The sequence below is a fragment of the Phyllostomus hastatus genome, unplaced genomic scaffold (genome assembly GCF_019186645.2).
Source record: "Phyllostomus hastatus isolate PE091 unplaced genomic scaffold, TTU_PhHast_1.1 phas_scaffold_78, whole genome shotgun sequence".
Classification (NCBI taxonomy): Eukaryota; Metazoa; Chordata; class Mammalia; order Chiroptera; family Phyllostomidae; genus Phyllostomus; species Phyllostomus hastatus.
The window spans coordinates 96,322,675-96,611,032 of NW_025334041.1; the positions used below are offsets into that span (position 1 = coordinate 96,322,675).

General features: G+C 35.9%; 2 protein-coding genes, 1 non-coding gene and 1 pseudogene across 9 annotated transcripts; 2 read left to right on the top strand and 2 right to left on the bottom strand.

Annotated features, from left to right (window-relative positions):
* Window positions 1-12,347: 12,347 nt before the first annotated feature.
* Window positions 12,348-67,821, top strand: FANCL (FA complementation group L). The gene is made up of 14 exons (XM_045827467.1): window positions 12,348-12,482; window positions 23,763-23,821; window positions 25,422-25,482; window positions 28,138-28,194; window positions 31,824-31,924; window positions 39,464-39,560; window positions 44,304-44,372; window positions 60,833-60,983; window positions 64,323-64,406; window positions 64,867-64,912; window positions 64,991-65,072; window positions 65,888-66,004; window positions 67,262-67,333; window positions 67,683-67,821. Exons 1-14 carry the CDS (start codon window positions 12,387-12,389, stop codon window positions 67,716-67,718), a joined length of 1,128 nt encoding a protein of 375 aa, XP_045683423.1. The 5' UTR covers window positions 12,348-12,386; the 3' UTR covers window positions 67,719-67,821.
* Window positions 66,011-156,008, bottom strand: VRK2 (VRK serine/threonine kinase 2). 7 transcript variants are annotated; one of them, XM_045827463.1, is made up of 13 exons: window positions 155,762-156,008; window positions 153,990-154,133; window positions 128,716-128,765; window positions 127,934-128,003; window positions 126,183-126,270; window positions 124,454-124,559; window positions 123,163-123,255; window positions 97,073-97,205; window positions 88,361-88,481; window positions 86,039-86,097; window positions 82,189-82,355; window positions 76,940-77,098; window positions 66,011-68,102 (listed from the first exon to the last, which is right to left on the bottom strand). In XM_045827463.1, exons 2-13 carry the CDS (start codon window positions 154,123-154,125, stop codon window positions 67,791-67,793), a joined length of 1,494 nt encoding a protein of 497 aa, XP_045683419.1. In that variant the 5' UTR covers window positions 154,126-154,133; window positions 155,762-156,008; the 3' UTR covers window positions 66,011-67,790. The 7 variants fall into 7 exon arrangements, with proteins under 7 accessions (XP_045683419.1, XP_045683418.1, XP_045683422.1 ...); XM_045827462.1 differs by having other exon boundaries at window positions 153,990-154,130; window positions 155,718-156,008; XM_045827466.1 differs by having other exon boundaries at window positions 124,454-124,553; window positions 155,718-156,008.
* Window positions 156,009-237,643: 81,635 nt separating this feature from the next.
* Window positions 237,644-237,750, top strand: LOC123812218. Its single transcript, XR_006784507.1, has one exon. It is a non-coding gene; the product is annotated as a U6 spliceosomal RNA (small nuclear RNA).
* Window positions 237,751-285,488: 47,738 nt separating this feature from the next.
* Window positions 285,489-288,358, bottom strand: part of LOC123811336 — a 22,568-nt pseudogene continuing 19,698 nt past the window's right edge.

Sequence of the window (288,358 nt, forward strand, 5' to 3'; positions counted from 1 at the left end):
TGATGGCCTGGGTTGAGTTAGTAGACATTAGACGTACCTGGTCTATCAAACTAACTTATGTTTTATAAATTCACATTTGTCTGAATCTGGAGGCAGTTCATCTTGTAAAACGATTCCATCTTCAGCTACAGTTGTGAGCAGGGTGGGAATGACTGCGCTTTCTCCTCGACCACAGAGCCGTAGGTACTGCTCAGAATGGATACTTATGCAAGCCACTCTGTTGCATACATCCCTCAGATATGTTCCAGATCTCAATATAATATAATTTGTAGAAAATTGGTCTGTTCATGTTTATCATTTGTATTTCACCTGCAAATGTATATCATTTGTAACGTGTGATTCTTATTTGTATCAGCTTATTTTCAGATTTCAGATAATGTAGTTTATTTATTCATCTTTTTATTAGTAACTTTATGACTATAACATGACTGAAAACTGATAAAATTAAGGCAAAATTTATATATGTAATAGTTTATTCAACAAATATTTGAGTTTCTATTATGTTCAAGGGACAAGTAAGTCTAAGTGCTATAGACATGGCAGAAAATAAAACAAAAATATCCTGTTCCATGGAGCTATATACACTCTTGGGGATGGGGCAGAGGGAAGATAGACAATAAGCAAAATAAGTTAAATTTACAGGTATTAGAAGATAATGAGTCTATGGGGAAAATATATGTGGCTAAGGGATATAGGATGTGGTTGTGATAGCCTACAATTTTAAATAGAGTTGACTTAGAAGTCTTACTAAAAAACTAACATTTGGACGAAGACTTGAACATGGCAGGAGAGGGAGAAGCTATCTGGGAAACAAACATTCCAGGCAGAGGAATAACCTGTACCAAACCTCGAGATAGGAGCATGCTTGGTGTGTTCAGGAAACAGTAAGACTAATGCAGCTGGGACAGGGAGCAAAAATAGTAGGGAATAAGATCACATAAGAAAAGGAGGTGGCAGGAGGGATCCTGTTGAACCTATTATGAGAGCTTTCGTTTTTTTACTTGATTGAAATTGAGAGCTATTGGAGAGATTTGAGCAGCATTGTGACATGATGTGATTTTTGTTTAAAAAGGATTTCAGTTCTGTGTTGGTAATAGAGGGGCAAGGGTGGAAGCAGGAATCAGTTAGGAGATGAGGTAGAGATATATTTTGCTAGCGTTCTAACTAGGCTATTGCCTGTCTCCAGTAATAACTCTAAATGAGCTGGATTAAGGTTATTTTTTTATATAGTGATAGACCTGGTGGTGATGTATTAAATATAAATTAAATCTATATAAATACTCTTTCCTTTATAAAAGTGGTAGAGTTTTCTTGTGGCACCTGAGAAATGTTAGTAACAGTTCCTCATCAGATAGAGATAGGGCACTGCTGAAAAAAGGCATGTTTTGTAGAGTGCAGAAAGGTTCTCACTTTTCCTTATCATGCTCTTCAGATAAGCTGGAAACGTGTGGTATTTATCCATAAATTTATTAGTTATTTCTTTAATTTCTACTATTGTACAACATAGTCAATGCATAATCAGTTGATGTAGGGGCTAGAAAGAAATATATGTTCCCAGCCATAAGGAACTTATGTATAATATAGTTAGTTTCATGAGACACAATTTAATGGATAAGAATAGTTTTTATAAAGGGAATCAGATTTATTATCTGCTGTATGATAGCATATCGTGTCTTTGTGATCTGACAAAGTCTGGCTCCTTAAAAGTTTATACTTAAAAGTTACTGTAATCAGATCGTTTCAATAAATAATTTTACCAATTTTATGCCAAACTCTTACATGTGGCAACAGAAATTGACCTTCAGTATAGATATAGATTGCTCTTACAAAATGAAAGACATCAGTTAAAGTGTGCTTATGTAGTAGGTAAGATTAGAAATGTTCTTTGGAATATTTTCTTAAAGGTTAAATAAAAAATGAATGGGGTCAATACTAATGACATAAAGTAGCAATCTGAAACAAATAATTCTGCATTGCCAGGCTTAAACTTTAAGTCCTAAAATAGCTAAAATTTGATATAAAATCAGTTGTAATTGAAGTCAAATAATAAAAATGCACACAGCTTTGATCAGTGGCCTATATTTATAGTGCTTTGTTAATCTCATTTTAGAATTTGTTACAAAAGAATTTCATAATAAACACCAAATTGTGTGATAAAAATCAATGTGCCACATATACATTTCATACATTTATATATGCATACATATGTGTGTGTATGTATATATGAAAGGTTGGGGCTTAACCTGAGTCTCCTGGTGCTTTCTTGCACTCATTTATAGACCCAGAGAACAAAGGGATCAAGAAGAATTGTTTCTTTTGCCCAATCTTCTTAATGTAGGGTTTCCTCTATACAATCCAGCACAAATGAATAATCCATCCACAATCTATAAGTGGCTATTTAAATTACATTCCCGAATTTAAAAACAATGTTATTCTAGAGTAGACTTAAATGATCTTATTTGGAATTGGTTAAATGGACCAGTTTCTTGGATACCAGGTCATTTTCAAATCCATATGTGTTGTTGCACAAGTCTTTTAAAATGTAAGGCTCAGAATCTTTGACACATCCCATAAGATATATAAGCCTAAAGCAAATAGCATGTTATTTTGAGGGTTGTTTTAAAAAATAGAGTTTATCAATCCCTGCCAAAATCTTTTATGAATGGAGTAAACAAAGTACTTTTTCCAGGGGAAATATTTTCTGTGACATTACAAAGCAGCATTTGTCAAAATAAAATCTATTTGAAACCCTAGAGTTCAGTGTGTAAGAGGCCCCCATGAAAAACACTGGAACTAAATTAACTAACATTGTTGGTACTTAAAAAAAATAAATAAAACAATTTATGGTACAAGAACTATCCCATCTTCATCATAAATTAATTTACATTCTATTCTTTAGTAACAATTTTAGTATTTTTCCATATAATTTTCAATGATGGAGGAAATATCTTCTAAAAATTATTACTATTACTCCTTCTCTAGTATAATCTTAATTGTATTTTTTATGCTCCTCTACTGAATCCCCAGTTAAAGTAAAATACTCTAGAGGTGTATTTTATCAGTTCCAATATTTCTGGGTTTTAAAGTTCACTATTTTTGCCTCCTGGCAAAATGCCTTTGCAGTATGATTCAGTTTATGTTTTCAAAAAACAAAAATTCAAAAGAAAATTCAAACTTTTACCTTTCATCTTCAATAAAAATATAGAATTTAGGTTTAGCAGAAAAATCTTGGATTTGATTGTTTAGAATCTATCCACATGATCGGATGAAATTAAAACACTTTAAATATATATTTTGTATCAACAACCCACTGACTAGTAAATCCACCAGGTCAGAGTAGAAAAGAAAAGATAGAGTATTTGTTGGCAATTTTTTTTTAATTTTTTAGTTTGGGTAGGGAAACAGAACAAATGCATATGAAATAAGTAAAAACACTTTCAGAGAAACATCAACTAGTACAAATCACTATAATGCAGAGCCCTCACACAACACAAAATCAAGGTGTTGATTAAAGGTGGATTAAAATTAAGGTGTAATTAGGGTGATTTAAAAACTCTTGGAACAAGGCTTTGAAAAAAGTGAAAATATATGAATTGGCAGGTGAGGGCAGGGCTTACTAGTAAGAAGAGTAGGGCAAAGACAGGGAAAGGAACAAATAATTGGTGGATCAAGAAAATACTAGTGGCCAGAGACAAGGCTGGATGCAAGATACACCACTTTGAACCACACAGTCCTTTAATCTTGTAATCTCATTTCTTTCAGTCCCTCACCTATCACTTTTTTGCCCATTCTGCATAGTCCTTGTGGTATATAACCTCAATCCATGACCAGAACACTCAGTGCCTTATATCTTGTCTTGTTCCACTACTCTCCAGGCATGCTGGATTTCAGAAATCAGAGGAACCAGCTTTGTAGGTAGACCTGCGCAGTTTGCTAACAATTTAAACAAATGTAGCCAAATTTAAATTATCTTTCTATTATGACTCATAATCCTGCTCTCAATATTCCAATATTCCCCTTATATTCCTCAATATTCCTCTTATATCTTTTCATAATAATCTTAACTTTCATATTAAACTATTATCTCTGTAGTTTTTTAAATTACCAATGTTGCAAAACAGAATTTTCTCAGGTATAGCAATAGTTCTGCTTCCCATCCAACTCCCCCTGCAAGCTGTACTTCTAGATATAGCCATTGTAAACCCCCAAATTTGCATCATTTTAATTTTTCTGTTGTTAAATACAGGATGTTGAAGAAAAATTCATACTAGCTCATACTGTAGTTATAAATTCATCATCTTGGATTTCACCTGGCCTCTCAGAGCCATTTGACATAAATTCTATGTCTCTTGTCTTTTGCAATGTCCTCTCCCATTTTCCATTCTCTCCCTTCCAATTGCTCTCCTCGTATCTCCTACCCCAGCACCACTCCGTTGGTGAGAGCATTGATCAAATAACGTGTCAGAAGGTCATCCTGTGTACCTCATTATTAAGGATTCTCTTCTCCATCTTAGCCCTTCTGCTGTGTATTTGCTTGAGGTGCAAACATTTCCAGGCTCTGGGACAATTTTAAGAGACCCATTCCATACATGTACCCATTTCATAACCTTGCTTTTTACCCATCCCTTGATCTTGTTCCTTCCAAATCCTAGATAATGCATACTATTAGCTCCTTCCCAGGTATCTGTATATATCTTTACCTCGGACCAGATCATTTTTCAGGAAAACTATTTAACATGTAAAGCACAAGTTTTCCCTGCTAAAGTGATTTCTGTTCTCCATTACCCTAAGAGCCAGTAATCATCTTGCATCTAATAGAGGTATATAGTGTGGAGGCATCCTTAAACCAGGATGCTTCACTTCCTCCACTATTTAAATCAGAATGTAAAGTTGACTTTTACATCTGTAGTCAATTTCTCTTGGGAAACTTTCTCTAGGATATCAATGTGAGTTAAAACAAGTATGGCGGTTTGCAGAAGACATAGGAATGTAGGTCATGTCCAGTTATTAAATCACTGGGCACCACAAACCTTATGGCTGGAATGACTAGATAGAACATAGTTCATTATGAGCAGCTTGAGCTACATGGACTCCCATGGTTAGTCTCTTTCAGAGCTATATCAGTCAGGAATTTTTTCATACAATGTTAACTACTGAAGAGGGCCTTTGTCCAAACTTAAGGATCCTCTGTGTTTCTCTTACCTGGAGTTAGCAAGTTTCTATTCAGTATTTGCTTACCACATCATAGGAGCACCATGGGAGCACCATGGGAGCCTCTAGCTCATAAGGACCTGTTGTTGACAGTTCCCTGCACTGCAACAGTGGACCAGGTGCTAAGCTTTCTTTTATTACAGACCCCAATTATAGACGGATAAAATTTTGATCATCTTGTTAATGGTCAGAGTAACACATACAGATAAGCTGCAAAATTTAAATATTCATTTTGAAATAAGTAGCCTGGAATGCCATAGATCCTCAAACACCCAGGCCTTTCACTGTCATGTCAGAGGTCTTTAGTTTTACAGAATTTCACAGGCATACATATGACTTACAAAAGCATCCAGGATCATTTCTACTTTCTGATCTACATGTCCTATCAGCATGATGTTTTGTGGGTATTGGATCAAAATGATGCACTACTTGGATTGAAGTGGTAACATGGCCAAGTTCCCAGCAAACTATGATAGATGGTATATAGAGTTAGAGAACTGACATATCCCTGAGGCATGGCAATATAAATTTATTGGTGCTTCTGTCAATGAAGGCTAACGTCATGTAAACCTATATACCAAGTGGATAAAAAATGTTTTGGCAGGATCCATAACTGCACCATAAGTAATAAAAGATATATTAATTTATTCTAGTAAGGAGAAAAAATCTACAATAGCAGTCACAACTGGACCTTGAACTAATTTTGTTTGCAATAACCCATAGTCATTCTCTAAGATGTCTGAGATTGCAGAAGCCAAACCACCTTGTTAATCAGCAACTCTGCACCTTTCAGGAAGCAACTCTCACAGTTATAGTGCTCTTGTCCATTCCTTGTTGTGGCAGGAAAGGAGAGTGCCAAATGGCTTCCCTTTGAACCTTCCTAAAATACTAGCCCTTAATTATGGTGTAAGAAACTGTGTGGGATTCTGCCATTTTCCTATGTTAGCCATTCCAACAATTCACTCAGGATCTGAAAAAATTACCCCAAGAAAGTTTTGGGAGTCTTACTTAGGCAACAATGAAATAAACTCAAGTCAGAACTCCATTTAAAACCTGGGCTCTTTAATGATCCCCAGTGGAATTACAGGTCCCCAGGAATCAGCGATCACTTGGATCTATACTCATTATTTCCCTAGTTTAAGTATTTCCCTTTCATCAGTGCACAATGATCTAGGTTACAGACAGTCTCATTAGGAAAGACAAAGCAGAAGATTCACAGTATGCCTGGGTAGTGTTACAGCAGGATCTTTCCTCATAGGTACTAGCCTCCCCTTCACTGGGTCTGTGAATCCAAAATTCTCTAGCACTGTTGGCTCCAGTGATGCCTCTGTTCCTCAAACCTAGAATATCTTTGGTTAAATAAATCAAGGCACACCTTAATTGGCTGTCTGTCTATTTCATTCCTGGGGACCCCATGATTAATTAACCACAGCCAGAGATTTCTGCTACCGAAGCTATTCCCTGATCCCTGAGTGCAGCATCTGGCTATTAAAACAATACCCACTTTGCTTCAGACTGTTAACAGTCATCACCTGGGCCAGGTCTCAGCTGGCTTCTCACTTCCCCAATGAGATCAGGAATACCATTTTTATTGTATATCCTTCCAAAAGCATTCCAAACCCAAGGGCAAAATAAAAACAAACAAAAAAGAGAGCCAGCAAAGCACTTTGAAATATGTGGATATTTCCCTTTTCACTTTATTTTTACTGGCAAAGGAGAAGAGTCTTCAGGGCCCTGCCAAGATATAGAGGTAAGACACATGATCCATTTAATCTACTGTTGTTGTTTTTTTACTTCTAGTCTTTAAATTCTTTCCTCTACATTGTGCCAAGCGCTTTCTGGCCTTTTACTTTACCAAAAGAGATAAATAGTGGGCTCCTCTTTTCTTCAGCAAACCCAGAAAAACTGTTAAAACTATAACCAACTGCTTGAGCTACCACACTAAATGAAGTACATCTTATGAATGAACCCAATATAATGAACACAGTTCATAAAAAAAATCTCAAATTTCTAACACTGGCTGCATATTAAAATAATATGAGGATTTAAAAAATATTATGTTTATTATATCATCCACTCTCACATATTTAAATCAGAAGCTCTGGGTTTAAATCAAGCATCTGCATTTTCTTAAAAACTGCTCAAGTGACTAATCCACAATGAGGGTCATGGACCAGTGCTATAGAAGTTCTTATTCATTCCTAAGGTTTCTATTACCACCTAAATACTAATGATGTATACTTATAAATCCTTCTAAGACCTGTCTTCTAAGTTTCAGCCCTGCAAACAATATTTCTGTCTTTGACTCTCCCCCACTTTTACAAAAATCTAGAAGCTTGCAGAACATAAAAGGAATGATCAAATATATGCTCTTACCATGTACCAGAAACTATGCCAAGGTCAAAGGAAAAAAATCAACATTAGTTTCTATCTTCTTTGTGTAGACGATTGATTGTGAGATCTATTGTGAGATTTCTTAACCTCAGCACTACGAGATTTTGGGTGGAATACTTTTTGTTATGTGGGGCTGTTCTGTGGATTGCTTAGGAGCATCTTAGCATCTACCCACTAAATTCCAGTAGCATCCTACTCACTCCTCTTTGTGATAGATATTGCCAAATGTACCCTGGGTGTCAAAATTGCCCTTGGTTGAGAACCACTGATCTATGGTCATCTCTACATAAAGGTTTCATAAGAACTTACATTTTAACATATTGTATATTAAATATATGAATTTTCTCTTTATTGTTATTGGTCTTGGGTGTTTGTGCCATTATCAAAACTTCACCAATCCAGAAATCTCTATTTCCCAGGATCACTGCATGTGCCTGCACAATTGGTTTGTTCAAATCAATATTCAAAATTTCATATTGCTTGAGTGTTAATGTTTCTTAAGTCTCTTTTGAAGCTTAAACACTCCTTTTACCTTCTGCTTTTTTTTTCCCATGCCATCAACTGGATAAATAAATTAGTTCATTTGCCCTATGTTATACTTGATGTTCTGGATTTGCCAGATTGTCCTTCTGATGTCATTTAGCTTGTTCCTCTATACCTGTTTTACCAGTAAACTAGAAGTTACATCCATAAGATTGATTAGATTTATGTCAAACATTTTTGGTGTTGTACTTATTGCAACACATCAGTTGACACTTAATTATGGGTGTCCAGCTTTTAACTAAAGAGGCACCAGGTGGTGATATAGCCTGATTCTACTGTTATAAAGTTGATAATTTTTGCATTGTGTGAATATTTACTTCACCATAAACTTTCCTATCATGGTTTAAGCATTCATTGATGCTTATTGCCTAAGTCAATTTTTTCTTTAGAAATTATAAAATGGTCATTTTGGCACAAACAATTTGAAATGACAATTAGACATCTAAAGTGGATATATCATGTAGTACATAGTTATGCAAGTCTGAAGGGTGAGATAAGATAAATTTAGAAGTCATCAGTACATGGTTGACATTTACCATATTTTGCCATGTATAATGTGCAATGTGTTACAGAAATTTTTGAGGGAAAAATAAGAATGTGCACTATACACAGGTAGCACTAAACCATGGGTGTGCATTATATACAGCAAAATACAGGTAATATTCATAGACTAGATGGGATTACTGAGAGGAGATGGTATATAGAGAAGATGGACCAGTAAAGAGTAATGAGGCACCCCAATAGTTACACCTGGATGAAGAGCAGGTGGAGGGATGAGAGGCAGGATTTCCACCTCCTTAATATCATTTCTCATAATTATATTTTAGCATCTTCTCTGGATTATGGTAATCATTTCCTAACTGATGACAGTAGTGAGTAGCCATCACTCAATCTTGAACACCTAAAGATAATGGCTGTATCACTGAATTAAGTAATGAACAAAATAGAACCAGAGGCATGGAAACAAGGAACACACTGATAGGGATCAGAAGGGAGTAGGGAGATAAAAAGGGAAAGAAAGGGAAGGGTCTTGTTAAAGAACAAATATAAATGACCTATGGACATGGAAAACAGGGTGGGGACTGACTGTGGGAGTGGTCTGGGCAGGAGACAGCAGTGGGGGAAAAATGGGACAACTGTAATAGAACTAATATATACACACATATTCTAAATTTAAAAAAAAATCCTTACATGGTATCTCATCTTGTTTCCTGGGAGTTGTATTTCTTAGATTATAGACCTTATCAAAGAGAATGCTCATTTACAAATTCAACTGTTATGAAAGGTGATTTGGATATGCCTTTTTTTAGGATTAAGACAGTACCTAGCAACAAATTTTGTAAAAATCTTTAAGTCAAATAAGATAGAATCAGATGAAAGGATCCAACTGTCTTTGGCTGTTAGATACACAGTTCAGTATATCCATGGTGTGAGTTGTGTGTGGGGGGAAGGTTGGCCAATGAGTGTGATGAAGATAGGCTCTCTAGACAGGGGTACATATCTGTTCATGGAAGACTAAACTGCTATTTAAGAAGATTCCAGAAGCTTTCAGGTCTATAAAGCCAAGGACATTTAGTTAGTTAACTAAAAGCTCAGTGTAGGATAGGGAATTGTAGGTTTGGAGACTGGCCTAATTAGGCGTCCTCAGTACAGTATTAGTGTGGTCTCTCTGTATATTCGTATTTATATATGTACACACACACAAACAAAGCTAGCACTTTGAGAAAATCACTTTCCTTTTCTGGACTTTATTTCCTTAATTTATATAATGAGGGTGTCAGGGTATGAAATATATAAGGTTGCTTTCATTTAAAATCTTCAGCTCCTTAGAAAGCTATTGACAAAATGTTTTTAGGCTATCTTTATCACAATATGTGGATTTTAGGGTGAAAATGCTATGATTATATTAAGAAGGAATGGATTATGTTGGGAAATCTGTTATTAAACTTTCAAAGTTAAATACTTAGCCTCATTGTTAAAATGAGTCATTAACAACTTTAAATTAACTTCACCTGAGTTTCATGATGGGCAGTCCATCTCTGTCATACTTTAATGAAAAGATTAGTGAAACTAAAATTTAGAAGATTTTATGTTACTCCTCATTTTACAGGTCACTTAAGTTACTCTCTTGAACAATTTGATTATCTCCGAATCTCAGATTTCTTGTGTACAAAATAGACATTATGAAAAATATCTACTTAAAGAGCACTACAATGAAAATGAAATATGTTAGTGTTTTACACATGTCGATTGTATTATAATTAAATATATCCTGTAAAGTCTATAATTGTGCTATATAACCTGATTATTAAGATATCATAAATGGGGACCAACTCAAATATCTTTTGAATTCTTAAAATACTTGCTTTTATTTTGTCTAGAGGACTGATGGATATTTAATTTAGTAAATAGTTAATGGGCATTTACAATGCACCATAAAATATACTTATGATTAGTGAGAGCAATAATTTTCAGCAGATAAAAAAGGTTTCCGGCCCTGGCTGGTGTAGCTAAGTGGATGGAGCGCGGGCTGGGAACCAAAGTGTCCCAGGTTCGATTCCCAGCCAGGGTACATGCCTGGGTTGCAGGCCATAACCCCCAGCAACCACACATTGATGTTTCTCTCTCTCTCTCTATCTCTCTCCCTTCCCTCTCTAAAAATAAATAAATAAAATCTTAAAAAAAAAAAAGGTTTCCAAAGAGATACCCTATGAGGACTTTGAAAACAGGTCAGAGGTTTCATCAAGAAAAACTTCAGTGTGCATCATAATCACCTCGAGGGGCTTGTTAAACACAGATGGTGGGGTCTCACTCCGAGTTTGGGATTCTCTAGGTCTGAGATACAGGGGTGAAAATTTGCATTTCTATAATGTTCCCAGGTGATGGCGATGCTGCTGGTTCTGGAATCGCATTCTGAGAACCAGTGCTTCAGTGTAAGTTATATTTAACTACTGTAGCATTCCTGTTTATCCTTAAGCACACAGAATATTGTGACAATTCTTGCTAAACTTTAAGAATCTTCCAGACGTCTGATTCCATTTTGAAGGTAATAAAGATGCGAGGGGGTGTATTTTATGTATCTTTGCACAGCCTTGGCATATTAAGATGATGTTTTGCAAATACCAGGGCTCAAAAATGTGATGCATAGATTGAAATATTAAATAACCATGCAGTAAATATCAAGAAGTTCCTTATTTAATTAAGTCTCAGTGAAAGGGAATGGATGATTACCACTGCTAAGTTAGAAAAATGTATAGAAAGTATGGTCAAAGAAAAACTAACTTTGGTTCATTAAGTCCATCAGTAATACTTCCTCACGTTTTGCCTTAGATATTTGTGAGTGCAGTGTATCAGAACTCAGTCCGGTGTTAACTTGAAACTGGATCAGTGTATGCATGTTTGTGTGTATCTCAAAAACAAAAACATCTGCTAAGATGCTTTACATTTGTTAAGCCACAGAACTGTAATATACGGTATATGATATAATGAAAGGAATGTAATACATGGCATTCTGTTATAATGGACAGGATAACATATTATTCTGTATGCTGAAGGCGTATGGGAGACCCTGCAGAGCAGTGGTCCCCAACCTTTTTGGCACTAGGGACCAACCGCCTCGGTGGAACAAATTTTTTCCTTAGACCGAAATGTGGGGTATGGTTTCGGGATGATCCAAAGGCACTACATTCATGGTCACTTCCTTCTGTGTGCCCAGCTCCTAACAGGCTTGGACCGTAAAGGTGTAAAGGTCTGCTGTGGGAGGTTGGGGACCCCTGCTGTGGGGCATGGTAACAGGAGACTGATAATAGTGAAAAGGTGAGGTAAGGCAGGTTCAAGTAAAAGAAGCACCATAACACTCTGTTTGTAAAAAACTTCATATACTGGAAGAAAATGCAACTCCAAAGTTGTAGTTGCATTTCAATAAAACGTAACAAAATCAAAATCAAATAATCAGGATTGAAAGACCTTTTTCAGTCAGATCTGCGAAGCTGAACACAATCTTGACTCCCGCCTCCTGCTGGGGGCCAATGCTGCCTCCTCAAGAGTCATATCTATTCTGGTGGGGCTCCAGCCCAGGTGGGTCCCGCCAGAACTAGACCTTCATTTCCGCCCCGGAAGCCTCGAGGCGTTTTCCCGCCAATGCCCGGGTTTCCGCCTCTCAACGCAGCCGGGACTACGCATGTGCAGTGCCTGTCCGGCTGCTCCTAGGCCTCCCGAGGCTCCAAGGACCGCAAGCCATGGAGGAAACGGAAGCGAGCCTGTTGCACCAGTGCCCCTTGCTTCTGCCCCAGAACCGAGCGAAAACCGTGTATGAAGGATTCATTACGGCTCAGGTACTCGCCAGTGCTGTTGTCTCGCTAGGAGAGCCTCCCTCGCGGGGCGCAGCTCCGCCCCTGGGAGCCTGTGACCAGAGGGGTTTAGGAGCCCTGACTAATGGGGATTGAGAGCGGTAACACTTAACGATTCCTCGGAGACTGGATACGGGAGGTTTGAGAACCGCCGCCGTTTTTGGAAACCGTTCCTCGCCCCCCCGCCGCCGCGCCTGAGTCAGGGTCGCTGGGCGGCTTCGGGCGCGCGGCGAGCCTCGCTCGGCGAGCCGCGCTCGGGGCGGGGCGCAGGGGAGAGTCACGCCCCTTTCCCCTCCCCTCTCTCAGTTGCTTCTAAAGAGATGCAGCGTCTGTCCCACGTTTAAACTGTTCTTTTTCCGTTTTGGAATTTTCTGCCTACCGATTTTCACACCGCCCACGCCCACGAAGGTTGGTGGCCGTTCGTGGGAATCCCTGCTAATTATTATATTAGTGTTTCCTGTAGAAAGAACATTTTGAGGAAAAACCATTTTGGCGTGTTATCAAGTCAAACGTAACTGACCACATCTAGTTGTGTGTTTTGTAGGAAATTTTGACAACACAATTAGGTTTGCCGATTCCAAGTAACCTCTCTTGTGGAGTTATTACATATGGTAACACACGTGTAAGGCTTAGAAGTTTACAAAGCGATTTCCAAGTACACTATCTCATGTAATCCTCAGCCTTTTGAGGGAGAAATTTTTTCAAAAAAATCACTATTCTAGTCTCATAGTTGAATAAATCAAAGCATGGGAAAATGGAGAGGTTAAGTTCCATGTCCATGATCACAACAGAACCCCTTAAACTTAGGCTGATTTCACGCCTGAATTTTTCCCCTTTGCATTTGCAGCAAGGCACCTTAGGTTAGAATTTTGAGTACAGGCTTTGTTACCTGACCATTACACTCAACATCGTGCCCCCTTCCCAGCACAGTATTTTTTGAGGATTGGGGCTGTCGCCTAGGAATTACTGTGTGTTTTCAAGACTTCTTAAAACACATCATAACCTCTCAAAAATATTGAGTGCATTATCAAAATCACTTGCTAAATGCAACTTTTACCTGTCCCTAAGAATGCTAGGGGCTGAACAGTTTGAGATTAAGTTGCGGACATAGTGCTCCTTTATATGTAAATACTTCCAATATATTTCATGAGAACAATGACACATACATACATAACCACATCAAAATCAAGATTTTTAAAAAAAGACTATCTATTTTTAGAGGGAACAGGGGAGAGAGAGAGGGAAAGAAACATCAACAGGTTGCCCCTTGTTACATACCCTGACCACGGACCAAACCTGCAACCCAGCCATGTGCCCTGCCTGACCAGGAATGAAACCAGGGACTTTTTGCTTTGCAGGAAGATGCCTAGCCAACTGAGCCACACCCGTCAGGCAAAATCAATATATTTGATCATGATATAATCTGGAGCCCGTTTTCAATTTTTTAAATGTCTCAGTTACATTATTTTAGCCCCCTATCACCTGATGATATAAGATATTGCGTTACATTTAGCTGTCCTATGCCTCTAACATGAAATAGTTTTAGTCTTCCCTTGTTTTTCATAAACTTGACATTTTTTTTAATGTCAGTTTCAGGAGATCTTTTGTTTTTTGTTTTTAGATTTTATTTATTTATTTTCAGAGAGGGAAGCTAGGGAGAGAGAGAGAGAGAGAGAAACATCAATGTGTGGTTGCTGGGGGTCATGGCCTGCAACCCAGGCATGTACCCTGACTGGGAATGGAACCTGGGACACTTTGGTTCGCAGCCCGGGCTCAATCCACTGAGTGACACCAGCCAGGGCACATTTGACATTTTTTAAGATTGTAGGTCGGTTATTAGGTACAATGGCCCCCAATTTGGGTTTGACTGATGGTGGTTCATCATTAAATTCAGATTGTGCAATTTGGCAGAGATACCCCGAAACAGTGTTGTTTTCTTTTCAAGGCATATGACATCAGTGGGTCTAGTTGTTAATATTGTTACTTTTGGTCACCTGCTTATGGTGGCATCTGCCGGATATACCTTAGTAATTAATAAGTACTCTTTAGGGAGTTACAGTGTGGCATCAAACTTGCATACACACACCCTTGGTGTAGCATCCATTGACTCTTGTTTGAGTCAGTTAATACTGCAATGGCCGCCAAATGATTTTCTAACTCCATCATTTCTTCTGTATTAATTGGCATTCTATGATAAGGAGTAGCTTTCCTTCTTTCCAATTTATATCAGAATGGACTCCTTGATTTTAAAAATAATTTATTTAATAGGTTATAATCATTACCTCCCTTACTTTGATGCTTACATTGTCCCTGATTTGGCTAGTGAGAGCACATTTTTATTGATACAAACTTTTAAGGCTTTGCACTTCTTGTCACCATGTTAAAATTATCCTATGGATGCTGACATGTAGTGATTTATCATTTTTCAGAACTTACATAATTTTACATTTTAGTTGCCCTGCACCTAGGAGTTATTTAATAGAAGATTTTAAAAGTTTATCATGGAAAGTGTTTTGTGATTTTTTAATTTTATTACTAATTTTTAGTTTTATTGCATTGTGATTAAACAGTATTGTTTGTAAAAATTTTTCTCTGTGGAACTCGTTGATCCTTTGCGTGAGTGATTCATGTATGATTAAAAGAGAGGTTTTTCTCTGTTATCAGGTTGTTCTTTCCTCTTGAGTGAGCTTTGATAGTTTGTTCCCATCAAGGAATTTGTTCATCTAGGTTTTTAAAATTATTGGCTTCAAAACTACTTACCCTCTTAATCACTTTAATGTTTTTAGGGTCTGTCTGTAATGGTGCTCTTTATATGCTCTTTGGTTATCTTTTGCTGCATAACTAATTATTCCAAACCTTAATGGCTTAAAGCAACAAATTTATTATTTTACATTTTTGTGGATCAGAAATTTGGAAGTGACTTCACCGATGGTTTTGGATCAGTGTTTTTCATGAAGACGATATTGGCCAAGATGTCATTTATCTAAAGAGTTGACTAGATTTGCTTCCATAATTGCTTATTCACATAGCCATTGGCTGGAGGCCTAAGTTCTGTTTTGTTTTTGTTTTTCTTTTTCTTTCAGTTTTTTACTGCTTTGATTAGGAGGCCCCAGTTCCACACCACAGAGACCTCCATAGTGTTGCTGACTGTCAAGGACACATGGCAGCTAGCTTCTACCAACTAACTAGTGAGTGATAGGACAGGGAGATCAGTCAGAAAGCTGCACAGTGCTTTTCTCCCCTAGTGTCTGAAGTTACTGTATTTTTCAGACTAAATACACACCTTTCCCCCAAATTTGGGAGGAAAGGGGGTGCGTCTTATAGTCCAAATGTAGCTTACCAGGCTCGCTGTGGGGGTGGGGAGCGGGGGGTGGCAGCAGCCTGTGTTATTTATGTTATTAAATATTTTACCACATTTTTTGCTTCAAAATTTTTTTTCCTGGTTTCCTCCTCTAAAACCTAGGTGCTTCTTATGGTCTGAAAAATTCAGTACATATACTTACTCTGCTTTATTCTGTTTGCTAGAAGCAAATCTCAAGTGAAGCCCATAGTCAAAAGGAGAGAAACAAGGCACCAACACATGGAGGTGGAAGTATCACAGAAAATGTGGGCATATTTTATAGATCCCCTGTGTCCCCAATACTGTTACTTGTATTTTGTGTCTTTTTTTTTATTTCTGATGCATCTGGACAGAGGCTTTGTACATTTTATTGATCTCTTCAAAGAACCTACTTTTGATATCATTGATTTTTCTCTATTTCTGTTTCTGTTTCATTGATTTCTGATTTTAAGTTCACTAATTTCTTAAGGTGGAAGATTAGGTCATTGATTTTGAGACCTTTCTTCCTTTATAATATAGATATTTAGTGCTATAATTTTCCTTCAAAGACTGCTTTAACTATTTCACACAAATTTTAGTATGTTATAGTTTCTTTTTTTAGTGCAAAAGTACTTTTTTCTTTGACTCATATATTACCAAAGCACTATATAATTCTAAATATTCAAGGATTTTCCAAATATCTTTTGATGTGGATTTATGGTTTAGTCACAGAACATAATTTGTATGATTTGAATGCTTTTAAATTTGTTGTAACTTACTTGATGGCCTACAGTATGATCTCTCTTGGTAAATGTTCTGTGTATACTTGAATGTGTATTTTGCTGCTGTTGGGTGGAGTGTTCTCGATTGTCAGTTAGGCCAAGTTGATTCATAATGCTATTCAAGGTTTCTGTATCCTCTCTCATTTTCTGTCTACTTATTTTATTAACAAAAGGGGGTATTGAAATTTCCAACTATAATTTTTCAATTTCTTCTTTATTTCTATCAGTTTTGGCTTCATATATTTTGAATTTTTTTAATTAGGTACATAAACTCTTAAGACTATTAAGCACTCTTGATGAACTGATTCCTTTATGATTATGAAGTGCCCCTTTTTATCCTTGTTAATAATCATCCTGGAGTCTGTATTTTCTGATATTACGATAGTGACTCCAGCTTTCTTTTGATTAGTGTTTGCATAGTTTATCTTTTTTCATTGTTTATGGTATGCCTATTTATGTCTTTTTTTTTTAAGATTTGTAATTTATTTATTATTTTTAGAGAAGGAAGGGAGGGAGGAAGAGAGAGAGAGAAACATCAATGTGTGGTTGCTGGAGGCTGTGGCCTGCAACCCAGGCATGTACCCTGACTGGGAATCGAACCTGCGACACTTATTTATGTCTTTATATTTAAACTGGATTTCTTTCTGCCTTGCTTTTTTTATCCAATCTGATAAACATTTGTGTTTAATACAATTATTAATATGGCTGGGTTTAAATAGAATACCCTGCTATTTATTTTCTGTTTATTCCATGTGCTATTTAAAAAAATTTTTTTCTACTTCTCTATAATTTACATTACTTGAGTTCCTTTTTATAATGGCATTTATCTCTTCTGTCAGCTTATTAGCTTTCCCCCACACCCCCAGATAGTTGCTTTAGGGTTTACACTAAACATCTTAAACCTGTCATGGTTTACCTTAAAGTAATATTAGGATTCCATTTTATGTGCACTGTTGATTTGTCAGCTGTATTATTTTGTCACTCTTGTTTAGTGCTTGCTCTAGGGTTTACAATATGCATCTTTAACTTGTCTAATCTACTTTCAAGTATAACACTATTCCTAGAGTATAAGAATCTTACATCAACATACTTCTAGTTCTCATTTCCTGGCTTTTGTGCTATTGTTGTCATATATTTTATTTTTATTTATCTTATAACTCTCCAAATACAGTTATTAATTTTTTTAAACAATTACTTTAAAACATGATTTCATTTATCTATTTTTAGGGAGATGGGAAGGGAGAGAGGAAGAGAGGGAATGAAACATCTATTGGCTGCCTGTTACACACCCCAACTGGAGACCTGGTCCTCAACCCAGGCATGTGTCCTGACCAGGCATTGAATCGGAGACCTTTTGGTTCACAGGCCAATGTTCAACCACTGAGCCACACCAACCAGGGCTTAACAATTACTTTTTATTTATAGACTTGTTTTAATGCAAAAATGAAACAGATGGCACAGAGAGTTCCAATATACCATCCCATTCCCCATGGAAACACAGTTTGGCTTATTTTATTAATATCTTACATTAGTATGGTACATTTGTTACAATTAATGAGCCAATACTGGTACATTATTATTAACTCAAGTCAATACTATATTCAGATTTTCTTAGTTGTTTTTTTTTAAGATTTTATTTATTTATTTTTAGAGAGGGAAGGGAGGAAGAAAGAGGAAGAGAGAGAAACATCAATGTGCGGTTGCTGGGGGCCGTGGCCTGCAACCCAGGTATGTGACCTGACTGGGAATCGAACCTGAGACATTCTGGTTCGCAGCCCGTGCTCAATCCACTGAGCTATGCCAGTCAGGGCTAGATTTTCTTAGTTTTTACCTAATAATGTTTTTCTGTTCCAGGGTCCCATCTAAGATAACACATTATTATGTCTCTGTAGGCTTCTTTGGCTGTAATGATCTCTTAGATTTCTCTTGATTTTGATGATTTGACTCCTTTATGATTATGAAATGACCTTCTTTATTAAGAAGTACTAGTCAAGTGTATTGTGGGATATTCTGCTGGAGTTTCTCATGATTAGACTGGGGTTATGAGTTTTTGAAAGGAACATCACAGTTTAGGTACCATTTCTTCATTTCATATTGAGGGTATAGATTACCAATATGATTTATTAATATTGATGTTGACCTTGATCATTTGGCTGAAGTGGCATTTGTCACCTGATTGTAAAGTTGCTTTTTGTCCCACTTGCCATACTATACTCTTGGGAAGGAAGTTGCTATGAGCAGCCCCCATTAATGAGTGAGGAGTTATGTTCCCCTTCCTTTAAGGTGGGGTATCTGTATAATTTATCTGGAATTCTTCTGCATGGGAGATTAACTTAACTCTCCCATTTACTAATTCACTTATTTATAACAGTATGGATTCACTAACATTTATTTTATATTTTCAGTTGTAATCCATTCTTTCTTCGTTTGTTCAAATTGGTCCAGCTTTGGCACTGTCGATGATCTTTTAAAGAACATTTTTTAAAATAAGAAAACAAATCTTATATTTACTTGTATACTCTTACTGGTATTCCTTATTTTATACCAGATTTCCATCTCATTTCATTTACTTTCTTCCTGAAGTTCTTTCTTTAGCATTTCATGTGGTATGTGTTGGCTACTGATGAATTCATTCAGCTGTTACAGGTCTGAAAAATGGTTTTATTTGGCTTTTGAAAGATACTTTCACTGGGTATTATATTCTATGTTAACTTTTTTTTCTTTTAGTGCTTTAAAGATGTTTCTTTACTGCCTTGCATTATTTTCTATGAGAACTCTTTTTCTTTGTTTCTCTTTAAGTAGTGTGTTATTTTTTCTTTCGTTGCTTTTACGTTTTTTCTTTCATCATTGGCTTTTGTCAATTTGGTTATGATATACTTCGGTGTCATTTTCTTCATCTTTTCCCTCTGTAGAGTTTGTTGCAGCTTTTTAATTTTTAGATTTGTGCAGCTTTTTTATTTAATTTGGAAAAACTTTAGCCATTATTTCTTCAAATATATATTTTTTTCTCCCTCTCACCTATATTGGTTACTCCAAATACACATGTGTTAGGCCAATTTAAGTTGTTGCATAATTCATTAATGGTCTGTTCATTTTTTAAAACTGTCTCTATGATTTTTTGGGTAGGGATGTTCTATTTCTGTCTTTGGGGTACATTACCATCTTCTTTTGCTTGGTTTACTCTGCTGTTAATACCATCTAACATTTTTTTCATTTTAGACATTATGTTCTTTATCTTTTCAATTAGGTCTTTGTATCTTTTCTGTGTCTGTTTAGCAATCTTGTGCTTTCCTCAACCTTCTTAAATACATGTAATATTGTTATAACTGCTTAAAAAATTTAGAGCAGTTTTATCATCTGCCATTTTTATATTTGTTTCTCTTGATTTTTCTCTTAATTATGAATTTTATTATTCTGTTTATCTGCATACCTGGTACCTGAAACATTCTCTGTAATGTTTCAATTGAATGCCAGACATTGTGCATTCTACTTGTGTGTTAGATATTTTTTATTCTCTTACATATTCTTGATAGTTGTTCTAAGCTGCAGTTAAATTATTTGGAAAACATCTTTTCAATGTCTGCCTTTATGCTTTGTTAAGCAGAAACAGAATAGACTTTAGCCTAGACTAATGTAGGCTCTACCATGGAGGCAACACTCTTCTATTTGTTGGCCCTTATAGTACAAGGTTTTCCACTTTGATAAGAACATGGCAATTCCCAGCCTTGTGTGAGCTCCAAGGTTGTTTTGCATGTTCCATTCTCATGGTACCCCAGCTTTGGGTGTGGTTTTCTTGTATCTATGCAGCAATCACTACTTAGCTGAAGCCTCCTTTTGAGGAATCCTTTGAAGTTCTCTAGGTCTACTTTCTGTAGTTCTTTCTTCTCCATGTATTTCTCTTTGATATTGTACATCATGAATTGTGCATACCTTGGCTTCCCCTAACTCATTCTGGTCTTCTCAAATCAGAGAGAATGTTGGCTCTATTTGGTTTTTCATCCTTGCCCTGCAGCCTGAAAATTCTTTAGCCATAAGGCTGGCTACTTACAGAGATATTCTCATCTGTTTCCCTTTCATGGACCACTGTCTTACAATGCCTATTGTTTGATGTCTGAAAAATTATTGTTTCATACATTTTTTTAATCCTCACTGAATGATATATTTATTGATTTTTTTTTAACAGAGAGAGGAAGGAAGAGAGAGACAGAGAGGACGCGGGATATTGATATGAGAGCGAAACATCAGTTCGTTGCCTTTTCTGTATGGGCCCCTATTTGGGATTGAACCCACAGCCTAGGCATGTGCCCTGACCAGGGATCAAACCCACACCCTTTTTGGTATACTGGATGATATTTCAAACAACTGAGCCACCTGGCCAGGGCTCGTACATAGTTAGTTCAATATTTTACCTAATGTGGGAAGGTAAATCCTCTCTCTCTCTCTCTCTCTCTCTCTCTCTCTCTCTCTCTCTCTCTCTCTCTCTCTCTCTCTCTCAGTCATGGCAAGAAACAGAAGTTCCCTTAAAAATTCTGTTCCCTTGTTGCTTACAAAATCTTGCTTGGAGAAGTCTGATGCCAAACTATTCTGTTTCCCATATAAGAGTTTTTTGATATTTTTGTTAGAAGCTATAGACTTTCTGTCTAAAATAAAAGTGTGTTGTTTAAAATAACTCTCAGAGTGGGTCATTATGATCCAGTTTTCTCATGTGTCCAGTGTTTTTTTTTTTTCAGTATGTATATTTCCACAGAGTATACTTGGATTATAATTTTAAATGTTCTTTTGTACTATTTTGATTTCCTTATAAAGTTCTCCAATTATTTGTAGATTCGATTTTCTTTGCTTATTTTCCATTTCAGTTGTTTTTCTCTGATGGTTTTTAATTTTTTCCTCATTTTGTAATTTTCTTGCTTTCTCTTTGCCTCTTCTGAAATTTTTATTTTACTTCTTTCTTAAACACCAATTCACTTATTCTTCCATTTTAATATTTTGTGTTTCTCTTCATTTATTTTTTACAATTTCTGCTTTTGATTTTTGAATTTCTGAATCTTGGTGTAAACACTCACTATAAAAATACATAACTCAGCATTGTAATTTGTTTATGCCTACAGTTTTTGTTTGCATGGCAAATTGCCATCACTGAGATGTTTGGATTATCTTATTCTGTGTTTGTCTCATAGTAGCATGGCGTTGATGAAAATACTATCTAAGTTTGAGATCAATTTGACTGTTTGCAATAGTTTATAAAATTCTTAGTTCAAAAATACTGGCTTCTGTTAGTTTATTTAATGGATGATGTTTTTGGTAGTGCCAAGGAAGAAGTTGAGTGTTTTTATTTTATTATATGAGAGCCTACATTCACCATTCTTATTTATTTTTCCTCTTAACACCCAGTTTCCAAAGGATCTCCCTTCCCGCCTTTTTTACCATCTATTCCTACATTTCTTTTCTAAGCCAGGCTTCTTGACTTTTGTATTCATATTTAGTCTCTTCCCTGAAGTCAGTGTTCTACCAGATTCCAATCTGTCAGACTCTTTATTAGTATTTTTGCATTTGGTCCAGTCCCCTCTTCTCTCTTCCATGCATTTTTTTCTGAACCCCCTAGTTGTCTAAAAGGACTCGCTGTGGGAGCTGCAGAGTGGAAACCACTGGAAGGTGGCCCATTTATATTTTTTGCTATAAGTAATTTGAAATTGATTACATTCTCTGTCTTCTGATTTTGCTGAAGAAATGAGATTTTTGTGGGGGGCGGTTTGTTGTTGTTCTTGACATCGATCTCTATAATTTTGGGGGAGGGCATGTGGATAGATTCACATTTAGGCAAATGTCAGTGCTTTTGTTTCTTTTAAGACTGGAAAATCTGCTTCTTGAAAGCAATTAACTAAAAAAGCTAATTTGGATATTTTCTTTAATCAGAGAAGTATGATGACTTGTGACATGGCATTTGACCTTTTAAAGTGGCTGGATTTTGCAAATAAGGGACTTAGAAATATTATTCTTTCAGATAACAGATCAGTAGGGAAGTTTTACTATTTTTCATGTAGATTTTGAATTCCAGATTGTTCTTACACCTATGAGTGGGATGTCTATAAAGTTAGGTTAAAGTTGCTACATAATACCTTTTAGTGCTTTAATAAAATAGTGAATTATTGTTACTTGACCTTTTGAAAAGGTCAGTAGTACATTTTGTTTCATTTTTTTAAAGGACATTTAAATGTAATGAAAGTCAGAACTGTAATATTACCATGAAAGTAAAGGTTATGGGGTACATTTAATTGTGTTCCTCTATTTTTGAAACTGCTTTGAGGGAGTCAGTGCTAAAATTCTCGTGGTAATTGTTTTTTGAGAGTTTTATTACTCTTTTTCATTTTATACTGTTGGAGTAAAAGATTATAATTGTTTGTCTTTTTCCACTTACTTTTGCTCAGATTTCATGTGTATTAACCTATTTAAGGTACAAAGTTGAAGCTGCTTACTTATTCACTTTCTGAAGAAAGTAAAACTGAACATATTTCTCAGAGAACAGTCCTTAAAGACTCTTGAGTAAAATTTGGTATATTCAAATGTATAGCTAGTAAATGTTTAAATAAAAGGAAGTAATGTAATATGTTAGCAATGTTATTTGTTAAAGGTCTGCAAGTATGGGAGAATTAAATACATTCTGATTTATGAAAGTATTTCTCTGATGTTTGTATATTTAGATTATTTAACTAAATATATTTTCATTTTATAAAGTATAAAAAATTAAAAATATGAAACCCAAAATGTATTGCATATTCCTATTTTACATTGTGATTTTTTCTTCTGTATTCAAAGTGATTTAAAGGAATTTTGTTCTTAATAAATTTATTTTCTAAAAAATAACATTAAAAATTTTTATGCCTACATTAGCAATTTCTTATGTTTCTTACATTTATGAGTGACTTTCTCTGTGAAAAGTCCTTAGTGTTTTGATTTCCCAATAATTACAAAGTTTCAGACAGCTATTTTACTTCAGATGCAATATTCTGTTGCTTATAGCTTTAACAGGTATAAACATTTGAATAAAGTTGATACCTTTTAGAAAATAAAAGAAACATTGCCTTTTTTATGTGATTCTAAAATTAAGTGAAACTCATGACATTAAGTTAAAGATAAAAATGTGAATGTTTTCAATATTTTCCACAGGGAAGAGATTTCCACATTAAAATATTGTTGCCTGAAGATTTGCAACTGAAGAATGCAAGGTGATGAGGTGTTTTGTTCCATGCATGCATCTTTGTGGGATGGGCAGTTAGTTAATCTGCTATGAACTGATTTTAGTCATTCAAGTTTTTCCTAAAATGCTTATCAGTTATTTTTTATTTTCCCAAGTCAGTGTGGATTTGTAAATGATTTCTCCTGGTCCTGAAGGGTTTTTCAGTGGTGACACATTAATTCTCTATTTTTTTCCATTAAAGCAGTAACAGCAATTGTGTAAGTTTCACGAACAAGTACTGAACAGAAGTATAAAGGGAGACTACATAAGAATTAGAGAACTGTTTCCAACTGCTGACTGATGTTATATTCTGTGTATATTCCGTCTGTTGCCAGACCTATATTATCAGATCAGTCCTGGTATAAGTTAGGTATCAACGTGGGTTGTTGGACAGCCTGTCAATGAATGTGAAGAGATGACACTGGGAATGTAGGTAGTGCCCCAAATCTCATTTCTGCTCCGAAATATGTGTAGGGATGCATGGGAGGAAGAATCCAGAAATACTTACAAGTAGAATTAACAGGATTTTGTGATGTTAGAAGAGGGAAAGAGAAATGTAGATGCTTTTCAAGTTCCTGGCTTAGATCACTAAGGTAGAAAAAAGGTCACTAGTGGAAAAATAGAAGAGAAATTGTTTTAAGACATATCAGGCATGAAATATCAAGAGGAACTATTTAATAGGTAGTACTATATTGGTGTGGAACTCCAGTGTGAGACCTGGAATGGAGATGTTTCTGGAAGTCACAGTAGACATGGGCATTGGGACTATGAGTATGGATAGACTTCCCAATGCCTGCAGGTGTGGGGTGAAACAAGAAAGCCAGTGATAGGCTCTTGAGGGCATACTAAAGGACTGGTAAATAAAGAGGACCTTGCAAGGAGGCTAAGGATTGACCAGGAAAGAGGAAATCTGAAGCCAAACAGAGACTTAAAGAAGGAATGGTTAACAGTGTTGAGTTGCAAAAGGATCATGTTAGATATGATTAGGTTTTATGTAGATAAAAGCCAGGTGTGTTGAGTTTTAACCTGTATAAACTACTTTGAAAAGTAGTGTTGGGAAAACTCAGAGAGGCATCCTACTTCTAGGTTAGTTAAGTCACTTCCCTAGGAGGGTTTCTTACCTAGCAATGTTGAGAGCACTGCTGGAGTGAGCCAGCAATAGATGAACATGAACGTACAACTAACACAATTAAAAGTCTGTATTCTTTTAGTTACATTACTCTGGAATTTGAAAATTATATTGCTACATACACTTTTTCAAATACAAGTTCTATATATTATGATCTAAACTGTTAGTTTTATTTAACCTACTTTGGATCAGAATCTAGTTCAATAGAAAACTTTGCCATGTTAAAACTTAAAAAAAAGATGTACTTTTTGCATATCTTTTATTGATTGCAGTTATTTATATTTTGAAATAAAATTAGTACTGACAGTTTGAAGACTTTCAACTCTATAAGTGGTAAAACTTTATTAACTTGCCAGAACTATGTTTATGTTATTCTTTTCTATGCTCATGCCTGTTTGTGTTATACTTTGTTTCCTATTTTGAACAATGAACACATTATTTTATTCCATTAAAATTTTAGATTACTATGTAGTTGGCAGCTGAGGACAATACTTAATGGATACCATCAAATAGTACAACAGGTAAGTCCTTCAAAAGTTTTAAGCAAGGATAAGAAATCACTAAGTTTAGTCTTTTTTAAAGACCTACTTTGCAGAATGTTGTTAACAAACTGTTTAATAGTTGCTAAATTTTATAGGTTTCACCTCTATGAAATATTGTAAGGATCCATAAGTTACATAAAATGTTTTGTCTCAGAATCCTTAGCACATCTCCAGGCAGCATTTGTGTTGAAACTAATTTCCATCCTTGAGATTTTAGGCCTTCAAAAGCATTCACCCTTATCCATATCTATCACTTTTTGAGTGGTTTTTCTGCTAAGATTGAATAGCGGTGGTATGAAAAAAATGCCTGGACCCATTTTGGAGATGTGGGATATCTGTGGCAAAGATGAGATTGTAGTTCTAGATTAGGAACAGAAAAGGTGTAGTGGAAATCATTTAGGATTACATGTGTACATAATAGGAGTAGTAAAGGCAGTATCGAGGTGCAGGCAGTGTTAATTTCATTATTCTTTTTTTTTAATTTTATTTATTTATTTTTAGAGAGGGAAGGGAGGGAGGGGGAGAGAGAGAGAGAGAGAGAGAAACATCAATGTGCGGTTGCTGGGGGTTATGGCCTGCAACCCAGGCATGTGCCCTGGCTGGGAATCGAACCTGGGACACTTTGGTTCCCAGCCCATGCTCAATCCACTGAGCTATGCCAGCCAGGGCTTAATTTCATTATTCTTTTAAAAATTATTTTATAACTAGAAGTTTGTACCTCTTGCCCACCTTCACCCATTTTGCCTACCTCCTAAACCTCAGTTTAGTTATTCTTAATGTTTAGGTTTCTGTACCCCAAAATTCATTTAAAGATTAGAGAAACGTAAAAACAAAATCACTATTACTGTAGCAACCAAATGTAATGAAATGGCTCTTGTGGAAAAATAAATTAAGTAGAACTGCATTTCATTTGTGTGTTCTTCCCTCCTATATTTTCTCAATCTAAAAAGGCAGGTTATTATCTATGATAACTGACAATGACAGAAACTCTCACATAAAGCATAACTAAACCACAAAGAAGTAATAGGAGATAAACTATTTGATTTGTAGATTATGGGCTGTCATTTCTGGCAGTATAATTACAGCAGTTTTTTACGGGGATGTTTAAATTACTTCTTTCTGTTTTCTATCCACTGCCCCCTCCTCATCCCCCATGACTATTTATATTGTACATTAAAGTTTAAGAAATGAATCTATTGAGATATTTAAATAACCTGAAAAAATTTAATGAAGACTGAGTATAATAATATCTGTTTTTTCTTCACCAATTCACCAAGGGGTTTCTAGAAAAAGTTCCAATTACTACATAATCTCTTCCCTATCCAGTTGGTCGTGTAGAACCCAGTATTAGTTGAGTCTTTGTTTTATTTCAAAATCTAGGTGAATATTACTATTCTTTTTTTGTATCATTTTTAACTAGTAAACATGGATCAGGGAGATCAGTAGCATTTTTCAGCGAAGGGCCAGATAGTAAACTTTTCATTTTAGTTGAGGACCTAAACAGGTACTCAACTCTTCCCTGTAGTGTCAAAGCAGCCATGACAAGAGTTAAAGGAATGGCTTAGTTTCATTGTAGTACAAATTTATTTGCACAAGCATGCATTGGCTGGATTTAGCCTCTGGACTGTAGTTTGCAGACCCTGTGTATAATTTATTACTCATCTCTACAAAACAAAGGGGGAAAGATATTGTATAGGAGAAGGAAAAGTCAAAGATTTGTTCTACAAGCATGGTCCCATTCAAAGCTATGTTCATATGTGAATCATATATCCCATGCATTGCTGAAATATCTTAGATTATTATTTTTGTATCTAAAAAGAGTGAACAAATCCACATATTGATTTTGTCCAGAACTATGTGGCTGTAGTGCAGTGTTTCACAAAATATAACAAAAATACAATATTTCGATTTCAGGCAGAGAAATAATAGAGTTTTATCTTAAGAAAACAATTTTAAATTAGAATTTTCTTTGCTTTCTTTTATTGTATAATTATTTTAAGAATGATTTCTAAGAAATGGAACCATGAGTCTTAATTATTCATTCTACTTTGGAGAAGTTTTTTTTTTTTTTGGCCATTTTGTTATATTTCCTTTACTTTATTAAAAGACAGACTCTTTTTTGAATTAATATAGATTAATTGTGAAAGAACAAAGGCTATAATCAGGTGGCCTTTAAGGTCAATGAAAAAAATAGATGGTATTATTAATAATTATTAATTAGTTGCTCTAGTTTTTTAATTACATAGATTTTCCTGATTTTTACATACTCTGCTATTATTTGTACTTTCTTTACTCCCATATCACTTTTTTATAAGAAAACAAGCAATATTAATGTGGTTTGCTAGATTTGCTAAACTCGATAGTAATCAGTGATGAAGAAGAGAGGAGTGTGTGACATTTTTACTAGTTGAGTTTATCTCACCAGAGTAGATTTTAGGGCTGTAATTACTCTTTCAAAATGAAACTGGTAGGAATAGTAAGGATGATGACTAATAGTCCAATTCTGATACTTCGATGATATAGATAAAGCTATTTTTTTTTCACATTCACATGGACGTATATTTTATTTCAGTTGCAGTGCATGGAATATTCATTGTACAAGTGAAATTAATTGAAAATGTTATTTTGATCTAGAGAATGAAGCACTCTCCTGATCTAATGAGCTTTATGATGGAGTTGAAGATGGTTTTGGTATGTGTTTTCTAACATAGTTACCATATTCTCTAGGTCTTGATTGCTTTTGTAATTCCTGTAAAAACTAATATAAGAATTTAAAACTCAACTTCCAAACAGTTAATGTTTAATTTTATTGTGTGCATAAATGTGGATGGTACTCTTCTTGAACTGTGTGAGGAACAGAACTGTTTGTAAGAACCAATTTAATTTTATCATAAACTGGGTATACTAGAAACTAGTCATGGGTAGATGATGAAGAAGTAAAATGTAGTCCTTTCTGTTGGAGAATTTAACATCTTCAGGGAGATTAGGTAGTACACCTAAAGACATAATACAATGTGTAAATAGTTTTGTATAAAGCTGTAGATTATTGAAAAACTTACTAGGCTTTATTATATATATACTGTACAGTTACTTATAATAATTGATTATTCAGTTAGTCAATTATGTATAAAATATTCTATAAACACTGTATTTTTTTTAAAACTTCTTGTTATGTAAGTTTTCAACAAAAACAAAAGGGAGATTATAGTGAATAGCCATGGGGCCATGATTTACCTTCAGCATTTAGGAGAAAGGAACTGGAGTATTTTTTTTATCTTTACCCCAGGATATTTTTTATTATTGATTTTAGAGTAGAGGAAGGGAGGAGAGAGAAGGGAGACACATTGATATGAGAAATATCGATCAGTTGTCTCCTGCATGCACCCTAACTGGGGATGGAGCCTACAGCCTATGTATGTGCCCTGATCGGAATCGAACCTGCAACCTTCTGATGTATGAGACAATGCTACAACCAATTAAGCCACCTAGCCAGGGTGGGACTGGAGTATTTTTAGAGAAAAACATGGACATTGAGTCCAGTCCTCCATAAATGTCATTGTATATCTTTAATAGCTAAGTGTTTTTTGTTTCTCTTTAAATATGCTATTCTGACCCCAACAAAGTTAGTGATAATTCCTTATAGCTGCTGTGTTTATCTTAGTATGCAGATAAGGTCCACACTTTATATTTGGTTGCTATATATCTCTTAAGTCTCTTAAGTTATAAGAGAAGCTCCTCTTTCACCCACCCTTTTTAAAATGCCATCTACTTGTTGAATAAACCAGATTATGTGTCATGTAAAATTTCCCACTTTTTGGATTTGGTTTATTAAAGATAGTCATGGTGTCTTTTAACATATTCTACTGTTTTTAATAATCTGAGAGTTAGATCTACAGGTCTCAACAAAGTTGGGTTTTTTTGTTCTGCTAATAGTACTTTGTGCTCTGTACTTCATATATTGCATCGGGAAGTACATGGTGTCTGATAGTTCCTCTTTTAGTAAAGTTAGGGTTGATCAATAGGTTTAGATACATCCAATATAAAGCTTTCCATCAGCCTGTCTTACCTAACAATATTAGCATCCAGTGATGGTCATTGCCTACATCCTCTGTTTCATCAGAAGTTACAAATGGTGATTTTAAAAATGGCATCATTCACATTTATTAGCTGAAAATCTTCTATAAAGAACTTGCCCTTATCTGTTATTTGTTGAGGTGTAGCTCATACTGGAGAGATAGGATAAGTGTCTATTTCTCTTTCTTTTCTTTCTTTTTTTAGTCAATTTATAGAATAATAAGTTGGTGCCTACAAACTGTCAAAGGTAACTAATGATTTTTTTAGTATCATTATGAACTCTAGCATACTTATATATTTGATTAACTTTAATTCATTGCAATTATTATTTTTGATTGTACACTTTTTGGTCAGTGTAAGCCCCTTCATGTTGGCTCCTGAGTTTTCTTTTCTTTTCTTTTCTTTTTTTTTTTTGACACAATCAAGTTTTGCTTTCTGCCACCAGTTAGCTCCAGGTTCATGTACTCATCCTATCCAGAACTGTAATCAGTTATTTCTCCAAAGAACCATGGTTTCTTGGTAGAAAATGGTTATTTGTATGCCACAGTCTAGAAACTCATGTGCTCATTCAGTAACTTCTAGGCTTTTTTAGTGGACAAAGCTAGGAAAAAATACTTTTTAGAAAGAGCAAATGTGAGTTCACATTAATATTTCCCATTCAGATTTGGCATTTTAGTGTTTTTATTTCTTTGATTTTTTTATTGCTTATATCTTTTTTATCTTGCTTTGAAAAATCTTTATTTTAGTATTAACATAGTTATTATTTTTGGTCTATTGGTCATTTGATTTTGAAGAAACGTTAATTGAACCCTAAAAATATTGAGTTAATCTCTAGGTCACAATATTCTATTTAGTACATTTGTTATTGCATTTATGAATAAAATAAGATACCATTTATTAGCTTTCTAAAGAAACTATGGACAGAGTTGGCAATATTATTACATATATATGACAGTATACCTAAAAATAGAAGAATTATTAGTTTATTTGTTGGTGTGTGTTATCAGTAATAAGGTTCCTATAATATAATCACCAATAAAAGTATTGATAACTAAATGAAATTAGTAGTTTCTGAATTTGTTCAGGAAATTTTACAAATCTCCCATGGAGTTTCCTAATAACAACTGGTCATATAGTAGCAGCTCAGTATAGATTTAATAAATGAATTAGTTACCCATATTTTTAAAAACTATCTGGGGTGTAGGTCCTTTTATTCCTGTTTTAGAGCTGAGTCACTGAGCACCTAAAGCCTCAAAACTAGGAAATGTTCAAGTTAGGATTTAAAATCTTCATTTGTAAAGCTTGTGTTCTCTCTACTATGCACTTTTGCTGCCTCCTTCATGAAGAATGTTTTTCTTCTCAACCTTTGCCTTTTTTCCTGTTACGGTTTTAGAATAGGAGTAAGTTGTCTGACCTAAGGAAGAAGTCAGGGTTTACAAATGTCATAAATTTAGGATTGAACTACTTTTTTTTCCTCTTCTTTTTCTTTTTTAAAGAGAGAGAGAGAAACATTGATCTCTTGCCTCTCACGTGTCCCCAGCTGGGGACCCAGCCCACAACCCAGGCATATGCCCTGACTGGGAATCGAACAACAACTTTTTGGTTCACAGGCCCACACTCAATCCTCTAAGTCACACCAGCCAAGGCTAAACTACTTTTTAAGTTATTTTCTAAGTTTCTTTTTACTTTCAATATCTGTGGATAGCAGTAACTAATATTTCTGAATAAAAATAGAAATTTCAGAGGAAATACTGTAATAGCTGTTATATGTATAAGTATGTGGTAATGAAGGGCTTTTGTTTATAAGATTGTGATTCATAATGAAATACAAATATATTAGTCTAAGCAATGTACTTAGAGTGTAGGCTTTTCTTTAAAGGTACATGTTTCTTTCAGTCAAACATTATGTCCACAGGAGTAGTAAGATAGTAAAGCCTTGGGGATGAGTATTTTTTAAAAACTTTTTTTATCTTTGATAGGTATTATAGTCTAGGAAAATATTAAGATCTTAAGGTTGAAGGTATAATATTTGACATTTTTATATGATCTTCAGTGCAATCCTTTAACTTTTTTGTGTCTCTGTTTTTTATAAGAAGTGGAATGATTCAGTTGCATTTTCTGTAAAAATAATGGCCACTTTAGTTAGGCACAAAGAAGATTATGAAATTGTGTTGTGTAATCAGGTACTAAAAATTCATTGTCTATCATTCCACAGCTGATTCAGGTTTTTTTTTTCTTTTAAACAGGAAGTTGCCTTAAAGAATAAACAAGAGATACACGCATTACCTCCTCCTCCTCAATTCTACTCAAGCCTTATTGAAGAGATAGGAATTCTTGGTTGGGATAAGTATGTCTATTTGAAAATATGTTTTTGTTTTTGTTTTTTTTTAAGATTTATTTATTTATTTTTAGAGAGGGGAGGGAGAGAGAGAGGGAGGGAGGAAGGGAGAGGGAGGGGGGGGGAGAGAGAGAGAGAGAGAGAGAGAGAGAGAGGGAGAGAGAGAGAGAGAGAGAGGGAGGGGGAGGGGGAGCGGGAGGGGGAGGGGGAGAGGGAGAGAGAGAGAGAAACATCAATGTGTGGTTGCTGGGGGTTCTGGCCTGCAACCCAGGAATGTACCCTGGCTGGGAATCGAACCTGGGACACTTTGGTTCCCAGCCCGTGCTCAATCCACTGAGCTACACCAGCCAGGTAAAATATGTTTTAGAAATGTCTTTTTCTTACACAGTCAATTTAATATATTTGCAGTTTTAGTTACTCTTTTTATACCTGTTTTTAGTCTGTTTTATTGTAATTAGAGTATCTCATATTTATTGTGGTTGTGAATTAAAAGGATATTATAAAAAATTGACCTACCAGAGAAAATACTAAATTTGGAAAAAGTAGCATCTTAATGTACACAGTAAAATATTACCATATTTTCACTGAACATAGCATATTTTTAAAACTTTATTTTTATTTTGTTTTATTTTACTGTTGTTTTACTACAATTGTCTCAATTTTTCACCCATTGTTCTTCACTGCCCCACCCTGCCCTCACTCCCACAGTCAATCCCTACCCTATTGTCCATGGGTCATTTATACATATTCCCTGTCTAGACCCTTCCCCTTCTTTCTACTCTTCTCCCCTTCCCCCACTCTGGTCTCTGTCAGTCTGTTCCTTGTTTCAGTGTCTCTCATTCTGTTTTGCTCATTTGTTTGTTTTGTTTATTAGATTCCTCTTATAGGTGAGATCATATGGTATTTGTCTTTCGCCACCTGGCTTATTTCACTTAGCATAATACTTTTCAGTTCCATCCATACTGTTGCAAAAGGTAGGAGTTCCTTCTTTCTTTCTGTTGTGTAGTATTCCATTGTCTATATATACACACACACAATTATTTTTGGGGGGTTTTTCATTCCTTCCTTTCTATCCTTCTGTCTAGAATCCTCCTGTCTAGAGAATCATCATTAATATTTTTAATTAAGATATAATTGATAGCATTATATTAGTTTCAAGTGTACAACATAATGATTCAATATATGTATATATTACAAAGTGACCCCCACAGTAAGTCTAGTTAACATCCATCACCATACATGGTTACACATTTTTTTCTTGTGATGAGAACTTTTAAGATTTACTGTCCTAGCAAATTTCAGATATACAATATAGTGTTATTAACTGTTGTTACATTAACAACATGCTGTACATTACATGCTGTATATTCCCATTATTTGTTTTTTAACTAGAAGTACCTGTTGACTGGTTTCACAATGCTCTGTCTATTTCTTGTTTGCTTTGCTTTTGTGGGTGGTCCTCCAAGGGTTCCCACTGAGAGTTTGGGGATATTCACTGGGACTTTTTCTCACTAGTAGGTTCTAAATTCTAATTCTGAGATTTTTAATAGTTTCCCTTTTCTTCATTGGCTTTTTATCCTCTTATCTATCACAGTGTATGGATTTATCAAAAGTTTTGATGGAAAATTGTCAAATTATTAGGCCAAAATCTCTGGTCCTACCTTTCCACCGGATTTCTCTATCTCAAGACTGCCAAAAATGCTGCTAGGTTTTTTTGTTGTTGCTACTTAAGAGTAGTTCTCAGTGCCCTTTGCCCAGATTCTTATTTACTTGCTTGTGTTCAGAGTTGGTAAATAGTCAAAAGGAAAAAATGGCTGGAAAGTTTTGGCTTATTTCTCCTCTATTCCCCCTTCTTCAGGACCTGGGCCCTTCAGGTCCTGGTTGCCTTAGTAATTATTTGATACCTTCAAACTTATTTTTTCTTTTCCCTTTCATCAGGTTACTTTAGTTGTTCTCAGTGGAAGTGCTGGTCTATAGCAAGCTACTCCATCGTAGGTAGACATGGATGTTACCTATAATTTTAAATGTACTGTTATGGTGATATTGAGGTTGATTATATTAATTTATGAGATTAGGCTTTATATGATAAGGTACCATTTCCAAATATGAGTTGAAATGGATGGAACCTTTAAATAAAATGTGGCATACCAATGGAGGGAAGAAAACAGAGAAGAGAGGTAATGAATTAAGATGCACTGATAGCAGTTCTGCTGAAGTTATTATGGTGATATTGAGGACTGGCTTAAAAGTGAAGCCCTTAGTTTTTAAAACATTTGGGGATGTAGGAAGGGATTGGAAAGGGAAGAGGAAATGTTTTAATTTCATTTTTGTTACATTGATAATAGTGAGTTTGAGGCAGTTTTCTAAGCGGTTGTATCATATTTGGAGTTTTATAGCACTTAATTAATGTTATGATTTAATTACAACCAGTAATAACTTTTGTTACATAACACAAAAGACCATAGATGTTAATAAGTATGATCTTCATTCTAAATTACTTTTATAAGTACTGTTTTTTTCCTCACGTGTATATCAAAATCAATAAATAACTGCAAATTATCTAATAGTGAAAAAATTGTGTTTCTATAAAGTAGTAATGTGTTGATGGTATCAAATTTAAACAGATTTTGCATTCAATTGTTTAAAACATACATGTGAAGCAATGAATTAGAACCACTCTGACAATAGCTTCTCCATGTTCATTTAATACATAGGACATTGGCACAAACATGGAAGTATAAAACTTTTATATTCCTTATAAAAACATAAAAACTTACATGAAAAGGAGCAGTGTGAGGGTTTCAAGAAAGGTGAGGTCCTTTTTGTTTACAGATAATGTGGGAAGGTTCTTAGAGGAGGTGGGTTCTGGGATAAGCTTGAAAGGAATACAGAAAGCCTTAAAAGTGAGGGATTGGTGGAGGTGAGACTGTAATGATGGAAATACACAATTTATTTCTGGACTTGGGAGTAAATCAGTTGCTCATGTAAGAGGATTAGTATCAAGGCCAGATGAAGAGTTGACTGATAAACTAAGGATTCTTTATATGCAGGTGTGATGGGGACTCCTTGAGTATTTTTGAGCAAGGACTTGATATGATTAAAAAGATGCGTAGGAAGATTAATCTAGTCACGGAAGCCAGGAGAGGTTGGTGTAGAGAAGAGACAGGAAGTAAAGGCACCAATTAGAGAGTTTTATTTTTAAATCTAGGTTTGAAGTAATGCTTAAACTGGAGAGTAGTGGTAAAAATGGAAACTTTGGTGCTTCATTAAATCATGAAAGTCTTTAGTCTGCCTTTTGATGTTATTACTATACAAATATATAGATATTTAAAGAAAAGAAAAACTATATAACAGGCTGTTGGTCAAAATAGGCACAGTATTTCAAGAGATAAAGCACACATTTCTTCTATTTCTTCTGCTGCTCTGTATTGATAACAGCATTCAGCTATTAACAAGAACAACAAAAAACTCCCTGAAGCTAAAGTATTAATATACTTTGTAAGTGTTTATAAAACTTAACTGTCATGTTTAGTGCCATTTTAGTTTTGCAAGCAGATTTACAAAGGCATGCAGCAAATAATAAATAGAAAGTGCTGAAAGTATATTTTAATTTCTTTAGATTTTATATGCATTTTTATATTTTTAGCCAATTTAAATATGCCTAGCTAAGTCATAATACCCAAACTCCTTCTAGATATAAATTTTAAAGTGATTTCATAACTTTAAAAGAATTTGAGCTTTCTAATGATGAGTGTTCTAAATATATTATTTAAATAAATTATTTATTTAACTGAGTAAAAATTTATTCTATATTGTTTAAATTAAGATACCCACCTTAACAATAAAGCAGAACATTTGAAATAGACTTTTTAAAGACTGATTTTTGTATTATTGTTGTAAGAGCCTCTCACTGTTTTTTCCCCTTTAATCTCTTTTATAGACCAAACACTAAATTATTCTTTTCTATTGTGAATAGATAGAAATATGTTTTTTTAAATTAGAATATAGGCTAAACTGCTATTAAAAAAGAGAGCCTCAAGTCCTGAATTTTTCAAACAAGATAGAATTTTATTCCTCTCTCATTAACAGTGTAGAGGTAGGCAGATGGTCAAGAGTGAGTACAGGTGGCTCTGTTCCACAAGGTCATCCAAGAACTCAGGTTTCTTTGATTTGTTTCTTAACTATCTACTGCATTGGTTGGTATAGTAACTACTAGCCACATGTGGCTATTGGTATTTATATTTAAAATAAATTAAAATTGCAGTGTCTATACTAGCTATATTTTACATCCTCCATAGCTGCATATAGCTAGTGGCTGCTGTTTTGGAGAGTGCAGATGCAGAATACCTCCATTATTGTGGAAAGTGCTAGTGATCAGAGCTGCACTAAGAGAGTTATTCTTGTCTACATGGTGTTTGCTGGCTCATATTGGCCTGTCTCAGACCTATTCAAAAGGAAGGGAGAGAGAATGAGAGGGGCAGTAGAAAAGAGAAGGCACAGTTTTGTTAGTAAATGACCCAAAAGATGCACATATCAATCACTTTTGTCTGCAGTCCATTGGCCAAAATTTAGTAATACACTGATACCCAAGGGCAGCTAGGGTTTGCTATCTGTATGGAAGTGATCCCTGCTAAAACTTAGCGTAGTTGAGGGCCCTAGGGAGACAGGGATTCTATTACCAAAAAGAAGTAAGTAAGAATAAATACTAGATCATATGGAGCAGTCCAGGTCACATATTCTCAAGGTATTAATAATCATAATAAGAATTCTTCCTGTCCCCGAAACAGAGTAGACAAATCAAGATGGGCAGAATGTGTAATTTTAAATGACCAGGCTGAGATTAACCTGAAATTATAAATGTCTTTTATGGTTTTATTTGACTTCTTAAAAGTTTAACAAAATTTTGTTAAACATTTTGACTTCAGGGATATGTTTTGGGCATGGCATTGTCTCTGGTGTGTTGTCCCCATGCCTTAAACTTTGTGGAAAGATGATAATCTTGTGTGATTGGAAAAAAAAACTAGAACTTTTGTTTATTTCTATCTCGATTTATAGATGTTCAATAATGGTTTGAACATTTGGATGAGGAGTAGCAATGTGAAGTATGAAAAGTACTAGTTGGTGATTTTGCTGTTTCTTTTTTTTCCCCACCCCTCTTGCGCTCTCTTTGTATATATTCATCATGATTATAACCTATTTAAGGCTTATAAAACAAAGCAGCAGACTTTTCCCACATTTCGTATCTCCAGTATTATTCTTTGAGACAAACACTCTGAAATATTCATGTTACAGCTTTCATATTTTTAAATAATATGCCTATATTTAATATTGCTTGATATATCAGCTTTAGGAATTACATACTGATTACTATAATTAGAAAGAATTAGGTTCCTATACTGCTCTCTCTCTCCCTTCTTCATTGTTCTTTTATTCTTCTATTATGGTTAATATTTCTTAAACTTTTTTCATGTCTATTCAATTAATGACCTGTATCTTTTACTCTCAATTTAGCAATTATGCATTTTAGTGTTCCTAATCTTTCCTCCTCATCTCTTTCCCCTTTCTACCTCTCAATTTTTGGCATCTCTTCCTTTTAAAGTAAACTGGTCAAATATATTTACATTAGTTCCTGTAGCTATAATTCTTTTAGCTTTGACTATTGCTGGATTTTTAAAATTATGGTTAGTAAGCAGTTTGATTTTTTTATGACTATATAATTATTTTTTATTGGAAGGTTTATGGTAGAACAATTACAACTTTTAACACAGCTTCATTGTTTGTAATTTGGTTTAAAACTTCATCTTCTCTTTTCGCTTTCTTATATATTTTTTAAACATTCCCTTAATTTCTTCCCACATATGTCATACCCTTTATTCTATAGACTTTCTTCTTTTTTCTTGCCAGCTATCTCACTTTTGGAACCCTTTTTTCCTGTCTTCTAATGTGTTTTGTCAGTCAGTGTTCTTTAACCACTTTTTATTTTTACAGAATTTGTTGAAAATTTGTTTTAGTTGATGCTATTTCCTTCTTGTTCTTTTTGTAACTGTGGGTTTATTTACACTTTTAAAATTTTTTAGTGAGTAGATAGAAGCATATGCATATGCTAATACAGCATCTTGAACCTGAAGTGTTGATATTTTCAAGAGTTAGATGCCCCTATATCTGACCTTTAGAATTGTATTGCTAAAACACATGATAAAGTCTTATGTTCTAAATTTTTGAGGTGAGGGGAATTTGAGGGGAAGAAATTAATAAACATTTGTACATAACACCTTTGATATTTTTGATGTAAATAAGCAATTTTTCTAGAATAAATTTATTTTTGTTTTCTAAGACCCTAGAGTTTTTATAGATTATGATTCTACAGATTACACATTATAATTTTATAGATTATAACATTCCTTCTGTTAATAAAAATTTTCTTATCTTTTAGTCTGTTGTTAAGATAGGTGCTTTTTTTAGATTTAGAGCTATTTTTCATTACAAACTGTTCCATTACTTTATTGTCCAGCATATTTTTTTTAAATTGACCCACTTTTACCATTGTATCTGGCCAGTGACTAAATAGCATGTAGTGATGTTAAAAAAATGTTTCTTGGGTTAGAAGACTAATGTTGGTTCTGAACTCTAATGTGTCTTACCATCAGTGTGGGTGATAAGGTGTGCAATACTTTTAGGCTACTTTTTATCTTTACAAGAGAATAGTATTGTAAAAATGTCAAAAAATATCCACATGCCCAGTTCACTAGTAAATGTACTACTAAATTTGAACATTTTTGGCAGTAGCTTATGCTACTCAAGGGACCATAGTTTTACAGAATGATATATTTCAAAGGGTATTGGTTTCCATTATAGAAAAATTCATGCATTTAGAGCAACTTAAAGCCAAAACAACCGTGCTTGTGCTATATGTTTAAAATATTAGTCATCCGGAATACATGCCCAGGTTAAGTGTCAGAAGCTATACATCGCACAAAAAGAAAATTTATTGTTAGGAGACCAGGCTGTACCTGTGCTTATACAGCATTTTCCTTGGAGGATCAATTTGAGTATATGAAGTAATATCAGCCAGATTTTTATAAGTAACATTATTGATAATAAAGGAAAAGTTCATCGAGGAGAAAACAAATAAAGAAAGCATAAAAGTCTCATACTGTATTAAACTACAGAAATGGATCAGAGAGTTTGACAGGAAGTTTAATGTGTACATAAGTAGAGGCTGACAGGAACATGCTGTGTGTGCCAAAGGTTCCAGTGATGGAAAACCGAAACATAGTGCTCACTGACCACAGCATGAGCCTTGACACACATTGTAAATAATCCAGAGATCTATGACTGCATTAAGCACTAGGCTGCTGTATTAACGGCAGTAAATCTATATAGCAGCATAAAGGGCTGGCATGCAGAAATCCCTCTGATTAATATTTGTAATGGATTAATAGGAATATAGCAAATATTTTTATTTTGAATCCCACCATCCTTCACCACCCCCCTGCCCAGTCCTGCCCTCCCCAGTGTGATCATTTTTTATTCTCTTCTACTCACCAGACTTGTATCTGCGGATTCTTGCTTCAGTACCATCAAGTTAAAAGCTGAAGATGCTTCTGGTAGAGAGCATCTAATCACTCTCAAGTTGAAGGCAAAGGTATGTGCTTCGTTAAACTGTTATTGTGGTCAGGGAATACTTTGTGAAATGACCTCTATGAATGTTTTCAATGTAAAGAAATGCTAGCTGCTTTTAAAAATACACATAACAGTAGTTTAAACATTTTATTTTGAAAAGCCTCAAAGAAAATTCGCCAGGTTTCTAAAAGCCTAAATATAATTTCATGTCACTATTTTAGTTCAAATTTGATCAAAATATAGACTTCATAAAAAAGAAATATTTCAATAAGATCCAGCAGCCTCAAAGTACCAAAATGTTATTTTTGTAATATCCAGTATAGAAAGAGTTGGGAGTTTCCACTATCTCAAGTAAAGTTTTACTGAAGATCTTTTGTCTTTAACTCTTACTATGAATTAATTACCTTTGTAGTTCTTATTTCTGACCCATTCTCAACCCTCAAACACAGACACACACACACACATATCTTTTTATAATTTATTTGTTTTGACTAAACTTTTTTTACTTCTATAATTTTAAGAATTTGCCAAGGTTATGCCTCTAGGTATAGGGCCCTATATTGTAGGCTGGTGATCTATAACTACTATTTAATTTACTGGCAAAAAACATAGGTGCCTTCATCTTTATTTTTTAGTTCTAGATTGTAAATTTTGAGAAATGAGTAGACTAAGCAAGTTTAGCATATTAATCATTTATTTAGTAATCACTAGGGAAACATTAGAATTTGAGAAAACCAGGACATCTTTTTTTTTTTTATTCCCAGGAGTCATCAATCAACTCTATTTCAGAAGATTGTAGTGATGAAAAGATCAATTGTGTTTGTCCTTTTAAAAAATGTGCCTGGCATTTAAGCTTTCCAGGAGAGAGAATTAATACGTAAAGCTGTACTGGATGACACAGAAAAGTTGATGTCGTACAGTGCCTCTGTATCAGACAAGTTGAGGAATTACTCTCTTTTTCTCACACACAGAATGTTTAGGTATAATTTTAAGACTCATGTGATAACTGCTAAAAAAAATTAGTGGACTAGAAATCTTATTTGTAGAAGAAGTTACATGGATATTTTGGTTAAAATAAATAAAATATTTTCCCTTTTGATTTTTCAAGGTGTGCTTTTTTTAAGACCAGGGAGAAAGCTGCCTTTATCCTTCCAAAGGTCACATATTGCCAGTGGCAAGGGTTCTGTCATTTCCTTCAAAGCTTTATTTGTTTATAATTGTACATTGATAAAAGTTGCTTTGCTACTATGAAAATCAAAATGAGAGATTTTAAATACATCCTGTCTTGATTCTGTTTTTTTCTTAATAGCCTAATTTTTGCAAGCATTTCCACTCACTGAACAGATAATGCTTTAAGTCTACACTGCCTATATCTATTCCTACAAAATTGTATTTTTAATTCCAGTTAATGATGTTATTGAGAGCCAAATGTAGCAACTAGTCTCTTTGGTTTTTCTAATATATTCACAAGGTAGATAAAGAGACACGTTTCTCTGGAGAACATTTTTAAGTATTTTTGCAATATTGGTATCTGTGAAGCACTACCATAGGTGCCCTGGCAGGAGAGAAGAGAAAGCTTTGAGTTGAGAAAGAATTAAGAAGAAAAAAATGTTTTTTTTTCTTTTTTAAAAGACAGAGTAGAACTAAATGAATCTCATGATGGTATGATTTACTGGACTCTTTAATTGTCTATTTTGTTCAGTTTTGATAGAGACAGACTCAAGTTCTCTTTCAAATGTGATAATTTCTTTTCTAGCAATATCTGGGTCTGGGATTGTCAGTTAAAAGTAGTGACTAAAGCTGAAACTATGTTGAGAGTACATAATGCAAAATCTTAATCCAACTAAATTTTAAAGGTCAAGCTGGTTTTTTTTAACAAGCCTTAAAGCAGGCTTATTATATAAATACAAACTTTTTTTTGGATGCATTACAAAGAAACCTATGTGTTTTAGTATTTTTATCTGGAGTATATATTTCCAATTCTGCCCATTCCCCCACTGTCTCCAAAAACCCTCTAAGAAAAAAAAATTAATTTTGACTAAATTCCCCCTATTAAAATAATGACCTAAATCAAAAATAAATATGATGAGGGAAATAGTTATATTCTGTTGTTTTTATAGGTGTATTTTTATGCAATACTTACAGTATATCCTGAACTATGGGATGGAATTATCTTTCCTTGAAAAAGAAGTAGCTTAGGGCTTTCTCAGCTTTGGCAATGATCAGAACTACTTGGAAAACAAATGCCAGATGTGTATCAGAGGCTGGGCACTCCTGTCTCTGATGGCTGTTTTTGTAATCTGTGGTTTGTGTGTATTCACTTGCCTTACCTTTTGGGTGGTCGAATCACAGAACAGTTTGGGTTAAAATTTTTCTTAGAACTATATACTAGAGTCTAAATATATTACATGTGACAGGAAATATACTTTTATCATTTTATAATTGTATTATTTTGTAGTTACTGATTTGACTGAATTGGTTAAAGTAAAAATTTTAAAAGTATATATTAATTAAAAATAATTACTAATTTTTCAATTCATATTCTTTTATGTGGCATTTTTATTGTCAGAAGTGAAACTTTTGACAAGTAGTTTGTGGTAATTTTATATATACCCCTACTAACTGAAAACTATCTGCATTTTGGTAGTTATTTTTAGTTAGCTATGTTATAGTTACAAATGATTCCGAAAATGAATATCTAGGAAAGTACTTAATAATTTATGTGAAATTATCCATATGTATATAAATTTGTGCTTTTTTAGGTTCTATGAAGTTATGCCGAAAATTTGTATATAAATAAAATTGATCTTAAATGTGAATATAATTAACACATACTATATCTAAGCATTTAACTAATAATAGATATACAGCAAAGACACCTACATATAGATCAGTCTAATTTATGATTGTATGTTTACATAATTGCACATGAAATATATTTGAAAGATACTTATCTCAGAAACTGTCTCACATTTTTGTATGTGAGATCAGATTTATTATAATCTGCTTTTTTGCTCAACTATTTATTAGATCTCTTTCTATGTCAGTACATACATACCATATACTGTACTGAGTCCTACTGAAATATAAGACCATATACTTTTCAACATAATGAGTTGTATGTACTTAATGACTTCCAAAATCATAGGTACTTTACTTGGTTTAGTTACTATAAATACAGTAAACATTTCATTAACTTCATACTCTTACTCAGGTTGGTGATTTCAGTTAGAGAGTTGACATTGTTCATTGTCAGCATCAGTGGGAGATAAATAGCAGTAAGTCAAAGCAAAATAGATATTCCAATTTTGACCCATGGAGGTTTTAAGTGTGCATTATTAACTTTACGAAATTTAGCATTTTAGAGGGAAAAGAGATTTTATAACACTTTTAGTTGAATTTCATCATTTTTACTTATAAAACAAGTTTTCTACCTTGTCCAAGATCACACAAATTAGCAGAGCTGAAAACCAAAGAAAGCTAAAGTCTCTGCCTGCGTTCACTTTGAGATAATCTCGTGACTTATAAAAATGTCATAGAAATTTTTTCCAGTGATTATAGCAGTTACACTCTTAAATACATCATCTACTTTAACTGTCTGAAATAGACCTCCCTCCTTAATTTCTGCCTAGCCTTTCTTCATTTTCTTTTTTCCAAATTAGAACATTGTTAAATTTTATATGGTTTTCTATGTACTTGCCTTTGTGTTACCAGTTCTATACAGCCAGATACCATTAGTCAGAGTCTGTAAGTTTGTTTTCAGCCAAGAGATTGTAACTGAATGTTAATTCATTTTAGGGCATTGACTTCAGTCCACTGGTGTTATTTTTCAAATACTTTAGCGATAATTTTTGTTCCTTTTTGCTTCATTCAGCAAAGTAGGGAAAAATATGAAAAATTGAGTCTAAAAATTATCTTAAACATTCTGTCAAATGAGAGAAAGTTTTCCTAAAACTAAGTTTCTTTTAGCATTGGGATACATTTAGTTTTTTAATGGAAAGAAATGAGGTTTTTAAAAAAATTACAGACAACTTTGAAAAATCCAGAATTGCATTTTAGAGAAATCATGTAGTACAATTCTCTAGTTACAAAATTGATTTTAAGGAAAACTGTGTTTTGTCTTTACTTAAAAAACTGATTTATCCTAGTGACTATTACTTTTTGTATAAAACTTTTGGAAAGTTAATTTTCTATTTATCAACTATGCAAATCTTTTTCTGGCTTAAAACTATCACTTTCATTTTTCCTTAATAAGCCAGAAGGCATTTTATTGTTTCTTTTTATTTATCTTCTTACTAAAAGTAATTATTTAACTGTGGAAAATACGTCGTATAATTGATAATTATATTTTTGTACATTTCTTGATTCTGATACTGACTCCTTAAATAGTAACTGAGGCTGTTTGAGATTAAATTTTAAACTAAAAGGAAACTAATACAAATTAGTTTGACCTCTTATTTTGAAGATAAGAAACTGAGGTCCAGTGTGGTTTACCCCTCAAATCACATTAGCAGCTGACCTAACACTGACCTAATTCATTAAACTGATTCCATTGTACCGCCAAATCACCAGACTTTGTACCTCCTGAGTATAACTTGACTATTAATCAGTTCTTGACATCTCTTAAACAGTAGAATCAAAATGTTTATATATAATAAATTACATTTATAATACTTTTACTAAAAATACTCAGTCTTTATGAAATACCTCATGTGAAATTGTCACATAGAAGCAAAAAATAACCAAATTTTATGCTTTTTTGTAGTACCCTGCAGAATCACCAGATTGTTTTGTGGATTTTCCTGTTTCATTTTCTGTTTCCAGAACACCACAGGTACATTCATAAATTCATTTTAAGTAGCTAAAAGAGCATATTCTGTTTATTCGTAAGTGGCCATTATAGGTAATAAAGTGATTTTTTTAGTTTTCTTTAAACATTTGTTTATAAACAGGACTTTTAGAGTGCTTCTTTCATATTACCCAGCAGTTGATGTTCATTTTTCTCTCTGCACACACATAAACACATGTACACACCTTCCAGCCTGTAGCTCTTTATGCTTCAGTTAAGATAAATATGAAGAAGCTTTCTTGACAGAAAGTTTCCTTTAGATTTAAATTCTAAAGGATTCTTTATAAAGCAGTGATCAGTAAGGGGAAAACTGGGTGAAATTTTTCAGATTGCTAAAACTTTTAATATTGATGACATAATATCAGAGAATCTTTTTCAAAGGAGAGTGGATTATGACAAAAATATAATAAACCTTGCCATTTCAAGTCAGTTTTTATTGTTTTAAAGTGTTTCTCCTTCATTCATCTTTGAACTTAGACTATATTCTTTTTGTATATGCTTTGAAACATTCATACTTTGAATAAAGAATATGGGAGATTCTTTCTCCTGCTTCTGTCAATTGGATTTCTCAGTACATTGATGATACCTAATAAGAAGCACATTGTAAATTATAACACTATATAGGTTTGAGGCAGTATGCTTATTAGTAGTGCCATCATCAGTATTACATGTGTGATTTCTAAAGATCTGGCAGAATATGCAGTTACATTCAAAGGACAACCTAGTGATGATGGGCATGGTCCTTCTTTCACTACTAAATCATATTAGTTGAAAACAAATGAAGAGAACATTTCTGTTCTTGTGCAAAAAATAAAACTGCTAGTGACATTTTACAAGTATTTTCTAAATAGAGGATACCTATTGTTTTGTTATGAAATTTTGATCAGTTCAAGTGAAACTTTATGCTTACAATTTATATTACAAATATATAAAGTAATTATCCTGTATATGAAGTTAGTTAAAAAAAATAGCCTAACAGGATTTAAATAGTCTTGTAAAGGTTCACATGTCATTTTAATTATACATATATATTCAAAAATTATTTTTCTCATTTTTTTCTTAAAAAAACAAAGTCTTCATCCTTTCAATGGGAATTGAGAAAAAAGCAAACTAAAGGAAAGGAAAAACCCTGTATTTCCTTTTGGTATTCTGTTATATATTACCAATATATAAGAAATACTATGTTGAGTTCTTAAAAAAAGAATTAGAGTTGTATATAAATTGTATACCTTTTTTTGTTTTTAATATACATTGTCTATTTGGCTCTATAAGCTTTATTTTTGTCTTATGTGGGATTATGAGATGACATTGTACTTAGATTGTATTACTCTTTACAGATATGTTATCTCTAAATTATACTTTAATACTTATCTAAACCCAAGATTGAAGAATGTTTTTCGATGTTCCTTAGTTTTTTAACTTGTATGTAGATAACTATACAAGTTTCCCCCAAACTTGAGCCTGAAAAAAAGTTTACATCTCATCCTGGCTGGTGTGACTCAGTGGATTGAGTGCTGGCCTGCGAGCCAAAGGGTCACCAGTTTCAATTCCCAGTCAGGGCACATGCCTGGGTTGCAGGCCAGGCCTGGTGCCCAGTAGGGGGCGCGGGAGAAGCAACCACACATTCATGTTTCTCTCCCTCTATTTCTCCCTCCCTTCTTCTCTGTCTAAAATAAATAAAATATTTTAAAAAAATAAAATTTGCATCTCCACAGAAAAATGCGATTTAGCAAACTTAGTTTGTGACTCTACTAGGCTGAAAAGTCTTTAAAGAAATTTTAAAAAGATTTGTATCCCTACTTAACACTAGTTCAAGTGTCTTGCACGTGTAAGTATGGAGTTAAGGGTTTATCATACTAATTCAAATTAAAGTTTTAGATTTAATTGGGTCATATAAGTTTTCTGTTTTGTACTAGCTCCAAGAAAATAGAATTAATTAGTAGTAACTGGAATGTTACAAATTATTTTTTAAGTTATAAACTATACTAAAATTTTAGCAAATCACAGATAAAAATTTGGACACTTTTTTATCCACAACTCAAATTTGACAGATGTTAATATCTTGTCACATTTGCTTCAGTTATATCTCTTCCTGTTTCTGCCTCTCAGGACTAAAATGTGTTTGGAACAACTGAGACTTGACCCTCTTTTCCCTCTCTCCTTTCTTCTTCATTTACTTCTTTTTATTTTTAGATGTAACCACTTCCCTGAAATCAATGTGTATCGATGTGTATTCATATTTTTGCTACATTTGTTAATGCCATATTCTGCATGGCACTACAGCCTGACTTTTTCTGAGGTTTACCAATGATCCATGCATGTTTAATCATTCCATTATATGAATCTACTAGTTAATTTATCTGTTGCCCTACTGATGTGGTTGTTCACAATTTTACTAAATGTCTTGCTGCAGTGAACACCCTAACGTGATTGTTTGTACACATTAGACTCTTAGTGTGTGTTATGCCTAGAAGTAAAGATGCAGGATTGTTGGTAAATGCACCTCTTTGAGATTACTAAACATTGCCAGTTGCCTTCCCAAATTGGTTGTATGTTTCCACTCTTACCCAGCAATGCATAGTATGATTCCAGCTTTTCCAGCCCCTTCCAAGTCTTGGTCTGGTTTTATTCTGACCTTAATTCTTATCAAGAATGATAAGTCATTATTACAGTGCTTATAATCTTAGCCTCTTTAATTTTTTTCTCTATTATAAGCCTTTCTTCTGTATTTTAGATAATTCTTTGTTATTTTGGGTTGTACGTATATTCTCCCTGTGGCATGTCTTTTAACTTTGGATATGAAATAGTTTTTCAATCAGAAGTTTAACTTTCAGTATGGTCACATTTATCAGTTTCTTGCTTGTGATTTTGACCTTTTTTTTTTTTTGTCTTGAATGGAAAAATTTTGGATATCTTGTTCTGAGAATATATTCTATAGTTCTAAAAGTTATACTTTTAAAATATTTAAATAAGTATTTAAGTATAAGATAAGAATTTGCCTATTTTATATATGCTTATAGAATTTGGATGTGCCATCTTCGTTTATGGAGATCAGGGTTGGTTTCAGTTTTTCTTTTATACATGCCATTTAATATTAGAAAATTTTCAAAATATAATATTTACCTATTCTTCTAAAGTATGGATGTACATGGTAAGTATTTTGGTGATGTTAACAGGGCTATGAACTCTTCAGTCTTTAGACATGATAAGAGTATTGATAATGTGTTTTGAAAGCAAGAGGTAATATCAGAATTTTTTGCTGTTTTTTGGCCTTTTTTTCATTGACTTGTTGGAAAGAATTCTGCTTATGGGAGGGTTTTTTTTTTGTTTTTGTTTTTTTTGCCAATTGTTAAACAGTTGTTCTTAAGCAAAATAAATGTTACTATTATAGTGTAATAACAAATTTATATTTAAGAGACAGTAGGTTATAGATAACTTGATCTTCAAAAAATTCCTTGTCTGCTTTCATACCCTTTTTCTTTGGATTCAGTATTTCTGGACTTTAAACTTGGAAGATCTTTATTTTCCTTTCTTTTTGTAAAATAATAGACGTGGCTTTGTGGCATCCATATTAAAAATGGGTAATTTTCCTTATGGTCCCTGTCTTCCTGCTGGGTTGATAATGTTTTGATGTATTTTTCTTTTGCTCTGATGAGAGGTCTGCTGCTGCTGCTCTGACATATTCATTTGGATGAATAATTATAACTTGCACAATGTCAAGCTGAAGATGGTAGGGTTTTGTGCGTCATGACAAGCCTAGTAGCCAGTGCAGGTGTCTCACAGCATGATCAGCAACAGCCAGTGTATTCTGGCTCAGAGGAGACATTTAGAGTAGTAAGAAATCAGCACCAAGGGCAAGGCTGCTGCTACTACTGCTGCTGTGATATGTGCCAAAGAAACACAAAGTGCTTCTCAAAGACAAGTGACTGCACACCTCTTTTCAGCTATTTACTTTGTTTACTCCATTGAATTTTCTTTTATAGATTTTAGTAAATAATGTGAGAGTATACTGTGATTTTTATCTTATTCTACTTTCCAACATGGCAAATGCTCCAAAATGGATCTTTAACAATCTGCTGTCTTTTGGACTTTTACATGCAAGTCATATATGTGAGTATTGTTGACTAATGCGACTGTAGAAGTCCCTAATGTAAAATTTTAAGTGCACTGATGTTGATTCTATAAAAAACAAAATTCATTTTCTCCAGGTCGCTGACCAACCCGAAATGGTTGTTAAAATTGCAGTTACCTATAAATGTGCCATTAAATACAGGCTTGGTGAAGTATTCTTGCCAGAGTGGTTGGAATTTTCAGATTTGGTATGATACCGTAAGCAGAGGTCTTTATATTTTTAACATGGAAATCTCATATTCTTGGAATAATGCCATGAATGCAAGAAGAACAAAACTAATGATAAAGCCTCTGGCTGATAATCTGGTGGTGAACGAAGAATTTGTAATTAAAGGAAACAGTTCTATTACATAGCAGGGAGCATGATCCATTAGTTAGAGCAGCAGACTGGCAGTTGGGTATCCTAGGCTCTGTTTACAGTTCAGCCATTGACTTAATTGTGTAACTTCAAACAAGTCACATGACTGCCATTTACCTCAGTTCATATTTGTATGGAATAATGAACTTTTTCATAGAGATGTTAAGAAAAATAAATTTGGTTTAAAACGACAAGGGGGGAAAATCCCTCAATATCCACTGTGAGAATCTTGTGGAAATTCTTTTCTGACCTACTAGATTATCTTTCTTACCATTTTTCTCTTTGCTATCTTTGTTGGAGAACCCATAGTACTAGATTTTTGTTCACTCTTAAGTTGGTTAATTAAAAATGCTTTTATCTTCTGGTAATCTTGTTATTGCCACAATAGTAAGGATAAAAAGACATCACAGCAATCAAAACAAAGAAATTTCATTCGTTATGGAAATACATGATATTGTTTAAAAAAAAAGCAATGTGGACTTACTGGACTTAGTAACCTGTTAATTGCCGTTTTATTCAGTAACATTTTTAAAGTATATTTTATTGATTATGCTGTTACAGTTCTAATTTTTTTTCCTCTGCTCCCCTCTGCCCAGTACTCCCCTCCCTTCAGGAATTCCCCGCCCCTCCACTTTAGTTTGTGTCCATGAGTCCTGCGTGTAAGTTCTTTGGCTTCTCCCTTGCCTATACTATTTATCCTTTAAAGATTTTAAAGAGGGACAGAGGGAAGAGAAACATCATGTGGTTGCCTCTTGAGCAACCCCTACTGAGGACCTGGCCTGAAACTCAGGCATGTGCCCCGACTGGGAATTGAACCAGTGACCCTTTGGTTTGCAGGCTGGCACTCAATCCACTGAGCCACGCCAGTCAGGGAAAGGGCCCTTTCCTATACTGTTCTTAACATTCCCCTGTCTATTTTGTTCCTACCAATTATGCTTCTTGATCCCTGAACCATTTTTCCCTTTCTCCTCTTTCCCTCTCTCAGCTGATAACCCTCCAAATGATGCCCATACCTATGATTCTGTTCCTGTTCTAGTTGTTTGCTTAGTTTCTTTTTATTTTTCAGATTCAGTTGTTGATAGTTGCAAATTTGTTGTCATTTTTTAAATATTTTTTTAGCCTTACTTTGTGTAGCTCAGTGGATTAAGCACTGGCCTGCAAACCAAAGGGTTGCCGGTTCAATTCCCAGTCCAGGGCACATAGAAAGAAACATCAGTGTGTGGTCGCCTCTCATGCTATCCCTACTGGGGACCTGGCCCACAACCCAGGCATGTGCTCTGGACTGGGAATTGAATCATTGACCCTTTGGTTTGCCAGGCCGGGGCTCAATCCACTGAACCACACCAGCCAGGGCAGTTTGTTGCCATTTTAATGTTCATAGTTTGGTCTTCTTTTTCTTAAATAAGCCCCTTTAACATTTCATGTAATGATGGCTTGATGATGATGAATTCCTTTAGCTTTACCTTGTCTGGAAAGCACTTTATTTCCCTTTCCATTCTAAATTATAGCTTTGCTGGATAGAGTAATCTTGATTGTAGGTCCATGCTTTTCATCACTGTGAATACTTCTTGTCAGCCCCTTCTTACCTGCAAAGTTTCTTTTGAGAAATCAGCTGACAGTCTTATGGGAACTCCTTTGTAAGTAACTCTCTTTTCTCTTGCTGCTTTTATGATTCTCTTTATCTTTAACTTGTGGCATTTTAATTATGATGTGTCTTGGTATGGTCCTCTTTGGGTCCAACTTGATTGAGACTCTGTGCTTTCTGGATTTGCATTTTTTATTTCCTTCACCAAATTAGGGAAGTTTTCTTTCATTGTTTTTTTTCAAATAGATTTCCAGTTCTGCTCTTTCTCTTCTCCTTCTGGCACCCCTATGATGCAAATGTTGGGCTTCATAAAGTTGCCCCAGAGGCTCCTTATACTCCCCTCATTTTTTAAAATTCTGCTTTCTTCTGGTTGCTTGGTTGGTTTCTGCTTCCTTATGTTCCAAATCATTGATTTGATTCTCAGCTTCATCCACTCTACCATTGTTTCCCTGTAAATTGTTCTTTATTTCAATTAATGAATTCTTCATTTCTGACTAGATCTTTTTTATGCTGCTGAAGCCCTCACTAATTTCCTTGAGTATCCTTATATAACCAGTGTTTTGAACTCTGCATCTGATAGATTGCTTATCTTCATTTTGTTTCACTTTTTTTTCTGGAGTTTTGATCTCTTCTTTCATTTGAGCCATGTTTTGTCTCCTTGTTTTGGCAGCCTCCCTGTGTTTGTTTGTATGTATTAGGAAGAGTTGCTTTGACTCCGTGCCTTAGTAGTGTGGCCCAATGTAGGAAGTGTCCTATTGGGTCCAGTGGCATAGCCTCCCCTATCACCCAAGCTGCGTATTCAGGTGCACCCTTCGTGTCATCTGAGTACACTCTACTCTTATAATTGAGCCTTGGTTGCTGTTGGCAGATCAATGGGAGGGATTTACCCTCCTAGTCAGCTGCAAGGATTGACTGTGACCACTGACCACTAAACTCTGCCCTCCGTAGAGGACCAGCTATTCAGAGGCAGGGTGGTGATGCTCTGATGTGGTCTGTAGCTGTCCATTGGCCCTGGGATTTCCTGGGTGGCACAGGCCAAGGTCAGCCCCTACCTTTCATTTGCCCAGAGGTACCCTTCCTGAGCTATAAAACAATAGGAGAAGGCTGCTACTTGTGCTGGGCTTGGAGATTCCCAGGAAAGCCAATCTGTGAAACTAATCTGGATGCTGCTAGTGCCCAGCCTGGAGCTCACTGAGGCCAGCTGTTGCTTCTTTGATAGGATTTAGGAAGTTGTGAAGCTTGAGCCAAGATGAGCCATTCATACAGAAAATAGATTGGGTGGGGCAGAGTCTCTGAGGATCTCCAAGGCAGGTAAAACACTTTTAGCCAAGTTGATGGAGCTTCAGATATAGTAGGAGTCTGCCAGCTCTGTGGCTCTGAAGGGGGGAGGCTCTCAGCAAACGGATAGTGGCCTCTGCTTGCCCTGATGCCAGACACTTCCATTTCTGCCTGTATACCACTGGTACTGGAACTCAGAAGGAGTGAGTCTGAGTACATGAGTCTATTGTGAGTTCTTGATCTGGTAATGTGGTAAATTATTTGTTTGATTTTCTAATGTTAAACCAATCTTGCATTCTTGAAATAAACCCAATTAGGTCATGATGTATTTTATATCGATCAGTTGATCCATCAATTGGAAAAAGAAATAAAGCAACAACAACATAGTTCTAGTGATAGTGAGTGTTGGGGAGAGACTGAAATTAGATGTTTGTATTTAATTCACGTATGTTACTTACCTAGTAGCTTTAACTGTCTTTTCATATAATCTTAAATGTGTAGTTTTTACTTTGTCTATTTGAATTCTGACGAACAAGTTAATTTTTTCATAGTTTTCACCAGTGACCTCTAGTTAAATAGAAGTATTGAAATTTTATATAAGTATGCCAGATATGAGTAGAGTTTCTAGTTTGCAGCTAGAGGCAAATGACAAAAGAAATAAATCCTCTGATTTTCCCACCCACTTGTGTGGTTTGGTGGGTGTTAGTGTGGGAAGTTCAGGGTTCTTTGGACACTCATAGAACTTAAGGAAGATAAGTAAGGAAGCTGAGTCACAAAGGTCTACTAGGGAAGTTATATCCTATTTTTAGTGCTTTATTAGAGTAAACTGTGTAGCTGTCATGGTCAAGTCTCCTCTTCATAGTTAACTCATGAAAGTACATAAACAAATGCAAGAAGCGATAGTTTTTAGTAGGCAACAATTTAAATGCAGCAAACACCTTTTATCTACTATGTATAGAATACTGAGCTGGAATCTGAGGATGTTACAGTAAATTAGACAGGTTTTAATACCCTAAGTGAGGTTTTCAAGAGTAACTCCTGGTGATAAGGAGAGAGGTATTTAAAAAGATAATTTCAGTAAAATGTGTTGAGTGATATGATGAGCTGTTTTGATAAGGTGGAAAAGAGGCATATAATCTAACCTGATGTGATCAAGCAAGTTTTCTGGATGAAATACCTGTATTATTTAAACTCAGTAAATTTTAAGGAATGAAAAGTTAGGATTGGGCGGAGAGTTGAAACTTCAGGAGAGAACTGCATTAGCCGAAGAACAAAGGCATGAAATTGTAGGAGATAATGCATGAATTACACATCATTTGGTACTCTATGGACAGAAGCTTTTGCTGGAGTTTGGCCAGGTCTGCTATATTAATTCTGTTGAGCTTGGGCTTTATCCTCAAAGTGTTGGGGTTATGTGGAAGAAGTGTGACATGGTCAGAATTTTGTTTTGTAATAGCATATCTCAAAGTGTTTTTTATTTGGTTGGTTGGTTGGTTGGTTGGTTTGGCTATTAATAGGGGTAAGGTGAACAAAGGACTCTGATCTAATAAATTTGTGAAATTGTAGGTTTAAGTTCTATTTCTTCACTTACCACTTCCTAAATTCCTTAAGATGCCAGATGTATTACAATTTTTCCACATAGTTTTTCCCCCCTCAAAACACCTCTCTGGGTTAGATTTCAACAAAACATGTTTTCTTAATAGTTTATACTGTCAGTATAGAGGGTTCTAAGGATGGCAAGACTATATATAGTGAAGCAAGCTGATTGAGAGGCTGCTGTGTACTAGGGTTTGTTCTAGATTAATGGTTGCTGGATAAGAAAAAAGGAGTTGAAAATTTCACATATTGATAGAACTTAATTATTTTCAACTATACTTGACAGATGTTTCCTTCTTTCTTTGATCTTGTAATCAGTTGCTACAATCATTCTGTAATGGCTACAGACAAAGTAAACCCTTATGGGCAGATAACTTGTTCACATGACTTAAAAATAATGGCAAAACTTTTCAGTCATTAGTGGTTTGTTATAGTCAGAATAAACATAAGTATACGAAGACATGAACTGTTCTGTATGGATTGCTTGACAGAAAGGAGCATTTGATTAAATAGATTTAGTACAGTGGTACCTACAGAAAGAGTTGAGAAAATCAGTGAAGCTTGCAAATAAGATCAAATGAACCAAATGTTTAAGGGAGTTATCTCTGTAAAGATATCTGATTGGAAATATTGCAATTAATATTAAAATTAAATTTCTCAAAAAGTTTAATCTCTTGATACTTCCTTATTCTATTGAAGCCTTTTGAATCCCTCTGAGATAAAGACAAAAATTATTATTAGAGGATTTATCTTCAAGTATTATAGGAAAGTATAAAAAAAATTGGAATGGAAAGCATCTGTTGCAAGTACCAGAAAATTATGCTATTAATTTAAGTGTCATCAGAGCACAAAAGATCACATTTCAGGACTGTGAGAAAATTATTAAAATACTGGAAATAATAGTACTTAAGATGAAGATATTATACTCTACGATCTGGTTAAGTGACTGACATTATTATATCACTTCAGGTATTATAAAAGTAACAAAATGCTTTTAAAGATAATAAGCGTTACATTTTGAGATTGGCAGTGTTCACACTTTTCTGCTTAAGTGCTTTTCTAGTTTAACATAATTTAATAACAGTTATAGGGGAATAGCTAACATCTTAGTTCCCATATATATCTTTTCTCATTCCTTCTTTGCTATATATACACATTTTATATATCTATATATACATATAAGTGATAAAATTTCATTCTCTGAGTGGTAGATTTAGGAATGGTTACTCTTCTGCCTTTGTGCTTGCTGTTGGAAATGTTTTCATTTGCTCAGGTTTTTTTTTTTTTTAAATTAGTGCATTATTCATTCTCTACTTCTCAGTTCATATGATTCAACTTTTTTTAACAGTGATGTGTTTTTTTAAGATTTTATTTATTTATTTTTAGAGAGGGAAGGGAGGGAGAAAGAGAGAGAGAGAGAGAAACATCAATGTGCGGTTGCTGGGGGTCATGGCCTGCAACCCAGGCATGTACCCTGACTGGGAATGGAACCTATGACACTTTGGTTTGCAGCCCGCGCTCAATCCACTGAGCTACGCCAGCCAGGGTATTTGCTAAGTTTTTAGAAGCTTCTAATTGTTGAGAAGTCTATACTGAAAAGAAAGCACTGTTATGTGGATTCATTACTGTCCAGAAATCAAAACGAGTGTTTTTTTAAACAGATTTGCTGATGTATAATTGATATATACAATAAACCAAACATATTTAAAGTGTATAATTTGGTAAGTTTGACAGATGTTTACACCTGTGAAATCATTCCTACAATCAAGATAATAAACATTTCTATTACACCCAAGTTTCCTCCTTTTCCTTTTTAACCCCTCACTTCTCCCGCTTGTCTGGTCCCCAGGCAACTGGACAGCATTGATCTGCTTTCTAAAATTTTATATAATTCTGTGTACTTTTCTATGTCAGATTTCTTTCCTCAGCATAACTAGAGATTCATTGATGTTGTAGCATATAATAATAGTTCATTCTTTTTATGCTGAGTAGTAGTACTCCACTGTATGAGTATATTACCACTTACTGTCCATTTACTTGTTGATGGACATCATGGGTTGTTTTCAAGAGTTGGCTGTTACAAGTAAACTGCTGTGAACATTATGTGATGTCATTATATGAACCATATGCTTTCATTTCTCTTCAATAAATGAAGAGAAAGGAGTAGAATGGCTGGGTCATAGATGTGTATGTTTAATTTTTTAAGGAACTGCTAAACAGTTTCCCAAAGTGGTTTTGCCATTTTACATTTCCAGCAATAGTTTTTGAGAGTTCTTATTTCTCTGCATCCTTGCAGATGTTTGTTATAGTGAGTTTTTGCTTTTGCGTTAGCATTTCTAATAGGTGTATAGTGGTAGCTTATTGTGATTTTAATTTGCATTTCCTTAATGACCAGTGATGTTGAGCATATTTTCAAGTGCATATTTGTCATCTATACATCTTTTTTTGATGACGTGTTGGCAATTTTTTTTTTTTGCCTAAAGGCCTAATTGGAGATATGTACCATATTCATGACTTAAAAGATTTAACATTTTTAAGATGTCAATTTTGTCCAAATTGATCTATAGATTTAATGCAATCCCAGTCAGAACCCCAACAGATTCTTTTTAGAAACTGACAAAATGATTCAAAAATTTATATTTACAAAGGACCTAGAATAATCTAAGAAAAAAGTCTGAAAAAGAACGTTGGAGGACTAATCCTACTTAGCTTGTACTTGTACCTGTTTTGGTTGTTTTTTTTTTTTACCTAGCTTCTTTGTAGAATGTAAAAAAATTCTCACCTTTTCATTAAGTGATACTAATATGTTTTGAAAAGAATTTAGATTTAAGCATACAAAAATTCATCAGTGGATATTGACAATGTGGAAACCAGACGACTGATTGCTTTCACTCAAGATACAGTTTGTAGCCATGGAGCTAATAAGAACTTCATCTGTCTCCCTATTTACTGGCTAAGCTTTGTAAGAAAATGTAATACATTTTAAGGCTTTTCAGTAATGATACAACCTGGTCTTCTGATGGTTTATTTTATTTATTAAATATGAATAAGAACCACCAACCTGACCTTTCCCTATTTTACTATTGGGGTACTTGATTTATGCATGTCTTCCAACATAAAAATTGGCAAGTATTACCAAAATAGTCTGACTGTGCTTTAGCATTTTAAAACCTATCTGGAAAAAAACAATAAATCTGTTGGGGTTTTTTTGTAAGGTCATGATTTGGTTATCTTTGAGAAGACTTTCTAATGGTTCATAATCTCAAGGTTTAAATGTCAAATCTATCATACAGGACAAACTGTTCAGAAATCTTTTTAGTTATGTTTGTTCAGGAATTTTCAGTGAATCAATGTAGGGATCCCACATACACATCTTTTCACTGAAAAGCCCATATACAGAACAGTCCAGATATTCTGATTTCAGTGCAGAGAATTTTATTACGTGCCTTAGGTGAACCTAATATTAGATTGATCTCTCAATATTTTTATGCTTGCTATTTTCAGATCACGTGAAGATGTCTATTTTTTTCCTCAAGACTAATACATTCTTTTATTCTTCTGACCTTTGCTTTTAACACAGGAAATTGGACTCCATATCAGGGAATAGCTCCCCTGTTAAACTTAGCTCTTCTGCTCCCTGTGCATGTAATGTAGAGATAATTTTCTAACTCTGGCATCTAGTATGTGCCTTTTTTTCTTGTTACAGCCCACCCCATATAAATGGACCAAAAGACAGACAGACAGACACAGATAAAATAACTTGTTGTGGTTCAAATGCCTTTATCATGGGGTCTTGCTGCAAATCTTTGGAGTAGGTAGAATAAAATGTACTCTTCTCACCTTGTTTGTCTTTTCTAACTTTTTCAGGATTTCTCCTTTTTTTCCTTTCTCTGTTTCTCTCTCACTCACTCACATTTTAAGAATAAGAGGTTGCTGCAGTTGTTTGCCATTCTGTCTTCCTCTTCCGTCTCCTACCATAGCAAGCCTTAGGTGAGAGGCTTCTATTCTACATCATTGTCTTTGTTTCTGGGATACAGGTACTTTTCTTCTCTGTGAGATAGTATATTGTTCTGTGAGAATTTATCGAGATGCAAAGCCTTTTGTGTGTTTCATTATAGTTTTTTAAACTACTAATTTCTATTCTTTTTTTCCCAGTTTTTGTCTTGTATCTTTGTTCTTCTATTTTGTTTCCTTTAACATAGTGCTATGTATATGTGCAAAGAAGGATGTCATTTTCCTTTGATTAGTAATTAATGAGTTGCATCACGCTGGGTGTTATTTTTGGATCTTGACCATATTTAAAGTATATAATTGCTTTGTTATTCCTGCTAGGAATTTGTGGTTCCAAACCAATTTCAAGAACTCAAAAGTTTTGAAAAGTTGAAAGATCTCCCTGTATTTTAGAAAGTAATAGCATTATGCTAAGTGAAATAAGCCAGTGAGAGCAAGACAGGTACCTTATGATTTCACTCATATGTGGAATCTAATGAATAAAATGAATAAGCAAAGTAGTGACAGACTCAAAGATAGAGAGCAGGCTGACAGCTGTCGGATATGGGAGGGATGGAGAGACTGAGCAAAAAAGAAGTTAAAAAAAGGAAGAAAAACTCAAGGACATGAACAACAATGTGGTGATTGCTGGGGGAGGTGGAAGAGGGTAAAGGGGGGTAAATGGTGATGGGCAGAGACTTGACTTGCAGTGGTGAACACACAATACAGTGTACAGATGATGTGGTGTACAGTTGTGCACCTGAATCCTGTAATATTTTGTTAACTAATGTTATCCCAATAAATTCAATAAAAAAGAAAATGTGTATAATGCATCTTTCACTTCTTCCTTAAATACATGGGGATGTAAAATGTAACCCAGATATTTTGATTTGCAGTATTTTGATTAAAGAAATGATTGCTGTACATTAAATCATATAAGTTTTTTATACTTAATGGTATATAGTTATATAATTTGAATTATAAAATATTTATAAACAAAAAGTGGAAATGGAGTACACTATAGTCATTGAGATCTTGAAATATAGGTACTTTTAAGTGGACAGAATGGCCTACTTTATGGATTTTCCAAGTTATATTTAGAATTCTTGTAGAGCTCGAAGTTACCGTAGAAGCTATCTAGTGCACACCTACATTTATAGATGCAATTTTAAGGCTTCCAGAGGCTGAATTTGTTTTGGTTAAGCTCAGATACTTTTATACTATGAAGATTAGACCTGTGTTCTCCTTATGAACTAGATTCTTTTATCTTTGTATCAGATTTCAACATAGTCCAGACATATGGTTGAAATATTAGTTTCATTGAATTAAGTTTATTTTTCCCTATACTGTAGATATAATGAGATGAAATGACTGTAAGACCATATCTACTTTTACATAAGCTTTTTATGATTTTAAAATTAATACATGTTGGAAATATGGAAAAGCACAAAGAATATGAAATTGTGATAAAAAAGCTTTTAAAATTTGTTTTTAGTTAAAGTCTACATACACTATTATATTAGGTTTAGGTGTACAATGTAGTGATTAGTCGTTTATATATCTTACAGTGATCGCCCTAAGTCTAGTACCCCCGACACCAAATGTAGTTATTATAATATTGACTATCTTCCTTATGCTCTTCCTTATGTTCTTTATCTTCTTTATAATATAGTCATGAAAATTGGTATATAACTACCAATTTGTACTTCTTAATCCCTCCACCTTTTTCACCCAGTACCCCAACCCTCCTCCCATCTGGCAATCATCAATTTTTCTTTGAGTTTGTTTTTTTTTTCCATTTATTTTGTTTTTTAGATTCTATAAGGTATTTGTCTTTGACTTACATCACTTAGGAAAATAGTCTCTGGGTCCATCTATGTTATTGCAAATAGCAAAGTTTCATTCTTTTTTATGGCCCAGTCATATTTCATTATATACACATACATCTTCTTTACCTATTCATCTATCAGTGGACACTTAAATTGCTTCCATATTTTGGCTGTTGTAAATAATGCAGCAGTGAACATAGGGGTGCATATTATCTTTTTGAATGAGTGCTTTTGGATTTCTTTGGATAAATGTCTAGATGTGGAGCTGCTGGGTAGTATGCTGGTACTAACTTTTTGAGGAATCTTCATATCACTTTCCACAGTAGCTACACCAATTTGGAATCCCATAAATAGCGCACCAGGGTTCCCTTTTCTCCATATCCTCTCCAACACCTTTTGTTATTTTATTGATAGTAGCCATTCTGACATGTGTGAGATGGTGTCTTGTGGATCTAATTTGCATTTCTCTGATGATTAGTGACATTGAGTATTTTCTCATTTGTCTATGGGCCATCCGTATGTCCTCTTGGATAAGTGTCTATTCAGATCCTTTGCTCATTTCTTAACTGGATTGTCTTCCTGGTGTTGAGTTCTCTTAGTTCTTTATTTTGGAGATTAAGCCCTTATCAGATGTATCATTGGTGAAAATGTTCTCATATACAGTGGGTTTCCTTGTCATTTTCCTGATGGTTTATTTAATTATGCAGAAGCTTTTTAATTTGATGTAGTCCCATTTGTTTAGTTTCTCCTTTGTGTCCAATGCCCTAGGAGATATATCGGCAAAAATGTTGCTACATGAGATATCTAAGATTTTACTGCCTATTTTCTTCTAGGATTTTTATCTAGGTTTTGTGACTTACATTTAAGTATTTTATCCATTTTGAGTTTATTCATGTATATGGTATAAGTTGTTCACTGACTTTTTATGTTTTGCTTATTTGAAACAAAATCCTTTAAAAAACTATTTAGCTTTGATTGCTTTTTACAAAAAAAATTTAGTGAACAATAGTATCTTTTAAACATATCACATTATTTTGATAAATTTTTGACTTTGAATTATAAATTGATTTTTAGAATCAGTGATTGTGTTATCATTTAGTGAAAATGTATTTAACTCCCATAAAATGTATTTAACTAGTTAATGTTTGAAATACTGAATTCAGAAATTAGCTAAAAGTTTAACATCAAAAGAAATCTTGTAATTTGTTTAAGTGAAAAACTTTCATACTTTTGCCTAATTAAGTCTTAAATTATTTATTCATGTTTAAAAGTAATTTAATCAAGTCAAATAGTACAGCATTAAACTTTATATATACAGCAAAAATAAAAATACTATTTTCATACTGAAATTGTATACACTATGCCCAATATTGTTATATACATTAATAAAGTTATACATACATATCTTGTATTAATAATTACTGTCATATATATAATACAAAATTCATCATAAAAAATAGGGTTTTTGAAATGCCATACTTTCTTGAGAATTGCATAGTCCTGTTAATATGGATGGAGGTGAAAAAGTTTGAAGTAGGGAGAGTTGACTCTTAAGACCAGTTTTAGCTGATATGAAACAGCTTAAAATTTCTATATTGAGTTGTATTTTAAGTGAAAGATTACCTGATATTGATAGTGCCTTACAACTTACTCAGCTTTCATTTGTTGTTTTTTATAGAGCTCGATAATAAGCATTTATAGTCAGTTTTTGGCAGCATTGGAATCATTCAAGGCATTCTGGGATGTTATGGATGAAATTGATGAGAAGACTTGGGTACTTGAGCCAGAAAAACCTACACGGAGTGCAACAGCACGCAGAATTGCAGTAGGTGGGGGAAAAGAGGATTAATGAGGTGTTTTGTTTTTTTTTAAAAGATTTTATTTATTTATTTTTAGGGAGGGAAGGGGGGTGGGGAGGGAGGGAGAGAGAGAGAGAGAGAGAGAGAGAGAGAGAGAGAGAGAAAGAGAGAAAAACATCAGTGTGGGGTTGCTGGGGGATATGGCCTGCAACCCAGGAATGTACCCTGGCTGGGAATTGAACCTGGGACACTTTGGTTCCCAGCCCGTGCTCAATTCACTGAGCAATGCCAGCCAGGGCAGGTGTTTTCTTTTTAAGGTGGTTGATTGTATTCTTTATTAGGAAAATGAACCTAAGGGTGACACTGGACTCTTAGGTGAGACTCTTCTGCATGAAGTCAACTATTAAAACTTTCGGGATAAACTTTTTTATTACTAAGTGTTTAAATGTAATATTTCAGGGGTAAAGGTCAAGTAGTGAGATGTCTCATTATATAAGCTAACGATGCCCTGGCTGGTGTGGTTTGGTTGGGTGTTGTCCTGTGAAGTAAAAGGTCACTGGTTTTGATTCCTGGTCAGGGCACATGCCTAGGATGCAGTTCTTCCCCATTTGGGGCGTGTACAAGAGGTAGCTGATCGATGTTTCTTCTCAAATCAGTATTTCCCTCCCTCTCTTTCTCCCTGCCTTCCCCTCTCTCTAAAAACAAAAAAGAAAGAAAAGGTCATGATCCAATGAAAGTAGCATTCAGAGATAGTGTTAATTAGTTATTAATTAGCTCAGAAATAGTAGAGCAGGTTTTTCAAAACTTACATTACTTAGGAAAAAGAACTATGTTAGAAAAAATGAAGTTTTCATCCATGAATCTAGATAAGATTAGTATGAACAAGTCTGGGAATATTTTCTGACAAAAGTATAGGGAAGGATAAAAGAACCCGAAATGGGCCATGCATACCCACTTTTTGTACACAAAAACCATAAAATAATAATTGAGTATATTTGAAATATTTATTATAAATATCAGTATATGAAATAAATATGTTACATAACCATAAATATCATCCTTTAAATATCACTATAGTCTCTTTACTATAAAATGATTGTTTTATGTATTTCATTATGAACAAGCAAAACAGCTTTCAAATTCTGCCTCTCAAGATTTTAAGTGTTTCCAGGCCACAGCCCCCAGGCCACAGCCCCCAGGCCACATGCAGCCCAGGATGGCTCTCAGTACCTCCCAACACAAAATTGTAAATTTACTTAAAATACTAGGAGACTTTTTTTATGATTACATGTTGCAATGTATTTAACGTGTGACCCAAGATAACTCTTCTTCCAGTGTGGCCCAGGGACACCTGTTTGACTTCACACTAAATACTGTTGGATGGGTAGAAGATACTTATTTATATCTTTCCTCCCTGTTTTTCTAGCCCAAATAGATAATGCTGTACAAATCATATATTCCAAAGGATATTTTGAAATGCTGATGTGAATAATATCCCAATTAGTAAGCAATCTTTATAGTTTTTATCCAGGCATACTAGCCTATCTGGGGGAAGAGAAGTAACCTGTTATTAGGAGAAGAGGAAAGGATAATTGCACAGCAAATCTACAAATAGTATTGTTACTAGTTTGTTAAAGTCGAACAGTATTTAATTTGGAATAATTAACCAAATTTTGGTACATCTGTGAACAAGTAGATTGTAAGAATGAAAATATTTTCTTCAAAGTGTAGTTATTGTCTTCATGTCCGCATTAAAATAATTATTCTTACCAGGTTATGATTAAATATACTTTTTATTTCTCATTGTTCAGCAGAAACAATCTGGGTTTTCCTTATTTACTCTTGTCTATGTTTACCTTTTAGCTCTTCCCCCCGCCTCAGGCATTGAATTGCTCTTTTAAGGCCAAGTTTTCAGCACATTAATTAAAAGATTAGTTAATATAGCCATAGTTAACTGAAAGTACTTTCTGGAGTCATTAGATGACTTCGCCAGAGGCTAATATGGAATTTGTGTTCATGGAACAGAAAATATTAACAAATGAGATTATAAATTAACTTTTTGTATTTTGGGTTTTTTTTCCCTTGAATGACATAGTCATTTATTTTACTTGGTTTCTTTTTTTTGTCAGATCTGTAGTAATTGTATTTATATTGTTGCCAACCTTATCCAAAAGCTTATACACTATAGCATATAGAATTTATCAAGACATTTTTACCATAAAAATGAAATTTAAATTGACCTTAAACAGTTATACTGTGCACTTTTAAAAAAGCAGCAAAATTTCTGAAATTTATACAGTACTCTAGTACAATTAAAATTTATAAAAGAACTGAGTGACAAATAGATACAGCTTTTTCATAGATTCTGCAACCAAGGTTAGTTGTTTTTACTAAATGAGTAGTTCAAATTGAATAGGAATTGAACCCTTTAACTTACAGGGGAAAATTTCACATGGAGGAAACGAGTTCAGAAAGTATTTTTATAAAACTTCATAAAACTCAAATCTCAAACATGTTTATTTTTACTGTTTTTATTGTATTTCTAGTCTTTATACATTATTTGAACATAGTTCTATGACTTTTCCAAGAAAGTTATGAAAAGTAGTTTAGATAATATTTGAGCTGTAATTCTTATTTTTAAATAATTTTTACATTATATTTTTAAAAGCTTTTATTTATTTATGTTCAGAGAGAGGGGAAGAAAGAGAGAGAAACACTGATTGGTTGCTTCTCACTAGCCCCAACTTGGGGACCTGGCCCTCAACCCAGACATGTGCCCTGACCAGGAATCAACTGGGGACCTTTCACTTTGCAGGGTGATGCCCAACCAACAAGCCACGCTGGCCAGTGTCAGTTGTGATTTTTTATATTAAAGATCTTTATCATTCCAATGAACCTTGAATCCTGACCAGGATTCTAATCTAATCTACTAATTTATGGATTAACTCTGTTGTTCAAAACTTATGGTTCCCAAATCTTTAGCCATAATTATAATTTCAAAATTTACTTTTTTAATGAAATTATAATAGTGACATATTTACCTTTATAAAAAATTTATAAAACATGTGGGTCTTTGCCAGTGTGTCTCAGTGGTCAGAGTATCTTCCCCTATACCAAGAGGTTGGGGGTTCATTTCCCTGTCAGGGCACAGCTAGATTGCAGGTTGATGGGGCCTTTACAGGAAGCAACTGATTGGTGTTTCTTTCTCCTTTTTCCGCTCTCTCAAACTCAGTAAACATATTTTAAAAAATAAAACATTTGGCTACTCTTTGTGTATAAAATGAAATTAGTACGCAGCCAGATACTCCTTTACTTTTTTGTTTAATGAACTCTTCTACTTCTAAAAACTTTAATATTCTTTTATTCTAGGGCATAATGCTTCAATAAATATAGAGGTAGACCCCAGGCATCCTACTATGCTTCCTGAGTGCTGTTTTCTTGGAGCTGACCATGGTGTGAGATCTCAGATTTAAAAGTTTTAACAATCATAAAATCCTTGTCTACAACTGTTAAAATATTATTCTGTATATTATTCTAAAATGTTAATGGTAGTTATTTTAAATGTCTCATCATTTTGAACTGTGTACTTCTGTTTTTAATATATTATTTTATAATCAAGCAGTTAAATTCTATAGTTGACAATACTGGATTGTATACTTGACAGTTATTGCAAGATCTTAAAAGTTTTCATTACAAGAAAAATATGAATACATGTGTGGTGATGGATTTCAATTTGTGGTACCCATTTCACAAATTATACATATTCCTAAATCATTATGTTGTTCCCCTAAAACTAACAGTGTTTTATGTCAGTTTAAATTAGAAACAAATTCTATGCCAAATATGGTTTTACAATATGAGAGCAGCAACCCCTGAATTATTGAACTTTTATTTTTAATTTTTATACCTGAAGTGGTGAAACCCCTGGGAATTAAGCTGAGCAGAAACATACATTTGTGGTAGGTATCTTTACAATAGAATTGTTACTTTTCTGTGACTTTACAAATTTAATAACAAATTTGTTTTCACGCTTTCAGGGATCCAGAAAACACTCTGTTACAGAATTTGAAAGATGTTTTAGAAATTGATTTTCCAGCTCGTGCTATCCTGGAAAAATCTGTAAGTTTTTTCAGTGCTTTGATACTCCAGACAGCATTGCATAGTAAAAGTTAAATGTTCTTCTTTTAGGCACCAGAGAAAAATGAGGCTGAAAGTGAGGGAACTGTAAGAATAGCTTTCTGAACTATAAGTAACACGTGCATCAAAAAACTTGTTAGCCTTTGATTGGTGCTTATAAGTATACTTTTTTCCATGGTGTTTATAACAGTAAATTACTGACACATATCTTTATTACTAATAATAGAGGGACAGATCCAAGGTAGCTAATAAAATGTTTGGACTTTCTATACTATCTGTTTCTAGATGACTGAAATGAAGTTCTAATTCACTTAATATAAGTGTTTGTGATGGATGGTAGTACAGTTTTTCAAAATTCATCAGACACCACTACATTGCAAATAAAAGAACTGATTTTTGACCAAGCTGATAAATTGTAGACCACTAAACTGGTATACATGTTTTTGTCTTTTTCCTTTAGGTATACAATTTTGAAGCTAGTAGCCACTAGCTAATATTAGTTCCTATTTTTACATACTACATATCGGTGTACAATATGGGAAACTTAAGCTCATTTTGTGAGGCAAAAATAGAATGTTTTTTATATATCTATGTGTATAATTTATTGGATGAAAAAGAGCATTCTCATACAAATAAAATGTTAAATAGTAATATGACCATATTAATATTTTCATAAGTGATAGTTACCTTCATAAAAATTGTATAAAAGTTTTATACTGTCTATACCGTATTACTCAATTCTTTCATTTTTCATTTTGTATGTTTTAAACACATGCACTTACATTTTTCTTTTGAAGGATTTTTCTATGGACTGCGGAATCTGTTATGCCTTTCAGCTGGATGGTGCCATTCCTGACCAAGTGTGTGATAATCCCCAGTGTGGACAGCCTTTCCATCAAATATGCTTATATGAGGTAAAGTAAAAACATTAGCAAGACTTTTTTCATCTAACACAACCGAGGAAGAAAGCATATTTGAAATGTATAGGCTGCAAAATCTATTTCAATATGATCTCTTTTGCCATTAGTTCCTGTATTACTAGTTCATTTCAGATGTCCATGTGCTTCCTGTCTTCATGCTTTCTCATGATGGAAAAATGTCCTAAAGTAACCAAGAAGGGGGAAATTTATCCAGAATACACTTATGGACTACTACTGACACATAAATTAAACTGATGGTACAGTGGAATCTTTTAGTAAACACCTTGTATAACCACATACAAACTGTAGACTCATCCACTTAGGAGGAGTGGTGGCAATAGGTGCAAGGGAACTCGCACTATGGAGCATCTGTTACTTTTCAGGCTACATTTGAGTATCTCACAGCACTCTCAGTCAGTGACATTTTATTTACTATATGTGAAATCTGCTTTCATTCCTGTTTCTAGTCATTTACTCTCAATAGTATTCATCTTAGGACACAGTTGACATGATAAACTATATGTGCATCAATATACAAAACACCTTAGTTATATGGTGCTTTCAATTTTCTGAGTCTTTCTTAGTATCACTACCTGATTTTTATGACTAGATATAGTAGTTGGTGCTATCTGTATTTTAATAAGGGAGAACTGAGGTAGAGATGTCAGTTTAACTTATATAAAATCATAAAATACCAGTTCTAATTCTAGAGATACTCTTAAGGGAACATGTGGTTTTTTATAATAATGAATACTCACTCGTCTAATTTTTAAAACCGCCTCATGCTTGTAATTAATGGTTGAGAATTACCCCACTATTGGTGATTAACACCAGAAGTAAGACCTAGATTTTCAAGAGCCTATGGTATCTTTTACAGTACTAGTTCTTAATTTGTGGTTAATGGATTTAGGTAGGTCTGTGAACCCCATTGACCTGTACGCATCATTTTTGTGTGTTTCAAGTGCAAAAAAGGGTGAATAATTTTCATCAAAGTTTTACAGGGGCCCATAGTTTGGTTATACACCAGTGTGGATAGACCTTGAAATCCATGCCTGTTTCCCCTTGTTATTCAGCATATTAGTGGTCTGGTATTTGCTCAGATGTTCCCCTTACTCTTGAAAAGAAAGTTAAGAAGGTAAATATTCTGGAATAAAAAATATAATGCACTAAAAAAAAGGAAAATATTTCTGGAGTATTTGTAATCATGCTAATACTGGTTCCTTTATCTTTTCTTCTTTTTAAAATCTTCAGTGGTTGAGAGGACTACAGACTAGCAGACAGAGTTTTAACATCCTATTTGGTGAATGTCCATATTGTAGTAAGGTAAGCCATTAATCACATTTCATAAAATGTCATTAGCCTTTAGTTTTGTATTTTAGAAGTATCTATATATCAGCTTATCTAAAACTTTTTGAGACATAACTTATGTATTAAAAAAAGTTTCTGTAATGTAAGTTGTCCCTATAAATAGCATTTTAATTTTCAGATTGACCCTTTGATCAAAAATGGTTAATTCCTTTTTTAAAATAACTCCTGTTTTAGATTTTCTGGGTGATCTGAAACTTCAGAAAAGTATTTCCAAACTGTATCATGACACCATTTTTAGTATAAAGCAGTTTTTTGAGAATGTTCTCAAACTTAGTTAAAATGTATTCTCTCTCTTTTTTTTAAGCCAATTACCTTAAAAATGTCTGGGAGGAAGGCCTGAAATGTAAGAATGTAACATTTCTGTGAAGAACTGAAACTTTAAAAATTATCCAAAGAATTCTGTTTGGTATCTTCAAAGAAAATACAAAGAAAGAATACCAATCAAAAGAAAAAGAATGATGATGCCATAAAAATATACGTCTGCCTTTGTTTCTTCACTGAGGGTGGACGGCTTTAAGCCTGTGGCTTCTGTACCAGTTGTAGAAGTGTGCATGCACCAAGGCGGGCGTCTTGACTTGTTGAACATATCTGGACTGGTAAAATCTTGCTGGGGTTCATAAAATGAGTTTGGGATCTGCATACAGCCATCTTTTTGTGGAGGACTTTTTACTTCATTCAAATGTTCTTGAGACTCATAATATTTTTGTCTTCTCCTTGTACTTTCCTGTGGAAAAATAAATAAATATATACATTTATTTACATACATAAATGCATACATAAATAAAATACATAAGTATATATAGCTATCAAGTATATATTTTGTGTACTCTAAGAATGCTAAATCAGTTTTTGTGTGTTTATTTTACCTGAGAAGTTATTTTTAGATCCCGGACTTTAGGAGTGTATAAGGTACTTACCAGTACCAAACAGTCAAATCTGGTTAACATTGGTTCCTTTAAACCATTTAGTAAGCCAGTAAGTGATCTTATGGGTGTCAATAATAACTAGAAATCTTTCTGGTTACTAATAACTAATACAGTGATTCTTGGGGAGCAACACGGCTATGTACCCACTGAGTGGACTGGGCTAGCAGCCTACCCGCTGCAGCCTCCTGCCTGGGCTCTGGAGGTTGGCATCTTCTGATAACAGACCTCAAGAAGACAGCTGATTAAAATCCTAATTTGTCCAGAAAGTTGATCTAGGAAAAGACGTTTAGTCTTTTCTCCTAGCATAAAAGGAAACAAACAGACTACGCAAATAAAAGTTTCATAGTGTTAAACTTGAATGCCTAGGAGCATTTAATGAAATGTCAAGAGATGTAGCCAAAGTACCTTTGTCCTTTGGTGGGGACTTGGAACATGTGGTATGGCAAGGAGGATGACTGACTTCAAATTACTCTAGCAAATTCACGCCAATGCAGTTTTCCTAAAGTTTTATCAGCTTAATTTGCTAAAGGCAAAATAAGTGAATAGTCATTTCACTGGGCCAGTAATATCAATATGTTGTTCTTCCACAAAGAAAAAGAAATGTGCCCTAAAGTCAGATATTCCTGAAGGCTCAGAACCACTGGTAAGCTAACTCAAGCAGCATCTATATATAATTTAGATGTGGAAATGGATGACAGCCCCACCTAGATAAGAAGTCAAGCTACTAAAATACCAAGGCAAATGTGTGTAACCTATTCATCTCTCTAAGCAACAACAAATAATATCAAATGGACATGTGCTCATGAAAGAGTTTAATCACCAGTTGTCTTCAGTTTACCGAGAGATCCGATTGGGATAGTCTGTGGAATACTTTAGAAAAGTGTGGCTCATAAAGTTTTATTGGAATACAGCCACACCCATTTTTCCTGTATTGTCTGTGGCTGCTTTTATGCTACAACAGCAGAGCTGAATTGTTCTGACGATGACTGGACTGTAAGCCTAAACGTATGTATTATCTGGCCCTTTAAGAAAAAGTTTACTGGTTCCTGGTCTATGACATTCAAACATTAAAAAGCTTACAAATCATTTTGATTACCTTGTTAAGAAGCAGATCTCATTCAAAAGGTCTGAGATGAGATCTTAGGTTCTGTGTTCCTAAGAAGCACCAGGTGATATTGGTGCAGCTGGTAAGCATAACATGCTCTGAGCATGGGCTTAAGGTATGCAGTGATTTATTCTGTTACAGCAGTGGTTCTCAGTCTGGGAGAATTTTGTCCCACAGGGACTTTTGGCAATTTCTTGACATTTTGGGTTGTCACAACGGGAAGAGGTACTGTTAGCATCTACTGAATAACGGGTAGGGATGGTGGCCTACAATGTGCAGACAGCCCCGTACAACAAATAACCCAACCCAAAATGCCAGTAGTGATGATATCATGAAACCCTGCATTATGATCAGTCATTAGCCTTGAACACACATTAGAATCAGTAAGGAAGCTATGAAAAAATGAGCACCCTTTCTAAGTTCTGGCCAGGAGTAATGGATATCAGACTTCCCCTCCTGCTGTGAAAACCCATGAAATAATTACAACAATGAAGTTGAGCAAAATATGTGTAGCAACTGATCAAGCATAGAAAACAAGACTGATTTTTTGAGGAAAGGAAAACAACCCAGACCCTAGAAAGGCCACAATTTAAGATGATACTTACTTTAGATCAGCCCCTATAATTTTAAACAGAAATCAGGATATGTTCAAGTTGAACTGTTACAGAACAGAACAAGGGGGGGCCTGGGACGATATACTATTATTTAAAAGGCCCCCAGGTCCGTCATGTCTGCCGCCCGAGGAAAGACATCTCTCAATGCCAGAGATTCGTGAAAAGGAAAGGAAATGTTTATTTAATGCTATACAAACTTCAAGTAGTGGCCTAATGTCTTTATCAAAAACCCCCAAAGTCCCCCAAAACACCCACAAACAGACACAGTCCTTCCTTCCTTCCCCCTTTGCCCAGTCCAGAGTACTGTATTTCAGGGAAGGAAAACGAAGTCCATGGCTCAGGCAGTCCTCTGGTTCTTAGTTAGTCCTCCATCTCGACTGGGAGACCTCCCTGGGTTCCCGGCACCCTCGGCTAAGTCGCCGGGGTCTCTGCTAAAACCAGGTGGTGGTTCCCCTTCTAAAGCTTGGGGGTCCCTGCTCTGTCCAGGCCTCGTGGTTCTCTCTCTCAGGGCTGCGGGGAGGGGAGAGCCCCCACTCTGCCAAAGCCGCGTGGTTCTCTTTTTCTGGGATGCGCATGGCTCTCCTCCTCAGGGCTGCGCATGGTTCTCTCTCTCTGGGATGTGCATAGTTCTCCTTCTCAGGGCTGCGCATGGCTCTCTCTCTCTGGGCTGCGGGAAGGGGAGAGCCCCCACTCTGCCAAAGCCGCGTGGTTCTCTTTTCTAATGGCTGCCAAGTCTGGATTTTAAATCCCCGAGTCCAATCTTCCTCTGCAGCCTTATTTCCGACTCCTCCCACACTCGGCTTCACATGCCAGAACTCATATCCTTCCAGCTTTACTGGGCTGCCATCTTGAGTCTGGGCAGGCGTGGCCCCATGTCCTGGAGCCAGTCTTCTCCGAGCTCCCACGCAGGCGCTGTAGCTTGGGGGATCTGCCCCCAGTCACGTGTTGGTGGGGAAGTTACTTCCATTCCCCTGGCTCAGAGATGATCACAGCTATTTAACATATCTAAGCGACCAGCCAAAGGCTATAGATATGTTAAATGACCATGCCAGAGGGTAGCTGCAAGGCTGTTGCTATGCAAAACAGATCTCAATGGCCTTGCTCCATTTGTCCCTTCCCCCCAACCCACACCCTGGGTGGGGGGATGGAGACATCTTAAAATCTCCTGGACACCTTAAGTTCTAGACCCCATTTCAAATGTCCATTTGGGGTCCCCCCTCTTGGCTGCACCCTGTAACAGAACCACCAATAAATTAACTGCCTGTTCGGACAAAATTCAACACTCTTTAATAAAATGTGGAATCTCAAGAACTTAGCACCCAGAATGTTCAACATACAATAAAACTTTACATGTAAGAAGCAGGAAAATTTGACCCATAAGTACAAGGGAAAAAATAGAAATAGACTCATGTATGACCCAGATGGTAGAGTTATCAAACAACAATAAAATATCTACTTAGATATGTTCAAGGACTTAAAAGAAAAGTTAAACACAATTAGTGAAAAGATGAGGAACTCAGCAAAGACATGGAAAATATAATGTACTTCTAGAACTGAAAAATACGACATGAAAAATTCACTGGCTGGGTTTCACAGCTAATTTGACAATTGGTGGGAGGCCCAGCAAAAACATCCAAACTAAAGTATAGCAAGATAAAAGACTGATTTGAAAAATGAACAGAGCTTTAGTTACCTGTTAAATAAGGCAAAGCATTCTAATCTGCATATATTTGGCTCTCAGAAGGAGAAGTTAAGAAGAGTTAAGGCAGGAAACAGATCAAATAAATCATTTTCCAATGTGATGACAAATACCAACCCACTGGTAAAAGAAGCTCAATGAGCCCAAAGCAGAATAAACACAAGACATCCATCCCTAAAAAAATCAAAGATTAAAAAAACAGCGAATCTTAAAAGCAGCCAAAACAGAGATGCATTATATAAAGGGTCAATGGTAGGAATAATGGCTAACTTACTATCAGAAGAAAGTACACCCACAAAGACAGGGAAACAACATCTTTAAAGTTCAGAATGAAAAATTCCATACCCACTGAAGCCTTCAAAATGCAGGTGAGGGGCACTGATTAACAGACAAGACAGTAAGAGCATTCTAAACTATTCCTCCTGCTAATTATAACTAAAGACTTTAGACAAAAAGCAACTAATATAGACCATTTTGAAAGTTGTAGAATAGAAAGAAGCCTTACTGGACGGAGACCCCAGGATGTGAGGAATGACCTAGCTATGAGTCTTTCATTCTAATCCCCCTCTTTCTGGTTCATCTGGACCATAAAGCAGCCTGCAATCAGAAAATAATATGCACAGACTAAAAAAGGTCCAAAAATACTAAGGGGCCAGGGAAATGGCAGGTTTATAGGACAGAAGCCTTTTGACTATGCCTGCTGTACTCTAGGTGAAAACCAAGAAGCTGGACCTCTTCCAGCCCCCACCAGCTGCTGTGGGAACTCTGGGGTGGAGCCCTGCCAAGTATCACTACCCTGTACTAACTGGGGAGCAAACCTATGGTTCCCACTAAGCGCTGAGGAAACTAGAGTGGAGCCTGTCGACCATCCCCTCACTAACAAGGTAGTATCCTATCTCACCAGGTGTTAATGGAAATCATGAAAGCCATGTCAGTCATTCCCAGCCTGCACTACTAAAGGTGACCCCTGCCCTCCCCACGAGGTACTATGGAGAATATAGGGCAGAGCCTTGTAGACTGTCCTTCCCTGTACTGTGCCTCTCCTGCACCTCACCAGACATTATGGAGACTGTGCGGTAGGGTCCTACTGACCATGCCCACTTTGTGTTAAGCAAACAGTCAAGAGACATCAACCCTCAAACGCTGTGGCTAGGAACCCTACTGGCAACCACTGCTATGCATTCAGCAAATGACAGCCAAGAGGCAGCAGCCCACTTCCCCCCAACTCAAAAACCTCACTCTCAGTAATTAGTAGAACTACTAGAGAAAATCAGCAAGGCTATAAAAGAAATTAATGATACCACAAACCAATCGGATCTGATATTTATAGAGGACTGCATCCCAATGTGGGAGAAATACATGTTCTTTACAACTGCAACTGGAACATTCACCAAGACAGATAATTATCCTGGATCATAAAATAAACCTTAACAAATTTAAAACAAAATTACACAAAATATGTCCTCAGACAATATCAATTAGAGATCAATAACAGAAAGATAACAAACATATAATAAGGTATCACAAAATAAGTCTCAAGAGAAAGTACAAAATGTCTTGAACTAATAAAAATACAATATATAAGGATTCATGGGATGCATTTAAAATGGGGCTTTGCAGGATATTTATAACATTAAATGCTTGTATTAGAAAAAATGAAGGATTCAAATCAACAGTTTAACCTTCCACCTAGACTAGAAAAAGAAAAAACAAACAAAAATCAAGCTGAAAGTGAGGGACATGGTTTACATAGTGCTGGAAGGAAAATCTATAATACTAAATACCTATATTGGAAAAAAAGAAAAGTTTTAATTCAATAATTGAGACTTAAGTTTCCATCCTAAGGAACTAGAAAAAGAGAAAATAAATCCAAGAACAGAAATCAATGCAATTGACAAAAGAAAGAGGGAGAAAAATCAAACAAAAGCTGGTTCTGCAAAAAGTCCAATAAAATTGATAAACCTGACCTAAAAAAAAAAAAAAAAGGAAACAGAAGCAATCAATATCTGGAAAGAAATATTACAGATTCCACAGTAAAGGATTTAAATAAGGGAGTACTATGAATAATTCTAAACATAAAAATATGACAACTTAGATGAAATGGAACAATTCTTAAAAAACTATAAATTATCAAAAATAACTCAAGGTGAAATAGATTAGGAGGGTAAACTAGTCAGTAGGCCAAATCTGGCACACCACCTGTTTTCCTAGAACCTACCAACTAAGACTAGTTTTTAGATTTTTAAATGGTAGGAAAAAATAGTTTGTGACACTTGAAAATTATATGAAATTCAAATTTCAGTGCCATAAATAAAATTTTGTTGGAATCAGCTATACTCATTTGTTTATGTATTTTATTAAGATGCTTTTGTTCTATAACGCAAAGTTGAATAGTTGTGACAAGGACCATGTGACCTATAAAACCCATTTTCTATCTAACTCTTCACAGAAAATTTTGCCAACTTTTGAAATAGATCATCTGAACAGTTAGTAAATGAACTTAATTCATAGTTAAAAAGGAAAAGAAAGCTCCAGGCCTATATGCTCTCACTTGAGAATTCTCCAACACATTTTAAAAAGAAACAACACCAATTCTACTAATTTTCTTCTAGAAATTAGAAGGAAAGGAAAACTTCTCAACTCATCAGCATTACCCTGACACCAAAACTAGACAAAGACAATAAAATAAAAACTACAAATCAGTACTCCTAATAAACAGATTCAAAAGTCCTAAAAAATACTAGCACACTGCATCCAACAACATATGAAAATAGTAAGACACCATTACCAAGTGAGATTGATTTGAGTAATATAAGATTAGTTCAATATTCAAACACTAATCAATGTCACCCACCATGTTAATAGTATAAAAATGAAAATGATCATATTAACAGATACAGCAAGAGCATTTAACACAATTCAATACCCATTTATGATAATTCTCAATACCTTAGAAATATTATCAACTTGATAAATATGGTCAGCTGACTTTTGAAAAAGTCTTCCAACATATCTAACTAGGAAAAGGAATGTCTTTTAAACAAGTAGTGCTGGGATAACTGGCTTTCTATTTGGAAAAGAACGAACCTCAACCCCTACCTCATACCACGTACAATCATTGATTTGAGCTGGTTCACGGACCCAAACATGGAAGCTGAAACAATAAGCCTTCTATAAGTAGCAAAGTTACTGTGACCTTGAAGTAGACAAAGGTTTCTTAGTTTTCTTGACAGAAAAAAAATTGTAAAGAAAAAATTGATTAACTGAACTTCATATAAAAATAAAAAATAACTTCTGCTCATCAAAGACATTGTGAAGTAAATGAATAGGCAGGCTGCACACTAAGGAGAAGATATCCACAATACAGCTATTGGACAGGAGACCTGTATATGAAATATATAAAGAATTCTTCCAACTCAATACTAAAAAGACAGTCAACTAAATAAAAATGGACTAAAATACTTGAAAGACACTTCACAAAGGAAGATATATGAATGGCAGCACATGAAAAGGTGCTCAAAATTATTAGTCATCAGGTCAGTGACAATTAGAATCACCACAAGATACTAATATACACACGTTGGAATGACTAAAATGAAAAAGACTGACAACACCAAATGTTGGAAAGGACGTGGAATGGCTGGAACTCTTGTACATTTCTGGTAGAAGTATAAAAGGGGAACCATTTGTTGGCTTTTTATAAAGTTGAGTATGCATCTGCCTTCCAATTCAGCAAATCCACCTCTCAAGAGAAACAAACATGTCCATAGAAGGCCTTGTGTCAAAATGTTTATAGCAATTATTTTTTTGTGGTGGCTAGAGCCAGGGGTAGCCCAGGTGTCCATTAATGAGAGCATGGATATGTGAACTGTGATATCGTTACACAATGGAGTACTACTCTACAAGAAAAAGAACTTACTAATACATGCAACAGTATGGAAACAGTAATAACACACAGAGTGAGAGAAGCCAGTTGCAAAAGAGCGCATACTATATGGCTACACGTATGTGAAATTCTAGAAGAGGCAAAACAAATCTAGGGGTGAGAATCAGAGAATCAAAACACTGGCTATCTCTGCGGGGAAGGGACTGACTAAGGATGGGAACAACTTTCTGGAGTGATAAAATCTACACACATCACACTGCCACCCTAATTAAAATGAATCGGGTTCTTTGCTTGGAACCTGTGCATCAGTATTTTTACAGTCCCTCCCCACTGCCCTACACAGGTGATTCTAGTGCACAGGAAGGGCTGAAAAAGAGCACTCAAGAATCTCTATTTTTGTCACCAAGCAGTATTTGTCTTTTATTTTACAAGTAGGAACTGTAAGATTTGAAGTAGATTCCTTTACAACTTTAAAACTGATGCTACTATAATTGTAACAGAACAAATGCAGAAGATTCTTATTAGTACTGAAAAAGCATTTCTCTCTCTGGATAAACTTGTATGCTTCCTGGTTGGACAAAATATGCCTAACTAGTATGCTTCTAAATTTTTCCCTTGGCTGGCAAGAAGTTCAGAGTCAAATTCCAGTGCTCAGTTTAGTGATTAACATCCCAGCTGCCTGATGTACCAATTTGGGAGTGGGGGTGGGAGGTAGAAGGTGAGGGCATTCAATTATTTTATTGTCCACTGTAAACTACTTCAGATCACTCTGAGAAAATGATGGTGTATACATCATATAAAATAATGGCCTTTCTGCAGATACAAATACGTTGTACTCTTCTTATCAAAAAGGTTAGATTAGGAAAGACTTGCTATTGGCTGAGTGAGTCACCTACTAAAGGCAAGTCACTATCCAATCAAATGATCAAATGATGTAAAAAATACAACTGTACTGACAGAGAAACACTTCACTTACATATTTGATTATAAGGGTTAGATTGGAGGAACCAATGTAAAAGTATGGAATATGTTAAGTCTCTAATGGATCGTAGATGGAATAAAAATTTAAGTGCACTTCATTACATTCTTAGGCTAAAGGAAGAAATCAGATCTGTATGCAAATGTGCTCACTGCCATTCTGTTTCTATCATTACTAGAGTTGGCTCCTCTGTTTTTACCTGCTGGATAGGATATTTTCTGCCCCTTCTCATTGAACAAAACTATATACAACCCTGGCCCTCAGGAGAAAATAAAAGGACTTTATTTCCAAAGGGCATATGCTGTTACAGCACATGCCTTTTGTTAACAATACAAAACAAAAAATTTCTCACCTGAGCTGTGTCCTTGTTAAGCAATCCAACTGGCTTCTCTTTTTGCACTTTTCTCCATGTTGCACAGGACTCAGCACTTCTCTCACTGTGAGCATTTGTTTCTATGAAACTATTTTGCATCTGATTGACTTGCTTTGTTGCACCCTTTTGCAAATCAACCTGTTGATGTAGATAAAGTAGTAATGTATAATGAAAACTTTTGACACATTAAAAAAACGCATTCAAGTCCAGATTCTTGAAAATTTTAAACTTGCCAAGCTTTGAAAAAAAGGAAGAAATTGAGAGGAAACCAACAAGTGGATGTTATAGAAAAAATACAGTAGTTGGCAAAATCCTGTGACCCTTTCTCATCAGTAGGACAAGACCAATTAAAATTCGTGTCTCCGTTGTGTACTCTTTAGGAATTATCTCTACAGATAACTTGCTTATTGAAAACAGCATTTTTACAGAAAACTGTCACTTTTTAAAACTGCAATGAATTTATTATTAACCTTTGCTGGGAGTGGATCCAGGATATCTTTTTAGTTTAAATTCTTATTAATTAGAATCTCAGATTTTTTATCCTTGAAGTGAGCCTAATTAATGTGAATGTGTAAGAGGAACTTATGATGTTGCTTCCTTTTTCTATACAGGTAATTTAACCTTTAAGCAGATGAGTAACAGTTCATGTCATCTAATACTGTGTGCCAGTATCAGAGGTTAAGTTTGACAACAAGCTTGCTTCTGAGGTTTCTTTTTCACATCGTGGTGCAATCTAGGGGATGACTGACTCTTAATAACCTTGAAGTAGACAGGGAAATAGAAGGGCAGAGCTCTCAATGCAGTCAGAAGATGGAAAGCCAGTGAAGACCCTTATGTGAAGTACCTGTTCAGCAGCGTCATGTTTACAGCAGCTGCAAGTGCCATCACCTTTTTTCATGGGTTAACTAGGGGGCAGGAGATGGGAGCAGTACAGGGGAAATAATGGAGTAGCCAGTGCCAAAACAGAATGGATTTCATTGGCTGGGCAAGCAGAGCCCTAATTTGTAGTCTCTCCATTTTTAGCTTCTGTTGCCAAGTGTGTTCACCCCTTCCCTTTAAAATATGCTGCTGTTTGTGGCTAGGTCTGAGTTGTCACAACATCATTCTTTATTCACTCCTCCTCCTAGATCCCAGCTTCTCAAAGGGCAGCAACGCCACAGCCTTTCAGTAACCTGAAAATGGAAATTGTTTCCTAATCACTCAGGGGTTCTTTGTTTCCACCACTGAACCCTCCCAAATGACTGGGGAAATTCATGTGTAACCACCTCCTGAGCCATTCTTCCATCTTGGCAATAAATGCTCATCCTACCACTGGTGTGAAACAAAGAGTTTCCTAAGGCTGCTGCACACAGTGTTATCCTAATAAAACACTGGCTTGCCAATCACCATGCAAATGTGTCCTTATGGTATAAAGGATTAGTTGAGATACTGAGTTTTTTGGTGCTGCCTCTATGCCAGGCACATTAGGTCTCCCAGGTTTTGCCCTGGGCGCCCCTGCTGTACAAAGATGTGGTGTGACAGATCCAGGGCTCCGAGAGGCCGCACCTGCCTGCGGTTGGGTGGCGGAGGGGCAGGCAGTGCTGCCACAGGCACCTCTACCTAATAGAAAAAATGACTTCTAGTTTATGCCGCAGTTCAGTTTCTAGGGAAAGTTTTAAAATGGTAAGAATGAAGTGGCGTGATTAAGTTTAACCTGTAATTGTGAACACAGTAAACATTTTTCCCAAAGTCATAAAAAATACAACACTTGGCATCCCACATAATCAAATAAAAGGATACTACCCAAATGGGTGTCATTTTGAGAAAGTGGCTATTTACACAAGGCACTTTTTACCTAAATTTCCACTAGTACTGCACCCTGTTCTACAGAATCAGGAACACTTTTGGGCCCTTAAAATTTAATATGCCAAAAGTGTGTGTATAATGGAGAATGTATATTCTGCTTTTCTCACATAAAATAAACATGAAGACAAGTTTACTTGGAGAATAAAAGCTCAAGATTTTTGTAAACTTTTAAGTTCAGCACAAAGATTACTACTACCCATAATAATATATTCACCCCTAGATTTGCTATGGGAACCTAAATTCATCCAATTTAGGGTGAATGTAGGGACAAACTTTACTGTCTGAAATGTGGGTGAGCTTGAGCATGTTAACTCTGGCCTCTTCCTCTGCCTGGGGAAAGCATTTAGGAAAGACAGGTGCCTCATCATGCCCAGGTATCTATACTATTAACATAGGGATTCAGGTTATCACCTTAAGGAAGGAGATATTGATAAACTGATAAAAGAATCTGCTACTGGCTCTTGAAGAAACTGCTTATTCCAGGGTTGAATTGGGACTTCAATAATGCTGGTTTTTCAATTCGTCTTTAGCCTTCTCATCTGGGAATTCTAGAGCTGTAGCTCACCTCAGCAGTCTACTGAAATATGGTTTCCTTCAGTGAATTTTGGACATTAAATCCCCGTGGATAGCATAACTAGACTGTGGTAGCCCTGATGACAGATTCTCCTAATTTGTCAGTGCTACCTCTGGAGCCATCAGACCTAGGAGAGAGTGATTTTAGCTACACATACCATCATTTCAGTTGAGGCAAATACCCCCAAAGATTTACTTTTCAGGAAAAAATATCAGTGTCTCTACTATCTTGACAAAAATGCATTCCCAATTTAACTCCAGTAATAGTATTGGGGGACTTTAGGAAGAAGGCCCAGTTTACAGGGAACCGTGCATGCTACCTATTAAAACCTAGTATTAAAAAATACCTCATTTTTCTTTTGCAAAAACATGATTTAAGTTTGTTGAGATTCTTGTGGCAATGTGCTATTTTCTCATTCCTAACCAAAACATATTTTTAAGAATTCTAAATTTAAAATGCACAACCACTTACATACTAAGGGAAATAACATTTTTAAAAATTAAATCATTCCTAACTTTCCTTTGAATACTGAATGAAAGAAACATTTTATTTATCAAACTGTATACATTTTCTGGTCCACTGGCCTCCTTTTAAGCATCTTCGTCTAAAAAAGTACAAGTCCAAAGTTCATTCACTAGTGTGTTAAATAACTAGAGTGATCCATTTTTCAGAGGAATAAGAAATGTTTTGAAGGGGATTCTGTGACTAAAAGGAGAGAAATTTGGGGCCAGGTGATTAATATTCATTTTGGACTTAAAATTGTGTTTGTTATGGAAAAGATCAATCGTAGAAACTGTCTTATTCTCTATCACGCAAAAGGACGGAATATAGGGCAGTTCATATAGTGATACTTAGCTTTTGAACATTTTCAAGTTTGGTTTTCCAGTATCACAAAATCTGTAAACTTTAAAAATAAAGATACTGAAGTTTAGCCACGTATAGTGAACCTATATTTTATACTATAATTATTAAATATATCTGTGTACTTAAAATATTAGAGAAATAAAATCATTACCCAATAAATATTGATAAGCTGTGAAATATATCCCTAACCAGCATACTTTCTATATACTGAGGCTGATCATATTGTTAACAGAAATTAACTAAGGTCTTAAGAATGTATATCATTCTTAGTATTTTCCTTTTACTCATAATTGAAATGTTCTAATCAAAAGAATAAAATATATTTGATTGAGGCTCACTGCAAAAACTGTTTTATGTTCTATTCTCTGCATATATAATGGTTTCACAACATCCTTTGAATTTGATGAAACTGAAAATTCTGATGAATAACTACAATTTTATATCAGAGGACACAGCTATTGGTTTTTAAAATGGCTTCTTTTATATTTCAATTAAGTTTATGAAACTGGAAAACTACAAAAAAGGGAAAAACCTACCTAAATTAGTGTAGATTAAATGATGACCATTATTGCAAGGGAAATACTATGTCAAGGAAATGGCTCTTTGTTTTGTTGCAAAAGTGATAAAAACACAAAAGTCAATAAAACTGTTAAAATAAGTCTCAGTAATTACCAAGATCAAAATCCAGTGGCTTTTTATTAAACATGAACTTTTGTTCTGCCTGCTGCAATAGTAAATAGTGCTGACAATTGGTTTGTGAGGCACTCACTACAATAAAATGTAATTGTATCATGAGAGAAAGGTGACAATCAGGAGATCATGAAAAAATTACATATTCTCACTGGTAGTTAATTAGCCATGCAAAACCTCCTCAAACAGATATTCTCTTCTATTAGGAATGATTACTATGCAGGCCTACAGATGTCAATACCACAGTCATTCAAATACTTCTTTCCCTACTAATTGAAGGTTGTAAAGCTCTGGTGTCAAGGTTTTGCTTCCAAAGAGCTAATTTATGACTAGAAGGATATTTTATGTCTTCAGTTGCAGCAGCTACAAAATTCAGCAAATCAGAACCATCTGTGCACTGATACTTGACTCACCATTCATCTAGCAGCCAATCAGTCACATTAGTTTGCATCCTGCATTCTTGGCTCATGAACACTTGCGATGATCCAAAGTTCACAAGGAATATTAAAAACGAATGGCATCCTGACCCTACCTTATTATACACGCGTGAGGGGAAAAAAGCTGTCCTACCTTTTTTTTTTTTTGCATGTGGATAGTGTCAAGGAGGAAATGGACATTTGGTCCCCTGTCTGGTAATGCTGCTGACAGCTGTCACAGGTTTCCCCCACCATCTTAAAAAATGTTTTGCACTAATTCTTTTGTATTGTTTCAAGTTTAATTCTTTTTTCAACTTCCAACTCTTTTTTTTTTTAATTTGATGTAAGGGTGTCAGTTGGAAGACAGCAGAGTAATGGAGATACAACTTTAAAAATAACTTTTTTTAAAGAATTGTTTATATATTGAAATATCAGCACATAGAAATAATGTTTAATCTAAGATTATTATCATTACCACCAAATCATGGCCAAATGGTATGCAAAAGAAGAAAAAAAATCTAAAGAAAAGCAGCAAATAAAGGCTTTCATGAATAAAGTCAGATTAGCCCTAACCTAGTACTCTCTCTGACCTCTCTCTGATGTCAGTGTTGGCTTCGTACACAACAGAACACGGAACCTACTACTTTTCTGTAAGAAATAATATGTCAAAATCAAGAGAACATTTAATAAGATTTCTTGGAGCTAAGTTAAGGGGAGAGGAATTGAATATAATAAGCAAGAAACCAGGTTGTCAAACTCATTTGAAACCTAAAACAGCCTCGTCTGGAAGAACACTTCACAGAAGGCAAGCATAAGATCCCAGGGACTACGTTACTTACTTTGTGATTGTTTGGAGTATGCATATTTACACTCAGTCCTTCAGCGGAAAATTCCAATGGTCCTAAAGGTATTCCACCTGGGTTCAGAATCTTCTTGAGCATTTGATAGTTTGGCTTTTCATCATAGGCTAAATTATGAGCACATACCAAATACTGGGCTATTTCACCTGTGAAGAATTAAATTTTTTTACATGACGTTAATGATTGGCAAGGGATGTCAGGACCCCAGAATCCCCCAAATCTATTTTTCTCTTATGCACACACCCATCCTGAAGAAACTAAGAGTGAACAATTCAATGAAAAGCACTTTTTAAATGATATCCAAAAATGACTGAAATATACGGTGACCTACAGATTTGACAAGAGAAACTGGTAATATTTTACACATCTTTGTTGGCATTTGTAATTCACTAATCTTCTCAAAGTAAGCAAATTTTTAAAATTATAGTTAGAGATTTTGATTTATGGGGTGGAACTACTAATAACTACCTGAATAATACAATAGATCAAACTTTTTTATGTTGAAGTTTTAAAAATTCAGTTAAAAACAACTATTATTTATTATAAATCTCCTTACTTCAGAGGAAAAAATCATTCCAAATTTTAATCAAGGCTTTGATTCTGAGATTGAAACAGTTCATTTAGAAATGGCCTTGAATTGTATGTGTTCAGCTGTGACAGACTGTGGACTTCTCCAAGCCCCCCTTGCGTCACCCACGCCCAGCCGACCCGGTGTGTCCGTGGTACCGCAGTCCTCCCGACACACCGCAGAGGGATGAGAAGTTGCACCTTTTATTTTGGCTCTACTGTAATCTCCTGCCTAGGACTATAAAGTAACTCCCCCCCGCAAAAAAAAAAATGTATGAACTACAAACTTCTAAATACAAGTAGAATTAGTACCTCAAAGATACAAACAGCAACCTTAAAACAAATGTAGTTTTTGCATTTTTGTTTCTTGAAGGTGCAATCTAAAATCCAGATAAGAGTGATAATACCACATGCTGTTTACAAAAATGGGCATGCTTTTTTTAATATTATGATATCATATCTTTATGGTGACATTTAGATCCTCCACAAACTAGTCTTTACAAGACTCTTCAAAAAAACTTACTACTGACCCAAACACAAGTACTTCTTCCTTTATCCTGGGTAAGAAAATCTGGGAAGCTTGGTGGGCTGGCAGAAGCGACTTCCTAACCTTTCCCTTCCCCTACCTTCATTCAAATGGGGAAATGCAGAGAAACCAGGTTTCACTGCCCATGGGGAAACATTCCAAAAGGAACAGTCGTCATCTGTGTCTCCTCTGGGAAAGTCAGAGAGTGACCGTGATGCGCCATACTGTCCACGGCTATTTTTCTAGGAACATTAAGCTAATGTGACTAAAATGAGAACTCCTGGCTCCAAGGGTTCTTTGTGTGTTTGTTTTGGATACTGTGGCAGTTAGACAACCTAGTTTTTTTCTCTCTAAGGTGTAAGATATATACAACCTGTTATCTAGCATTCGCTCAACCAGGTTTCTGTTAACTAGCAAGTGCTGTGGTTTCATCATATTTATAACTCATGTTTTCAGGAGCCCTATGGGGGCATCCAATTCCTGAAGGGATGATCAAGGAAAAAAAGGTTAGATTACAGTCACTGCTATTTTAATATAAATATTCTATTGTTCTTTGGGCCTTTCAAGATCGGTAAGCCAAGTTTGGTTGATATATTGCAATTCGATTAACCAAAATATCCCAAACGGAGAGCAGAGCTGAACATGTTGGGGACGCTTTCCACAAGTCACTGCTGGAAGACAATGGAAGGCTCGCACTCCCCCAACTGAGGGCAGCGATCCTGCAGCACCTTCACAGGCCTGGGGCTTGAAAAAACAAGGGCCCCATGGGGAAGGAGAGGGAGAAAAAGGAAAGAGCCACCAGTGTTACAAATTTATTATTGTAAACTTGAAGGTTAGGCTGTTGGGATGGAGTATGGGTTTCCATGTTAGCCTTTCAAGATCTTGGCTGCTTATTTTAAATACATTTTTTAATTTGCTAGCACATTTCCAGAGCTATAAAACTAAATACTTTGACTACTATGCAATCATGATATTCTTCAATTATCTGCTTTTTAAGTTAGTGAAATATTAACTATCATTTCAAGAGACAGAAACTTTTGAGACTACTATTATTATACTGAGTTGGGCCTGCACACTGTCAACTTCCTGGCTTTTTTATAAAATGTTTTAGTAATAAACCTTTTTGCAAATCAGTAGAATTTTCCTGCTCACAATACCCATTCTCCTAAGCATAACTGACAAAATTAAGAGACCTTCAGTTACTATTAAAGGTTCAATGTTTTGTGCTTTAAAAAAAGAAGTCTGCATTTTATAAAATAATACTATAGACTCAAATGGTTTGTGCTGAACAAGAGGAACCTGGCACTCCTCCCACGATTTCCCGTATCACTCCTCTCTTCTCTTACCCTAGCTCTAGGGCGAGAAGTGTCACAGAATGCACACTGGCCTGCAGGCATTTGTCTTGTATGACCCAAGACATCTGGGCTTGCTTTTCTAACCCGAAACTGAACAGTTACCTTTTGTGCAAGAGGGACAGGAAAGGGAAAGAAGTTATACAATTAAAAACAAATTCTGACATCTCCCTAGCTCTCTTTTTTTGCTGTCTTGTTGAGTAAAACATAAACTATATAGCTCGGTAAAAATGCCAATAAGAATATTAGTCAAAACAGAATATTGGCCTATGGACCAAGTTACTCAGTGCAGTTACAAAAAAATGCAGTGCTTCCATCTTTCCACCATCCTCCCAAATGGGAACATACTACTGTCCGCCCCGCTCCATCAGAAGAAAAGGGACAGCAGGACATGGGGAGGCAGACTTAGGATCTTAGGGAATGGGAAAGGGAAAGCAGTTCTGGTTTGTTCTTGTTTCCTACGAAAATGAACAGTTTGGTTTCTTGTCAGAGAAGGGCTATAAATATAAGTTTAAGATGCTTTAACTCTTTTAAACTCTCAGATGGGAACTGACACTATTTGACCTTAGCTAGAGGGTCAGTGTTCCTATTCACTTTCATAAGTCAGCTAAAAGCTAGCTTTGAGATTGGCCAATATAAATAGAGAACAAGATTCACTCTGCTTGTCTGTCGGAGGAAAAGCAAGCGTGACAGCCAAAGGGGGGCTCTTCTCCATAAGACAACGTAACGCAGTTGTTACACTGGTGCCCACCGTGCCCAGCATGTACTGAAAACAACAGGCACTTCGGTAGTTCTCAATTGACTTATTATTCTTACTAATAATACTGTCAATTAAGTAATTCCAGAAATGGTCTATACTAACTTGAAAGGGAAAACCATTCAATGAAGCACACCTTCAAAGCCCAACACCATATATGCCTTTGCCAGTTCAAAACTCTGGTGCTGTGACCCAGGGTCTAAATAGCATGCAAGTGTTTTATGATTTTTTTTTTCATTACTGATTGTAAGTGGTCTTTTCTTAGATCAGCATTATCTTCTTTCAACAATATATGGAGAAAGGAAGATAGAAAGTCAACTCTAGAAATACCACATAAAGCTGACTATTTAACCTAGGCATGATTCCCATAAACTGTATCTAAAGAAAAAACCCCAGTAGGCAGAGCCCAGAAAGCTGTCTAAGTATTTTTATGCAGTGTTCTTTCATTCTAATGTCAAGAAGGATCTAACCAGTCCCTGCTCTAGCAACCTATGTGTAACCCTGAGGAGGTTCCTCCCATGCCTGTGGAACGGGAGGGGGTAGATTAAACAGCTACAAAACGAGAGTGACAAATGTGGTGACCGGCAAAGCACATTGGAGAAGGTCGAAGTTATCATCCAGACTTACAGCAACTGCTTCTGGAAGGAGCCCATTTAAACACTGACTCGGGGAGCTCATCCAACAGACTGAAACAAAACAGAGGAACACACAATGACTTTGTTTGCAATCCAGTGATCCACCGTCCTGATTAGAAAGCAAAACTCAAATTCTGTGTTGGTGAATCGCCAATACCTTGACTTTTAGTCCTTTTTTCACCCACTGGCAATGCTAAGATGGAAAGCAGGGATGGGGAAGGTCCCCCAGTTCTCAGTGACCAATTTTATATCAGTCACCTAAAACTAAATAATAAATGCTTTAATTCAAGTTTACATGTGTAAAACGTAGAATGTAAAAGTAGCAATATCTATCATCATTTTTTCTTAAAAACATACACAAATACATAGAAAAACTGTGTCTGGATTTTAAGAGCATTTTTCCTCCAGCACCTACCATTGGGCAGTGTTTCATGCTACCCTATGATGAAACAGGTTAACAAGAAGTATCCAAAAGACAAAACAAAAAAGCCCCATTATTCTATCAATTTTTAGTGTTTTACATGGAACAAGTACAACTCTCTTAAATTGCTTCAGCCACAAATGCATAAACAGTCAACTAAAATCACTAGTATGAATGTCTGAGTCACAAACCCCAGCGCAGGCAGAACGGCAACAAGAAATGCTCTGATCTAGTATCACCCCACGTCAGGAAGATAAAGGGCACGAGGGAGATCAGTGTCGTGGCTGAACATGCAAACACGCCCTGACGGGAAATTCAGTGTTATGCCTTCTCAGCAAGTTGAATGAATTATAATTATGTATTACACACTATAAGAAGTTTGAAAATGTCTACAGTTTACCTTAATTGTACATTTCATAATATATTAGCTTTACTGACCTATAGGTTTTTACTAGTAATCAAATCAAACTGAAGATATTAACATATGTAAGGATCCCCGAAATGTAAAGAGATTATATTTATTAGCAGTATAGAGTATTATTTTATATGATCCCCTATTATTATATTTGAATATACACATAGGCATATTAAAGATATCAACAATGAATGCATCAATATATGCATATTGATAAAAAATCTAAAATCATATTGGTAAATCTTAGGAGAAAAACACACATATAATCATTAGAATTAAAATGCTAATCTTTGAATAAAGTACATTATTCAAGTTCAGTAAACTGAGGTGGAAAATTGAACACTGAGACTACTCACACATGCCCATCACTGTGCTTTGACTTGACCCGTATATTGAAAAATGTCAGTTCCATGGGGGTTAATATGGACACATCGATCACTGCAGTAAATAACTGATTAGATGGTTCTAATATTGACTTATATAAATGTGTTCATTTTGGGTGAGGGACTGGGATGATCTACATTCCAAGTGGAGAAATATTTCATATAATATTCAGTATGTCAGTATTTACAAATGCAATCTGTACCATTCTGCATCTGCAGGCTAGCTTTCCTCTCGATTGAGAACCAATGCCACACTGAATTTGAAGATTAATTTCTCTGAATCAGCTGCCCCTTTTGTAAACTTCTGTTGTAACATGCCCTATTTAAAACATAGCTGCCTTTTCCAGTTGTGATATTGTATCTGTGGATAACTACTGTTGAGCATCTATTGCTATATAATAAAAAAATAGCTATGGTGTGCTACATGCAATTGACTTTTTCTTAGGCCTGATCAGTGAGAAAGCAGTAAAAGAGTAACACGCCCTGTTCTCGGTCTGACCTAATTTTCATGCTAACACATTCTAGCTGAGAAAAATGGAATGTGAAATATTAAAAATGTTTATATGGCTCACAAGATTATCTTTCCTATAAACACCTCATATAAAATTTTAGTTTGTTTCTCCTCTCAGAAACAAAATATACTCCCTTCAAGACACAGGGTTAAAAAAAAGAGCCATGTTATTCTCACTCGAAAAGTATAGGCCGTTTGTCCCATTCCACATTGCTGCTTTGCACATTTAATATCAGTCAAACCGAGCTCAGACTACCTACCTACACTTACACAATGCTAATTTGAAAATACTCCTTGAAAATACCACCACCTAGAATCTAAGCTTTGGAAAACACCATGTAAAGGAACAACTATTTAGCTTTATAGTTTTTATTACAACTCACATACATGTGATTTCATAGTTGTTATCTTAATGAGTTTTATGTCTGTAAGCTGTTCATTTTGGTAAATACTGTTTTTCAAATTTAAGAAATGTGCTTTGGTTATCACGTTGGGTACACGGTGCCTTCCCTGGGATACTAACTCCCTGTAACGGATGCCCTCAGACCTGCTGCCGCACATGGTGGAACACTGAAACTCTTTACTTTGTTTTAGCAGTCTGCACAGCCACAGGGTCCCACAGGCACGCTTCCCAGGGTAGTCTCCCGCACAGCCACCGGAGCAGGCAGTAGCCGAGGACTTCAAGGTCACTCCGTCTGGACAGGGCTGTAGGAGTAAGCATTACGAGAAAAAGATGAGGGATAAGCAAGTTTTGAGAAACACAGAAATCACTGATTTCACGACTATTGATGAAATATGAAAAAGCCAAATGGGCAACGTGTTTTGTTTGTTCAGCTGGAGTAAAACTTAGGAGCAAAGCGTTTGGCTCCAGTCCACAGACAGGCAGTGACTTGTTGCTGTTGAAAGTAAGGGTCAGTTTCCTCACCTCCTCCAACTTCATCCTTCCTTAGTCTAGCCTGTCACATGAACTTGATCTCCATGGCCTCTGACATGATCCAGACAACCCATAACCTGGCACCAACACTTTCTCAAAGAGCCAAGCAGTAAAACAAAGAAATAAATGTCTGCAGCTAAATTGCTAACATATGTTCCAGGAAGCCCACGGGGTCCGCATTGGTCATGCAGAGACCCTGTGAGTGCAGACTAAACACTGATGGCCTTTTCTGCTCCGCTCACACTGGCAGCATCTGAAGGTGGAAGAATATGACAAAACTGCCATCTAGTGTGCGGGACTAAAACACAGGTCTCTCTTAAGATATTTTTTAATTAATGAAAGTATGGGATAAAATATGCCTCCTATTTTGGGTACAGGGTTTTAAACTTTTACAGATACTAATTTTAGATATAGACAGTGCTGCACTAAGGTTCTGATCAAACACCCTGAACAGGAACTGGCAGGATGAGGCAACGGTGTGCCTGGGAGTGTGGGCAGAGGGGGTGGGAAGTCGATTCTGAAGCCAAAGAGAGGCTTTCAGCATTTACAAGATGGTTTTTCATATAAAATGCAGTGAAATAACATTTTCAGGCCACTGCAAATATCCTTTAGATCAAACTACTAAATTCTATAGACTGATTCCATCATAATTTTATTTTTTTAAAGTGCTTTATTCCAAAAGATGGGCAATGAAATCTAAGGAACATGCCAAATATAACAAATATTATTGAAGTAATAATTAAAACATGAACAAAATCCCACAAAATAAACTCACTTTTATAACCATTCCAAATTGTTACAAGACAATAGGCTGATATTCACGTTTCTACCATCATTTGAATGCTCATCCATGCAGGGATATGCAGCCTCCTAAGTGTCATCTGTGGCTGTTACATGTGCTGTGAGCAGGGATCCTGTTTTGTTATCTTTCATTAAACAAAGTCCAATACGCCGCTCAGTCAACTTAGTTTTTATTTTAAAAAGTTACCAGAGAACAAAGCTCCTAGCACGTCACAACTACTTTGGTTACCATACATGAGTTATTATAAAAGCAGAAGACAAAATTAGCCCTTACACACACTCCATCTTAACTGCTATTAGAGTATTGGCTTATTAAAGGCCCTTCAGTCCGGCAGAACGCTCCAGTCCCGTGGGGGCCGTTTAGTCTCTGCACAGGCTTCCACGATGTCCTAATGCAAGTGCTGGCTCTCGTATGGAAATAAAAACACGATCGCTAGCACACTGTTTGGGAGTGATTTCTTCAGTAATAAATCTCCCATTAATAATGGAATGGTTCCGTTTGTACAGATGTGCTCACAAGTCCCTTTTCCACTGTGGCAATTCCTGATTAGCACCACTTAAGAAAATTCACATCCTCTAATTTTCAAAAAATTCTATTCTGGCACCTGTTTGGATGACACAGGCCTCACACTAGAGGCTCTCTGAGGAAAAACAATCAAGAATTAAAATGGAATGAACCCTCCCAGTCACTTCCCCCCACCCTCCAACTGAGGGATTAATTGATAGGAAGCTGCCGTAATGACAAGTCATTTAGATTTCTGAAGCCAATCTTTTGGAAACTGGTCTTCATTTGAAACAGCCCTTTGAGAGTTAACTTTCCTTCACTATTATGGTTTCGTCTTATCTAATTAAAATACATGATCACATTTTCAACTTTTTACTTATTTTCTTTTACTGTATATACACATTAATAACTATGATTAGGCAAGAGTTTTACCACTGTTTCCATTAAGTTCAATAGAAAATACGTGTGATGTTTTAAAACATCCTACAGTTACTCTTTTCCACCATGAAAGGGTAAGACAGGTGTACTAAAAGTGTTTCTAAATACGTATGCTGCCTGAAATTCCCTCCTAGAAAAACAAATTAAAAGTTTGATGTATTTTAGTGAAGTCAAATGCTAAGATTCTACCTACAGTGATGTCTTCTTTCCATCTGCTGTACACAGAAAAGTGATTTTAATGCCTGTTAATTTAATTAAAATTAAATACTCTAGACAATATGTAAATAACACAATGAATTGACCCTATATATCTTTAATTGACTTTAAAGTACATCAAAATATAAAGACATTAAAAATAATAATTATTGAATCTAGGAAATGAATATTTTGATATTTACTACATTATTCTAGGTATTTCCTTTGTATTTCAAAAGAAATAAAATGCCGAAAGTAAAAACAAGAGTTGATTATAGTTGAAGAGGATTATTAATGTCTAACTATAAAAAATATTTTTTTTAAATTTGAAGGCTGAAATATATTATGGATTCTTTTATTTCTGTATAATTTGTATTCCTTTGTTCATTTACTTTTTATTTTATTGTTTTTTCCCATCACCACTGACCCCCCACGCCCTCCCCCACCCTCGCCCACCCCCTCCCCCCACAATCGCCACACTGTAACACAGGGTTCTTCAGTTACATGTGATGGTTAATACAATCACTAATGGTATGTTTTAGTTATTAATATTTTTCTTCTATACTCTCTTGTTAGTTTCTAAATACAATTTAGCATCTAACTTTTATTTAGCTTATTAATACGGAGCAAGGTGAATGACTCTTTTCATGGAAAGCCTATGTTGTTCTCGACTGCTCAATGTTTCTAAATTGTATGGGATCACCAGGAGTAACAACAATTGAAAAAAAAAAGGCATGGGGTGGGAGGGAACTTGAGTGCTATTTCACTAGCAAGCAGATTACAGAAACAATTGACACTGAAATGCATCATTAAAATAAAAATAACTAGCCCTGGCTGGCGTAGCTCAGTGGATTGAGCGCAGGCTGAGAACCAAAGTGCCGCAGGTTCGATTCCCAGCCAGGGTACATTCCCAGCCTGGGTTGAAAATAATAATAATAATAACTGATGTGCTTTATGGAGCTGCTGCTGTGCCAGACACTCTAACTACTTTTACATTATTTCATTTAATTATCCTAATAGCAGAAGGTAAGTATTATTAACCCTGTTGACAAATAAGAAAACAGAGGCTCAGAGAAGTTAAATAACTTGCTCAATATCACAGACAAAAACCGACACAGCTCTGCACTGAAATCCATCTTTCATATCCAAAGCCCACACTTGATCAAATAATTACTTTGCCTCCATCATTACTTTTAACACCATTCAAACAACATTACACATACCACTTCTATAGTTAGGGAATTATTTGCAGCAGTATTTTAATTTAAAATATCAAAAGATATACTGACTCAAAGAGAGTTCTTTTGGTAAGGAATAAACAAGCAGCAGATCCTGAGGTCCAACCTGTACCATTAAGAAATTTTTTTATGCAACTATCCTTTCAAGATACTGTTTCTTTCAAACTACTTCATTCTGATGAAGAAGGGTGTCTAGTTAAAATGTTAATTCACAAAGTGTTAAACCATCCTCTAAAGTTGGTACAAGAACTACAGAGGGGCTACCTTAGAGAACTAGTCCTTATTCTAAAAACAAACCGGTGTGAAATCATCTGGGCCCAATTCATCAAATGAAATGAAAGAGACTGGAAGAAAAAGAAAAGTGCACGTGTTAATCCCAAAATGGGTCTGATTATTTGCCTAAAGTTTTTTCTGTTTAGTTTTATTTGTAATACAGAGTAATGTTATGAAGTGTGAACAAAAACAAGTTTGGTAGAAAATAATAAAGTGAACTTGAAAACTTCTGCCCGAAGCAGACAGAGTTTAAATGTCCTAAATACTAGCTTACACGCTCAGAAATGACAATAAGAAAGCAGAACATGTCTGAGTAAGACACTCACCTGACCAAGCAAAGGGGACTATATGCAAAACAAATTTGACTTCAGTTTTATTTTTCTAACTAGTAACCTATGTTAGTATTTTGTAAATTCAGATGTGTAAAATGCTGGGAAATGCTATAGTGGCAATAAATTTTTGCAAATTCAAAAAGGTTACTAGAAAAAAAGAATGCAGTGCATGACATTGCAAATAAAATATTAAATCGAGGTCTCTTATTTTTTCTGTACCTTTTAAATTCTAAGCCTTAGTTTTGTTTTGGGGGGTGTTTCTGAAACACTATAGTGAAGGCTTAGGAAAAGTTAATTCAATAGAGCAAAGGTAAAGGTATCTTACTTTTGGCCAATGTGTATTCTTAACCCAGCCAAACAGTTCCACCTATGTTATGACTTTAAAAGTCATGTCTAAATGTCAAAATTGGGCCCTGGCTGCTGTGGCTCAGTGGACTGAGCACAGGCTGCAAATCAAAGGGTCACCGAACAGATTCCCAGTCAGGGCACATGTCTGGGTTGCGGGCCAGGTCCTCAGTTGGGGAGTGTGTGAGAGGCAACCACACATTGATGCTTCTCTCCCTTTCTTTCTCCATCCCATCCCTCTCTCTAAAAATAAATAAAATCTTTAATAAAAAAAGTCAAAATTGGGTCATGCCATGGAGAAGAAATAGTATCCCCATTATTGTTTAGAAACACATCAACCAAATACTATTTATAGCAATCAAATTTACCTAAAAATAGAAATCAACAGTATTTTTTTTCTGATTACTAATAGATCCAGCAGAGCATATCAATACTTTGATGGTTTTCCTTGACATCTTATCTTTGAAAATGGGTTCCTTTTTTGAATCATTGTTTAAGAGGATAAATTTTGTGTAAACCATGTCACTTCCCCAAGTTTGGTAACATGAAAATACATTCTCAGTTTATTTCACATATATTTTGTAAGTTGGAGTGCTAAATTAGAGTGAAATGAAACCATGCAAGAAATAACACAAGTCTTGGATTTTATATATGATAGCAATTGGCAAAAATAAAAAAAGTATGTACTATATCTTTCCCTGATACTGAATATATTACATAAATAAACAGACATTTAAAATGCAATTTAGACATCATATTTTATGGTCATCAATGATGTCAAATTGAAACAGGTATTATACACTCAATGTACAGGTCTAAAGTATTTAAAAAAGCTCAATATGTTAAATGCAGTATATCTCTAGAGAAATTAGGTATTGACTGCATGCCTCAGTGAGTAGAAAAATCTACAAAAATCCATACCACACATTGATCCAAATATTGCTTTTTTAACATTACAAAGAATGTAACAAATTTTAAAATAGTATATTTGACACAGATATAATTCTCTTTAATTATTAGGCAATGAGCCCAATATATGTCAATATTTATACATGTTAGTTTTTATGAAGAATAAAAAATTAATAATAAAAGGGATAAGCCCAACATACATTACCCTAATTTTACACTAAATGAAGAACTTCAGCCACTGAGAAAATACCTTTGGGCCACACAAGAAAATTAAGTTTGAAAGAGTAACTGCAATTTTTAAAAAAACATTTAGATAAATGTGTGCGTGATAGTTCCAGGAATATTTATCCATTCTGTCAATCTAGCCATCCATTTCCATATATCTCTTTGGTTTGTAATAATACAAGTAATCCTGCTTTTACTTAAACTAGAAAATGCTTAGGTGAAACTGCCGATTGGCACCTTATACAATCTCCATCATAAAACCAACTAATCCACAGAAAAAATGAGAGTTAGCTATGGTTTATGAATAACCATGACAAAAAGGGCAGAGACCAGAGAGTCTGATCAGGTGAACAGTCTCTGTGAAATGGCTAATTCGTAAACCGTTTTCACACTGTGGCCTGAATACTCACTGCCCCGGGCTTGACGGGACACACACACCCCTGACACACACCAACTGCCTCGACAACCACAGGGTCCATTTCCAAGTGACAACTTGCTTTGTTCTTTATCTTTTCCTTTGCATTATCTTTCTAAGTATTTTTTTGATCTCTTAGTTGTACTGGTATAGAAAGGATTTTTCTAAGATTAAACTACATAGTGACTGGACTGAAAGTAAACATAAATATTTATGAATCTGACCTTCTGCATTAACCTACAGGATTTGAGGCCCTGCTTATTCTGGTTCCTAGATATGGCTAAATAATTATTTCATTTCTAGCAAAAATCTAAAGTGGAATGTTTTATTTTGGAAAAGTAAATGCAAAATATTAGGAACGAGTTCAAACATCTGAGGATATAAAACCCTTTATTTTATATACCATACTAAAACTGCATATTAAAACTTGAGTGTGTGTGTGTGTATATATATATATATGGTTATATATATACATGCAGCTGTGTATGTTTGCATATATTTATGTATATCTATATATAGATACAGATATGCCTATAAGTTTAGTACATATTCTATTGTAAATGCATTAAAGAAATCTTTATAGGAATCCTATGAAACCTATAAAAATGAATATTTACTCCAGCATATAACTTTCCAACAAATACCAAAAATTTGTAAGATATGCTCTTCCCTGAGTAGTCCTCCTGGGATGAAATATTTTCCTACCATCATTTTCAGTTCAATATTCTCCTCTGAAGACGGAGCATGGTGAAATTTGTACTACTCATTACATGTATTATTACTTAGGGGAGAAACAACTTAAATGGACTATAGAATAAAAATTTGTTCAAATCTTTATGAAGATAGCACAAACACTGCCCTAAACTATGGAATAATTGGAGAGGACTTTCAGAATTACCACAGTTCAATCGCTGACCAGACCAACAAGTAAAAGCTCTTCTTCCCACTCAACAATCACACTGGTTTCTTAGCTGTTTTAATGGTCAGTACCACAGTGTATCAGGATTAGATCTACCAGCTGAAACAAGTGGCCCAACTATAAGTTAACATAACCAGACAAATGCTTAAGAATCTGTAATTTCCAGTTATCCCACTAACAAAAAAGTACTCCCAGGTTTATGAAAGTTCTTTTATACTAATAAATCTGGCAGGAGTGAAGAACAAAAGTCACTGACGGTAAAAGAAGTTTAAATCGAACAAGAACCCTGTATCAATGAGCATTTGATTCCTACATTTCTAACTTAATTAAACCCATGTCCCGTTTATATCTTTAAATGCTCATTGATTCATTAACAATGTACATGGTGGAAAAACACACACTCTTAACTTGAGTGATCATTACTTTTCTAACCAAACTATTCTTGAAAAGTAATTTAGCAATTTCTTTTACTCTAATCCAAAGTACTAAAGCTAATTTCCATTTTAGAAGATGTAACCCACAAGTCTTCCTGGAAGGAGGAGACACACCTGCACTTATCTCCCTTTGTCACTGGCCTCCTGTAAACCAGGGTGGGTTTTAATTGCTCTGGAAAATTATCGAGACCCTCTACATTACATGGCCAATGGTCCTTTTAATAGGAAAAGCAATAATATTACCGTTGTTTGCACCAAGTAAAACTCGTTAGAAAGACTCCATTTAGGGTAACAGTTCAACAGTCATTAACAAGTACAAATGTCCAACTGCCTTTTAGTGAGAATGTGATTCTTTCAATGCTGTTTAAAATTATTTGTATAGTTTAGCATGTTTGAAAACACTTTTATAAACAAAGTTTAAAAAATATAATTTTGAAAACCAAAGTTTTTCAATAATCACCCTTTTTTTTTTACTAGCATAACATTAGAATTGACTTTTTGTCTTGCTGACAGAGCAACTAAAAAAGTACAGTTGCATTGACCATATTGATTGGGAACAAAGCAACCATCAGTGGGACTCCGTGCCATATATTTTCAATATTGACCTCCCACTTCCTTTTCCATGGCTTTCTGGGTCGGCTATTGGATTTGGACTGCAGTGTAATAAACAGCTAAGGTTTAATTAATGGTAAATGAATACAAGACATAGGTTATGACTTTAACTAATTAGGGAATTGTTGAATTAAGTCTGCCTTGGAATGCAAGGCAGTACAATCAATATCCAATAAAAGGACTATGTATGTAATTTACCTGCAAATGTGTTTCCAATACCATCAAAGTGAGTTTAAATAAGTAAGATATATGAAAAGAGACTAGGAGAGATTTCCACAAGTTAACACTTCATAGTTTCAGAAAAGATTGTCTTCGTGTTGAGAGGTGGCATCTCCCAAGGCTCTGATAAGGGCACAATGAAAAACAGGAGCAAGTCTTCACGTGCACGCCTTTGCCAAACCTCTGATGTTCACTACAGCAGAAAAATCCAGTTGCTGACCTCCAAGTTGAACCTACACAAACTAGTAATTTCCTGTCCCAAATGAGCATCAAACTTTGCTTTCTTGACACCCTTTTTGCTTTTTTTCACTCGCCACAGTCTGTACCTCCCCCACGTTAACACAAATATTCACTGACACACAGGAATTCACTCCTTTTGATAAAAATCTCACCAGTGCTCTTACTCGTCAAAGGGACTATGCAAAGGTCATTTCATGGAGTCCTGTTACTCTTTTAACTATTCTTGTGAAATAAAAATAAGAAAAAGAAAAGAGAAACTTACCTACTCCCTTGTGGGCATCCAAGCTAGTAAACTCCATCGTCCCATTATGGCCTTTCCTAGGGTTTTCCTGATACTGTTTGTGGTTCCCACTGGGACAATATCTGTAGGCAAGTCCATAATCTGCAAGATAAACCTGGAAGACATGAATGGACAAATGAATAATGCCTTTGTCCTCTCAAAATATAGCCTTTATAATTAAGTCTTAAGAAACTGTTAGGTTAAGAGCAGCCCTAGATCTTCATTTTATTAAACCAAATGGTGCCTTAGGATAAAATATATACAGCTGGGGGCCATAACTACTAACTTCCCAAGCTAAAGCCTTACTTCATCACAGGCATATCGTGTTTCTGAGTTGACTTAGATTTTCAGTCTTTTTATTTTCCTCCCAAATTCCCTTCCCTCCAAGTGGGTATCTAGACATCTATAAACCACGTCTCTTTATCTGTATTCATACAGCCTATGAGGCTCTGCCTTTTCTTGTAACCCCCTCCCAGTAACATGGAATTGTTTCAAGCACAGAGAGGGAGATGAGAACAAACAATGGGAAAATACAAACCAAAAGTTACAGGAGCCCCCATTAACAGGAAGTATAAAAATAGTGAAGAGACTGTAAGAGGTAATGACAGAAGCACGTTGTCTGCATTTAAGAATGGAACATCAGCGCAGTACTTCGACCTCTCAGACAGGTCCATGCCGTCACTGTTATCTTTGTAAGTCAGTCGGAATTGCACAGAGGGTTTCCAAACAGAATATAAGCTGTTAAAAGTCAGAAGGCAATCCAGGTGAGTCTCTCTCTGATTGCTTCGGAGGAGGAGGAGGAAGAAGCAGTGTCACAGAGAAAGCATACACTGATTGGGGGCGCTGCTCTGCCTAGACGCTTATTCTGACGCACAGTCACAGTGCAGCAGTTCCCAATTATATGCTACCATGCTCCCTCCCCAAATGAAAGCAGTTTCAACTTTTAAAATGTGTTGTTTCATACATATTTCTTTAAAATTTAGAGATTGAGACATTTCATGATGTAGCTACAAAACAACAGAGTAGTATTGAAAGACAACTTGCATTTTAAAATATCTATTAAAAGAAAATTTAGTATTTAAATGTTAGTTTAAGTTTTTGCTTTTAGGAAAGCCTAAGTAGGAGGTGTTTTGAACTTCAAAATATAAACAGCACAGAGTTTTTTCTTCATTTGCTGCAGAACACAGCTTGCTAGCGTGTCTGCAAACACAGCATAGCAGCTCTGCCTCTCCTGCACACAGGTGCTGTTTCTCAGCACGGTCTCAGCAGTAACTGATCCCTGCGCCCTACAGCAATCGACTTCAGGGCCAGGTGCGTAACTGGATTCCTGCTTTCACTATTTATGATGCATTTTTTATCTTTATCTATTTAAAAAACTAGATAGATTTCACTTTACAAAGTAGATCCCAGAAATGTACATATGGGTAATTTAGCAAACAGAAACATATAGTAAGTACACTAAAGAAGTGGAAGGTGGAAGGAAGGGAGGGAGGGAGGGAGGGAAAGGGAAGGAGAGAAAGGAAGGAACGAAGGAAGGAAGGAAGGAAGGAAGGAAGGAAGGAAGGAAGGAAGGAAGGAAAAAAGCTATCAGGAAGCTTTCTATGTAGTCATTAGCCAAAAAGGTAAGACTGAAACTTCATGGAGTACCTAGTATACCTCAGAGCATGCCAAGACCTTTACATTCATTAACCCATGCCATCCTCATAGGAATCCTGCACGTAGGTACCATAAACTCCACTTTACTCATGCAAACGGAAGCTTAGTGAGATTATATGACTTGCGCAGTAAAATGGAGCCAGAGTTCAGAATTTTCACTCTCGATCATAGTCAAAGGGAAATTGCACTGCACAAGTTAAAAAGACAAGGAAGTTGAAAGACCAAAACTTGGAGATAAGGAATACTTTCTTGAAGAAAGTAGTCAAGACCAGTGCAACTGGGGAGAGAGATTAAACTGGACTCCACTGAAACAAAGGTGGGAATGCTTTTAAACACTGGGAGTGAGCTAGTCAAAAGTAGTACAGGACATTAGGGGAGGCTGGTCAAAGTGGCTCAGTCATCAATGTTTGCTAATTGGTGCTTAGGCTCCTACCTCCTCGTTCAGAGACTGAAGGGATAGGAACACAATGTTTCTTAAAGATTACATTATAATGGAGTGACCCCCAGGTCCTTCAGGTCCTTGAAAAAGGACTTTTCTTTGTTGGGAGGTTTTTATTATTGGTTAAATCTCCTTACTAGTGACTGTTCCGATTTTTTATTTCTTCATGAGTCAATCTTGGTAAGTTGTATGTTTCTAGGAACTGATCTATTTCTCCTAGGTTATCTAATTTGTTGGTATTCAATTGTTCATAGTAGTTTCCTATGATTCTTATTTCTGTGTTATTAGTTGTTATCTCTTCCCTCATTCCTAATTTCATTTATTTGGGTCTTCATTTTCTAATTTTTTTTTAGTTTATGAATATTTTTTATTGATGCTCAACTACAGTTGTCCCCATTATCTCCCCACCACTTTCCCCACCCCACCCACTCTCACCTCCCACACTCAATCCTACCCCCTCATTGTCATTGTCCAAGGGTCCTTCATACATGTTCCTTGATGACCCTTCCCCTTCTTTCCCCCGTTATGCCCTTCCCCCCTCCCCTCTGGTTATTGTCAGTTTGTTCTTTATTTCCATTTTGCTCATTGTTTTTTTTGTTGATTAGGTTTCACTTATAGGTACGATCATATGGTATTTGTCTTTCACCACCTGGCTTATTTCACTTAGCATAATGTTCTCCATTCCATCCATGCTGTTGCAAAGGCAGGAGTTCCTTCTTTCTTTTGCTGCATAGTATTCCATTGTGTAAATGCACCACAGTTTTTTGATCCACTAATTTACTGATGGTCACTTAGGGTGCTTCCAGTACTTGCTATTATAAATTGCACTGCTCTGGACATTGAGGTGCACAGGTTCTTTTGAATTGCTGTTTCAGGATTCTTAGGGAATAATCCCAGCAGTGGAACTGCCAGGTCAAAAGGCAGAAGCTCCAATCAAAAGACATAGGGTAGCTGAATAGATAAGAAAACATGACCCCCACACACGCTGCCAACAAGTGACCCACCTCAGAACAAAAGACTACACAGACTGGATGTGAAGGGTTGTAAAAAAATATTCCAAGCAAATTGACAGGGAAAAAAAGCTGGCATAGCAATACTCATATCAGACAAAATAGACTTCAAAACAAGGGCCATAAAAGGAGACCCTGAAGGACATTTCATAATACTCAAGGGAAGAATCCACCAAGCAGACATAAGCATTATAAACATATATGCACCCAACATAGGAGCACCCAGATATATAAGTCTTGGAGGACTTCAAGAAAGATATTGACAGCAACACACTTATACTAGGGTATTTTAACACCTCACTGTGAAAAATGAACAGATCTTCCAAACAAAATATCAACAAGGATATTGCAACACTGAACAACACCCTAGATCAAATGGACTTAACTTTCATCCCAAAGAAGCAAAATACACATTCTTTTCAAATGCACATGGAATATTTTCAAAAACAGACCACACGATAGGACAGAAAACAAGCCTCATCGAATTCAAGAAAATTGAAATTATATCAAGCATTTTCTCAGACCACAAGGGCTTGAAACTAGAAGCCAACCTCAAGGAAAAAAATCAAAAACACTCAAACTCATGGAGATTGAACAGCATGCTATTAAACAATGAATGGGTTAATAGTGAGACCAAGGAAGAAATTAAAAAGTTTCTTGAAACAAATGAAAATGAACTCATAACTGTCCAAAACCTATGGGACATAGCGAAGGCAGCCCTGAGAGGGAAGGAAGTTCATAGTGATACAGGCCTACCTAAAAAAAACAAACATTTCAAATAAACATCTATAAGAAATGGAGAAACAACAACAAACAAAGCCCAGAGCAAGTAGAAGGAAGGAAATAATAAAGATCAGAGCAGAATTAAATGACACAGGGACTAAAAGAACAATTCAAAGGATCAACAAATCCAGGAGCAGGTTCTTTGAAAACATAAACAAAACCAACAAGCCTTTAACCAGACTCATCAAGAAAGAGAGAGAGAGGACCCAAATAAATACAATCAGAAATGAAAGAGGAGAGATTACAACTGACACCACAGAAATACAAAGGACTGCAAGAAATTTCTATGAGCAAGTATATGACAAGAAATTTGAAAACCTGGGTAAGATGGATAAATTTCTAGAAAAATATAATCTTCCACAACTAAATCAAAAAGAAGCAGAAAGTCTGAACAGACTGATAACAGATAACAGCTGACAAAATTGAAGTAGCAATCAACAAACTCCCATTGCACAAAAGCCCTGGTTTCATAGGAGAATTTTACAAAATATTTAAGGAAGAGCTAACCCCTATCCTTCTCAGACTACTCCAAAAAATCTACGGAGAGGGAAGATCCCCAAACTCTTCTTATGAGGCCAGCATCATCCTAATTCCAAAACCAGGTAAGGACACAAGAATGAAAGAAAACTACAGGCCAATATCGCTGATGAACATAGATGCTAAAATCATCAACAAAATATCGGCAAACGTCATCCAGCAATACATTAAAAATTTTATTGGATTTTTTCCATTATCATTTAGTCCTCTCATACCCCCTCATCCCCCAAAGCACCACACTGTTGTCCTCGTCCATGAGTCCTTTTTCCTTTTTGCTCAATCCCTCCATTCCCTAACCTCCCCCCGACCCTTAGCTGTCAGCCTGCTCTGTCTACGAGTCTGTCTCTATTTGCTTGTTAGTTTAGTTTGTTCATTAGATTCCACATATGAGTGAGATCATATTGTATTTGTCCTTCTCTGACTGGCTTATTTCACTTAGCTTAATGTTCTCCAGTTTCCACCTACACTGTTGCAGAAGGTAATATTTTCTTTTTTTTTTATAGTCAAGCAGTATTCCATTACATAAATGACTCATAGCTGTTTTTATCCACTCATCTACAGATGAACACTTGGGCTGCTTCCATATCTTGGTAATTATAAATAACACTCCAATGAACACAGGGGTGCTTATGTTCTTCTGAATTAGTGTTTTGGTTTCTTTTGGATATATTGCCAGAAGTGGGATTGCTGGGTCAAAAGGCAAATACATTTTTAAATTTTTGAGGTATCTCCACACTGCTTTCCATAGTGGCTGCACCAGTCTGCATTCCCACCAATAGTGCAATAGGGTTCTCCTTTCTCCACATCCTCACCAGCACCTGTTTTCTGATTAATTTATGATAACCATTCTGACAGGTGTGAGATGATAGCTCATTGTGGTCTTAAGTTGCATTTTTCTGATTGTTAGTGACACTGAGTATCTTTTGATATGTTTTTTGACCATCTGTATGTCTTCCTTGGAGAAGTGCCTATTCAGGTCCTTTGCCCATTTTTTAATTGGGTTGTATTTTTTGGTATTGAGTTTTGTAAGTTCTTTATAAATTTTGGATATTAACCACTTATCGGATGTATTGGCAAATATGTTCTCCCATTCTGTGGGTTGTCCTTCTATTTTGTTGGTGTTTTCCTTTGCTGTGCAAAAATGTTTTAGTTTGATGTAACTACAGGTTTGTCTATTTTGTCTGTTCTCAAAAAAAAGCTCTCAGTTGCACTGATCTTTTCTTTTATCTTCTTAGTCTCTATTTCATTTGTTTTCACTCTGAAATTTATTATTTCCTGTCTTTTACTAATTTTATGCTTAGTTTGTCCTTCTCTCCCTATGTCCTTCATGTGTAAAGTTGGGTTGTTTTATTTTAGATCTTCTTTTTTTCATAATGTAGGTGTTTATTGCTATAAACTTCCCTCTTAGAACTACTTTGGCTGCATCCCATAAATTTTAGAATGTTGTATCTCCATTTCCATTTGTCTAAAGGTATTTTTTTTATTTCCCTTTTGATGTCTTCTTTGACCTACTGGTTGTTCAGGAGCACATTGTTGAATTTCCACATATCTGTGAATATTACAGTTTTCCTGTTGTAATTGATGTCAAGTGTCACACCATTGTGGTTAGAAAAGATGTTTGATATTATTTCAATCCTCTTAAATTGACTAAGTCTTGTTCTGTGGCTTAATTCAATCTATTCTAAAGGTTGTTCCTTGTGCACTTGAGAACAATGTATACTCCTTTGATGTTGGATGGAATATACTGTATCTATCAGGTCCATTTCGTTTAACATTATAGTTTAAGTCCAATGTTTCCCCACTTATTTTCTGCCTGATAATCTCTCCATTGTTGAAAGTGGGATGTTGAAGCCCCTGACAATTATTGTATTCCTGTCTATTTTTCCCTCAGGCCTGTTAATAGATGCTTCACACATTAAGTGCTTTAACACTGGGTGCATAATTGGTAGTCTTCATAGTGGGTAGAAGTCAAATGATCATAGAATGCTATTGCACAAAATGGCAAAATAATTATCTCTACCTCACTATGTAAAACTTTTTTTTTGAGTTTGGATTTTTAGCTACTAGTATAGTCTATGATTCAAAATGTTTATATTGTTACAGATTCAGTGAGAATTCAATTCTCTAAAATTCTCATAAAAGTTTTACTACCAGAATCTATGAATACTTTAAAATATTAGATTGTAAAGCACTAGTAAAGAAATTTAGGAGTGACTATATTTGGGAGGTAGTGTTTTGATGTAAGAGGTAGTAAAGCCAATAATTTGTACGAAGTAATAAATGTTGACAAATTATTGTATTTCAGATTAGGTCAAAGTGAGAGTTTCTACTAAGATAATAGAAATACACAGTTTAAAACTGTCTGAACAATTCAAAATAAGAAATAAAAGGCCAAGAAATGTCAAACAAGATCAAGAAGGAAAGAAAGGAAGTAACATTTGTTGAGGTTCTAATTATGTGATAATCACTGAGCAAAATACCATTCAAAAACTATTTCATTAAACCCAATTAACCACTCAGCCAGGCAGTATTTGTCTCATCCTAGGTATAAGGAAGCTGAGCACCCCAGTAGGTAAATAACTTGCCTAAGTCACAGAACTAGTAAAGAATAGAAGCAGGATTCAAATCCATTCCAATATGACTTCAAAGTCCATTTTCTAATATAATATACAATTTCAGATTCTGCCCATTTTTGAAAGTTTGTTGAAGTAACATATAAGTAAGCAGAATTCAATCTACAGTTGGGTTTGCAGTCTAGGTCTTGTTTTTGTATGCCCTTGAGCTATGAATAAGTTTTATATTTTTAGGATTATAAAAAAGAAAAAGAGTATGCAACAGAGTCCCAAATGTGGCCCACAAAGCCCATGGAAGTCTAAAATATTTACTATCTGGCTCTTTATAGAAAAAGTTTGCCAACCTCTAATGTAAAGAAAAACTTGGTTTCAGGTAGTATTTTTTACATTATGCCTTCTTTCCTGTGAAATCAAAAATAACAACTAGGTAGTATTTTTTACTTTAAGTATAAATATATATGGGTGCATGTATATACATATATAAAATATCCCTAGTTTTAGAAGCTTGTAGTAGGAAACTCAAGATCACCAGACAGAGAACCATTGTTTGTATTATAATAAGACTAGACACAGTCAATTTAAAATCCAGCTCCCTGATGCATTTTAAATTATTTTTATATTCAACTTTTCTGAATTTAGTAACCATTTCCTTTCCCTATGAGTCAAAGGACAGCCCTGCCTGCTTCTCTTTCCAAAGAACTTTCTATTACACTGCACTGCCTCTCATGTTCCTACATGGTACATTTTTCTCACCTTTCCTAGATATGCTTTATATTTTCTCTAACTTTGTGAGGTAGGTAGGGATGATGGTGTCATTATCCACATTTAACATGTGAAAAATAATGTGAGTCACCCAACAATCACCAAGTTCAGCTTCTTCAAAGGGTTTTGTTTTTATTGACCTTCTTAACACCCCCCCACAAATACCTAATCTGAGCTAAAGCTTTCATGAACTTTTGATTTTAATACCTTATTCCTGAAGGCAGTGTGGCAGCTGCTGAGCTGTAATCCCATCCAGGAAGAACTGGCCTTTCACCAGTGAGGAGTGCAATCACCTGAAAACTTCCCATGGCAGGATCACCAGGAACCACCAGAGCATGTAAGTCAAGGCCACACTCCTCCCAGGTGGTTCCTGGCAACCTGGGATCATGGTGGGGATACTGTGTGGCCAATTCTACCCAATCAGAGACTCTTCTCCTGAGCATTCTTTGTTCTGCTGCTCCCTAAAGGGAGCCTTTGTCAAAGCTTCGTCGGATCATAGTCTGAGCTCTCCCTGCTCAACCCTTCTTGTCCCCTTTCACAGGTGTCACATCAACATCCCACTCTACAAGGATTCCTTGTCCAATGCTGCTGCTTCTCCTTTTGTCCTGCATAGGTAACATACTTCCTTCCCCCAATAAAGCCCTTGAATGGCTAATTCTGTCTCAGCATCTGCTTCTCCGGGAACTGGATTTGACACAGATGGTCTGTAAATGATAGCCTTGATTAAAAGCTCTAAACAAATGAAGATGAAAACAAAGTTGCCTTTGATGACCATGAAAAACACAACATTCCTATACTAAACAAGCCTGTCTCCAAAATCAACATCCTATTTTACCTAGCTAAAATCTATGGGTAGATTTTTACCCATGTATGCTACATCCTCGAGTTCTGTACTTAGGACAAGGGAACCTCTACCTCCCATCTCCTTTGCTTCCTAATGTTAATGGGCTCTTATAATGCTTCCTTTTTCCAAAGGGGTGGGTGAAGCTAACAACGAAAGAACACCTGTGATAACTCTTCTTTGCAGTGAACTGCACAGGAAGGGCCTTTGTCTTTAATTTGGCACCTAAGTGCTCTTCTCTACTTCCTGCCAGACGCCCTGGATTCACAATTCACACTTCCTGGGTTCACAGCTTATACCTGAGTCCTATTCTAGCATGTAGCTAGATCCCTTTAACCACAAGGCAACTTACTGGGTTATCTGGTATGTCAACATGGATTTACTATCTTAAAATGCATGGTTACACGTGTGTTACCACCATTCAGCCTAGACAAAATAATGCACCTTTTAAGACTTGCCAGCTTACTTTGCAAACATGATGTTTATTAGAATAAGCATGAAGACATGTTTTTCAAAGATACAGTTTGACCTTATCTTTTAGTGAGCTGTAAAAAGTCTGTAGTTTCTGGTTAATGACAGATGCATCATGTGCTTATGCTTAAAAAATCTGCTTCGTAATACTGTTTTTTTTCTCCTAGATCTCGTAACTACTCAGACTTCGAATCTAGAATTTTATTTTTTTCCTTTATAGTCACTATTCATAGAGAGAGACTAAAAGACACACCCATGGGGCTACAGGAAGAAGCGGCAGAGAAACTGTGTCTCTTATGATTATCTCTTCACACCATCTACCTTAAATTGACTCCCTTAAATTCAAGCAACATAACAAAACATTGAGGTATATTTAGTAGTACTCAAAATGACATTAGCATTTTGACCTCATGACCTGCTTTTTTTATTCTAAACTGGTTCTTTTAGCAACATATGAAGACCTATTTGATCAACTAGGCCTGTGACTTAATATGCTTTCCAGACTTTGGGGGAAAAGTCTTTCAATAGTTTGAGGCTAGATATTGCTTCTTTACTAAGAATACTCTCACCTACAAAATAAAATCTTTCCAATTATAGTCTATTGCCAATTTGTCCCTTTGACATAAGTTCTCAAGGATTATATGAAAAAACCTGTAATACCTTCTCTTTATAGGTAATTTCCAAGGTGATATCAAAGCACAAAATTGTGTCTGTCCTTTAACAAAATACATAGGCAATGGGAGAGAATAATCTGAATCACATCCTATTTATGGTCTTCCTCTGTCTTAAACCATATCTCAACAAATTTAAACCAAATTTCAACATGTCAGAAGCATTCTCAGAGGTTGGTATATCTGTAAACAGCAGATACAAAATGTTAGCTGATACGATTTGACTGTCATTGCTATAAATAAAAAGGTTCACCACATACAAATTGTGTCTACATAAAACACAGTTATACAACATTCAAAACAGCCTCCCTGTTCCACATTAACTATAATTCTATTGTTTTCAAAGACAGAATCTGAGGTGACCAGCAAAAAGGCCATTCTTACATGCACAGCCCCAACACAGGGTGTTCGCAGTTTTTTAACAGCCCCTAAGCAGGGGGTCTTTTAACCCATCCGATTTATACAATTCAATGAGCTGATTCAGAATGCAGAAATGCCATTTTCCCATACTAACTGGTGAAAGAAAAAAAACCCTAGACATGGCCTTTTGTGAACCAAGACGCTCAAATATCTTGGTCATAACAGCTCTTTGGTCATGTACGCATCTGGCCTTCGGAAACAGAAGTCATACGATCGGTGGGAGCCAACAGGAACTCAGTAAACTTGTATTGATTATTGACAGCCAAATACTAAGTTTTCAACAGTATTAACTCTCCTGGTAACTATGTTCTTGGAGATAGGTGATTTGTTAAATGTATTCCTAAAACATAAAATCTTTTTCCCTTATATAAAAAACAGACCCTGAATGTTCTGTTCCCAAAAACTTGAAGGATGTCTATGAATAAATTGCACACCTGGAAAAACTACAATCATTAAATCCAACGCAATTCCATTTTCTTCACATCTAACCAGAACATCATGTCTTTGTTTTTCATAAACCTAAACAATTCTTGGGAAGCAAAATAAAAATTCTGTTGTCATAAGCATAGCAATAATATGAAATACTTTTTATCTCTAACTTATTGACTATTTACTATGTGCTTGATGCCAGTCTAAGAACTTCACGTTTAAATCATTCGATCCTTAAAATATATCTTTGAAGGAGGTACTATTGTCCTTATTATCCTTATCTTTAGATTTGGAAATGGAAGAACAGAGTGGTACAATGGCTAAGAACGAAGAGCTAACGAGAGGTAGAGCCAGAACTCAAAGCCAGGTAGTCTGATCCCGGAACTTCTAGCCTTCACTATTCTACACTGAATCCCCCAAGATAATGGAAAGTTATGCAAATAGCTACCATCTTCTATGAAACCTTTTACCTAGGATTAGGAGAAGGCAAATATCTCTCTTTTTATACCTTCTTTCACATCCTGAACAAGAACACTGAGCTCTAGAATAAACAAGTATACTACTATAAAGCAAAGGCTCCACCATACATATTTAAGAGCTGATTGCTTGGAGATCCCATGTGCAAGAACAAATCATGTGAAAAACACTAACTGAGTTGGCCATGCCTGGGTGGGCCTGGGAAAATTAAAGAGGATCATTCCCTCTGCCCTCTATTCTTACTTCCCCCTTTCCTTTTTCTTTCCCTATCCTGGTGCCCAAAGTTCACATTTAGCCAAAAAAATTAGTATTCATGCTAAGGTGTTAGCAACTTACATGCAGCAGAATACTATTGTGAAATTTTTATTAGCATTATTTGGAATATGTTATTATCTCAACCTCCAAGCAAAGGTTCATGTCTAAGTCCCCGTATTAGTTTTGAAGAACTGCTAAAACAAGGTCCCACAAGCTGGATGACTTAAACAATAGAAATTTATTGTCTCCCAGTTCTGGAGGCTGGCAATCTGAAATCAAGGGGCTGGCGGGGTTGGTCCCTTCTGGTGGCGGTGAGGGATGATCTGCTCCATGCCCTTCTCCTAAGCTTCTGGTAGTCTCAGTGTTCCTTGGCTTGTAGAAGTCATTCTCCCTGTCTCTTTACATTGTCTTTCCTCTACACGTCTCCCCTTTTATAAGAAAAACAGTCGCATTGGATTAGGGCTTTCCCTAACCACTTCATCTTAACTCAAAAAGATGCTATTTTCATATAAGTTTACATTCACAGACACTAGGGGGTTGGAACTTCAATATCTCTTGAAGGGACACCATCCAACCAATAGCAGTCTCCCTGCTAACAGAGCTGTATCTGTAAGAAAACACTCATAATTTTATATGAAGTAGTAAAGATCTCTCAACACAGTAGACAGATTTTTTCCCAATAGGAATTTAAGAAAAGTACAAATGGCACATTTGCTGGACTTGGCTATACCATGTCCAGCTCTATTTGGTTGGCTTTACCTGTTGCTCCTGAACATTGCTTAATGAATTCATTTATGCATGAACCTATTCAATTACTCATTGTTCACTCATCGCTTATTTATTGATTGCTTGTTATATGCCATGTTCTATGCCAGCTGCTGGATGCACATCAGTGAATCAACCGCAATCCCTGTTTTCCTATTTACAAGACTAGAAACTTGCTCTCCTGATCAACATCTAACTGCAAAAAATCACGCTACCTGGTTCTGAACCAACAGTTTCCTGAGTCAGATTTGTAGCTAACAACTGATTCTATCTAGGAAGTCAGCAGCTAAGAGAGTCAAAGAGGTCACATGATACAGGCTTGTCAATTACAGAAAGGGAAGTTGTGGAAAGGAAGTCTACTGCAATATGTAATTTGTTCTTATAAAGGAAAAGAGGCATTAAGTACAATCAGAATAAAAATTGTCTGTATTTCCATTTCTCATGAATTTCAGGGTAAACAAGAAAGTGGAAGAAATAAAACTGTATTTGATAATAAAGAATATTAATTTTGTTAGTGTGTTAATGGCATTTTTATAATACAGTGAATTGTCCTTGTTCTTTGGAAATGCATACATAATTATTTAGAAGCAAAATGTCATGACATCTATATTTATTTTACGATCTTTCAGCCAAAAACATAGATAAAACAAATTTTTAAAACTTTAAATTTTAAGTCAAAATGATGGCTACATGGAATCCCCTATAACTCAGAATGTTTAAAATTTTTCAAAACAAAAGATTAAAAATCTGTATCTTCCTGAGGCTAAATTGTATACTTAACAGATTTTCATTTGTCTCACTTGTGAAGTACTGGCAGATAAGCTTCACAAAATATTAATTTTAAATATGGAGATCATAGCTTCTAAATTATAATTCTTAGGTTGTTTTCTTCAATATTTTCTACTCATCACTATCCTCCAATAAGACTTTGGCAGTCCACATTCAGGTAACTGTCATTTGCATGGCATTAAGAATTTTTTAAATATGGATCTAAATTGATTTAAAATCAGGCATCTTAATATACACATTAAGAATAAATTCTGATAATAAAAACACTATTAAATATCAGATAACAGAACTAAAAATAGTAGTATTAACACATTATTGAATATTTGATGGAAATAAAATTTGGGGCTGACTTTACTTTCATTTGACAAATCACACTGAAATAATCCCAAAATAGTAAGTTGGCAGAGCTGGTATATGAATACCAGATACATACAAGCTATTACATTTCAAAAACAAATTCATATGACAAATAATTATATTGAGACAAAAAGTCCAATGAAAATATACATTTTAAAATAATTTTAAACTCATAAATGTTTAAGGTTCAATTAACTAAATTCTTAGGAACAAATTTCAAAGTCTCTTAACTAAAAATCCACAGCAGATCTGCACTAGGAAGAAACAACATAGCATGCATGCTATAACTGACTGCAAACACAACCATGCTAGTTAATCTAGAGTATAATAACCCTATTCATATAATATCAACATTTTAAAATAGCCGTACCAAATGTGCCATCTAGTAATATTACACTGTCATCAAGTTAAGACATTCAACACTACTCTGGAGATAGTGAGATACAGACATATGTTGCCAGGATTAAATTTTATGTGTGTCCAACAAAGGAAAGGCTATCTCTAAATGGTGACCATATTATGTACACATATCATGCAAAATTCTTACAAACATTCACCCTCCATCTTACAAGTAACTGTGATTGATAAATGGATTGCATCAGAATTCCCTCTAGCAAACAGTGAACAAGCGACTTTAATGAGGCTTATGACCTTACCCTATGGATATCCTAGGGAATCTGAGTGAATATTTGCCACCAGATACAGGTCAGTTGCTACAATTCCTGCTCCCAGAACTCCCAGAAGTGACAAATTTTGCATAAATTTAAACTTTTTAACCTCTTTAGCTATGCAACAATAGGCAAGGCACTTTGGAAACTGTTAGAAACATTACCTTCTGCAATCAGCTTGAAAAGCTTGTTTTCTGAGAATAGCAGAATTTTAGAGCTAGAAGGAACTTTTGAGATCACCTAGTCAAAGTCCCATTTTATGTACTAGAAAGTCAGAGTCCACACAGGTTAAATCACTTGCTGAAGGCTGCAATTATGCTCAGTCTCAGACTGGGGACTAGAACCTGGTCTCCTGACTTTCAGTTCAGCATAAGTCCCAGGAACCAAACAAGTGTTTTTAAAATATCACAGGTTTCCAAAGTCACATTTATCACTCCAGATACTGACATGAAAAAGTGCCCTTCTCTACCTGAGAGGGACCCTCTTCAACTGAGCAGGCAGTTTGGGGCAGAAACACATGGGGTATGGCGGGATCAAGACATTGACCAACCAAGGTGTTGGGCACCAAGTGAGATACAGGGATTGTTGCATGAAGACTGGCCTCACATCTGAGAAGTCAGTAAAGTGTTTCTTGAAGGATTATTCCCAAAGGAACACTAACCTAGGTGTTCTAAGGAACACAAAAGAAGGAAGAGAAGAACACATGCCGAGAAGCTTCAAGGAGTTCATTCCAGTTCAGACTGTAAGACAACACAAGACAAGTGAGACTTGAGTGCTCATGTATTTAAAATACATACTAGAAGCTAAAGGAAATCACAAATGGAGATCAGTACAGACCAGAATCATCCAAGAAGGCTTCATGCAAGAGCAGGATTATAAGCTGATACAAAAGAGAGGAGGCCTCCCATATGTGAGAGAGCATCTGCACCACTGAAATTTAAAAAAATGTGTACAAACCCTGATTTAACTTTAAGTGGTTCAACACTCTGCACTAGCAGCACTGGGAGATACAGCTAAATGGGTGGTACTCAGGGGCAAGACCACCAGTCAATATCATTTCTGGTAATGACATTGTAAGCAATGAAATCAGAAAGGCACAACTGTTTTCCAAACACAGTATATACCAGCTCCCAGAAGCCTAACATTCTAATGCTCAACTGTGCACCACCATCTCACCTTCCAAAGTCAGTGAGGCGAGAAGCAGAAGTTAGGCAGTCTAAGACAATGATGTCTACCTATCTATCAGGAAAGCATAAATTGGGATTTTTTTAAAGAACGTAACATAACACCTAGCACACAGTAAATGTTGAAAACTTTAGAAGAAATTTAGGCAAAAAGGAGAAATAATATACAGTGGTAAGAGAAACTGGCAGAAGACATTTTAAAAGCAACATGCAAAACAAGACAGCAATAGATCGGCATCTTCAAGAAATTCAAGAAAAGAGAGTGTGAACTAAGTATTTTAAATCCATCTAAGCTCGCCCTCAAGCATCAGCACTACTGAAACTTTTTATGTGTGCAAGGGTATACTGTCGAGAGCTTCTTGAACAATCTCCTAGAAGATTAGTTTTATTCAATTAAAAGATGAGTGGGTAACTTTGACAAAAGAACAAGATGAATCTTTAATATATTTAGATCTAAGACTCAAACAAGGTTAAAGACAAATGAAGAATACACAAATGACACACATTCTGACAAAGTTAAGCAGTGTTACTAAAAAATGAGAGAACAGTGTTAAGGGAAAGAGGAAAGTAAACTAAGCTCATTGGTAATGAATAAGTAGTTGGTAGACATAAAAAAATACCACAAAAGACTATCATAGTAATAGTAAAAGGTTAAATATGAAAAAATGTGGACTAAAGCATTTTTAAAAGATAAATACTAAAATATCATAAATACTACAAAATATAAACTTTCACAAACTGTTCCCCCTAAAAAAACCTTAAAGAATATAAGATCAAAGGAAACACAGAGCATTAAGAAACACAGCAAATAGAAGTAATGAGTGTTTACCAAACAGCACAGCAATGACCTTTGTAAAACAGAAAACCACATAAAAATCAAGGAAACACAGAAACACAAATGACAGAAAACTTTTAAATACCATGCTTGGTACAAAACAGATCAAGTGAACAAAACCTAACTAAAGACACAGATGACACAAATAATATAGTCGATAAGGTAGATCTTTTGGACAGATATTAAACTTTACACTATTAAAATAGAAACTACCTTTTTGTCAAGCAAACATGGAAAACTAACAAAAATTAGTCTCCTTTAAGTCACAATACAAGCTTCAGCACATTTCAAACAGTAAAATGATTCCAAGCAATAATACCCTGACCATCTTATCACAAGTCTAGACTTTAATTACATTTTTAAAGGTTACCTCTACATGAAAATTTGAAAACCTATCACACTACATTTTGGTGAAGGAGAAATAAAAGACTTCTAAAAAATAAAGATAATAAAACACGACATATCAAAACCCATGAAATACAACATAAGCAGTAACCAGAAAAAGAAAAATCATGGCCTTGATCACCTATGGAAGTAAATAAATTTAAAGTGGAAAAAAAAGTGAAATAGATTCTGAATTGAAGACCAAGGAAAAGAACAAATGGGTAAAGTTAGAGAAGCACAAGAAAATATATAATAAAGGCAAAATCGAAACTTAATGAGAAAAAAGAGAAAATATATCTCATAATAAATCAAAATCCAAGTTTGTGAAAAATTAACAAACATGTAACAGCTACTTACTAGCCACATTCTTCAAGACAGAAAAAAAAAGAACAAGTAAAATATAAATAGAAGGAAACAACTGAATTAGAAGAAATTTAAAAGTCATAAAGCAGTACAATGAAGACCCCCACACAAATAAATATGAAAAACTAGACAAAATGAATATGGCCCAATCAGAGAAAAAGAGTTTAAACAGCCAATACCCATAGGAAAAAATAGAAGGTTGAAAGGAACTACTTCACAGAAAAGCAGTATAACCCGATGGCTTCACATTCAAAACCCAAATGGTCCTAATATAATAAAAATAGTTTTGGAACACAGAAAATGAAGTGTTCCTCCAAATTCTTTTTATGAAGGAAATAGAATGTTGGTACCTAAATCTTATAAAAAATAGTACAATAAGACAGAAAATTACAGACCAGTAATCACTTAAAAAGTCAATATGAAAATATTAGATAAAATAGTGAACATATATCATCACCATATTAAGTAAATTATATACAGTAACAGTGGGTTTATTCCTAGAAAGTAAAGTTGGTTCAATATTAGAATTACAACAATACATTACACCATATTAACAGATCTGAGGAAAACATGATTATTTCCATATATGCTAAGCAAGCCTTTAACAAAATTCAATATCCATTCCATAAAAACAAAAATATCCATTTAAAAACATACAGGGTCCAACACAAATAATGTCGCTTTATACTACAAAATCTGTTGTTAGAAAATCATAAGCATACAATTCTGTAACATAACAGTATCACACTGAAGCACACCATGTGACATTTTAGGTGAAATATTCAAATTAAAACTATAAATTATTATACCCATATTATTACCCTACCAACCACACTCAAGCAGGCACTACTTCTGGCCAGACCTTGTATCAACTGATGGTTATTTCCTTAAGATTACTATAAAGACAAAGCACACACACATACATACATATGTAGATACACCTCAGTCCTAAAGCCAACATTACATTTAATGGAATAATGCTTCAGGCATTTTCACTAAGATTAGAAAATGGCAAGGATGATCACTACCATGTACTACGTGCTGGATGTATTAGACAATGCAATGCAATTAGACAAATCAAATCAGAAATATAAGAACTGGAAAAGAAAGAAAACCCTATTTGGATATTACATGACAGTTTCCTCAGAAAACCTTAGAGAATTCTTACTAAAACTACCTCAAACAATTCAGTAAAGTAATAGCATATAAAATGAATGTACAGAAATCAATAGCTTTCAGATACACAAACAAATAATCATGTAGAAGATAAAATGGTAGAGTAAAACCGCATTGACAATACCAACAAAAATGATTTCATATTTAGGAATAAGAGTAACAAAAAATGTGCAAAACTAATGAGAGAAAAGCTTTAAAATACCCCAGAATATACCAATGTAACACTGATGAAATATAGAAAGATTCCTTGTGGATGGACAGATATTCTATACAACATAAAGATTACAGGTCTTCCCCAAATCAATTCATAAATTTTAAAAAAAATTCCAATGAAAATGCCAACAAGTATTTTTATAAGTGAAGCTAGACAAAAGGAAATACAAAAGTGTGAATAGCTAGAATAACACTAAAATAGAAAAGCTACAAGGCACCACCAGCTCTTCTAGCTATCAAAATACATTAGAAGTCTCAGAAATGAATGCAATGAAATAAATAGACGGGCCAGAAGTATCTGACAAAACTACAGACATAAACTCAAGTACATATGAAAATTTAGTGTATGACAAAGGTGGCATCTAGTATCACTGAAGTGAAGAGTTTATTTTTTTAATAGTGTTAGAACAACAGAAAATTCATCTAGAAAAAGATAAAAATAGCTCCATACCTCCTGTCACGAAAAAAAAACCTCTAAAAAAATAGAAATGTAAATGTTAAAAATTAAACCATATAATAAAAATCATATAAAAGCTGTCTACAGACTAAGGTTATTTATTAACTATGACTCAATATCCATAGAAAATAAAAGACTGATAAATTTGACCACATTAATAAATACTTAAAAATTCACCTTCTGCATGGCAATAAAACACCACGTGTATAATCAAAGGACAAAAGGCAAGTGGGAGAAAATATCTGTAAAATACGTGCCAGCTAAAGGGCTAATTCATATCCAAATGGCTCTTCAAAATCAAGGAAAACCAAAAAATGAAAAAATGGGCAAAAGACATGAGTAGACAATTCACACATACAAAAAAAATTTTAAATGGGCCCTGTTTGCTCTGGTTAATGAAGAAGCACAATAGTGAATACACATTCCTGCTGCATATAGGGAACTGGACAAAATCAACGCTATGAATGTTTTGGATATTAAATAGGTAGGACAAGACTGAGATACTTGAAAAATGGAAAAAGATTTTCCAGCTTTCTGCCTGGTGCCCCAGCTATCTGCTTGGTGACAGCTCCAACTCAAACACAGGAATGAAAATAGTGACTGCAGTCCAGTGCCCTACTGAGAAGACAGTGATTGAGTTCAGAGAGGCTCCCAAAGAACCTGAGATTGCAGGGAGTTCAGAAGAGGAGTTCAGAAGAGGACGGAGCTACATAGAAAGAAAGAGAACAAAAAAGCTCCAGAAAAATCTGCATAGGGATCTCCTTGATGCTTAGCTGTAGGGTGAAATGTGGATGGAAAGAAAAAGGGAGGTAAAGAGAAGACGAATTCCCAGGGTTCACACAGAGCTGGGAGATGTTTGAGTTCTGACCCCCCAGGTAAGTCCTCACAGGGAATTCAGAAGAAATCAGAGAACGTCACATCATGGAAGCAGGAAAAACCTATCCGGAGTACAGTAGGCTACTACAGGCCTGTCTTAACATTGCTTAAAATCATGTTTCCAAATGGAAATACTGTCTCTGAGAAATTTAACTTAAGTGTACAGATGATGATTGATTCAAGGTGAATGAAAAAGATATATAATATAAACACTAGTCAAAAAGAAAAAAGATGGTGTGGCTATATTAATATCAGACAGAGTAGATTTCCAAACAAGAAACATTACCAGAGATTAAAGTCACATTTTATGATAAAAAAATTTCATAAAGAAACATAAAACTACTAAACATACCAGTAATAGAATGTCAATATACATGAAACAAAATCTGACAGGAAAAAATAATAAATATACTATTATAATTGAAGTTTCCATACTCTTTTCAGCAAAGACATAGAAAACTTCAAGAACTCAATCAATGGGACCTAATATATATTTATTAAATACTGTAACCCCAGACAGCAGAATACATATTCTTTTCAAGGGGTCATAAAATATTCAGCAATTAGCCAATATATCCATGCATTAAGTAATTCTCAATAAAGTTAAAAGTACTGAAATCATACAGAGTTCTCTGACCATAACAGAATTAAATTAGGAATCATAACAGAAATTTGAAAACCTCCAAATATTTGGAAATTAGACAATGTTTTTACAAAAACCCAGGGGTCAGAAAACAAATCACAATGAAAATTAGAAAATATTTTGAAGTTAATAAAAATAAAAACAGCAGAAATAAAAATGAAGATTAAAATGATCATTCTTTTCCAAGTGAATTACCTTGGTATCTAGCCAGAAGACTCAATATTGCTAAGATATCAATGTTCTCAAATTAATCTATAGTTCAACACAACCTCTGTCAAAATTCTGCATGTTTTGGGTAGAAACTGATGAACTGATTCTAAAATACATAGGGAATTGCAGAGCCCCAAGAATAGTCAAAGTAATTTTGGAAAAAAAAAGAACAAAGCTTGAAGAGTCACACTACTTTATTTCAAAATTATGGTGCTACAATAATCAAGAAAGTGTGATACTGACTGTATGGATGACATTGGAACAGAGTCTAGGAATGGACTCATTCACAGATGGTCGATTCATTTAGACAGAGGTTCCAGGTAATTAATTTACCAGGGAAAAGATATTCACTTGAACATACAGTGTTGGAACAACTACACATATGTATGCAAAACTAACTAACTAACTAACTAAATAAATAATACTTGACCCTTACTTTGCACCAAATTCAAACACTAACTTGAAATAAATCAGGAATCTAAATGCGAATTCCACAGTAGTTCTTGGAGAAAACACACAAGAAAACATTTTGCGTTTCTGGCTTAGAAGAGAAGCAGTACAAATCATAAAGAAAAAATCATATGTTGGAATTCATCATAATTAAAAACATCTCTGTTTTGAAAGACAGATAATGAGAATGAAAAGATAAGTTCCATATGCAGAGAATACCCACAAACCAGTACCTGACAAAGGGTTCCTATCCTCAAAACGTAAAGTTGCCTTAATATAAGAGAACCCAAATTTAAAATGGGCACATTTAATTTACTAAAGAAGATAAATGGATGCCAAATCAACACATGAAAGATCCTCAGTGTCTTCAGTCATTAGAGATGACTGACACAAATTAAAACTCACTATGACCACTCATTTACTGTAACAACTAAAATTTTAAAAACTGATGAAACCAAGTGGTGGCAAGATGTGGAGCACCTGGAATTATCACACACTGCCTGTGGGAAGGCGGAATGGTACAGTCACTCTGGAGAACAGTTTGGCGGCTTCTTTTCAAGTTAAATATACCCTTCCATATGACCCAGAAAAATTCCACTCCTGGTTCCTTACCCAGAAGTTAAAACATATGAGGGGGGACTCAAAGAAACTAGAATTTATTTATTAAAAATGGTATATTTATTCTTACACATTTTAGCTTCAGTTACCTTCAAAGTACTCTCCATTTGATGCAATACACCTATGGATTCATTTTTCCCACTTCTCAGAACAGTTTTTGAACTCGTCAATATCGATGCCTCTTTTTTTTACTGCTCCTGTCATTTTTTGTTTCACCTCGTCCACATCAGCAAAATGTTTCCCTTTGAGAACTTTTTCACCCAGGAAAACAAAAAAAAAGGCGCTCGGGGTGAGATCGGATGAATAGGGAGGGTGGGGCATGGGGGTCATGCCATTTTTTTGGTCAAAAAATGCTGAACACTCAGTGTGGTGTGGGCAGGTGTGTTTGTAAATCACCCATCATGAAATGGGCAAACACGTTAAAGACTCAACAAAATTCACTGAGAACAATAAAATAAAATAATACAAAATAACAATTAAGAAAATTAATAAAAATATATTAAGAGCTTTTAATAAAAAAGAGATTCACTGAGGCCAAATGCAGCCTCTCACAACAATCCCGGCCAGTCCACCGATACAGACGGGAAGCCTGGACTCCAGCAGCGAGGGAAGCCTGTACTACAAGGGACCTGCCCTCCAGAAGATAATTCTGGTTTTGGGGGGTTCCCCCTCGTATACTTACACCAAAACCTGTATGTAAATGCTAATGGCAACTTGATTCAAAATTGTCAGAAACTGGAAACAACACAAGTATCCATCAACAGGGAAATAGATGAAGCAAGTGTAGTGATTTCCAACAGAATGCTACATATCGTTAAAGTGGAATGAAGTATTAATGAACAATAGCATGCACAAATCTAAAAAACATTATGCTAAGTGAAGGAAGCCAGACCAAAAGAGTACATCTCCCATAATCCAATTTACATGGCATCCCTAAAACTAATAAATACAGGGGTAGAAATCATGGCCAGGGGCTGTGAGAAAAGGGGACGGACTGCGCAGGGAAACAACAGAACGCATGAGGATGACAGAAATGCTCTATATCTTGATTACAATGATGGTTATATGATTACATGTGTCAAAACACATCAAACTATATACCTGAAAGGGCGAATTTTACTGTTTGTAAATTATACATTGATAAACCTATCCTTAAAAAGTATCAAGACTTGTAAAGGCTTTTAATATATGTTGCTAAATTGCCCTTCCATTAACTTAATTTCTTCTACTCCCATTGAATTTACATCCCACTGGTATTCTACATCTCTACCAGGCTCAGAATAATCAGATTATTATTTTATAAGAATAAGTCTTATAATTATAATTCTGATTATAATAATCAGACTTTTTCCAATTGATAAGTTATTTAAAAATGTTGCCTCACTGTTTTAATTTGTATATCTCTCAGTTTTTAGTGGTAGTGAACTTTTTCTCATTTATTTCCTTGGACAGTGGTATTTCTTCTCTGTTCTGTTATTCACTCCTTTTAATCATTGTTTTAAGAAAGTATTTGGTGTTTTTATTAAATTTTTTAGATTTTACTATCTTCAATATTTCAGTTTCTCATTTGCCTTTCAATATTTCAATTTTGTAAATATACTGACAGCTTAAAATTTGAAATTTCTCAATATTTTCTAAGATATTTTCTTTCAGACATTTTAGAAATTTCTTTCCTCATTTAAAGTTCAGTTAAATATTCAACTATATTTTTTGTAATTTTTTATAGACTCAATATTTTTAACTTTTAAAATCTTACCACTCTAATATAGTGGGTACTAGCCACAAGTGACTATTAAAATTCAAATTCATTAAAATTAAACTTTTCCCCTATGTTTTCTACTAGTTTTATTATTTTATGTCTTATATTTCAATCTTGAATCCATTTTTTATTAATTTCTGTATACAGTGAAAGATAAGAGTCCAACTGCATTCTTTTGCATGTGGATATCCAGCTTTCTCATCACCATTTATTGAGGAGACTTTGGGGACTCTGGTCAAAGATTACTTGATCATGTACACCTGGCTTTATTTCTGAGCTCTCTATTCCATTCCATAGGTCTGTATCTGTTCTTTATGGCAATAGCAAACTGTTTTAATTACTTTAGCACTGTAATATAGTTTGAAATCAGGAATATGATGTCCCCAGTTCTTTTCTTTCTCAAGACTGTTTTCACTATCCAGGGTATTTTGTGGTTCCATACCAATTTAGGACTGTTTATTTCTCTGAAAAATGACATTGAAATTTTTATAGGGATTGCATTAAATCTGTAGATTGCTTTGGGCAGTATGGGTATATTGACAGTATTAATTCTTCCTGCCCATAAACACAGGTCTTAGCAATGATTTTTTTGTAATTTATACCAAAAGTACAAGCAACAAAACCAAAACAAACAAGCCTTTATCAAACTAAAAAGACTCTACACAGCAAAGAAAACCATAAAAAAAAGTGAAAAGGCAACCTATGGAATGGGAGAAAATATGTGCAAACCATACATCTGATAAAGGGTTAATATCCAAAATATATAAGAACGTAGACAACTCATTAACAGCAATGTCAACAAAAACTCAAATAACCCAGTTAAAAACAGGGCAAAAGACCTGAATGGCATTGCCCTAAAGAAGACACACAAATGGCCAACATGAATGTGAAAACGTGCTCAACATTATTCATCATCAAGGAAGTAAGAATCAAAACCACAATGAGACATCCCCTCACACCTGTTAGGGTGGCTACTAGCAAGAGGACATGAGAGAGGTAAGTGTTGGTGAGGGTGTGGAGAGTAGGGAACCCTGTACACTCTTGGTGAGAATGTAAATTGATATAGTTATTATAGAAAACAATGTGGAAGTTCCTCAAAATAATTAAAAAATAGAAATCCCACTTCTGGGCATAATCCAAAGCAAAAGAAATCATTAACTTGAAGAGATACCTGCACTTCCAAGTTACTGCATCATGATTTACAATAGCCAAGATATGTAAACAGACAGTGCCCACTGATGGATAAATGGATTAAAAATGTGATAAACATATGTATATATAAATGCACATATTGTAGTGGAGTGTTATCCAGCCATAAAAAGGAATATATCATTTGCAACAACATGAAAAAACTCAGAGAACATTATGGTAAGTGAAATAAGCCAGACACAGAAAGACAAATACTGTATAATCTCTCTTATACGAGGTGTGTGAAAAAATAGAACTTATGGAACCAGAAGTAGATAGTGGTTGTCAGGGGCAGGGTAGGTGGAAGAAATGGGAAGTGTTGGTCTCATGCTACAAACTTTCAGGTAAAAGATGAGTAAGTTCTGGGGAGCTGATGGGGACTCATGGGGAGCTTATGGGGAGCACAGTTGTTACTATGCTGCATGCAACAAATCTGCTGAAGAAGTACATTTTAAGTGTCTGTACCACAAAACAAAACAGAAAAAAAGTCTACTATGTGAGCTGACGAAATGTGTTAACTTGATTATGGTAATCACTTTTTTAGGTTTTTAGAGTAGTTTTTAGATTCAATTTTTGTAAATGCAGGTAAAACTGAGTAGAAAGTACAGGGAGTTCTCATATGCTCACAGCCCACCCCCAATACAACCTCCCTTACTAACAGTGTCCCGCACCACAGTCTAACATCTGCTACAATGGATCACTCGACATTGACATTATCATCCCACAAGTCTGTAGTTCACATCAGAGTTCACTCTTGGTGGTGCACATTCCATAGGCTTCGACAAATGTACAATGACATGTACATACACACCATTGCAGTATCATACAGAACAATTTTATTTCCCTAAAAATCCTCTGTGCTCCCTATTCACTCCTCCCTCCCCTCTAACCCTTAGCAATCACTGATCTTTTTAATATCCCCATAGTTTTGTCTTTTTTAAAATGTTATACAATTGGAATTATACAAATTTTCATTTAGTAATATGCATTACTTAAGATTCCTACATGTTTTTTCTTGTCTTGCTCATTTCTTTTTAATACTGACTCATACTGCCCTATCTGGATATGCCACAGATTATTTATCTGTTCACCTATTAAAAGACATCTTGGCTACTTCAAGTTTTGGCAATTACAAAGAAAGCTGCAATAAACATCTATGTGTAAGTTTTGTGTGGTTTTAAGTTTTCAGCTCCTTTGGATAAATACTAAGGAGTGTAACTGCTAAATCATATATAAAGAGTATGTTCAGTTTTGTTAAGAAAATGCCAAATTGTCTTCCACAGTGGTCAGGCCATTTTGCATTCCCACCAGTGTGTGGTAGTGTACAACCCACATTTCATATGCTTAATGGCCACATGTGGCTAATGGCTACTATACTGGACAGTATTATACAGAATACCCACCATCACAGAAAGTTCCACTGAAACTGTTGCTCTATTTAAAGCTTATTTACACAACAGAAAAAGAGCTAATGTGACAGCTTTTTATTTTCTTCTCTGTATAAAATCCAACTCTCCTACTGCATTTTTATGGGTCCCTGTATTTGCTCAGAAAGTCAAATTCCTGTTTAGCCACTTCTTAACAATATAACCATTAACAAATCAGTTAACCCCTCTGAGTCTCAATTTCCTCACCCTAATTACTTATTAGTTTAGTGCATTAAATTCCATAAAGCAAGGTAAGATACATCATAACATGCATCATGGTAAGTCCTCATTTGTAAACTAGTCTGGTTAGGAGTTTGTTTTTTGAATGCCCCAGTATGATATTTTGAGAACCCTTTATAAAAAGCAAAGCTTAATGTTATATTTACCTGTTCTGGATTTTTGTAACCCAAAAGTAGATTTGCTGCTTTTATATCACCATGAACATATTCATTTTCATGTATATATTCCAGCACATCCAGCTGTGAAAAGAAATATGTAAGGTTATACTGATGTTAATTTAGAACTCATGATCAACCTGGACATTTTGAATATAGAATTACGTGTATTTTTTTCATATTAACAATGACAAAGTGGCATGTTTCACATTTATTTATCTATTCTAAAGCATTACATGTACAGGTTGCTCATCCTGGGAAGAGCTGAATAAAATGACCCTGAGATATCAAGTGCTTTCATCGAAACTTTGATGAAAGGAAATCAAGATTCAACAATGTCTATGCCCGTGCTCCTGACAGCCTGATGGCCAAACCACACTGCGCAAAGCTAAAACCACAATAAAATCAGAGACACAAAGGGAAATAATCATGAAGCCCACTCAGCAATTCCTTACCCAAGGAACAATTACAAACTGAGTTTTAGGGACTCCAGAACAGAACAGCATGTCCACGAGCAGAGAGGCATTCTCCCTCTGCACGGTAACAGAGTGAACCTCAGCTTCATCTCTGGAGCTGCCACCTACACCCAGTGTTCCGTAAACACTGGATTCTGCCTAACTGGATGAATGCACACGTGGGAAAATGAATGAGTTGTGTGTGTCACATCCCAACCCGGCATGAGCAGTTTCATTCCATTTAAACTGAAAAAAAATAAAAAAATAAAATGGAGCTTAGGCAAACTAAACACAAACAAGATAAGACAAATATGTGGTATAAACAAAATGTGTGCATGGGTGCTATTAAGATTTCATTGCTTCTTATTTGGCAAAGTATGCATTATTCATTGCCACACTAATTACTGCCACCATCCCAAACTCGTAATAAAAACTTTATAGCACCTCGATACCATCATGTGTTTAGTATGGAAAATAATATAATCTGCCATAGTTTGCATTGTTAAAAATGTAATTGACAAAAGAGAAGTTATTCTTATAGCAACATAAGCTTGTTCTGATATGTAAAACAAAGCTGTAAGAAAAAAAAATCATCAGCCTGGAGAACCAATGTCTCATTGCATTTGTAGTGCCCAACATGGCCCATTCTATCACTAAGGGAGACCGCTGTTCCCAATGTCACCAAAATAACCTGACTCTTAATACCTGACATTTCTAGAGCAATAATCCTTCACTCTCTAATAATTCCACAAAGGGCAACAATTTGTATATGATATCAAGTAAATAATCTGAAAATGGAGCATGTAAAATAAGTCATTCCTTCTTACCATTCGAATACCTAGCTGAAGGACAGTTGACTTTTTAAAGGTACCATTCTGGTCAGAGATCTTCTGTAAATCTGTTCCTAGTCTTTCCATTACCATAAATCTGTAACTACAAGAAGACAATTTCACAAAGAGATCTGAAGATAGCAATGCTTGAAACCTTCTGTATATGAATTGAAACAAGAGAAAATGTCCCAATCTAACAATAAAGAATGATGCAGTATGAACCATTAAAGAGAAACACATTAATAATGCTGTCCTTCTAAGATACTACTTAGTATTTTACTTTGCACTTAGTTTTCTAGAAGAGAGTGCTGTGCTGAACCACTCACACCGTCTTAGATCATGAAAAACTACTCTTTCTAAATTAAACAGTTTAAATTTAGTTCATTTTGATTCTATGACCTTCTTGCCACAGAGCCTTGAACAAATTGTCCATACAGAAAATTTTATTTATATTTGTTTTTGACCTTATAAAACCAAATTTACTGTCTCTATACATTTATAAGCAGAACTTTTTTAAAAAAAAATGGACTTTTTCTTGTTCTTTTCTGTTTGGCACCTCTTCTCTTCTCTTCTTCCCTTCACCTATCCACACGGGACCCTATTCTGCATCTATTACATACACAAACACGAACAGACACATAAAAACTTTTGTCTTTGTTGTACAAAAATGTGACCTTATTTTATGCACTTTTCTGAATCATGCTTTTTTCAATTGTATCTCATAGAAATCTTTCTAAGTCAACTGGTATAGCTTTAACCGATTTATTTAATGGGTTGCATAATATTGCACGATATGAAAGTATCATGCTTAGCCATTCAGTCCCCTACTGGAAGAGCTTTATTTTGTTGCAAGATTATTGTTTGTTCATTTTGTTTTTACTTACAGCATTTAAAGATCATTTGAGAAAAGCACTGACCTTTGAGCCTAGTTTTCTCACCAAGGGAAAACAAATCACCTATCGTTAAAGGCTACTGAAAGGACAAAATGGGTACGTAACAAAGGACAACATATTTTTTCTTTTTAAAAATCATTACAAGTGAATTATTTATATGTAATGATGAGCTATATTTGGTGGGTTTAAAAATATTTCTATTTCTAACAATTATTTTTCTTTTTTTTTGCCTCTCTGAAGAGATAGAGCTTAATTCTCCTCTCTTGAGTATAGGGTACATTTAATGACTTGCTTCTAGCAAAGAGAGTGCAGTAGAAATGATAGGATATCACTTCTCAGATTAGATTATAAAAAGACTGTGACTTTCTTCTTGGATGCATGCCCGTGTGTGCGCACGTGCTTTCCTCCTCCCTCCGATACTTGCTCTAGGGGAAGCCAGCTGCCATGTCTTTATACACTTGGGCAGCCTATGGAGAGATATGGTGAGGATGTGAGGCCTGCCAACAACCGCAGTAGTGAATTTAGAAGCAGATCTTTTCAGGCCTGCCAATGACCACATAAGTGACCTTTAAAGCAGAACCTTCCCTTGTCTAACCGTGAGATGACTGGAGCCCAAAAGATGGCTGAGTACACACATCCTCCTAAGAAGTCCTGAGCTAGAACCACCCAGGTAAGCCAGTTATGGATAACTGACCCACAGAAATTAAAGTAGTATCAGTTGGTTGTTATAAGCCACTCCATTTTGGGTCACTTGTTATACAGTCACAGATATTAATAGACCACATAAGAAACAGGTATTGGATAATATTTGATTATAATAATTCTATTTTTACCTTTTACCCTTGAATTCTGTAAGGCCAGATCCATAAAACACAGGAATTCCTAAATAATCAAGTTGTTTTAGTTTTATCCAGTTTTTGACTGCAAAGACAAATTTAATACAGAAAAAGATAAATGTTTTTTATAAAGATATTTCTTACTTTTGCATTGATGCTAAAACTTACTTAGCTAACCTAAATAGAAATTAAACCTTCCTAAAACTTCTTTTAGAAATCAAAAGTATCTACCAAATGGCTTTAATTCTACTTATCACTATATTTAACACAAAAACACAAAAAGATATTTTAAATTAAATAAATTATAACCAACTCTATTAATAAAAGGTTTTAGCACCATTAAAATAATAAATAAATAACAAACAAAAGTAGCAATAGTCATAAAATGCATCATCATATAGATAAATGTTATTTATTATTCATGAAAAAATTCATTCCTTTATATGCTAGTTAAATTTTTAAAAACATTTTAACCACCAAAGAATCAGTAGAGAGATGGCTTTTTCTTCCTTATTACTTAAAAATCTAAAACCACGGTAGTCAAATAATAGAAACTAGGCAGAAAAATGATCTTACTTTGAAATTATGTTATACAGAAAGTTTTGATTAAATTTAGTTTTTAAAAAATCAGATCCACTTAAAACAATCAGATAGCTTAATTTTTCACTTTTCCAACATGTAGAAAATTAATGTTTAAGAGAGCTCTACTGATAAACAATCAAGTTTAATGGATTTTATTTGTCACCCTGAAATATTTCAAGCAATCAGTAAAGACCACAGTCTTAATGTTTAGAAGGTTTTATCAAGGAAAAAAAAGTTAATTATTGAGGCTAAACTCATCATCCCTTTTCCTAAACATAATGTAAAGGACCTTTGACTGTAAAGTCATTACTCAGATCAACTTCCTTAAAGCTTTACTTAGTCCATACATAACTGACAGTGTTTAGAAAACGCTTTTATTCTTCTTCAGCTCTGCTCATACTCACTTCACATTCAAATCCTCTAACTGGTAGTTTTTACATCCGATCCTCAGTTCCAACTAATTTATCAAGATTCATATGTCTAGCATTTTTAACTTATTTTCTAAATCATCATAATGTTTAATAATCATAACACCTTACCCTAACATTCTAAGATCATTCCTTTTGTTTATGTATCTACTGCCCATGCCCATTTTAATTATTTTTCCTCACAATCCTTCCTACCCAAATGTTTTTTCAGAAAGATTTTTAAATTTATTTTTAGAATGAGGGGAAGGGAAGGATAAAGAGAGGAAAAGAAACATCAATGTGAGGGAGAAACACTGATCAGTTGCCTCCCATATGTGCCCTGGCCTGACGAACCCACAACCCAGGCAGGTGCCCTGACTGGGAACTGAACAAGTGACCTTTCGCTTTGCGGGACAAGGCCCAACCAACTGAGTCACACCAGTCAGGGCCAAGTCTTTAAAAATTAATTTCATTCTACTGTCTTTCACATTTACAGAACTCTTTTTTGGTAGCTTGGATCAATAATACATTTTATGTAAAGTAGTAGAAACAATTCTGAAATATATAGCCCATTACATAATATCAAAATTTGTAAACCACCTGTCTTTTTTTATATGTTGTAACAGATAACTGTATCATTTTACAATAACATTTCTAATTGGAAAGAATTTTCCAGAAGGCGAGAAAAAGATAAAATTATTTACACTCACTTTAGCAAGCACATATATGGAAGTAGCTTGCTTTGCTAATTTTACTTACTACATTCTTTTTTTGCAGCTCTTTGGTAAAATTTAAGTTCCGAAAATAATGGGCCGTTTTCTTGATACTCCTATAAAAGAAAAGAACAATTAATTTTACTTTAAGAATCTTAGAGATAAAATTGGTATTACAACTGTAAAAATATGGATATACATATGTAATATACAATAGTACTTGAATCATTATTATAAAACACAGGCACCAGATTTCCACTGAAAATCTCTACAGAAAGCACTAAATAAACTTAAAGAATCTCATTTTTAAATTTACCATATTGTAATGCTATCTCTATACAGATTTACACATGAAAGGAGTCTATTTAACTGAAAGCACTGAGAACTTAACACACACACAGACACTCAGTGTGTACCAACACGCACATCAGGAGATACACTGCAGACTACCTGGTGGCTCCTGCTACCTGATGCCTTTACTGAGCATCTACTGCATTTCATTCATTGTACTGGGCACAGGGGATAGGAACAAAAATAGAACCTCACCCCTGCCTGTAAGGACCATACATCTAGAGTAGAGAGGAAAGAAGACGGGAAGTGGGGGAGGCAGAAGAAGACAGACAGCTAGGTGTGAGATAAAAGGGTTATAGATGCTAACACAGAACAAAGTTCTCCAGTCTTTACATTTTAACAGTGCGAAAATATAACATTAGGTTTAATGATAAGTAAAGTTATGAAAACTATGAGAAACAATTTTACAAAACTAAAATGAATAAAGCAGAAAGAAGTCAAATATATGCAAAATACAAATTTAAGAGCAATACTTACCACTTTTATTACATGTCTTGCATCTTCATCTGGTTTATTTGTGGGGAAAGCTGCAGAACAAAACACAACAACAGGGAAAAAACAGTTGTTCCACATTACTGAATGCCTGCTATATTCCAGATACTGTGCTAAGTACACCACATATATTTTTTATTATATCCTCCAAGGGCCTGTTATAGTAGGTACCATCTCCATTTTACACAAGATCCAGCTAAGGTTTGACAAGTTGAATAATTTGCTAAGAAGTAGATAATAGGGGATTGAAACTCAAATCTGTCTGACACCACAGCCCACACTCTTTACCACAAACCATATTAAATATTCAAACAAGTAAAACCAATAAATGATATTAATCACAAAGATCTAAATGTGGGGGAAAATATTTTCCAGATATATGGCATTAAACCCAATAAATGATTTATAGTAAAATCTAGTCATTCATTTTTATTAAATTAAAACCTATGATAATTCAGAAATGAAAATTGATTCATTTTAAGTAGAAAGTTATAACCAGTTTCTACTTGTTAAAATTCTAAAGGAAGTCAAGTTAGAACAAGAACAGAGTCTTTTACAGATTCATAGAGAACAGGCCGACAGCCCTGGGGGAGGGCACAGGGTGAGGGCTCCAGCAAAAGAGAGAAGGATGCCCTAGACATGGACAGCAGTGTGGTGAGGGAGGGAGTGGGGCGGCAGGTGGAGGTGGAAGATGTTATAAGGGTGATAAATGGTATTGGAAAAATGTCAATAAAAATGAACTATTAAAAATACACAAATGATTTTTTTAAAAGTCTTCTAAAAATTATCCTCTGAATTCAGCAATCTGATTCCAACATTAAAGAATACATCTCATAATATATACTCATTTCAAGCTTACTCCATTTTATTATTTACCATTTGCATTTTATATGTGGTAATACAACTTCTGAAAACCCTATTGTTAAATTGTTAGATGAAATCAACACCTTCCTCTAAATTATTAAAAGATTCCTCTGTTTTCAAATCTTGAACAGGGAAGTTGACATGTATATTTATTTGTACTGTAAAGTCTAGGATTTTGTCATTCATCTATTCTCTCTCCATCCATCTATTCCTTCATTCATTCAACTAACCAATATTTATTTATCAAGAGGCTAGAATATGCAAGGCACCATGCTAAGCATTAGGAAGATATTTACAGGAGAGTGAAAAGAGAAAAGGTGAAATTGTTATTGACTAGGACTGAAAATCAGCACTTAGACTGAGAACAAGATTAAATTCTTCAGGCATATTTTCTGTATGTTTATCAAAATGCTATGTCCTCTTATTACTACTCCCAACATTTTTCCTTTTCTTTCTCCTAACTCTACCAACTGTTCTATTAATTCACAAGGTAGATGTAAAAAGTACATCATGACTTTACTAAAATATATAAATTGTACTTTAAAGTTGTACACATGCACCATTTTCTTACCCATTCTTCAAAATTTTGATGTTAGCAATGCTATTAGTCAGTTGAAGAAGTTATTACTTCAATTTTAGTGGATATTACAAATAAATTGTGAACCTAGATGTCTTTAGAGTAACAAAGAAACTAAACTTATTCATATTCAACTGAATTTCTCTTTTCATCTTTATTCATATAAAGTGGTTTTGTTTTCACTCATGCAGTAGTCCCAAGGCAATTGCACTCAGGAGAAGTGAATTATCCACATCTATGGAGGGGGAAAAAAAAACAACTATTCTCAGAAGAAGGGCTGCAGTCCTGCTAGAGAAGAAGTGAGAATGGCCTTTCCTCCCAAGCAACGGCAAATTATTTTTTTCTAGTACGACGCCCAAGGCTGCAGAGAAACAGTCCTGCCCTAACCCTAGCCCACTGGTCTTTGCCTTCTGGGTTATAAGCTGGTAAGAGGAAAAAAAAACAAAAACAAAAACCTTTCTGCTTCTTGTCTAAAAGCAAGTGACCACAGCAGTAAATAAACCTTTAAGCCAAACAGAATGTAAGAAGCAGAAAAGCACAAAAGGAAAATGGGGATTTCATTCAGGGGTGTACAACCTTTTGGCGTCTCTGGGCCACACTGGAAGAAGAAGAGTTGTCTTAGGTCACACATTAAATACACAAATACTAACAAAAAACTGATAAGCAAAAAAAAGGTTTTAAATAAATGTACAACTCTGTGTTGGCCCACATTCATAGCCATCCTGGGCCACCAGCAGCCTGCAGGCCACAGGTTGGACACAAGTGACATATTATGTTGTCATTGGGGAAACAGATATCAAACCAGTCCAAAACCCTACTCTTTGCTGATTTCAATCAGTACATCCCCACCATGGTATAATCTGAATCTTCCCTTCATATTATTATACATGAACACAATCACGTGTTGGCATGTACTTGAAACATCCCCATACTCCTCATTTGATAGCTACACAATGTTCTCTAAAACTCCCAAGTCAGAATGTATTGCAGAGCCCAAATCCTCAATCAATTGACTAGAAAGCTTTTGAAGATGGATGTTAAACAAATAAATTGCCTTAGTTACCATGGAGTTCTCTTTACAGTAATCAATCAGTTAATTAATGAAACAAATATGTATTTACCACTGTAAGCCTAGCCACATTCTAGCTAGTAAAATTAAATGATCTCAGTAAACAGACATGGTATCTGCTTTTATAAATCAGACATTCATCAAATACTCATACAAAGTGTAAAACTGTAATTATAAGGAATGTTAAAGAAAAACATAGACAGTAGTATGAGAATGTATAATTTAATCTATATAAATGAAAATGCTTGAGCAAAACTAGCTGGAGAGATGATAAAGGGCTAGATGAAAACCTAGTTAATAAATTCCAATGAAAGGCTTTTAAAAGCTTGAGATATACATGGAAGATAGGAAGCACATAACTACATCTACATTGTAGACAGATCACTGCACTGCAATGTGGAGAACAGACTGAAGGGGAACCTCGATAGATATGGACAGAGCAATAAGGATTCAATTGAGTACTATAGCTTGGACTAGAGCATCGATGTTAGAAAAGAATGTCCTTTATAATGTTGTAAAGAAAAATAACAGATTCCATAGATTTCCGAAGCTGATTGAACTTAACAATGGAAGAAAAGGGGTCTAGTTGGTAAGTTACAGCTTGATTGATCCATTGGTGGATGAGAAGAATGATCAATCACCAACAGTGATAGTGTTAAAAGTGTGTAGTCTCATACCTGAATTTAAATTTCTGATGAGAGGTCCGATGACCTGATAAGGAACGTGTTGTGCACATATGTGATATCTCCTTCCTAGCATTTATTTTCTATGCACTGGGAACCTCATCTGGTTTTCCTTTGAGAAATGAAACCTCCCACTTTCCATGTGGACTTACCCCCTTATATCCCAGAGTTGGTATCATGACCGAGCCTGGCTAATGGCAAAATGCAAGCCAGAGTAAATAGCTCAGAAATGGCAAAATGCCCCAACTAGGTAAAAAAAAATTCTTCCCTAAGATTTGATGTTAAAGTGCTAAGTAAGATAAACCGTAAGCTATAAGGATGCCAAAACCCTAGAAATAGTAGTGATCATTTTCCTTAACTAAATGGGAAATAAAGTCTGAAAACCAAATCCAACCCTGAGGAAAGCAGGGTTAAGGCAGAGAGAGAGCCCTAGTCTACCCATGTGTACACCCAGAAAAGCCATGTATGTACCACTTACAAGAATTAAAATCACCCACTTGTGTTTCTAACATTGGCAAAGACCACAGAGAAAGCAACTAGAAAAATTAAAATATAATACTAGCACACTAGGTAAACCAAAAACTTTCTTCTATAAAAATAAACAGGGTGCTGAATAAAATAAATCAAACGTTCTTATAAATGCAGAGGTAGCCCCCACCCCCGCCAAAAAAAAAGGAAGGAAGCCCAAGGCAAAGGGAAATCTAAAAGGCAGTGGGGGATGTGCAGAGCACTGATGTCCAGGCCACACCATGCCCCTGAAGGAGGCTGCCCAGGCAGGGTGACTGAGAATCCGAGTGTGAAAAGTTCTCCTGGAAAAAGGACAAGTCCTTGGGTCTGCAAGGTAAAGACATTTAAAGTTGAGATGCCCACAAAGTCAGAATTTTCAAAGTGCTGCATCTTTAGGAATGTGGGGCATTAAAATGATAGGGAGATGGGTAGAGTGATAAAGGGGTGGGAGAGATGAAAGAGAGAATGAATGAGAGAGAGAATATAAATAAATGAATGAATCTACTACCACAAAAAGAAACAAACAAAAAAAAAACTTGTCTTAGCCTAGACCTTGAATGTTAGGAAAAGCAAAGTGTCTCCTGATAATTATTCCAAAAGTTTCCTTCAGGAATTTAGGCTAAAAATTATACCATAGTGTGGTACAAAAACTCAAAACCAATGACAGCAACTGTCAGGAAAAAACAAATCTCCCTGAAGGGACTCTTTGGACACACAAGACTACCATAGCTAAAGCATGTCGAAAGATAAGTCAGTGATCCATAATTACAAAACAGAAGAAAAGACACAAAAGGTAAACAACCTCAAGAAATATAGATTGCCAAGAGATCTACAGATTGAATATATGCTTAAAATAATAACACACCACAAACAAAGGTATCAGTAAGAAACAAAGCAAATGCTATAGAAACATGTGTGAAAAAATTGATTATGATTAGAAAAGCATCAGAGATCTAAGAAAGAGTGGCCACGAACAGGAAATACATTAGAACTCCAAGGGAAAACCTGGGAGTAAGTCTGAATTTGCAATAGCAAATACTGGAAGCTACCCAAATAACTATCTTTGGTAGAAAGTTTAACAAATTGTATTAAAGTCACATTGCAGCAAAGCAAATAAATGAAATGCAGATACTGTAGCAATAGAGATATATCTTAAAGACATACTGTACAGCAAAAGAAGCTGCATAAAACAGAACAAATACTTGTGATTCAATTTATATAAATTTTAAAACCCACAACCTTAAATTATGTTTGGTTCAGGATGCATATATACATATAACTATGATAAAAAAGAGCAAAATGAAAAGTGTTGTTAGCACTGCAAGAGAGGGAAGAGGTGTTAGAGCATCTGGATTGCTGCATAGTTTATGATCTATTATTCACTTGACTTGAATGGGAATTGAGTGTTTTGAGTTACACTTTTTTGATAATCTATATATTTATGTTGTATGGACTTTTCTGTATATTAATATACATAATAGACATATAGCATTACTACACAAAACCTAATAAACAGACAAAATGATAGACTAGATTGAGGAGGAAAGAGAACTAGTGAACCAGATTAGATCTGAGGAAATAATACAGAATTCAGCAAACACAGATCAAGAGACAAAATGTGAAGAAGAGATTATGAAACACCAGGGAATATGTGACAGAAAAACAATTTTCTAACAAAAATTCCACAGCTAGAAAATAGAGAGAATGGAGGCTAGTCAGTGTTGAATGTCTGATAACTTTTAATATTTTTAACATCATGACTCCTCATATTTAAGAATCACAAGTCTCTGGCAAGATAAATAAGAAATTTGTACTTCAGCCTACCATATTCAAACTGTAGAAAATTAAAGACTAAGTTTCAAAAAGCAAATTGACAGAGAAGAATGTATTACATATAAAAGTAGATGAAGTAACAACAGACTTCTGAATAGCAACAAGAGAATAAGTAAACAATTCAATAACATCATCTTAATATGCTGAGAGAAAATGATCACATATACCAGAATAAGGGGCACTGAACATGGTGACAGAAATATGTACAAGATAGGACCACGGTGACAAAAGTGTTGCAATGCCCACATATTTGTCCAAGAGAAAAAGAGAGATGCTCTTAACTTCATAATCTGTTACACCAAGAAGATACATTGAAAGTTTACAGGTATCCATTAAAATAATAGAAATAAAATTCACTAACCTTAAAATCAGTTAAGAAAAAAAGAATAAAGAAAAACTAAAAAAATCTAATAGGAAAAGAACAATTTAAAAAAGATATAAAAAGCAGATTAAAATAGAAAATATGAAAATGGAAATAAATTAAGAAGCCCGAATACATCTGTTTTCAGCCACACATTTTTTCACATTTTAATATCTCTGAAATTCAAATGCATCTTCTAACTGCAGGCATCTCACAGGTGTGGGCCACATAGCAGTCACACGACAGTCATCACCGCCTATGCGTGTATAAGCTCAGTCCCAGGTATCTGTCTTATGTGAAACTGCCTGTATTTTTACCCAGAGCAGGTCTCATCAAATACCAGAAAGTCAGGATTGTTAAAGCCACATTCTGTGAACATAGTGCCTGGTCCCCAGAAAGAAGAAATCACAATGGAAATTAGAAAATACACAGGATTAAATCACATTGAAAATACCACACTGAAACTAGGATGCAGTTAAAGTCCATATTTACTACTTGCTTTTCTGACAGAACGTAAGCTTCACAAAGATAAAAATATTTTGTTTTATTTAGATGTGTCCCGACACCTAGAATAAAGCCTAGCAGGCATTTATTATATGTTTGATGAATAACTTAATGAAGAAAAGTAGCACAGAGAGTAAGTTTATAGAACTAAAATTTTTATTTTTAACAAGACTCCTGAGCTCCCCTCTACATAAGGATGCACTGAATGTACAGCCACATAGGAAGCAATTCCCTCTGCAAGAGATTCATAAACTCACTGATCAACTCCTACACATCAGGTGAATGAAAAAATGCACATATAATAAGAGATACTAACTGTGATCCTCACCTAGGCATACTGACAGCTCTGGGCACAGCCTCAACTACTGGCTCCATAGAAAACAAAAAAGGCACCTCAAATAATCACAGAGGTTTGACAGACAACAAGGAGTTTGGGCCAGGCTAGCAGATGGGGTTCATTTACTACGTGAGACCTCTGTCAGGACTGGGGGTGGTGGCTATTTTATCTAGTGTGCAGTAACCAACAAAGAGAGTTGGGAGAAAAAATGAAGAAATAATAAAATACATTCCAAACAAAAGAAGAAGATAAATCTCTAGAAATAGATCTTTATGAAAAAGAGATAAGTAACTTACCTGATAGTTCAAAATAATGGTCATAAAATCAGTGAGGTCAGGAGAGCAATGCATAAACAAAGTGAGATTTCAACAAAGACATAAAAAATTAATACAAATGACCAAGTATAAATGAAAAACCAAGGAATACAGTAACTGAACTAAAAAGTTTAATACGGGGTTTCAAGAGCAGCCTGACTCAAGTGGAAAACAAGATGCATGAAGTGAAAGACAAGGCAGTGAATTTCACACAATCAGAGGAACAAAATGAAAAAGAAGAATAAAAAAGAGTAAATATAGCTTAAGGGTTTTCTGAGACACCATCAAGCAGACCAATATCCATATTTCAAAGGTCCCAGAAGGAGAAAAGTGAGAGAAAAGGGCAGCTTATTCAAAGAAATAAGGTCTAAAGTCTTCCTTACTTGGAGAAAGAAACAAACTTCCAGATCCAGGAAGCCTAGTACTCAGCAAGATCAATCCATTGAGATACACACTAAAACATTATCCTTAAATAGTCAAAAAATATAGACAAGGACAGAATCTTAAAAGCAGCAAACGAAAATAAGCAAGAAAGAAAGCAACTTCTTATGATATACAAGAGAACCCCATAAGTCTAACAGTGGCTTTATCAGAAGAAACCTTGCAGAACAGAAAAGAGTGAAATGAAAGAAAACAAAATTGCAAACCAAGAATCCTCTACTGACTAAGTTCTTCAGAATTAATGGTGAGAAAAAGTTTCCCAGCCAAACAAAAGCTGAAGGAATTCATAACCACAAGACTGGCCTTACAGGAAATGTTAAAAAAAGTTCTAAGCTGATATGAAAGTTAAGAATTATTAAAAAAAAAAGTACATGAAACTACTAAAGGTAAATATATGGTTAAATTCAAACTACATTAATATATACAGTGGGTAAATCTCGTATAACCCTAGTATAGAGGTGAAAAGACAAAAGTATTTTTAAAACTATAATTTTTAATAAATATATCAGATGAAAACATGTGAATTTTGAATATATAAAATGTAAGGAGAGTATAAAAATGTAGACCTTTTGTATGTGTTCATAGTTGAATTGTTATCAACTTAGATTGTTATAAGATGTTCTTTGTGAATCATAACTACAAAACAAAAACTTATAGTAGATATACAAAAGACAAAGATATCAAAGCCTACCATGAAAAAAATTATTAAATCACAAATGAGGAAAGAAAAGAACAAAAGTACTATGAAACACCCAAAAAACAATTATAAAAATGACAATAGTAAGTCCATACCTATCAATACTTACTTTAAATGTGAATATACTAAATTTCCAAATAGACATAGAAAGGTTGAATAGATGAGAAAAAAACAAGACCCAACTATGTGATGCCTACATGAGATTCACTTCAGCTTTAAAGACAGGTATTAAAAGTGAAAGAATGAAAAAGATGTTCTTTGTAAATGGAAACCAAAGGAAAGCAGAAAAGCTATGCTTATCACAGAGAAAACAGACTTTAAACAAAAAACTGTAATGAGACAATCAACAGACATATTATATCATTTATATAACAATAAAGGGATCACTTCATCAGGGGATAAAATTGTAAATATTTATGCACTCAACATGGGTGTACCTAAATATATAAAGCCAATATTAACAGATCTAAAAGTAGAAATAAATGGCAACACAAAAATAGGAGGGGACTTTGATACCCTACTTTCAATGATGAATAGATCAGACAGAAAACCAATGAGAAAACACTGGATTTAAACCACTAAAGGTGTCTCCCTTAAGGAATACCCGCTTTCACTACTCTTATTCAACATAGTACTGGAAGTCCTAGCCACAGAAATCAGACAAGAAAAAAAATAAAAGGCATCCAAACTGAAAAGGAAGAAGTAAAACTGTCATTGTTTGCAGATGACATATACTATAAACAGAGAACCCTAAAGATTATACCAAAAAACTACTAGAGCTGATAAATCAATTCAGCAAAGTGGCAGCCTACAAAATTAATAGTCAGAAATCAGTGGCATGCTTATATATATATCAATAATGAACCCTATAAAAGCTCAGCAATCTTAAGAACGAACAAAGTTGGAGGTATCACAATACCTAATATCAAACTATACTGCAAGTCCACTGTAATAAAAACAGTATGGTACAGGCATAAGAACAGGCAAACAGATCAAGGAACAGAATGGAGAGCCCAGAAATAAGCTCACGCCTTTATGGTCAATTAATGTTTGACAAAAGAGACAAGAGCATACAATGGAGTAAAGACAGTCTCTTCAGTAAGTGGTGCTGGGGAATTGGACAGGTACATACAAAAAAAATGAAACTAGACCACCCACTTATACCATATACAAGAATAAATTCAAAATGGACAAAATAATTAAATACAAGTCTAAAAACCATAAAAATCAGAGAAGAAAATATAATCAATATAATCTCAGATGTTTAAAACAAAAGAAAAATCAATGACAGGGATTACATCAAACTAAAAGGCTTCTGCACAGCAAAAGAAACCATCAACAAAATGAAAAGGGAACACAATTCAGTGAAGGATACAGTCACCAATGATACATCTGAGAAGGGGTTAATTTACAAAATATGTAAAGAACTTATACAACTCAACACCAGAAAGACAAACAATCCAATCAAGAAATAGACCTTAATGACACTTCTCCAAAGAGGATACACAAATGGCCAATAGACACAAGAAAAAAGGTTCAACATCACTAATCAACAGAGAGACACAAATTGAAACCACAATGAGATATTATCTCACACCTGTCAGAATGGCCATCATCAATAAAACAACAAACAACAAAGCTGGCAAGGATGTGGAGAAAAGAGAACCCTTGTGCCCTGTTTCTGGGAATGCCAACTGGTGCAGCCACTGTGGAAAACAGTATGGAGATACCTCAAAAAATTAAAAATGGAACTGTCTTCTGACCCAGTGATCCCACTTCTGGGAATACAGCCTAAGAAACCTGACACACTAATTTGAAAGAATATATGCACCACTTTGTTCATTGCAGCATTATTTACAATAGTCAAGATCTGGAAACAGCCCAAATACCTATCAGTAGATGAGAGGATAAAAAAAGCTGTAAAAAAGAGAAGGAAATCTAACCTTTTGTGACACCATGGCTGAACCTGGAGAACATTATGCTAAGTGAAATAAGACAGTCAGAGAAAGACAAATACCATTTGATCTCACTTACATGTGGAATCTAATGAACAACAACAACTGATGAACAAAATAAAAACAGAAGCATGGACACAGAAAACAGTGATAGCTATCAGAGGGCAAGGGCCTGGGGGACTGGATGAAAAAAGGTGAAGGGATTAAGCAAAAACACCACATTGTGTGTGTGTGTGTGTGTGTGTGTGTGTGTGTGTGTGTGTGTGGTTTTTGTAGTTACACCTTTTCTTTACACAAAGATATAAACAAAGAGTGGTGATAGCCAGAGGGAAAGCAGGTAGGAACAGGTGGAGATGGGCAGAGGAGGGGGCAATGAGGATGGAAAGAGACTTAGCTTGATGTGATGGGTACACGATGCAGTGTGTAGATGATGTTGTACTGAACTGTAAATGTGGAACTTGTTTGTTTTTGCAAACCAATGTCACCCTGATATATTCAATTAAAAAAGAAAGAAAGAAAAAGCATTTGACAAAATACAATACCCATTCTTGATAAAGACTTTCAGTATAGTAGGAGAAAGCTTCCTTAACTTGACAAAGAATATCTATCAAAAACCTATAGCTAATACCCTACTAAATAATGAGGGATTGAATGCTTTCTCCCTAAAACTGGGAACAAGTCAAGGATGTGTACTCTCACCATTCCTATTCAATAAATACCGAAGTCCTAGCCACTGCAATGAGTCAAGAAAAATAAATAAAAGACATACACATTAAAAGGAAGAAACATAATGATTCCTATTTGCAGATGACATTACTGTCAGTAGGTTTAGAAAATTCTAAATAACCTGGTATCCTCCCCAAATCCTAGAATAATTAAGTTTACCAAGATCACAGGACATAAGGTCAACATGCAAAAACAATTATATTTCTATACAGTAACAATGTACAGTTAGAAACCAAATTACAAAAGCAGTAACATTTTCAAGACCACCAAAAATTTAAAAAGAAATTTTACATGTATAGCTAACAGTACACATCCAGAGCCAATATACTAAAAACTACCAAATACTGAAGAAAAAAAAACAAGACCTAACGAAATGGAGAGACATACTGTATTCATGGATTAGAAAACTCAACATAGTAAAACTGTCACATCTCTCCAAATTTACCTATAGATTTAACTCAGTAACAATCAAAACCTCAAACTTCTTTCTCTAAATATAAAGTGATTATCAAATATACATGGAAAAGCAGGCATTTGAAAAGAGCTCATATAATTGTTAAAAAGAACAAAGTAGGAGAAATCACACTATCCAAATGCCCTTCAATGGCACAAGAAACAAACTGGTACATGCATACAAAGCACCCCTGCTTGGCAATAAAAAGAAATGAACTACTGATGTGCACGACAACGTGGATGAACCTCAAAGGCATTATGCTACTTTAAAAAACCCAACCTCAAAACGTTACATACTATACAATTCCATTTACAGGAATTCAGTACATTCTTAAAAATACAGAACTGCAGTGATGCAGAACACGTCACAGTTGCCAGTGGTTAGGGGCAAAGAGAAAGTGTACTACAAAGACACAGTATGAAGATTTTAGGGGTGATGAATTTGTTTGTATCCTCATTGTTGTCATGTGTTAAAATTCATCAAAATGTACACACACAAAGTCAATTTTTCTCTATATTAATTTTTAAAAATATTAACAAAAAAGATAGAACCAATACATAATCATAATACAAAGCAGAATACACTTAGTGATAAAAGAGGGGCAAAAATATTGTTGAAAAACACATCTTGTAAAACTTTTGGCAGAAATGCAAAAAGGAAAACAGTAGGCTTCACGGGGAAGGCGGACTTCAACACCAACTGATTACGTAGAAACTGGAGGGAGTACAGGTGATAAAGAGAAATACAGAACAGGCAAGATGATCTTGTTACTTATTTCCAGCAAAGGATTCCAAAACTAAGACATATCAAAATTCTTGGTTTTTACATTTACTAAATCACCACACACCTAATTTTTCAAATGAGTTCTTGTGCAGTTGGGAGGGGGGAGCTTAAAAAGCCCCTCCAAATGTAAATTATTTCTTCTTAAATATTCAACTATGTACTTCATTGATTTTTATAGCACAATCAGTTATCCTCAACCGATTTCAGGAAGGGAATGCTTCCTGGAACAGATCAAAGAAATGCTCTGGTGGAACATGGGTGGAAGGGCCAGAGCCCCTCCCTCTATACACCCGGGTTCCACCGAGGCCAGTGTGAGTGAAGGCAGCTGGTAACTGAGTCATCCTTTTCTGAGTGCATATTATCTCCAGTTATCATCTATTTGTAGTGTTTCTTATTGAATGCTATATTTTCTTTCCTTTCCTCTTTTTAAGTATAAAAATAAGCCACAGCAATCCAGCCATATTAAATTCTATCATCATAGAATTTAACGGCTTTAATGGCTAATTTAATGGCTTTATTAAACTTTTGCCATTACATCCTTGTTTGTAGAACAATTTTTAAAAAAATGCTTATTTTACTCTTACATGTGCATGAAAATCTTGAGCATTTATTGTCTTTATTGTTTTAAATATATCTTTTTTGGTAACTAATTATGGGATTTCTGTCAACACTATTTTTTAACAGGATTTTAGACTGCTTTTATTAATGTAGTAACTAGCAACTGTATTGTAATCCAATGCTCTACATATTTATGTTATCATCACCCTTCTTTGCTCTCTCCTTTATCAATTACATACTGTGGTACATGTTACATACTTTATTTCACTTTATAATAGACTATCTTTCAATCTATTTACCTATTTCTCAGACACTCTTGACAGTGATAAACTGTAATTCAGATGTTTTCATCATTAGTATTATTAGTTAAATACATTTTCAGCTTGCCTGAAGGGTTGATGTGGAACTTAACTTTTTTGTTTAACTTTTATCCCTATAGTTACTAAACACAGTCCATTAATATACTTTAGAAATGTGAATTGCATCATAAAATTCTAGGTTCAAAACTGTAATTTTTACTAACCTGTTTTTACTTTGTATCATCACATCTTTTTTTAACAATTTAATTCATCATCTCTTTTAAGTCTACTTCAATTATACACTTCCAAGTCTACTTTGTCTTTGTGGTAATCTGTTATAAAATCATTTCAGATTTCCTAAGACCTCAAGTGTTTCCTTCTATCTCTTAAGAAACATTCAATCAGGATAGATAGTATAGTGGAATAATATTCAGCTATATTTCTCTTAGTTATCATGAACTGTTTCTATTTTCAGTCTATGACTTAAAGGCTGAAGTAGTTCTTGACTGCCCTTTCTGAAATGATATAATTAAATTCTGTATTTTAAGTTTAAAAGCCCACTACATAAGAACTTTGGCCCCACCCTCACTTTTTGGAAACACTAATATTCATGCTGAAGTTACGTTTCAAATATGAAAAATCTCTCTTAATCTCTCATTATGGTTTCTATTTTACAGGTTTTTACCTTTTCATGTGATATTCTTATTATCCAAAGATATACCACATAAACAGATAAATAGAGCATTATCTTTTCTTCTTGATGGTCTCTTTATGTTGTTTTTCTGTGACATTTTGCTTTCTCATTAATAGCACAGCTAACTCTTTGCACGGGTGAGTCAACTCTCTCCCTAATGCCTGTTCCCACCTTTCTGAATCTCTCACCATCTTTCAGGATCTCACAGGTTTTTAGGGTCAGAGGAACTTAAAAGTTCTTCCCCCAATAAAAACTTGTTTTTATAGTGATGTCATAATGCATTCAATTTGTATTAAACTAGTTAATTTTGGGTCATACATCTCTGTTCTCTAGTTGCTGGAATAGAGATTCTGAAATCATAGAAGTCTATACAATTTTTGTCTTCCCCTGGTATCACACAGCAACATTTGCCCATTAGATACACAATTTTGTTTTGATTTTTTCTCACTTTTCTTGAAATGTACTGTGAGAATGTTTCAGCAATTTTTACTGCTTTTCCTTCTACCATCCTAATAAACTGTAAGATAGAGGGTCTACATAAGTAATACTCTATCATAATTGTAATATTCACATTTGACCCTGGGGATCTATGTTAGGCTTATAACACATAGTCTTTTAATCAAAAAAAAAAAAGATCAAGTATTAATACAGTAAGTTTTCTTCACATTCTCCAGAAATTGAAATTGTAACCCCATATCACCATGTTTAAAAACATATGTTCTAATGTAATAAGATATTTTTCATTCTTTTTCTTCTAATGTATATACACCAAAAAAAATACTAGCATAACAATTTGCATTGCAATAGCTAATAAATATCTCTTCTCCATTAAAAACACCTAAGCCCGCACTGGTGTGGTTCAGTTGCAGAGCGTCATCCCATGGACTGAAAGATCCCAGGTTTGATTCCCAGTCGGGGCACATGCCTAGGCTGCAGGTTCAGTCCCCCTGTCAGGGCACATGCAAGAGGCAGTCAATGGATGTTTTTCTCACATTGATGCTTCTCTTCCCCCTCTCTCTCTCTCCCTCCCCCCTCTCTCCCCACTCTCTCCTCTCAAAAAACAATGAGCATGTCCTTGGGTGAGGATAAAAAAGAACCCTAAAAATTTGCCTCTGCATGAAATATCATGTTTTTCATAAAATCATGTATGGGTATGTAATAGATCATTACCATGGTATAATATCTTGAAAGAGCTGAATAACTTTCAAAAACTATACTTCTACTATAAATAAAATATTTTGGTATCTGAACAAATTCTGTAAGAAAATGTTTTGTTTATCAGGATTCCACTCATTTAAATATTTTTGTTTGTTTTACTTTGTGAAAAACCTAGATTTCTAAAGAATGTATCTTTAAATTATTATCCAATAAAAAAGACATGATCAAGAATAATTCAATATTTGTAAAAATATCTATTTTTACATGATGCTTATGAAAATTGTATCAGAGATTTAAAGAGGCCTCTTTTGTTCTCCCTCTTGCTTATTAGACTCAAAACAAATATAAAAAATCCATATAAAATACACATTCATCTATTTTCAAAAAACCAGGGCAATCCACCAAATTTTTCCCATCAATTTGTATGTACTGTTCGCTTGCCTATTCTCACTTTTCATAAAAATAGTATTTGATCTAGGTACTCTACATTTTTAATATATTTTTCCCAGTTCTTAATATTAGATTTACTATAAATATCAGATGTTCTTTCACAGATTCTTGTGAACATAATAAAATTAAAAACATATCACTGATGTTCTACACCTCGAGTTGTCAATCTGAATGAAAAAGACACCATTAGCATCGTCACTAACAGATTTCTTAAGTCAGTTGCCAATACTATCAATTAGATACTTCACTGTTATTTTAGAAATGAGCATGTCATAAGCATGTTATTTGCCACTACTTCTTCTAGCCATGATTAATTCAAAGTGTTCTTCACAAAGGACACCAATCTGTAGAGCAAAGAAACCTGAGTTCAAATACAGATGAAGACAATTAGTAAAGCTGTGTCATGGAGGCAACTTACTTAACCTCCCGAGGCCTCCATGTCTTCCATGTTAAGATGTTGGGAAGATTAAGTGAAATAATGCACATAAAGCATTTAACACAGAGCTTGGCACACACTAGTAAAAGATTTTAGTAGTAAATGATGAGATTTCCTTAAAAAAAAAAAAATAGCGACAAGAACTGTCCCTAGTAGGTATCAAACACCACAGACACAGAGGACCCTTCGGCTACTCTCCACCAGAGATGCTCTTTCTTCTTTTTTACTTTTCTATGCTCTGTGTTCATGGCCCCCTCAGTGAAGCTTTGGTAACATTACCTAAAGGAATTTCATTAGCTGGCACTCAGAACACCTCCAATGGAGGCTGTGCTCTCCATGAGCCTCTTTCACACAAGTTGTAGCTTCCGATTGCTCTTGCTCGAAACAAATTTGTGGAAGCTGCCTTTACTCCACACTAAGCATAGGAGAGAAAAGAAAAATGGCAGTGTCTCTGGGGAATAATTAACAAAAGACAGTTTGTTTCATCTTCATGATAAAATACAGCATCCCTATTAAAAGGCAAATTCATCATTCCCAAATGTTAAATAGAATGACACTTTAAAAGTAATTCCAGCTGATTAAATTTAGGGTTCTGGAAAAAATTTAATTCATGAATATACTTTGAATCTTTCATTTGATTTTAAAATGTATAAATGTTCATTTAACTTTGAGCCCTCGCCTCTCAGTGTTCTATTCTGAGCTAGTCAAACAAGTGGTAGCAGGCATGCTGGGCTCAATAATACTGCCTCTCATATTTAAATACTCTTTTTCACTTGGATTGCAAATTAAAGGCAGTCTCCTGAACACTGACACATTTTCAATGATTGATTTTGCAAAATGTGTTGATTTTTTTCTACACTGTTTTGCCTCTGTGTGTGTCAACTTTGGCCTTCTTTTCTTGCTCCTTTGCAGCACTGCTGTCTCTTTGAAGCAATTGTCTGCCTGATATGAAAAATGTACATTAAACCTCATGACTAATTACACGGATAAAAAAATTCCCGATCTCCACTGTAAAATACTTACACCCAGCAACCATAACAAAAGCTCCTGACTATGTACAAAACTCTTAATCAAACCTGTCATTCACTTAAAAGAAATTCCAATAATTTATTTTCCATTAAAGTTGTGTTTACATTCTGTGAAAAGTGGATTTCTTATGCATGTTACATGCCTACAAGTCAATTCATTCAACAACAAACACCATCCTTTTCTGCTGCACCAGTTCATATTTGCTATCAGGTCTATTTCTAGTAAGCGCCACTCAGCGGAACTGTTTTAATCCAGACACAAAACTGTTTAGTCTTAATACAATATCCATTTCTTTAACTCTCCCTATACTGTGCATGAGCAAAGTAGGCTTTTCCTAGTAAATCCTATAATCTATGGCATAAGTACATGGCTTCTTGTATCCCAAAAATATGCTAACATATTTTTATGTTATAAAAGAGTAAACATGTATGTCTTGTTCCCCCTCTAAAGTCCCCCCAATTCTTTAAATAGTATCTGTAAATCTGAAAGTGCAGTGTCTTATCCCCAAAATATGTATTACAGCACAAAATTTTATCTCAGATAGTTGTTGGGAAATTTATTTTTCCATAACAAACTCATTCTAAAGTTAATGTAACCAATTGTTTTTAGAAAACTATCACACGAAAGGCCTTGTTTAAGCACCCTGAGAATGCCTACCAGAAGTTTACAATCTAATGTTGGCCGGGGGAGGGGTTGAATAAGACAGTATACAAGTAATAATCATATGAAACAGCAAGATGAGCAACGTGAGAGAGCACACTATTGGAAGAGAAAGAAAAGTTGTGGCTACTCCCCTGCTTGCCTCTTTGGCATGTGAGAATTTTCCTAAGGCCCACCAGCCACTCCTTTTCAGAACTGATCCCAGCAGCAGACTCCCCTCACTCCCAATCCCCTACACCTAGGCACTCTTCTCTGTCCGGCTCTTCCTTGCCTTTCTGTTAGACCAACTCTCCTCTGCCTCCAACTGTTCATCTCATGCAGTTACCAAGCACAGTAAGTGCATCACATGCCATCACACTACCATTCTGGGAAACCCTGCAATGACTACCAGCGCACCAACTGGCTAGTCCAAGCCTGGCTATAAAATTTTAGTTGCTTGAAAATGATGTTTCAGCATGGAAAGACAAGCCGGGGGCGGGGCGGGGGGGAATAGCCACACTACTATCCAGAAATGGCCACAATACCTAAGTAGAGCAAGTTGGATTAAGGTCTGCACATGAGCCAAAGCTTTGAATTTCATTGCCTTTGTTGGCTCATGTCACTTCTTTAATTAATGTCACTTTCTCCGGTTTAATATCAGAGCAAGTGACAAGAGTGCTTCTGGATGAATTGTGTTTTCTGAGGCCTGTATGGCACACTCTCCCGCAGTCTGACAGAGGGACGTGCCAGTTTTACTTGGCAGTTGCAATGCACCAGCTTTAGTTTTAGTAGTTTAATTTGTGGCAGTTGTATGTTTTGAATACGTTGAAGTATTCACAACGGTCTCATGGAATCTGTTCCATAGATAAAGTTTACACAGTGGAAAAGAAAAAGCAATGGCTATAAGGCGATTAGGAAAAGCCTCTCTTGGCCACAGCTGGTCTTACAGGCATTCCTGTAAATTTAAGAGCATTTAGGGGATATGAGTGAAGTGATCACAAGGAATGATGCCCCTTTTTTTTTTTTTTTTGCCTAGTTCTGTACTTGGTGTGAGACGATCATAAGGAATATGGTATTTAGAACTCAATTTTATGCAAAATCCATTATTCAAGAAGTGAAGTTTATATACATGATAGACATGCAATGAAATAAATGTTAGAATAGGAAGCTTTGTTACTTATGCATTAAGTTGGTTCTAACATTTTGGTAAACTTAAGTTTTTATTGATATAAAATTCAGCAGAATTTCTGCACTGGAGAGAAAGGACTAAACGATTCCTCTGGTTTGTTGAAGATCTTTCTGTTTCAGGCTAAAGTATCCTGAAGGGTTTTTATTTGGAGTTCTTCCTTCATCTCCTTTATACACTTTTGTGAAGCCTCATCAGTTCATGGTGAAAGCTGCCACCAAGGAGTTCTTCCAAACTTTGCCTGCCCTTTCTAAATTTAGGGTTCTTTACTGCAGCAGGTTGAAGATCTGGCTTTGATTGCACCTGGCTCTGCTGGAGAACAGAAATATTCATCTCCACTGAATGCATGCTGCTTAAGTGCTGGAGGCACTTGCAGGAGAGTAACTCTCATCGGAAACTTCATTACAATACTTTCTCTTCCCTACATGAAGTAGTAATTCTCACTCACCACAGATAGAATTTTGCCTGACACAGCCACAGGAGATCCTGTTTGACTTTCAAAATTAATCAACCTCTAAGCTAGAGTAGAAATGGCATGTCCTTTAACCTTAAGCACAAAAAGCTCTCAACAGACTGCAGTTTTTATATCCCTGGATGGAAGTTTGGGCCCCTGATACTTAAACTTGATGCACATACTGGGTTTCTGGCAGGCTTTTGCCCATACCCATCTGCTAGCCTGGCTCCGTGCCCATTCAGAAGGTGTGATGCCAGTTTCAATAGGGCATAGGTGCCAATCAAAGATGGGTTTGGAGGGGCAGCATGCAGAACGCAGCAAAAGTCAGCTCTTCTGCCAGAAGACCCTCCTGTTATCATATAATGCCAATGAAGGGCCACATGCTTCATTGCTTGGGATCACATTGCATCTGTAGATGTTTCTGGCCTTCAATGGATGTCTTTCTATGGAATCTTTTTCCTTAAGTATTACTTGGTTGGAGATGCTCGAAAAGAAAAGCCTACCTGACTAATTGAAGGCCATCCTTTTAAAAGAAACAATGGAAATCTTCAACAATTGTCTTGGAATAACTGCCGTGTTTTCTGTCTTTTCTCCTAAAATACTCTTACACTTAGACTACTATAAAGTGCACTCAGTCCATGTAATGGAGTTACAAGGAACAAACATTCTGAAGAAGTGTGAATTACAAAACCAAGTACCTAAGCAATAGAAAATCCATAAACACTTTTGTATCATTGTTAAGTGTAAGTGGTGGATAAACTGTCATCATCCAAATAGCTAATTTCTAGTGAATTCTCCCATTCAGAGCTTCGGCATTTCACATCTCATTTATTTTATAAACACAGATATTCCTATCTTAAAGAAGGACCATGCCTCCTACAATTTACTCCTCTTCTTCTGTATCTAAAGAAAATACCCTGAAACACTTCAGAAGGAAAAGCCTATCCATATTTCATAAGGAAGCCAGAAGCTCTCAAAAGCTGAGAACTCTTTCATCGTGTGGCAAGAGGCGAGTCCATTTCATGAGGAAGACATTTCCCTATAGCAATAGGTTTCACATTTTAAAACCCTGACCACTGTAAACAGTTAAAAAATAGTAACGGGTGCAGTGGAAGAGACGTCTATAATCACTGAAAAGCAGAAGAGTTTGTATATCTTCCCTGAGGCAGAAGAGTTTAACAGCAAAAATGTTGAAAATGAAAACCATAATATAAATATGTTTCAAAGGTTGGACATTTAAAAAAATGAAAATGACAAGCAAAGGCTACACCTTAGAAAAACTCTCCCTTTTTTACAGAAAGCAGCAAAACTTTTGTAAATACTGATGATTCATTAAGTGATAGGTAAATGAACAGTGCTCTCTCTTTAAAAACTCAAACAGCCTATGGACAGCACATACAAAATTAAAATACAACTTCTAGAAACTTTTATTTCTTATCTATCAGCCCAATAAGGGTAGAAAATTTACAAATCCAAGAGATCCCTCCTTTTTTGAGTTTATATTACCTGTTATATCCCTATACCTTCATCTGTGAACTAACTTACATGCTTTCTAATGCAAGTTATCCTAATTTCGTATTTATTTATTTCTTCTTTTCACCCCCACGGTATCATTTGCAAAATGTCCTAGCAACAGTTGAAGTGGCACCATAATGCCGCACTGGGTTAGATAAGACGAACGGCTTATCTCAAAGCATTCTCTGTAGCACACTGCCAAAACATTTCATACAGCAATGCACAATAACGTAATACAGGTTCCAACAACTACACTTTGTGGAGAGTTTATCATTAGGCTCTTGTGAACATTATTCTGCCTACTGTAAAAATCAACCAATTATAGTTGGCTAAAAAGTAAAATAAGTAAAAAAGACACTGGCATAAATAATCTTTTTTCTATTTCTTCATAAGTAGAAGTCAATCAAATAAGTGAGTTCAATTTTGATAACTTCTAAAAACCCTAGTATTCCTATCCACTTTTCTCCCTCTCAAAAGATTTCTTCTATGTTTCTAAGGATCAAAATTAACTTAATAGGGGAACATGATGAAAAAATGTAATGACAGTCACTTAAATGAAGTCTAAACACTTATCTATGCATAAATGACTCAGTCTTGAGGCCTCACCACAGTTAATTTTAGTTACAATAATGTATTCTTCATAAAAGATGCTATTGATTTACTACCAATAAAGCACACATAGGTTCTCTGAGATGACATCATGATTTTAACTTATCCCAGCTTTTCTTGTGACTCTGAGATTACAGGGTAGAATTAAGGGTGGCATCTATATTATGGAAGCTATATTAATAAAGCAAACTGACCTGTATGGGTTAAATATCCCCACCTCAGTCTCAACCCCTCAGGCAAATAACTCTTGAATATCTACTTGGTGCTTGATATCCTACAGCTGCTGAACAGTCATCACTATACCCAACCTCAAAAAACTAAAACTTCCACAGATAAAGCATTTCTATTTTCACTCATATAAGTCTTCAAAGGAATTTAGCTGAAGCTTATTACCAACAATTCTGTTTTTCTGGATTTTTGACTGACTTTGGAAATCCATTATCTTTCACATAGAGAGCAGATAAGACAGCTTAAATGAGAACCTTCCACTGTGCCCTCATGGCCACCACTGTAAATCATAAGGGGGAAAAAGTCAGTGGTTGGTAAGTAAAATGTCATAGTCTCCCACTGATACTTTCCATGCTCCTAGTTATGCCACACCAGTAGCTAAATCCTTGGAGCGATGCATGGAAAATCCCTCCCATAGATGCTCTGACACCATCCTAATTACCTGTGGCACCAGATACTGAACCCAGAGTTCAATTATCACTGAGAATGGGAAACTCTAAATAAATAAATACGTTACATTTAAGGGCTTAACAAATTCTGAATTCTTCAAAAACATTATCTCGATCTTCACATTTATTATTATCCCAGTTGTACAAAATAGAAACAAAGACTTGTCATTCAAAGTCATGCAGTTTTTAAGTGGCTTCGTAAGGTCAGAATTTAACCAGATTTGCCACACACCCAAACCCACGCCCTTATTTATGCAATTCTATGAAAGTAGAATTCAAACTCAGTTCTCTCTCCTTCCCTGGAGTTTTAGAAACTTTCCCACTTATTTTATACTAAAATGACAGCAATTTCTCCCATCCCCTAAACCAGTTTCCTTTCTTCTTTTTTCTTCCTCTCTCTTTTCATACACAAAAAAAGAACCTTGACTTTCTGTTCTTGTATTCAAACTTTTCTTCTCCCTCTTATAACTGTTACTGTTACTGCTGCAGGCACATTATCTCTTCAAGTCAAGAGTAAATAAACTTCTCTGCCCTTGCTGATCACTGAAAGGTCTTAGCTATTGATCTAAAAGCTAGAGGACAACTGTACATGTACAATGAGTTAGACACAGAGGCTTGCTGCTCCCCGGCCTTAGGCAGCAGTGTCTGCCGAAACAGTGCACCTGAAAAGAATACCAGAAATGAATGCAGCTGGACACAAGGTATTAAGGAAAACCTGGACTTACCTGTTTCTTCATTTATATACAGAAGTGATGAGAACCATGGTAAAATGCAAAAGCATGATACAATTTCCTATGGATTTGCTTATATAGCTTTGAAAATAATACAAACCCATTTAATGAGGTTATTGCTGATGGCATCTCACTAAAAAGCAGATTCTACAATTTATGACAGCCACTTATGCCATCATTTGGAACAACGATGACATTTGGAACACACAGCTTTACTACAGATTCTGAAGCATGCATGGAGCCTTTTCCTCAAGTAACTAAAGTTTTCTTGATGGTCTTTCCCCAACGGTGTTCATTTGCCAATATTCCCAGGATCCAGGTTCTAAAATCCAGACCGTAGAAGGAATTGCACACATACAGAACCTTGAAAATATTACAACAAATATTGTTTGGTAATGAGAAAAAATAAGTAAAAAATATGTGGCATGCACTTAGACTGAAAGAAGCAAAGATTTTTCTGTATTTGAAAAGAGACAAATAAGTCATATCCCTGAGCAAATAAATTCCTTTTCACCATAAAGTACTGAGTATGTATACATATAACTGTACAAATACACCTATATATGTGTGTATAGTCATATTCATTTTAAACATGCATTTAAATTTAAATACATATCCTCACATATATTTCCATTTAAAAAGGGAATAAGATCATTATAATCAATACTTTTTTGTAGTTTTTAAATTACTCAAATAATTCAAACAGAAAACTAAAAGTATGTCTGATAAGGCGTGAGGTCCAAAACTAATCTTGTCAAGAAAATCCTAAGGAAGAGAATCTACATTTACAATATTTATTGAAAAAATTTCCCATATAAGTGGACCCACGCAGTTCAAGCCGATGTTGTCCAAAGTTTAATTGTATTGTGAGCCAAAAGGACTTGAAAAATAGCTACTGCAGAGAGGCTTTCTCTGAACTCCATTCATTGCCTACACACAGATCTTCCCCATAAAACCTCAACTCATCATAAATCCCCTCCAGGGGAATTTTATCAGGTAGCTGAGACTGACTCTTACCACTGGAGAACAGAAGTTGACACCACTCCCTAACGTCGTCACAACAGCCATACCCCCCATCTATTCTCCTAAGGGCCCATTCGTCTTTCCTAAAAATTATGTACTCTCCCTTAAGTGGCCTACATCCCTTCTCTTGTTCCCTACTAAGATAGTAAGTAAGTTCTCAAATCTCACCACTTTGGGGGATATTTACTTTTTTCTATAGCATTCCCACACATGTAACATTAAAAATTAATAAATTTGGCCCTGACTGGTGTGGCTCAGTGGGTTGTGTATCATCCTGCAAGCTGAAAAGTCGCCAGTTCAATTCCTGGTCAGGTCACAATCCTGGGCTGCGGGCCAGGTACCTGGCTGGGGGCATCCATGAAGCCACCGATCCTTATTTCAGCTCCTTGGGTTGTTCTATACCCTGTCCCTTCCTCACCCTCACTCACGTGAAAACTGCCTTGCCTGAGAGATTAATGTGATACGGCCAACAACAGATGGATAGACTTCACAGTACAGTCACACAACTTGAACCAATTAGTTATAATTGTACACAGGTTAGTGTACAACCAAATCTTTTTAAAAAATTAATAAATTTGTACACCTTTTCTCCTGTTAATCTACCTATTGTCAGTTCATTTCATAAATCCAGCTATAGAGGATGGAGGGAAAGTCCTTCCTACCCCACAGTTTAAAATGTTTAATGAGGAACCCAAGATGTCTTCAATGGAGGTCTTTTACCAACTTTTTCAAACTCCTACAGAAACAGATGTAATGAGTCAATACATTTAGGAGAATCTATCCTTGAGGGTAAATTTTTAATCACTATTGTTTATCTTATTTTATCCATTAAATCCAGTCTTATAATGGATATCCCCAGATCATTAAACTGCAGATTTTAAGGTAGCCCTAAATGATCCTCTTAAATTTAGTGTAACTTAAACATTTTTAAATGTAGTGTACAAGTATATTCAACTAAGGCTCCATATAGCAAAGAACACAGAAAATACTGAGTGTCTATTTTCTCAATTCTTCTGAAGATGGCATGTATCGAGTACCACTCTAGTGCACAGGAGAAAAGTTAATTCATTCCATGCTAGACTAGACGCCTTGAGCTATCAAGGTTCCGTTCTCTAGTGCAGGGGTCCCCAACCTCCAGACCTTGGAGTACAGGTCTGGGTCTGTTAGGGACTAGAGCACACAGCAGGAGGTGAGTTTAAACATAATGCACTTGAATCACCCAAAACCATCCTCCCACCCTGGTCTGTGGAAAAACTGTCTTCCACAAAACCAGTCCCTGGTGCCAAAAAGGTTGGGGCCGCTGCTCTAGTGGAGACTAAGAAATTACCAGAACCTTACATCACTTAAATATTAATGACTAAAAGTAACAAATAGGAAGTGTTTATGTTTATGCAGGTGTGGTTGCAGGGCTGTAAAAAAGCAATGTTTCCAGGAAAACACTCTCAAAAAAGAACATTAACTTTTTTGTCTGGCAGCCTGTGCAGTTATGCACTGAAAACATTCCTAAGAGTCATTCAGAAAACAATGGACAAGGAATGGGGCCAGTCGTGTCTTGAAACTAGAAATTCTACTAAACATTTACCATCTTCATATTACTTAATAAAGCACATTTATTCTATTTTATTTCAAAGCTATAATTTCAAAATATTACAGTCACATATATGAGAATATAAGGTAATTTATAATTATACTTTACCTAAATATATCAATCCAAATCCTCCAGAACCAATCATCTTGCCTAGAACCCACTTATTTCCTTCCGAATCATCCAGAACCTTGCCTTCTGGAAGTGGAACAGGAAGTTTGTATTTCTTGTTTCTTCTTGGTGGCATTACTTCTGCTGGCAGAAGGGGTGAGTGAGGTCAGTGATTAAAAATAAAAACAGCTGTAACACAAAAATTTGTAGTTAAAATACACTTCTCGAAATGTCTTCTATGGGGAACTTTCCCAGGTTTCTAGAAATTAGGATTCTGGAGTCAACTGGGTTTGGGGAAGTCCTCATGTATTTAAACCAAAGATTCACATACATTATAATAGCACAATCTAAGAGGTATTGGTATTTTTAAAACAAGCCTGTTGAACTTAATTCAACATTCCAAAATTCATTTGGGGGTCTATAATACCTAGTAATAATTTAAAAATGGAGTTAATAATTTCCAATGACAGATAAATTGTGCATGCTCCTTTCACTGAGAATGCAGTGTCAGAAATGAGGTCTTGGGCCACTAGGAAAGAATACAGCTTTGGACCAAAAAAGTACAAAAGACGGCAATGTACATCATCACCAAACAGCAAATGACACACTGTTAAAGAAGCCTGAGACTTTCATGGATTTATAATTTAGCAGCCCACTAGGCCACTGGGCAGCCTCAGGCTAACATACTCCTCTTTCAGCTTCTTCCGATTTTTCTATATCCTGTCCCTTTGCCACCCTCACCAAAGTGGAAACTGCTCTGCCTGCGAGGTTAACGTGGCACAGCCAACAACAAAAGCACAGACCCACAGTACAGTCACATGACTTTAATCAATTCATTATAATTGTGCACAGGTCAGTGAATTTCACAATGAGCGATTTTTACACTGAAAGTGCAAATTTCTTAGGGGAGGAGGACGGCATAATTGCCTGAAACTAATCTGAAAGTGAAGGCAACTGCAATCCTGTATTTCCGAAGCATTTTGTAAAGTGTTGAGTGCTTTTGAACGAAAGTTAGCATAAAATTTTTGTTGTACCATCTCCCCATCTTCAGAATGAGAAAGTTTCTGTTCCTTTTAATAGGTTTTCTCTCCTTCACTTACTTTCATCCAATGCCTTCCTATCGTTTATCTAGCAGCAATGCCCCAGGTGGAGGAAAGGAGCCCGGCTGAAATCTTTAAGGACATCCACCTGCCCTTCTCCCAATGGGAACACAAGGGGGGCCGGGAAGTTAGATGGTGAACTAAGCCTCAAGTAGGAAAAAGTTTTGTCGTGGTGCCTCTTGACCAGTACTTTATATATACTGGTATCCAGTACATATTTGCTGACTTTAAACCTGAAGTCTCCAAAGAACAACTTTAAGAAGAGTAAAAATTTGGGGGCATCAGAACTTGAGACTTGAAATGAGACTGACTGTAAAATTCACATCCTGGCGTGGATCCCGGGTTCACTTTCCCAGAGAGAAGAGGCATCCTCCTCTCCTGGTCAGTCCCCGGGTATCCCTTATGCTTCTGGATTTCTTCCTGGGGCTGTGATGAAAAGGGTTCAACAAGAGCTTCCGGGACGGAAAACCGACACCCAAAGGTCTGAAAACCAACCAGAATTTGGAGTGAGGCCGGCAGATGAGCTCAGCGCGGCCCAGCACTGGCTTCGGCCCCCAGTCCGCAGCCCCGGGACTCCGGGCAGGCCTGCCCGACCCACCGCGAAGCCCTCCCGCGTCTGGAGACTTACTGCCCGGTTCAAGCTCTTGGTGGACCGGAGAAAGGGAACCGTACCCGCTTCCCCACCAGCGCTCTGGGCATATGCGAGTTGAAGGGGGTGTCGGGTCCTCGCTCGGAGTTTTGAAACAGCAAGGAACCAACCGCGGAACCCGGCCTGCACCCAGCTCCGACGGCTGCTCCTCGCGGCACTGGGACGCAGCACGGGTGGGGCCAGCAGAGAAATCTGAGACCCGCGCACTGCTTCCCGCCGACCTCCCGGTGCCCAGGCGGGGCCGCGGGCCTCCAATCCTGCGGGGAGGCGGGCCCTGCTCCGGGCCGGCCCGCGGAAGAGGCCAGACTAACTTCCCCGCACCGGGGCGTGTGGCGCCGGGCTCACCAGCGCCACCTCGCTTGGGTAGACTAGCCCCAGCTCGCCGAGTCGCGGTGAGGCCGGTGCCTTCCGTCCAGCGGCTGTCGTGCTGGGGGGCCGCGGAGGGGAAGAGGGAGCGGCGGTTCTAAATCGAGAATGAGAGCTGTATTATCGTCATTCACCCTCGCCCGCCAGAGTCTCAATATCAGCCATCAGATCAGTTCAGTGTGAATCAACCAGGACAAACATTTCTGTTGGTATAATTTTAGGTCCGGTGTACCACGATCTAAGTACTGAGAGCTTCCAACCGAATCGCCAAGCCCTTACTGGCCACTTCCCAAAAAATTAACAAACAAGCCAGGCCCGCCTGAGCAAGAAGGCTAGTGTGAGTAGGAGTGCCTATAACACAGCGGTTAAGTTTTAAAAGGCATGTTGGCTCAAGACCAATCATTTACTAGTTGAATAATCTGTCTTTACTTTTATTTTTTAAGTACAATTTACATTCAATATTATTTTGTGTTAGTTTCAGGTGTACAGCATAGTGTTTAGACAGTCATATTCCTCACAAAGTGTTCCCCCAGAAGTTTCTAGTACCCACCTGACCCTATAGTTATTACAATATTGGCTATATTCCCTATGCTGTACTTTACATCTTCTGACTGTTCTGTAACTACCAATTCATAGTTTCTAATCTCCTCACCTCTTTTCACCCAGCCACCAACACTCCACCCTCTGGCAACCATCAATCTGTGGGCTGTACCTGAGTCTGTTTCTATTTTGTTTGTTCATTGGTTTTGTTCTTTAGATTCCACATATAAATGAAATCATATGGCATATGTCTTTATCTATCTGATGTATTTCACTTAGCATAATACTCTTTGAATCCATCCATGCTGTCAAAAATGGTAAGATTTCATTCTTTTTGTTGCTGAGTAATATTCCATCATATAAATGAACCACCACTTTTTTTATCTACTCTATTGATAGGCACTTGGGTTGCTTCTATATACTGTCTACTGTAAATAATGCTCGACTTACAAGATGGATAATCTTTCTTAAATGTAATTACTTGACAAAACTGCAATTTTATTGTCTGCAAAATGGAAATAACCCTAGTTATTAGGGTTATTAACAAAAAAGGTTTGTTAACAAAAATATATTCTGACACTTGTTAAAATGGTAAGGAAGGTTTTGTTCAAAATTATTGAAATAGGAAAAAGAGCTATGCTCAGTTCCAAATACAACAACAGGAAGTAGAAATGTATAGCTGAGAAGCAGGGTGAGAGTCAGTGGACCACAGGAGCTGGAGTAAAGGGAGGATTCTGGTGAAACTGAGCTCACAGGATTTCATGGGAAGCCAGGGTAATCAGACTTCACTAGGGGGATTGTGGAGGATGGGGACCTCCATGAGAATTCAGGGGTGATCAGTTATGGAAGATGGGGGGTTCTGGCCAAACTGATTTAGCAAGATGCTTACTAAAATTGGACAAGAATAGAAAGAACATGAAAGCCCAAAAGTCAAGGCCTAGTTGACTTTTGGGCATAGAAGCCTGATTAGAGTTTGGTCAAGGAGAGAATCTGTAACAGGTTACAGTTATAAAGATGATTAGGATAATTTAAGGAATTTCTAAAGCATAGTGAGGACTCAGTGAGCTTATAATATTTTAGGGTAGACAAAAACAAATGCTCAGAAAGCAATTATTAAGCAATACCTCAATTTCCTATGTAGGAAGTCATTAAGTGCTTGGGATACAAATACTAAAGGGAAAATACAAGTCCTTTAATGACTGATGGAACAGGTTTTAGGACTACCCACGTCTCTCAGGTTGTCACCAAATGAATGATTGCATGAGGAAACATTTTTTTAAACAGCACTTGGTGCTGTGGCTATAAAAATACTTTTAAAAGAAACTCAACCATCTATGTGTAGAATAATTGTGCCCTTTAAGGTAGTCATTCACAGTCCAACAATGTCCATTCTTATTTCTATAAGATATATATATATAACAAATACTGTTGGTAGCCTGTCCACACATCCGTGTGGGTATTCTTTCTTCCATCCCCAATTTGTTTAGGTTTCTGTCCATTTATCCAGGTTACTTTCTTTAGGAAGATGCAGCTCCAGCACCAGGCACAACAGATTACTCTTGAGGGAACACACATGGTTCCTCTCTTTCACCTGTATACCCAGTATGTTAGTGTCATAGTCCTTTCGGGTTGCAATAACACAGTACCATAGACTAGGTGGTTTATAAACAACAACAAAAAAATATTTCTCACATTTCTGTAGGCTGGGAAGTTCACTTCCCAAGAACACCAGTTCCAAATGCCATCACACCGGGGATTGGGTTTCAACATAGAATTTTAGGACATAGACATTCAGTTAGTAAGTCCTATTAGGTTAACTTTGAAAATATACTCAGAATCCCTCACTTCTTACCACCCCAACTGCTATTATTCTGGTCCAAACCATTATTTCTTTCCTGGATAATTGTAGTACCTTCCTAAATGCTATCCTATTTCCTACCCATCTATCCATTTAGTTTTGGGGGGTTTTTCCCCACAACAAATAGCCACGTGATAGCTTTAAAAACTTAAATTAATAATTTCTCTTCTCAAAACACTTCAGTGTCATTCTAGTTCACTCAGTATTAGCCACTCCTCACTATGACCTACAATAGCATTTTTCAAACTTGGTACTATTGATATTTGGGCCACTTAATTCTTTGTTGATAAAGGAAAGATGTTCAAAAGTTGAATTCTTCTCAGGATTGTGGGTTTCTTAACAGCATCAAGAGTGTCTCTAGCACCCCCTCTTCCCCTGCAAGTTATGACAACCAAAAATGTCCTCAGATATTACCAAAATTTGTAAATTTTGCCAAAATGTTTACTGGTTGAGAATGGCTTGCCTACAATGATCTACATGTTCTGCACATTCACCCTCCCCCAAGCCGTATCCTATTTCTCTCTCCAGCCACATGCCCTCTTGCTCTTCTTGGGACCTTTACAATTTCCCTTCTGCATGAACCATCCTTCAATCTGGGGACTGAATGCCTGCTCTATCACTTTCTTCAGATCTTTATTCAAAAGTCAACTCAGTGAGACCTTCCTAAACACCTTAGGTCTCCTCCCAGGGATGTGTATTTTCCCTGGATTTGATTTGACTCAGGGTTAAGTGGCCTCTTATAGCAGAACATTCAACAAAAAAGGTTAGAAAACACACACACACACACACACACATATATTCAGCCTTTAACTCATACCCCTCATAATAATTATTTTGAAATTGATATAGAAGTAAATCTAAATATAAGGGCTAATTTTTTTTTTTAATTTTTGGAAGAAAATCTAGAAGAAAGTCCTTATGATCTTGGACTTGGCAAATCTTTCTGATCTTTGAGTTTGTGTAATTAGAGTGTACCAAAAAAGTGGCTGAAAGTCTAAAAGAAGAAACTGATAAATTAACTTCATTAAAATGAAAAAGGTATTGTTCTTCAAAAAGCACTGTTAAAATATCAAGTTTTGATAAGTGTGTGGAGTAACTGGAACTCTCTTACACTGTTGGTGGAGATCAAAAATGGTACAGCCACTTTGGAAAACGGTTTATCAATTTCATACAATGTCAATCATATGAATAACATATGACCCAGCAATCATGTTCCTAAATATTTACCCAAGAGAAATGTAGAACTATGTATACATGAAGACTTGTTGGAGGAGTAGGTAGACATACTGTGCCTTCTCGCACAACCAAAAGAAGGACAACAACAAATTTAAAAACAAAAGCACAACCAGAACTGACAGAAAATGAAACTGTATGGAAGTCTGACAACCAAGGAGTTAAAGAAGAGATATTCATCCAGACTGGTAGAAGGGACAGAGATAGACAGCTGGGCAGAGAGCACTCACAGCAAGGCAGCCACTGATGGACCAGGCAAGGTGGCTGGTGGAGCAGGCGATCCCACATTTGCATGTGGATGAAGTGGGAGGAACAACTGGGGAACCAGACAGACTGCACAACCCAGGTTCCAGAATGGGGAAATAAAGCCTCAAAGCCCCTGACTAAAAACACCAGTGGGGGTTGAGGCAGCAGCAGGAGAAACTCCCAGCCACACAAGAGAGTTCATGGGAGAGACCCACAGGGTCCTAGAATGTATACAAAACCACCCACCCAGGAATCAGCAACAGAAGGGCCCAATTTGCTTGTGGGTAGCAGGGGGAATGACTGACAATTGGCAGAGAGCTGAACAAGCAGCATTGTTCCCTTTTGGACCTGGGTTGCCCCGCCCTGGTGAACACCTCAGGCTCCACCCCTTAATACAGGCACACAGAGACAAAAATAAAAAATGGTCCAAATGAAACAACAGATCAAAGCTCCAGAAAAAAGTACAGCTAAGTGACAAAGAGACAGTCAACCTATCAAATGCACAGTTCAAAACACTGGTAGCAAGATGCTTACAGAATTGGTTGAATATGGTCATAAAATGAAAGTGAAGGCTATGAAAAGTGAAATAAAGGAAAATGTACAGGGAATTGACAGAGATGGGAAGGAAACCAGGACTCAGATCAATAGTTTGGACCAGAAGGAAGAAATAAACATTTAGCCAGAACAGAATGAAGAAACAAGAATTCAAAAAAATGAGGAAAGGCTCAGGAACCCCCAGGACAACTTTAAATGTTCCAACATCCAAATCATAGGGGTGCCAGAAGGAGAAAAGGAAGAGCAAGAAATTGATAACTTATATGAAAACATAATAAAGGAGAACTTCCCCAATCTGGGAAAGGAAATAGACTTCTAGGAAGTCTGAGAAGCCCGGAGAGTCCCAAAGAAATTGGACCCAAGGAGGAACACACCAAGGCTCATCATAATTAAGTTGCCCAAGATTAAAGATGAAGAGTGAATCTTAAAAGCAGCAAGAGGAAAGGTAACTGTCTCCTTTCCTCTTATGGGCACAAAAGAGTGCCCATAACACTGTCAGCTGAGTTCTGAAAAGAAATCTTGCCAGCAAAAAGGGGCTGGAAAGAAGTGTTCCAAGTCATGAAAGGCAAGGACCTGCATCCAAGATTACTCTATCCAGCAAAGCTTTCATTTAGAATGGGAGGGCAGATAAAGTGCTTCCCAGATAATGTCAAGTTAAAGGAGTTCATCACCACCAAGCTCTTATTATAGGAAATGTTAAAGGGACTTATCTAAGAAAAAGATCAAAACTATGAACATTAAAATGACAAACTCACAACTATCAACAACTGAACCTAAAAAACAAAAGCAAACAACTAGAACAGGAACAGAATCACAGAAATGGAGATCACATGGAGGGTTGTCAGTGGGGTAGGGAGAGGGAAGAAGAGGGAAAGGCACAGGGAATAAGAAGCGTAATTGGTAGGTACAAAATAGACATGGAGGGGTTAAGATTAGTATGGAGATGCCAAAGAACTTATATGTAGAACTCATGGACATAAACTATGTGGGAGTGGGGGAGAATGTTGGTGAAAGGGGGGTGCAGGGTGGAGGTGGATAAAGTGGAGAAAAAAATGCTACAACTATAATAGCATAATCAATAAAATATACTTTAAATACACAAAAGCAAAAAAAAAGAAACTTGTATGTGAATGTTTATAGCAGCTTCATATGTAATAGCCAAAAACTGGAAATACCCGGAGTTCCCATCAACTAGTGAATGGATAAACAAATTGTGATATACATCATATCTCCTATACAACGAAATATCACTTAGCAATAAAAAGAAATAAACTACTGATACAGGCAAAAACTTGGATAGATATCAAAAGCATGATGCTATGTGAAGGAAAAAAAGACACAAAGAGTATAAACTATATAATGCCATTGAAATTGCCAGGGACCCAGGTTGGGGGGATGGGACTGACTGCAAAAGTGCTAAGGGAACTTTTTGGAATGATGGAGATGTTTAATTTCTTGATTGTGATAGTGATTACATGATTATACATGTGTCAAAACTCATTTAATTGTACACTTAAATTTTATTAATTTTATTATATATAAATTATACCTCCATCAAATGACTTAAAACAATGGCTAAAGAGAAAGATGAGGAAAGAGCCTGAGTCCTTGGGACCATTATTGAACTATTGATTCGGTTAACCTTAAAGCCACGATACTTGTCATATTCATCCATGAGATGGTATGTCCTATTGTTTAAACCACTTAGCATTGATTTTTATGTTTCTTGTAGCCAAAATGTTCCTAACAGATGACATCATAAAAGTTCAAGTGCCAATGAATTTAAAATGTTAATAAATTTTTACTGAATAAAAATGGGAACAGAAGTGCAGGTAAACCTGTACTGAGAGTATGTGGGGTTTTTAAGTGTTGGGATTTAATGCAGAATTTTATGATTCAGAGCATATTGCTGTGTGTATGTTTCAAGATGAAAACTGACAGAATATAGAAATACAAATTTTGGAACTAGTGAAAGAACGTCTTCTGAATGAACATGATGAGAAACAAGAAAGAAAAGAGAATCTAGACATAAAAGCACTAAAGTATGAGTCATCAGAAGACAAAAAAAAACAGAGGGAAAACAAGGTTTTCAAACAGCGCAATTTTGATAAACCTTACAGATGCTGAATGATTCACCACAAGCACACACAAAAGGACTTCCTTGGCTGTGTGCCAACTTGTATGTAGGTAAGGCATGGGTCCTGCTTTTCAAAGAGCCAGGTGCTGTAAAATGCTTACACTGGTTCAAAGAAAAAAGAAAAACCTAACCATTTAGTGAGCATACTCTACAAAGCCAAGATCATCTCAAATCAATTAAAGTGTTAAAGATGTTGCGTAGACAAAACATCTAGAAAAATCCAATCTTTGTTATTTAATGTGCAAAAGGAGATCACTTCACTGGAAACATTTTGCCTGCCAAAGAAGAGCTAGTTTTTATTTTATAAAAATCAGGAGGCCATTCGCACTCATAAATGCACAATCCCTGGAGAGCAGTTACTGACATAGAAATTTTGAAGATAAAAAGAATTGCAAACCTATTATATATACACCAAACCAAATATCTATGTCCTTTGCATTCTTTAAATATGAGACAATCTCAAAGCATGAACTTATTTGTCCAAAAGACACAATTCTTGATTGTCCATATAAATGAAAGACAAGGCTACGAAAAAATTTAAAGTGTCATCTTTGAGTATGTCAACAGGCTCCATAAACTCTCCTCTAGAGATGTTAATTAGTTGAGCCCTACTGCCAAATAATTGGAAGTAAATATGTATCAAATGGAATATGGTGTAACCTAATACTGGCTAGCCAAAAGTGGTGTTAGTCCCACCACATCCATTCCCCTAATATAAACAACATAAAAGTTTATTAAGACTGTATTCACATTCTATAGCCATTTATCTTCTGTTCCCCACCCCCTCCAACTAACATGCCTGCAATAATCAAAAACACAAGCTAGAAAAGGAGGAAGGGAAAGTAGTTAAATGATTTTTTAGCAGAAGTTGTGCTTTCAATAAAAATAGCATTGATGATGTAATCAAATGAAAAGCAACACCAGTTGTCTCATGCGTCATGTAAGCCATGTTTTCAGGCTTTCCTTTTGTGAGTTCACAGCTCCACTCTCAGTTTTTATTATCAAGCCTTATAGGACCGGAGCTCAGGTTGTCTGAGATAAAATTTTGACGGACCTTAAATGCTTGATAAGCAGATAAGACTTAGTATTATAAAACTGTGCTGTCCAGTACAGTAGCCACAAACCATTTGTGACCATTTACAATAAAAAATTCAGTACCCCATCCTGGGTGAGTGGCTTAGTTGCCTGGAGTGTCACCCTGTACACCAAAATGTTGCGGATCAATTCCCAGTGAGGGCACATACCTAGGTTGTGGGTTCGATTTCCAGTGGGGATGCATAGGAAAGGCAACTGATCGATATTTCTCATATCAATGTATCTATCCCTCTCTTTCTCTCTCTCTAAAAGCAATAAGCATACCCTTGTGCAGGATTAAAAAATAATTCAGTAACTCTATTTTATGAGCCTGGTTTCAAATGCCCAATAGCTACCCATAGCTAGTGCCTACCCTATTGGACAGCACACACTATAGGATATTTCCATCATCATAGAAACTTCTGTTGGATAGCAGTACCATAGACAACGGAGAACACTGGAAACTCAAGCAGGAGGCTAACAATCAATGCTGATGTGTCATGGCCACACATAATATAGACTGGTGTATATGTAAAGGTCTATTCCTCGGTCAATGCCATATTCTTTTGACTATAGTAATTTTACAATATATTTAGTTCATTTTTTTGATACTGCCTGAGGTATTTTCACAAATTCTTCATATGTATATTTATATTAAATTTATTGGCATAAACATAAGAAAGGGTAGGCAGGTATCATACTGACAGTGATTATATTGGGTTATCTCAGATTGTAGAATAAGAAAGATGAGAGTAGATTAATATTTTATTTTAGACCTCTGAAACATTTTACTAACTCTGACAAAGAAAAATCCATGTGTGTTATCTCTCTAAATGGAAATTAATAATATCTCTACCACCTCATCACATTTGTTTTTTTTCTTAAGTTCTAAAGGAAGATATGTAGGTACCCAGTAGAATGTAGATACTTTATAGTTTAAGGGGATATTTGTTTAAGTATAGAGGACTCAAATATTATTATATCAAACATACTTCCTTTTCTTGGTGGAAAATGAAATACAGTGTTGCTTATATTCTACATTCTATTTGAGAACTATACTAAGTGAAAAAATAATCATATAATTGGACAGCTTCAGGAAACATTTGGACAAAATTAAGGACATATCATGTTAGTCTCAGTTCTTAAAAGACGGTGTTTTATTTACTAAGGCATATAAGAAAAAAATTACTCACATACAAAGATGTTTAAAAGGATATAAGCTACTCCTATGAAGTCATCCTAATGGATAATAGTCATAACTAGTTTTGGAAGTTCTTCCTTCCAAGATTATTCTTCAATGATACGGTTCAAAAGAACAACTCTATTTTAAGGTTTTAAGGATACTCTTTTTTTTTTTTACAGATTAATCTCATTTTGTGTCTGAATATTATCCACATCTTAGTATTACATATTTTTACACCTATGTGGTTGGGTTTCATCTGATGCCACTAGAATTCACTTCTAAAGTGGAGAAATTTCAGCACTCATTCATACCTCATGGGTCATTCTCTTCTCCTTCTTCCAAGTTATGGAGGAGAAAGCTACAAAAACCATTCCCTAGAAGTGAAGCTAGTAATGCTGAATTGGCTTTGATAGGGGTGATGAACATTCAAATACCAATATATGGGAGTGAATTAGCAGTGTGAAGTATTCATGACAGAGTTCCTCCATTTCAAAAGGACGGGAACTCAGTCAGCAACAATGCACATGTCACTGTGGTTGGTAGTCAGCCAGACAGGAACAGAAAAAGAACGATGGGCCAGTACTGAAGGTCACTGGGGCAGAAAGCCCCAGGGTAACCTTTCCTCCCCTAGCCTATCATTGGCCATGTGGTTTAGACCCCCGGACCTTCAAGATCTTGGTCATGCAGTTCTGAACCTCCCCTGCTCTTCCCCTGGCATGTTGTTAGACCTCCTCTGGAGTAGGAACAAGGGGCCAAAGAATGGCTTCATGCAATTCTCATGGTGGCCCTTGCATGACCACCCCCTTAAGCATTAACCCCTAGGGATAGCACCTAGGTCTCAGTAGTGTGTCAGCTCCAGGTCCCAGAAAAGCAGCAAACAGACAACATGATGCCTTGGCCAACATCAGGACCAGCATCACTGACTAATGACTTCCTGTCCTGGCATGGTCCATCAGTAGAGACTGTGACCCCGAAAGAACACACCTGGAAAGCATGGAATTGAGATTCTCCCCTGGGGCCTCCCCTAAAATCCCCACCCTTTAAAGCCCTTAGGACAGAGGACCAAAAGGAAAGAGGTAAATAACATAATCTAAATGATAAACCAAGATAAAAGCACTCAATCTTTTACATCTGAAAAAGCAAATTCTGTTATATAGGAAGATTTATACAATTTTTTTAGAATTCAAATGAAAGGACAGATAATAAACTTCAAAGATAAGGGAAAATACCCATAAACTATCAGGGCAAAAGTCTATTGCCTACAAAATTAGATGGGCCTCAAAAATTCTTTTCTATGACACTAAATAAAAGAAAGAAAGAAAGAAAGAAAGAAAGAAAGAAAGGCATCTCAATCACAGAGTTGCATATAAAATAACTGTGACTTAAGAATGCTAAACACAGTTGTTATCCTTATGCATGATGATAAAAATAGAGATATTTTCAAATATGTTAGAGTCAGAAGATAGGCTAAGAAACCTTCCTGGGTAAAGTAACTAAAAACCTGAGGAAAAGCATTAAAAATGAGTCAAAAGTAAGAACAGGGATTCCTTTTTCTAATACATTCACAACCACACTCTCTTCTGTGAAAGGGAATTATATTTGCTGATAACTTGAAGAGAAAATTGCTGTGCAGAATTGAGGAAAAGTGTGCTCTTGGAGTTTTCCAAAAGCAAGAGAGGGGGAAGCAAACCAGAAAGGGGGGGAAGAGACCAATCAGAGAGTTGGTTTGAGGTTGGATGTTAGATCAGGTAAGAGGTCATCACTGTGGAGAGACTGGCTATAGGAAGAGCAAAGGACTTCAGGAATAATAATGTCAACTGTTTTACTCAAAGTTGTTTGGATTGCTATAATTCCAGCTCCTCTCTTATCTTTTTTCCATTCTTTTGGGTTTGTATGAGTGTGTAAATGGAAGCATCCATGTTCCATGTCTGAACAGATGTGACTCAATTCAGAGAAGACACATGAAGAAGCTCAGTTCAGATGTAGCCATGAGAACATAAGTCCATGAAAATCCATACAAATTTTAGGAAAGGGTCTTGAGTTCATTTTACCTAGACCTTGAAGGAGTGGGAAGCACTTAGCTATCATTTGGATTGCATGTGAATAATGGAAATTACAGCCGGAAGATACTGGTGCTGAGCACTAATGATCTGAAGTCTAATTAATTATTTTAATTATCATTCAAAATATATTTATAAGTTTTCTTTAATTTGACCTCTCAACTTCAATGATGTTTTTTTTCTTCACACTGAAGCCAATTACTCTGAGGGAAGGGAGGAGGAAATGGAAATCGTACTCTTGGTCTCATCACCAAAAAAATGCATCACCTCTAACCTCAGCCCTCTTTCTTGGACTTCCATGACACCACACACTCCCTGTGCTCCTTCTAGCCCACTGGCTTTTCCTTCTAAATCTTCTTTGCCTAATCTGTCTATGCTGAGTTTCTACTCAAGGTACAGACACTGATGATCTTTTATTTCATTGAGTCCCAAGACTTTAAATGAAATGTATGTGTTGTGAGCTCCAAAGTTTACACACCAAGTTGTCTCAGTTACCGTTTGGAGTGACACTCCAAACTTGGCATAAAACAACAGCTATGTTATTATGCACATATATTCTGTGTGTTGGGAGCTTAGAAAGGTCACAGAGAGGATGATTTACCCCTGCTGGGATGATTTGCAGGCTGGGGATCACTTGTAGCCTGAGGGCTGGAATCATCTGACAGTTTGATCAGTCACATGTTTGGACTAGAAGACCAAGGCCAATGACTGTGTCTTGACTTCCTCAGGGCATGTTAGCCTCAGGGTACTGGGACTTTTTATGTGGTGGCCCAGGGCTTTAGAGTGAGTGCCCTAAGGAACAGGCAGAATTGCATGGCCTTTTCTTACCCAGCCTCAAGAGCCCTGTGCATCACTTTCACCCCATGCTATTGATTACAAGCCTGCCAATATTTAAGGAGAAGAGACATAGCTCCACTTCTAGGTAGAATGTGCTGTCCAGATCATAACAGAGAAGAGTTTGTGGAATGGGAGAGAGTGTTGCTGCCATCTTTGAAATGTAGAATCTGCCATACAAGTTTTAATAAATTGCAGTGAATTTCAAGCTTGTATATTTATTTTACTTCTTGATGTTTCTATAGGGATCTAATAGGCATTTCAAATATAACCTGATACACACACACACACACACACACACACACACACACACATATATATGATTTTTTTTGGTCCATGCCAGATTTGGAGATTATGGTAAGATTATAAATGGGTAATTAACTTAAGGTTATTAGACCAGGGGAAATAAGTAGTGATATCTATGTGCATATTCATTGAGTAATACCTTGATATCTATATCAAGCTGGTAACAGCTAAACATGTCTTCAGACAACCTAAATGCAGCAATTGCTTTATAAAAGGAAGAGGTCTTTTAATTAATGCAGGTAAAAAAAAACCACAAAAAATAAAACTGACATCATGATTGAGGTCACCTACTAAAAACTTGGCTATGAAGCTAAACTGGGTTGTTCACATCCTAGAGAAGTAAAGTGCTCCTGGTAGAAATAATCTTAATAACTGGCCTCTGAAGATTCTTCTAGTAGACTGCACAGGACAGAAATTCAGAATCCCCCCCAAAATACATAACTCCAAAGGCTCTAGAGCTCAAATATCATTCACAAGTTCAAGCAACAAAGATAAATGGGGTAAGGGATGCCTCAGGATCTCAGAAGGCATTATTAGGGGCCAGGTATGTGCCTTTCTAATTCAGATACTCAAGGAAAAGTCAGATAACTGTAAAAGAGAACAGTCAACAATCAAAGATAAATGTAGACCAGGAGCTCAACAGAGTCCAAAACCAAAGTGGCCATCCTGACACAAACTCAAAAACAGACAAAGAAAAATGCCTAAAGGAACCTCAATATGATAAGGGAGACTGTCCATGTCGATCTTAGCATAACAATCTGAATAATTGCATCTGGTCCTGAGAAAAGACTGTGGCTAAGACAAGAAAATAGGGCAGGAATTTGCAAGCTCTGCCAACCATACTGCTAGCTTTTGGTCAAGTCTATATTTAGTCAATATAAAATCACTTAAATTTCCCCTTAAATATTAATTAAACTTCTTTCTGCAAAAGTCAAATCTTCCTACATGAATTTGTGCAAAGCAAAATGGTCCCATTTAAGCTAGGTTGGAGAGGAAAAACAGAGACTTCTAAGAGTTCAAGTCCAATGGTGCCTGAGAGGAAACTGGTCTATGACAGACAGGAAAGGTGGAAGCAGGCCAGACAGGTAAAAGATAATGAAGTGGAAAAAAATTGAAGGTTCCAGTTATGTTGATCACTTCATGCCTGGAGGTTTGCTTTTCTTTCCCGCCCCCAATCCCCCTCTATTTGGTTTGTAATAGAAATAGAAAATTGCTAATCAGTTTCTGTAAAGTGCTTTAGGCTTTTAAAGGACTTTATTGAATAGAATTCTCGGCTGCCTTTTTTTTGGAATTATTGGATAACTAAACTGCAATTAGATCTTTCATCTTTAGGAAGGTCTATGGGTATTTTTCAAGACAGATCAAATGGCTAAGTGTTTTAATGTAACTGTCAAGAATTTCAAGAAGCCAGAAACTATTCTATTGGATTACTCTTGGGAAGAAAAGGCTTCCTTCTTTATATTCTTATCCCTTGATGCAGAGCTATATAGTAAAAGGAACTAGGGACCAGACCAGGAAATGATGTTACTTCTTGTTGCTCTTAAGTGTTACCTTTTTCTGAGAGGCCTGGAGTACAAAGCGCTAAATCAGGATCAATACGAGTCCCAAGATAAAAACAATTTCCCCTGCTCTGAATCCTAAAAATAGCTGGTGAATCCAGGTACAGTATTCAGACATGTTCCATCTAGATTCAAGACTCAGATTACAAGGTTGTTTGAGCTCTATTTAATAACAGATAGTTACTGTCTTCCTTACTAGGCAGATCTTCATTCGAAAGCCTCAGCAGTGAAGTTTCCCTCCTCACCCACCAGATAGACAAATACTGTAGTGTTGGTCACATTTTACTAAAACTATGTCATTTAACCAACCCCAATTCCTCTTCTTAAGACTTCTCTTATAAGATACTGGTTATATTAATGTAAATGTTCCTATCATTCTCTCTTTGGTCAGTCTTCCATGTTGGAAGCTTACAGTTTTTTCTGTAAATCTTATAGATGAAGGCAGTGTTATTTTTCTAGTCTGAAACAAAGTCTCTAGTCTGTAAGAAAGTTCTGTCAAGCCCTGGCTGGTGTGGCTCAGTGGATTGAGCGCCGGCCTCCGAACCAATCCCAGTTCAATTCCAAGTTGGGGCACATGCCTGGGTTGCAGACCAGGTCCCCACTAGGGGGCACGTGAGAAGCAACCACATACTGATCTTTCTCTCCCTCTCTTTCTCCTTCCCTTCCCCTCTCTCTAAAAATAAATAAATTAAATTAAAATACATATTTTTGTTTTAAAAACAGAAAGTTCTGTCAATATTTGTATCTGTATTTTTATATGCTACTATGTACACAAAAGTAATTTTTATTTATATAGTTGACTAACTTTGTAATTGACTATTTACTTTAACTCTGCAGCCCCACATTTTCAGAGATGTCTAACAAATACATCCCCCTTTCCAACCCTTTTCACAACTTCCCTGAATCACTACCCCCAACCTGTGACCTCTCAAAAATAAATTTAAGTAGGAGAAATCCAGTCTTTTGTTGTGTATAAGACTGCTTTGGATTCATGTTCAGCTATTTTAGAGGTTATATTACCAACCATAACTGTTGCTTAAACTCTTTAGAAGTTTTCTCACCACTACCCATTTCTGGTGCCTTTCTTGGGATGTAATTTGAATACTCAAAGGACCTTGTGTTCACGGGGTTGGATGAGGAGGCATTTGTCCTTACGTCATACCCTGGATTGTCACTGGCCTCAGTGAGGTTTTTCTCATTCTGTTGAATCACTGGGCCTCTTGGGTTGGTGCCCTTAAATTTGCAATATGATGGGATGAAGGTGCTAGACAATTGGGGGAAAACATGGTTGAAAAAGGAAGGGCTTCCTTAATTTGCACAGAATGGTATAATTATTTAACTTATTATTACTTTATTTTAAATGAAAGTTTAAAACTATAAAGCCACAGGCTAACGCAAACCTACTAAAATGTGTAGGTTTTTATTCCTTCAGCAGTCAACAAAGAAAGATTTTGCTTTTGCCACCAGACTATATAGATATGATAAGTTACTAAATTGTCTTTTATTCCATTAAGGTCAATACATTCTAAAATGAAAACAGAATGTATTAACTCTTTTAAAATGCCGCATCCCCCAATACTTACAAGCTTCATCCATAAACTCCAAACTATTTTGAATCTGCCTATTATTCATGATTTCATATTCAGAGGAAGAGTATTGTGAATCTGCGGTCTTTAGAGGAGTCACATCAACTATTGTTAGCTAAATATCTAGGCCACTTTCATGTTATAAAAATTAATTACAAAAATCAAATACTAAACTGACTCTCTCTCCCTCCCTCTCTCTCTGTATCTCAAATCATTGGCTCAACTGGCAACACTAGCTCTTGGGCAACAGGACATTCCAACAATCTCAGCAATTTAGAGATGTTTCCATTCCCTCTCAACAGAAAGTATGCCAGGCAATTTTCACTTTGCACTTCTCCATGATGTGATGAAATAAGCGAGGCAGAGGACAGTGAAAGAGAAAAGACTTGCAATAATTGAAGTATTAAAATCTCACAATAGAGTCCCATTTTATGTCATTTACACATAGTTTTGTAGAACACTATTTAATGCCTGAGAAGTAGTTATCTATATTGAAATCACAGGAACCATTACAAACTGATGTATGCTTTGTACATCTCATAAATTAGATGAAAAGGGACTGGGAGTATGGGAGCAAAAGTTGGATAAAGGAGACACTACTTGGAAAGGCTAATACAGGAGTCAGCGATCTGCAAAGGTCAGGTGAAAGGTTTCTGAGTCTCTCGAGCAGAAGCTTACCTTTTCTATAAAAGCCACTCAATTGGCATCCTTTCTTTGGTAAACTGAACCAACTATGAAAAACACCCACATAAAGCATTCCAGCATAGAAGGGCATCTTTAATCCAGCTGCACGATTCATTCTGTCCCTGGACAAAAAGTTCAGGCCCCAGGTTTTGGCTGTCCATCAGATCTAACAGAGACAATAATGCCTTTTGCATGAGCAGACTTCACAGGACAGTTCTGAGCGATGAACACAAAAGTAGATAAACAGCATTTAACTTAGGGTTAAAACAGAGTAAATATTTTAATTTTTTTAAATGACCTATGATTTTCTTCTATTATCTGGTTCTTTAATTTGGACTTTCTGTAAAATTGGCTTTAGAATTCTTAAGAAGTCAAATGAAAGGAAACCACAGTGACAGCAAGAGTAATGGCTTACCATCTATTGAGCTACTAATAGGTCCCAGGCTGTGGTGTAATTGCTTTATAGTTATTAAGTCATTTAATAAATAAACAAGAACAAAGATATATATATATTTTTTTGTCCCTTCCCCCCATTTTTTTTACAGTGGATGAACCTGAGGCTCTTTTAGCAGTTTAGTTGCCTGCCTAAGGCCACACGCTTGGAAGCAACAGAGACAAAACTTAAACCCGGGCAGCCTAGCTGCGGAACTTGTGCTCTTCACCATTGTCCTTCACCTTGCACAACAACACTCAGCAGAATGTGGGGTTAAGGACGAGGATGGCTCCGTTAAAGAGCAACCAGGTGAGCAGTCTCTTGGAGAGGAAAGAAGCCTTGCCATCCGGTCTTTCTGACTTCATTCTCTAAGTTAATGCTAAGGCAAATAATGCAAGCTCCTATATTTATATTTGGTTTCTAATAAAAATTTTTCCCCTATATTTGAATCTCTTTAGATAATCTTTAACTCCCCAGTTTATTGATTCAACTCAGCAGCTGTCACATTAACCAACTCAATTCAGCCCCCTCAGCAGGCATTGTTACTTGAACACTGGTGAGTCCAGCTAAAGAACTTAGAATTTTAGGGGTCAGGTCTTCATAAGAGCATGACAACCTTGAAATAAAATGTCTGTACAGTATTTGGCCCTTATGCCAGAGGTAATAGATTTTCTTCAACAGTATCTGTGGGTAGGCTGGCTAGGAATAAAGTTGGATAGGCCCCATTTTAGAAGAATGATTCCAAAATAAAATATCAAGAAGGCCAGGATTTTCTTTCCCATCAAGAACAAATTTAAAAGTACTAAAGCCAATGGGAATGTCTTCTCAATAGTATGATTGTTGAATACTATAAATCTACTGAATTTAGACTCCCACTACCAATTGATATTACACTCTATCAAATGCTTTAATTCCTATAGAATCACACACTCACACACCCATTAATTCCTGATGTCTTCTGCTGTCTGACGCTATTCCAGCCTCTGAACCCTCAAACTTTTCATTACTGTGAGTGGTGCTTTGCAAACCTGAGACCCATTTACATCATCAACCACAATGTGTATGTGTATGTGTGTGTATGTGTATTTTAGAGTTGCTCTTTGTCTCTCCAACTCTAGACTTTTTCTGAGACACAAAAATATTTCTTACCAGCAAGTTATCTGTTCTCCATTAGTATTCAGTTGTGGAATTACATGTTTCTTTCCTGTAAACCTCCATATTTCAATCATTTGGTTGTTTACACCAGCCTGACCATTACCACTCCCCTTCAAAGCTTCAGTACAGACATATCTGGAGATACTGCTGGTTCCATTCTAGACCACTGTAGCAAAGCGAGCCATAATCACTGTGCTGGTGAAGAGCCTTGTCTTCCATCGATAAGAAGTATAACATGTGAAGTGCAATAAAACAAGGTAGGCTTGTATTTATTCTGTAACGATGTTCAGGTATTGTCCCCAGCTGACCCATTTTGGCAACTGTGATTGTCCTCATCCCATCATATATATCTTACATTCTTAGAAAAAAGAAATTGTTTATTTCTAATGTTTATCTTTGTCTGTTAATTAAAGAAACCAGAAAAAGTTGGGGATTTCCTTTGTGTCACTTTCAAATTGACCATTTTAGTTTTAATTTGTAGTTGGTAGTTGGTAACTTCTAAATGCCTGTACAGAAGGCAGGCTTTAAAAACGCACATCCACTATTTTGTTTCTTAAAGCATAACCTTTCAGCCCTAGCCTGTGTGGCTCAGTTGGTGGGAGCGCTGTCCTATAACTGAAAGGTTGTGGGTTCAGTTCTGGGTCGGGGCACATACCTAGGTTGGGGGTCCTATCCTTGTGTCTAGGTGCATATAAAAAGCAATCCATGACGCTTCCTCTCACATTGATGTTTTTCTCCCTTACTTTCTTTCTCTAAAAGTAATTTTAAAAAATGTCCTTGGCTGAGGATAAAAATAAAAAACTTTTCAGAATTGAAAGCAGGTACTTGAACAGATATGTGTACACCCATGTTTATAGCAATATTGTTCACAACAGCCGAATGGTGAAAGCAACCCAAGTGTCCATGGACAGATGAATGGATAAACAAAACATGATATCTATCTACCTATCTATCATCTATCATCTATCTATCCATTCATACAATGGAATATTGTTGAGTGAAAAAAGGAGGGAAATTTGAATATATTCTATAGCATAGGTGAGCCTTGAAGGTATTACACTAAGTGGCATAGGTTGGTCACAAAAGAACAAATTATATGATTCCACTTATATGAAGAACCAAGAGCAGTCAAATGCATAGAGACAGACAATGGAATGTTAGTTGCCAGAGGAGGAGAGTAGGGAATGGTGAGTTATTATTTAATTGGTCCAGAGTTTCAGTTTTACAAGATGAAAAACCTCTGGAGTTGGATAGTGATAATGGCTGCAGAACACTGTAATGCACTGAATGCCACAAAACTGTACACTTCAAAATAGTTAAAATGATAACTTTTAAGTATATTTTACTGCTATAAAAACAACTTTCAGTTATTTAAAAATATGTCTTTTTATCCCCTCCTCCAATTTTGGTACGTGAATGTGTAACCTCTTACCGTTTGGTGATACCATCACAGAATTTCTCACAGACAACATGATTTTCACACTTGCACTTTCTCACTCCTTTTAAAAAATATCTGCATTGTTACTTAAAATACTCCACAAGATATACATTGGAAACAAACATAAGGTTTAAGCAGTGTCAACATAAGGCATTCAAGTTTTTCCGCTTTCAACTCTGAGTAATCTATTTATGATTGTCAAGCACCGCGACATTCCAGCTTCTTCCATTCTTAGCCTGTTTCTGGCATCTTCTCAAAACTTTGCAAGTAATTACTTTTGGGATATCAAGGGACTTATAACAACCAAAGAGCATGTTGCTCATCTCAGTCATTGTCTGGGTGCACTGACACCCATTCTAAAGGCACTGACACTATTCTGTGAGCCTGGCCTCGTGATTGAGATCACATAATTGCAATAATTAGGAAACTCACCTCAGGATATTATCAAAATGACCCACCCAAACCCAAGTCCATATGGTTTGAAATAGCTAATGAGTCAGTTAATGTGCTATGTCCAGGAGTAATGGGTATTCAATATGGATAGCGTGAAGGTATAATTTACCAACTTTCTGACTGATTAAGGTTTTCAAGTGGACATTTTGCAACTTAAAGAGGGTTCAAAGTGCTAACAGATTTGATGATTGAGGCAAAAGGAAGCATCAACGATTGCTTAAAAGTCAGGGACTTTGGAATTTGAGCAATTTCTCTTAACCATGCACCCCAGGGTGACAAACATAATGCTACATAAAATCAAATGAAAATGTAGGTTCCAGTGGCCATCTGTCATACACATGGAGAGATATGGGAGATGCTATTAGCTGAGTCCTGCGCACAGAGAAAAAGTAAAGGAAATGTTAAAAACTGTAACTCTCCCTGGCTGGTGTAGCTCAGTGGATTGAGTGCGGGATGCGAACCAAAGCATTGCAGGTTCAATTCCCAGCCAGGGCACATGCCTGGGTTGCAGGCCATGGCCCCCCAGCAATTGTACATTGGTGTTTCTCTCTCTCTCTTTCTCCCTCCCTTACCTCTTGAAAAATAAATAAATAAAATCTTTAAAAAAACAAAAAAAAAACAAAAAACAAAACTGTAATTCATTGACTTTAGGGTGAGGTAGAGAAAAAAGGGGAAGTTCAATTGCCAAAAAAAAACTAACTCCAACATTAACAGGTGTCTACATGGCAACAATTCACTGGGTAGTTGATCTATTTTTCATTTCATACATTAGTATAAACTCAAGCAAAATTGTTGTAATATTTCTATGAAACTGTTGACTGTTATCTTAGAAAAATAAAGATCTCAAGCATGTTTATAAGTTGGAATTAAGAAAAATACATAGTAACATACTCATTTAGCTACTCACCTGAAACCCTCATGGCAAGAATCTATATTAAATTCTTTATTTTGAATAACAAGAATTTAATCCCAGTGAATTTTTATAAAGAAAGCATTCTTAATTTAAAGTCCTGGTTCAGTGAATGTCTGGATGGACTTCAGAGCAGTCTGTGAACCTGGAAGGGAGGAAGAAAAGTCGCATCTTTATTTTCACTGGTTTTAACTGGAATTTAGCATTTTCTGTAATTACATTAAAAACCATGTCATATCAGCATTACTTATGATTTTTCCAACAAGAGAAATTGAAGTTGTTTTCAATTTATGTTCATCACTATTTCAAAAGTCTGACCCACTGTCAAATCTAGTTTTTAAAAATACTGTGATAACTAATTTTAATAGATTTTATTTCCTTTATGATTCTATCTTATTTATTTTATCCACTTAAAAAACATTAACTGTTTGTGGGGAATGGAATGAAAGGCTGCCCTGGACTGTCAGCAGGGTTGGGGTCAGAAAGGTCAAGAACTCCAGCGTGGCTTTGTTAAGATCTAAATGGTTTATATTAGACCACTGGCTTTGTAGGAATCACAATAACTTCTGAAATTTTACTTTATTTATTATTTTAGAAAACTTAAAAAATAATGCATACCTGTAAAAAAGTCAGTTGTGCAAGTTATACAAGGAAAAGTAAGTCTCTCTCTTAACCCCAAATCCACTCCCCAGATGCAACCACATTTCTTTTTTAAAATTTTTTATTGTAATTTTCTCCATTACCATTTAGTTCCCTTATACCCCCCTCCCCTCTGCAATCATCACACTGTTGTCTGTGTCCATGAGTCCTTTTTCCTTTTTGCTTAATCCTTCCAGCCCCTAGGCTCCCCACCTTAGCTGTCATCCTGTTCTCTATTCATGAGTCTGTCTCTATGCTGCTTGTTAGTTTAGTTTGTTCATTAGATTCCACATATGAGTGAAATCATATGGTATTTGTCTTTCTCTGACTGGCTTATTTCACTTAGCATAATGTTCTCTAAGTCCATCCATACTGTTACAAAGGGTAACATTTTCTTATTTTTATAGTCAAGTATTATTCCATTGTGTAAATGTCCCAGAGTTGTTTTATCCACTCATCTATTGATGGACACTTGGGCTGCTTCTATTTATTGGCAGTTGTGCATAACTCTGCAATGAACATAGGGGTGCTTTGTTCTTTTGAATTAGTGTTTTGGGTTCCTTCACATATACTAAGTATGTTCAGAAAGTACCCAGTCATGTAATATGAAAAATAGAGACATTCATTGAAGAAGATACAAGATACAAGAAACATTGTACATAGGATAATGATGCCTCAGTCCCTTTCAAAGTAGACACCTTGGGGCCTCACACAGTTCTCCCAATTGCCATCAGCTGCACTATTGCATTTTCCTGAATCTCATTGAAAGTCTGACATCCCTTCCCTTTCAAAAGGTGATTTTACTTTTGAGAAAAAACGTAAGTCACAGAGCACCAAATCTGTGCTGTAGAGCTGAGTCACCTGGATAATTTGATGTTTGGTTCAAAAACTCTGCATGAGACATGATGCATGAGCAGACACATTGTCGTGATGAAGTTGCCAATCACCAGTTGCCCATAGCTGCGGCTTTCTGAATCATCCAAATAGTTTCCACTGGAAAATGTTCAAGCTTAACACAAAACTTGATGTGGGTTCATTGCTCTACACACTCAGTCATTGTGAATGGAAAGACCACACAGTACACATGCTCACTCAACTACGCCTACCACCCCCACTGACTAGTACAGTGAAGGCATCATTGTTCATGCATGTACATTCCAGTCTACTCTCCTTGGCTGCCAGGTTACATTGATGTTACGCAAACCTTTCTCATGTTAACAATGGCTATACTTTTTCTGGACAGATTTTGTATCCCCTGATGTGGGGTTACTGGTTCAAAAGGCAGATCTAATTTTAATTTTTTGAGATATCTCCATACTGCTTACCACAGTGGCTGCACCAATCTTCATATTCATTAACAGTGCAAAAGAGTTTCCCTTTCTCCACATCCTTGTCAGCACTTGTTTTTTGTTGATTCCTTGATGATGGCCATTTTGACAGGAGTGAGAAGACATCTCATTGTGGTTTTAATTTGCATCTCTCTGATGATTAGTGATGTTGAGTATCTTTTCATATGTCTATTAGCCATCTGTATGTCCTCTTTGAATGTGTCTATTCAAGTCCATTGCCCATTTTTTAGCTGGGTTGTTTGGTATTTTTGGTGTTGAATTTTATAAGTTCCTTATAAATTTTGGATATTAACCCTTTATCAGGTATGTCAGCAAATATGCTCTCCCATTCTGTGGGTTGTCTTTTATTTTTGTCAATGGTCTCCTTTGCTGTGCAAAATGTTTTTAGTTGGATGTAGTCCTATTTGTTTATTTTTTTCTTTTGTTTCCCCTGCCTGGGGAGATATATCTGATATAACAGGGCTATGAGCAATGTCCAAGATTTTGCAGCCTATGAGTTTTTCTAGGATTTTTATGGTTTTGGGTTTAACATTTAAGTCTTTAATCCATTTTGAATTTATTCTTGTGTGTGGTATAAGAAGGTGGTCTAGTTTCATTTTTCTGCACATATCTGTCCAATTTTCCCAACACCATTTATTGAGTAAAATATATTCAGCCCATTATATGTGTTTGCTTCCTCTGTCAAATATCAATTGACTATAAACGTGTGGGTTTATTTCTGGGCTCTCCATTCTATTCCATTGATCTATGTGTCTGGTTTTATGCTAGGGCCATGCTGTTTTGATTACTATGGCCATATAGTATAATTTGATGTTTGGCAGTGTGATTCTTCTTTCTCAGGATTGCTGTTGCTATGTGGGGCCTTTTGTGGTTCCATATACATTTTTCAAATATTTGTTCTAGTTCTGTGAAATATATCATTGGAGTATTGATAGGAATTGCATTGAATCTGTAGCTTGCTCTGTGTAGTATGGGTATTTTCATGAAGTTAATTCTTCCTATCCATAAACATAGTATGTGCTTCCACTTATTTGTATCTTATTCAATTTCTTTTTTTCAGTGTCTTATAATTGTCTGAGTACAGGGTTCTTTTTTTACATCTTTGGTTAGGTTTATTCCTAGGTATTCTATTCTTTTTGAAGCAACTATGAATGGGACTGTTTTCTTAATTTCCCTTTCTGTTAGTTATTGGCACATAAAAATGCAACTGATTTCTGGACATTAATTTTGTATCCTCTTACTTTGCTGAATTCATTTATCAGAACTGGCAATTTATACCCTCAGATTTGGAAGTGGTCAACTATATCTAGATCATATAGAGAAGAGTTAAAAGGAAAAATCAGAGTTTGGTTCTCAGCCAGACCTTATCTCTACTACAAAATAAATAAATAATACAAAGGTCTGGATGCAATTTCTCCACATAGATCAGTATTTTCACCTAAAGGAAACAGAAGTCAAATGTATACATAGGTAGCCTAGAGAGGGCATGTCAGAATTTCTGTAAGAAAACTATACTTTGAAAAAAATTATATAATTCAATATTACATTACATTATATTTACAAATGAAAAGCATCTTTTGAAATATAAATTTTAGGAACATGAGAGTCTTAACAGATATTTGTTACAAAGGGAACATGAATTTTAAAATGTGGAAAACTCTAATATACATAATTCATAAATGGAAATCTTTTAGATAATGATGTAATCTTAACTAAGTAAAAAAATGGTATCATTGAAGAACTGGACTTAATTTAATAGTTGAAGGTTTTTTTTTTTAAGAATATATTTCCTAGCCCTGGCTGGCATAGCTCAGTGGATTGAGCACGGGCTGTGAACCAAAGTGTCATAGGTTCGATTCCCAGTCAGGGTACATGCCTGGGTTGCAGGCCATGACCTCCAGCAACTGAACATTGATGTTTCTCTCCCTCTCTTTTTCTCCCTCCCTTCCCTCTCTAAAAATAAATAAATAAAATCTTTAAAGAAAAAAAGAAAAGAAAAGAAAAGAAAAGGAAAGGAAAGGAAAGGAAAGGAAATGCCTACAATAGAGTAAAAAAAAGAATATATTTTCTTACATTCAAGTGAGGTAATCTTTATATGCATATTTATTGCCTATTATGATACAACATTCACTATGAATATTTTCATATAATTTTCAAGGAGCAGCTTTAAAATTTTCACATTATTTGGCTTATTTATTTGTTTAATAAATTCAACTACAAATCCAAGATCATGGCTTTACTATATTAACAGGAAATAAAGTAACCAACTTCTCCTTGAAGGAATTTATTACATATTTAATCACATACTTCAAATACTGTCAATGCTTGGGAAAAGTAAGAATTTCCCATTAAAAAATAGGAGCTTTTGACTTAAGGATATTAATGTGAGTACATGCATTTAATGATGTTTTTCTAAGTTCTGTGGAATTGACCAAAGAAATGTAAATAATGGGACAACTGGAAAACATCATTAACAGTGTTGGATAGCCTCAACAAAAAGGCCATTAAGAGGCCCCAGTTTAGAGGATTGTTTCTACAAAACCTAGTGCAGGTGAGATCAGATTGAGAGCCATAACTAGTCTGTAATAAGGCAGGTATGACAAGAAAAGTCCACCTGTGAGGTAAGAAAACAGCATTGCCTAACACCTCTCCCCAACCCCAATCTCTGACCAGAGTCTGGGAATTCAGTCCCGTGGAGCAGTCATTAACCACAGTACTAGAGGCACCAACAGAACTGGCCGGAGTGGGCAGTATTGCAACAGGCTCTCCGCAAGATTAGCCTGTGGAGAAGGCTTCCTGTCAGGTGAAGGCAGGGACAGGTGCTCAGCTAACTCTGGGCTGTTCAACGACTGTGGCAAGAAAGCCTCTTACCAAAGCAGAGTTTTCTATCATGTGACTGCCTCCCCCCCAGAAGCTCTTGCGCTGTTCTCCGCAGCCCTTGGGACTTCTGCATTTAGTAAAATAAAACTACAGAGAATGAAAAACATTTCATTTTTTTCCTTCGATTGGAGTTAAAATTTAAAAATGAAACCCAAATAATTGCTGGCTGATCCCATATCAACTTCCCCAACTGAATAAAGCATCTCATTCAGTAAAGTTGAACAAACAGAAAAATAACCAGGCAAATGGAGATATTTAGTAGTTCAGGGGTGGAAAACTTTTGTAAGTTTATAAAGTAAATGTCCTTTGGAGGGAATAAAACAGATTCATCCAAGAAACAGGAGCAAATGTCAGAATTCTTTAGTTCATAGTCTCAGGAAAGTGTAGAAAATATGGCATCTATACAAATGCAGCAATTTAGAAATGCTTAAAAAAGATTGCATTTAAATATGAAACTTTATTCCCCAGTTAAAACACAATAGAGGCTATGTACATTAAAAGTTCTCTGGCTGGTGTAGCTCAGTGAATTGAGAGCGGGCTGTGAACCAAAGTGTCGCAGGTTCGATTCCCAGTCAGGGTACATACCTGGGTTGCAGGCCATGACCCCCAGCAACCACACATTGATGTTTCTCTCTCTCTCTCTCTTTTTCCCTCCCTTCCTTCTCTAAAAATAAATAAATAAAATCTTTTTAAAAATAAAAGTTCTCTAGGGATATGATGATTAAAATATTATCAACAATAATTATTTGTTGGATACTTATTATGTGTCAGAGTTTAATTTTTTACATGCAATAAATTATTTATCCTCACAACACACCACAAGGTGAACACTACAATACTTTCCATTTTATACATGAGGAAACCGAGGCACAGAATGTTTAGGCAATTTGCCCAAAGATCAAAGATTTGTAAGCTATAGGGGTAGGCAATTCAACTCAAGAGACCACAGAATTAATTCTAGAAAAAAGAAAAAGGAGCAGACAGAGAATCAATTATCAAAGAAAACCTCATAATTGGAAATGAGCTAGGTATTTAAATGTAGCAAAAAGGACACTGTATTAATTGGAGTTATTTTTGAGCATATAGTATTGCTATTTTACATTACTGTTGTCCAATGCACAGTGTATAGATTTGATGGTTTAATCTCTTTGAGCAGACAGAACAGGATACTAGCTAGAGCAAATTAGAATTTATTATGGTCCAAATTTTTTGCACAAATTTTTGTACATGTATTAATTTAAAAACTGATAAAAATAAATCAAATAACAAGAATTCTCACTGCTAAGAATAGCTGCTAATAAATCTCTACTGTGAAAACACTGTGATATCATTATTGGCCACATGATATTTCTACCTATTATGTTTTGAAAGTATTAGAAAAGGATTAACCTATAACATATATAAAATTTGAGTAAATTGAGAAAATATGAGTCTGATATAAAAATAATATGAAAAATTCAGTCAGTTTGTATTGAACAAGGTATGTACAAAGCTCTTTAATAACTTTTACTTATTTTAAAAATACAGGGAGGAATTTTCACATTCAAAAACTTGTAGATAATTAAAAAAATAAATTCTTTACAAGGTTACAACTGAAAGAATATTTAACTTACTTATTTCTTTCAGCATCACATAGAGTATTAGCAATCAGAATATGTAACTATATTGCCTAGAGCCAAGTATTCTGGCCCTGCTCTGTCATTATACATTGTTGATGGCCTTAGTAAATATGAAAAAAAACCTGATACAAATAGACCTGTATTGAAGTTACATAAATCCCTTCTGCACCGGCACTCATACAGGTTATTTAGTAGTAATGATCAAACTTTGATTACAGTACTTAAAATTCTTTTTTATACTGTATCTATTTTTATGTTTCACCATAAAATTTGGTGGCATTTGAAAAACAGAGACTCCAGTGGACTTTTATTTTTTGCCTCTTGATTTTTTTGGTTTACTTTTATTCATTTACAACTGAAATGAAAATTTATTTAAAAAAATAGAAAATAGAATACATCTAGAATTAAACTTCTGCTTTATTTTGAAAGATTATTCCTTCAATAAGCCTACTTTTTCCTAGCTATGATTTTTGAAAACATTACATAGTTTGAATTTTTAGATATGGAATGTTTAACAAAATTTGTGTCCGTTTAAAACACACTGGAGGGTTCAAATTTTATTTATTTTTATTAAAAATACCTGGCTTCATAATGGTAGCTAAAATATTTAGTATTATTTAGGTATAATATGCAAAATATTTTATTTAGTAAATATGATTTATCTAGTGTCCATGGTTCCTGGCACAGAGTTCCTAAAATCCTCTAAATTTCCTGAGTGACAGGAGTGTCTTTTGCTATTCATAATGATGCTCTCTTTCCACCGTGAGTTATGCTTATGAGGCGACTCAAGATGACCCCTTAGTTTCAAGGGAGAGACTGACCACACATGTTGGAGGACTAGAGTTTTCATCCCCATCCCCCCACCTCTTGAGAGAATAGGGTGGCTGGAAAACAGATTCAGTCACCAATGACAATGATTTAATAAAGCATGCCTAAGTAATGAAACCCTAACAAACTCATGAGCAATGAAATTCAGGGAGCTTTGGGCTGGTGAACACATTTATATGCTGGGAGGTTGGCACTCCCTGAGGATGCAAGAAAACCCTGCCCCTTCCCCCTAACACCGTGCCCTATGCATTTCATCCATTTGACTGAATTGCATTCTTTATAATAAACTGGTAATCCTAAGTACTGTGACTTCCTGAGTTCTATGAGTCATTCTAGTAATCATTAAACAGGGAGGGGGAGTTGTGGGACCCTGATATTTAGCCAAGTTGGACAGAAGTACAGGACCCAGGAATTGTGACTGGTATCTGAAGTGAGGGCAGTCTTTCAGGATTCACCCCTTAAACCTGTGGAGTCTCATATGAATGCTGGGTAGTTAGTGTCGGAATCGGATTGAATTGCAGGACACCCAGTTGCTATCAAATAATGAGAATTGTTGGAAAATAACCGACTCAAATATTGTTCTCCATATAGTAAGTGATATTTAGTTCAGGTAATAGCATTTATCTAACAGCAAATGAGACTTTGAATTTGAATCTGTGGAGAGCTCCAGGACTTCAACTAATACAATTCCATTTTATTGAACTGGTTTTGATCTCCAGTATCTTAACATGGACTCATTTGTTACTGTCTTAGTATTGTAGGTGCAATTATTAAAAAGGGAAAAATTCATCAAGACAAAAAGCCCAACAGAATCCAGTGTGTATTTCTTCCATGATTTCATGTGAGTTATTAGAAGAATGGCATTAAGTCATTGTTTATAAAACATTAGCAGAAATTTCAGTATCTCCTCAGCCAGCATCTTTTTTTAGAAACTTTTTGATTGGCTGTTGGAATCATTATAAATAGAGGCAGGACTTTAGAACTGAAAAGAATTGGAAGAAACAAAAAAGGAATGTTATGAATATTACTAAAACCATTTTTATTGGATAATCTATTGTCGGGGGGCTCCGCAGGTGGAGCCCCCACAGCTGCCACAGATGAGAATAAGTCTACCAAGACATGATCTGCTTGGGGAGGAAAGGTAGCCAACCTCAAAGGAGGACCAGGAACCTGTTCCTCAAAGGGCTTTTAATGGGTTCAATTTGCACAGCAATACAGGGTGTATACATAAAGCTCATCAATCATTGTCAGGCAGAGATGATTAAACAAAAGATAACATTCAAAGAACTCTGAGGGCTTATTCTGAGTCAGGGTCAGATAGTTAAAGGGTCATAAAACTTTGGGGAACAAACTCACTTCATACTTGGACACTTATCATTTAAATTGAAGGTATTCTTAGCAAAGCAGGTTTCACAAGATTTTATGCATTCTTTCTTAGGCCCCATTGCCCTGGGGAACCACCCTTTTTTTAGCACAGGGCCGCACCCACCTCTGGCATTGTTTCAGGCTTAAGTGTGGGGGAAGTAAGGCAGCCAAGAGATTAGGAGACTTCTTACAGATAGAATGAGGACTCAGGCTATGACAAAGCCGAGGGGTGAGGGTCCACCACCCCTTTTCTTTAGTCCCCTAAGTCCTTCCCTAATAGCCCTTTCATGACCATGCTTGTCTTACGTCATCCCTCCCTTAAGGAATCTTACCCATCATTGGCTAACGGGTCACCTGCCCAGGGCCAAGCAGGGTGAAGTAAAGGGGGCAGAGGCTGTGTCCCTGCCAGGAGGATAAGCTGTGTCTCCTTAGTGGCTTATGGTCCCAAGGTCTCTCACTCAGCCCTAGCCAGAGGGGTTACAGCTTCTGAAACCAGGCAGGGCGGCTCCCAACAATATATGTAGAGCAGCATCTGTGACCAATCAGGTTTTTCATCTATGTCTAACAAAAAAAGCTGAAGTTTTGCCCTTGCCCTTTGGTACCTATTGTTTGAGAAATATTTTCTATTCTTAATGAAAATTCAGTGACGTGACTTCAATTGTCTTCTCTGACATTACAACTACAACAACAAAAATGCCTGGGTTGTTAAATATATGTATATATATATATATATTTTTTTTTTAAATAAATGATGGCATTTGTTATTGGACAGGGGACCTGGCCCTGAGTGGGTCTGCCTAGGGCCAGCTCTAGTGTGGGGGTGTAACAGAAACCCCCCTGCGGGTCTATTACTCGATGGTTCTTTTTGCCCGCTGCCGATATGAACTGTAGCTCTCAATGCCAGAGTTTGGTAAAAAGGAAACTATTTATTAAAAAGTTTTACAGGTTCTGAATAATGGCAGAATGTTGCCATTAAATCCCAAAGTCCCTTTAAAACACCCACAAACACCCTCACACACAGTTCTGCCTCCCTTTGCCAAACCAGTCCAGGCAGGGGTACGGTATCTCAGGAAAAGAAATAGAAGTCCTAAGCTCAGCTTAGAAGTCAGTAGCTCTTAATCCAAGACTGCGTCCTCATTGTGAGCTGGGGAATCCTTCTGCATTCTTTTAAACCACAGGGCCAAAATCCCGCACTGCTGCTACAGGGTCAAGAGGCTTTTCCTTCTCTGGCCTCAAAGTCAAGAGCACAAATGCGTAAGAGCACAAACCTGTCATGGTTCTCCTACTCTCCTTTCCAAATGGTGCAGAGCTTAAGCATGGCTAAGAGAGAGAGAGAAAGCTCCCTCCCTGCTCCCAAGTCCCATGATAAGTGTCTGGGTTTAAACCTTCCCCCATAACCCTACCACCGACTCCTCCCACACTGGGTTACACCTGCCAGTAGTCTGGTTTCTTCTGCCTTTCTGGGCTGCCACTGTTAGTTCAGGCAAGTGTGATCCTGTGGCATAGGAACAGCCTCCAAGCCCCTGCAGCTATATCGCATCATGGGTTAGAGTCACGCTATCTCCCTGGCTCCCAAGTACAGGCACAGCTTTTAACATTATTAAACACAGGCCAGGTTCTTCAGATATGCAAAGTAGCTCTCAAAGGTCCTGCTCCACTTCCCTCATCTCCCAAGCGGTAGCTGTGAGGGTTTTCTCCATTTGGGGGGACCTTCAGCTTAACATCCCATTACATGCGTTCTTGACTTTATATAAGAGAGATTTCACAACATGAGCCCAGATGACTATAAGTGTACATTTATTAAAGCTGGGGACAGTGAGACAAGGAAGGGCTGTGTATAGAAGTTGCAACAGCAGGGCCTGTGCTTGGCTGCCTTAGCTCACTGGGAGGTCAGAGGAAATAGGGTCTTGGAGAGAGGGTCAGGGGATTAGCCTGGGATGAACTGCCACTGCCCATTGATCCCCTGTGCAAGGTGTGGGGCCCCTTAGAGTTTAGGAGGTGCGTGCTTGTGGGGGAAGAAGAGAGGAAAAGAAGAGGGGAAAGAAAATGGCATAGGCTGCTCCCCAGACAGTGACCGCTAGTCCCAGGTCCTTTGTCTTGAGGCTTTTCTTTCTTGAAGGCAGGAATCTTAGGGGAGATCTCAGGAGGGGTGTCAGCAAAATATTCCTCAGTTTTCCAGGTGTGCTCTTTTAGGGTCATGGTCTCCACTGATTGGTCAGTCAGTGCCAGGTAGGGGGTCATTAGTTATTGAAGTTGGTCTTGGCATGACTCAGCCCCTTTGAAAATTCAGGAACTCTGGTTGAGTTACAACTGTATTAAAAAGTAAGGTTTTTAAATATGTTACAAAATATTTATTTCAGGGCCTATTCTGGGCCAGGCACTGTTATAAGTAAACGTACAGAGAAATTCCCTGCTTTTGTAGAGCTAGCATTATAGCAATGACAGGGCAGGGGCAGCAATATACAATTAACATAATATGTTAGAAGGTAAGGAGTGCTATGAGTTAGAGCAGCAGTTTTTGACTTTTTTTTAAATCTCATGGCACACATAAAATAATTATTAAAATTCTGCAGCACACCAAAAAATAGTTTTTGCTGATCTGACAAAAATAGATATAATTTTTATTCACTCACATAAGCTGGCTCTTGTGGTGGCTGTTGTCATTTGTTTATTTGACAATCTAAGGAAAAGAAGTCAGAGTCCCTGACTAAATAGTCACACTATCGGTGTAAAATGAGTTCTTAAAGCATCATGAGGGAAAGCATTTTCTGAGACCTGCACAGGAAGATGGGGCTCCATAGTGAATTTTATTGATGATGTAAAATTAAGGGGGTTCCCTTGCTGACTTCCCAATGTCCCATCTCTATCTGTCTCACCATAGAAAAGGCCCAGCCATGCCTTTAGTAAAGTAGAATAGAGTGGCCTTTAGAAGAATACAGGCCACTGCCCAGAGATTCTTCTCCATATTAAAGTACAGTCCAGGCCAGCTTCCGGCTGACTTAGCGTGTGTTTCCAGCTGAAGTCTGTTGCTGTGCTGCAGAATTCAGACTCCCTCCTGGATCCTGGGTATGGAGTTCACATGGCCATGGGCCATGAGGCTGGTAGGGCCACATGGCCATGGGGAGAACAGCCATGTGCACTGTGTGAGTGCAGGTCATTACGAGAGAGAGAGAGAGAGAGAGAGAGAGAGAGAGAGAGAGAGAGAGAGAGAGAGAGAGAGAGAGTTAGAGAGAGTTTCTTTGTTTCCCTGGGATTATATTAATCTGAGTTTGGGATGGACTAGGTACCTTTTCAAAAGAACCAGTTTCCCAGGCTTTTGTGGGCTTTTGATAGGCCCACCTTCTACTTAGACTGACAGGCCTCAATGGTCCAGCATCTTCCCCAGTGCCCCCCAAAATCTAGTACCAACAGGGGCAAGGGACAAATGTTAATTCCCTTGGTGGACCACAAGGCTATGATCCCCTGGAGTGTGAAAAGCTGTAGCTTCTTAGTGAAGAAAACAGGCTCATGTTCCCTAGTTTATTAAGCTCAGTGTCCAATTCCCTCTGATCCCCTTTATTAATTATTATCAGTTAAATACCAACAGTAACAGTCGAGTATTGCATGTTTTAAAAGTTCTTGGGGCACACTGCTTGAAAATTGCTGAGTTAGAGGGTTACAGAGAGTTGCCAAACTCTGAAAGCATGAGCTATGCAGAAGGATCAGATCAAGAAACAACAGCCTTTGTGTCTGGGCCTCTGAAACTTCTTTGTGGATGGGCAGGTAGGGGATGGGAGAGAGTCCCTCAATACCCACGTTCCCTATCCTCATGTCCGAAACAGAAGCCATGGCCTAAACAAAACAGTGAGTGGCCATTATACTTCTGCTGGGGTGAGCAAAATTGACCAACAGACTAAATCGCCCTTATTCATTGACTGTCTGACAGTCACAGCATATAAACTAGCCAAAGGTACATACGGATAGATAGGACACACTCACATCTGGGTATCAGTGAAATCAGCTGTAAGCAAGAATAGAAGTAGGAAAAACAGGGAATTAGTATTCTTTAGAAAATTTTATTTTCATCTAGAATTTTTAGCAAAAAGTGAATCCTAAGAGCTCTTTGGTCATTGTCTCCAGAATTGTAAAAACCCAGTGAGGTAAACATTTTATTTTAGAAGTACCCTCTTAGACCTATAAGCTAACTAAAGCAGAGACAAGTTAAATGATTTGCCCAAGGTCACACTTCTAATAGGTGGCAAAGCCGGGATATGACCCCAGTCATACGATTTGAGATAGTAGGCTCTTAGGTGACAAACCAGGCTGCCTCCTCATTGTAAAGGAAGCAGACAGTGAAGGCAAATAAAACAATGCTGCTCCAGTCACGTCAAATAAGCATTGCCTATGCAGAATTGCTAGATTGAATGCACAATATTGGAGGGCTCTGCATACAGCTATTGTTCTTCAGCTGTAGATAAGGGAGGAGAATTTTAGCAGCATCCCAGTAGACATTAAGTAAGAGAAAAGTTGGAATACACATTTACTGTCAATTTATAACCTGTAGACCTGGATATATTGATTGTTCCTTACTAAAGCATGAGTGATCTGGAAAAAAAATCAACATGAGGAATCAATGGTGGTATTCTCTCACATAATATAAGTAAAACATGGACCTAAAGATAACGATCAAAGGGTATCTAAACATTACTTTAGGAAACAAGAACATTTTAGTATCTATGTTGTACTCTTTACAATTTCAATAAAATATGGGCTATGTGAACAAGATGAAAATGGAGTAGTCTGAAATGATATAAAAACAGCAGTAATGATCAGAATTGACACTGCAGAAAATCAAATAAGGAATTAAATAAAACGTGCATACAATTCAAGGTGTGAGCATCATGGGTGAAAACAAGATGATCAATTGGAGTGTAAAAAGACATAGTAGACCTATCAATTATATTATGTTCAAACTAAAAATAAGAAACAAATCAACCTTTATGAATCTTTACTGTACAGACTGCACCCCTTTGTTAACATCAGGGATGACTTTAAATCCAAGTGGTGCAGAGAGAGGAGAGAAGAGAAGGGGCCATAGTGTGCAGCTTGAGAGACTGGCAGTGGTCCTCTCAGGAACTTTTGTTTTTTGCATATAGCGATGTGTGTTCAGGCCTACACAATGTATTATGCACCCAGACAGAGAGATTGGCAGGTTGTATTTTCCTAAATCATAGAATTGTTTTTGGCACATGAGATGAGAAGTGACTATGAAAAACTTTTGTACCAGTTACCTTGTGATGAAGTACTTAAGAGATATGTTGAATTTGAATTTGGGATATCGGTTTTTTAAAATAAAAAGACAGATATTCTAATTTTTTAAAAGATATTACTTATTTCTTTTCAGAGAGGGAAGGGAGGGACAAAGAGAGAGAGAGGGAAACATCAATGTGTGGTTGCTGGGGGCCGTGGCCTGCAACCCAGGCATGTGCCCTGACTGGGAATCGAACCTGTGATGCTTTGGTTTGCAGCCCGTGCTCAATCCACTAAGCTATGCCAGCCAGGGTGATATTCTATTTTTTTTTATAAAGATAAAGGGGCTCTCAGTGAATTGCTAGTTGGTATATATTCTAGAAAAAAAACATCTTAACCTATTCCCTTATGGAAGAGATTTTTATTAACAATTGAGAAAGTAACTGCTTTTCCAAAGAAACTCATGGTGAAGAGAAAAGATTTTGAAAGTGAATGTATGGAAATGTTTCCATTATACTGGGTGGGGTTTTGTGTGTGTGTGTGTGTGTGTGTGTGTGTGTGTGTGAGAGAGAGAGACTGATAATACTATAAATGTATTAGTGATAAACTCATATAGCTACTTAAAAAATTTGGAAACAAAATTTTCTAACTTGATTATGAAATCTGTATGAGGATTTTCAGTGAATTTTGAACCTCTTACTAAAAATGTATAATTATGTCACATTCAGATTATTTTGCAAAAATTGACAACAAGGAAGTTAGAAATTTAATAGCTAACTTTTAACAAAAAATGACTATGCTTAATTAGTTGATGGGAATTTGAAAGTTAATATCATAATTTAGTAAGTACAGATAATTCAGCAGCTATGCCACATGGAACTATATGTACTTGGATCTAATTCTTTTCAGTTATATTGGTCATTAACATCAAGTATTCAAAACCTAGATCTCAGAGGCATTGTGTCAAAGAGTATTAAATCAAAAATTTCCAAATCATTGGGGCATGTTCAATGATACTGCTGCACAAAATATAATTACTATCATTATTGTCAATTTTATAAATAATATTTTAGAGAGGACAAAAAGGCTTTTGCTCTTGATACATGAAATAAAACAGTATAGTCCTTGCCAGGTAGCTTAGTGGGTTAGAGCATCATCCTATGTGCCAGGGTTGCAAGCTTGATTCCTGGTCAAGGCACATACATCAATCAACCAATGAATGCATAAATAAGTGGAATAACAAATTGACATTTCTCCCTCTCTTTCTTTATTCTTTCTTTAAAATCGATAAATAAAAAAGGTAAAAAAGAAAACAATGTTTAAGAAATTTATTATGTCTTTATCTTGTGCCTTCTAAATTTTTGCTTCTATATCTACTTTATGATATAACACATATATATGATTTTAATAAATAGAGATTTTTTTGTGTGTGGTATAAAACAAGCCATCTGTGACTTACTCCTTACCTACTCTGACCACTCTGTGCAGACCTCTTATAAAACCTGCTCGTGATATTTGTTAGGGGAAAGATACTGGTGAATGCCTATCTGAAAAAAATACTATACGTGGTCTGTGCTGAATGCGTGTAAGTCAACCTGTAATTTTCTTGCTGGAGAATGGCATATGATAACATGGACATGTTCTATCTGTGTAACTGAATACAAAACTGGAGAACTATAAAACTTAAACCACTTTTTTGAGGAGCATGTTTCCACATCCATTGTTCAGAATTTGTCTGTTATCTTAACTCAAATTGTCCTAATGCAGAAGAAAGGTATGTTTTTGAAAACTGAGGCTAAAGGGTTTCAGCATGTCTAAAAAGAAATGCTATATCTGTGCCAGTTTTTGCCTCTGTGCTTTGAATCATTAGTAAAGTTTGGTTATGTCTTAGGCAATATTCATGATTAACCAGAGTCTACTTTGACAGTTCAACCCACATGGTAAGCTATAGCTCACATTTTTTGCCGATAGGGTACGACATAAGAAGTATAGATAATACTTGTATAGAGGACAATAGAAAGGAAAATGATAAAATATGTGACTCAATAGATGTTTAGAAGAACAAGCTGCGAAATGCATATGGAAAGAAATGGTTGTGCTTTAAAAGAAGCATTAGCAATGAGCATAAACATCTGCATAGGCATATCCCCATGTCAGATGTCTCAGTACCCCCTTGCTTTTGCAAGTGACAAAACAAAAACAAAACCCCCCCAGCTCAAACTGGCTTAGACAACATGAGCATGTTTTAGCTCATGCAGGTGTAGAAATAGTCTTCATAGAGAGTCTTTAAGGTTGCTTTTTTCCAGAAGTCCAGCAGTGCCACAAACCCTGATTTCATCCACATCTCTGCTTCTTTCTGCACTGTTAGCTTTATCCTGACCCTGAGTGCCCTCCTGCTAATTAACTAAAGTCTGTATACCTTAATGCCTGCATCCACTGCTTAGTTTTCCTAGTCAAAAAGGTGGCTGCCAGCAGCTCCCAGAGCTACACATTTCTTTGTTTATGTTGAGAGAGATTGATTGAAAGCCAGTTTTGGTCTTTGCTCTGACTGAACCATCTGTGATGATTTTGGTTGCCTCAAAGAAACACCATGGTCAGGTAATTCTATTAACTGCTGTGCCCACCCTTGAACTAAATATGGTAGCAAGGAAGTTGGTTGTGATTCTGTAGATAAGATTAGGCCAATCACAATCTATTCTGGGAGCTAGAGGTCCTATGAGGTCAATTTTGTCTAAACTTCATGGCTAAAATTTTAATAACTCAGTTCCACAAAGAAAACTCTGGGAACTGTGTATAGTGGATGCTGTGGTACACTGTCTGTATATTCCCTTCAAGATAGAGGGAACCAATTGAACAATTTCCAGGACTTTTGTTGATGATGGCTCACCATTGAGATCATCTCCAGCAATTTCTCAGTCAAAGGAGGCTATTTCACCCAAGATCATGGCCTCTCTTTGGGACAGCCCACATCAAATAACTAGTAAGTGTGGGAAAACAAAGGTCTGACCCTTTGTCTCTATGTGGGCAACTTTCCTGGACCCTAGCATTCCTAGAGGCTTTGCTGTGACTGTAGTTCAATTCCATTTCTCTGGCCAATCTTACTCCCTTCACACTCCTCACTGCTATTGCTCTCAAGAGTACTTTCCCTGATGGTTAATTTTATGTGTCAACTTGACTGGTACACAAAATAAACATTATTTCTGAGTGTGTCTGTGAGGGTGTTTTGAGATATGAGTAACATTAAATCCATGGACAAAGTAAAGCAGATTGCTCTCCCCAGTGTGTTATATTCAGGGCCCGAATAGACCAAGAGGTGGAAGAAGGGGGAATTCACTATCTTTGCCTTACTGTTTGAGCTGGGATGTAAGTCTTTTCCTTTCCTGGCCTGGACTGTACACCATCAGACCTCTGGTTCTCAGAACAACTCTACCGACTTTCCTATGGTCTCTAGCTTACAGGTGGTAGATCATGGCACCTCTCCGCCTCCATAATCATGGGAGCCAATGCCCTTTGAAGAAAACAAACTAATACATTTCCCAAAAAACTTCCTGCAAAAAATTCTCCATTACGATGTCTGTTTCCAGTAGAACTTGACCATAGATGAGAATAGGAAGGAAAACAACCAGAAAAAATCTTTTATAAAAGATACTTTACAAAAAAAGTTACAAATTGCAAATATAATTATAAAATATACTTATTACTAGAAACAAATAGTTAAACATCAAGAAGATGATATACCATTTTTATTTATCTGCTATGCAAAGATTAGAAAGAATGATAACCCAACTAGTGAAAGGTGGGAAGGTAGGCACACTCTTATGTTGGTTATGGCATCTAAGTTGGTATAACCTTCCTGAAAGATGGTTTAATAATCACAACTTCTGTCCCAGATGTCTCACTTTTACAAAGGAAATGATCATCTAAATGCACACCATCATAAATGCAACCATACTTATCCTGTATTTTCTATAAATTTGAAAAGTTTAGAATGACTTCCATTTAGGTATGATAGAGTAAGACTTTTTGCCACACTATGCTCTCTAAAACCTACTTGAATCAACAAACAGAATGAGGGGAAAAAATGTTACATTTTCTATATGAAAACTATAACGGAGTACCAAATACTCAACCAAAAATGAAGAATAGATGCAAAATTCAGTGAATTTTGGAGAAAATCAATGGAAGATTCAGTGTATGGATGGATCTCTTTCCTGTGTTCAGGTGGTGCATGGCGTTCTCCAAAGGAGGATGGCATCCTTGACTCAGAATAACAAGATGCAAGAGTGGGGTTGGCTGGACAAGCTCACCCTCTGCATCTGCCCTCTCTATGTTATTTTAAGGAATAAATAGAGTGAAAATAGCTGGCCCAGAGATAATGGCAATCATACAAAAATAAATAAATGAGGTCATAATGGAACAACTTGGAGATTTATATAGAGCATGAGAAGAAGGAAAATAAAAGGAAGAAAGAAACCCAACAAGAAAACTCACACTGCATATAGCCCGCACTAAAGGCAATGGGAATGAAGCTTCTTTTTTGAGGAGTATTGAAGAATTTGTGAGCATATTTTAAAAGAACCACAATTGGAAACAAAGCATTTCACCAGAGAAAATATATAAATGGCAAGTAAGCCCGAAAATATTCCCAACAGCATTAGGCATGAGGGAACTACAAATATAAACCAAAATGAGTTACCATTAAACATTTATTAGAATGTCCACAATCTAAAAGATTGATCATACCGAGGAGTAGAATGTGGAGCAACTGGAATACTCATACACTTACGATGGGGGTATAAAATAGTACAATCACTTTAGAACACAGTTTAGCAAGTTTAGCAGTTTCTTAAAAAGTTAACGTATGATTAATGTTATGATCCCATATGATCCAGTCACTCTAGTACTTAGGTATTGACCCAAGAAAAATGAAAGCACATGTCCAGACCAAGATTGCTCTACAAATGTTGGTGACACTTTCATTGGTAATACCCCAAGATGGAAACAACCAAATATCCATGAACAAGTGGATAAACAAATAGTGGCATATCCATACAATGAAATTTTACTCATTGATTAAAGTAAAAACAACTATTGAAACACAGTACACCATGGGTGAATCTCACAATAATTTTGCTAAGTGATATAGTACCTAATACATGATTCCAACTGTAAAGAATTCTAGAAAATACAAACATGTAATGACAGGAAGCAAACCAGTGATTCTCTGGAACGGGAAAAGAAATAGAGAGGAAAAGTCTAATCTTTTTCTTGATACAGGCACACATTAGCTGTATATTAATATGGGCACACATTAACGTAGGTATGTAGCTCTTCTTGGTGGATATTTGTATGGATTATCTATTTCATCTGTTTGCCTTTAAGCTTTATGTATCCTTATATTTTAGGTGTGCTTCTTATAATCAATTCATAGGCTTTTTAAAATTGAGTCTATGTCTTTGACTTTTATTTGGATCATATAGTTCATTGACATTCAATGTGATTATTGTATTTTCATCTATTGTCTTAAAATTTGTTTTCCATTTGGCCTGCCTGTATTCTTTTTCTTGCCTTCTATGTCCTTCCTGCAATCTATTGAAATGATTGAGAATTTTTTGTGGTTTCATTTTCTCTCTACATTCTTAATAGTTACACATTCTTTTATTACTTCTTAGATTTTACATCAGAAATTACAGTATACTTCTTTGTTTTATTAGAGTTCAACCACTTTCCAGACATAGCAAGGATCTTAAAATATTATATCACCCTTCATAAATTATTTGTTATTATTATCATGTATTATAATTCATATATATTTTTAAACCTTGTGACCTGTTATTATTATTTTTGTTTTATACAGTGTGTTTATATTTGCCCATGTAATCACATTTTTCTTGTTCTTCAGTCCTTCCTGCACATCTAGGCTTCCCTTTGGAATTATTTTTTCTCTGCTTGAAAATCACCCATAGTATTACTTTAGTAAGGATTTGTTGATGATAAATTTTTTTCTAAAAATATCTTTATTTACCCTTTAGTTTGGATGGATACTTTTGAAAGGTATATTCCATGAATGCTTTTAAAATTTGGTCTTTTATTTTTAGCAGTTTTACTTTGCTTTCCCAAGGTGTTTTTCCTTTTTATATTTATTCTGTTTGGGGTTCAGAATATTATACTACCTTAGGCTTGTTTTTCATTCAATTTGGTTCTTTAAACAAATATTTTATTTCATCTGTGTTGTAGAAAGTGCTTCATTATTTTGGAAATTATGTCACTCATTAAAGTATTACATTTTATATATAGAACATTATGGTAAATAGGAAAACAGAGAATTCAGTATTTGAAAACCTAGATTATCTGCTGTGCATATTTATCTTATTCTAGCCTAGATGATTTCAGAGGCCTTTTCCTGTACAGAGTCATCATAGAGGCAAATGGAAGTCCAGCTTCTGCATTTCTATTTGTATTATTACTATCTAATGAATTCTATTGTACAGCAGGTGTCAAATCATATCAGCCGCTTTGCAATCCAGTATGAATAGAAGATATATTGCTATTGCAAATGAATCTAATATGAAACTAATGAGCAGTAATGAGCCACTGTTTTGCTATCATTGAAGCAACTTCTGAGATGCTAATAAAGTCTCATTTTTGCTCTTTAGTAAAAGCAGTGACCAGGATTTATAACATAGCTTTAATGTCCCAAAGCCTGAGGCAAAAATAAATAAATAAACAGTAGAATCCTAAACTGAGGATCATTTAGTCATTTTCTGTGTGATTGTCCTCTTTCTTATTAAAATGAACCTGTTATAATGCCTTTCAAGAACTTCTATGACTGAAGAAAAAAGATGAAGAATGGATGTCCATTAAAATCAACATGAAGTTAAGAAGGTAGGCATCTTCCCAAATTTTTCTTAATGTAAATATAATAATTCTAGAGTTTTCCACTTGCCAGTTTTTTATAATATAATGAAGCCTAATGTAGACAACTTTTTATTTTTAAAACCTGTCACTTCAGAAGTAATACTACTGAGGGACCTTTTGTAATGAACTTGTTTGTTCCTGTGAGTGGCCTACTTTGGTAAGTCACCCAGAGCACTCATCACCCTGTATTACAGCCACACATTTCATGTCGGCCTTCACTATAGTGGTGGAAGAGAATGGGGCTCAGTAAATATTTATAAGATGAATGATGAATGAATGATTGAATGAATGTGGAAAAAGCAACAGCATTAACTTTTTTTGGTAGAAATTCTGTGGTTTAAAACAGTATTTATTTCATTTGATATGTCATAAAACCCTTAAGAACTCTGCTTTTTTCTTTTAAGATTTATTTATTTATTTATTATTTTTAGAGAGGGGAAGAGAGGCCGAAAGAGAGGGAGAGAAGCATCAATGTGTGGTTGCCCCTGGAGTGCCCCTCCCCAGGGACCTGGCCTGCAACCCAGGCATGTGCCCTGACTGGGAATCTAATGGGTGACCATTAGGTTTGCAGGCTGGCACTCAATCTGCTGAGCCACACCAGCCAGGGCAAGAACTCTGCTTTGAACACTTTATACTATAGAACAAAAAGAGATGTTTTAGTACACATGACTTATGTAACCTTGTTGCATTAACTAATAAATGTACACTAATTCTAAAATATAATTTTGGTATCTTCCTACAGATGTTTGCTAGAACTCAATATTTTAATTATAATTATATACTTTATATATTTATGCATACGTGATTTTTATAGCCTCAAAAAGTCCACCTATTTGATTAAAAAATCAAAGCCTTGAATTATTACCTATCTTTACTGTTGAATAGGCTATTATAAACATATATGTACAAACACAAAGCTATTTGGTTTGAATAAGTCAAATAATTCAAATTCACTTGATTTAAGATTTCTTTTCCATTTCTGAGTTACAGGATGTGCATTCATGTAGAAATTGCACTATTTTTCTATGCATGAAGAAACTATGTATAAATATATTTATATTCCATATGATCTATAAAGTTAATAAACATAAGAAAGAACTATACCTTAAATGTTTGAAACATACAAGAAGGAGCCATATGGTCTGCAATCCTATGTTATTTGATTCTGATGATCCAAAAATACCCCACAAAGATATTGTTATATTACATAGTGAAGAAGTTGATTTAAGATGTAGATATTGGTTAAATGGAACGTGGTTTCTTTTTTTTTCTTTTTTTAATTTTATTTTAATCATGTTCAAATACAGTTTTCTCCTTTTTACTCCTAGTCCAGACCCTCCTCCCACCCCTCCCTACTTACCTCCCATTACCACCCACCCCCTAGTTTTTGGCCATGTGTCCTTTAAGTTTGTTCCCATGAACCCTTCCCAATGTCCCCTGAAATTCCCTATACTCTCCCCTGTGGTCACTGTCATCCTGTCCTCTATTTCAGTGTCTTTGGTTATATTTTGCTTGCTTCTTTGTTTTGTTGTTTAGGTTCCTGTTAAAGGTGAGATCATATGGTATTTGTCTTTCACTGCCTGGCTTGTTTCGCTTAGCATAATTCGCTTTGCACGCTGTTGCAAAGGATAGGAGCTCCTTCTTTCTTTCTGCTGCATAGAATTCCATTGTGTAAATGTACCATAGTTTTTTGATCCATTCATTTACTGATGGGTATCTTGGTTGCTTCCAGCATCTAGCTATTGTAAATTGTGCTGCTATGAACATTGGGATGCACAGGATCTTTTGGATTGGTGTTTTAGTGTTCTTAGGATAAAGTCCCAGCAGTGGAATCACAGGGTCAAAAAGCACGTCCATTTTTAGTTTTCTGAGGAAGTTCCATACTGCTTTCCATAGTGGTTGTACCAGACTGCCGTCCCACCAACAGTGCACTAGGGACCCCTTTTCTCCATAACTTCTCCAACATTTGTTGTTTGTTGCTTTGTTTATGATGGCCATTCTGACTGGTGTGAAGTGGTATCTCATTGTGGTTTTAATTTGCACCTCTCTGATAGCTAGCGATATTGAACATCGTTTCATGTGTCTTTGGATTTTCTGTACGTCCTCCTTGGAGAAGTGTCTGTTCAAGTCCTTTGCCCACTTTTTAATTGGATTCCTTGTCTTCTTAGAGTGCAGTCGTGTAAGTTCTTTATATATTTTGGAGATTAAACCCTTGTCTCAGGTATCATTGGCAAATATGTTTTCCCATACAGTTGGTTCTCTTTTATTTTTGATACTGTTTTCTTTAGCTGTGCAGAAGCTCTTAATTTTGATGAGGTCCCATTTGTTTATTCTTTCCTTTATGTCCCTTGCTCTAGGGGACAAGTCAGTAAAAAAGTTTCTTTGTGAAATATCTGAGATTTTCCTACCTACGTTCTCCTCTAGGACTTTAATGGTGTCACGTTTTATATTTAAGTCTTTTGTCCACCTTGAATTTATTTTTGTATATGGTGTAAGTTGGTGCTCAAGTTTCCTTTTTTTGCACGTGGCTGTCCAGTTCTCCCAATACCATTTGTTGAAGAGGCTATTTTTACTCCATTTTATGTTGCTGCCTCCTTTGTCAAATATTAATTGACCACAGAGACTTGGGCTTATTTCTGGGCTCTCTGTTCTGTTCCATTGGTCTATGTGTCTGTTTTTATGCCAGTACCAGGCTGTTTTGATTACAGTGGCCTTGTAGTATAGTTTAGTGTCGGGTATTGTGATCCTTCCTACTTTACTCTTCTTTCTCAAAAATTGCAGCAGCTATTCAGGGTCGTTTATGATTCCATATAAATTTTTGAAGTGTTTGTTCTATGTCTGTGAAATAAGCCATTGGTACTTTAATAGGAATTGCATTGAATGTGTAGATTGCTTTGGGTAGTATGGACATTTTGATGATATTAATTCTTCCAATTCATGAACACGGTATATGTTTCCATTTGTTTGTGTCTTCCTTGATTTCTTTCCTGACTGTTACGTAGTTTTCTGAATACAGGTCTTTTACCTCTTAGGTTAGGTTTATTCCTAGATATTTTATTTTTCTTTTTGCTATTTCAAATGGGATTTTTTCTTTGATCTCTGCTTCTGCTGTTTCATTGTCGGTATACAGAAATGCCTTTGATTTCTGGATATTGACTTTGTATCCCGCTGTTTTGCCAAATTCATTTATTAGGTCAAGCAGTTTTTTGGTGGAGTCTGTAGCATTTTCTATGTATACTATCATGTCATCTGCAAACAGTGACAGTTTTTTCCTCCTTTCCGATTTGGATGCCTTTTATTTCTTTTTCTTGTCTGATTGCCGTGGCTAAAACTTCCAGTACTATGTTGAATAGAAGTGGTGAAAGTGGACAGCCTTGTTTTGTTCCTGATCTTAGTGGAAAAGATTTTAATTTTTGCCCATTGAGTATGATGTTGGCTGTAGGTCTCTCATATATGGCCTTTATTATGTTGAGGATTGCTCCCTCTATCCTCACTTTCCCGAGTGTTTTTATCATGAATGGGTGCTGTACCTTATTAAATGCTTTTTCTGCATCAATTGATATGATCATGTGGTTTTTGTCTTTGCTTTTGTTTATGTGATGTATTACATTTACTGATTTGAGAATATTGAACCATCCTTGCATCCCTGGAATGAATCCCACTTGGTCATGGTGTATGATCTTTTTAATGTATTGTTGGATGCGGTTTGCCAGTGTTTTGTTGAGGATTTTAGCGTGAATGTTCATCAGTGATATTGGCCTGAAGTTTTCTTTCTTTGTTGTGTCTTTATCTGTTTTTGGAATTAGGATGATATTGGCCTCATAAAAAAAGTTTGGGAGACTCCCATCTTTTTGGATTTTTTGGAATAGTCTGTGAAGGGTAGGGGTTAGCTCTTCCTTAAATGCTTTGTAGAATTCTCCTGTGAAACCATCTGGTCCAGGGCTTTGTGTGTTGGGAGTTTTTTGATTACGGCTTCAATTTCTTTTGTTGTTATTGGTCTGTTCAGGCTTTCTGCTTCTTTTTCATTGAGTTTTGGAAGATTATATTTTTCTAGAAAGTTGTCCATTTCACCTAGGTTTTCAAATTTCTTGGGATACAGTTCTTTGTAGTAATTTCTTACAATCCTTTGTATTTCTGTGGTATCTGTTGTAATTTCTCTTTCATTTCTGATTGTGTTTATTTGGGTCTTCTCTCTTTTTTTTCTTGATGAGTCTGCTTAAAGGCTTGTCGATTTTTGTTTATCTTTTCAAAGAACCAGCTCCTGGATTCATTGATCCTTAGAATTGTGCTTTTAGTCTCTATGTCATTTAATTCTGCTCTGATCTTGGTTATTTCCTTCCTTCTGCTTGCTCTGGGCTGTCTTTGTTGTTGTTCCTCGAGTTCTTGTAGATGTAGGGTTAGGTTGTTTGTCTGGAATGTTTCTAACTTTTTTAGGTGGGCCTGTATCGCTATGAACTTCCCTCTCAGGACTGCCTTGGCTGTGTCCCATAAGTTTTGGGTTGTTGTGAGTTCCTTTTCATTTGTTTCCAGAAACCTTTTGATTTCTTCCCTAATATCATTCTTGACCCATTCATTGTTTAATAGTATGCTATTTAATCTCCATTATTTTGAGTGTTTTGGGTTTTTTTCCTTGGGGTTGGTTTCTAGCTTCAGTCCCTTGTGGTCTGAGAAAATGCTTGGTATGATTTCAATTTTCTTGAAACTCTTGAGGCTTGTTTTGTGTCCTATCATGTGGTCTACCTTTGAAAATATTCCGTGTACATTTGAAAAGAATGTATATTTAGCTTCTTTTGGATGGAGGGCTCTGTATACATCAGTAAAGTCCATTTCATCAAGGGTATTGTTCAATGCCACAATATCTTTATTGATATTTTGTTTGGAAGATCTGTCCATTTTTGATAGTGGGGTGTTAAAATCTCCCACTATAATTGTGTTGCTGTCCATATCTTTCTTGAAGTCCTCTAAGATTTTCTTTATGTATTTGGGTGCTCCTATGTTGGGTGCATATATATTTACAATATTTATGTCTTCTTGGTGGATTCTTCCCTTGAGTATTATGAAGTGACCTTCTGGGTCTCTCTTTATGGTCCTTTTTTGGAAGTCTATTTTGTCTGATATGAGTATTGCCACCCCGGCTTTTTTTTCCTGTCTATTTGCTTGGAAGATTTGTCTGCAGCCCTTCACTCTCAGCCTGTGTAGGTCTTTTATCCTGAGGTGGGTCTCTTGTAGACAGCATATATGTGGGTCATTTTTTCTTATCCATTCAGCTATTCTATGTCTTTTGATTGGAACATTTAATCCATTTACGTTTAAGGTTATTATCGATAGGTACTTATTCATTGTCTTTTATGTATATGTGTTCCTCTCTCTCTCTCTCTCTCTCTCTCTCTCTCTCTCTCTTTTCCTTCCCTTCCTTAAAGCAGTCCCTTTAGAATCTTTTGCAGAGCTGGTTTGGTGGAGGTGTATTCTTTTAGACTTCTTTTGTCTGGGAAGCTCCTTATTTGGCCTTCTATCTTGATTGAGAGCCTTGCTGGATAAAGTAGCCTTGGTTGCAGACCTCTGGTTCTCATTACCTGGAGTATTTCTTGCCATTCTCTTCTGGCTTGAAGTGTTTCCATTGAGAAGTCAGCTGTTAGCCTTATTGGGGCTCCCTTGTATGTTACTTCCTTTTTCTCCATTGCTGCCTTTAAGATTCTCTCTTTGTCTTGAAATTTTGCCATTTTAATTATGATGTGTCTTGAGGTGGGCCTCTTTGGGTTCCTCTTGATTGGGACTCTCTGTGTTTCCTAGATTTGTGTGATTTTTTTCTCTCATCAAATTAGGGAAGTTCTCCTTCATTACTTTTTCGACTAGGTTTTCGATCCCTTGTTCTTCTTCTTCTTATTCTGGTATCCCTATTATATGGATATTATTACATTTCATATTGTCTTGCATTTCTCTTAATCCCTCTCCATTCTTTCTGAGCCTCTTTTCCTTTTCTTGCTCTTTCTGGATGTTGTTTTCTACTTTGTCCTCTACCTTGCTAATCCGATCTTCTGCTTCATAGATCCTGCTTTTCATTCTTTCTACTGTGTTCTTCAGTTCAGAAATTGTATTCTTCATTTCCTCTTGGCCTTTGTTGAGATTTTCTATTTCCTTTTTCGTGTTTATATAGTTTGCAGTGAGATTGATGTAGTTTCCCTCTAATTTCTGATAGCTCATTGTGAGTTCATTGAACTTCCTGATGATCATTGTTTTGAACTCACTATCTGATAGTTGAGTTGCCTCTATTTCATTTAGCATTTTTCCTGAGGCTTCCTCCTTTCCCTTCAATTGGGGGTTGTTTCTTTGTTTTCTCATTGTTCGTGGGTTTCTTCTTGTCAGCCTCTGTTTCTTAAATTGATCTGTTCTGGTTCCCTGCAATTATGGTGTGAACTTTTGTGGTAGAATACTTGTGGGATTCAGTGGTGCAATCTCCTTCGTGTATTCTGGTGTTCACAGCTTCTCCCTACTCTTTTTTTGTGATCAGTTGGAGGAGTAAGGTGAAATGGTTTAAGACAGCAAGACAGTGTACTATGATATTTACATTAGCAGCCAGTAGAGAAGAGATGGGTTATCCTTTGGCTCCTTATAGTGTTAACCGTGATCCTCCACCCCACTATCCATGTTTTAGAGAGGATGGAAAGAGGGTAAGACTCTTATTGGGGATGAGAGGATTGATAGTTGGATCTAGAAAGCTGTGAGGCTGTGGGAGGTCAGATTCTAAGGTAAGGTTGGATTAAAGATTAGTATATAAGAGTAGTGTGTAAAAGAATAGAGAGAACCCCCACAATAGTATAGTTCAGGAAATTGCAAAGTGGGCTGAGATCAGGTAGGGGTAGTGAGTAGTATTTATAATTGTATGGACTAGGTCTTATTAACAGTAATAGTAAAGTGACAGTCTTGTGGCAGAATCGATGAGATCTAGATAACAAGAATAAAGAGTATAGAACCTTGAGAGGTGTATTAATGGAACACAGATGACGGATAGTAAATTATCAACACACTGTGACTGAGATACCAGGGGAAACCTATCAAATGACAGTATAACCAGTCAAGCAAAGAAGATTATACAAAAAGAAAAAGAATACCAAAATATTATTAAAATAAAAATGTTGGAAAGGTGAGAAAAAGATAATAGAAATTTACAGTAACTTGCAAGATAAAAAAAAGGAAAGGAAAGCAGAAGATGGAGTGCAGGAGAGATAAATTTGGAGTGAAAAGATTATTATTAGGATGAATGGAAGAGAAACATAAGGGATTGCGAGATATAAAAATAGTAAGAATTGAAAAATAAAATGTCACTTAAAACACATGATAAAATCAATCAAACAACAACAGCCACAAAAACCAAACCAAACCAAACCAAACAAAACAAAATAAAAAAAACTTCTTGTTGGTTTCTAACTGGCCAGACTAGCTTTTCTGATCTTGCTGGCTTCAGCTGGCTAAGGGACCTTTGAAATGCTTCTCTCATCTCCCAGCCAGATCTCAGCAAGTCTCTCAGGAACCCTGGGCGCTCCGGAGCACACTCGCTCTCTGGAGCTCACTGCCCTGTTCTTCCGGACTTCAGGGTCCCTGCAGGGTTCCAGCTCTATGATCTCAGGAGGCACCTGTGACGTTTTGGGATGTACTGCGCCCTCCCTGGGAGTTGTAAAAGGGTGTGCCCCTCCACCAAACTTTTGAGATTTGGGCTATAGGAAGGCACTAAGCGCCCGTCCCTTCCGGGATCACAGTGCGCGAGTCAAGATTCCCGATGGGGCGTGCACTTCCCCAGATCAGAACTGCTGGCTCCCGAGAACTGAAAATGCCTGAGCCCCTCCCAGCTCTGGGTCCTCTACCGATCCGCACTTCCACCGGGCTAGGGGTGCAGGCACTCTTCTAGGCTGCCCCAGTCCTGCCGGCTGGAGGCCCTCACTTCTCCCAGGTCTCTGGGTGGGTGTTCATAGTCCCTGGGTGATTTTTTCCCAGTCCAACTGGCCAATCTGTTCCTTCAAGCAACAAGTTCTCCCCTGGAGTTGCTCAACCCCCGTATTCAGGGGAGGGAGCAGCGACTCCCCTCTCCCGGGAACCCTGAGGCAGACCCGGGAGCACCGGGCCTGAGGACTGTACACCCCTAGTCCCCGCACTGATCCCTGGGTCTCTTTTGTCCTGAAGCAGTCTCCTTACCGTCTGGTTTTTCAATGATGGCAATAATTTTTGATGTCCTGTTTTCAAAAGTGATTCGGTAACCTAGTCCACTTGCTCTGTTTCTCCACCGAACCGAGAGTTTCCCTCCTCTTCACAGAAGCCGAGAAACACACTGCCTAGAGTAAAGCCGCCATCTTCAAATCCCGGAACGTGGTTTCAAAACCAATCTGTGAGGTCCTCCTCCAAATGAACCCAAGTATTCTGGGACCCTCACTTGCCTGCCCATCTCCCATGCCTCTATACCTTGTAATATAACAACTGTTAAACAATATGAAAATTTCTACATATTTATAAATATACACAAACTTCTGCAGAATTCTAGGTTTTGAAACATGAGAATTGCAATTAATTATATTTTGATACATTTTCTTACATATTTCCTTTTCTGACTATATACCTTTGAATGAATGAGTCTGACATCCAAATAATTCTAAGCCCAGGCATTTATGTTATTTAGAGACTATTTTTCATAGACTTATTTCTTGCAGCTAACAATATCTGTGACTCATAAATTCAAGTAACAAAGTGTCCTCAAAATACATCTTCTAATAATTATGGTAGGCCTCCTGATCTCTGTGGTGATCTAAAGAACAGAAAGGACAGTTAATTGTGCCATATATATATATAATATATGGTTCATTGGGGTCCATTCATTAAAGCAAAATAAAATTCCCAACATCATCTTTATTTTGGTAAGGAGAATCTCCTACTGTTTAAAAGCATTGATAACTTTTAAAGCAATGTGCTCTAGAGATAATCTAAGTGTTTTAGGATATTTTCCATTACTTCCCTATCATCATGAGAAAGAAGTAAAATTATGAATTATCTCCTAAATTAAAACTTGAAATAATTCCTTTGTATATTCTTGAGAATATATATGAGGATACATTAGAATTTTTTTAAAAATTTGCTACTAAGCCAAGGAAATGTTTACTATTGTATCTTACGGAATTTATTTCTACTGAATATTAACTGCTTACAGATTTTAAAGATAATTATAATATATTAAATTGTTGTAATTATTGATAGAATGAAAATATCCCTTTACAGATATTATTTATCATCAAAGTAATACATACATACAGTAAAAATTAAAATAGCACAGAAAGGTTTTTAATTAAAAGCAACAGCTCTTTACACTAACCCTGCCTACCTTTAGGCCTGCTCCAATTTTTATTTCCGAGGTTGTTACTTTCCTAATTCTTTTTTAAAAACAGAGTTAATATGTAGCCAGTGTGTCCCAGTGAACCTCCATTCTGAATATATAAACTTCTGCCTTGTCTGATCATTATGTGTCTGTGCCATAATAGTCATCAGATATTTTTAATATTAAGGCTATATAATTAATATAATTTATATCCTAATTCCTTGATTTATCACATTTAAGCATCATCTCTTGACTGAGCAACATCAAAGAGAATTTAGCCCATTCACAATACAGATTTCTCTTACTTTCCCCAGTTTGTGATAGTTGTATAATTTTCTAAATCTCTTAACTTTAACTTTGTAATGTTGAATAATACTTTTACTTATATACTTAAAGTTTCCCTGTATTTCTTATTCTATAATATTAACTTTCAATTAATTTTTAATTCTTTTTAAAAATATATTTTATTAATTATGCTATTACAGGTGTCTCAATTTTTCCCCCTTTGCCCCCCTCCACCCAGTACCCCCCATTCCCTTCAGCAACCCCTCCATCAGTTCATATCCATGGTTCATGCATATAAGTTCTTTGGCTCCATTTCCTATATTGTCATCAATTCTTCATCGGGGCACATGCCTGGGTTTCGGGCCAGGTCCCTGGGGCAGGGTGTGGGGCAAGGGTGTGTGAGAGGCAACCAATGGAGACATTTCTCTTATTGAGATGTTTTTCTCCCTCTCTTTCTCCTTCCCTTCCACTATCTCTAAAAATAAATAAATAAAATCTTGAAAAAATGAGTACAAATTGGTAGGCACAAAAGAGACAAGGGGATGTCAACTGCATCTCTTAAGTACCATTACTGGAGATATTCTTAAGGATTCTACCATTCTCTCTGCATCTCTTACATCCTCCACCTTCAGTGTTGATAATATTTACATGTTGTTCTACAACTATATTGAAATCTATATTTTGTCTTCAGTTCATACACATTAAAAAGGAGTTAATAGTATTTTTATCATTATAGCGAAGCACATATTTCCTTCCCTGCAAATCCAAAGTCAAAATCCCTAAGTAACTGAAAGAGAAATTTCCTAGCATCAAAAAATTGATGCTTTCTTCTAGTATTGATTGTTCAAAATCATACCACACTTTGTCTGCTTCTTATTTGGATCATATTTTCTGTATAGTTTTTGTTTTTCTTTAAATCTAAGTCATTTTTCTTTTTTTATTGAGACAGAGAACATATTAACCATTTTTATTATGTCACTAGCTTGTTCCTTTGTCTACCTATTGTTTAGAAATTCCCTCTCTTTTTGGAAGATAGTCTTCCTAGAATCCATAGATTTCCTGTTCTAATTTGGGCTGAAGTTCTTTCTAGGCCCTGTGGATATAGTTATGTCCAATTAGTTGTAGTCAATTCTCCCTCATTTCATCCAAGACATAGGTTTAAAGAAAGTTGGCTGCAGATGTTTGACGTCTTTCATAATTTGACCAGCACCTATAGTCTCAAAAATTCCTTCCTTAATTGATCAGTATAAAAAATAGAAAGTCAGGAACCTTTCCTTCTGCTCCTTAATACAGCCTCTCATAGTCCAGTTAATAATTGAGCAACATGGGCTTCACTGCGTGTGTCCATTTATACATGGATTTTTTCAATAAATACTATACCTATACTGTTTTCAACCCACTGTTGGAAGTCCGTGGATGCAGAGAATACACTGACCCATGCCAATTTATATGGAGGACGAGAGCATCCACAGAATTTGGCATCTGTGGGAGTGGGCTGGGGTCTTAAAGCCAGTCCCTGATGGATACTAAGGGTAGTTGAGTTTGGGGAGAGTCAGAAGTAATATGCAGATTTCCACTGTGCAGGGATTGGCTTTAGCCAACTTTTAGAATTTTCATCAGTTTTCAAAGCATGACCTGTGGGCCTCTGAGGGTCCACAAAATGCTTTCAGGTGGTTTGTGAGGTAAAAATGTTCCCTAACAACACTAAGACATTACTTTGCTTGTTTCTTTGTATTGGCATTTGCATGATGGTGGAATAGCAAAGATGGTGAGTAACACTGCCAGAGGCTTGGCATGAATTCAGGCAGTTGCACCAACTGGACTCACAGTTTTTAAAAAGTCAATTTCACATAGAATGTTCTTAAGGAAAAAATAGCATTTTACTGTATTAAATCTTGATGCTTGAGTATATGTTTTTTCATATTGTGTGACAAGACAGAAGTATGCATAAAGTACTTTAGCTGCATACGGAAACAGTAAAAGTACTTATGAGCAAAAGTACTTATGCAATTATTTCAGAAGTGACCTGAACTAGACACTTTTTTTCATGGAACATTATTTTTATTTGAAAGAATGACTGACAGAAACACTGTGATTATGTAGACTTTGGAATCTGGCGATACTTTTTTGGTAGTGAATGGAGTGAAACTATTGCAGTATTTGTTGCCAATAATAAAATTTAAGCTTTCAAGTAAAAATTAAGTTTTTGCAAAACTCCTACCTGCTATTGTGAGTCTGACAGCTTTTCAATAGTTGCTTTTTTTTTTTTTTGCTGAGATTGGTGGTGATATTAATGAAAGTGATTTTTAAAATGTATTTTGTCATGAAAGATCTTCATAACTCATGGGGCTGTTATTTCCCAAATTACAAATGCATGATGTAGCATACCATGCATGGATGAAGAATCCATTCAAAGCTTCATATTGACCCGCGGATTTCAGTGTAACAGAGTATGGGAAGTCCGCTCATATGGTCTCAGACTCTACACTGCACTAACATCTGAGAAATTATCACTTGTCAGACATCAGTGTGGTATCAGAGGACAGTACCCAAATTTAACTGAAAGGGCCATTAAAATGCTTCTTCTTTTTCCTACTACATTTCAGTGTGAAGCCAGATTTTTTCTTGATATTTTTAATCAAAATGAAGATATAACAACAGATGGAATACAGAACCAGAGAGAATTCAGCTGTTTTTATTAAGCCAGATATTAAAATAGATTCACAAAAGTGTAAGATAATGTCAGTCTTTTCACTATTTTGTTTGGAAAAATATAGGAATTTAGGTAAAAATATATGTTGCTTATGTTAACATAGAACTTTTATTGTTTTTAAATGAATATATAAACTCTTTTCAGGTTTAATTTCCAAAATAGTAAATATTGAAATATACACTAGTCAAATATAAACAGATTGTCTTTGGGGTCTTCAATAATTTGTAAGAGTGCAAAGAAGCCCCGAGACCAAAAGGACTGCTCTTGACTTCCTGCCTGCAAAGACCTGAAGCCGTTGCCATATTCCGTCTGTTTAGCTGAGTCTTTGCTTCTGGATCTGTTGGAGAGTTTTTGTCCTCATATAGCTCATCTCAGTGGGACAGTAGTGCAAAATGGGGACTGACCGGTCTACAAACTGTGTGGACAGCAGGTGTTTCAGGCTGCCCCACAAACCTTCTCTTTGGGGAAGTCCTATCTAGTTTACTTACAGATTATGAAATTTACCAGATTATTGACACTAACACGTTCCTATCTCTTTGAACTGATGCAGCTCGTGTTATAACATTATGTTAATTAACCATTTCTCCATCAATTAGTAGAGGCTATTCTGAGAAAATTACTCATTTTATTTTCTTTCAAGAAAGCTAGCCATGACCTTATCATCTTTCCGATTTAAAGCATGTGATCTCTTTAAATTTCAATGCCTGTAAAGTTTTCTTTAAGAAACTCAAATAGAATCATCTATCGACATTTCTGATAATTTTATGAAGTAATAACAAGAGCACAAAGATGAAAACATCCTTTAGAAAAGAGAGCCTTTAACATGGTAGCATTACTTCATCTCTTTTCTATATGACTTGAAAGGCTGTGTTCAGTAATTTATGTTAATGCTTAATTTTCGAAGTTTTCTTTCTTCCATAAGCTCTTCATGCTTTGACCACGAACTGATCCCCTCTTTGAAATTTACCCTCCAGGTCACACCCCTCTCCTGGCTGACTTTTCATTAAGGAGCATGGGAGGACATCCTCACATTGCTATGCACTGCGCTATGGTGGCAGGCCTCCCTGACAGAAATCAAAGAGCTGCTAGTGCCAGAAGGATGAACTCTGTGATCTCAGGCCCGAAAAGAGAAGCTTCCCCAGAGAGAGGCTCAATGCATGTTAGGGTTAAATCTTAATTCATCTGAAAGCTGAGAAGCAGTCAGACTGTTGAATATTTTTATTGAGAAACATTTTCCAAATCACAGATCAGATTAATATTTCAGTAACTTCTTTGAATGAATCTGGTCCAAGGCAACAAACAAAACCAATGGCTCGTGTGTAGTATGATTTAGAAAAAGTTTTTAGTGTTTAAACAGTTTCTGCCACATTTTTTTTTCAGGTCCAATAAGGATATGATCTCAACTCCCCCCCCACACACACACACTTTTTTTTTTTGGCTTTTTCTTCCCTCCCTTCCTTTTCACTTTTCCTAGAGATTTATTGCTCTCAAGAATAACCCATTGCTTAATTTTAAACATCATCAATTAGAATGATTAGGTGTTCTCAGAGGAAATAGACTCTTCCTTTGACTTTTATGGTACTTAACACACCAATACTACCCTAAATAACATTGTGTTGTTAGTACTGGAACCTATCTTAAAGTGGCAGTGAGTCACTGTAATTCCAGGCTAGTCCTGGAATTGTCTGAAAGTGGCAGTGAGTCACTGTAAAAACTGAGTTTGAATACGCTATATATACACATACAAAATAACCTTCATGGGAAATGTCTTGTGTCCTTAAATTAAATAACAGTATTTATCAAGCACATAAATGGGCTAGTTAACCACTAGAAACACTTTAAAAATTCAATACATGTATTGTAACCAGTTTACAGATGAGGGAGTCGAAGCACTGAGCATTTTGAAATTTTGTTCAAGAGTACTATTGTGTCGGAAATGAGATGAGAACACAAATAGCTTAGCTGCAGAGAACAAAAATTTACCATACCCTGATTCCATTCCAGGTAGTTGAACTATGTCAGGACCATAGAGAAACAATAGGGGATTCTGGTAGCAGCTTATGGAATTTTCATTATTTTTTAAATTTAACTTTCCTAGCTTATTTCCCTTTCACTGTAGGACAGCTAAAATATTTGTGCCTTAGTGCATGCTGTTCCCTAACCCAGAATGCCCTTCTTCTTTCTTACCATTCAAATTCAATCCATTCTTTAATGTTCATTTCAAATTTCATTTTCTCTGTAACCATAAGCTCCCAACATTGAAGAGTTGGAATAGAACATAGAACACTTCCTACCCAAACCAAGAAATACTGAGACAACAATCCCAAGACCTTCTGCGTGTGATTGAAAACATGTCATTACAGGATGCCTATATCTTCTTATCATAAAATTTTGTTGAGCTAGGAATTCTTACCATCTTAACATAGACCCATCCCTTGTTTTTTTAATAAAATTTAATATTCTTCAGTTATTTTCATTAATCTCTCCATTCACTCATGTATTTACACTTTTAATTAATATTTATTGGAGTTTTTTATATACCACTCTTCTAGTTGCTAGGAGACAAAATAGTAAAAACATAGATATTACCATTTAAAAACAGTTGCTTTTAATGTATTTTACATAGACTAAGAGAGCAAGGAAATGACAGTAAAGCCTAAGTTGAGATTTGAAAAAAAAAAGTAGAATTTGGTTACTTGTAAAAGAGAAGGAAAAACATTTAATGCTGAGGAGTGATCCCCATTTTAAAGATGAAGTACCTGAGGCATAGAAACTGAAGTAAATATTTTCAACGTCATAAAGCTAGTAATTGGGAGAATTGAAATTCAGGTTGGCATGGTCACTCCATAGCTGATGCTCTTACATTAGGGTAATGGAAGAGTAGCATCATACTCGGGAAGTTGTAAATAATTATTTAAGGCTAAGTGTCAGGTGTGGTAAGTGAAGGGGTGGGGATGGTGGTAAAAAGAGCCAGCAGAGTTAGGAAGGGCCAGATTGTGACAGATTTTGGAAGCTACACCAATACGTTTGACCTGTATTGTCCTTACCCGTTTCTTCTAATGCTGAGAGAGCAAGCTGAGCTTGTCCTCAGGTTACTGATTTGGTTTTCACAAATGTCAATGTTGGGTTTTTCCTGGTGTGATATTAATTTTTATTCTGTGTTACTTTTAAATTTATTTGCTTCTTTGCTTATTTTGCAGCCAGCTTCATTTTTTTTTTGGTCCAGCTTCATTTCAGAGTATTGCCCTTTCATAACTCCTGCTTATAGAGTTCATTTTCATTTTAAAAATCCATCATTTTAGATTTCTTTGGTATACCAAATGAATGTTTTTACATAGTATTCTTATGCTTTGTGTAGGAAGGAATTTCACTGATATGCTATTATTCCAAGTTTTCAGGGAATTGTACTTTTCTCTTTTGCTTCAGTATTTTTATGTATTTATATACATGTGAATATTTATATAATTGTATGTAATATGTGTTTGTTTATCCTTGAACTCAGGGTGTGTACACATTTGTACATCTATATTGTTAGTCTTCTTGGCTGTATATTTTGCTTTTGAGAAAATTTGCCCTTAGATTAGTCCATAATTTACAGATCAATATTTATTGTCTCCAGATCAATCAATATTGCACAGCAGATCATCGTTTAATGTGGGACTTACTCTAATTTTAAATTCAGAACCTCAAACTATTCTGGAGGCTCAAATTAGTGTATAGTTGCCATTTGCTATTGAATTTCATACATATTAGGAGAAAAGTATTCAGTGGCCAAATAATTTTCAGAAATACAACGTTCTACTTTCCCCCACTTGGAAAAGTGCTCAAAGCACAGGAGCAAAGGAGCCTGTAATCATTCCTTTTAAAATCAGCATTCATTCAATTCCTTTTTAAAGAACATGTTTATTTTTATGTGTCCACCAACATTCCTTGGACTCTACTTTGGTAAATTCTATGGGGAGAATACAGTCTATTTCCTATATACTTTGTTATCCGTCTCAATACCTATTTACAAGACTTTTCCTTAGGTAACTATGTTCAGAGTCTACACACAGTTTCTCCACCTTCCATCATTTGTTATCATATTGCACATATTTTTTTTCTGAAGTGTAATTTACAAAGAGTAAAATTTATCCTTTTAAAAAGTGTTCTATGTTTGGCAAATGCATATAGTCATGTAACCACCACTACTATCAAGATATAGCAACACAGTGAATATTAAAAACTATATTGCCTAAGTGGATGTGCAAACAGAGGCACTAATGAAGGGGAGGGTTACTGGTGAAGTTTGTTGAATTCAGAAGGTATGCCTTGAACAGTTGAAGAGTGTTCACTGGTAAATACAAACTCTGTATCATACTAGAGTCAGAGAATAGGAGGTAGATCAGTCTTTTTTTTTTTTTTTTTTGAGGTGATCCATGCTATTCTGTTTCTGGAAGTGGATTTTGGGGTATTCAAGGATGTGGTTTTTTCCATCCATCCCTACGGACGGGGAAATTCATAATTCCTTTTTTCAGCTCTTCCCTCTTAATAATCTTAACATATGGTTTGTGTTCACTATTTTTATTTTTGTTTAATCTGGTATGTGTGTGTATGTGTGAGTGTATTTTAATGAGAAAGTTAGAGAAATACACTAGATACTGCAATTTTTTCCATGCTAACAGCATCAAAGTATTTTGTAAATAACAAATAACACTGAAATATAAGATATCATTATACTTCCCTTATCTTTACAATAGTGCTCAGTAAAATATGGATAACAGTTTATATTTAATAAGTGATTTTTCTTTGATTGGGTGGTTGGTTGATGTGTGAGCTATTTAGTGCAACACTAAACAGTAATTTTAGGGTGACGTTTACTTTAATATTAGGCTGGGAGATTTTTTTGATGAAATTGTTGATGATGAGTATCAAAAATTGCTGTGCCATTTTGAAAGGTACATCTTAATGTATTTCAGCTTGTGATCTGGTCCTAACATCTGGACCATATTTACCCTGTATAAATCTTTTCTTTCAGCTCAGTCTGACATGCTCGTTTTTAGTACAAGATAGGTCATGTTTATCTGTTGCACTGTCTATGGTCCAGTGATCTCTTTTGTAGTCTAAGGGGAACTGTATGAAAGCTGAACTGTGTCAAGGAGACTAAGAGTGTTAAAGTTCACCAAGAAATCAAGAAGAGCCTTTGCAGAAACAAGAGGAAGTTAAAATTAGTATGAATTGATTTCCTACCCCCTTTTCAGAAATTGTTTTCACATATTGAGGGCCCCTTGGCCATTTATGTTATGCTCTCTGTTATGACTGTGACATGACTATGCCAGAGGATGGCCAAGGTCAACAATGTGACCTATTTTTATTTTTTCTTAATAGGAAAAAGTTGCCATTCTTTTCCCACACTGGCAGAGTCTTTCTGTGTGTGTGGCTTTGCAGACTCCTTTTTGTGAACATTTCACATCTTTTTCTTTGATTAAGCTTGTTAGATTTCAGACCTCCTTGAACTTTAAACTTCTCATTTCCAGAGTTTCCAGTTAGACGTTCTAAATCTAGTGATCTATTATATAGTATTATTAACTTATCTATTCTTTGACAGCTTTATAAATTATTTTAGAAATATATTTTCTTAAAGCAATAAAACAAACAGGAGATAAACATTGTTTTAATCTATTTTCTAAGAATGCATTCATTATTTGAATATTTCATACATCTCAATTTTCAGGTTTTCTTGAACTCCGAATTTGCAAAGAGGTCTTGATTTTCATGGATTAAATCAGTGATTCTTTAATGGCTTAATCATGAATCTACCTAAATGGATTACTAATGTACTAAAAGTAATATACAGTAACTATGAAAAATAACAACAAACCTTTTACTAAAACATGGAGCATTTAATAGAAAATTGGAGTTATATAACAAGTAATTAAAATATAAAATATCTAAAATCAAGGTGAGCATTTCTTTTTCAAAATGCCCAAACAATTAATGTTTTAACTCACCTTTTGTCTGTAAACAAAACCAAGTGATATTAGAATGATATGTTAGGAAATATTGCTGTGTAACTCTCAGTCCAGATGTTAGCCTTAAGTGATGTGAAATACCACTGGACTACTTTCTAGATCCAAGCACAGAGGATGTTAGGAAAAAATAAAACAACTCAAATGGACATTTGAATATGAATTGAAGAACTGGAAAGCTTAACTGCCAGGAAAATCTGAAATTAGGCAGAATAGTGAGCTGTTACCGAGGCTGAATGTCTTATGGGAGGGTGGGGCTGTCTCAGGACCTGATGGTTAGGTATTGACACAAAATCAATATGCAAAAATCTATTGCATTTCTATACATTAGTAATAAGCTATAATAAAGGGAAAATCAGAAAACAATTACATTTCCAATTCCATCAAAAGAATAAAATATCTAGAAATAAATGTAACCAAGAAAGTGAAAAACCTGTATACTAGAAACTATATGACATTGTTGAAATAAACTGAAGAAGACACAAATAAATGGAAAAATATTCACATCATGGATTGAAAAAATTAATATTGTTAAAATGTTCATAGTGACCAAAACAATTTACAGATTTGATTAGATTTCTATCAAAATACCAATGACATTTTTTCACAGAAGTAGAACAAATAAGCCTAAAGTTTAACTGGAAACACAAAATCCCCAAATAGCCAAAGCAATCTTGAGACAGAAGAACAAAGTTGGAGGTATGCCTCCTGATTTCAGATTATACTACAAAACTATGAGAAGCAAAGCAGCATGATGCTAGGGCATGCACACACACACACACACACACACACACACAAACAAGACACCGAAAGCAAACACATAGATTAATGAAACACAATAGAGAGCCCAGAAATAGACCCATGCTTATAGGGTCAATTAATCTATGACAAAGAAGGCAAGAACATACAATGGGGAAAAGACAGTCTCTTTAATAAATGATGTTTGGAAAACTGGGCAGATACATGCAAAAAGATGAAACTGAACTACTTTCCTATGCCATATACAAAAATAAACAAAATGGGTTAAAGACTTAAATGTAAGAACAGAAACCAGAAAACCCCTAGAAGAAAACCTAGGAAGTAAATTTTTTATATTGGCCTAAGTAATATTTTTTGAATATGCCTCTCCAGGCCAGGACAAAAGCAAATGATATTACATCAAACTAAAAGGGTTTTGCACAGCAAAAGAAACATCAACAAAATGAAAAGGCAACCAACCGAATGGGAGAAGATACTCACAAATGATGTATCTAATAAGGGGTTTATACCTCAAAATATAAAGAACTAATTTAATTCAACATTAACAAAATCTGACTAAAAAATGGGCAGAGGACTGGAATAGACATTTTTCTAATGAAGATATTCAGATGGTCAACAGACACATGAAGATATGATAACATCACTAATCATCAGGAAAATATAAATCAGAACAACAATGAAACACCATCTTCCACTTGTCAGATTGGCTATTCTCAAAATGACAACCAATAATAAGTGTTGACAAGGATGTGGAGAAAAGGGAACCCTTATGCACTGCTGGTGGGATGGTAAATTAGTACAGTCACTGTGGAAAACAGTATGGAGTTTCCTCAAAAAGCTATTGGGTTGACAAAAAAGTTCGTTTGTTTTTTTTTTCCATCAAATGAAAGACATGTTTTTCATTTTCACTAATAACTTTATTGATTTGTATATTTTAAGTATCTCCCACATGGTATAATGTTGATTGTTGTCAATTAATGTCTCAATTTGATCTCTGTCAGCTTCAACTGCCCAACCTGACTGTAAACCATCATCCAGTGAGAAATCTCCAGCAAGAAACTTCACAAATCACTTTTGACATGTCCAATTAGTCACAGCACCTTCTCCATATATTGCACAATCCTTTTTTGTGTTTCAATTGCATTTTTACTTTTCTTGATATAATAAAGGATAACATACCAAAAATGTTGCACGTTTTATTCCACCTTCAGTATTAAAATGGCTACACAAAATTTACCAATTTTGAAGTAAAATGCACACTAGCCCTGGCTGTTGTAGCTCAGTAGACTGAGCGTGGGCTGCGAATCAAATGGTCACTGGTTCAATTCCCAGTCAGGACACACACCTGGGTTGCAGGCCAGGTCCCCAGTGGTGGGTGTTTGAGAGGCAACCACACATTGATGCTCCTCTCCTTCTCTTTCTCCTTCCCTTCTCCTCTCTCTAAAAACAAATAAACAGATTCTTTTTAAAAATGCACACTGATATGACAGCTGTCACAATACAATTTTAGCAAAATTGTTTTGAATGAAGTTAAAGACAACTAAGTGCTACTAGAACCATCTTATGGAAAAAAAATCAAAAATTTTGGCCAATCTAATAAAAGTAGAACTAACATATGATACGGCAACTGCACTTCTGGGTATCTATCTGAAGAAAACAATAATTTGAAAAGATATATACTTTCTTATGTTCATTGTAGTAGTGGCCAAGATATGGAAGCAATCCAAATTATATCAATAATTTCCAATGACATGATATCACATGAATCACATGGCTTGATCTTAATGCAATGTAAATAGAAATCAAATATAAAATAAAAATATATGATCAAAAACAAATAAAAATACACTTCTATTTAATTCATAGGTTAAATATATTTGTTATAACCGACCTTGTAAAATATTTAAAAGTAATCAACAATAAAAGCACCTGATTTTAAAACATGTGATATACTTGGAGGGTATTTTACCATGTTAAATAGATATTTTATAAAAGTAAAGAAGACTGAAAGATTAAATGTTTATTTTAAGATGCTAGATTAAACTTCCCTTCTCCCCAAATAGAGTAAAAAATGGAAATAAAAGACACAACTAAAAATTAATTATGTCAAAAACAAAGAGACAACATAAGTTACCAATAAAGGAAAAACTTGGATTTTGTAAAAACAACAATAAAATAGACAAATAATTGAAACTATAATAGAAAATATAATTCTTGACTAAATTAAGGGTACAAAAAAAGAGAGAATGTACAAATAAATTACATATAATGAAAAAATATAAACACAGGTTTTCTAGTGTAAAATTGAAAAAAAACATAAAACAATACTAGAATAACTTAATAACTTAATACATAGAATAACTCAAAACATTTTAAGCCCCAAATAAATGGAAACTGTCTTAAAATATATAAATTCCAATATTTCTTAAGATACAACAGAAAAGAAGAAATTGACTTGGTAAAACAAGTTCTCCCTTCCTACCACCAAGTCCAAAGAGGAACCACACTGAAGTTGTTCTATGAATTTTACTAAATTTTCAAGCACTCAGTAATTCATATCACATAGTTTCAGAGAACAAATTAAAAGAGACAAACCTGCCCAACCTAAATTTGATATTAGCATAAGCTTGACACCAAAGCTAGATAAGGGCAATACACAAAAATAAAATTAAAGATTAATTACACTTAAGGAAATCACAAAAAGCTAAATCACAAAAAACCTTGCAAATTAACCAGAAATATTTTTATTAAATCCAAATAATTTTCTTTGGCTAAGTATGCCTTTATAGGAATGTAAGAAATATTTAACATTATATTTATTGATGTAATATCCTACATTGGCAAGTTGTAAACAATGTGGTCATTTCAATAGGTAAAGCAGAAGTATTTATTCATAATTTTTTTAAAAAGGCTAAAATAACTAGTTGTAGAAGGTAACCTCTTAAAACGTGATTAAGGGGGTAAAATGTTAGAAGCAGTCTCTTTGAAGCCCCTAGCAAGACAAGGAAGCCTCCAGTGTCTGTTCTCTCCTTCTGCAATAATAGAACCAGATTGCACAGTGGGTCCATAACCATCTATTTAGCTTAGCCTCTCCGGCAAAACAATGGATAAAACAATCCCTGTGTGGAAAGTGCTTTGGAAGTGATGTGTGTAACTTATAGGGTGTATTTTTAAACAGAGGGAGCGCATCCAGTCTTTGGTTCTTAGGCTTCCCTGCCTACTGAGCTGGGCGCATAGTTATGAATCTTGCTGGAATGGGTAGATGAGGGCAATGTCCTAAATGGCTGAGAAAACAGATAAAACTATTGTGGTAGGATTTAAATTAAATTCTATTCAATGTAAAGCACAGATTTAAAATTTAAAAAAACCTCTGTTACAGCTATTGAACTTAAATTCTCATAATGTGCCCATTTTTGCAACTTTTATTCACTGTTTTACTGGAGATTTAGATAGTGAAATGAAAGAAAAAGAAGTAACTGATACAATTTCTGCTAAGACACAAAATATGAGAGAATCTACATACAGACCAGTTAAACTAGTAAGAATGATCAGCCATGAACCAGTAACAAGCCAATTGGGAAATGTTATTAAGAAAAAACTGTTTCATAATAAGAGGAGAGCCCAAAAGTGATCTAATCCTAAATATAATAAAAATTATTACTACAGTGAAAATTATAAAAGAATACCAAATTAACTTAAAGTTTATAAAAGGGGACACATAAGTTAATAAATAGACCATATTCATGAAACATTAAAAATGGGAAAATGCTCATTTTTCTCCAATTAAGCAATACATTCAATATAATTTAAATAAAACCCCTAAAAGGAATCTTTTAATTTGATTAGTCAAATCTACAACTATTTTGGAAGTTCATGGCTATGTGATATGTAGGAAAGTATTAAGACATGTTTGGAAAGAAGACCCAACAATATTGGGGTAGCAGTGACACTGGGGAGGGGGATGCAATTGAAGAATGCTGAAGGATTCCAGCTGTGTCTCCATTCTTTTCTTTTAAAAATATCAGCCAAAAAAGGTGTGAAACTATGTTCATTTATTCTAGGGGTTGAGTTTATACATGTTTGTGATATTCTCTCTCATTTTGTGGCTTTTGAAATAAGTCATAAAGAAAGAAATTCTGGCTGAAATGTATGAATATCTTAATAAAAATCCATTAATCTTAAAATTTCTGGATAGGTAAACTGAATTATAGAAATACAAATCTTAATACAAATTGAAATTTAACTCTTAAATGTGACCATTTGGGGGTCTGTCATGAATCAATTACATTTCTCATGCCATCAGTTCTTCAGGAATTTAGATGGAGGATCCAAATTTCCCTTCCTTATTCACTGTCTACTTGCTATCATTTCAGCATAAATCATTGTCAATACATACTTCTTTACTAAATTGGAATTTAGATAAGAGGCAACACTGTATTTACTATATATTTTCAACTGCTTTTTTTTTTCCTTTTGAAACTGGGCCTACATTTCAAGTCCTGCCTATGTGTCTGTTATTGTGATTTTATTGATATTTGGGTTGCTTCTTCTGTCTTGTCAATAACTCTGAAATAAACATATACGTTCTATATGTATTTTCTGCACTTAGGGGTACTACTGCCTTAGATATATTTCAAAAGTTGATTAATTGGCTCAAATGTTTGAATATTCTTAAAACTCCTTATTGGATATCCAAATAGCTTTCTAACTGAAAATTCTAATTTACATGGCTATCTTAAATGATTGATATTTTCAATTTGACTATACAATGAGTTACCCTGTACATGTGTATTTGAGAGAATATTTCACCATTTAATAAACTATCTCTTTACTATTTAATTTTATTTGCTTAATTGATAGCAGTGTAATCATTTTTAGATTTTTATTAAATAGCAAAATCTGTTTTGGAATTTTTACTTGTTGACTTTAATAAAAGATTAAGTAGGGTTGTATTGTTTAATTAGTAATTGTGTTGTTTGTTTATATAACAAAGTTATGAAGTCTTTGTTTTGTTTATTGAATGGGTTCTTCATTTTTTGCTTCACGTTCTAGTTTAAATATTTTACATAGACAGATTTGTTTAGTTTCTGTTCTGTGTTCATTTACCCTCATCTCCCAGCTCAGAAACCCTTTCCTTCTGACGACAACAGTGTGGATGAGGGATGAGGTACACTGGGGATAAGGTACAAGGGGACTCAAAGGTAATGGAAAAAAATACAATAAAGATTAAGTTTTTAAAAAGTACATATATATTTTCAAAACATTTATGATAGCTTGCTTCCTAGAGTTTACAATTTATTAAATATATAATTTATCTTTATATGAGATAAGAAGTGAAATTTTGAAATCAACTTAAAAAATAGTCAAGCAATGTTCTAATACCATTCACTGACTAAATTTCCCTTCATTCATTGATACAGTCTCTAATGGAAATTTATTGTATTTTTCCTGATTTTATACTTGATTTTATAAGTAATAGAGTATGTTATTTTTATACTATCTCTATTGCATTAAATTTATTTCATAATATGGATTTGATTTTCTTTAAATATTTTATTGGGTAAATGTAGAATAATTTTTAAGTTTTAGGGTTTTTTTCTATCAGAGATAATAGATTTTTGCCTAATTTCTGCCTATCTAGCTGGATGGTTAGCTATCCATCATACTCCAGAAAAAAGATTTCTTTTTTAAAAATAATATGCTTCAAATAGTCGGAAAATTAGAGTGCAAGATAATAAACATACATAATGACTAAATGATGACTCGTAAAAATAATTTTTTGATTAATTTTATTTAAAATTTCAATAAAGTTTTGGTTATCTATACATATTTCCTGTCTTTATCTTTTATAAATATTTGTTCTTTTTATTAGTTTTTATTTTTAAAAGATTTTTATTACATTTTTCCATTATCATTTAGTCCCCTTATACCCACCTTCATACCCAGCAATCACCACATTGTTGTCCGTGTCCATGAGTCCTTTGTCCTTTTTGCTCAGTCCCTCCACTCTCTAACCTTCCCCCCGATAGCTGTCATCCTGCTCTCTGAGTTTGTGTCTATTTTGCTTGCTAGTTCAGTTGTTCGTTAGATTCCATAAATGAGTGAAATCATATAGTATTTGTCTTTGTTCTTGAATGTTATATCTTTTTGCTGCTTTTAAAATGGCATCTATTAATGATATCTTCCAACTTGCTTTTGCTGATAAGGAGGAAAGCTATTGAATTTTAATTTTTTATCTTATAGTGCACCCTCTAAAAATATTAATACTTTTTAGTTGTTTTATGGGGGCTTGTTGATAAATAGTAAGTAGTGTTAACTTAAAAAATTATTCCTTTTGTTTCAAAATGTATGTCTTATATTACTGTCCTTATCCAACTCAATTGACTGTAACTTCAAGGACAATGTTAAATCAACATTGTCCTGAGCCATCTGTTTTTCCCAGACATTAAAGAGATTTAATTCAAGGGTCACTCATGAGGTATATTGGGTTGAGATATTCTGTTATGTGAAACAAGGAACCTTCCTTTTCTAGTTTAGTAGGATTTTATATTATCAGATTTTTAAAAATCCTTGACATAGTTAACTATTAATACAATGCCTTTTAGTACTTGGGACAATTACATGGCTTTTATTCTTTTATCAGAAATAAATTATAATATATTGACATATTTCCAACTCTTACATTCTAGAAATGACCTACTTGGTCATTGAATATTTTTACCTTAATACACTTAAAATACTTTGCTAGCATTTCATTTAGGAGGGTAGGGATTTTTGTGTTTTTTTTTGTTTGTTTTTTATTTACAAGGATACATGGGTTTATACTACAGAATTATTTAATTTTATTTTTGTTAGGTTGTCATATCAAGTTCTTGTTGCTCCTATCTACCTATCATCTATCTATTTACCTATCATCTATCTATCTATCTATCTATCATCTACTAAGTAGCATAGAGAGTCCTCTTTACTCTTAAACTATTTGTATGGAACAATTATGTTCACTTGCACTTTTAATATTAGGTTCTAAAAAAATACATTTAGGCTAGGAATGTTCCACTGGTGTGCTCTAAGATTTTTTTCACTATCACCCAAGGATATATTTATTGATTTTAGAGAAAGAGGAAGGGGGAGAGAGAAACTTCAATGTGAGAGAGAAACATCAATCAGTTGTCTCCTGTATGTGACTGGGGATCCAAGCCACAACCTAGGTGTGTTCTCTGACTGGTGATCTACTGGAAAACTTTAGGTTCACAGGATGACACTCCAACTGACTGAGCCACCCAGCCACGGACACAAGAATTTTGAATACAAGCAATGCATGACTATTTAGTTAGGGGCACTGACCTCTTCTCCCTTTGATTGTCAAATGAAAAAATGACAACAGACAACACAGCAATACCTGTTTGGCTATACCTATTTTTTGGTCAGATCAGCAAAAAAATTTTATATATGTTTATATATTTTATATATAAAATATGTTTATATATTTATATATAATATGTTTATGTATTTTATAGAATCACATATGTATTTTATATAAATATTTATGTTATATATTATTTATATATGATATATTGTTTATATTTGTATATAAATATTTTAATATAAATATTTATGTATAATACATTTTTTGGGTGTGCCACAGAATTTTAGACAGCAGTTTATGTGTGCCTTGAGATGAAAAAGGTTGAAAATCACCGATTAGTAACACATAGGCACTTGTCTATGAGACTTTAGAGTGACAACAGCAGAATGAGTAGTTGTGACAGAAAGAATATGAACAGTATGGAAATATTTACTATCTAGCCCTTTAAAGAAAAAAGTCTGCTAGCTTCTACCTGAGAGTATCATCCAAGCAGCAATCCCAGGGAAAATCCTGGGATCCTATCTGATGTTCTCTGTTAAATTAACTAAACAAGGAGGCATTAGACTGAAGAGGCTCTAATGCGGTGGCAGCCTATGTAGACAAAACTAAACCTAAGCCCATAATGCCTCAAAATCTGAATACTAAAGACAACCAATCACAAATAGCCATCTAAGCTTTAGGCTATAGCCAATCAATTAATTTCCTTTCTTTGCTTCTGCATGCATCTTCTGTATACATCTTTTCCCTGGTTCCTATTTGTACAGTGCTCCTCACCAATTCCAGTTTGGTGCTGCCCTGTTTGAATAAATTTTTTGCTCATATAAGTTCAAAATTTTTAATATGACTCAGTCTATCTTTTAACATCCCTCATCTCCCAATCTCCTAAGTAATCCAACTCCATTGATGCTGTTATACAAAATATGATTGGTTAATTTTGCTTTAAGTCATGATCAGAAAAGTAAGGGGCTAATGATTGTTATACTGTCAACTACTGTCTAACTGAGAAAGATAGGATTTAGCATATTCCAGAAAAACTGAACATTAGGACACTAACTTTTCTTATAAATGTCACTTTTCTTCTTTAGTATTATTGTCATAGTATCACTTCCAAATATTTTTCCTTCTAAATATTTCATTATGATGGTTACCATCACAGTAATTATTTTTCAGTCAAGGCTGTTTTTGACTGACCAACATGTTTCTATAGCTTTGCATGTAAACTGTGAGTTCTACTTCCCTCTTATCGACAGTAAATTTTTCAGCAGCAACAATAAATGCCAAAACAGAAAATGATAGAAGGGGACAAAGATTGTCAACCTAGAATCCTACATTATTAGCAGATTTTTCTATGACTTTTTAGAAACTTTTTTTTTATACTTCTGTGATAGTATGGCAGGATGTGTGGTCATCAGAATAATGGCTTCCCAAAGATCTACTCCACAATCCTTAAGACTCATGAGTATGTTACCTAATGTGGCAAAGGAACTTGGAAGATGTAATTAAGTCTGAAGACCTAGAGGTGGGAAAGGGATCCTGGATTATCCAGGTGGGCTCAATCTGACCAAATGAGGCATTAAAAACAGAACCTTTCCTGGCTCCGGTCAGAAGAAGAGGTGAATATGAATGAAGGGTTGAAGAGATGCAATATTGCTGCCTTTAAAAATGGAGGAAGGGACTCACAGGCCAAGAACTGTATTGGTTTAAGCCACGAAGTTTGTGGTAACTTGCTATGGCAGCTAAAGAAAACTAATACAAAATATGTAAAATTCTAGTTTGACTTTTTTTTTAATCTTAGCACTAAAAGATGCTACTTTTTGATCTTTCTGCACTTACTGTTGCTCCTTGGAAGTTTACTATCAGTCTGATTTTGTTTAGTACTATTAAGTGTTTGGAGCAAGATAATAACCTTATTAATTCTTGGTAGCAATGTATTTTTCTTATTGTGATTAGAGAATACTTCTTGAACAAATTCTAAGTTTTAAAATTTTAGAGGTTGTTTGGGCCTAAAATATGATAATATTCTTTTGTAAACAGTTCATGGAACATGATCTATAAATAGTATATATTCTCTATAGTTTATGGAATTTTGTATAACAGTTAAAAAATCTTATAAATTATATTATTTAAGTTATCTTTTTTGGTATCTTAGTCTACCAATCTCTCAAATCTGGTAGATATTCAATTTTTTCACTATAAGTACACATATTATTAATTTCTTCATGGATGTATAATAGCTTTTATTTTATATATTTTGATGCCATTTTTCAGTGTTAGGGTTGATTGTTATATCTTCAACGGCAATTGCAATTTATTACTTTCTGCCTTATCTTTATTAATTCCTTTATCTAACTTTTAATTAACTTTGTTTTCTTTCAGTTTCAAAAGTGGCAGTTTCCTTGAAAAACTCAGTGTTTCTTATTTAATAAGTAATAATACACAGCTATACATTAACTTCAGAGTGGTCTTTCCTTTAGGATGCCACAAAATTTGATAGATATGACCAAATTTTCATTGAGTTCTAAAATGTCTATTCTTTTAACTAGTGTTTTTAGAAGAAGTTCTCTTCTATTTCCAAAATTATATTTATATTTTGTATTTAATTCCTTGTTCATTAAACTATTAATGACAAAAATGGTTCATCTGTTTTCTTGAATATAAGGGGATTTTGCTGTACATCTTAGTATGTAGACAATTTATAAAAAATATTCCATGGACATTTGAAAAGCATGTGCATTCTAAGTTAGTTGGTTTTAAAATTATCACTGTATTAATCAACTAAGTCAGACTTCCATGATTAATTCAATGTTGCATGTCCTACTTAATATAATTTCTGAAAGAAAGGTATTATATTGATAAAGCTCTATTAGTCCTTCCTCTGATCCCTTCACAGAATAAAGAATAGTTTTAAATAGATATGAAATCCTCATGTGGCTTTTTATCACACTCATTATAAAGGACAAACATGTTGCTGCTACTTTACCCAGCATTCTTTTAGTCTACAGAACATACTCGGTTATTTCTTTCCTTAGAGCCCTTGCACATGACACTGCCATTTTCGGGAGTACTTCCATTGCCTCACCTCCTACCTGCCCACCTTGTTCTTGGCACCTTTGCTTGTCTGCCTCCTCTCCCTACAGTTTCAAGTACTACTTAAATGTTTCTTCCTCATATAAGTCCTTGCAGAGGTAACATGGGTTCTTCCTTGAAGGAAAAACAACTTTCAAACTGAAATTATTTTTTTCTTCACTACTATTGGCCCCAGCAGCTCTGAATAGAGGCTCCTCTGTGATTTCTGTTATAAGACTGCCAAAAAATGAGAACCTTTTAGAGAGTTGTCCTTGGTTGCTTTTTTAATCTTTAAATTTCAGCGCTTGGAACCAATATGCTCCTTTGCAATTTTAATATCTGTATCATGTCTTCCAGAAGATCTTAACATTTATTGCTTTCTTTAAATAAGAAATAAAAAATGGCTCACTTTGTAATTTTACAGTGCTGCTGGACAATCATTATTTTGTATTTTTTCTTTCATTTTACTGAGAGTTAAGGAAGTAAGATAGGTAAGTATGTGAGCAGAATTTGTTATATTGAAATTCAAAATTTAAAACTAAAAACACTTAAGGAAAGAGTATTGAATGACATATGGGTAAATGTTTTCCAGCCTATTTTGAGTAAACACATCTAAATTTGATACACTTGTATTATATAGTATATTCATTTGTTTTCTATTAATCAACACTCTTGTTTATTTGGAATACATTTACTTGTTAATAAGAGATCAAACTTTTATATATTTTGTACTCACATTGCTTGGCCCCTAAAGATAGAAAAAGATGTTCACATGTGTTCATAATAAGAGAGGTGCCAATTAAAATTACACTGAGTTATTATTTCTCCCCTATCAATTTGGCAAAAGTCCAAAAGTTTGACAACTGTTGGCAAGGCTGTGAGGAAATAGGCACTCATATGTGGCTTGTGGTAATCCAAAATGGCACCACCCCCATGGAAGAAAATTTGTTAATATCTAACAAAACTGCATAATCATTTACCCTTTGACCCAGAAAGCTCATTTCTAGTCATCTATCCCAAAGATACTCTGAAAAAACATGGAAAGACATATGCATGAGGCTATTTACTAGACCATGATTTATAGTAGCAAAAACTGGAAAGAACCCAAATGCCCATCAAAAGGTCTGATTAAATATGAATTATTATACATTACTATAATAGAAATATGTCCCTATTAGAAGAAATGATGAACATTTTTATATACACATAAAGAATAATTCCCAGTATTTTTAAAATTTTATTTTATTGATTATGCTATTATAGTTGTTTTTTTAAGTTAAAAAGAAAAGCAAGTTAAATAAAACTGTGTATGGTTATCTATATATCAGAAAGAAGGAGTAAAAAAAGACATAGATTTTGAGGATAAATATTGGTATAATTTGTTTTATAGATCTGTCTTTGTAACCATGGGCATATTTTAAATAAATATAAATAAGAAATAAAAACTGCAAACAGTTAAAAGCAAAATTAAAATTAAATGCATGAATCTAACTCTGTATTGACTTGGTGGCATAACCACATACAGAAAAAAAGAACGCAAGAAACTTTAAATTACAGTAAATTGAGCTTTTTTAGTGGTTTATATCCCAAGACTGAATAACAGAAGAAAATTACTAAATTGTTTTTGGTAATCTACTCTTGGTAGTGTTGCTCTATAACTGTTACAAGAAAATAAGGACATTAATGTCATTGGGAACTAAAGGTTTTTGTATAAGAGAGAAGAGATGCAGATATAAGATTAAGAAAGTTAAAAACTCTGAAATTCTAAATTTAAGTTAGAAATATCATTTTATGTCATAATGTAATTTATCCTAAACAAAAAACTCAGGTGAACAAACATATTTCCTAGTTTTGTTCACTAAAAAAGCCTAGAAACAATGACCAACCCAATAGTAATGAGCACTCACAATGCCCAAAGTGTGGCCTCTAAGTACCAAGTCTCAGTAAACAAACCAAGGCTCATTAAAGAAATGGCTGAATCCAGGTCTGAGTTAGTACAGTACAAAAAAGTACAAATAAACTTGGAATGTTGTGTCAAAGCAGAAAACAAGGGAGCTATAAAAAACACATAACTTAAGAGCCAACTTGAAGAAGTTCTTATTTGCCAAAGACAATTCAATTTAAGCAGCAATAAAAAGAAATGTAATTAATTGGAACATATGAAATATTTTTCAATACATGAGTACATAATGATAATGAAGGAAACAAATCTCACTGGTCACTTTTGAGATTGCTAAGGAATCAATTCAAGCATTCATTTGCCTTATATAAATGAAATAGACTCTCTGACTTTCTTATTTTGGGAAAAGTCTTCTCTTAATATAAATGTTCCATCTACTGCATGAAAAAAATAAATGATTGAATTAGAATATCATCATTTTTCAACCCCAATGAAATAACGTATTTAGGCTGTAATGTATAATGTAGATTATAAATGAACACTAACATTATAAAAATAAACAGTAGCAGGTATTATGAGCTTCCTGAAGGACAATTCTACTTAGGAAATATTCTTCTTAGGAAGTATTCACCTGGCCCATCAGGATGCCGATAGGACTTGAGGGACAAGAGGAATCCGTGGTACTGTGATGATAGACCTTCTACTCACTGAGTAATAAACCATCCTATTCTGATGCAATAAGTTCGTTGTCTGCTTTTGGCATCTATGGAGTGGTAACAGATTTACTACTTGTCCTAGAAGGCTGGGGTTGTTCTCTGGCAGATTTTAAAACTGCTGAATGTATGTCTGTTGTCTTAACTTAAAAATAACCTAGAAATTGTTAAAAAGAAATAAAAAATTGAAGGCTTTCATAGGGATATAAAATATAACTAAAGAACATATATTGAAATGTACTCTACATGATTAATTTAATGAATCCATTATATATGCTGGTAGGGGTGTGCTCATAGGGAGGCTGGCTGGTCACAGTTCTAACAAGGACTCTATGTTGGGTCACCTCAGTCCAGAGTCTGGATCTCAGCCTCAGAATCTTGTAAAATGGATGTTGACATATACTGAAAATGAAGTAGTCACTCATGGTTGAAGTTACAACAATAAACACCATGTCTGAACCAAAGGCATACTTCATTAATTAATTAAGAGATACTCTTTCTGGAGAAGGTAATGCCAGCTTTTGCTAAATAGGGAATGCTTCACCCTCTCATCAGGATGCCAGTTTGAAATCAAAAGACTGCTCTGTAAGACGGGTGTCAGAGCAAAGAAGGACAGGTGTGGTTGAGGGGTGAAGAAACACTCCAAGTTCCTTCTTCAGTGCCCCCGATTGCTCTGTTTCCTAAGTACTGCTGGCTGGCTTATTGACAGCCTTGGAATTTCTGGTTCCTATTTTCTGTACTTCTACTATCTTCTATTTATGCTCTCTTAACACACCATTTTCCTTGGATATGTTATTATAACAGATTTAGGGCAATGTCCTTATGAAAATATTTTTGGAATAAGGTTGGGCGAATGAGTATTTCCAAGTCTCACTCTTAGCTGGGTAGGCCTTCAGTCTCTTCAAGATGACTTTGTAAATATCTGATCTCATCTTTGTCTGTTCATTATATTGGTATAATTATCAGCCTTAGAGCTATTTTAATGTTAAAAATATATTCTATACCTATAATCAGGTATGTGCATAATGTAGCAACTTAATGTTACATATATGTGTTTACAAACATATAGATTTTCAAAAGTTCATTTATTTATTAAACAAATATATACTTTTCACCTACTGTGTGCTCACTACTTTTGTAGGTGCTGCAGATACAGACATTAGACTGGCAAGGTTCCCACTCCATGGAACTCACATTCTAGTGACAGTTAACAAGTATGGATATATATTTATAGCATGATTTCAAATTGTAATAAGCTTATGAAAAAAAAAATGAAGCCAGGTACAAACTGAAGAAAGACAGGGGAGGCCGTTTTAAACGGTGCCATGACAGCTCAGTTCTTAGAGCACAAAAGTTGTATCGGGAATGTCATTAAACAAACAGATGTATCTGCTAATTCTGTTATTTCCAGTTAGATCATAAAAAACACTGCAATAACTATAATGTGAATATACAACATCTGTCAATAGATCTGACATCCTCTCATCTTTGTGATTCAGACATATTAGAATTGATTGGTTGTAAAAAGAAAATATAGAAAATCTTGTTCAAATGCAGTCAACATATAAGTACTTTGAAGATGCTGTTAACTGGACTGACATTTGAATGTGTGATAAAATGGAGTAGATGCCATAGAAATTCATATAATGTGGAGAAATTCTCAGACTTCAGTTAGCATATTAGTCCTCTGTTCTTTCATAGTCCATAAAAAGCTTGCAGCATACGGTAATGTGTCAAGAATTTTTAAAAATCCTATTTATGTGTACAAGTTCATATAACACACATCATCTTTTGTGTATTATATAATGATGCTAAAATGTGAGGTCACTTAAGGATTTTCCAAACATGGAAAAAGAAATATATTTGCAGTTTTTACATTAAGATACAATTATGCTGTGGAAAAAGCACTATTGCCTAAATGCATCTTGAAAAAAAGGCTTTTGAGAGGCAATGAATAGCACACAGATTCTGATTTCTTTTAAGTCATCTTGAAATATGGACTACAGACACATGAGCAGAGCTTTAATAAAGTGCTAATTAGCAGTGCATGCCACAATTTGAATGGTGGCTGTGTGAAATGTACAGAAATCTCAGCAGTAGAGGAATGGTATGCGGCTTTTGGGGATAAGCTGTGACAGCTAGGTGCTGGTCCTTTGATGGTATGAATCTAAAACCTCTAATGCTGACAGAGACTTTGAGATCATCTATTCAAACTCCCAGTTTGCACATGAGGAATCTAGGGCTTAGCTGGGTAAGTGACTTGCTCAAAACCACATGGCAGATAGGTCACCTGATTAGTAGAGTTCCAGCCCCACACTGCCTCACCTTCCCTCCTATCCATTTTCCAGCTATGTTGTTGAACTGCACAGCACACAGGCTTATAAATAAAGGAAATTTCACATTGTAAATTATTCTTTTGTTTGCTAGCTGCTCCTGTGAAATATTTTGCAGAAGAAAAGGATGATAGTAAAATTAAAATGAGGTTTAGGGATTTCATGTGTCCTCTTTTTGTTATATCTTGCCATAAGATATTTAAAAAATTCATAATATGTTTAAGACAATATCAGAAATGGAGAGTGGAAGGGAAGATTGGGGTACAGTCAGTCAGAAAGGGAAGAGTAGGTGAAACAAGACCACGCAGAATGCTAATGTAGGTCAGTGTGCCTGGATTAGCGACCATCTCCCTGGTAGTTTACTTTTCTGCATTTGAAAAGGAAAATATTAATCACTCTTGGCATCTTTTTCATTTCTATAGAATGAAAAGGGTCAATTAGTTAATTTCTGAGGTCCTTTTCAGTGTCACTAGGCAAGGACTAGGTATGTATTCAGCCTTTTGAGAGTCTTTTTGGAAGTCATACATGTAGTTGTTGACTAAGCCTCTGTCACTGCTCTCTACATGCAACTAGAAAGCACTGATGTCTTGTCGCGATCACCGACTGGCAGTGACTGCAGAATGCTGCAGACGGCTCATCAACATGTGAGAAAAACATACACAGAGACAATCAAGTCCTGTGGGGAAGTAGGAATGGAATGGCCACTCTCTCTAGTGCAGAGCGCACCCCGTTCCCCTGCCGGAGAGGCTTTTTATTGGTTTCGTTTGCATAAGAATTCAGGTAAAGCTCATTACTCATTGCTAAGAAGTAAGTGTCAAACAATAGGTAACAAGGAAGTCTGAGGGCCTATTTTGAGTCAGGGTCAAAAACTTTAAGGAACAAACTTAGTTCTTCCCTGGACCCTCATCATTCAACTGAGAACAATCTAAACAAAGCAGGTTTCACAGGATTTTACATATTCTTTCTGAGGCCTGATCACCCAGGGAACTCGCCCTTTTCAGCACAGAGCTGCACCACCCTATCATTGTTTCAGGCTTAGGTAGAGCAAGGGAACTAAGGCAACCAAAAGATAAGGCGATTTTCTCCCAGGTGATGAGGAGTCAGGCTATGTCAAAGCCGAGGAGTGAGGGTCCATCACCCCCTTTTGCTGTAGCCCCAAAGTCCTTTCTTGGGGGCCTCCCACGTGATCATGCCTGTCTTATGTCATTCCCCCCTTGGGGAATCTTACCCATCATTGGCTAACCAACCAAGCATTGGGGGTCAGTTATGAATGAAGCAGCAGAAGCAGCACTCCTGCCAGGGAGATAAGCTTCTGATTCCTTGCTGGCTTACGGTCCAAGGCCACTCCCTCAGCCTTAGCCCTGGCAAGGGTTACAGCTTCTGATACCAGGCAGGGCGGTTCCCAATAATGTCTATTTTCATGTAGAGATAAGGCCATCCTTGCCGATCAGTTAACACAGCTGTTAATTTGGAATTATAGTCAGCTCTGGATGTATCAGAGTAAGGAGGGTGTGTGCAGAAGGAAGAAAGCATAGATGAGCACAAATCACGTGTAAAACGAAATACCAGATTGAAGGGATCAGTACAGCATAGTGGTTAGAAACACGCAGTTACTCTTATGTTCAAATCCCACCTCTGTACTTACTAGCTACATGACCCTTGGAAAGACCTCTAGAGCCTTACATGATATGGTCTCTGGCTATAACTTTATGTCCTGCCTTATTCCCTCATGTTTACTTCACTTTAACCACAAAGACCTCCTTGCTCAGCTGTGATCTGGACAAGTGAGCCCTTGCACATGCTGCCTTTGCCTGGCTAGCTCTTCCTCCAGGAAACTACTTAGAACACTACTCTCTCCTTTGAAATTTTCCTCAAATATCACCTTTTAAGAAGAATCTTCCTGGCTATTGTAGGAGGAATGACGATGATAGAAACTCAACTATCTATATTCTTACCCTGCTCAATGTTTCTTTATAGTGACTTCTAAGATATTACATATGTGCTTCCATTTGGTTATCTTTTGTCTACTCACATTAGTAAGTAAACTCTTTGATATAGCCTTCCTTCCCTTCCCTTCCTTCTCTCCCCCACCCCTTCTTTCTTTATTTCTTTATTTCCTTCCTTCCTTTCTTTCTTTCTTTCTTTCTCTCACATCACTTGATCTCAAAAGGTTTCTGGCACATAGTAACAGCTCAGTATTCATTTGTTGACTAGTGCATACTGATAGCAATGGAAGAACCAGCAACAGAAATCATTACATATTGCACCCCTGGGAAGAAAGAGAGCTAATAAATGGGGAGGACAGGACCCTCACAGCACATTGGATATACCAGTAATTATCTTTACTCTGTGTGTATTGTATTTGTTATAAATTATTTCAAAAAGATTGAGGCTGGATCCTGGTCTAAAATATACCACCATCCTATGCATGTTTAATCTATATTTAACTTTATTTCTTCCACTTCAATCTACTTTGCTTCTGATCATAAATGGAAATGAACCAGCAGAAAGGAGACAACATCTATCTACTCTGCATCCATGCAAGAGTTCACTGTTCTGGAACCTGAACACCATGAACTCTCACTAATGACCACAGATATGAACCTGGCAAAATACTTTTATCTGAACTAATTGAAATGATACAAATTAAAAATGTGGCTAATGTCAATGTGAACGCAAATACAAGTAGATACAATCAATTTAAGTGAACGCACCAGACCATTTATGTGGCCACAATTCCTCAAGCCCCACTAACTTTAAATATTTTCTGTATCTGGCTCGCTTCATTTATGTCTCTTCAGCAGCTTGCCCTAGCGTGGGAGAGCTGCAGCAGGAGAAAAGGCACATGGCATGGTGGGCAACACCGCAGATGAGGGTTTGAGTGTAGCACATGACAAATTTCCTTCTTCCCAGTTTTTACCCCAAGCAGATATTTTGTCTTCCCAAATGAAGTATTTGGGACATGTAAAAATTTTTGAGATAGTTGTTTTTCTTGTATGTGTGATAGTATAGACACAAAATTAGACAACTATTAGAGGATATGTTTAAATGAGGGTACAGAAACATTTTCCTCAGTGAAAAAGTAAAAAAAGCCTTTGCTTTACTCTCTCCCAAGCCACACACACACACTCACACTCCTAATTCACACATACATCTAATTCACACACACACACATACACACACACACCCCAGTTCTTCACCCCAGGACTCGGATGATCAATGCCCTGGCTTGGCCTTGCTCCTGCTGAAGTCACACGTGAGTTCTAACAAACCCTCTCTCAAGCTGCCTCCTATCACATGCCCTTCAGGACAGGATGCACACATCCACCGAAAGTCATGTTTTCTTTGCATCCTAACTGAAGCAGCATTAAAGGGGGAAATGGGAATTCAACACTGCCAGCCACAGTATCTTTCCTATCAGTTCACCAATAAGGCCTGGTAGGGACCTGCCGAGCCTCTGGATAAATTGTATTTTCCAAGGGTTAATTAAGCTGTCTTGAGCTTCTGCATGAAGAGGAACAAACTGGCACTTGCAGCGCTTTCTGAAACCTGCTGTCGACATTACAGTCCCTGCTGCTTTTAGCTGTATCGATCCGATGCCTGACCTGTGAAATCCTTGATGGCTGCTAACACTGGAAGCTTACTGGAGCTTTCCAAGGGAGCTTCGGGACAGCTTGTGTAGTCAGGTACAATTACCTATCCCTCCAGGAGAGCCAATTAGTTCACAAAGAGCTGGAGCAGAACAAATGTTTTGTATGTGATTTAGAATCCTAAAAAAGAAGGGAGAAGGAAAAAAATGGCTTTGTTCTGTCTGATTCTTTTGTTCCTAATTTTATGATTATTGTTCCATTCACAGTGGTCCTCACATTTTCTCACAGATTTCTGAAAGATTTATAAGGAAATGATAAATCAGATTTACAGCTTCCTCTCTTTAAACTATGAAAATTGCCCTGTGCCATTTAAGTTCCAATTTCTGGACTAATTGCATGACTTTAAAGATGGGAATATAAAGTTTGTTCTACTTTCCACATTTTGGAAACTTTTTCTCTAAATGATACAATAAATTTTAATCATAATGAAATACTCCTTTAAAAAACAGGTGGGGGGCTGGATGGCAACTACTTCTGAAACTTGGCTTTACAGACAGAATCTGAGAATAAGAGATTCCTAGGTGGAAATATGCCACACCTACCCAAACATGTATTAACATAAGCATGATTGATTGGGAAATGACAACTAAACTTTATGGATAATCAAAAAAAAGTGTAGTGTCCTTTGAATAAAAAGGTGATGAAACTGGCCCATCATCTTCGCATCCTGAGCCTAAGACTGCTTTCCTAGTAATAGGTATTAGGGGTATTGACATTTATACTCTCTTACTCATTTTCCTTTGTGATCAGTGATACTCATTTATGAGCTAGCTGCAGGATGTGGTCTGTCCATTAAATACCTTTTTCTTTACTGTTGTCTCTAAATACTATCTTAATCATGCAGGGATCAATAATTAGCCTCTGAAGCACAGTGTCCAACAGAATTAACTGCAAATGGAATTTAATGCACTCTAATACCAAATAAGCATCAGAACGAGGGGGAATGGAAATCAGTTATTCTTTTCAATGGTGGAGACAACATTTAGAGATCCAGTTTCAAATCTTCTTTCAATAAAATAAAATCATACATGGGGTGGGCGAAAGTAAGGTTACAGTTCTGAGTAAAACACCAAATTTATTCCTGTTTTATTATTTATTAATTATACTATTTTTCATATAAACAACTGTACACCTACTTTTGCCTGCCCCTGTGTGTATATAGGACTATATGGTAGCTATGAAATAAACTGGGACCAGAAGTTCAATGTAAAAAATGCATCCAGTGCCCTCTTTAGAAGAATATAAATGTTTGAATCCTGTGTCTGAAAAGTGGTAAAATAAAATTGACAAAAAGATTTCCTCATTATTTAGAAATAAGTAATATAAAGTAATATCAGTTTCTGAACCTGAACTAAAACAGTAAAAACAAAATAAAAACATTAGTCAGGTGGGTTTTACCTTAGTGGCTCTTAGTAAAAATAAAAGCAAGCAAAATATAACCAGAGACATTGAAATTAAGAACAGTCTGACAGTAACCAGAGGGAAGGTGGGAAGGGATAATGGGGGGAAGGGTTTTTAGGAACAACTGTAAAGGACACATAGACAAAAGCAAGGGGGGTGTGGAAGCAAGGGAGGGAGGAGGGTTTGGCTGGGGTTGGGGGGAGTGGTGGGGAGTAAATGCAGACAACTGTATTAAACAACAATAAAATAATTAAAAAATAAAATTAAAAAATATAAATAAATAAATAGGCTGTTTTTAGTAATTTGTAATAAAGTCAAAATTGCACAGAGAGAAGTAAGGATCTAATATGACCTACGGTAGGTGGAACCATAAACTTGCTTACGTGGAGGTGGAGGGCAGGAGCTGGGTGTGTGTCAGGGCCCACGTACCTGAGAACTTCCTGGGTTTGAGCAGGCCTGGTGTTGTCCCACGGACGCAGGCAATGCCAGTGGAGGGGGATTCAGGTGGTCTCAGCTTCCCCATGTAAAGGCACAATTGCATGGAGTGGGAGATAAAAGACCTTACTCTTTTTGCTGGTCTGTTTAAGTGTACTGCAAACTTTGCTTCTAGGTTAACATTATGTGGAAAGGAGAAAATATCTGGCAAACTGGAAGGAGATAGGAAGGTGGAGCACAGCGAACTAGAGAGAGAGATGTCAGATAGCATTCTGCTGTCACATGATTTCCTCTCTCCCTTATTAATGTCAAGTAGTGTCGAGGCCACTCCATTTGGGTGTTAGAGAGGAGTTGATATAGTTTCCAGTTCTAGCAATTTTGACTGGGAGAATGATCCTGCATGATTCAGGGATAAATTCACTATTTTAATTGGTAAGAGGCAAGCAGACTGTCCATTCTATCAGTGGTGAACATTTTAGTTTGAGTGCTCGCTTCGGCAGCAAATATACTAAAATTGAAACGATACAGAGAAGATTAGCATGGCCCCTGTGCAAGGATGACACACAAATTCGTTAAGCATTCCATATTTTTAGAGACAAAGAAGGAGTTCCTACCCTTTGCAACAGCATGGATAGAACTGGAGAGCATTATGCTAAGTGAAATAAGCCAGGAGGTGAGGGACAAATACTATATGATCTCACCTTTAACTGGAACATAATTGACAAAAGAAAAAAAGCAAGCAAAATATAACCAGAGACATTGAAAGTAAGAACAATCTGACAGTAACCAGAGGGGAGGTGGGAAGGGATAATGGAGGAATGGTTTTCAGGAACAACTGTAAAGGACACATGGACAAAACCAAAGGGGAGGGTAGAAATAATGAAGGGAGGGGGATTTGGCTGGAGTGGAGGGGAGCGGTGTGGGAGAAATGCAGACAACTGTAATTGGACAACAATAAAAAATTAAATTAAAAAAATTTAGTTTGAGAATAAATGTTGTGAAAATGAGATCAAAACCATGAGTTCAATTGCTCTAGAGTCCTCTGTTTTGTTTCATGGTCACCAATGTTGGCCTCATCCTATTCAGGTGATTCACACTTGTCACAAATTGTGCTCTAAGAATGCACTGGACAGGTCGTGTACATGCTTCCCTTTCACTGGAAAAGAGATTTAAAGTTGGTGTTAGTAGTGTAATCCTGGAATATATTGATTACGTATTTATTAACGTGTAGTACCTACACATTACTTCAAAATATATCTTTGACAAGAGAAAAGGAATTTTCAAAGAACCAGAGAAAATTCTAAAGACAATTTTTCTTCACAATAGTTCTCTGAAAGAGATAGCAAGAGTTTAGTAAATTCTAAGGACATAGGTAGGACTTATGAATAGACTATGACTTGAGGTTTACTTCAGTTATAAGGGGCTATCATCGAAAGTTCACCTGAAACCTATAGATACCAATTAAAGATCACCAATAGACCTGACAGCTTTCTTATCCTCTTCTTACCTCCTTCTATTAAAAGTCTTCTATTAAGAGGAAGAGTAACTTCCTAAGGATTCAACTTGAAAGCTTTCACTCTAACAGAATAAAGTACATGATGATCTGATTTTTTCTAAATCCTAAGGGGCCTTAGAGCTACATGCTGAAGATACTAAGTACAAACAAGATTGCACAGAACATTTTAATGTTTGAAATATCAGTGTTCATAATAGATAACACTATAGCAAAGATTTTTAAACTGTGCTTTTATGAAGGAGTAGCAAGTCGGTGAAACCTAGAGAATCAATTTCTGAAAGCACCATTTCTAAAGCATTGAGAATATTCTTCTCTTTGGAAAATTGTGGCTGAAATCCATGAAGTACCTGCTTTTTACTCCAACGACAGCATAGAGCCTGCATTTTTACCCTCTGAGATGTGCCTGTGAGTCTTCCCATGAAAAGCCTCAAGAGAAAGAAAGAATGGAATTCCCAAACTTGATAGATGTGGGTGTTCAAATGAGAAAGTGAATAAAGTGTCAATCTCAAACCTAGAAAAGGAAAAAGGAATTAAAGAGTCAGAGGGAAGAGTGGTTATTCAAGTCTAAATGTTTACTGCTTCACGGTCCATTAAAGCGTCCTGGAAGGAGGCTTAGTGCAAAATAAATGCGTACTATTCTTAACAAAGAATGCCATTAATGCTGCAGGATGATCATTTCTTTTAAAAATCTATTGTTATATGTTGAATAATGTGTTTATTATTATTAACAGTGAAAACATGATACTCAGTCTTAAATTTATTTCTCCATGAATCCAAATTCATATCTCTAGAAAATTTTTCCTTATTTATAATCTTTATTTATAACATCTAGTAAGATCATCCCAAAGGTAAGAAATTCATCAAAAGGACATCTGTCTTTATATCTAAATGACTTTTTTACTTTTTGCCTTCCAAATATTCCTATGTGTCTTTAATTATTTCATTAAAAATAAAAGGCTAAAATCATGCTTGATCTATAGAAGCTAATAAAAACCATAGCATTCTCAGGATGGCTCAATGGCTCCCTATCCATCAATTATTTTATACAAGCCCACTGTTTATTAGGCACCATGCAAGACACTGGGTTGATAATGTTGACCCAAACAGACATATTCCTTATCTGTCAAAAGTCACGGACTAATGGGAGAGATTATCCCATTCAGATTTTAATAAGTGCTTAGCAATGAAAAAGTACACAAATGTATCAGAGCATCTAATGGGGGACTAGACTGAGAATATTAAGGAAGAACTTTCTAAGGAAGCAGTATTTGAGCTATGGTCTGGAAGATAAGTGGGTATTCATGGGAGAACTATTAGAAGGAAAGGGTGGTGATTAGAAGAAGCTTCCAGGCATATATAACATTACATGGAAAGGAGAAAATATCTGGTAAACTGGAAGGAGCCAGTAAGGTTGAACTCACTGAACTAGAGGGCTAGAGGTCGGAGGTCAGGCCAGGGCAGCAGGCAGAATGCAGATGGTGAGGATCATGGGTTGTCTTTAGTGTGTTGGTCCTGCCCCAGGAGTAGCAAGCCATTACAAAGTTATAAATAGGCATGACCTGAAGTAATTAGACTTCTCAAGATATCACTGTCAGCTGTGGAGAATGAATAGGAATAAAGTATGAGTCAGACGAGTTAACCACTTAAAAGGTTGCCCTTCTATCCCATATTCTCTGTGCTAATTGTAAACTCATGCCTGTTATTGCCTGGAGATGAACATGTCTATCCAAATATCCAGAACTGCAAGGTTTCAAACTGGCACCCTTTAGGCCCAATCTAAACTATGAACTTTTTTTTTCCATGCATGGTGTTGAAAAATTGTATTGATTTATTTACCACATCCATTTTACATAAAAAGATGAGCTAAGACTTTTTCTTGCTATGTTAGAAAATGTGGCCACAGGGGCCTGAGTATCCACATGGCGATATTCCCTGTATGGTGGCAGCCGGCTGGTGCTGAGAAGCGGCTGCCCTCCTCTAAGAGGAGGCGCCAGAACTGCAGTATCCCAGTCCTTCCACTCTGTTGTCTTACGGCTGACCTGTATCACTCACCTGTCTAGTCCTGTAGGCATTTATATTTTTGGCCTTGTCAGTTCATTTTCACATAGTTTGAGTGGTGAACTTAGATTTTAAAATAAAAGTTATAATTTAGAAAATAATGTTATGGCAATAATTACCTGGAATTCTGTGTTTTCTGAATATAATAAGCTAGCATACTAGTAAGATAATGAAAATGCATCTATGTGTAAAATCTAATGGACTTGTTAATTGGTTCCCCCCAATAAGAGTAATACATTAAGAATTTTTTTTAAAAAACCTATACTGACTAAGCTAGAGTTGTCCCCAAATAATAAAGTGAAAAAAAAATACAATGAGAATATGCAAATATATGGAGCTGGCATGTCAATCTTTTTGACTGACAGAACTGAAGTTAAGACACAGCATGTCATAAAAGCATATTGCTACCTTTAATATTATTCCTAGCTTCCATTTCTTTGGGTATGGAAAGTTATAGAAATTTCTTCAGTATTGTGTCTTTTTCTCCTTTTTATTATTTTGCCCTTACTAAAATGAAACTGGTGATGTCTATACGTTTTCCTGAATATTAATATATTGCACTCATGCACTCAGATGCACACACATCAAGCATGGGATTACGTCACCTAGTCCCTCCCTGTTATCACCATCTGTGTGTCCTTGCACTGTCATCTGCAGTGCGATTTTAGTTTTGTCCAATTTTACTTGTTTTGTCTCATATGTTTTGATTATTTCCTGTATGGTATATAAAAACAATAACTTTTATAGAGTTTTGGTGCACTTTTACTTCTTACCAATTTTATTTCCTTTAGTTTGTCTCTGTCATGCATTCAAATTTGTCTGATGTCAAATATTACCACACCTGCTGTTTTCCTTTCTCCTCCTCCCCTTCATTTTGCTTCTTTCTTTCCTCTTCTCTCTATTTTAGCATACTTCTATTCTTTTTCTCATCACCTTATTCAACTTTTAGTGTCATTTTTCCTGGGCCTCTCATAAAATATTGTCCACTGACTTTCTCCCTGGCCAGGGTGGCGCAGCTGGTTGGAGCATTGTCCTATAAACTGAAGAGTCACTGGTTGGGTTCCTGGTCAGGGCAAATGCCTCTACTGCTGGTTCTGTCCCCAGCTGGGGTGCATATGAGGCAACCAACTGTTGTTTCTCTCTTACACTGATGTTTCTTTCCCTTTCTTCCCCCTCTTTCTAAAATCAATAAGTGTAGGAGACCATTCTGCGTGGCATGGGCCCAGCTCGCATTCGGAGATGCAAAGGACTCACACCCACGGATAGGTTCTTTAGTGGAGAATCAGGCCTGCAATGTGCCTACGCCACTTTGAGTCTTGCTTTTGCTAAACAACTCCCTCACCCTGAATTCAGGATATTTACTGCAAAGTAACTTCCTAAAATTCATGCTAAACCTTCCAAGGATGAGTGTAACTGGTTCAACCACTCTTGCCTTTTCATTTGCAAATATCCCTCTTCTGTGATGTGATTAGCAGCATTGGCTCCTTTGTTTTCTGTAAAAGGTAACCACCTAAATCGAACCTGTGTGTAGTAAATGAGGACCATCATGTAAAGTGCTGAGAAACCCAATAAAGGCGGGTCATGGCAAGGGCCAAGGCTTTTGCCTCCCTTGAGAGTAAAGCTATGCTGCCCTTTTTCCTCCACTGGACTCAGTAGCCTGTGTGAAATGTCACATTTCATTCATAATGACACGGACACTGTGGGCCGGTGTCTGCATCAATAAGCAGTTCTGGGGTGAGGATTTTTTTTTAAAATTTTTTTCACTAACTTTCTTTAGTAACCAATCTAAGGATTTTTGTTTTTTTCCTTGAGGGCATATCCGTCATTCATATTAGAATGGTCATTCATATGTTTGGTGTTATTTCTGACAAACCATGAATTTTCTTTATTGTTATTTCTCTTTTTCTTTCCAGATTTTTACTAGATTAATAACTTTTTTCATTCATGTGTTTCTCACAGAGTTTTGTTGGTTCTACGTTTAACTTCTAGTCTACTATTGTAGGTGTCAGTACTAGTCACTGATGATTCCTTCCTATAAAGAGGGAGGATTCCACTTCCTTGTCCTTTTGAAAATAGGTATGCGTATGTGACCTATGTGCTGCAGCATTCGGGAGCCAGCACATGATGTCCCATTCTCACTCTCTCTCTTTTCCCCACTCTTCATTTGCAGAGCGAGCCTTGACATCTCATCCTGAGGTGGTGGCTTCCCAGATGATGCAGCCTTTTTGTACCTGGGTTTTTGACAGGCTGTTAGGTTTAAGCCACTGAACTTTGGGCTTGTTTATTACCACAGGCCTCTTTCAGCTGCTACAGTGATTGCAATAAAAAACTTTAACCAACATATAAACTTACATTTTCAATGAAGGTTCAGAAAATAATCAGCTTTAGCAGCTTTTCCTTTTAGCCAGGTGAGACTTTTACTGCAATTTAATGCTTTTCTCTCATATTTTCCATCATCAAAACTTTTGTTGAAATCAGATTGAATTTTCCTCCACTGGCTTTTCTTCTTAATGTTATGCCTCATGGTTCTGTGAATCTTTGTCTAATAAACTCTATTAATTACCATATTATCAATAGTCAATTTAGTAAGAGTTTCATAATGTCTTTGTTCATCACCAGGTTTTATATCTTAAATTTCTATTTCCTAAAATTTAATTTTAATTTAGCTGAAGGAAATTCTTGAGAATTGTAGAGGGTACATAGGCAGTAAAATATCTGAGGCTTACTATTCCTCAAAATGTTTTTTGCTTTTATATTTGAATGGTAGGCGGGGGTTTTTGAATGGTAATTTTTTTAAATATAGGGATTAGATTTTTTTTTATTTTTATTTTTTATTCTATTTCAGTTATCCCAATTTTTATTCCTTCTTGCCCCCCTCTACCCAGCCCACCCCTATAGCCCACAATCAATCCCCTCTCCATTGTCCATGTCCATGCGTCATTCATACATGTTCTCTGACTGGTCCCTCCCCCTTCCTTCCACCATTCTCTCACTTCCTCCTCCCCTTCTACAGCAATCAGTCTGCCCCATGTTTCCATGTCTCTGGTTCTGTTTTTCTCATTAGTTTATTTTGCTCATTAGGTTCTAGTTATATAAGTGAGATTTGAGTTAGACAATTTCACTTCAGGGTTTTTGGGCAGTTACTTTCCACATGTAACTGAGAACGTACATGAAAGTCTGTATTTTTATTTTTTGCAGGTAACCTCACTTGGGTTCTACTTAAATTTGCAGTATTTTTAACTATTGGTGTTTATAGATTTTTAAATGGGTTCAACTTAATTCTTCTAAAGCATTCAATAGGCTCTTTTCAGACTGGCATATTGTCATTTTTTAAGTTTAGGAAAACTTGCTTCTATTATTTCCTTGACCATTTCTTTACTTTTTTATGTATCTGCTTCTAAAAATTATTCTTGTAAGTATTTGTAAGTACCTTTCTTTCATAAGTTTATTTCGTTCTTTTTGCCTTATATTTGGGGAGGTTGCTATTTCAGATTTCTGTTTTCCTTTAGCATATATAGTGAAACATTCAGCCCCCCCATGTTTTTGGTTTTGATTTTGTTTTGTTTATAAATTATGATAATTTCTAATATCCAACTTCTGATTGCTTCTTACTTATAGTAACCTTTTTTAAATAGAAGAGATATTCTTTTATGGTTTGGAGTAAGGCTCAGTGGGAAAATTAACATTTTATTCTGTGGATCTCTGGTTCCTCAGCACTATGGGCTTTTGCTGTCAGTTAGATTCCATCTGCATTTTATCTTCCAGACATTCATTGGATTTGATGACAGTATTTTTTGTATCAGATATTCTGGTATGGTAACTGATTCATTCTTATTTTCATATTTTGCTATCATTTCAGTGGATGCTGGGAGTTGGTGGATAAATTCATGTGTTTGCAGGTATTTTGTTCCAACCCAGAAACTTTAAATTTGTAATATCTTCACAATCTAAAGTTGTTTGGGTATATAGGCCTCTTATACCTCATTATCATACATGGGTCAAAACTGTATTATGAGGTACTTAAAACTATAAGATGACTATGAAGTATAGTCTTGTTCAAATAATATTAAGTGAAGTTTTACTCTCTGCAGGGACAATGTTGAGACAATGCTTTTCATGTTTATTCCTAATATTTTCTATCCCATTCTAGGCTATGAGATTTTCTTCACCCATTCTTATAGACCATAACCCCTAGTCTCTGGCCCACTATTGGTAAGTACATTCTAAAACACCTTTTTGATTGTCTACTATCTGTATACTTTACATTTAGTTGGGAGAAAGGATTAGGTTAATATTTCCAATAATTGATGTAAAGTTGCAAACATAGATAATGCACTATTTCTTTTCTCTGTGACATTTAATCTTTACATATACTGCCCCCCCCTTTTTTCCCCAGAAAATCAATGGCACTTTCAACGGTGTCTTGCCTTTTCTTTCCCACTAGTGATTGTGAACTCACTCTCATGCACTGGGAATGATGTGTCCAGTTCCATCAAACCTAGAATTTGGGCCTGGGGATATGGTTCAGGAAATCGAACCTGTAATTTAGGTATCATCATTATCATACTGTAACACTCTGAATCTAATAGCAGCAGTGTGTTTACTTTTAGAAAGTATTTTTTATTTCCTCAAAAATGAAATTTAGCTTCAGGAAAAATAATTATGATGTAATGAAGATTTAGTCTAGTAGAATTAAAAAAACACTAAACTGATAGAAATCAAGAAAAAATTATTGAGTTTTTTCTAGTACTAATTGATAACTTTGATGAGGAAGAAGGAAATTCTGCCATTGGCCACAACACAAATAGTTCTCAATGATATTGCTGAGTGAGGTACCATATTTTTCAGACCATAATATGCACCTAGGTTTTAGAGGAGGAAAATAGAAAAAAATTTTGAAGCAAGAAATGTGGTAAAATATTTAATAACATAAATAACATAATATTTCACCAATGTAAATGTAAACAGAACTCAACAGCAGCATTAACAACCATTATTCCTCCCAAATGTTGTGTGTGGATGTGCGTCTTATAGTCCAAAAAATAAGGTAAGTCATCCAGGGAAAGACAAGTACTGTCTGATATCACTTATATGTGGATTCCAGACAACTGAACTTGTAGAGACAAAGAGTAGAATGGCAGTTGCTAGGGGTAAGTGTTAGAGGAATCAATGAAAGGTTGGTCAAAGGGTAAACACTTGTTGTTAGAAGATGGCTAAGTTCTGGAGATTTAATGCACAGCATTGATTATAGTTAATAATACACTATTGTGTATTTCCAAGTTGCTAAGAAACTAGATCTTAAATGTTCTCACCACAAAAAAAGAAATAATAATTATGTGCTAAAATGAAGATGTTAGCTAGAACTACAGTGGTAATCATATTGTGATATATAAATGTATCAAATGAAAACATTGTACATACACCTTAAACTTATGCAAAGTTACATGACATTTTATCTCAATAAAAATGGTACTCACTAATTAAAGGATTTCCATGCAAAATTTGAATGGCTTTGAACAGGCCATTCCCTCCTCTTCAAACTAATGGGGTTGGGTCAGGGAAAGATGCTTTCCCCTGTATAGAACTCACTGTGAATGGAATGGAGTAACTAAAGAAGTCATATTAATTACTGTCTTCAATGGTTCAAGATTTCTAGAAGATTTGGGTGAAAAAATGCATTGCATAATTATTTCCTCATTTGTGTTGAAAATCCCACTAAATGTCTGGCCAAGAGAATAAAGGTCCCTAACCTGAAGCTCTCAAATTAGTAAGGAGTACACAGAAGGTGGCAGGAATATAAACACAATTAAACAGGTGGATTATGCTTAGGAGCCACTGTGTTCTGAACACTGAAACCAGCGTTGAAATAAGAAATGTCATGGAGGTGGAATGGGAAAAATGTATGGAAGACTATAAAGTGAAATGTCCTGCCGTGGAAAGACCTGAATTTCAGTTACCTTTTGTAGTATTATCTCTCATGATCTTCCTTATGACAATAAATTTCCATTCACTATCTTTGAAAACTCCTTTTACTTATAAACAAAAGTGGATTATGGTAGTGATACTCAACTATTATATTTTTATAATGCACAGAGAATAGCATTTATAGTCAAAAGACATTTTTTCCTCTACTACTTTTTTCCTTCTACTCACTGGTGGAAATGTCTTCCTCTGTCAGTGTGGCTATTAAGAAGTCACTCCTCATGTCTCACTTTCTTTATCTATAAATGAGCATCACATTTAGTCTGTCTATGCTCAGAAATGTGTGAAAATAAATAAATGACTATATGTGAAAGATGAACTGCGGAAACTATGATAACTTGCTTAAGATGGAAGAAAGTATTATTTAGTCTATAACTGTAATTCTAATATTACCATCATAATGTAGTAATAATTGTTATATTTTATGTGACAGATTCAGAACAATTTCCCTTTTTGGGTTTCTGGAACTATCCAGTTCATTCCTGGACTAATGAATCAAAAGTAAAATGTCCGATCAACAGAGTTCATGCATAGACATGGGACGAGAAAAGAGGAGGTGAATCCATCACAAAGAAGTATTGTGACAAACTCTCAAAATGAGAAAAAGTTATTTATAACCAAGACAAAAGTAAGCAGAATCAATTTCAACAAATCATTTTAGAGGTAAACTCTCTTTTCTCCATTATAAGTAGGCCAAATCTGGTAATAGAGATGATGAAAGAAATATGTAGACTTGTAGTTTCTGGATCACCCTCTTCATAAATTTATATCACCTCCTCCCCCATACTTTTTTTTTCCTTTTACCTAAGGTTTCTAAACTCTGAGCTGCTTGGACAAAATCAGCATGAAGCTTTATGGTCACACATCACTCTGTCCTTGGGGAATGTAACAGATTACCTCATCCAACTACATCTGACAAGATGTTCAGAAAACAAAAGCTCATGGAGGTATCATTGACTTCTAAGCTGAGGTCTAAGCTGGCATGGAATAAGTGAGGGAAGCATATCCACAGACAAATCTACTGTAGACTTTTAGGTGTTAGTGGCCCCAGTTCCCAGACAGAAGTTTTGGGTCTGGGTCTCAATTAACAATGCTCTATCTGACAATTATGCTATTTCTTTGATTTTCAGTTTCCTTATCTGTAGAATGGTTAACACCTGCTTTTTCTCCTAAGGTTTTGTGGCATGCAATTGAAGTCATATATACATGTGAGAATCCACACACAAGTGTTATTTTAATTTGTTTTTATGTAAGTGTGTGTTCTGCCTTATACAAAATGTTTCTTTCTGGTAAGAACATGTATGTAAATAACATGTACCTAGTGCAATGTATGGCCCATGGTGTTTGTAAAATGTTTGTTAAATCTTTGTTAATTGTGAATAAAAAGACATGGTTTGGGAGAAGTAACAATAAAATGCATTTATCAAACTGTGAATTTCTCCTTTTATTGTAGCCGTATCCTGTTTTTTCTTCTTTCATCTCTACTGCCACTTCTGAAAATGTTGAAAACCTTCACTTGTATTGCATCCTTTTCCTCCCTTCTGAGGGAGGAGCCAAAGCTTCTTCTTTCCCTTACTGGTGTCATCAATTTCTCTCTCCCTCTACATTTCTTTCTCTCTGGTGTTTTCAGATTTAGTACAACCTTTCTATTTCTGTAGGTAACTATTCATCACCATTTTTCCAGGTATCATTTAATCCCTTTTCTTTCCCTGAGAAAGTTTAATTTGTTGATTGTGTTATTTAAAACAAATTCTTCTATTTCCTCTACTCTAAACTTAATGCGTTTCGATTCCCCTTCCATTATTACACTTAAACACAACTGTCCTCATAAGGCCCACAGTGAATTCTCTCTGGACACACTCACGGTCCTCCTTTCCACCTCACTCTCCTGACTTTTCCCACTGCCTCCTACTTCATCAGTTCCTTTGTGCTCGTTACTCTTTTTTCACTTAACTTTGATGATATAATTTTTTGCTTCTCATACATTTCAAAATGAATGTGTCTCTTGTTGAGGTTTTACCTACCTGCCTTTCCCAGTAGCAGTGATTCTTTCAGCTTCAATTGTGCTTTCTCCTATTTCTATTATACCCTCACCTCACCCAAAACAAACAAACAAATCAACAAACAAACAAGCAAACAAAAAACCTGATGTGGGTTTTGTTATTACAAGTACACAGACAGATGATATCCAAATCTCCATTCTCTCTAAAAATGTTTCCTCTTCTGATCAACATCTCACTTCTTTAAAATATTCCTAGCATGTTAAACTCAATAAGTCAAAATAATTTATTGACTGAGAAGGCACAGTTATAGGCTTCCCAAAGATGAGAAACAAGAAAAGCTTCATTGCATTAATGCCAAGTTATCCATTACTAAGTGTACCTGTTTGCAGAGCTTGGTACAGCTGAATGGTTTCATGGAGGTATGAAGAGGAAGGAAAAGGAGAATTCTAAAGGTGTTGACCTTCCTTTCCTTTCCCAGCATGTCCTTCAGCACAGAAAAATGTATAATTCTATTTATGTGGAATTCAAGAACAGGTAAGACAAACTATGGTGATTGTAGCTAGAACAGTGAGAATATTGGCTGGTGAGGGATACAGCCTTCTGAGGTGCTGGATATGTTCCATACAGGTATAAAAAGTCATCAAACTATATAGTAAAGATATATGAACTCTACTGTATATAATACCTCCATTTTAAGGTATTATAACTTTAAAAAGTTTTTAAAGTTTCTGCACATAGTATATAATGATGTGGTTGAACAAATAAATATGACACCAGTTAATGAGGACAGAAAGAAAATGCTGATGGAAAGTACTATGTAGTGAAAAGATTTTCCTAGGACCAGATCTTTACTTACATATTTTGCCATCATAGATTTGACCAAGTACTAACAAAATTAAGTTAGATGAAGTCAGCTTGGTGAATTAAATAAGTTTGAATATAGGGCTTTGAATATAGAATAACTTTATACAGTAAGTCCCCACTTAACATTGTAGATAAGTTCTTGGAAACTGTGACTTTAAGTGAAACAAGTAAAACAAAAGCAATTTACCATAGGCTAATTGAAATAAAAAAGAGTTAAATTCTTACAGCATATTTCTGGTCTCAAAAACATCATCAAAGTTCTAAATAAAAAACCCCCAATGCTTTTAACATTAAACATTAAAATAAATGTGAGCTTTACATACATTGCATAGAGATTAATAACAAGTAAGATCATCATTTTCCAACCCACTTACTCCATCCAGTCGAGGGTCAGAGGTGGCCAGAGCCCATCCCTGCAGTTCAAGGCACAAGGTGGGAGTCTACCCTGGACAGGATGCCCTTCCATTACAGGACACTCTCACCCACACTCACTCAGACTGGGACAGCATAGACACAATCCAGTGGATATGCACACCTTCGGGATGTGGGAGGAAACCAGAGAACCCTGAGGAAACCCACACAAACATGGGGAGGACATGGAAACTCCACACAGACAGTGGTCCAGCTGAGAATCGATTTTTTTTCTCATCAACATTACAATGAAATGATATTGAACAAAACAACATTAGTTGAGGAACTGCTGTATAAATGATATTGTTTTAAATCTATTTCTGGGAACATAATACTTCTAACTTTTTTAAATATGCCCTTGAGATTATGAGTTGGTGGTGGGTCAGAATTTCTCTGGCAATATATCCTTTAGGAGAGAATAACAAGACACTCATCAATATTGATTTATTTATAGAACAAGAAAATATATCAAATGTGCAGAAACCTCTGAAGAGAAAGGGAAAAAAAAGTAAAGTGTACAAAAATGTCACAAAATGATGTAATTTGGTGCCCATGTTATTGGAATATTCTAACAGGACCTGTCTTGACTGCCAGGCCCTTGAAAAGTTGTAATCAAGGTGTTGGGTGGCTTGGCTCTTAGAGGAGGCTCTGGGAAGAATCTTCTTTCAAGCTCATTTAGATCATTAGTGGGATTCACTTCTTTTTTTTTGAACTTTATTTATTGTTGACACTATTATGATGTCTCTCATCTCCCCCATCCCCAGCCTTTGCTCACCTCCACTTAGTCCCTCCACCCCCTTTCCCTCTGGCAATCACTATACCGTGTGTGTGTGTGTGTGTGTGTGTGTGTGTGTGTGTGTGTGATGTTTTTTTGGCTAATCCCTTCATCTGCTTTCATCCAGTTCACCTCTTCTAACTTGTAGAACTGGAGTCCTCCTTTCTTTGCTAAATGCCAGTCAAGGGCTAGTCTTTGCTTCTGCACAATGTCTGCATTCATTCTCATGCTTTCCCAGGAGCCCCTGACCCCTTTCCAGCAAATGTGGGGCAAATCTTTCTCACTGTTGGAATCTTCTGACTTCCCTTTCTGCTACATCTCACTTGCCTCCTTCTACTCTAGCTGATGAAAAGGAGCTTCAAAAATTATTTTTTATGCTGTTACAGTTGTCCCAATTTTTCTCTCTTTTACCCTCCACCCAGCCAGCCCCCCACTCCCACAGTCAATCTTCACACCATTGTCCATTGTTCATGGGTCATGTATATATGTTCTTTGACTAGTACCTTTTCCTTCTTTCAACCAGTCCCCACAAAAACAGCTGTTAGTCTTACAGCTGTCAGTCTGTCCCATGTTTCTATGTCTCTGATCTCTATTTTGCTTATTAGGTTCTACTTATAAGTGAGATCATATGGTATTTGTCTTTCACTGACTGGCTTATTTCACTTAGCATCATGGTTTCCAAGTTCATCCATACTGACCAAGGGCTCCTGTGATTGATTTGGCCCACCTTGGTAATGTAGGATATATACCCTATCTTAGGGCTCCTAAACATAATTACATATGTGAAGTCCTTTATTAAATTAAAGTAATACACATGCATATGTATAGGTCCCAGGAATTAGGACATAGATATTTCTTTTTGTTGTTGTTGTTCAAGTGCAGTTGTCTGCATTTTCCCCTTACCACTCCCCCCAACCCCAGCCATCACCACCTTTCTTCCCTGATTCTACCCACTCTTGGTTTTGTTCATGTGTCCTTTATAGTTGTTCCTGAAACCCCTTCCCCCTTTTCCCCCCATTATCTCCTCCCACCTCCCCTCTGGTTACTATCAGATTGTTCTTAATTTCAATGTCTCTGGTTATAGTTTGCTTGCTTGTTTGTTTTGTTGATTAGGTTCCACTTAAGGTGAGATCATATGGTATTTCTCTTTCACCATTTGGCTTATTTCACTTAGCATAATGCTCTCCAGTTTCATCTATGCTGTTGCAAAGGGTAGGAGCTCCTTCTTTCTTTCTGCTACATAGTATTACATTGTATAAATGTACCATAGTTTTTTGATCTATTCATTTACTGATGGGCACTTAGGTTGCTTCTAGTGCTTGGCTATTGTAAATTGTGCTGCTATGAACATTGGGATGCATAGGTTCTTATGGATTGGTGTTTCAGGGTTCTTAGGATATAATCCTAGCAGTGGAATTGCTGGGTCAAAAGGCAGTTCCATTTCTAGTTTTTCTGAGCAAATTCCATACTGTTTTCCAAACTGGTAGCACCAGTCTGCATTCCCACCAACAGTGCATTGGGGTTCCCTTTTCTCCACATCCTCTCTAGCACTTATTGTTTGTTGATTTGTTTATGATGGCCACTCTGACTGGTGTGAAGTGGTATCTCATTGTGGTTTTGATTTACATCTCTCTGATGGCTAGTGATGCTGAGCATTTTTTCATATGTCTCTGGGCCCTCCTATAGGACATAGATATTTCTGAGAGACCATTACTTGGTCTAGCATGGGAACACCCTTAGACCCTCATGAGAAAGTCTGAAAGGCATTGATATTTCCAACTTAAAGATGAGGGAAATCAGGATGGCAGAAACTGAAGTGGCATGCTGGAGTTGACACAACCATTTAATAATGACTGTTCTGCAATTTGAACCTTGTGATCCTGAATTCCAGGACAATAGTTTTTCCTACCAAAGCTAGCTATCATTCATTTTAATAAAACATTTATAGTCTCTGTAGCAATAGCATTTAGACTTTGTACAATGACAAATGAAGAAGCAAAAAGTCAGCAAAATAGCTGCCATTTGTAAACATTCAAATATTTATATTCATTCATTTAAAGACTATATTAGAATATTTCACTATTTTTTTTTACTTGTTTCTCCAGACCTTTTACATTGTTTCTATCCAATCTGAGCCTGGCTGTTTACCAAAGTGAGTCCCAAAAAGAAGAGCCCCAGTTAGTATTATCCAAAGAAAAATGTCCAATGCAAAACCTTTGTAGTTTGCTGAAAGTTCAATGCTGATACTTTTCATAACTGTGCTAAAAAACCTCTGTAGAAGTTATTTATATTATCTTATATATATAAGATATAATCTTATTATCTTATATAATATTATTATTATTATCTTATAAACCCTATTGTACAGCTGTGGCATGCAGTCCCATACTTTACAAGTGTAGTAGTACACTTAGGTGAATGTGTAAAACTTGATACTGGTACATCAAATTAACCTTGCACTACTGTGCTCAAGTGAAGCATGCTTTGAATTTTTCAGTAATTCTTCAGCACATGGAGGGAAACCAGGTAACTACAGGGACTCTTTAGGAGACAAGGAGATATTGAATTCCTGAAAGAAACAAATTTACCTCAGAAGGGCTTTAACAAAAGACAGATAAGCTGATCCTTTAGTTTCTCTGGTTCTTCCCTCTTCCCTTAGGTTCTCCTCTTTTTCTCCTGTTTGCACCCTGGCTCTGCTCTGCTTGCTTCTTGATTCATTTTCCTAAAACCTCTGATTTCCCTCCCTAATTCTTTCATGAAATCCATGATAAGAATGATTAACTAGAAAAGTATATAGATAGAGCATGTGTTTAAGCCCTCCTATGGCAGAGAATGTGATTACCAGATATTCCCACTAGTCTCTTACTTCCCTGTTTTTCCTTCATTTATTTATAGATTGGGGCCATAAGATTACGTCTAGCCATTGGACCATGAGTGGGTGTGAAATGTGTCACTTCACCAGGTTAAGGCAGTTAAGAGCCAATGTGCCTCTTCTACCTCCTCCTCTACTAGGGGGGTCCTAATGCCTATGAGTTTTAGATGGTGAAGCTACAAGATGGAAGAGGGTTGCTCAACCTGTATTGGATTTTAAGTGGGAAAAACCAAGACCAAAAATTTTTATGTATTAAGGCTGAGATTTGGGATTTCATCTTGCCTATGACAACCAACTCAGATTGGTAGCAGAAATGGGGGAATGCATTAAGCTTCAGAGACAGACAATAAGGAAACATATTGGAGGCTGCAAAAAATGGCAGTCCTTGTTCTACAGTGATAAATTACTTAGAAAACTGTCATCAGAAGTAATTTGGGAAACAGATCATGCTAGTGGTCTGAGCTGGTGACTCCAGGTCAAGGTATTAGAAAACATCTGTAGTGCATCTTAGACCATGTATGCTGAGTTATTATAAGAATGAGATTAGCTCAGAAAAAAAATCTCTGGTTTGTAGCAGGAATGACAAGAAATGCAAGGTTCAGAAGTGTGGGCTTTGCAGGGTTGGAAATAATACTAATAAAGGCCTTGAGGATCAACTGTTCAGTAAAGGTAGCAGGAAGATAAAATGGCTAGGGTCAAAAAATCAAAATAACTTTAAGCCTTCCCATTTAGTTATAAGAGCCTTAAAACAGCTTCTATTGTTTCAGAAAGAAGATGTATTGTCTGCTAAACCCACACCCCAAATTTTATAGTATGTAATAGTAGTATGTATAGTATGTACTTTTATAGTATAATATAGTATAGTATTTTATTGTACCTCAGTAAAGCTATTAAAGTCCCAAAACATCCATTTATTTGTCCCATACTTTCCATGGGTCAGGATTCGGGGTATGGCTTAGCTGGATCATCTGCTCAGTGTCTCACAAAATGCAATCAAGTGTCAGCTGGTGCTTTGGTCTCATCTGATTTTGGGATTCTCTTCTAAGCCCACACAGTGTTGGTAGGATTCATTTCCTTCCATCTGCAGAACTCATGGAAATTTACTTCTTCAGGGCCAGCAAGTGAGAGGCAGTCACTTCTGCCTCAAGTGACTGACTTGTTGACTTGCTTTTAAAGGCTAAACTTATTAGGATAGGTTCACCCAGGATGATCTATCTTTTGATTAACTCAGAGTCAACTTTGACTAGGGCCTATAATTGCATCTGTAAAAATTCCTTTACCTTTACTGTATAAGATAATCTCAGAAATGAGATCCCACACATTCAGCTGTCTCACTCCCACTGTGGAGAGTGTATTACCCAGGCCATGGACATCAGGGATGGCAATTTTGGGGACCATGTCACAATTCTGTTTACCACAGAGATACAGAGAAATAGGGAGAAAGAATGTGGAAGATGCTGAGTTTACAAAATTAGGAAACAAAGCAAATCGGAGAACAGTATCTTGAAGTTTCATTGTGAAAACTGGTAGACACATATTACTAGAACAAAAAGATTAAAAACCTAGTAAATTTTTAGGAAAATGAATTGTCCATAAGAGTCTTACTTCAGCCCTGACTGGTGTGGCTTAGTGGACTGAGTGTCAGCCTGTGAACCAAAGGGTCGCCTGTTCGATTCCCAGTCAGGACACATGCCTGGGTAGTGAGCCAGGTCCCCAGTGAGGGGCGCACAATAGGTAATCGCACATTGATGTTTCTCTCCTTTCCCTTCTGTCTAAAAGTAAATAAATAAAGTCTTAAAAAAATCTTTCCCTTGGCTGGTGTAGCTCAGTGGCTTGAGCGCAGGCTGTGAACCAAAGCATCGCAGGTTCGATTCCCAGTCAGGGCACATGCCTGGGTTGCAGACCACGGCCCCCAGCAACTGCACATTGATGTTTCTCTCTCTCTCTCTTTCTTCCTTCCTTCCCTCTCTAAAAATAAGTAAATAAAATCTTAAAAACTTTCCTCAGATTTAAAAGACTTGGACTGTTTCAAATTTAAAACAACCTTTGAGCCCATATCTTCCAAAAGCCAGAGGTGGGCTGGAAAACTGTGTACTACTAAGGAGGGCCTCTTCCATTATGACTGTCAAAGATGCAATCAAGGGAGACAATGAAAAAGGAAAAACCTAGGGGCCACAGAGAACAACTGGCAAAGAATTTTCTTCCAAAGTAGAATCAGGCTCTAGTCAAAGAACCTGCCCATTCCCAGGGTAGAATTTAAACTAGTGACTATGTTTCCCATTTGTTATGGGCTGAACTGTGTCCCCCACCAAATACAAATGTGGAAGCACTAACTCCCAGAACTTCAGAATGTGACTGCATCTGAATAGCGGGACTTTAAAGAGGTGACTGATTTGAAGTGAGGCTGTTAGGTGGGCCCTAATCTGATCTGACTGGTGTCCCTTATGAAGTGAGGAAATTTGGACACAGACACCAGGGATATATTCATACAGAGTGAAGGCCACATGAGGATACAGCAAGAGATTGGCTAAATGCAAGTGAAGAAGAGGGAGCTCAGAGAAAGTTGAATTGCTCACACCTTGGTCTTGAACTTCTAGTCTCCAGAACTGTGAGAAAACAAATTTTTCTTGTTTAAACCACCCAGCCTGTGGCATTTTGTTACAGTGGCCAAGCAAAATAATATACCATTCTTCAACTTTTTATTGTTTAGCTGTCTTGTTACTGTTCCTGCTCTCATGTGTGCTGGTGGAGTTGTAGGGAAGGGCTTAGATGTAAAGGTTTTTTATTTTGTTTTCCCTTTTAGTGAATAGGTCTTTAGACAAAGAGAAACCACATCTGGACCAGATGGAGAATTCTGGCACTCCTGGACTTTGAGTTGGACAGAATGACTTCATGAGACTTTGTAATATCTCCGTTGGGGAGGCATTGGCTGTGTTCTGTGTGTAGGAAGGAGGAAGAAAATGGATACTGGGTGACAAGAAGTGTGAATTGTGGCAGTAACAACAAAATTCACCAATTTTCCATGTGCTCCTAAATTTCCTAGCTAAATTATTTTTTTGCTCCAACAGGTCTTTTTATTGTTCTCAAATTTCATCTCTATTTCCCTGTGAGAGGGTTAGACATTCCTGCCTGTGGCAATGGGACTTGGGATGCCCCCTCCCAGAGAGGCATGTACAGCTCTGCCATGCCACTGGCTTCAGAGAAAGGAATCTAGGTAGAGATGATGGTGTCAATTTTGAGCAGAAGCTTAAAGAGTCACTTATTCTTTCATTCTGTGATCTGAATCCATAAAGAGGACTAGGATGAAGAAAGGTATTTCAAGTAAGGTGAATAACATGAGCAGAATTTGAAATATAGTACTCAGCAAACATTACAGGTACAGTCAACAGAACTGACTGGCAGGATAGAGTAATTATGTGGGGTTATTTTTATATACACTGTAAGTATATATACACAAACAAATTTTCCCAGGAAAGTGGCTGTTATGTATCAGGCCTTGTGCTGGTAGATGTGATAACAGTTTATCAGTTCCAAACTAGACAAGACGTCGTAGTCAGAGGGATCTGAAAAGGGACAGCCAATGGAGCTATCGATGGGAACTTTTTTTCCATTTAAGTAAATTTTATTGATTATGCTATTACAGTTTTCCCAATTTTTTCTTCCCTCTCTCCCCCCTCTACCCTGCACCCACCTGCCCTCCTGCATCCCCCACCCTCACTTCATGTCCATGGGTTGTACATGTAAGTTCTTTGACGTCTCTATTTCCTGTACCATTATTAACATCTCCCCATCTATTTTATTCCTACCAATTATGCTTCTTACTCCCTGTACCTTCTGCACTGAAAACCCTCCATGTGATCTCCATTTCTCTGGTTCTGTTCCTATTTTAGTTGTTTGTTTAGTTTTTGTTTTTGTTTTTTTTAGGTTCAGTTGTTGATAATTGTGAGTTTCTTGTCATTTTACTGTCCATAGTTTTTGATCTTCTATTTCTTAGATGAGTCCCTTTAACATTTCATATTATAAGGGCTTGATGATGATGAACTCCAGCACTTTATCTGCCCTTCCATTCTAAATGAGAGCTTTGCTGGATAGAGTAATATTGGATGTAGTTCCTTGCCTTTCATGATTTGGAATACTTCTTTCCAGCTCCTTCTTGCCTGCAAAGTCTCTTTTGAGAAATCAGCTGACAGTGTTATGGGCACTCCTTTGTAGGTAACTCTCTCCTTTTCTCTTGCTGCTTTTAAGATTCTCTCCTTATTTTGAATCTTGGGTAATGTAAGTATGATGTGTCTTGGTGTGTTCCTCCTTGGGTCCAAATTCTTTGGGACTCTCTGAACTTCCTGGACTTCCTGGAAGTCTATTTCCTTCACCAGATTGGGGACGTTCTTTATTATGTTCTCCTTCATTATGTTTTCAAATAAGTTTTCACTTTCTTGCTCTTCCTCTTCTCCTTCTGGCACCCCTATGATTCAGATGTTGGAATGTTTAAAGGTGTCCCAGAGGTCCCTAAGCCTTTCCTCATTTTTTTGAATTCTTGTTTCTTCATTCTTTTCTGGTTGAATGTTTATTTCTTCCTTCTGCTCCAAACCATTGATTTGAGTCCCAGTTTCCTTCCCTTCACTCTTGGTTCCCTGTACATTTTTCTTTATTTCACTTTGGGTAGCCTTCATTTCTTCCTTCATTTTGCAACTAAGCTTAATAAGTTCTGTGAGCATCCTGATTACCAGTGTTTTAAACTCTGCATCTGATAGGTTGTCTACCTCCTCATTGCTTAGCTCTTTTTCTTGGGTTTTGATCTGTTCTTTCATTTGGGGCATATTTCTTTGTCTTGGTGCGCCTGTTGTGTTGTAAGGGGGCAGAGCCTTAAGTATTCTCCAGGATGGGTCAATCCTCTTTGCTGCGTTGTGGTGCTATGTGTGGGGGTGGGGTCAGAGAAGGAACACTGCCTCTTGCCCCATGTCCTTTCCACTCAGTTTCCATCTCTGCCTCTGCTACCAGTCTGGGTGAATGTTTCTTTAACTCCTTGGTTGTCAGAGTTAGATGCAGTTTGATTTTCTGGCATTTCTGGTTGTTTATTTTTCTTAAATTGGTTGTTATCCTTTTTTTGGTTGTGCAAGAAAGTGCAACATTTCCACCAACACCTCCATCATGGCTGGAACTCTCAATGGGAAATTTTAAAGCAGGTGATTTGAGGAAGCACCAGTACACTTATAATCTGGTTTTGCTTACAATTCAGGATATAAAGAATATCCAAGAGAAATTATAGTCAACACAATATTTTTCTTCAAATTAGAAATTATATGTCTTTTATTGCTCTACTTGATATGTCTTTGTTTTTAAATTTGATACATGATTGGTGAATTCACGTTATGTGGTTAAGAAATACTTTTTCATATAAATACTGGTCAACTATTTCCAGAGTATTTCTGCTATCACTTTTAGTTGGGTAACCTTGAGCAAGTTACTAAATTCTTGCTAAACCTCAGTTTTCTCACGTGTAAATTGGCTTTAATAACAGCCAATTTCTACATTGCAGAAGTTTTTCTAAAAATAAATTTGCTAGAATAGAAGAATGAAAAACACTTAGCACCATACCTAAGATATGATAGGCATTGCTACCTCTCTTCTCTTTTTCTTATACCTCCTCCTTCTTTATCTTTGATAAAAAGGAACAGGGAAGAGGGTACTGTTTTGCTGTTTTACTTATTCATCAAACACATGAATTAAGGAACCAATGTTTTTCCTGTCCTCAAATACTTTTCTATCCAAATGCTCCTGAGAACTTTCATGAATTTCTTTGCTTTTTATTCTTTGTCCACACATAGCCAAAGTGTCTGTGCTTAATTATATGATACCCACCACCCCCAAACACATACATAAAACTAACCATTATTTATCTAGTGTTAACAACTGGAATAAAGGATATGATGTTATGTAGGAAAGAAAAAGAAATGTGGAGTTAGTGACCCTACACATAACTGTAACTATAAGCACCTCCACGAGACGGATGTCATTAAGAAGGAAGATATGAATGTTGACATAATTAATGGCAAACATTATCTGTTACCTTTATATAGCCATGGGTTTTGTCTAAAACCATAACAGTTTTTTTTTTTTCATTTAGAGCAGGTGTCAGCAAACTATAGCCCACAGGCTAAAGCTGGCCCACTGCCTATTTTTGTAAATAAAATTTTATTGAACATAGCCACCTTGTTTCATTCTTGTTATTGTCTATGGCTGCTTTTTGCCATAATGGCAAAGTGAGTTCTTGTAACAACACCATATGGCCCACAAAGCCTAAAATGTTTACTATCTGGCCCTTTACAGAAAGACTTTGCCGACTCCTGGCTTAGAGGAATGACTATGTATGTGCAGAAAATTATTATTTACTTAACCTTTAGAGCAAACTATGCCTACTACACAAACTTTGCTTTTGGCGAAAAGACAGTCTGGAGAGGAGAAAAAGCCCGTTACCAAACAGCAATTGGGGTCCTGCTGCCCACTGCAAAATGCCAGAGGCAAAGATTTGGTGAGAAAGGAAAGGAGTCTTTATTCAAAGACTTCACAATTTTGGAAAAACAGCTTTCCACATTCATTAGTCACTTAAGCCCATCAATGAAGGCCAAACTCTTTAACTCTTTAGTTATAGCTTTATTCACTTAAGCGCATCAATCAGGGCTAAACTCACCTGAGTTCTCATCATTCCCCCTATTAGTTTTAATTAGCTTATTTTTATAGGGTTAGTTTATAAACTAAAACAACATAAGACACAAAAGCTACATAATTTTGGAAGAATGGTAGGCTTCTGCCTCACAGCTCATCCCATCTAGAACACCCAAAGAATAACCCTGCCACACTCTGCCAGGCCAGTGCACCTAGAGTTTCTTTTCCCATCCCAAATCCTTCCAAATCATTGTCCTTTGGGAAATGCAGGCAGCTGCACCACAATCATCCAGGCATCCTCAGGGAAGAAGAGACAGAGCCAGTGAGCCAGCCTGAGAGCCCCTTTTTAGTTTTAAATCTTCTAATGCATAACTCCATCCACTCTGGAGGCCATCAGCTTCTCAGCTAATCCCATCCTAGACTGTTTACTATAGCTTCCAGCAACCTCCTCCTGTAGTCCCTTTCTACTCCTGCTCAGTGACCTAATCAGATCTCTCTGTATTAAGCACACACCTTTTCTTCCTTCCCTTTTGTTATCTGGTAGTTTCAGGCTTATCATGCCCTTGGCCTTTAAGTAGCCAGGTTCTCAATTACAGTATTATATGCTGTTGCTTGCCACACTTAATAAATGAAATGTAGCTGTGGCAAAGTTTGTTCTTATGGAAGGGACAGAAGTTCTGTGACCATTAGACAATCATGTCACACCTTCAAAGGGAGTTTTCTAGAGCATCAAGAGAGCAGCAAGGCTCCCCTCCTTGATTTTGGAACAGACATCCTCACTCCTAGATCTAAAATCTATACTCGTGACCATAAACTTTTCTCACACAGTTGGCTAGTATGAAGTTCAACAAATAGAGTATGTTATTTGCTATGAAGTTGGCAAATAATGAAATCCAATTGGATAGTCTTGCTTGAAATGTTGCTTCCTAGACCTGAGCCTAGTGGTGTGGTCAACTGGATCAATCACATCTTGTACTCCTCTTAGAAATTTAATGATAAATAATAAGTAAGTAAGAAGTATTCAAGCCCTCAGTTTGATAGCTTCAGAGTGACTAGCTACTAGATGCAGTGGGGTTATAAAAACGAATTTGAGGTTGCTTTGGTTTATCAAAATGCTGTGAACTGTCCTTGAAACACTGGATTTTAATTGATTATAATGCCTATGAAAAGTGAATTTGATATTTTCTCTTTCTCAGGCAAGTAACTATCTTTGTGTGTGTGTGTGTGTGTGTATACATATACATATTATGGGGAAACTAACCTACTGGATTGTTGGAAGTGCTGCATCTCACTTTATGAACCCTGAAGTAATGGCTCTGCAAGAGGTGCATGTAGGAGCCTGTTATTGACTGTGAAGACATTCTGTGTCTGTTGACTGTGAACTGAAGTATCATTTTCCCTCTCATCCTGGCACCTGGATAATATTAAATTTGAACCTTTGATTTGATTGATACATCTCAGCAGCAGGACATTTAGACATTTATGTCATAAAACCAAAATGAAATATTTTATATCACTGAACACGACCCTGCAAGGTACAGTACTTAAAATCAAATGAAGTTAGCATCAATTTTACAGTTATTTCAAAAGCATACATCAGGTGCACACGTGCACAGAAACACACAAACCCACCATAGAAATGCTCCCCTTTTTTGTTTTGGAGTGACATTTAGTGAAAACATAAAGTCTACCTAAAGAAGCTGAGGTAGCAGGTTTAAATGCAATAAGCAGAGACCTACTTACATATGCAAAACAGGCACTCACAGGTGCAAGAAAGGTAATTGCTGGTGCAAAATATGCCGTTACCTGTTTTACATGCACAACTGCCTGATCTGTAAGGGCAACTAGCTGATTTTTCTTCTTCTGCATAATTTTTATGCACAAATTAGTTGCTTTGGAAAATTTGGCACCAAGGTTTCTCTGTTCTTGGACCTGAAATATATTATGTATAGAAGACAATAGACACTTTACTGTCACTCAGTGAAATGCATTTGATATCTGTTTTTATCTGCAAAAACTAAAACACAGAAAGGCTTTTATGGAATCTTTTTTCCCCTCTGATAACAGGTTTTTCTTTTTTCAAGTACAGTGTGTTTCATTAGTGCTTTAAAATCTGCTGAAGCTAGGCGGCAGCTTGCCTGCCTATTAGTTTAACCGAAGGCCCATCACAGCAATGCATTATGCATTGTCTTGGGAACAATTAAGACATGCCATCCCACAAAGCAGTTTTTAAGTGGGCAAGACATATTTAATGGAAGGGTTTTTGGCACCCAGAATGAAAATACAATGAAAACTATAGGGGATACGTACTTACCCTAACACTGAACAGGTTCCTTATACTTCACATGTACACTCTTGGGGACATGGTATCCCAGGTGTACATGCTAAGTGCTGCTAATGAAATGTTTATCATCTATGGAAGCCTAAGCAGAAAAGTGTAATCTGTGGCCAGCTAAAGGGCACCGTTAACAACAGCAATAATGCAAATTTCACATGCACATAATTATTGATCTCTTTAGTAAAAAAGCTTATGAATAATATTTATATTTAGGGAATCAGGCATCAACAGCTTAGCAATTAATGGATTTAGACAGGTCAGACAATATCACTTTTATGGCATCTAATCGATATAGACAATGTGTCAGGTGGTTTGAGAAATACCTTTATAATGTATAAAAAGGACCAAATTCAGTATTCCCTTTCCTTTCTTAATATGATACACATGTTTCTAAAGCAAGAATGTTTTTTTATTAATTCTATTGCAAGCACTAACAGGTCAAATTAAACACTGCACACAATATGTGTCCAGTTCAGCCGTCCCACTCCCAATAACCTATATGTTAAAATAAAAGTATCAATGTCAGTGGAAAATTAATATGTAACTCCATATGTTTTTCAACATTGAAATTTGGGAGTAGACTATTTGAGGCCACTGACAACTCCATTTAATACAACTAGCAGATTTTTTAGTTTGGAGGACACATCTTGTGTGAATGACCACAGCTTTGCAACATTTCAGTCACCAGATTTCTTACCAAATTCAGAATGGAATTTGAAGTTTCTCTAGTTAACTAAAGTTCTGTATTAAACCTGAATTCCCACTATAAAAGTCATTGTTGTAGGGACCAGAATCAGTACTTGGTCTCAGGAGACATTTGCATCCAGATGCTGTGGTTGTGTTTCTTCCTAAGAGGTGTACAGTAAAGCATATAAAGTGTTATGTATGACTTTCTCACTTGTAATTTTCATTTAGACTTTTATTTTTTAAACAGGTCATAGATGACGTCCAAGATACAAATGCAATTTCTGTGTCAAATAGCTTAGTTAGCTTTATTCTGTCTCATTGTCTCCTGTGAAACAACTTGGTCTGTTTCTTTAATCTTAGTAACCAGCAGATTTAGTTAGAAATGCTCTTTCTAAGGAATCAACACATGAATGAAAGTATGTAAAAATAACATAGGGAGGAAGGGAAGGAAAGAAGGAAGACTCTTTGGAAATTGTTGGACAATATTTTTTCCATGTTGTATGAGAATATATTTCAGTGTGGAAAGTAATCTTCTAAAAGGATTGTGTTTCTAAAAGTAAAAGATATCCAAATGCCATGTAAGATATCTATTTTGAGAATAATTAGTATTTTAAAAAGAAGGGTAATTTCAGCATCTTGCTGTCAAATATAAAGAACGCAATGGGCACCTTCACCAATGAGCCAGTCTGCGCAACAAAAGAATTATCAATGACCAATAAAAAAGTAAGCTATTTCTTGGTAATTCAGATTAATTATCCTGACCTTTACAAGATATGTCCATGGACATTTAAGCAGAATTAAGTATTACTAAGTTACCCAATTTCAAATATGTGTGAACAAAAAGCTATGCCATCAATTTCAATAGTCAATGAAGGACAAAATAAAATGCAGTAGTATTGTAACTGGAGCACATATTTTTAGCTGAAATATGCATTTACTTTTACATAATATTTTGCAATGGAGGCAACTCTTTGTATGTAAATATAAATGTTATTTAATTTTTATAGCACAATATGACTCTCTAAGAAAAAAATTTACAAGCCAAAGAAAATATTCTTTGTGGAGCCATGTGCCCTAATTTTTTATTTGGAACACATGAACATCCTATATATACATTTTACGCAAAATATATATCTGGTATGAAAAGTAATGAGTCATTTCATTACATGAAAGGGCAACTGGAGATGATAGAGGAATAATAACAGCAGTGAAGGAAAAATAGAAGTGAAGCCCTTTACAAAACAAGAACTAATCTGAGGGGGATCAATAGATGTTTGCATATAAAAATTACACCTGTTTTGGAAAGTTCAATGAAAATACTGCTATCTGGAAATCAGTCAAGGAAAATGAACCCTTAAGAATAAAAGGCACAACATGAAGACTTAGATAAAGGGGTGCAAAATTCTTTCTGACAATACTGATTATGAGCCAATAAAACTAAAAGAATTGACTCCAAAGATACTCTGTTAGAACTTAGTTTGCTTCCTCCTCTACCCTTCCTTTCTTTACTTTAGTTTTCTCTTCCAGATCCCACTTCAGGCACAATTTCAGGCCTCTCTCTCCTTTGTTCTGAGCTTGAACACTACCTGTTTGCTCAAGCTCAGAGCAAAGCTTTGAAGGTTCTAAAATATCACGTCCCACTTTATTGTGTTTTTGAATAAGAAATCACTATTAGGGAGGAAAGCTAGCCTAGCCAGAGAGCCATCTCCAAAAGGAAAGGAAAGCCCATTCTTTTTTCAAAGTAATAAGGACATTTAAAGAAAGAAGAAAAACTGTTTTTAAAAAGAAAAAAAAGAGCTCAGAGATATGTGATCTTCAGGTTTACATGCATGTATCTCTTGTCTTGCTTCCATGGATTGGATACATTTTCCTTGGGTGTGGGCATGTGATGATGTCTTTTTTATTCAAGCTAAGGATCTCATAGAGGCCTTTTCCAGCTACTAGGTAGGAATAATCTAAACTATAAGCCACAAAAGTTAATGGTAAAAGTTAATATTCAGAGAAAGTAAGAATGGGCTGTTATTGCAATCAGCATCAGCCTGATGATACTTCAACGGTACCTTGTTGTCTGGGAAGAGCAGTTTCAACTACAAAATTACTGGGGGTTCCCTCCTGTTAAGTCTCCTAGCACCTTTTACAATTGCTTACATTTTCCATAAAGTTCCTTGAAGAATTCAAAAACTGTGTCTTGCTCAGGCTTCTCCCCAAAGTATGTAGTTCAGCATCTCAGTGAATACTTGTTGAAATAAAATGAACACAGTTTATCAATAACCATTTATTGAATATACTGAACATCTGTTATGGAGAAGGTATTCTGTGCTAGGGTTGGGGAAAAAAGCATGCCATGTAAGGGTTTAAAGTCTGGTTGAGTTGGTAAGCATCATTTAGGAGAGATAAACACTAACAGGAAACAGCATCTTGTACATATCAAATGGGATTGTTAGTTGGCACAGAAGCTACTGGGAGTTAGTTACCCCTCAGGGCTGGGCTGGATAAAGAATGGACTTGTATCACGTATTTGAAACTCTGTTTTTCTGATTAAGATATTCTGTAGAGTATGTTCAATTCTATCACTTCTGAATTGATCTAGACTACTCCTAGTTGAAGTACAAACATGGTGTCCCCAAAAAGGATGGGTGGATTATATGCCTGTCTTGAGGAAGGAACTAGACACCACTACTCAGTGAGGCAGATATTTCAACAGGTGAGGAGAGAGCCCAGCACAGTAAGGTATATAGACAAGCAGGCAACAGTAACCCAGTTAGTATTACACAGTTGCAACAAGACTTAAGTTCCACAGTTAAAAATGGAGTTAGATAACTATTATAACATCTCAATTTTTATAAACTTTTAATTGAGTACTTAATATTCATTCATTCACTCATTCATTTATCCAATTAATGTTTAACGATCCCTCTGGGGACCTAAGGAAGGAACAATATAAAATATATCATGTGCTACAATAGAAATTAATAAGTAAATGGGTATAGAAATAAAAGAGTGCATAATTTTGCCTCAGGGAGGGATCCAGGGTTCTATAAAGGAAGTGACCTTTGAACTGATATTAAAAGATGACAAGCTTTCACAAGAGGAGGAAAAAGGGCATTTCAGACAGCAACGAGTGAATGTTGAATTATTTAGTTTTGCATACAATTGAAGCACAGACTTCTCTACTGCTTACTAATTGAGTGGCTTAGTAGGGTTTTTGTAACAAAAACTAAACATGTGAACATATTGTGAGCCATTTACTGTTCCTAAACCTACCATTATTTGCTAGATAACATATGGGAAAAATCAGCCTACCTAAGGTTCAAAAGAAACTTTGCTAAGATATCAAATATAAATGATAGATCTGGCAGAAAAAAATTTATTTTACCAAAACAGATGTAAATGAGGAATACACTGAACAATTAAAGCTTTTATATTGGCCCCTTGGCATGGCCTCAATCTAGTCTTTGGATAGATTCATTGTTTCAATAGACACAATCTTACAATGGGAACTTCATCAACATTTGCTGAGATAATAGTGATTGGTAACAAAAATAAAGTTGATAGTGACAATGATGATATTACATATAGTATCATTTTAGAATCTGTAACTTTCCTTCTTTTTGATCCCTTCTCATTTAAGGAAGATGGCTCAATTCCTGATGGATCAGCTGTCCTTAGATGAGTGAATTGTCAGGCCTTTCTCAGGATCCAAATCCACTCAACTAATCTAAATCCCCTCAGACACAAGTAGCCTTAGGTTTCTGAAGTTTGAGCTAATTGGGTTGTATTGTATATAAGTAATTCAGATGAGGTATTGTAAACAAGATTTTAGAGTTTACAGAGGATACTAAAACTGGAGGCTGAGCAAATAATGAGGAACAAAACAATCAGACTCAAAAGGATTTGGATTGTATAAGTAATTGGATCAGCAGATGGCAAACGCAGTTCAGTACAGGAAAATGTAAAATAGACTTGAAGCAAAAGAAACAAACTAGAGAATGTGTGCTAAATGGAACAATCATCCAGAACGCTGACCAGGAAATGGAAAGGAGGGGCTACTATTATAAAACGTAAATCATGGCAACTCTTAGCTTATGGCGAATGCTGTTGTTTAGAATCCTATCAGAAAGCATGTGCATGCATATTGACTGTAGTGGGAACTCACCATACCCTATGGGGACTAGCAGGATGCTTCAAATTTCCATCATTTCACCACTCAGGTTTGTCGAGACGCCTTTCAAAAATTCTTAAGGTGTTACTGTTTTCAACGCAGCTTTTTCTCCCTTTTGTTTAGGCTTATGCTCATTATTCTATAATTACCCTTCTCAGACATTGCTAGAAAGATTCAGAACAATGTTTTCAGGATATTTTACTAATTATCCTATATTTCACCATGTCAGAAAATCCCTGGGAGGACCCACATAAGGGTATCACTCCCCATTTGCCCCATTCCCTGAAGGTATAATGTACACTTTGCAGGGGTGGGGGATCAACTGTTTATTGAGGCAGACTTATAGGCAGTGAGTTTAAAATCTTGTGTGTGTGTGTGTGTGTGTGGTGCATGCGCACGCACAGAATTACCACCTGGGCAGCTTGTTTTAAAAGGGAAATACCTAGACTACTTTTCTACGGCCCAACTGAGAAGAGCCTGGCAATTGGCATCTCAAAGAAGCAGCCCTGAAGATGCTGGTGGAGGTCATCTTTGGGAGACATTTTGAAAAACACTAGGTAGCTGAATAAAATAGTAGAAAGAAAGAACACCAATGCTAGTCTCTCCTCATCTAATGGAATGACTAACTTGACAGTGATGCTGCTCCAGCCTCAGGATCTTTACCTAGGAAATAAGCATAATATCTGCCCAGCATACCAGGCAGAGGAGCAAATGAAATAATTTCTGAAATCTTATTGCATATAAATATAAATTTAAGGTAAAAAGTTTGTCATAATGCAATGTGTACTATTGTGGTCCCACAGTAATGTGCCTGTAAATGGATGATTGAGGCAGCCACCTCTACCCAGCCGGAGTTAGATTTTCCTTTTCATCTGTTGCCGCAGGAATTCTCACCCATAGTTGATCTCTGCAACAAATAGGTACTGAAAGTAGTAGGTGTTTTCCTTTGTATACTTTTTAAAAGTGCTAACAGAAGGTCACTAACTGTGTCCCCATGGTTTTGTTACTCCCAGGGAGCAACGTTTTGAACAGCAGTCTTCACTGTATGAAGATTCAGTTGCATACACTATGGTCACTGATACTCAACTCCAGCTTTTGTTGTTGAGAATGACAATGACTTCCACTGGCCTGATAATCACCCTTTCATCATCTACTACTGAGGTCAGTGTCTCATCTGCAGAAAGAAAAACTGAAGTCTGTTTACAAATCATACTGAGTCCATTGAGCAAAATATCCTGTGAAATCAATTGAGCCCTAAGAATAGGTAAAAAATATCTGCATTTTCCCCATAGTTCTTATTGAAATTCTGTATTATCTAGGCAGTTTCATCTAGAGTGTGTTGGTAGCTGAATTAAACAATGATAAACCCCAAAACAATATGAATCAGCTAAACCGAGGCATCTGAAGACACTGCTCTAGGATGAGAGCTACAACAAGCACATGGAAGGGTGTATGCACAGCTTCTTCAGTGCTTGACTTGGTACCATACTCCTCTTCTCTCTGGAACAGTCTGAGGGTATGGCTACCATGTAATTAGCTGAGCAATACATTAGGTGTTTAAAAATATTTTTCAGGTGCTTTTTTGTATTCAGGATAGATCTCAACACCAAAAATCAATCTCAATCAAAGCAGCAACTGAGTTTATCATAAATTAACATGAAAAGGTTTTCTACTGAGTAGCTGGTTAATTACTATCTAATTTGAATATTTTTGCATATTAATGAGAAATGAATGAAAAGCATTTTTAGATTTTTAACTTCAGCTGAGAAACCCATGGAGATAATGGATCCTTTTTAAGAGGCATGTGATCTCTATTACTAAAGGAGATACTGATTTTTTTTTAATTTACTGACTTGTTTTAAGTTGATTAATGGATTAGTGTTTCGCCATTAATAAACTATATCCAAATGAAAGACAACTTCATTATTTGACTCTGTAGCCCCTAGCTGCCTGCCAGGTAAGAAAAATGAAAAATAGATGAAGAGTTTGCTAAGGAAAAATATAACCTTGCACAGTCCTTGTCTGGATGTAGACATTTATATGTTTCTAAATGTGAATGGATTTTTATAACTTGTAATTGTTTTGTAACATGAAGTTCTATGTATATTATTTACAAATGATATTTAGTTTTAGAATATACATATTGAACTGAAGTAGATGTATACTCTCAAAACTATTACTGTGTCCTCCAGTTTGATAAAGTGACTGACAATTGCCTCAGGCCTCAGGAATTACAGCCACCAAGAAGTTGAAAGTCACTGCTATAAAGTACCCTTGAAACCTTTTTTAGCATTGAAAACAAAGAATAATATTTCTATTAGTTTATACCTACTTAGGAAAAAATAATTTAAAAAAAACAAACTACTTAGCTTTGTTCCAGTTTTCTTTTACCTTTACCTTTTATTTCATATTAAAACCTCCTTATTTGATACATACTTTTAGACTATGTGAAAGGTAAAAGTATTCTGTTCTCTCTTTGTGAAGGATTTATCATTATCCAATAATTCTATGCATTCAATTTGGCTCTAGCCAGGATTTCTTGCAGACTAATGCAGAGCAGTCATGATGAATGAAATGAGAAGTATTTTCAGACTTTTGCAACCAAACACTTCATCCCAGATGGGTAACACAACAAGGTATTATTCCTTGCAGTCCACATTCAACTGTAAGGAATTGGCTATTTTAGTTGTGTTGTTACCACAGCAGCCCAACACCGATTTTGGAAAACCTCAGATACATGGGAATGTTCTTGCAGACAAGTTACTTGGCACTATATTTTACCAAGGAGAGTTGGAATTGGATTGAACTCTTGGAACTTCAATTAAGCATATAGGCCTCAGAACATGATTCCAGAGTTCAAGAGATGCCTTTGGATTATTTAACTTAACAGAACAGAAAAAAGTAGAAAATAATTTTTTTCTCTAGTCTAAAGAACACCTCCTCTACATTACAATAAAGTCCAAGAGCATGAGGTTGATCATACCTGAAAATGAAACTGCTTAGATGGATGCATTCACGGTCTCTCCCAGACTTGCCCTGTTCACTATTCACCTACCGTCATGGTCAGGACCTTCTTTGCCAGGAAATGAGAAGATTTTTACCAATACACGGGTGATAGACTCTAAAAGTGGCATTGACAATACATCTGAAGAAAAGTCTGCAAAAGAGGCAAGTCATTTAAAAAAGAACTAAAAACCTTGATGTTTCCAATTGAGCCATATGCCAGGGTAACTCTCAGGATAAGAAATGAACTATATTTTATATGCACAAAGTAGGATTTTTTAACAAAATTATGAAATCAAGAGTGGCATTAGCATGAGCTGTCCACTCCCCCTCTCCTCCTTCTGGTCTCTTCCAGTCTCTTTTGCCAAAGAACTGAGAACGAATTTTTGAGAGCCAAGGATATGGAAAGGAAGACAAAATAAAGCTGGGAGAATTTTGGCGGAATTACATGCTTAACATACTGCACCATTTCTTTAATATATTTAAATAGTCCTGTGTCATCAGTTGGTGGCTTTACTTTTCGACAATTTGTGATATATTTTGCTTTTCCTTAATTAAGCTTCACATGCTAGAATTAATTACTTCTGGTAGTTGAAATCTGGTGGTCTAATGTTCAACTTCAGTTAATAGAGCTCAAAGTCTACATTACCTCTGAAATTACCAACTTTACCGAATTATATTTGTCTACCTACATCTTCTAGGTTGTGAATATACAGGGAAGCTACAAGGCCTGATTGCTTTTCATGTGTGACTCGTAAGTTCATTTCACTATTTATAGACAAACATGGTTTATCATATGCAAGATTTCTATATTTTAGGATTGCATATAAAATATAAAGGGCATGTTTATACCTCTGAAATCTTCAAAATCATTTTTTCCCATCCATTACAATAAAGCTATATCAAAATTGCATTTCTTAAAGAGATAATGTGAAAATAATGTGAAGAAATTCTGTATGCCAACCTGGAGTAGTTTGAAATATCTAGATATCATTATCCAAAATTAAATGTTCAAGGATTCTGAAAACTTAGTATGATTAGGTGTAAGGCAAGAATCCACCTAAAAGTCCACAGTATGCATCTAAAATGACCAGTTTTAGATAATAAAATGCCTACATACTTATATAATAAATTGTTCTCACATGCATAATAATGCACACAGACAGGTATTATTATCTTTGTTTTGCAGACAAATATATTAGGACTAGGTGATATTAATTGAGATTACCCTCTCAATAACTGGTCTTCAACTTGAGTTATCTGAATCCATAGCCTGAGCTACTTCCACTTATAGTACAAGTAATCATTATAGAAGTAGACAAGGAGGAACTGGAGGCCAGAAAGTGGAAGATGATCAAGTGAAAGAGGAAGCAGGACCTGTACTAACATCCTTTTGCCTTTCTCTTTTCTCTACACATCGTTTATTTTATTTTAACCAATTTTCTCCCATGTCACAGGTATTTATTTTATCTTATCTATCTAGGTAGCTGGATTATTAATGAATGTTAAAGCATATGAACCTGACTTAATTTCAGTAGATAATAGTTATATCCCTAATTAGGATATGAAGATTCACCAACTAGTTGCATGTCTCTGGAGAGTCTACATTTGAAAACCAACATTGCCTATGCTTGTTTCTCCTTCTCATTTACTAAGCTTCCTAAAACAATACTTTACATACAGTAGTTCCTCTGATTCTTCCAGCAGCAGATTCTACCTTATGAAGCAGGTACTACTCTGATCCTTATTTTACAAATGAGAAGAGAGAGGCTGAGAGAATTCAAGTGACTTCCCCAAGTGACTGAGCTAAGCTTCAAAATCACATCAGTTCAGCTTCAGAGCTGAGAGTCACTCCCCACTTTGGCATATAGCTCTACGCAACCCAGATTCAGTAAAACACATGGTCTACAGCTTCCTTACACATGAGCTGTGCCACCTGGGGCAAGATACCAAATTAACCAAGTGTCAGCTCCCTTCTTATTTGTCAAATAGGAATAGTGACCACAGAGGATTTTTTTCTTTAATTTTTTTGAGCATTAAGTAATATATAAATGCAAAAAGTGCTGTATTATGATAATCAGCATTGGGCTAAGGAGGGTTGCTTGATATAGTGAATATTCAGATTACATAGGCAGGGTAATCTGGAGTTAAAATTGGGTGCTTACAGGATTATGGTTCTTTGGGAGTTAATCTTAAGATTGAAGCGTTACAGCAGAGGGATTTCACATCCATTGGTTTGTCTTGTTAGTGGTATGCGTCATCAATGCAGTTCTAACTTCCTATGAAAAGGATAGCTTGTCACAAATGACTATGGTAAAGTTTCAGTGAGAAACTGGCATTTACTTTTGTTCATCAGGATATTTGAGCATCATTCTTCCATTTTCTGTCTTGGCAAGGAAGTCAAATTTGGGTGCAATGGAAATCTTTCCAACTGCATTTTTTTTCCATATAATTTTACCATACTACTGAACACATATGTATATATTTGTCTCTTTTCTTTCTTTTTTTTTAACTTTATTCACTGGGTTTCTTTAAATATGTAACAATAGTATATGCTGATGAAACTTGCCACCTTGAAGCCAAATTAACTTTAGGTAATCCTGGGCCTGATCTTTAGAAACCAAATAATATTCAATAGAATTGTCACTTTAGAGCTGTAAGGTTATAAATGCTTTCATATTTGCAAAGTGTTTTAGATTGCTGAAGAACCATGTGTGGTGGATCACTGTAAAGATTCATGTTAACCAGAATTCACATTAATGTATTTTGTGTGGTCAATATCATTTTCAATTGGAACATGTATTTGGTCTTTTTGGTTCTGCCCTGACTATACTTATTTGGAAACAGAACTTCTTTTTTTTTTTTTTTTTAATTTCTCTTGTTGTTGTTTTTTTATATTTATTTATTTATTTTAGAGAGGGAAGGGAGGGAGAAAGAGAGAGAAACATCAATGTGCGGTTGCTGGGGGCCATGGCCTGCAACCCAGGCATGTACACTGACTAGGAATCAAACCTGCGACACTTTGGTTCGCAGCCTGCACTCAATCCACTGAGCTACGCCAGCCAGGGAGACAGAACTTCTAAAGAACTATGATTCTATTTTGCTAGTTTAAATTTTGCCCTTTTTATTTAAATATATATTATGTGCAGTTCATTTTATAGTGCAGTTACTTGTCAGTGCAACATAAATACTTCTGTAAACTTGTACCTTTTTTGTGTATGAATATTTTGAAATCAAAATAATCAACAGTAAACACAACTACAGCTGCAGCTTTAAATATTTTATAATCCAATCAAATTGTTTGAGTAGTAATGCATTTAAATGTTGCTATGGAATCCCCTCCAGACTTTTTAAAATGGTTACTCTGTTCCTGGGTTTGCTATTTATGAAGTTCATAAGGGATGACATTTTTTAATAATAGAGCATCTGACTTAGCGAGCAGTGTTTTTTTTCGTGTCTTAATATAATCTATAATTTTCTGGCTTAACTTTCAGAGGGACACAACTACAAATTATACTTTTATTAATGAACATATATATTCATTATATATATATATATATATATATTATTGCTGCTGTAATTAAAGTGACCTTAAGTGAGAAGTTTTATCTGAGTCATTTGGCATCTTTTCAGACATTGGGATGAAGCAGCAGTTTTACCTAAGGAGATAAGGTACCAGGCTGAAACAAAGTTCGAAAATATATTTATAAAAGACTCAAAGCAAAGGTCATCTATAGTTAAGTATAATGTGATATTTTAGGCCAGGTCTAGGTTCCTGATATAGTTTAAATTATTTTTAAATTTTACAGGCTAGGGAATAGAGCCCAATTATTTGTACTATTAGTAGAGCTAACATTAACTAAAATCCCGCTATATGCTGGGTTCTGGGCTAAAGCATTTCATACAACCTATGTTGCAATTTTATTAGGTTATTTCCATCTTTTCAGATGAGGAACTTAAGCCAAACAGTAAATGTTGGGATCTGGGTTTCTGAACTTAGAGCCTTGAGTTTAATACATATAAATTTAACTAGTACACATGTATTCCATTGCACACATGTATTTAATGCAATGGATGGACTGAGGATACTCATTTTCGGAAGCAAATATTCTTGAAGTTTTAAAACACTAATACTCAATAAAATGGACTTTTTCCAGTTGGATTTTTTTCTTTTTAATGTATTAAATGTATCTAAAATGTTTAAACAATTTTGTGTTTGATATAAGACTGAGAAAAGCAAATTGACATTAACTATTTTTGCTAGCATTTTTATGGGCAAACCAATAACCCTTTTTGTGGTTACATTTTAACATGACTCATTCAACTAATGCTTTATTACATATTCAAATATAAATATTATTAGGTACCATTAAAAGATACTTTTATCTTTAAACTAAAATTGGATGTAGAAACAATATTTTAAGAAAAATGTGTAGAAGAAAATAACAAAGGTTTTGCACACTGGGTCTTACAAAAATGGCAAGATCACATAAAAATGTACTTTATAGTTTTCTTGAGAAAATATCCAGTTTGGTACCTAATATTCTAATATCTCTCAAGAGTATCACAAAATTTAAAAAGTAAGTACAACCTTTGAAAATATTGTATCCTAATATTCTTTTATCAGGATAAACATATGCCAAAAAGGCAAAAAAACTGGAAACATTTGGATGCAATGTAATATGATCAGAGGGGACAGCAAAATGTTAAGGTACAGAGATATGTAGTCAGAGAGAAATGTCCACCAACCTCCTCCTTGTTCAACTTCATTTCCTTGTGATTTAGTGGGCAGAGACAGTTTCACTAGAATGGAACAAAGAGATAAAAACATGTTGGCCTTGCTTTGTCAAATTTGTAATTTGCTTATATACTCTTTGGACAATGAAATATTTGGAAGATCCTTTTTTAAATGCATATTATGTGGTTGGCAATGCACTTTTATAGAAAAAGCACTTAACCTTCACATAATTTCTACACAACATCTATTTTCAACCATTCGAGTTTTTAGAACTCATGAGGTTCAATGTCTTACCTAAGGTTACATAACTGGAAGTGAATGGTAGGGCCAAGATTAAATCCCAGTTCTCCCTACCCAAATACAGTATGTCCTGGCCACTTCAAGATGACCTTAGAATGTCCCTATGGGTAAATGCATCCCTGCTCCCAACCCTCAACTCTCATTCTTAGAAATGTGTGTGATTGAATGCTTACTGTGAAGTTTTCAGTATACCGGAAGTTACTTGGCTGCTATAAAATATTACTGTAACAAAAGCCACTGCTCTTTAGTCAAGTTACTAATATCCAACTGAACCATAAAGAACACTTAAAATGTACTAGTGTATACATCAAATGGGATCTTCTCATCATTACCAGCATTGGTCTAAGGAGGGTAGTTCTCTGGTCCTAGATTGGGATTTGCTCCTGAACTACGGAGCTTCTTTTGTCCTCCACATCTGCACTCTTCCTCGTTCTGGTTCATTACTTCACTCTGTCCTCCAGCTTCAGTCTTTCCCATTGAAAAGATTCTTATACATAGAAGATGTCCTAGTTTCTTATCCCTCTGATGGACTCTAACCCAAACCCCAGGCAGTAATTAAGACTCTGTATGCAGGTATGTTTCCCTGTGAAACTTCTGGCTCCATATTGACCATAATCCTTGAGTTTTAAATATCACCTCAGATGTCTCACTTCTTGTGGTAATTTACATATTTTGTTAACTATAGACCTACACCAAAAATATGGTTGTTTTTTTCCACACAAAATTCAGACTATCTCTTTTGTTAGCCTCATCTTTATTTCTTCTATATATAACTAGTAAATTAACACCTGACTGAAAATTAGATTGAAACTATTTGATGTGTGCTTAAGTTAATTAATAATAGACATTATTAATAAGCAATACCTGCATAGTCTTCTCTTTATTTTTAACATAAACCCAGCCTTTTAAAAATTATTTTTAAGATTTTATTTATTTTAGAGAGAGGGGAAGGGAAGAAGAAAGAGAGAGAGAAACATCAATATGGGCATTGATTGGTTGCCTCTTGCAAACTCATAACTGGGGACCTGGCCTGCAACCCAGGCATGTGCCCCAACTAAGAATTGAACCAGTGACTCTTCACTCTGTGAGACAATGTCCAACCCACTAAGCACGCCAGTCAGGGCTAAATTCAGCCTTTTTAGATCCTAGTAAAACTCCTTCTATTAGTTTGTTTATATATTCAGCAAATATTTACCAAGGGCCTGTAATGTGCCAAACACTCTTCCAGGAAAGCAAGTATCTGAAGTCTGTCCAGAAGGTATCCAGCCATGTAATATAAAAAGGGATGTTTATTGAAAAAGATACAAGATACAAGAAACAATGTACACAGGACAATGATGCCTCAGTCCCCTTCAAAGCAGGCAACTTGGGACCTCACACAGTTCTCCCAATCACTGTCAGCTGCCCGGTCATACTTTCCTGAATCTCATCAATGGTCTGAAATATCTTCCCTTTCAAAGGTAATTTGAGTTTTGGAAAGAGACAGAAGTTACACAGCAACAAATCTGGGCTGTAGTGGGGTAAGTCACCTGGGTGATTTGATGTTTTGACAAAAAAATTCTGCAGGGAACGTGATGCATGAGTAGGCATGTTGCTGTAATGAAGTTGTCAATCACCGGTTACCCATAGCTGTGGCCTTCTGAATCTGCTGAGTAATTTCCACAGAGGAATATTCAAGCTTAACACAAAATTTGATGCAGAATCATTGTTCTACTTGCTCAGTCATTTTTTAATGCAACGGCCACACAGTACACATGTTCATTCAACGGCATCTACCACCCCCACTGACTAGTACAGTGAAATTTGTCATTGTTCAAGCATGTGTATTCCAGTTCACTCTCCTTGGCTGCCAGGTTACATCAATGTTGTGCAACCATGTTCATTATATTAACAATGGCTGGACTCTTTCTGGACAGACCTCCTTGTATGTCATAAATCACTGTGCACCTAGTAAGTAGCAATATAGCTTATTAACTGTGGCTCTCCAAGAAAGGGGTATAAGGTTTGGTGTTTCACAAATGTATTTGATGACAAAATTATTTTATTATATATTTTTTTCTTGTAACATCTGTAAGGACAAGTGTTTGATGAGACCTGGGAAATCTGCTTGGGAAACTCCGAAACACAGGGCCAGAAAAACTATACTGCTTATGATCAAGAATGTCTCTAAGGATCTTAATGCAAACTGTTGCTAATATTACAACCTAATATTCACATGAAGTAATTGTTGTGAGTTAAGGAGATATTATTTTTTTCATATTTTTTTGATGAGGAAACTAAGACATAGAAAATTCCAAGTAGATTTCCCAAGGTTTCTTGGTGAAAAATGTTAAAAGACAAAAATAAATAGAAAACAAGCAAAAAGAATCTAGGTTTGTCTGACCAGTCTGACAGGCATTCCCCCACACTGTCCACTTTTCAGTGGCATTAACTGGGTATTCAGGGCAGAGAAATAGTGCTAGTTTGCACCATCCCTGTTCCTGGGTCATAACAGACTTAAGATCAAAACTGATTTTAATCTCAACATTCAATTAGCTCTTGAGGTGTAAGAGGATGACATCTACTGGGGAAATTCCCATTGAGCTTAATTATAGATCCACTCGCCCTAGCCCACAGGGGAGGATTAGCATTGGAATCTGCAAAAGGTTTAACCACCAGCACCCCAACAGCCAAGTGGTGTTTTTCATGTGTTGGGTTTGGGCAGGGAGACGCAGTTAAAATCATATATGCTTTACCTTATTTAATCTCCATTCCCTGATCCTATAAAGTTGGTAATATTTAAACAAAACAAATTCAGAGAAGTTAAACAAATGGTCAAAAGTCAAATAGTAAACAGGGTAGCCAGGGATCAAATCCAGATCTGACTGATTGCAAAGCCCTCAGGCTTTTTGCTAACCATTTTGTCTCCAAAACCTATAGGAATAATCCCTGTTTAAATTTCTCCCAGGGGCATGAATGGATTGGGGTGTGAAAGTGCCATAAACATCCTCATTCTACAAATGTACCTACTTCCAAAGCTGAGCACTGTGTTGTATTGTCATCATCCAGGACAGAAGAAAACAGGGGAGTCAGTGTCCCAGCAATTCTGGTGGAAGGCAGCTAGACTCTGTCAAATGCCAGAGCTGACCTCCCCCACTGTGAGCTGAAAATCAGGATGGAGAACAGGGATTTCTCTGGAGCTGCGACAGCCTGGCATTCAGGCAGCTCTGCAGGCTCAGCTAGGCACTTGTTTTGTGGAAAACTGAGACCAATGACGGGACCCCCACGGGACTGTTTTCTTCTACCCTCATCCAAGGGTTTAAGGACACCACTATGGGCTTCTTTTATATATCAGGCTAATTATAAATGATTTAACACTGTAATCTGGAATAAAACTCTTCAGTTTTTGTAAATTGACTCTGGGGATAAAATATTTTCCTTCTCATTTCTAGAATATCAGTTATTATGGCTTATGGGGTGAATAATTTTTACATTTCACAAAGCTTCTGAGAAGATCTGAACATAGATGATGACAAGCAAAGATAGAATTCAAATGAAACTATTCAGGAGGTCAATCATTTAACACTTTCAAAAATTATGTAATATCAATTCTCACTGAGATCCATAAGATAGATTTCTTCATTAAAAATCTATTAAGAGTTAGAAGAATTTATTAAACAAATTATTAATATTTCAGGGTACTGCTAAATAGCAAATTAAAACAAAGCTAAAATAGCACAGGAAAAATATATTTCATGATTAAAAATGAATTTCCACCTGACAGTGAGTTTTAGCAAAGGCTAATGATTTCTCAAATATTTCAGTTTAGAATGTTAACCTTTTTTTTTCATCATGGACTAAGCAGTAGTCTGTTTTTTTCTCCATTACTATTTTGACTCTTTTTAAGAAAGAAAAACACAAACACTCACATTGACTATATCTATTGGTTATTTTTCTTCACATATGCAAATCACAAATTATAGTGAAAATGAACACTTTCTTTCTTCTTAGCTACCATGTATGACCCTTGATGACCTTCAGTTTGCCCTTGGTATTTTGGTTATAATAAGAGGTATGCATTCTATATATATAAATAAGAAAATATTTTCTAAAATGTTGAACAGGTGACAGTCTTAAGGTTTATGAGATATTTGCTTTATACCAAATCAAAAGAGTTCAAACAACAAACTTCATTAAGTATGGTTTTATCAAAAGCTATTTTGAGAAACTACTTTTTACATCTGATCAAATATTGGTTCACTTAATTAAAAACTGTTGAGTGCAGTTGGACAACACTTGGCTGAATTTTTAACAGTGTGGTAGTGTGAAGGCATCGACAAGGTCCATTAAAGCCGGTCATTTGAATCCAAGCATTTTGAGGCATTTCTAATATATGCAGAAACAATGGAACTTATTTTTTTAACGCTTTCATGATCTATCCATGTACCTGTGCATGCAAGTATCATCTCTCAAATATTTCTTGATCATATTTTATATAAAACACTGAGTTTCTTAGAGGATCATTAAAACAAAATTGTGACTATTTCAAAAAATTTATAGATTAGTCAAGAGGATAGGCAAAACACAGCAGCTGATTTCTGAGTTTTGTCAGACATGTAGTTGTAACACACTGTAGAAAACAGTGTGTGGCAAAAGTTGTGTCAAGTTTAAGAGGCTCTTGAAGGATAAGAAGAGTATGGGTATGGCGAATTTGAGTCAGTAAAGACTATATGGTAGGATGAAAGGAATAGCATTTTATCCCAATGTGGACAATTATAGAAGTAGAATTCTGGATGCAAGTTGTGAATTGGAGAGTGTGACTGGCTAGGTTTGGAGGGAATTTAAGATATTTGAGGTGGTCATAGTTGCTCCACTTAGAAATTCCAGTGTTTGAGCAGAGGGGAGATGATGAGAAAAGCTTTCATAACAATTAATCTGGGATGGGGCAGAGGTCGAGTTGGAGTTGAGAGATAAGAGACCATTATGACCATCATTGGAGATGTTCAAACATAGACTGGTGACAACTTTGCAGAAATGTTAAAGAAGAACAAAGCCTCAAATGGGGAGTGAACTAGATTTTAAAGTCCTTTCCAGCTATGAGTTAGGGAAGTAGAATAGAGCACTGGGCTCAGGGTCTCCAGTGTGCATGCCAGTCCCACCTCTAATCTGACTATGCCCTTGGGCAAATTACTTAGTTTTGTAAGAACTCCAGGGTTTGCTCATCTGTAAAACAGGAATAATTTTAGAATCTATTTCATCATGTTAAGTGTGAGATTTAAACAGTGCAGCATATATGAAGCCCTTAACACAGGGCTTCAAACAGTTAAGACCTCAATAAATGTTTTCCTGTACTGTTATTCAATTTCTAGACATTAAGATTTTAAATTATATTAATAGAAAGGGGCGAAAATGGGCTAGATAGGGAAAACCATGCTGCAGTAGGATTCACAGGATTTGGAAACTCATTTTATCATTAAATGTAGATCAAACTGGGGCAGAAGATAGGAGTGAACAAAAAATGAAAATTTTAAGAATGCATAACTATGAGTATTGGATTACTTCTATTCAGTATTGGATTACTTCTATTCACAATTAGAAAGGGAGATTTAAAAAAAGATTTCTCTGAATTTTCTTTTGGAATTGATGAAGTTTTTAAAACTTAAATTTATGGATATATATACATCTAAAACTATATGTTATATATATAGTTTTTAAATTGTTTGCTTCAAATTTGAGCAAACAATCAGGCATTTTACTTTTTCCTCTCTGAGCTAAAAATCTTAGAAGTGATGCTTTCAACATGCCTGTAGGCACTGAATGAGCATTTTTGGTACTTAGTGCAACAGCATAGACTAGTGGTAGGAAGGAAGATTGTAACTAGGAGGCCTGGACACTGCTTTTGACCACATCCAGGGCCCACTTCGGTTTTAGGCTGCAATTACAACAAAATTATCCATAGCTATAGAAACTGACCATTTGACCAAAGAAAATTAGTTTCAGGGATACTTATTTTAATAACATAAGTCTTGTTTACTACTGACTGGGATATTTGTAAAATTCTTTTTTAACTGCTGCAGTAAGTAGCTTAATAGCGATGATCACATATTCAAATATTTTAAATGGTATTTCTTTTCCAACTGAAAACTTTATCTATTTAAAGAAGTCATGTATTACAAATCTCTATTAGTTTTTAATTTGTACTATGGGAGATAATGGTGTCATTTCCTTTCACTAAATTTCCTTATCCAGATAGTGCTTTTAATATCAATCACCAAACATTTGTGTGCACTGCAGATACTACAAAGGAAAACAGAATTAACTGAGATCCTGCATTTAGAAGTTTAAAAATCAAACATGTATACAACTTACACAACATGGACAGAAAAGTAAGTGCTACTTGACCAGCATAAAGAGCCATGAAAGCACAGAGGAGGAAAAGATTAGTAAATTCCTTCAGTGGAGAAAACTCAGCATATGATCCAGCACAGAGTAGACATCCAATAAACATTTAACAAATGAATGATCTATAAATAAATTTTCCCAAATTTTGTGGTTTAAAAATATTATCGTTTTATTATTTCTCATGGTCTCTGTGGGTTGAAGCGTGGGAGGGATTCAGTGGATTGTGGCTCAGGGCCTCTGCTGGGGTTGCAGTCGGATAGTGGTTAAAGCTAGTACTAGACCTAGAGAAATGGCAGTCCACGCAGCTCAGAGCTGCCTAGACATCTCTCTCCTTGTAGTCTCACGGCCTCATCATGACTTCTACTTTGGGTGGGTATAGGCTTCCTCACAGCATGGGGGTCTCTGTGCAGTTGGGCTTGGCATAAACTTTTAAGAACAAGTATTGGCTTCACCAAAAAGATCATTTGGTTTTCTTTTGTAAGACGGCTCTAGTAGCACTCAGTTGTCTTTAACTTCATTCAAAACAATTCTGTTAGATTGTATTGTGACAGCTGTCATATCAGCATGCATTTTAAAAACAACATCAGAATTGGTGAATTTTTGTGTAGCCATTTTAATATTGAAGATGGAAGAAAATATGCAACATTTGATAGTGATCAAACTGAGACATTAATTGAGAACAATCAACGTTATACCATGTGAGAGATAGCTGACATACTCAAAATGTCCAAATCAATAAAGTTATTGGTGAAAATGAAAAATGTGTCTTTTATTTTACAGAAAAAAAATATGGACTTTTTAGCCAACCCAATATTTTAGCTAACAAAGCAGAAGCTTCCAACCTGTAATGACCTAGTGATAAAAAGTAAATAGCTTTACATCTGCCCTACTCTGTTAGTCAAAACAGTCACAAAGCTAGCCCATTTTAAAGGGAGGGCCCATGGACCATATCTCTTGATGAGAGCAGTGTTAAAGTCATATTTAAGAAGAGCATATGGAGGAAGGTGTTGTGATTACCTGTGAAAAACAAAATCCCCATAGTGAATTCAATGTTAGCTTTTAAGATGTGTAATATAATGTTCTTACATAACATTCCTTTTTGCCTTTATTTTTAAAATGAGTATGTCATGAAATCTAAAAAAATTAGAAGTAGATTTGGAATCAAAAGACAGTATAAATTATTTATGAACCCCTCAATTTCTACTCAGTTTTGTGTAGTGTTTCTCTTAAGTTTATATATTTTAATGTGTAAAGTCCCCATTTAGGCTGTATCTATAAGACAGTATGCTAAAAATCTGTAAATAAAACAACCTGTCTAATAAAGTCACTACCGTGACTAAAAACTAATGTATAAAATCAACTGTTGGGAATCACATAACAAAGAACAAACAAACTGAAACAAAGAAAAACACAGCAAAACCAAGCAAACCAAGACAAAAACTCATCACATGTAGAATTTACTTTTCACTTGTTAACAAGTTTCTTTGATATGGCATAGAAGACAAAGTCTTATTTGGCAAAGAGTATGTTTCAGATTTGATTTTAGCAAAGTGTTGCAGGAGGATTACAAATAAATGGGTTTTGTTTTACTTTACATGCAAGAATCTCTTGATTCCAAAAGCTTTGTAAGATACATAAAATATTTTAGGCCAACATGATACCACTGGGTGCACCAGGGGAGCATAATTCACCTCTTTCCCTTGTATACACACCAAGAGAAGGTAGAGACATTGAAAGCCAACAGTATCAACTGCCATACCCCTAATGAATGAAAGAAGGTATGGTAGTAATTGTCTTCTGAGCACATGACTATGAAAGCCACTCAGCAGAACATGTGAAATAACAAATATTTTAGTAATGTCTTCTGACTTCTGAAACTTACACCTCATGAAGGGCAATGTCAAGTGCTGTATGTATACCATTATTTTCTAAATGAGAAAAAAATAGAGCTGGGTTTTCAAGGTGGCATCCATGATGCTCTATTGATTATAAAAACTTGACTATTGAAAAATCTACTCCTAATATTTTCTTTCAAAAAATTTAGTATCACACTTAAAACTTAAAGGTTTTTATAAATTATTATTTGATTAGAGTTTTAGGAGAGGGAAGCAGTCCTAAAAGGAAATGCTTTTGCTCCAAGTTTACCTTTATTATTATGGATGTGGAAAAAGAAACTTATAAAAGGAAGTATTCTGAAAATTGCATCTGAATGTAGACACAGCTAATAAACCACAAATTTTTATTTAAGTGATTATTAAAACATTTAAACATGCACTATTGTTTAAGATATAATATTACTAGTGGAGTTTGAAGGTTGTTGCTGAGAAACTGGGTGCTGATTTTATTTTCAAGAGGGTTTTTGTTGTTGTTGTTGTTGTTATAAATATCTTATAGGATCACAAGAAATAATAGCTCAGCATTTATCTCTTTGGCTGCAAATACTTTTCTGGTTCATTTGTCTCCATCATGTGTTCTGAGCTGCTATAGTCAGGCCTGGGAAAAATATTTTTCTCTTTTTCTTCAGTATTTCTTGCTTTGTTTTACTTACCTCAATAATTCTTTCCCTTTGTTCTACTTTACAAGGCATGGCCATTAAAAAAGTTCACAACTTACATTTTTTTGTCTGAGGCTCAGAAAAGTTTCTCAGCTTTTTCTCAAAGGCACATAGGTTACCTTATCACTTACGAAATTTAGGAACAAATTCCATAATGTTTTAGCTCAAAATAAATATCTGACTTTTTTCCCATGCCTTCTACAACATTCCAGGTAACAATGCTGGGTAGAGAGAATCATGTAAAATAGAATAATAAGTAATATATTTGTTCTGGTTCATTCTATTGGTACTATCTTTCTTTGTTCCTTTAAAAGATATTAAATGCTTTGATTTTCAATATTAAAAATTAATGTTTTAAATATTAAAACTACTAATTTTAACAGAATGACAGGAAAAAACCCAAGGTACAACCAACATGGAAACCCATCCTGCCAGTACCCCTCTGCCTAAAACACATGCACAGAATTACATCTGAGCAGGCCCTTGACCTCGGTACCCTGCAAAGCTCCCAGTCACATACAGGCTGTATGATATACTGTGTGCACTCATGCCCAGGCCGGGTGGGGGTGGTCTGCTGGCCCAGGAGCAAGTGAAAAATAGTTTAGAAATGATTTTCTAACCCAGCACCAGCGTTATAAAAATACTCTTTGCAAAGGGAGCTGGAAAGGACAGGATATAGGGTGGGAGGTGGTGTGGACAGCTAGTCCCAGCTATCTTCTTCCGGTGGCACCTGGCCTCCAGAGTAGCCAATGCCTGTGGGAAGAAATGGTGTGAATCTGCCTCAGAGGAACTGTGCTAAGTCTGGGACCCTCACCCTTAGGCCCATTGGCAGGGCTGGGCATAGTCCTCACAGGCCCACAATTTAGCAGGTGTAGGTCTGTATGAAAGACTAGGCAGGAGCCAGGGGTTCCAGATCATACTTCCAAGCAGGGCAGGTAGTGATTATAGTTCTGGACTTTCTCACCTGATCAGGGTGACACAGGCTTGAGCATAGTCTTCTACCAGGATCCAAAGATTCTTCATTAAGAGCCTAGGAAATCCTCCACCTTCTCCACCATGACATTCCCTGCAGCATCCATCATGGCCTTGGGCGACTCTGGGAGTCAACTCCCTTGCTGTGGACAGGATCAGGGCTTCCATCATGGTGCCACAGGGCAGGACAATACCTGGGGCTCCATTAAACCTGGCTAGTGTTGGCAACTCCGGGAGCCTGTAGCTGACACCAGCATCATCACCAGGCCCGCTAATGAAAAAGCATTCAAATTCCGATGGAGAAATTAAAGAAAAATTCTGGTGGTGACATGTGAAGACACAGAAGGTAATGCCATTGATGTCCTCCTTCTGGATGCAGATTTAGTATACCTGGGGTCCCAGACTGGGCACCAAGAAGACATGGACATTGGCCTAGTTGGTGAGATAGGATAGGCAGGTCTTTGCATGGTTCTCTTACGACACACTGGCACACATGGCCAGTGCCCCTTTATGCAGAGAACAGCCTTCACAGGCCATCAGCTTGAACTTGGTCTTGTCTCTCACCTCTGGCAGTATTCACACCTTGAATTGCTACTTAGATGTAATGAGTAAGGTGTAACTGCCAGGCTTGTGTGGTGCCTACGCCAAGTCCTGTGAGACTTTGTAGGGCTCGGGCAGCAGGTGGTCAAACACGTGCAGTCTTGCAAGGCTCACCTGGGGCTCTGGCAGCAGGTGGTTGAGCTTGCACCATCTAGCAAGGCAGATCTGGCATGTGGTGATTCAGCTATACTTCCTTGTCCAGCACTGCCAAGTCCTCTGATCATCCTGGCTGCTTCTTGGCTCTCCCATCTCCTGAACCTATGTGAACAATGGAGCCCAAGTTCATGCCTTCTTGTAGGTCCAAAGTAGACCACTTCTCCAAAGAACATGTCAGCCAAGTAGCGAAAGCACACGCGCCTGAAAGAGAGCTGTCAACCACGCAGGGTCCATACCATGCTGCACCTGCGTCATCCGCATGTCCTGGTGGCAAGCCCACTCCATCGGCTGTCCGTTGGCCTCCTGCAATGGACCGTTGTCATTAGCAGCCTGCTTCTTGCCTAAGACTTGGCTTTTGCAGATGTGTGAGAAAGACTGATACAGAGATTTTTTGAGTGACATTATCCAGGAGAACAGCTCTTCTATAGCCAGGGAGTCACTGGGATGAAGGGTGCACTTGGTCAGCACAGACTCTAGCACTGGTAGTCAAAGAGGCCAAAGCCGTGACTGGCGTCAGAGGCCATGAAGCTCTGCTCAGCGTGGACCATGTGGCAGTGAGAGCATCTGGTGGTAAGCACTGAACCAGGCCTTGTGCAGGTGCTCAGTTGCTTGGGCCCTTACACGCGATGCCCTCTCGGTTCTGAAGGATGTCCACTCTGTCTACACTGACACCTGCTTGGATGCATATCACTGCACTGCATACCTGCAGAGCACCACCTTCCGCATGCCAACCTAGGGACCGTGCTTGTAGAAGTGGAAGTGGCCCACTTTGCATAATCAGATTGTAGGCCTCCTTGCAGCTGGTCTCTAAGAGGCCTGCCTTGCTCAGCTTGTGGAGCAGCCCCAGTCGCAGCCACAGCCCCAGCAGCACCACGCTGGAGGCATTGCAGAACTGCACAGTGTTGTCCTCATGGTCGGTCAGTAACAGCCCTCACTACAATGGCTCCTAGGCCAAGTTCTGGCCTGATGATGAAGTGCTGGAGGCTGGCTGAAGTCTCTGCTGCTAGCCAGAGGTCATGATGCAGGCCCACATCCTGGCAGGGACATTGGTGACATGGGCATAGCAGGTAAGAGTGGACCAGTAATCTGGCTTAATGCTGAACACATACAGGAGAATAATTTTTCTAGCCCGTAAGCATACCACTTCTCACTAGATGACTTAGCATGCATATCCAAAGATCCTGGACACTTAGTGAGTAACTGGGCATATTCTTTATTTGAAATGAAAGCTAGGTATGTAGAAAGCTGGAGGAATCAGAGCATTATAGTTGCTATCTGTACTGAGACATCTCTTAGTTCTTACGAACAATATCGTTATATGAATATTGTGATTTCTTAGTAATTTGCTCATTAAATTAGTGGTTGAGCAGATGTAGCTAAAAATGCCTTCAATCATTTCTACCTTAATTTGAGAGTTTTGCAAATCATGGAGATTTAATTTTAGAATCCCATTTGGTAAGCTGGAAAAAATGAAGGCAAACTGAAGGTTTTGGTTTTGCTTTTACATCTGGTAATACAATTAGAGCTTTTACAAGCAGAGGAAAGAGATAACTGCAGAAGAAAATTAGAACATTCCTAACATTTAGTAGCATAAATGGTTTTATATACATTTTCAAATTAGCCTCAGCATTTCTGGAAGAAAGGGGTAAATATTGCTATTTGTATTTTGTACAAAAGTCAGTAGCATTCAATTAATATATAATGAGATCTTTTAAGTGTTTATATATGCAGCATATATACACATATATACAGTATATGTATATACATATATACACATGCTATGTATACATACGCACACACACAGAATGAGAAGAGCTTAGCTTTCCTAGTATTTAAAGTTTCTCCTCCTCATCAAGGGTTTCCGTAAAGGATGTCTTTCATGTAAGCATCCCAGAATGTTCTGTTTCCCATCTCATCAATCATTTAGTTGTCATTTTTTATTCTTGTTTCAACTGGATAATGTTAAGGGATCGATGGTCCAGTACATAAACTGACCAGAGGGGTTGGCGATGACACTGTGAGGCTCAGAGTGAAACCCTTCTTAATGACATTTCCCTAATGAACACAGCCTGCTGAAAAGCTGTTACTAAATCAAAATTATATCACCAAATGGAGGTCTGAAATGACCTCCCAGTCCCTGCACCCCTACCCCCACAAACACAGC

Excerpts from the sequence above, each read along its gene's own strand:
- FANCL (XM_045827467.1), top strand. The coding sequence starts at position 12,387 with ATGGAGGAAACGGAAGCGAGCCTGTTGCACCAGTGCCCCTTGCTTCTG. Across the intron at positions 12,483-23,762 it reads AAGGATTCATTACGGCTCAG|GGAAGAGATTTCCACATTAA; the intron begins GTACTCGCCAGT and ends TATTTTCCACAG. Across the intron at positions 60,984-64,322 it reads AGCACGCAGAATTGCAGTAG|GGCATAATGCTTCAATAAAT; the intron begins GTGGGGGAAAAG and ends CTTTTATTCTAG.
- VRK2 (XM_045827463.1), bottom strand. The coding sequence starts at position 154,125 with ATGCCACCAAGAAGAAACAAGAAATACAAACTTCCTGTTCCACTTCCA. Across the intron at positions 128,004-128,715 it reads CAAGACATGTAATAAAAGTG|GAGTATCAAGAAAACGGCCC; the intron begins GTAAGTATTGCT and ends TTTCTTTTATAG. Across the intron at positions 97,206-123,162 it reads GTTACAAAAATCCAGAACAG|GTTTATCTTGCAGATTATGG; the intron begins GTAAATATAACA and ends CATGTCTTCCAG.